This window comes from Anabrus simplex, chromosome 1 (assembly GCF_040414725.1).
Source record: "Anabrus simplex isolate iqAnaSimp1 chromosome 1, ASM4041472v1, whole genome shotgun sequence".
Taxonomy (NCBI): Eukaryota; Metazoa; Arthropoda; class Insecta; order Orthoptera; family Tettigoniidae; genus Anabrus; species Anabrus simplex.
This window is the reverse complement of record NC_090265.1, coordinates 394,713,544-395,001,901: the sequence shown is the minus strand read 5'-3', so window position 1 is coordinate 395,001,901 and position 288,358 is coordinate 394,713,544. Positions and strand designations below refer to the sequence as shown.

Genomic DNA, 288,358 nt, shown 5'->3' with positions numbered 1-288,358 from the left:
TGAACCGTTATTCAAGTCAAATAAGGATTTAATCTCGGAATGAATGGTGGAAAGTTAAACTTTTGCACAGACCTTTGTTTTTATGTTCTAAAGACGGGATGAAAAGTCTGAGTGTGAATCAACATACTGAAGATCAAAGGTCATAAAATCTGTTTTTAATAACTACTAGCTGATGTACCCGTGCTTCGGTACGGAATTCTACATGGTATACAAAATTCCAGGTTAGATAGTGTACACGTTGTAAGATTGTATTAAATTTGCTTAGCTCTTAACGTTACCCCAGAAACGCGACGGGGAAGTCACCATACGTCTTTTCCTATGCCGTCTTGCCTACCATCAGTCACAATCAAGTTGGGGAGTTTTCGTTATAATGGCAGACACTCGCTCTCCACCTGCCTTTTCACATCCTCAGTGGCTTTCCCAACTGAAATCAACATAGGTCATTACAATGACGTCAGTAGGAATGTCGCGATTAAAAGCAATGTTATCATATGAAATACTCGATGAAATGAAAAACCGCATATTTTCTCACTTTTAAAGAAACTTTTAACGAACAGTACTATGCTGTAGTGCTCGAATGACCAGGCCGAAGACAACTGTTAGATGTGCACACTGCCCATTCCAATCAGCGCCTCAGAGTAGGGATCGAGTAACTGGAATACTATGACGGACCAGTTTGTTACGTACCAGCAGTATCAGAAAATGTATGAACTCAGAGAAATGGCATGCTACAGAAGAAAGTTATCGAACTCCCCATCTGTTTCCCGCCGACATTCAGGCAGGCTGTTATACTCGGTACGCAGCAGTAATCCCATCTATCGGGGATGAGTGGCAGTAGAAGCGACAAAGAATATCACAACAAATAGTGGTCAATGTAATGTTATTGTTGATCAATTTTATGAGCTTTCTATATTGTAGGCCTTCACGTGTAGTTTTCTTCCGACTCAGAAATACCACTCTTATCATAGTCGGTACGGTTAAACTGAATAAAACATAATTATCGGAAATTGTATTCTAAATAACTTTTGTTCAGTATGTAAAGATTGTTGGTTACAAGGATAATGTCCAGATAGAGGAGGAGACTAAGGCCAAAGAAGTATTAAAATTGACATATGATAACTATGACATTTACAATAAGATACAAAAGTTGAAAACTAGAAAAGCGGCTGGAATTGATTAGATTTCTGGGGATATACTAAAGACAATGGGTTGGGATATAGTACCATATCTGAAGTCCTTATTTGATTATTTTTTGGTCGGAGGAGCTATACCAGATGAATGGAGAGTTGCTATAGTAAGCCCTGTGTATAAAAGAAAGGGTGATAGACATAAAGCTGAAAATTGCAGGCCAGTAAGTTTGACGTGCATTGTATGTAAGTTTTGGGAAGGCATTCTTTCTGATTATATTAGACATGTTTGTGAAATTAATAACTGGTTCGATAGAAGGCAATTCCGTTTTAGGAAAGGTTATTCCACTGAAGCTCAACTTGTAGGATTTCAGCAAGATATAGCAGATATCTTGGATTCTGGAGGTCAAATGGACTGTATCGCGATTGACCTGTCTAAAGTATTTGATAGGGTGGATCATGGGAGACTACTGGCAAAAATGAGTGCAATTGGACTAGACAAAAGAGTGACTGAATGAGTTGCTATATTTCTAGAAAATAGATCTCAAAAAATTAGAGTGAAGCTTTATCTGACCCTGTAGTAATTAAGAGGGGAATTCCTCAAGGCAGTATTACCGGACCTTTATGTTTTCTTATATATATAAATGATATGAGTAAAGGTGTGGAATCGGAGGTAAGGCTTTTTGCGTATGATGTTATTCTCTATAGAGTGATAAATAAGTTACAAGATTGTAAGCAACTGCAGCGTGACCTCGAAAATGTTGTGAGATGGAAAGCAGGCAGTGGTATGTTGATAAACGGGGTTAAAAGTCAGGTTGTTTCACAAGTAGGAAAAGTCCTCTCAGTTTTAATTAGTGCGTTGATGGGGTGAAGTTCCTTTTGGGGTTCATTGTAAGTATCTAGTGTTAATATAAGGAAAGATCTTCATTGGGGTAATCGCATAAATGGGAATAAAGGGTACAGATCTCTGCACATTGTTATGAGGGTATTTAGGGGTTGTAGTAAGGATGTAAAGGAGAGTGCATATAAGTCCCTGGTAAGATCCCTACTAGAGTATGGTTCCAGTGTATGGGACCCTCACCAGGATTACCTGATTCAAGAACTGGAAATAATCCAAAGAAAAGCAGCTCGATTTGTTCTGGGTGATTTCCGACAAAAGAATAGCGTTACAAAAATGTTGCAAAGTTTGGGCTGGGAAGAATTGAGAGAAAGAAGAATAGACGAATAAGTTTGAGTGGCGTTTATAAAAGTAGAAAATATCACAATATGAAGATACAGTTGGAATTCAAGAGGACAAACTGGGGCAAATATTCATTCATAGGAAGGGGAGTTAGGGATTGGAATAACTTACCAAGGGAGACGTTCAATAAATTTCCAATTTCTTTGAAATAATTTAGGAAAAGCCTAGGAAAACAACAGATAGGGAATCTGCCACCTGGGCGACTGCCCTAAATGCAGATCAGTATTGATTGATTGATACTTTTTCGATAGGACCAATAACATAGGTATCTAAAAATGAAAATATATGTGCCTTTCCCTATATTACCATTTCAACCAGGGCGAAAAAAATTATTTATAACTTAGGCTGTAGTTTCTTATTCCCCGACTATACATACCGATTTTCATTAAATTCTGTTTACCCATTTTCTCGCGGCTCGGCTTAGATTTGGACTTAGCAACAAAAATACTAATTCTTGAATATCTCTGTTATCAAAGCCGATACAGTAAAATGCATTCGACATAAATGATCGGAAAGTTAATTCTATATATCTTTATTTATGTAGTATTTATCGATAGGACCACTAACAACAAAAATATTTGAGAATTACATTTTAAGCCTTCACATAAACAATTTCACTGAGTGTGAATAAAATGTTTTATAGCCTAGATTGCAGTGACTCATTCCCTGACTTTGCATACCGAGTTGCATTAAATTCTCTTCAGCCGTTTTCTTGTTATGCGCGTATATACATACAGACAGACAGAAATTACGGAAAACGAAAAAGTGCATTTCCTTTTTACTGTGGACACGGCCGATACAGAAATGCCATTCTTTAATTCTGAGCAATGTACAGACAAAACTCTTATCGCACATCGTTAGAGGTTATTATAAATCGTACAGCTCATAAAATTCTCTATAAGTTTGGTTATATGAATTTCTTTCATTTTCGAGATATAAGGCGGATAGTGGTAAGCGCGTATCCGTTGATAGGATAACAATGTATAAACTGCAGAGTCAGTTGTACAATGCACTTTTAAAAATTAATTATATAAAAAATAGTATTCTTATTAACAATAATAAAGTTTAAAAATTGTTTATTTTCACAAAAATGTTCATAAATATTACTTATAAATAATAATTTTATAAGGAAAACATGGAGTAAAATTGTATAGATTATAGGATTTGAAGTTAGTTATTATTTATGAATACAAGGTGCAGTATTTTTAGAGATAGTATCCACGGTAGGCGCAGTACATGTGTACTGATGTCATTGCTTTGCATTACATCCATGTGAATATTATCATAATTTACTCGGTCCATCTCTGAATACCATCACCAGTAGGCATGCTTTTCATTATTCCTCTTCTTCATCCTCGTCCTGTTCTTCAAGTCGCCATAGTTCAAGTTCTGAATCACTGTTGATTTCAAAGTATTCTCACGCTCAAATCACACACTGCATCAAAATCACTTAATTTCGATGAAGCGTTAAGGTATGCTTGTCCGCGACACTAGCCACAAACTGTGAAGCATTACAACACTTCTTTCCTACACCCACACTTTGCACTACGACCTTTCTTGCAATTGCAGAAGATTCCGTTGAGTAGTCCGTCCGGTGCTACTGATGTTGTAAGCTCGTATCGTAAATTCCACCCCATTCTTCATGTCCGAAACTGGAAGTAGATATGATAGATACGCTGTCGAGCTGCTGCACTTGTAGGTGGAAGAGGTCATAATATAACAGGTCTGTTGATTCTTGTTGATTTGATGAAGCGTGTGTATCTGAAATAATCAATACTGTTTTCTAATTCTGGAGCATTATACACTGCTAAAAGGAAACGAATTCCATTTTCAAATAATTGGGAAGGCAGATTTTCTGTTGAAATAGTGAACTGATTGATATAAATCAGTGTGTCTCCCGAACATTTTTATAATTTCAAGTTTACCTTTCTTGAACATCGTAGATGTTGTGTTGCATCCACAGAATACCTGCAAAAAGAAATATTTACAACGAGGATATTTGTCAAATATGCAAGAATGCATTCGTGTCTCCACATTTCCCTTGCCAATTTTCTTATGACAGTGTGTTGCTAATGTGATTGAGTTCGTCCTATTAGAAGAACCAGCAGATCAATATCTTCTCCAGCGATGATGGCGATTCTTTGTTGTTCTAATTCGTAAATGGCTGTTTCGATGATGGGGATATCAGCTTGTTTTGTTGCGACGTTAACAGTTTTTAATTGCTCAATAACCATTCCAATAGAGCATTTTATTACATCGGTAAAAATGTTCTTGGTTTGTTGCATCAAAATGGACTTTGTGAGATGTTGAAAGATCTGATCCATTGCTGATATGTTTTTAATGTTGTCTAATTGAATCGTTTGTTGCAGAAACAGCACTTCTGCACTTTTTGACACTATATGAGTTATTAATACTGCCATGATTAATGCGCGAAGGGCTACCATTTTGTGCAGAAAAAACACTTCTACCATATATCTCTGTCTGTCAGTCGCGAATGAAAGTTTCCGATTTGTGCAGAAAGAACACTTATCCTGGAGAGGTGTTGTTTTTACTTCAAACCAGCCCGCTTCACAAAGTAGTTGTGTCAGTTCTTTCACTTGAGTCGCTGGGAAGAGGTGTGAAAACAGATGCAAAAGTCGCGTTTCGTGTAAATCAATTTATGGAGTTTCAGTATGAGGCAAATCATGTCTTAGGAAAATACTGTATTGATGGACTGTGCGTTCATACTTTCATGTTGCTTATTTCTGCAACCAGTCTTCCTGTGTTACCAACTAGACTTGCTTATTCACAAGGCTGCGTTCCATTAAATTAAAAGAAATTAGCAGACATGAAGAAGTTGGAATCTTACATACCAGAAGAACACCATGAGTTTTATAATGAACTGTTTGCGTGGACAACATCAGCGCAATAGAAGTGAGAAGCATTGTTCAAAGATAAGAGACTTACATGTTACTTGTATTATATTGTGTTGTTTTGTTTTATATATATTTTGAACTTTGGAAAGGGGCATAAAAGGAGTATTCTTTTTTTTTTCTATACAATGTGGTCTAATCACAATATGTGCAAATAAGTAAGTCTTACAAATAACTATTAAATAATGGGTTTAAACACTGTATTTCCTCAGTAAAAATAAAGTTCCTTTTGAAATTGAAATGATGTTAAAATCAATGTTACAATTCCTTATATTCTCATTAATGGTGTTTGTTGCAGAAACAGCACGTCTCCACCATTTTCAACAAACTCTGTAAAGGAACGTATTGGACTAATTCATACAAACAACTTATCTGCCATAGTCATTTCAACAGTAGAATGAGCATAATAAATATCGGAAGGTTAGAAATGACATTACACACTAGAGAGTGTTTTTCCTGTTTTCTGAACAATTTGGTACGTTGGAGAAGTGTCGTTTCTGAAACAAATGATTCAATTGTAAGTAACCATCGAATAGCACAACAATATTTTAACCGAAATACGTTTGCAAATAGTTAACATATCCCTTGAGAAAGTATCATCTTCGTTGCATACGACACGATGACCCCCTGTGGATGGCGGCGGCAGAATAACATGGACGGTATTCCCCTTTCCGTCCCCGACGCATTACCTATGGGGGCCTAGGGAGTACTTCATTTTCACGCCCTTCGTTGCCCTTGTCTTTTTTGGCTGATACATCCATGTTTCGAAGTATCAGATCCATTCCATTGTTTCTGTTACCCGTGGCTTTGCTCGCGAGGCTTTCATAATTTGATAAAATTAAGCGTTCCCCGGTAGGTACTGCGCTAAGACATTATCTGAAAATCCCTAAAGTAAAAAACTCACCGAAAAATTGTTTCATTTACCACAGAACCTCCTTGTAAACCACGTTTGTGGTATTGTCTTTTGGAGCTATTTCTGAGACTTACCCCTACCCCGGTTAGCTGGCTTCTTCGAAAACAAATTTCCTTTAAAGCATTTTCCAAATACCAATTTTCACGTCTGTAACATCTTCAGCTTTTCCTTACGTCGCACCGAAACAGATAGGTATTATGGCGACGATGGGATAGGAAAGGGCTAGGACTGGGAAGGAAGCGGCCGCGGCCTTAATTAAGGTACAGCCCCTGGTGCCTGGTGTGAAAATGTAAACCACGGAAAACCATCTTCAGGGCTGTCGACAGTGGGCTTCGAACCCACTATCTCCCGATTACTGGATACTGGCCGCACTTAATTCGTCAGTTGTTAAGATATGAGTATTCTTATGAAAAATTCAACTCCTTCCTCAGTTTTTCACCCCACGCCCTCCCCTTAAGTGGGTTTTCTGAAAACAAAAAATTGTGTTTCTTTACTCTTAAAGGAGATTCCAAATACCAATTTTCACGACTGTAAAATGGTAGTTTTTTGTATATATTGTAGATATACTCCTTTTTAAACTTGACTCATTTTTCAACTGTTTTCACCCGCTTAAGTAGATATTCCGAAAACAAAACGTACGTGTTTCTTTATTTTTAAAAGATATTCCAAATACTAATTTTCACGTCTGTAACATCTTCAGTATTTAGATGTATGTATCATCATAAAAATAACTGAACCACCTTTTCGATCCTTTTCATCCCCCATTAAGTGAATTTTCGAAAACCAAAAAATACGCGTTTCTTTATTTTTAAAAGAAGATTCCAAATACCAAGTTTTACGTTTGTTTATGAGATATACTCATTTTAAACATTCACCCACTTTTTCACTTCTTTTCACGCCCTCAAGTGGATTTTCCGAGAAAAAAATACGTATTTCTTTATTTTTAATTGAGATTCCAATGTAGCAATTGTCATGTCTGTGACATCTCCAGTTTTTGAGATATAAGCATCCTCATAAAAAGGATTCAATCCCCTCTTCACTTATTGTTATCCCCCTTAATTGCATTTTCCAAAAACAAAAAATATGTGTTTTTATTTAGAGGATTCCATATACCTATTTTCACGTCTTTAAACTGTTCTGTTTTTGAGTTATAGGTATATTCACTTTAAAAATGCAACCCCCTTTTTCACCCCCTTAGCGATAGAATATCGAAAAATGCTTCCTTAGTGAGCACCTACTTTTTAATATAAACGTTTCCCTAAAATTTAATTTCATTATGTCCAGTAGTTTTGGCTCGGCGATGGTGAATCAGCCAGTCAGTCAGAACATATAGATAGATAGATAGAGGATGGTTGCTCATTTACACTTCTTAAAACAATAATCACACCACCATCGTCGCCGCCGCCGTCGCTACCATATATGACACGATTCAGAAGAAATCCACCATCCGGGTAAGGTATTTTACGTTTTCAGTATTGTGTCGTGTTATTGTACTTCAAATTGTTTGTGAATACCACTGCACGGGAACGATCAAAAATTGTATTGTACGCTTCCCCCTCTCCGCACTGTATCTTTAAGGCGGTTAATCATGAGAGAGAAATGCATATAACCAAGCCTGTAGAAAATGTTATACCGGGCGAGTTGGCCGTGCGCGTAGAGGCGCGCGGCTGTGAGCTTGCATCCGGGAGATAGTAGGTTCGAATCCCACTATCGCCAGCCCTGAAAATGGTTTTCCGCGGTTTCCCATTTTCACACCAGGCAAATGCTGGGGCTGTACCTTAATTAAGGCCACGGCCGCTTTCTTCCAACTCCTAGCCCTTTCCTATCCCATCGTCGCGATAAGACCTATCTGTATCGGTGCGACGTAAAGCCCCTAGCAAAAAAAAAAAAGAAGAAAATGTTATAATATGCAAGTTTTATAACACCCTCTAACGATGTGCGACGCAAAAGAAGTGAGATATTTACAAAAACAAAGTATTCACATGATCTTTGACCCTTTATATCTAGACTCGTACACGTGATTTCATATTAGACATTTTATCTCGTCTTTAGAACCCCCAAAAACAAAGGTCTGTACAAAAATTTGGCTTTCCATCTCCCATTCCAAGGTTTCGTCGTATTTAAGTGGATTAAGTAAAGGAGTATTAGGAGAAAGCCCTTTCCACTTGAATATCTTTCCCTAGTTGCAGATTATTTATTTTCCCGAAGTCATGATGGAAGTCCTATCCTATTCGAAAAGTTAAAATATTTTCAATTTCTCAAGTTAGGAAGCGTGATAGCTGAGTGACATCGTCACTAGCTCGCACCAAGGTTGCATGGGAGTTCAAACCCCGGCACAACAGATGTAGGATTTTTGAAATGAAGTCACGTCCGTGTGCTTCGAATTCTACGTAATATTTAACACAATGAATATCATATCAACAGTCATATAATTATGCCTGATGCCATTGCTTGATGGATGCAGTACTCTTGCATCCAACTCTTGGTACAAACCAGAGCAAAATGTAGCTTCTACCGAAGTCCCAGTCTCATCCATGACTGTGGCAATATGGAAACTGCTAGGGTATGAGTGGTGCTGAGTAATGACATTCGGAACACGACCAGTGCGTCTGACTGTTATGAAAGTAGTTGTTCATAGGGTCAGGCGTGTTACAATAGCACTTTATGGCCTAGTGAGGAAAGCAATGGCAAACTATATCAGTCCTCATCTTGCCTAGAACGCCTTATTTTGGTGGTTTCCCTAGAACCACATAATCTTTCGTGAGGCTATTTGAGGATACAACCAGCCTCTGGGCTGATGATCTAACAGACAGACAGTCACATACGACCACAACCTTGTTTTCTTATTTCTTCCTTTTTTAATTTAGGACAAATATAAAAGTTCTGCTTCTCCAAAAATTGTGAGATACATGCTGAGAATCAGAAACAAAACTTTCCAGTTTCTTTCTAAGAAGGAAGACTTTTTTATCCCTATATAATGTTTGCTGCTAAACCTTCAGACATATACGTTCTGTGAAGAACACTAGATTTCGGGAGTTCGGTATGACGTACGACCTTCGGGGATCGCTGATTCTTTAGATCATAGTTCCAGGACCTCGATAAATTTGTTACAATAACTATCAGATTTCATTAAATAAATATAAATAGTGTCATAAGTTCATACCTCGGGGTTGTCGTAAGACGTACTATATATAAATGGATGGTCTGAAGAATGTAATCAACTCTACACTGAATATCAGAACTCTCACAAGTTGCTAAGGGCTCTAAATAAATCTAGGAGAGAGAAATGGCAGAGAACTGCTGCAGGGGTGGACCTCAAACATTCTAACCGTAAAGCCTGGAACCTCATAAGAAGACTCGTGACCCTATAATTTCTCTATTTATTGTGATTAAGTCAATACGGACTCAATACTGGCCATTATGGTCAATATTATTAATAGTGATTATGCCAGCCAGGCAAGAAAAATGATGAACAAATTTAAGAATACGAAAGTTAAAATTCTTAGAATTTCAAAAAGACCTGAACTTTCTAAAGACATGTGTGAGAAGTAATATCATACCTAAACATTTGAATTCAGTACAAAAGAGGGGTAGATTGCAGCACCACGAAATGAGGACACAGCGGAAAGTAAATCACTTGTGGATTAAAGATGAAATTAGGTTTTTACACCTCAAAAAACTAGTATGAACAACACACGTTATGAATTACACTTACTTATCACTAGTCAAATTTCGGTCTTGGAGTGGGAGGAGGCGCAATTTAACATTGACCTCTCATTATCTACAATACTAAAGGAAAAAACAAGAAGTTTTGGATAGGGAATACCAGAAGATCATTGAGGACTAACGCATTACAAGAGATGAAATGCGAAACAATATAAAACACAACAACACACACATGTTATCCGCCATTTGAAAACCTGACCAATGTTGATTTCAACAATGATGATGTTGAAATCTTAAGTAAAGGTCCCAAACATAACTGGCCACACACGGGTAAGACGATTCAAATAGGGAATGAGTGCAACTGATAGCGGAATCTGAAGTGCCAATTGCAGAGGTCTCCATAGATGAACAGGAAAATATGAGGTTCTTGGCCAGAAAGAAATTTGTAAAATAATGGAGCATAAGACTGTCACAGATGTCAAAACGATTAATACTCTCCGAATGATTAACAAGAAGATCAAAGATAACAGCATAATTGTTACGAAGGCTGATAAGGGCAATACTATCGTTTTGATGAATAAAGAAGATTACATTAGTAAAACGAATGATTTCTTAAAGGGAGATAAGTTCCGTGCAATAAAGAAGGACCCAACCAACACTATGCAAAAGAAATTTAAGCAAATTTTAACCAATACTAACTTACTTTTTGATGGAGGAGAAGAAGCAAAACGCTTGGTAAACATGAACCCATGGTTACCTAAATTGAGGGCAATGCCTAAGGTATATAAACAAGACATAACCATTAGACCGGTTGTAAACTTTAGAAGTAGTCCTACATATAAAACGACCAAATTTATACACACGTTTATAAAGAAATATTACAGATTTTATGTAGATACTAGTCTCCGAAATACTATAGATTTTTGTAATAGGACAAAAAATGTAAGTTTATCGGAACAGAATACTATCCATAGCTGTGATGTTAAGGATATGTACTCGAACATCCAGATTGCGGAGACCATCAACATTGTTAAGGATAACTTAAACACATACAGCCCGTTGAGTAAAGTAGAAACACAGTAGATGAATTCATCAACGTATTAACTTCCACACTAGAAAACAACTTTTTTTTAAATTTTAATAACAACGTGTACAAACAAGTTAAAGGATTGGCCACGGGATCATCAGCGTCTGGTATCTTTGCGGACATATATATGGACCATATGGTGTCTAATAAAACAGTAGGTAATATAAGAGGATTAGATTTATGATTGAGCTTTGTTGATGATACGTTCGTTATCATTAACGAACACAATCTCAAACCAAACGAGATGTTAGACCGGTTAAATAACTTAGATAAACATATAATGTTTACAATCGAACCGGACGATAATAAAAGTCAGAACTATCTCGACGTAACAGTAACTAGAGATAATAAAAACCTGGTTTACCAAGTATTCAGAAAGCCTACGCATACGGATGTTGTAATCAGGAAAGAATCGAACCACCCAGGAGAACACAAGAAAGCGGCATTTTATAGCATGATCAATAGAGCAGTAAGTACACCACTATATAAAAATGAATTTAATAAAGAGATAAACATCATCCATGATATTGCCAGACGAAATCGTTACCTTAAGAGCTACAAAAGTCAATAGAATGAATAAACCAAACACTTTACTTGTAGATAGGAAAGAAAAGGAGAACTTTGCTACATTCACTTATATTAATAAACAAATTACGGCTTGGCTAAACTCTGTAGGAAACACAATATCCACCTATCCTTTAGAACAGATAATAATAATAATAATAATAATAATAATAATAATAATAATAATAATAATAATAATAATTGTACCGGGAGGTACACCTCGACTCCGCTCATTCAAAATAAGCGCCTTTATAAACTCCCCTATCGATCAAAAGGTGAAACTGATAATACCTGAACTTGGAACTTTAATCGGAAGATGTCACCACTGAAATATTAAGTAATTTTGTTATTGCGAAGTTTCCTAAACTGACTGAATTTCTTCTTGTTTTGTTTTGCTATACATTAAGAAGTTTGGACTTTTTTCCACAGATGACACTACCAAAAACTATGATCATGCACTCTGGTGCAAGGTGAAAGAACTTATAACTTAAAGAAGTTTTGTATTTCTTTTTTTTTTTCTTGCTAGGGGCTTTACGTCGCACCGACACAGATAGGTCTTATGGCGACGATGGGATAGGAAACGCCTAGGAGTTGGAAGGAAGCGGCCGTGGCCTTAATTAAGGTACAGCCCCAGCATTTGCCTGGGAAACCACGGAAAACCATCTTCAAGGCTGCCGATAGTGGGATTCGAACCTACTATCTCCGGATGCAAGCTCACAGCCGCGCGCCTCTGCACGCACGACCAACTCGCCCGGTTTTTGTATTTCTAGGTTGGCCATAACTGACTCTATGTTCATTTATATTTGGGTTGGCAACACTTCTTTTTCTTTCCGCCAGTTTTGAATCTAGCCAATCTGGAATTTCTATAATTAATTTTCAATCTATCACAGGCTTCTTGTTCGATTCTGAGTGTAACTTTTGAGATTAACCAATAAAATTGAGAGAGTGTGGCCGGTTTAGAATTCTCTCGAACATTCCCTTGAGGTATATAAGTTGCGGCTTTTCGTGTTTCCTTGCCAATTGATCGTCGTCTTTCTAAGTGTGTGGCGCCTCTTTCGTCGGCAGCCAGAATATCTATAAGGTAATGGCCACATAAAATTCTATCTTCCTTGCTGTCTCCGCTACTTTATCTGAGGGGAAGGTCCGAATCTTTAATTATGTAACAAACTGTTTCTAAAATGTAAATCTTCTTTTGGTTAATGTAAAATTTCATAAAGTATTTAACTGTAAATCGGGGATAGAGAATGAGTTACCCTCTCGAGCTCCCCTTCATCTTGGTTTGAGGTGACTACGTTTTGAAATCTTTCTGTAATATATTAAAGTTATTTCCATCCGAGCCACCTCAGTAGTTTGGGATTAGCCCCAGTTTCATTAGCCGAGAACCCTGTAGGTTTTTAATTTTTCATTATCTTGGAGCGCTGTGTACGCCTCCATTCAGTTTGTTTTCGGGCCGTTTATTTAACCTGTTCGTTTTCACAAAGGCCCTGTAGGTTGGGAACTAGATACCCCTGTGTAAAAACCAGTTCAATTTATAAATTGTGGCTTGAGAGGTCAGAGATTGTAAATTTTGATGTAATGTTGCCTTGAGTGGACCGTAAGAAACTGAGAGCCTGTTAGTTCTTTTTCAAAGTTTTGTAAGAGTAACGAGCGCCTCTGGAAGGCTAGATATTGTATTTTGGGAGCAAGTGCTCTTGAATTAGGGTATTTCTGCCCTTGACTAAATGATTCCTTATTTTTAATTAAAGTTTTGTAAACTGGATCCGGTATCTCTGGAATTGTAAAACTAGGGTCTTGAAGCCCAGAATTTGTAAAATTCACTGTCTTGGATTTTTCTAGTCTTGTTTCAAGATTGCTTTTGTACCTGACATGTTCACTAAGTGAAAATTTGTTGAGTTGGTTTTTTTGAAGAAATATAAACTTCAGTTCAAGTTTTAAATTAAATTTGATATTGTAGATAGACCCATTCACCCCGGCACCTTCTTTAACTTCTTTCTGCTCCACGGATAACCCGGTAACAAGTGGTAGCAGAGCGTGGTTTAATGGGTCTAAATTAAGCCCCTTTTGACGGCTAAACATAGGATCCGCGCCGAACTCTGAGAATTTTCTCGGTCGCTGTGAGTGTTTCTAAATTTTTAAGTTTTCTATCATCATGTCTGGCCCTCGCGAATCCTCCATCCCGGGTATTTGCGCAAAGAGGAATTTATTTATGAGTTACTCATTAGAAATGTTCAATCTGGAAGCACGGTTGCGGCAGATACTGCCAAACTTAAAGAAACCCTAGAATTGCCTATTTGTATCACAATTTTGGGAGGAAAGGAAATTTATGAGGCTCTATCCACTATCACTGACAATACAACTGAACTAGCATCTGTAGTAAGTTTTTTTGAAGTAAGCGATCCATCTGCTAACCAACTTAAAAGAGTACAGGCTAGATTGTTCCATTTTTATAACAGGGTTGGCGACCTATTGTATCTAAAATTAAAAGAAGATCATGCTAAGGAGGCTAGTAAATTGGATGTCAAATAGAGCCAATCAATTGTTGACTGGGGCAGTTGCTCCCAAAACCGACCAAGCCCCTGTGATAAACATTGTGAGTGAGGAGGAGTCTTCCAAGATGGTAGAAAGTAGAAAATCTCTGGCAACTCAACAAACTTCTGCCCCATTAGAAAATGAGTCTGATCATCGTACACAAATTCCACCTTTCTTTTTAAATAATCCTGTGTTGGAGACTTCTCAACCTTCTAGGCCGTTACCTATTATGTCACCTGGGTTTAGTAGTTTGCCTCATCCATTGGCTATGTTGCTCAGGGGAATTGCTAAATTTTCAGTAAACTCCACTAACAAAGTAATTTCATTTCTCAGGTTCCTTGTTGAATTTCAAGATCACGCTCTAGTATTTCTCTCTCTCATTCCCAAATCCTTCAAATTATTTACCCTTACTCTATAGGTGTCCTCTCGGACAAAATAGTTAAAGCAATAGCTGAGCGATCTTCCATAGAAGACTTCCACACCCATCTGCTGGCTAACTTCATTCCGGCTTGAGCCATGTCATCATTAATCCAAAAGTGCTATTTCAGAGTACAGCGACTGGATGAAAATCTTTCAGACTTCATCCAAGATATTAAGTTTTACACCAGGGTATTCGCTCTTCATTTCCCTGAAGATCAAATTGTGCAGACGATCGCTGAAGGTATTTCCCCGCCCTATGGGTCGTATCTGTGTTTCGCGTCGCGCCCTCAAAACTTTTCAGAATTAGAGGCTATGGCGGTCTTAGCCGAAGCAGTAAGGTATGCCAACACCTTACGAGTCGTTTTGAGAGACCTAGAGCCCTTCCCTTTTTGTCGATACCTTCATTCTTCAAAAGAGTGGGTCACTTCCTTTTCTTTACCTGTGATTATTGTTAACAGAGGATGGTGTCCGCCTCCTTAGCGTAACAGCACAATTAGCTGCCGTTTTCGAAGGTCCGGGTTGGATTCCCAGTACTGCTAGAGATTTAAGAATGGCAGGAGGGCTGGTATGTGGTTACAATGGCACATGGAGCTCGCTTCCATTGGGGATATGACTAAACAAGATCTGCACAACCTGCACAACGAATTTATTCTCTATAAAGGATGGCTGCCCAGTTGTACTTCCTCTTTAACAACTAATCACCACTACTACCATCAGATGTGCCACTTAGTTCATACAAGACAATAAGTGGCTGCTGACACAGATTTTAGAGTCTTTACACCATACTGAAGTATCTCTTACAAATTTATATTACCGATATGGACAACTAAAAATGGAAATAGAAATGGCGTATGGCTTTTAGTGCCGGGAGTGTCCGAGGACATGAAATGAAATGGCGTATGGCTTTTAGTGCCGGGAGTGTCCGAGGACATGAAATGAAATGGCGTATGGCTTTTAGTGCCGGGAGTGTCCGAGGACATGAAATGGCGTATGGCTTTTAGTGCCGGGAGTGTCCGAGGACATGAAATGAAATGGCGTATGGCTTTTAGTGCCAGGAGTGTCCGAGGACATGAAATGAAATGGCGTATGGCTTTTAGTGCCGGGAGTGTCCGAGGACATGAAATGAAATGGCGTATGGCTTTTAGTGCCGAGAGATCCCATGACGGGTTCGGCTCGCCAGGTGCAGATCTTTTGATTTGACTCCCGTAGGCGACCTGCGCGTCGTGATAGGGGATGAAATGATGATGAAGACGACACATACACCCAGCCCCCGTGACAGCGAAATTAACCCTGCCGGGAATCGAACCCGGGGCCCTTGTGACCAAAGGTCAGCACGCAAACCATTTGGCCATGAAGCCAGACTATGGACAATAATATTAGAGCAATAAAAACTGTTTACAGCTGAACTTTCCGTAGTATTCCGTCTTCTTCCTTTTCTGGCCTTTTCCTAATCATTTGAGATCAGTAATACGTATAATTTTACGACCGGATGACTTGTCTTGAGTCATGCCTATGTGAAGGGATGTGCTCCTGGTGGTGGCTAGTTGTGTGGCGTGTCGTGTGTAAGTGAAAGACTGCCACAAACAGTCCCCGAGCCAGACTTGGATAAAATTCTCGGCTCGGCCGGGAATCGAACCCAGATCCCTCTGAAGCGAACACTGCTACGCTGTCTATTCACCCAAAAGAACAGGTTCCATCTTTTTTTTTAGAATTAATTTGTTTTTACGTCGCACCGACACAAATGGTCTTATGGCGACGATAGGATGGGAAAGGTCTACGAGTGGGAAGGAATCAGCAGTGGCCTTAAATAAGGTACAGCCCCAGCATTTTTCTGGTGTAAAAATGGAAAACCACGGAAGATCATCTTCAGGGCCGCCGAAAGTAGGGTTCGAACCCACTATCTCCCGGATGCAAACTCACAGCTGCGCGCTCCTAACTGCACGGCCAACTCGCCTGGTCCCATCTAATTTAGTACTATGCCTATATCAGTCAGTCTCTTCGTGAGTGTTCCTTGTCACTGATTGTCACTGGAAATAATCGAATTAGACCCACAAAACGCACATCCATGCCCTGGGCCACGTAGGATTCTAACCAACAAACGGGTGAAACTTCAGCTACCCCGGCCATCTCAAATCGTGTGGATCATGTTTTAGATATACTTACGAGATTTTTTTCCTGATCATTTTCCCAGTTATCTGGGGCCTGCACTGATGTGGATTAAGCCCTGTTTTACAATAATATACCCTTGGTGACGCCAATCTTGTATGGAGGGATGTATTCACTATTGCGTGTTTATGTGATGGTTAGTAATATATGTTGTGTGGAAATGGAAACTTGTATTATGGCGTTCCCAAGCTGAAGGAATTAACCAAACGTGATTAAAATCCCCTGCTCGGGGCCCTATGAAACTACAGTAAGTCCGCTACACTGACCATTCAGCTGGGCTTAATACATTTTTCGTAACCGATAGTAAAGAATTCAAATAACCTATTCGCTTTTTGAAAACAAAATATTAAGTCTCATATTTTACAGAGTCCTACTAGACCTTACCTGAATAGTTTTCGTGTATTCAGGCTTATAAAATAAAATTAATTTTTTTAAACAGTGTTTATGGTGATCACTACAAAATATTTCATCATGTTGAATTTTCTTAATCTGTTTACCCTTCAGGGTTGGGTTTCCAACGGACTAAGCGAGGGATCCCACGTTTACCGCCTCAAGGGCAGTGTCCTGGAGCTTCAGACTTTAGGTCGAAGGATATAACTGGGGAGGAGTAAAAGTACCTCGCCCAGGCGGCCTCACCTGTTATGCTGAACAGGGGCCTTGTGGGGAAATGAGAAGATTGGAAGGTATAGACAAGGAAGAGGGAAAGAAGTGGCCGTGGCCTTAAGTTTGACACCATCCCGGCATTCGCCTGGAGGAAAAGTGGGAAACCACGGAAACCCACTTCGAGGATGGCTGAGGAGGGAATCGAACCTCCCTCTACTCAGTTGACTGCACGAGGCTGAGTGGATCCCGTTCCAGTCCTCGTACCACTTTTCAAATTTCGTGGCAGAGCCGGGAATCGAACCCGGGCCTCTGGTGGTGGCAGCTAATTACACTAACCACTACACCACAGAGGTGGACCCTTAGAGTAATTGCATTTGTAAAACCCTTACCGAAGACAGCCGATTAACAAAAGACCATGCTGTGACTCAGAAGCACGAAAACAAACGCTCGCAAAGAGAAACTCTAGCCCGAGGAAAGCCCAGCAGATGTAGTATAGATTCAGAGCCACAGAAATTTGAGCAAAAACCAAACAGATGTCGGACATATCTTTCCTAGCATGCTCATTTTATCTCTTTTTGTTTTCCTTGCCCAAATGGTCAGATTTGCAGTTAAAAATGGATAAATGTAGCAAATTTGGCCAGTCTAAAGTCATATTTTGACATCACAAGTCTCACTATCGTATTGTTCTGACTACCGGCTAACTATCAAAGGTAGGAATGGTCCACCTATTTAATACCATTAGAATGTGCAGTATATTGTCTAACTTGTTCATTATTAATAGTGATAGTTTGATTGTGATCTCGCGAGTTATTTATTCTAACATCACAACACATCCGCAAGTTTTATGAAATTTATATTACACTTTAACAGTGCTTAATGAAAGATATTTTGGCTATAAGTAACCGCAAAATTCAAAATATTATCAAAATAAAAATGACTCTCCCGAGAGTTAATAAGTTGGAACCGGCCTACTAACTTACTCAAAACACCTGCAAGAAGCGATGACTGTCACGAAATCTGAAGTTGAAGCACTATACAACAGCCACCCGCCCGAATCCCCTGTATACTATGGAGTATGTCACTAAACAGAAACCGAGCTCGATAGCTGCAGTCGCTTAAGTGCGGCCAGTATCCAGTAATCGGGAGATAATGGGTTCGAGCCACACTGTCGGCAGCCCTGAAGATGGTTTTCTGTGGTTTCCCATTTTCACACCAGGCAAATGCCGGGGCTGTACCTTAATTAAGGTCACGGCCGCTTCCTTCCAATTCCTAGGCCTTCCCTACCCCATCGTCGCCATAAGATATATCTGTGTCGGTGCGACGTAAAGCAAATAGCACAAAAAAAAAAAAACTAAACAGAAAATGCTTGAATGGGAAACAGGAAATTAGAGGAAGAAGAATTCTTACAAAGATCATAGGTCCGGTACTAGAAGATGGTAACACCGGAGACGTCAAAATTTAGAGCTCTACTCCCCGACAGAACAGAGAGGCTGTTTGACCGTGCCAGGCGCCGGGCTGAGTGGCGCAGACGGTTAAGGCGCTGGCCTTCTAACCCCAACTTGGCAGGTTCGATCCTGGCTCAGTCCAGTGGTATTTGAAGGTGCTCAAATACGACAGCCCCGTGTCGGTAGATTTACTGACACGTAAAAGAACTCATGCGGGACTAAATTCCGGCACCTCGGCGTCTCCGAAGACCTTAAAAAGTAGTTAGTGGGACGTAAAGCAAATAACATTATTATGACTGTGTCAGGTAGGTTAGTTTTTATGATCAACTGTCTGTTCACCTGTCAAAACAAGACAGTCTGTACCACCAGGCTGTCGGAGACTGGGTAAAAGAACTAGGTCTGACAGACTTACAAAATAGGCTGTGAGATAGATTCTGAAGAAAGTCCGTGGTTTTCACAAAAAAAAACCTGTAAAGAAGAAGGTTACGCCGTTTCAGAGGAAAGAAAAGAGTTACACCGAACATGCGACTATACTGAGCACTGTTTTTCTTACAATTTCCTTTACGTCGCACTGACACATATAGGTCTTAATGACGACGATTGGATAGGAAAGGCCTAAGAGTGGGAAGGAAGCGGCCGTGGCCTTCATTTATGTACAGCCCTATTATTTGCCTGGTATGAAAACGGGAAACCACAGAAAACCATCTTCGGGGCTGTGGACAGTGAGACTCGAACCCACTCTCTTTCTGATGCAAGCTCACAGCTGCATGCGCCCCTAACCGCACGGCTAACTCGGCCGGTGAGCAAAGATCCAACCCCGGCGGTTGAATAAGCGTGCTACCAAGTATTCAAAAGGAGAATCAAATGAACTTCTATGCAGTATTTAAAAATGTACCTAATGATCTATAAATGTAAGTTGCAAATTCATGAAATTCGCGGATAATATATACACAAAAACAATGAAACTCCGATGGTATATTCTTAAACTTAAATAATAAATTTTATTAAGCATACAGAAAGCTACCAGAAGATGTTTTCTTTAATATATCAAACATGGAAACATTTTAAATAATTATAGTGAAATAAATTGTTACGTCCATTTTTAAACACATGACGGATCTTTGTCCCGCGCTGCATGTACGTGTTAAAGCGTGCCCCGCCCATCAGACCGCTATGAATTTACCTTTCCACTTATTCGTTGAGTTGTGAAACTGTTTCAAACCTTTTACCTGTAAAATATATTTGAAAGTAAAGACACAGTTTTTTTTTTGTTTTTTTTTTTGCGTTCTTTGAATCTGATGTGGAAACTGCGTTTTGTTTCGCGTATTTACACTGAGTGGCCGAAAGTCACGGGAAGGGGTGTCCCATTAGAAAATGTGCCGTGTATGATCCCTGAGCGTTGCGGCTAGCTACGGCGTAGCTGAGAAGTCTGTCACAGACACCAGTGTCGTGAAGATGGCAACACGTCGCGAGTTAACCGACTTTGAACTTGGGATGATTATCGGCGCACGGCGCATGGGCCATAGCACTGCGGAGATTACACGCGAATTCGGGTTTCCGACGTCAATAGAGTTGAGGGTGGATCTTCAATATTGCAGAGAGAATGTTACCCCCCGCGTAAACCACCGCACCAAAGATGTTTAAGAAACGGACATCACGTCGCCTCCGCAGAACCATACTGGGCGTTCGACGGAATACTGTGAGTAGGATCACCTCTCACTTGAATGTTGGGAGTCAGGAACCCATTTCTACCAGGACTGTAAGGAGGCAAATGCACCTCATAGCCTTCACCAGCCGACGACCAACTCGTGTCTCTTGGCTGACACCTCGACACAGAGCTCAACGGTGTGCATAGGCCCGCAAACATGGGCAATGATCCACGGAACAGTGGCGGTGTGTGGTATGGTCCGATGAATCCCAGTTCCAGTTGTATCGAGTTGATGGGCGTGCGAGTGTGGCGTATGCCCCGTGAAGCTTTGGACCTGTGTGTCAACAAGGTTGTGTCCAGGTGGGAGGTGGCTCAGTTCTGGTCTGGGTGACGTTCTCAGGGTCACAATTAGTCGGCTGCAGGGAGAGCTGACAGGTGCACGTTATGTGGACATTCTTTCAGACCATCTGCATCCTTTCTGGCCCTAGAGTACCCTGATGGAGATGCCATGTTTCAACAGGACAATGTGTGGTGGAATGCAGGTTGTTGGATGAGCACTCCAGTGAAGTTACGACCATGGATTGGCCATCCAGATTCCCCGATTTTAATCCAATCGAGCATTTATGGAATGCTGCCGACGCTAGTGTACGCTCCACGAAACCCGCACCAACCACACAAGACCAATTGTGGGTAGCAGTGTAAGGTGCGTGGGTTCAGGTCCCTCCAGAACGATTCCAATACATTGTAGAGTCGATGTCTCGCTGTATTGCTGCCGTTTTGAGGACTCGCGGAGGAGTAACTCGTTATTAACATCACATTCAGTGACTTTCCATGACTTTTCGCCACTCAATGTGTGTATGGCGTTGCAGTTTGGTTCTTGATATTTAAGATTATAAACTCCTGATTTAGAGAATATGTATTTCATGTTTAGGTTGTATTTGCATATTTGTCTTTGTAGCGTTTTGTTCGGTCCGAAATCGACAATGACAAAACATGGTATCAACAGTAACGTAAAAACTACAAGCTTGTTTTATTTTATTGTTTGTCCAGCCCTTGTCCCGTTTCCCTACGGGGTCGGGTATGAGGTAAGATGAATCTGTCATGACGGGATTTTATGACCGGATGCCCTTTCTGACGTCAACCTCATCAGAGGAGTTAATGAGATGAAATGAATGGCATGATATATGATAGTAGGGAGAGGGTGAAAACCGGTGCCGCCACATAGCCTACTGCTGTCGAATAGCACCAAGGGGTCTGTCCAAGGCTTAACGTCCCCATCCGACGGAGGAATCACAATCAACAGCGTCATATGCCTTCATTCCATACGAGCACTGCGGAGAGGTTTGGGATTTAATCCAGGCTTTTGGCACGCAATCTAGTGATTAGAAATTGTATACCACCACCTCCCCTTCCCTGCCGGCCATCATTCTGATGGTGAAAATATTTTCGACCAACGGGACTCGAACCGACTAACCTCGGTGTCAGACCGTTTAGACTTTAGCGCCTTAGCGATCATGGCCACCAGATTATTATCACTGTGTTTCCCCTTAAAACTTCTTCTTCTTCTTAACATGTTTACTGTCCAGGATCAGTTTTTCCCTCGGACTCAGCGAGGGATCCCACCTTTACTGCCTCACAGGCAGTGTCCTGGAGCGTGAAACTTTATGTCGGGGGATACAACTGGGAAGAAGAATCAGTACATCACCCAGGTGGCCTCACCCGCTATACTGAACAGGGGCCTTGTGAGGGGATGGAAAGATCGGAAGGGATAGACAAGGAACAGGGAAAGAAGCGGCCATGGCCTTAAGTTAGGTACCATCTAGGCATTTGCCAGGAGGAGAAGTGGGAAACCACGGAAAACCACTTCGAGGATGGCATAGGAGGGAATCGAACCCCCTTCTACCCAGATAAACTCCCGAGGCTGAGTGGACACCGTTCCAGCCCTCATACCACTTTTCAAATTTCGTGGCAGAGACGGGAATCGTACGCGGGCCTCCGAGGATGGCAGCTAATCACACTAACCACTACATCACAAAGGCAGACTTCCCTTAAAACAATAATCAAAACTTTCACCAATACTTTTTATGAAAAAGGTTCTGCTTTCCTATTTGTAATCGCTATCTCGTCCCATCAGTGAACAATTCTAATGTATATAAAATACTCGGCCATATATTTGTAGAAAGATACAACACAGCCAAAATAAGAGACGACACAATCCACCCCCGCCTCCCGCCAGTGACAAGGGAGTGGACAGAAACCCCCCCCCCCCCCTGCAGCTATTTCTTAATTATTTAATTTACTAATTTTACAGGGCATGAGAGCGGAAGAGCGGCCCGCACTCTACCGAGAAACGTATAAATGTATATATGATAACGGTGTATGTGTGTATGTATGTATGTATGTGTGTATGTATGTATGTATGTGTGTGTGTATAGTTGCAGTGACAAGTGTGTGCCACCAACACCGCAAAGAAGGGACGTTATCAGGCGAAAAGTAAGGCTTGGCTCCCCTTCTCCTTAAAAGGAGACTTGGCACCAGGGACCGCTGGCTGCTGGACCAAAGGACTAACCTGTGGCCCAAAGCCCAGACGCCAGCGGACCCGAGCCGCACCAGGCAGTGACAAGAAGGATTGATTCCCCATAATAATTGACAAAAGCTAGGAAAATGGTTATGATTGCATGACACATAACTTACTCCTAACTAACACAACCTCTGGACTTTTCCAACCCACATCCTTGCATGTGCTATCAAAAGATGTTAGGTTTTACATGTAGGCTATTTCTCTGTTCTGCCTATGTGGTTTTTCCCTGACCCTTCAGTACCATACTTCAACACCACCTTACCTAACACAAACTCTTGCCGTGGTAACGTGTCTGACATGGAAACCGGCAGATACTCCTTGTATCACTTCCCACTCTTCCCTGCTATCTCTTTCTTCTTAGAGATAAGAAAAATGTAGAAAGATTAGTGACTTCGGAAAGAAACCTGAGAAAGCGATAACCCCCAGCCCTATATACACCACTTTAGAACATGTGATCATTCCTAGTGGTCCCCTACAACAGGTACAACATCGATACAGAGCTTCTCAACACGTCCCGATCGTCAGAAATTATGGGATGAATCTTTTTCATGGGCTTCTTTCCAATGTTCCAAATGTCTACGAATATAGGACTAAAAATGTCAAATACATTAAATATATTATAGATAGTGACTACAAGTGGGTCCGCCTCTGTGGTGTAGTGGTTAGTGTGATTAGCTGCCACCTCCAGAGGCCCAGGTTCGATTCCCAGCTCTGCCACGAAATTTGAAAAGTGGTAAGAGGGTTGGAACGGAGTCCACTCAGCCGCGGGAGGTCAACTGAGTAGAGGGGGATGCGATTCCCTACTCAGCCATCCTGGAAGTGGTATTCCGTGGTCTCCCACTTCTCCTCCAGGCAAATGCCGGGATGGTACCTAATATAAGGCCACGGCCGCTTCCTTCCCTCTTCCTTGTCTATCCCTTCCAAACTTCCCATCCCCCGCAAGGCCGCTGTTCAGTATAGCAGGTGAGGCCGCCTGGGCTAGGTACTGGTCATCCTCTCTAGTTGTATCCCCGACCCAGAGTCTGAAGCTCCAGGACACTACCCTTGAGGTGGTAGAGGTGGGATCCCTCGCTGAGTCCGAGGGAAAAACCGACCCTGGAGGGTAAACATATGAAGAAGAAGAAGACTACAAGTTGGATTGCAGAGATTTTACCATTAGGAATACTGGTGATAACTGTGATTGTATTCTGCAGTTTTTTTTATTTTATTTTTTTTATTTAAGGATGTCAAACACTGAGGCAAAGTAGTCGTGTATTGACACAAATTATGCCTAAACTTAGAAAAAGCAAAAGCAAAGTCACCTCCGTACAGGCCATGAAGGCCCTTGCAGGAGTGGAAGGTAAAGGCTTCCACCATTGTTAACCTCGGCACGTGATGGGGTAGAGTGGTTAGCTCTACGCCCGGCCGCCTTTGCCCCCAGTAATTAACCTAGTACTCATTTTTGGTGTAGACTGAGTGAACCTCAGGGCCATATGCACCTCCGGAAGTGGAAATCTCGTTTCTCAAATTTCACGACTTCCTGACGGGGATTCGAACCCACGTCCTTCCGCGCAAACCGAGCACGCCTTTACCGCCTCGGCCAGGCAGCCCCTGTGCCTAAACTTAAATTATCGTAAAATTGCTTCGGTGCTGTTCAGAGCTTAGATCTTGAAACCACATTCACACACGCGCTGTCCATCCCTGCCAGGACACTGCGGACCTGATTAGAGCCCCAGGTTAAAACCAGGTATCATTAAATAGGTGTCTAGCCTGAGTAGCTCAGGCGGTAGGATGTTGGCCTTATGAGTTCAAACTAGCAGATTCGATTACGGCTCAGTCCGATGATTTTTGAAGGTGCTCAAATACGTCAGCATCGTGTCGGTAAATTTACTGGCACGTTAAAGAACACCTGAGGGACGAACCTCCGGCACCTCGGCATCTCTGCAAACCGTATTATTATTATTATTATTATTATTATTATTATTATTATTATTATTATTATTATTATTATTATTATTATTATTATTATTATTATTATTATTAGAGTAAGGAAAGCACTATTTATTTCTCAAGGTGTAACTCTAAGCATATTATGTACCTCAAAAATAATTATAACTGTAAACATTCTAAGTGAAACCTTGTTTTTTTGTAGGATATCAATTTATCTTTGCCATTAACAGTTTTATTTGTTACACAAGTATGTCTACCGCTTAGTCCCGTATCCTGATTCGGGGTCGGAGATGATGTGAAATGAAATTATATGGCATTTATTTTACGCCCGGACGCCTTTCCTGTCGCTAACCTCAGTTGAGGAACTAATGAAGATGAAATGAAATATGGTGAATGAAATTGGGTAAGGAGGTGGAAGGAATAGGCTGTGGCCTATAAATAGAAACTGTCCCTGCAATTTCCTCGAAGTGAAGATAGAAAACCACCAAAAAAGACATTCTCAGGACAGCCGACGGTGAGATTCGAACCCACTCGCCCCCCAAATGTACAGCTTGGCTCCCTAGCCGCCGCGCGGTTTGTTTAGTTCACGAGATATGCCGTAAATAACAAAACTATAGGAAACATTTTCACAAATGCCTAGGTTTGTTTCTTTCCGGACCTAAAATAGCCGACATGACAAAGCATTTGGAACTATCATATTAAAATTGAAAGAAAATATTTGAAAAAGACACCAATTCACCTACAGTAGCCTAAGTAACTAAGTTACAAGGGGTCTTGAATTTAAATTTACAAATTTAATGGCGTGTGGCCTCCGAAGAGGCCTGGTGCAGGTCTTTCGAGTCGACTCCGTACAGGCGACCTTCGCGTCTATGAAGATGGGGCCCTATCTATGATATTCTTTTTAATTTCGAGTGGCTATTTCTAGCCGAGTGTAGCCGTTGTAACGCAGACCCTCCGATGAGGGTGGGCGGCATCTGCCATATGTAGGTAACTGCGTGTTATTGCGGTGGAGGATAGTGTTGTGTGTGGTGTTTGAGTTGCAGGGATGTTGGGGACAGCACAAACACCCAGCCCCCGAGCCACTGAAATAACCAATGAAGGTTAAAATCCCCGACCCAGCCGGGAATCGAACCCGGGACCCTCTGAAACGAAGGCCAGTACGCTGACCATTCAGCCAACGAGTCGCACCCTATCTATGATGAATTCTAATGATGAAGACGGCACACACATCCAGCCCCCGAGTCATCGGAATTAATCAATGAAGGTTAAAAACCACACCCTGGCCGCGAATTGAACTCGGGACACTCTGAACCATAAAGCTAGCACGCTAACCATTTAGCCACGGTGCCGAACAAATGTTACAAATGATGGAGGCCATTATTTGAGAGAAAATGGTTTATCTTTAATGACGGAGGTTCTGATATTGTTATCAAAGGAGGTAGAGGTAATGAAATGGCGTATGGCTTTTAGTGCCGGGATGTGTCCGTGGACTTCGGCTCGCCAGGTGCAGGTCTTTTGATTTGACTCCCGTAGGCGACCTGCGCGTCGTGATGAGGATGAAATGATGATGAAGACGACACAAACACCCAGTCCCCGTGCCAGGGGAATTAACCGATTATGGTTAATATTCCCGACCCTGCCGGGAACCGAACCCGGGACCTCTGTGACCAATGGCCATCAAGCTAACCATTTAGTCATGGAGCAGGAGGTAGAGGTATAGATGATGCTGGAGGATGCTGAGTGAGTCCTTCATTATGTCTATTACGTATGTTTTTCTCCGATATATATATACTGGAGTATTTTGAGGATATCTCACGAATATTTCACCAAACTACCTCTACGTCCTAATAGCAAACCCGTCACAGACCAGTTTTAGTTTTCAGGACAGATATTACTGTATGCTTTTCACTTACTGTAAATATAAGATACAAGGCTCTTCATTTTATCGATTTCCATGGCTTGGATTAAAACGTCTTCAATGCGATGCGTTGTAGCAAGTAGGTATCACTGTTGTAAATGCTTTATTTAAGTAAATTAAGCCGTAAAAATTAAAACAATACAGAAAATATTCATAAGCACCCAGTTTTCTTTTTAGCCTTAAATCGCCGACATGCTAACTCATTTTGAGCTGTTAGGATAAAAAATAGCAGAGTCCAGCTCCTTGGCCGAATGGTCAGAGACTTGTCCTTCGGTTCAGAAAGTCCCGGATTCGATTTTTGGCGGGTCGGGGATTTTAACTACGTCTGGTTAGATTCACTAGTACAGACGTCATCACGTAGTGTTACTTGCTCCGCTCGGGACGGCTGTGTGTCACGTGACAAGAGAGCAGTGGACAGGCGGGTTACATACCGTGGCGGTACTGTATTGCTGCTCAGAAATGTTACCGTCTGAACAACAACAATGAAATACATACCGGAACATAAATAAATCATCTCTGAGGAATTATGAAATATTGTAATATGAATAGAGTTGAGTAGGTTAATATGAAATGTACGTACATCCTCAAATGTGGTATTTTTAAGTTTTTCTAGTAACGCTATACTTTCTCGGCCTTCATATTTATCATACTTGTTGGCATGACATAAGGAACAACGGCGCTGCAGATTAAGTTTGTAATGTGATTCAATATTTTATTACATATTAAACATTTTGTGTGTTATTTTCTTGAAGTATCAAATACTCTTCTTCCCAAGAAGGTTTGAAACTTGTTGGCGGCGATGGCCTACGCTGTGCTGAACTCTCTTCCATAGTAAATGCAACATTTACCGACTAGGCTTCAACATCGTGTGGTGTGAGGATAAAGGCGAGAACACACTACAGTCACCTCACGTGAGTTCACGCGTATTGTGTCGCAATCTAACCTGTCCAGAAAGATGTGCCATACCTTTGCTCCACTGGCCTTCAGTGCGTACTACGTCATGCTCTTCCCTACTTCTTCCCCTACTTGCTCGCTAAGCTGGTCTCGTTCCTCAAGAGCGGGGAGCAAACTGGCTCCGAAGGCATTTCGCTCTCGATTGACGATGCCTGCACTAGTACATTAAAGAACTCTTGCGAGCCAAATTGCAGCACCTCGACGTCTGCGGAAACCTCGGAGACTGAGTCTTTGTGTGTATCCCAACATACTCTTCTTCAAACAAATACAACAATCACTACCAACTACTACAGAAACACGCAATAGTGAACACATCCCTCCGTATGGGGTTATTATATATTTGAACATATAACACAATATTGTGAGAAAAATGCAATATTAACACCTATGTATTATGTATCAATATAACTCTCCATCCATATATATAGCCTACTTGATTCAAGAACTGGAAAAATCCGGCTCGATTTGTTCTGGGTGATTTCCGACAAAAGAGTAGCATTACAAAAATGTTGCAAAGTTTGGGCTGGGAAGACTTGGGAGAAAGGAGACGAGCTGCTCGTCTAAGTGGTATGTACCGAGCTCGATAGCTGCAGTCGCTTAAGTGCGGCCAGTATCCAGTATTCGGGAGATTGTGGGTTCGAGCCCCACTGTCGGCAGCACTGAAGATGGTTTTCCGTGGTTTCCCATTTTCACACCAGGCAAATGCTGGGGCTGTACCTTAATTAAGGCCACGGCCGCTTCCTTCCACTTCCTAGGCCTTTCCTATCCCATCGTCGCCATAAGACCTATCTGAGTCGGTGCGACGTAAAGCAAATAGCAAAAAAAAAAAAAAAAAGTGGTATGTCCCGAGCTATCAGTGGAGAGATGGCGTGGAATGATATCAGTAGACGAATAAGTTTGAGTGGTGTCTTTAAAAGTAGGAAAGATCACAATATGAAGATAAAGCTGGAATCCAAGAGGACAAATTGAGGCAAATTCGTTTATAGGAAGGGGAGTTAGAGATTGGGATAACTTACCAAGGTAGATGTTCAATAAATTTCCAATTTCTTTGCAATCATTTAAGAAAAGGCTAGGAAAACAACAGACAGGGAATCTGCCACCTGGGCGACTGCCCTAAATGCAGATCAGTAGTGATTGATTGAATTATGTGCGTTAACGTTAGGTCTATCAAAAGACTGTATATAACAATCTTTTAAGAATATTTTATTTCTGTTCGTGTATGCCATATACGTATTTGTCGTACGATGGATAATAACGGAGATGCTTACGTAAACTTAAATTTTTAGTCCAAGTTCCGCGGGACACTTGGTGCATATCACTTGAAGGTGGGTTAACGGAAAGAACAATAGAGCCTTTTTACTCTTTATGACAGAATAGATAATAAGGGAGGTATCAACGATGGGTTTCGTGCATCTGCAGTCACAGTGTCACGCCACAAACAATATGTAACTCAGAAGCAGGGAGAATTTCGCACGACTTCGGACCAGGAGCAGTGTCTTACAATAAATTTGGAAGTCATCCTCATTCTGTCTCCATTTTGCTCACGTTACTACCGTGTGCTTTCGGATAAAAGTATCATTTTAACACGTCGTGAATAGAGCCATGTTACTTCACATACATTCATTAAGGAAACATGTAATCCATTGCAAATGACCGTGCAAAGAACGGGTACAGATGCTAGTACAGTACAAATATAAATTCGTTAATATTTCGGTAAAAATGTGACAAAAATGAAATTTTGAACACTAAATTTTCTTTAATTTTCAGGTAGACATAATATTATTTCTGGAGATATTTGGGAGTTTGTGGAAATATAATATCGTAAATATCTCCGTTGTTATTATTACTCGCACTGGTACGCTATGAAATATAAAAGATCGAACATTATAATTATTTCGCACAACTTTTATAATGTAGAGTTTTTCGATACAGCTAACATTAACATAGAAATTTGACTTTTCCTATCTAGTCCATTCTAAATACTGTACATTAAACAAATCATTTATAACCTTGTGCCAACCCAGCTGAACTTATACAGTAGGCTACATTATGTTAAGCCATTTTTCCCGAGATATCGTGGAAATCAAACAGACATTCGGACAGACAAAAATCTGAACTCATCCTCGACTTTTCTTTGTAGCTAATCCGAAGTACGAGGCAACATTTTGAGGTGTATAGTAAAATGATGTTATTTATATAGATGCACATCTAGTAGATCGACACTAACCTGGTTTTAACTAGGGAGCATCTATTGTATTACTAAGGTCGTTTCTTAAGAAATCTTAAAGGTCAGACTCTACAGCTAGAAGTGTAGTTCAGATGACAGGGCTGGAATACACTAGGTCAGGCCCTGTCCAACGCAGCGCCCGCAGTGCCCTTTTATCGCACCCTTCGCAATTAATTCCTAAATTGTTAATTAATATTTGAAAGCAATATTTTTGTATTTGAATAAAGATTCTTACTTTTCTCTTAAAAGCACCGTCCTCAAGCTCAGGCAGGGCCGGAACTAGGAGATTTGTCAAGGGGGGCAAAGATCAGTTTGCCGCCCTCCATCCCCCGAACCCCTCCCACCCCATCCCCCTACCGCTAAAATATAATACCTCCGTAAGCTATACTTTTAGATGCGGCAGTTCAAATTACACACCATATGTATGCTATTAAGAAGTTTTATTTATGAAAAAACACTTATATTATTATACTTATACATATTAATACATACATTACACTTATATTGAAAAACATTTATACATGACTATTATAAATAATTTCTTTGTAGTGTAACTCAGTTGTAACTACGCAAAAATTTGTTATGTATTGTACCTCAAAATTGAATTCTTCGAGACTTCTTAGGTGCAAATGTACTGATGATGTCATCAAAGTTGATAAGGGATGATCGTTTGTGTTCAGTTGATATTATACTTAGATTGGAGAGTCTTTCCTGTCCCATTGTACTTCTCATGTAGTTTTTGATGATTTTGAGTTTGCTAAAACTTCGTTCTCCAGATGGAACTGTAACTGACAACGTGCGGTACATTCTCAGTGCAGTAGTAATGTTAGGGTAGCCTTCCTATAGTTCATTTTTATAGATAAGACTTAACATTTCTCTTGATGTGGTTCCTTTAAATTTTCGTCAACTGATAAAGCGTGGTGCTTGAAACTTTCTATTTCAATTTTAAATTCTCAATGTTGAGATCGCAGTGTAGATGTTTGCCAATTCTTCTGCTTTCATTTTTAGATCTTTTGTTTGCATTTCTTTAATTCGAACTGCATCCAAAAATCCAAACTTGCTGTTTATGTTGTCACTGAGTTCCGTAATCATCTGGTCAATAACCTCTAACATAGCTACTTGGTACACATTCTCCGTACTTGTCGGAGCTTCATCGCCACACAGCTCATCAGATATTTTTTCTTTTTTCTTTGTCTTTTTTTTTCTGAGAACTCAGATGGTAGATCAATCATGCTTGCTAAGAATTTACCCTCAGTAATAGCCTCAGATGGAGCAAACTCTCTGCAAGACTTCAAGAACGTTAAAAGACCTTGAAGGTTCCGGGTAGCCAAATCTACTGTTACATCTTTTCTTTGCAAAAATTCATTGACATGATTGATCTTTTTGAAGAAAGCATGCCAAAAACATGTGAAAACGATGAATTCAAGTTTCCCAGTATTTTTCAAAAGGGAGCTGCCCCCACTCTTAGTTTGAGGTGTTGAAAGATCATGATTTTTAAGATCCTCTAGAGCCTGCACAACTTTACCGCAATGTTTATACACAGCTTCGACCGCATCTAATCTTGCAGACCATCTTGTATTGCTTTCAGGTTTCAGTGTCAGTGGCACATACTTTCGGAGAACTTCCCAGAGTGTTGAAACTGCAAAGAAAGAATACATACTGTTCAAAGTTTCGAAAAAATTCTGAGCCATAAAAGCCGCATTAGCACCAACTAAATTGAGGGAGTGAGCATCACATCGGACAAAATATGCTAGCTCGTTCCCCTGAAGTACGGTAGTCTGGACTGAACTCCTTTATACTTCCCGGCCATATTTGCCCCATTGCCTCTACAGTTCTCTAAGTTTAGTCCATCTTTGCCTAATTTTTTTAGGATTTATTGGCTGAGACCTTCAACTGTTTTGTCACTAACCAGGACATAATCAATAAAACTGTCTTCTACCTCCGATATATTTGCTTTGATGTAACGAACTACTTGAGTCATTTGCTCACGGTGGCTGATATCCGGAGTGCAGTCAAATATTAAGGAATAATATTTCGCATCCAAAATGTCTTGTATTATCTTTTGCCTTATGTTATTGGCAATAATTTCAAGGAACTCATCTTGTATTTTATGTGAGAAATACGAGATTTGCCCTTTCTTACGCCGCTCAATATGTTGTAGAAGAGGGACATTGTAATGCGATATAAGTTCTACTGTATTCAAGAACTTTCCACTGGATGGGTCGCTGAAACCACAGTCTTCTTTAGTTCCTCAGAATGGACTCCCATTGCTTTGCTAGGAATGGAATAGCATCGATAATGCAGCGCAATACCGCCTTCCAGTGAGACTTTTCTTGATGGATCTGGTTTTGGAGTTCTGCATCAATACCTCTCTTTCCTAAACAAGATTCCAAAGCTTTCCACGAACAAAAGCAAAGTTTTTGGATGGATGAATTTTCATGTTCAGGCAGTTTTTCACTGAGTTTTCTCCAATTAGTAAGTCATTTTTCTTTAGCTAAGGAAGGCACTTGATTTGATGCTAAGTGTGAAAACAGCCTGCAGGGAACACAATATAGAGCTTTCTTACTTTCACTGTAGCCTAACCATGATCTCTTTACTTTTTCTCCATTTTTGAGAACTTTATCAAACCAATCTTTGGTTATGTCCTTCTCTGATGCTATTAATTAAATTTGGCTCAATCAGATTTTCAAAGCTCATTTTTTTATGTAACACCTTTCAGAATCTGAAAAACTCTGTGGCCATGAACCAGGATCCCTAAAATCAAAGGAAAACTCGGATGTTTCTTCAAGACCAGTTGTAGGGTCTGGACGAGATGATAATTCATCTTCATTCGCTTCACCAATAGGACTGAGTTTCTTGCAAAGTTCGACATGTTGCGTACCTTCCTCTACAGCTTCAAGGTCATCTAAAATATTAAAAGCCGGGACTCAAATTCAATCAGTAATATGATATATTACAAAATGAAGTATTCAAAAAATTGTCGTAAAGTCCGATAAGGCACAATTAATTCATCTCTTCCCTAATGTGCTATAATGTAATTATTGAAATAAAAATTAATATTTACTTACCTGATTTTTCTTTTCAGCCTTCATCTTCATTAACATTGGTGTTTGTGACAGCACATCGCTTTCTTTCTTCCTTTTCTTTGGCAAGTTTTCTATACTCGGTTCCACTGAGTCGTTTTCTGCCATCCATAATTTGGAAACTGATAAAAACGCAGCTCAAAGTGTACTAAACAATTCCGTTTTTCAAACGATGATACACGGTAACACGAATAACTAACCAACACTCCGAACACTAATAACTAAATATTAAATGCAAATAAAATAAAATAACTGTCGGTTCGTATCAACACACACAGGCTGCATGTGTAGCGGTCGATAACGACAACGATGACCAGGTTTCTGTTTAGCATGAGGAGAAAGGGGGTGAGGCGGATGAGATGCTCGCGCTTCGCGTCAAGGTCAGACTGACCCCGCTGCCGAGTGCACAGGCTGCTAATTATTCATATCAGTAGTAGGCATAACAGTATAAGACTCACTTCAGACCCATGAAGTACGTGTCTTATAATGAAGAAAATAACTTGGTATACAGTGTCAGTGTAATAAAGTTGATGAATTGCGCAACATAATTAAATAAAACTAAACAATATGAATTGTGGTATTATTATTTCGAAAAATTAAATAACTTATTATTTTTTATTAAACTTTACAAATTTTGCCGCCCCTGAAATCTGCCGCCCGGGGCACGTGCTCCCCCTGCCCCGCCCTAGTTCCGGGCCTGAGCTCAGGAAATGTGTTACTGTATATCCTTGCCTCCAAATACTGTATAATGAGCTTTGAGAATGCCGTAAATGTGATCTAGGTCTAACTAACTCGTGCCCGCAATTAGTGAAAAGATGGGACAAAGGGTCAGACTCGTCATGTTGCGACGAGGGGAAATCCCTCACGAACCACCAACTGTTAGAGTTGGAGGGGAGGGGGATGTTACCGCCAGACATAAGGCTCTCTCTACTCAGAAGCCAAACATAGCGGCATTTTTATTCTGCAAAACAGAACGACTTCCTTATGATTCACTTTACTGCAGTGACGTAAACTACCTACCATGACAGAGTTTCACCAGGACGACAATATGACACCCAGTTTGCCCACAAACACTATAGCCTAGTAACTTAAATCCCAACTAAGCTATGCCGCAAACAATGAACAAACAATGTATAATAGTCGTACCTACAATTGGAATGTTCCAAGTTACCGGTAGTGATGGGTACCGGTATATCGAATGTTTTAAACTATAGGTAGGCAAAGACCGACTCGAATCCTCAGACCGTCATTTTAAAAAAATGGCAGCCGAAGTAGCCGGACTGCGGGTATTGGCTAACGTAAAATTATCACGTATCGGTAGATATTATACAAACGGCGGAAATTTAACATGATATATATATATAGGGAAAATCAGTTTTACATGTATGGAAACGCTTCGCCAACAAGTACGCACCATATTATAATCAACTAGAATCACATATATTCTACTATAAAAGAGAAATTTAACAAGCTGAGTATTTAGAAATTTCAGTTCATCAAATGACGTTTTCTCTTAGATTTCACTTCGCTGGATAGATTAAAATACATGATAAAACTGTTAAAATGCTATTTGTAACCACATTTTGAATGTTTAAAACTAAATTAAGGTGCTAAATTCCTCAATTTATTCGGTCTCATGAGAACAATGAAAAAGAATTTGTTGCCTTAGTTTTGAAGTGATGGACAATTTCTTATGTTCAGCACCAAATGAAAGGGAAGTACACCCTTGGCGTTAAGTCCCACTAACTACTTTTTACGGTTTTCGGAGACGTCGGAATGCCGGAATTTAGTCCCGCAGGAGTTATTTTACGTGCTAATAAATCTACCGACACGGGGCTGGCGTATTTGAGCTCCTTCAAATAGCACCGGACTGAGCCAGGATCGAACCTGCCAACTTGGGGTCACAAGGCCAGCGCCTTAACCGTCTGAGCCACTTAGCCCAAGTACACCCGAGATGATTATGTTAACCCAATGAACGACCCTGGTAATGCTAACATAATGTTTTCATTCGATAGTCACGTTTCACAATCGGTAGTCTACCCAAGACCAATACCGACTCCAAAACATGGCGGCCGAAGTAGCCGGATTGCTGGGATTGCCTAACACGAAAATATCACGTACAATGGCAGTAATTTAACATGTTAAATGTAACACCATAGGGAAAAATAACTTTTCACGTATAAAAACGCTTCGCCAACAAGTACGTACCATTTTTGTATTTATTGTATTACCGATTTTATAGCGTGTTTCTTTTGTTGTTATTAGAGATGCCGATTGCATTTTCGGACGTGTTGCAAAATGGCGTCCAGAAAAAGTATAGACCACTCAGACCAAGATAGTATACAAGAAAGTCTTGGCATATGAATACATTAGGGGGCCATGATTAACTTGGATCGTCTACCTTTAAAAGGCGGTGCAGAACAGAGCAATGTCACGGGAATTGTTTCAAGAAAACAAGTAAAATAATATATTATTAAAAAAATATAATTGAAAAACTGAACTCGAGACAAGAGGAAGCAAATTGCTGTTGATGCATCGAAGAAGAGAAATAGTCAAGACTAGCTGATGTACCCGTGCTTCGCTACGGAATACTATTATACAGAATTCTAAGTTAGGTAGTGTAAACGTTGTGAACAAGCGACGTGAATCCTGTTATCAGTTGTCTACAAAGAGTTATTCCTTTAACTTCTTTTACCCAGGTTCTGATTACTTTTCCTACAACAAGATTGAACAAGAGAGGTGACAGTCCATCTCCTTGTCGAACCCCTGTGTTGACATCAAAAGGGTCAGATATTTCTCCTAAGAATTTAACTTTGGAAGTAGTGTCAGCTAATTACTTACACTGACTGACAGAGCAAATGCAACACCAAGGAGGAGTGGTTCGAAAGGGATGAAAGTTGGGGAAAAAACAGAGTCGGCACGGAAGAAGAATTGATGTTTATTTCAAACCGATATGCAGGTTACACAATGCGCACGGCATCGACTCAGTAGGATGTAGGACCACCGCGAGCGGCGATGCACGCAGAAACACGTCGAGGTACAGAGTCAATAAGAGTGCGGATGGTGTCCTGAGGGATGCTTCTCCATTCTCTGTCAACCATTTGCCACAGTTGGTCGTCCGTACGAGGCTGGGGCAGAGTTTGCAAACGGCGTCCAATGAGATCCCACACGTGTTCGATTGGTAAGAGATCCGGAGAGTACGCTGGCCACGGAAGCATCTGTACACCTCGTAGAGCCTGTTGGGAGATGCGAGCAGTGTGTGGGCGGGCATTATCCTGCTGAAACAGAGCATTGGGCAGCCCCTGAAGGTACGGGAGTACCACCGGCCGCAGCACATGCTGCACGTAGCGGTGGGCATTTAACGTGCCTTGAATACGCACTAGAGGTGACGTGGAATCATACGCAATAGCGCCCCAAACCATGATGCCGCGTTGTCTAGCGGTAGGGCGCTCCACAGTTACGGCCGGATTTGACCTTTCTCCACGCCGACGCCACACTCGTCTGCGGTGACTATCACTGACAGAACAGAAGCGTGACTCATCGGAGAACACGACGTTCCGCCATTCCCTCATCCAAGTCGCTCTAGCCCGGCACCATGCCAGGCGTGCACGTCTATGCTGTGGAGTCAATGGTAGTCTTCTGAGCGGACGCCGGGAGTGCAGGCCTCCTTCAACCAATCGACGGGAAATTGTTCTGGTCGATATTGGAACAGCCAGGGTGTCTATGTCTTGCACATGCTGAAGAATGGCGGTTGACGTGGCGTGTGGGGCTGCCACCGCTTGGCGGCGGATGCGCCGATCCTCGCGTGCTGACGTCACTCGGGCTGCGCCTGGACCCCTCGCACGTGCCACATGTCCCTGCGCCAACCATCTTCGCCACAGGCGCTGCACCGTGGACACATCCCTATGGGTATCGGCTGCGATTTGACGAAGCGACCAACCTGCCCTTCTCAGCCCGATCACCATACCCCTCGTAAAGTCGTCTGTCTGCTGGAAATGCCTCCGTTGACGGCGGCCTGGCATTCTTAACTATACACGTGTCCTGTGGCACACGACAACACGTTCTACAATGACTGTCGGCTGAGAAATCACGGTACGAAGTGGGCCATTCGCCAACGCCGTGTCCCATTTATCGTTCGCTACGTGCGCAGCACAGCGGCGCATTTCACATCATGAGCATACCTCAGTGACGTCAGTCTACCCTGCAATTGGCATAAAGTTCTGACCACTCCTTCTTGGTGTTGCATTTGCTCTGTCAGTCAGTGTAATTTAATTTCCGGGTTGAAGCGTGTTGTAGTTGTTCAGTATGACTCTTGACACCACTTTTCACCCATATGAGAGCAATGTTATTCCCCTCCAGTTATTGCAATCTGAGAGGTCACCTCCCCCTGTGGGTGGGGGCAGTAGAATAACACCCACGGTATCCCCTGCCTATCGTAAGAGGCGACTAAAAGGGGCCTCAGGGGCTCTGAACTTTGGAGCGTGGGTTGGCGACCACGACCCCCTAAGCTGAGTCCTGGCATTGCTTCCACATAATTGTGCCTGGCTCCTCACTTTCATCTATCCTATCCGACCTCTCTTGGTCAACTTTTGTTCTTTTCCGACCCCGACGCTATTACGTTTGCGAGGGCTAGGGAGTCTTTCATTTTCACGCCCTTCAAGGCCCTTGTCTTACTTTGGCCGATACCTTCATTTTTCGAAGTGTCGGGCCCCTTCCATTTTTTCTCTCTGATTAGCGTTATATAGAGGATGGTTGCCCAGTTGTACTTCCTCTTAAAACAATAATCACCACCACCACCTGAGAGGTCACCTTCTTTGGTATCTTGTTAAGGACACCCTACTTCCATTCCTCAGGGAGATGTTCTTCATTTTATATTAGTGTTAGAAGTGGCTCCATGATTTCCGCTGTTAAATCTGGATCTACCTTTAGGGCTTCTGGGATAGTATTATCTACACCAGTGCTTTGCCATTCTTCATTTGTTTCACTGCTTGTGCAATCTCTTGCCATGTTTGTGGTTCTACCGAGATGTCTGGATCCTAAAAAATGGTTTGAACTTCTTTTGTTCTTGATTCCTCACAAAGATTATTGAGTAGTGTACTTCCATGAAATGATGTCTCCATCTTTCCAATTGATATGATGCTTCGAAATTTTGACTGTAGCTTCCTCTAGTTGTTCCCAGAAGTCGTCTACTTTCTGTGGATCTTTTTGATTGTAGTTGTTTGTAGGTGCATGTGCATTGATTAATGTATAAGCTTCGTTTCGTGACATAATTGAGAGTAATGAAATTATTTCAGAAGGATACGTGAAGTACGTGGAGTACTGAGTTTGTAAGATTTCTCTTCACTGCAAACGCAGTACCAAACTGATCTGGCTTGTTAGGGATGGAGATTGCTGGTTTACCTCTGTAAATTCTGTAATTGTCTGAATCGAAATGATTTTCATCAGCATACCTGGTTTCTTGATGTGCTAAAATTTGGTCGTTGAATTTGTCTAGTATGTTTGTTAGTTGTTTCAGCTTTCCAGTCTTAGAAGAGTACCGGTATTGATGTTTAAGGTGTCAATAAAATGTTTGCGCTTTGGGCAAAGAGATTTGGGAAGCTCTGATCCATTCCTGCATGATGTTCTCGGTCCCCCAGAATCCGATGAGCGAGAATACTAGGGCCTGAGGTAGTAGTGCCCTGAACTGACGTTTCCATCATGCTAGTAAGTTGAAGAAAATGGGGAGATTGACCTTCATCAATCTCATTGGTACAACTAAGGTGTTGAGCCTTAGAGGTTGCCTCATGATGTTTTCTGGCTGTACCTGTTTTTGGTCCGCGAGAGGTATTTTATTTCCCGCAGACCCTCCGGACCCTGCGCCACCTGGGACGCGCCCGATAGAGGAAGAGGAAAACCCCCACGGGGTTATTATTATTATTATTATTTCTTCATTATGCCCATTCAAAGAACGCGTTTGAACTTGTTCGTTTGGCCTGATGATTTCCCCTTCTTATCCTCCCAAACTCTCTTCATGAATGCACTGTGTTGCATCTTGCGTTCAGTGGACCACTTCCAACCAGTTTTCTTTTTAGATTTCTCCACGAATTTATGCTTGGTTGCTATTGTGCTAAAAGTTCCACGATCTTCTATGATGTCGCCCGTGATGTTCATTTCTTGGAGGTCGGCCTTATTTTCTTCTAGCCAGTGTATTTTTACCTTCTTTGAGTTGATTACTTTAAATAATCTTTTAGTGAGTCTGTTACTGTCCATTCTATAGATATGGCCATAGAATTTCAGGCGTCTCTTGCGCACGGCATCTGTGAATCTGTCAGTTAATGAGTAGAGGTCCGCTGTTCTCCTCTTAATCCACATTCCATTTTCTCTCGTGGGACCATACCTTTTCTCGAAGATTTTCTTTTCTTGTTTTTCAAATTCTATCATTTTAGAGTGACCACCAAGGGATATGGTTTCTGAGGCGTATACAGCTTCCGGCAAAACAATTGTTTTGTAATGTCGTAATTTTGCATTACACGATATGACTCTCTTGTTGTAGTAATTCCACGTTAATCTACACGCCTTATGGAGTTTAGTGGCTCATTCTATGTTTGCCCTACTGTTTAGTCCCGATGGTAGTATGATTTCTCCAAGGTATTTGAAGGAGGACACCTGTGAAATTGTGCCGTTTTCCACCTCTAGCAGAGTTATTTTGCTATGTTGATGTAGATTTTCCATGAACTGGGTTTTCTTGTACAATATCTGGAGGCCAGCCCTTGATGCTATATTGTGTAATCTCTGTACGGCATATCTGGTTTCATTTCTTGTCTCAGTAATAATTGCTAGGTCATTAGCAAAGGCTAAACATTTCACTTTGACTTTGCTTCCCAAGTTTCCGATGCTCACACCTTTGGCGTCCCTTTCCAATTCTATAATAATTTTGTCTAAGACTACGTTAAACAGAATATGGGATATGCAGTCACATTGACGAACGCCCGCACATATTTCAGAAGGCTCAGAAATTTCCCCAAGGAATTTCACTCTAGAAGTCGTACTCGTGAGAGTTTTTCAGATTAGTTCTCTGTTCTTCCTGTCCACTCTGAGTTCTCTAGAGTATCAAAAACGGTCTGCCTGTCCCATAGGATAGTTTGTAGGGGAGGGGGCTAGGCCTGGGGGTATGTAGAATTTTTAATATTTTGGAAGACGAATGGCGACTTGTATTCCACGGTAGAATAGCACATACGATATCCCCTACCACTTCAACGTAATACCGATTTTTAAATCGTTTTCTTGAAAGAAAAACACCTGACTATATTACAATGTTTCCTTTCCCTGAGAGCTAGGGGGGTGCCACGTCCCCACCTTGCCCCCGGGCATGGGCACCCATGGTCTGTCCACAGAATCATACGCCTTCTTAAAGTCCACAAAAGTGACGGTCGTTCTGGTAGTTTGACGGATCCTTAATATAGTCTTGAAGTTCCATAGTTGTTTAGCACATGATCGACCTTTCCTGAAACCCGCTTGGTACTCGCCGATCAGGTGATCTGTCTGTTTTACTACATGGTTTAAGAGAGCTTTAGAAAGATTTTGTATGTGATCGGTAGTAGGGATATGCCTCTGCAGTTGTTTGGATCCGCCTTGTCGCCTTTTTTGTGCAATGCGTGTATTAATGCGCACTTCCAATCCTGCGGGATTATTATTATTATTATTATTATTATTATTATTATTATTATTATTATTATTATTATTATTATTATTATTATTATTATTATTATTATTATTATTATTATTTGTCCGGTACCCTTAGTTATCGTGTGAAGGTGCCCGAGTAAAAACGAACGTTGGACAGCCCTGCCCTAGGTAGACGCCCCCAGTCCAAATGTGAGGACTGTGTTAACACTATACTGTAAGTGTGTATTCTTTGGGAGGAGTCGTAGGAAGTGTTGACCTGTGAAGACAAAAGGAGTCTCACATTCATACACTGCAACTTTCACTCAGATACAGTTTTATCAGGTCTATAATTCTGTAAATCACTCCTAATTATTTTTATACCTTTATAGTTACGAATAGGTACTAGTGAGCGGAGTTGCCGCGCGTGTTAACGCACTACGGCTATGAAGCCAAGCTCTGCATTCGTGAGACGCGTGGGTTCGAACCCTCACCGTCGGCTATCCTGAGAATGGTTTTCTAAGGTTTCCTATTTTCACTTCAAGGCAAATACCGGGACAGTTCCTATTTATACGCCATAGCCGATTCCTTCCACCCCCTTATCCAATTTCATTCACCATCATTCATGTCATCTTCATTAGCTCCTCAACTGAGGTTGACGTCAGGAAAGGCATCCGGCCGTTAAACATGTTTTATAAATTAATCTCACCTTATCCCCGACCCCGAATCAAGAAACGAGACCAAGGGGAAGACATACATAGAGTTACGAATAGCTGCTAATATTTTGGTTAGCATTCCCACGGTCACCGATCACTAACCCGCCTAGAAGTCGTACCCAGTCTGGCTACAGTTTATTCGGATTTCAGCACAAACATAAAATGGAACTATCGAAGGCATGAAAATGGAACGGATCCCTTGGAAACTTAGCGTAGGTGGTTAGAACAACTTTCGATGAAGAGTTGACTGAGGAGATCGGACAGAATAATATCAGTCTTTTGTTCCTATTATGTCTTTGATGAACTACAAGCGTGTTATTGTTGAGTCATTTTACACTCTTATTGGAAGTGTATAAAATATTCAAACATTAACGCTATTTTTGGTGTTATATTACTTAGAGATAAAGGTTAAATAAACCGAAATTTGCATAGAATCACAACGTTCTCACGGTGCAATCGCACAGTTATCCTTTTTCTTCCATGTACCAAATTTTATGATTTATTTTGACAAGAACTAAGCAAGACTTTCTGGATGTTGTAAAACTTGCCGTAAAAGAAAGCTCCTTTCTTCAGTTTCTTAAATAATGTTATTGATTTTACGACCCACTACTTTTTGACAATTTTCGGAGACGCAGAGGTGTCGGAATTTTGTCCCGCAGGAGTTATTTTACGTACCAATAAATCTATCGTCACGAGCCTGACGTATTTGAGCACCTTCAAATACCACCGGACTGAGCAAGAATCGAACATGCCGAGTTGGGGTCAGAAGGCCAGCGCCTCAATCATCTGGAACCACTCAGCCCGGCAATTGTTCATTAAATGATATGAATTAAATGTTTTTCCTGAAAATAATACACGGAGGCCTACTGGGCTAGAAAAACAACCAATTCCACTCAAAACATAGCAAAAAATCAAAGCTGAATCTAAAAATGTCATAATAATTAAAAAATTTCAGGCTCCACTCGAAGCTTAAGCAATATGTTATTTGCCCATCGTCCATTCAATTGCTACAGAACAGAAGGACGACTAACCAACTGCACCGCACAGGTTGGCCCGAAACTTTAGAAAACTACTTCTGATGATAAACTAACCTTGGACATTTCTAATGATTTTGATGGGTGTGTTGTTAAGTAATTTCACATTTAAATTTTGAACATTTATATAATATGCAGGAAGATTGGGTAAATCGGATATCCTACTTTTTTCTTCTGTTTATATTGTATTTTAACATACAAATGAAATACACTGATATTTACATATAATCGTAACGTTTTCACAGTGCAATCGCACAGTTGTCTCTTTTTCTTCCACGTACCAAAGTTTATGATTCACTTTGACAAGAACTAAGCAAGACTTTCTGGATGTTATAAAATTTACCGTAAGAGAAAGCTCTTTTCCTCAGTTTCTCGATTGTAAATTGAAAACTAAACTTTGAAATCATTCAACTGTCCTAGTGAAAAACTGCTTATGCTCTTTAGTACTGATGGGCAGTCTGAGACGAGGTCTCGAGATTTCTCGGGAATTCTCGAGACTAGCGCAGGCACTATTTCTCGCGAGAAATTTCGAGAGATCTCGAGAGCGTTGTCCCCACATTGTGCGGCGAGCAGCGTGTCGTAGGCCTACAGGTAGTCGGAGCTGAATGTTGTTTGTGCCGAGTATGCGAATAGCCAACCACGGGCCTTCTCAGTTTCGTACAAACGTGTCACAAAGCGATTATGGCGTTCATTTCAACCCAGGTCTATTTGGACGCAGTATAACATAATTATAAAGGATACGAATTCTGGCATTGTATGCACTGGTATGTACACGAATGAGTAGTTTAAGTACAAAACCTGACGGCTACTGTAGGTACACGTACCTGGATACTATAGAGGCGTGCATTATTCGACCTTGAGACGAGGCAGAATGCGCCTTGATACATATACAACCACCATTACGCATGAGCGGAATGTGTAATCTAAAATCCATCAGTTTGCTCCAATTCTTTCGACAGGTAGGCGTATATCGTTATCAGACCCCACATTCAGTAACATATGACCACTGCTTGTATTCACCGATATTTTGGTGACGAAGGAAATAATTCCTTACGATGTTATAGAGTATTTGCGTCATAATTCCATACTTCGATATATGACGGTGCAATGTAAAATTGTGTCTAGTTGTACGCGAAAACTTGAAGACGATGTCCGATGGTGGCAGCTAATCACACTAAACACAACACCACAGAAGCGGATAATACATCTCTCATATACAACTCAAATGCCAAAGCAGCACAAGCCTCCCATATACTGGCTTTTCCGATACACAACCACATAGTGGGGAAATCGGAGAGCAAATTGGTACATGTGTATGTGTAATAACTTAATAAGGTAGAGATCCCCACAACATGAACCGTAGAATAAAGTTGACGTAACACACTTCTAAGGTACAACAGAGCTCATTCACACAATACAGACACTCAATGATAGTAAGACACATAGAGAGCATATTTGTCTCTGGTGAGACCTCAACTTGAGTATGGTTCCAGTGTATGGGAGCCTTACCAGGATTACTTGATTCAGGAACTGGAAAAAATCCAAAGAAAAGCAGCTCGATTTGTTCTGGGCGATTTCCGACAAAAGAGTAGCGTTACAAAAATGTTGCAAAGTTTGGGCTAGGAAGACTTGGTAGAAAGGAGACAAGCTGCTCGACTAAGTGGAGAGTGGAGTCAGTGGAGAGATGGCGTGGGAGGACATCAGTAGACGAATATGGATGGTGTCTTTAAAAGTAGGAAAGATCACAATATGAAGATAAAGTTGGAATTCAAGAGGACAAATTGGGGCAAATATTCGTTTATAGGAAGGGGAGTTAGGGATTGGAATAACTTACCAAGGGAGATGTTCAATAAATTTCCAATTTCTTTGCAATCATTTAAGAAAAGGCTAGGAAAACAACAGATAGGGAATCTGCCACCTGGGCGACTGCCCTAAATGCAGATCAGTATTGATTGATTGATTGATTGATTGATTGATTGATTGATTGATTGATTGATTGATTGATTGATTGATTGATTGATTGATTGATTGATTGATCAATGTACCGAGTTGTGACACCAAGAGAAACATAACTAACGTAAATAATGTCAAATGAATAACAACAGAATGAACAAAGATGGGTCAGAAAAAAAATAAACACCTATGGAGAATAAAGAAATAGTAGCCAACCACAATGCCACGTGGCGATATAAAAGAAACATGGTCCACTACGCCAACTTCAAATAACAGGGAGAAAGAAATCGAAAAAAAAAAACAGTACTTAAATGACATTAATCAGGCCATTAATTTAGGCACATGTTGGAAACCTCTGAGACCAATAGTGTTCACATCTTAAAACGTCTGAAATAACGTTTGCAAAAACAAGCGTCGAGAAACATTGTGTTGCTCGCCATTATTCTTCACCAAAATAAACACTTAGAAGAAGAGCCAGGAAAAAGCCAGATAGGCAAGATTGGGAACATAACGTCGTAAAATCACAGGACGACAAAGGCAACATCTGTGATCTCCTTGGGCTAAGTTTGCGTGTACAATTAGAAGTCGAAGTCGGCCATAATAGCCATGTCAATGAGTACACATATGTAACAGAAAGCAAAATGTTCGTCAGAAAAGCGACCCAGATAGAGATGACCAGGTATGGCACAGTACTCTCGTAAACTGGTAATGGCAGGGCTGAGAGGCTCAGGCGTTTGACATGCTGGCTTTCTGACCCCAACTTTGCAGGTTCGATCCTGGCTCAGTTTGGTGATATTTGAAGGTGCTCAAATATGACAGCCTTGTGTCAGCGTCTCCTAAAACCATAAAAGTAGTTAGTGGGATGTAAAACAAATATTATTATTATTATTATTATTATTATTATTATTATTATTATTATTATTATTATTATTATTATTATTATTAAACTGGTAATCCAGACCAGACACTAGTATATTTTGAAATGCCGCTGGGGTCTATGTTACTAATTGAGCTTATGATCCAAGGAATTCTTCTTCTTCTATCACTTTTCCCACACCCTAGTGGAGCCACAAGTGTGAACTGTATCGCATATGTGGGCGACTAGATGCCCTTCCTGACGACAACCCTATGTGGAGGGCTGTAGTAACTATTGCATATTTCTATGGTAGCTGGTTGTGTGGTGTGTTGTGTGTGTGTGAAGAGAGTACTGAGGCAAATACAAGCACCCAGGCCATAAGCCGGAGGAATTAACCATACGCAATTAAAATCGCCGACCCAGTCGGGAATCAATGATGTAGATGTTGATTCCCATAGGGAACCTGAAATATTTATCTGAAACGAAGACCTCTACACAGACCATTCAGCCAACGATATGACGTGACGAACTGCTTCACAATTTATTGAACTATAGTATCCATTCTATGAGACTACACCACTTTCAACACCACGTCTCCCACGTCTCAACAGCTCTCTTCATCTTGCTTACAGCCTGACACACTGTATACAGTTTGCAAATATGAAAAGAAGAGCTAATTTTTACTTACGTCCTTCGTGGACTTAACGTGTATAAGAAACGAAGGACATCAACTCCTAAAAATTACTCTGCACTGCTTTGGGCACTTCCTGTTTTTACATTTTATTTGCATAATCCAGGATTCTGGTGTCTCTCAAGCATGGACGCTTTTCAATTTCACTAATCAATAGTTAGGTATCTACAAGGGCCCCCCAGAAATTAAGTGTCCCTATTTTTTAAAAAAGACAGCACGACATGAAAAACTTTATTGGCACCCGATACAGCAATGTTGGAGCTATTTTTCGACAAAATCACCACTTATATGTATGTCTGGGAATGGAACCAGCATGTGACATTCATCTTCAGCTCTTCTTGATTTGACCTATTTCCTTTAATCCAGGTGGAAATTTCTCGAGCTTGTTCTATCTGCCGCCAATGCTTTAACCTCCCTCCATGTCTTGTTAAGTCCAGCAATCTCCTTGTCTATGGTTCTCTTCCAGGTGATCCTTGGTCTGCCCTGCCTGCGACTGCCTTGTGGATTCCAACTCAATGCCTGCCTTGTGATACTTTCTTGTGGTTTTCTCAGGGTGTGCCCAATCCATCTCCTTCTCATTATCTGTTCCTGTATGGGACTTTGACTTGTGGCCTCCCAAAGGTCTTTGAGATGATATTTGGACACCATATTCTCATAATGTACCCCAAACACCGATTTATAAAAGTCTGTAACCTTGTGGTAATGTCTTTGGTCACTTTCCAGGTCTCACTTGCATACAGTAACACAGATTTAATATTTGAGTTGAATATCCTTAGCTTCGTTTTTATACGAATGTGAGGAGATCTCCATATTGGTCGTAACTGTGCAAAAGCTCCTTTGGCTTGATTTATACGACTCGCCACATCTCTAAAAGCACCTCCATCCTGGCTTACCATGCTTCCTAAGTACCAAAATTCCTCTACCCGTTCTATATCCATTCCATCTAGAGTCAAGCTGCAATTGTTACGATGATTTATGCGCATTTCCTTAGTCTTTTCGTTATTAATCTTTAAGCCTACTTCTTTAGCTTCTATTTTTAAGTTATTCAGTTTGATTCCCATGTCCCAAAAACATTCTGCAAGAAGACAGAGATCATCCACATAATCCAGTTCTTCCAACAGGTTATTTAATCCCCACTGAATGCCATGCTTTCTATTCGTTGCCTCTCTCAACATACAATCCAGAGTCATGACAAACAAGATTGGCGACAGACATCCTTGTCTTACTCCAGATTTTACAGCAAAAGGTTCAGACAGCTTCTCTTTATGTCCTACTTGACAAGTATATCCATCATACATTGCCCGTGTAAGACGGACTATCTTTTGTGGAATTGCAAACTTTTCCATAGCCTTCCACATTTTCCTTCGGTTGACAGAGTCAAAGGCCTTTTCAAAATGAATGAAAAGTATATACAGGGATGTCTGATACTCAGCAAATTGTTCAATGATTAGCTTTAATGTGTTACTCTGATCCACAGTAGACCGACCTTCTCTGAAACCTGCCTGTTTTTGACGTAGTCTCCTGTCAATGGCTATGATTATTCTGTTCAGTATGACTCTTGACATCACTTTTCCCCCATATGAGAACAACGTTATTCCCCTCCAGTTATTGCAATCTGAGAGGTCACCTTCTTTGGTATCTTGATAAGGACACCCTTCTTCCATTCCTCAGGGAGATGTTCTTCATTTCATATTAGTGTTAGAAGTGGCTCCATGATTCCTGCTGTTAAATCTGGATCTACCTTTAGGGCTTCTGGGATAGTGTTATCTACACTGGTGCTTTGCCATTCTTTATTTGTTTCACTGCTTGTGCAATCTCTTCTCATGTTGGTGGTTCTACCGAGATGTCTGGATCCTCCAAAGTGGTTTGAACTTCTTGATTCCTCACAAAGATTATTGAGTAGTGTACTTCCATGAAATGATGTCTCCGTCTTTCCAATTGTTGTGTCTCAGATGTCAAGGCTACTCCATTTGCATCTCTGACTGGTTTCTGCCCTGAAAGGTTCCTCCTAGAAAGCTTTCTCGTAATGGCATATACTTCTTTGCTGTTGCCGACTCTTGTTGCTTCTTCTGCTTGTGTTGCCAATTGGTCTGTAAACACTTGTTTATCTCTCCTCACTTTCTTCTAAACCTCCTTGTTGGCCTCCCTGTATTTTTCCATTGCTACTGCTTTCTGGTTTCTCGTTCTAATGGAGTCGATGAGCGCCTTGCACACTCTTCGCTTCTGGATTGATTCCCAAGTGTCATCCGATATCCATTCTTTCCTCCTTGGTTCTCTGTAGCCTACTATCTCTTCACACGTGTCATGAAAGAGTTCCTTGACTGTGTTCCATTTAGCATTTACCTCTTCATCAAGTTGTTGGGTGAGGGCTTCAAACCTGTTCTTCAAATGTATCTTAAATTCATTTTGCACCCCAAGTTTCCCAAATTTCCTGGAGTTGAAACGTTTCATTCATACTGCTGTCTGTTTTACTGGTGCTGCCACCTTCAATCTAATATCAGTAATCAAGAGGTGATGGTCGTTCCCCACATCTGCTCCACATTTATTCCTCACATCCAGGAGTGAATGTCTCCATCTTTTACTTATTGACAAGTGATCAATTTGGTTTTCTGTCTGGAGGTCAGGTGACGCCCACGAGATCTTGTGGCAGTTCTTATGTAGAAACAATGGTCCACCTATAACCAATCCAAAATTACTGCATAGGTCTATGAATCTCTGTCCATTATTATTTTCTTCTCCTATTCCGTGCATACCCATGATGACTTCTCTTCCTTCATTTTCACTACTGATTTTTGCGTTTATATCTCCCATCAATACCACAATGTCCTTCTTTATCCCTGCCAGTACTGATGTCAGCCTATCATAAAACTCCTTCTCCTCTTCCTCTTCTGCTACCTCTGTTGGTGCATAACACTGTACTATGGTCACAGGTCTAACTTTGGTTCTTATTCGCACAGTAATTATCCTGTGTGATACATGGGTCCAATCCATTATGCTATTTTTTGCTTTGTAAGACACCCACTCCACCTGAATGCTGATCATTTTCTTCTCTTCCAGAGTAAATGAAGACACCACCCTCTTCTGTCTTCACCTATCCGTAGCCTGTCCATCTTGTTTCACTCAATCCAAGTATCTCCAGTTTATACCTTTTCATTTCTGCCATTACAAGTCCAACCCCTTGTCCACGTCGTGGGGGACGGGCAACGATACAAATTAGGGGATAGCCTGTAAGGGTGAAGTACAGCGGGGTCCTTGTGTGCCCCAGCACCGCTACGGTAGCTGTGAAGGCCTTACAAGAATCCTGAAAAGTAACGGCTTACGGGGCTCTGGTGAAGTCCTTAACGGCAACTGGAGGAGACTGGAGGACGGCAAAGTTGGCGGAGGAGGCAACCTATCCTCTTGGGGTAAAATAAAGAGGAAAACCACTGCCTTGTGGTGAAGAGGGATCTTCAAAGGCTAAGGGAGACTACCCCAACAGAAAACAGCAGGCTTGGAGGCGTAGGTGGCAGCCCCACCACCAAGCTCGGGTGCTGTGGGCCAATAACTCGCACAACCTTACATTACCTTATTACAGAAACATCAACAATGAGAAACCGGACTGATCCAAAGATGATGACCTTTGGCTTGAAAAGGCTAACGAAAATTGGGCTATGGAATGTTAGGACTCTGCGGGAAAGTGGAAGGCTACGACATGCAGTGGCATGTATGAGGAGTTATGGCCTGAGGTTTGAGTGAGGTGAGATGGAGTGAGTTTGGGGAATTGGATATTTTTTCTTTTTTTGCTACTTGCTTTACGTCGCACCGACACAGATATGTCTTATGCGACGATGGGATAAGAAAGGCCTAGGAAGTGGAAGGAAGCAGCCGTGGCCTTAATTAAGGTACAGCCCCGGCATTTGCCTGGTGTGAAAATGGGAAACCACGGGAAACCATCTTCAGAGCTGCTGACAGCGGGGCTCGAACCCACTATCTCCCGATTACTGGGTACTGGCCGCACTTAAGCGACTGCAGCTATCAAGCTCGGTTGGAGAATTGGCAACCCATGATGGAGCTACATTTGTATACTCCGGAAGACCCGAGGGCGACTGAGCAAATTATGGAGGTGTGGGTATATTAATGGATAAGGAGGCCAAGAGGAGCCTTATGGAGTGGTACATAGTGACGGAAAGGATAATAGTGGCACGTTTTAAGACCAATATTAGAAACATTGTGCTAATAGTATGCTATGCACCTTCGGAGTCGGTGGAGGAGGAAGACAAACAGGCGTTTTATGGACATCTTAATAGAACGGTTAAGAAACAGAAAAGGAAGGCTATCATCCTAGTTGGAGGAGATTTGAATGCAAAAGTGGGACAGGACAACGAAGGACTTGAACAAATTATGGGAAGGCATGGTTTAGGAGAACAAAATGAGAATAGACAGCTGTTTGTGAACTTCTGTGCACAGCCACGATTTGCTTATTGGTGGTACTATATTTCCACATAAAGACTGCCATAAGGTGACATGGGTATCACCGGATCATAGGACAGAAAACCAGATAGATCATGTGGCTATTGGACGAAGGTGGAGTAGTTCATTGTTGGATGTGAGGAACAAGAGAGGTGCGGACATTGGTAGTGATCACCATCTTGTTGTGGCTACCTTTAGAATGAAGATCCAGGCACAAAAGAGAAAGATAGAGCAGACAAGGAAAGCTTAGGGATGACAGAAATGTGAAAGAAGCCTTCAGGAAAGAACTAAAGAATCGATTCCAAGCACTCACTAAGGTGGAGAATGAAACTATAGAGGAAAAGTGGGTGAAGACTAGATCTGTATTTACTGAAGTAAGTGAAAATATCCGGGTTTTAAGGACAGGAGGAAAAAAGACTGGATGACTGACCGGACGTGGGAAATTATCAGACAAAGGAAAGAGATAAAGGAAGTAATGAAAGCATGTAAGACACGAGCAAGGAAGGCAGAATTGCAATTCAAATATGCTGTGAAGGATAAGGAAGTAAAGAGAAGTGTGACGAGAGATCAAAGGAAATTGATAGATGACCTATCTCAACTAGCAGAGGAGGCAGCCAAAAAGGGAAATCTAAAAGAACTCTATACCATCACCAGAGTTCTGGCAAGGAAGCAGACGCAGAAAAACCGTCCAGTCAGAAACAAAGATGGTGTTAAGTATATAAATTCGTCCGTATTGAACCAAGATTACAATTTATTAAAATTCTTATCAACCTAATTCAATACCAAAAATGTTGTTAGGATGAAATTACAACATGTATATTTATTTTATCAGGACTAGTTTCAACGCTTTATATTGCGTCATCATCAGCTGATATACACTGGAAACATTGGCAAACATATATAAGTTTATCTATGTCACACACATTATAAAAACTATGATAAAGATTTAAAAACCATACTATAATTATACTATTTCCGAGTCCATATTGTCCAAGACTTGCAATTATTAAACTTTGGATTGCTAAAATCTGATGCAATTTGGTTTAAATAATCATTAAAATTAAACAAAACTAATAATAAAATCACGATCTTCTTAAAAACATTCACTTTGTTTGACTTTTTTTTAAATGTTTTTTTAGAACCATATTAAAACCATTCAATAAAATCCTCAGGTTATTGCCATGTAGTGAACATAATGTCGCAGAATAAGGTTAAACAATCTTCTTAAATGACATTGACACTGTTTGACACTTCAAAATCTTTTAAAACCATATTAAAATTATTCTATGAAATCTTCAAAATGTTGAAATGTGGCGATCGTGAAAAGAGGCGGACTCAGAAGCCGGTGCTTTATGAAGTTACCAATTATTTCATTCTCAGTTCAATGCGGACCTGAAATAATATGAATATATTAACCTTCACTTTAACTGAAAAAGTGTGAAACTTTACGTCTTATAACATGTGACTCACCTCGTGAGATCGCTGTCCTTGCAAAGCACCGTGTAGCTAAGTGAACCTTGTTGTGTCAGCAATCCAGTGTCCAAGGTTGGTTTTGGGTCAAAGAGGGGAAATAGGGGAAGGAGGGAGGAGCAACAGCTTCTGAGTCCGCCTCTTTTCACGATCGCCACATTTCTACATTTTGAAGATTTCATGGAATAATTTTAATATGGTTTTGAAAGATTTTGAAGTGTCAAACAGTGTCAATGTCATTTAAGAAGATTGTTTAACCTTATTCTGCGACATTATGTTCACTACATGGCAATAGCCTGAGGACTTTATTGAATGGTTTTAATATGGTTCTACAAAAACATTTTTAAAGAAACGTCAAAGTGAATGTTTTTAAGAAGATCGTGATTTTATTATTAGTTTTGTTTAATTTTAATGATTATTTAAACCAAATTGCATCAGATTTTAGCAATCCAAAGTTTAATAATTGCAAGTCTTGGACAATATGGACTCGGAAATAGTATAATTACAATATGGTTTTTAAATCTTTATCATAGTTTTTATAATGTGTGTGACGTAGATAAACTTATATATGTTTGCCAATGTTTCCAGTGTATATCAGCTGATGATGACGCAATATAAAGCGTCGAAACTAGTCCTGATAAAATAAATATACATGTTGTAATTTCATCCTAACAACATTTTTGGTATTGAATTAGGTGGATACGAATTTTAATAAATTGTAAAGATGGTGTCCTAACAAACTCCGAGGATCAACTGAAGCAATGGCAGGAATATTTCTCTGCGGTGTTAAACCACTTCTTGGAGGAGCAAGTAGATCCGGGAGAAGGCGAAGAAGAAGAAGAAGAAGAAGAAGAAGAAGAAACCCAGCCTGACCCAAGGATTAAAGTCTGCATTCCAACAGTGGAGGAAATCAAGCGGGCACTGAGAGAGTTGCATATTGGTAAGGCAGCAGGTGTTGACAATATTCCAGCAGAAGTCATGAAGGTTGATATGGATACCACCGCCAAAATGTTGCAGCCGCTATTTGAGAAGATATGGGTTAATAGAGAAATGCCGTCAGATTGGAGATGTGGGTTGCTGATGAAGTTGCCAAAGAAGGGCGATACGTCAAGCTGTAACAACTGGAGGGGCATAACGGTTCTTTCAATCCCTAGCAGTCTTCATCAGGGTTCTGCTAAACAGAATTAAGGAGTATATCAACTTGAGGCTCCGATGGGAACAGGCAGGCTTTCGACTGAATCGCTCGTGTAGACCAAATAAACACCTTGAGGATAATTTGGAGCAGTGTGCTGAGTGGTCATCTCGCCTCTATGCAGTGTTCATCGACTTCGAAATCGCTTTTCATTCGATCAACAGAGAAGCTATGTGGAAGGAAGTGAAGCGGTATGGAGTGCCATCACAAATTAACAACCTCATTCAGGAAACATACCGTTATTATCCATGCAGAGTCATTCATGAAGGACGTGTATCTGAGCCTATATCTGTACGTTCAGGAGTACGTCAAGGTTGTATCCTCTCGCCAACCATGTTCCTGGTGGTGATTGATGCAGTAATGCGGAATGTAACGTGAAGTGTGAAAGTGGTATCCAGTGGGGATTGGCTAATAGATTAGAAGACCTAGACTTCACTGACTATGTGTGTCTCCTGTCTGAGGAACATGGTGAAAGGCAATGAAAGATTGAAGACTTGGTAAAAGAAGGTAAAAAGGTGGGACTAACAATCAACTCAAAGAAGACCAAGGCCCTAAGGATGAACACCAACAAACTAGACCCATTTGTCTTCAGTGATGTACCTATAGAGGATGTGGATAGTTTTACCTATTTGGGCAGTGTAGTTACCAAAGATGGAGGAGCAGTACAGGATGTTTCTCAACGTATACAAAAAGCAAATGGTGCCTTTGTTCAGCTCTATCCGGTATGGAAGAACAAAAATATATCTATCAAGACCAAACTTCGCATTTTCCGAAGTAACGTCAAGGCTGTTCTACTATATGGGTCCGAGACATGGAAAGTGATTAAAATGATTAACTCCAAGTTGCAGACCTTTGTCAACTGCTGTTTAAGGAAGATTCTAAACATCTGCTGGCCGGAAGTAATCTCCAATCATGAACTATGGAGAAGGACGGGTGAAACCATACAGATAAAGCAGCGGAAATGGAAATGGATAGGGCATACATTGAGGAAAGGGAATGAAGCCATTGAGAGAGAGGCACTGGATTGGAACCCATAGGGTAAAAGGAGGAGAAGAAGGCCCAAACAAACGTGGCGAAGATCTGTACACATGGAGGTAATGGAAGAAGGCAAGACCTGGAGAGAGGTGAAGAGGTTGGCTGGCAACAGGATCAGATGGAGATGCTCTGTTGATGCCTTATGTTCCACAAGGAACAACAGGAATTAAGTCAAGTCATTACTTTTCTCAGTCAGCCAGTTTCATACATAGTTTTCACATTCCAGAATCCGATTTGTGTCCTGTATTTCATTGCAAAAGTCGTCTCCATAAAATCTGGCTGGCATAAATTTTGTCTGGTTTCTGTAATGAGTTTAATTCAGGTGTGCGAGTTATTAGCCCACAGCACCCTAAGTCCAGTGGAGGGACTGCCTCCTGTCTGCGCTAGACCGCAGGATTTTTCTGTAGGGATTATCTCTCTTAGCCTTTAAAGATCCCTCTTTACCACAAGACAGCGGTTTCTTCTTTGTTTATCCCCAAGAAGAAGGGCTGCCTCCTCCGTCAGCTTTGCCGTACCAAAGGACTCCTCCGCCGTTGCGGTCTTCACCAGAGCCCCATTAGCTGTCACTTTTCAGGGTTCCTGTAGGGCCTTCACAGCTACCGTGGCGGTCATGGGGCACACACAGTCCCCACTGTACATCACCCCTACAGGCAATCCCCTACTTCATACCGTTGTCCACCTCCCACGACGTGGACGAGGGGTTGGCCTTGTGGCAGGCTTCAGCTTTTCATCCATGTGAAAATGCAGACCAGAGGACAGGAATTTCTTGAGATACAAGAAAAGACGAAAATCACCGGCAGCAAGATCAGGACTGTATGGTGGATGATCAAACACTGCCCAGCCAAACTCCTGCAGAACAGTTGCTGAACGCCGAGTCATACGTAGGCGAGCATTGTCATGGATCAGCACAACACCTGCACTGAGCATTCCACATCTCTCGTTTTAAATGCCCATCGCAATTTCTGTAGTGTATATCATCTGATGGCCAAGCAGGCATCAATTTTTAGTGATGAGACAAAGTCTCTTAGTGCATTGGCACTGCCGGTGGCTCCAGTTAGCCTACGCAGTGGCCTCCACGGTATGCACTAGCCAGCGTATTGGTAGGTGTGCTAGGTACCAACTGACGAGCCCACCCTAGCACACGAGGGCGAAACGCTGGCAACCAAGAATGAGCTAGCTGGAAAATTTATAATGTCCAATATCGGACCATTTATATTGATATTATTCACAGTAACTGTCCGCATTCACTGTTTCGCCTCTGGGCAAGAAATCAATGAGCAGACTGCCCTTTCTGTCCCAGAACACCGTGCGCATCATTTTCCGCACCAACACAGTCTGTTTCACTTTTGTCCTGACTGGAGATCCATTGCAACTCCAATGCATTGACTGCTGCTTGGTTTCCAGGGTGAAGTGAGCAATCCACGACTCATCACCCAAGACAACTTGTCGCAGACATCATGATGCCACTGCAGAAATGTTAGCGCTGCATTTGAGGTCGGGTGTCAGGAGTTTTGACACCCACCTGGCACATGCTTACTTGAACAACAGGTGCTTAGTAACAATTTCAGGCAACAAGGATCGCAATATCTGCAGAAAATGACTGCCGAGTTCCATAATCGTGAAGCAATAGTTCTCCATAATGTGCTGCCGCACCAGCTCCACAAGGTCGTCATTGATGAGGGACGGTCACCCACAGCCCTCTTCGTCATGGACATTTTGACAACCTTCGGCAAAGTGCCTACACCAACGACACACCATCTGTTTGCTCATTACGTTCAGCCTGTAGACTTGACACAGCTGATGATGAATTTCAATTGGCACTATGTTTTGTGCATTAAGAAACTTTATCAAAGACCAAACCTTGCAGGCAGCAGGACAAGCCGCCATTTCAAGCCAATGCTGCTGCGCTACTGACACCAGGCGGTACTGGTCTGGCCAGTATATGATTGCCACGTCATAGATATGTCGCGCATGCTCATATTTCCTGCCTAAATACATTTCCTATACAAGAAAAGAAATAGGGAAATTTAATTCCTAGATGGCCTACACATAAACTCAGCCATCCTGAAATGAAAAATTGCTAGAAGTTACACACTATGTGAACACTCACAGCTAACTGCATAAGCCTGCAGTGGAAAGCAAGTGGAAGGGTGCTGAAGCTGGATGTGGAATGTGATGGCACAACATTGTGTTGATTGCATGGACTCAAATTACAAACAATGTACGTGGTGTGGAGTGGACAGTTGTGGCTAGTGTGCAAAAGACTTTTGAGCGAACATTATCTGATGTCCAGTTCCATGCCTAACTAGGCAGTGTCGTGATCTTCACTCCTAGGGCCCCAGGTTCAATTCCTGGCCTAGTCAAGGGATTTTTATCACTAATGGTTAATTTCCTTCACTCAGGGACTGGGTGTTCGTGCTGTCCCCAACATTCCTCAAACTTCCACACCACACCACACACAACACTACCATCCACCACACTAACCATGTAGTTTATGGAACACAGCAGATGCCACCCACCTTCATCAGAAGGTCTGCCTTACAAAAGCTGCACCAGTACAGTAATAGCCACACTGTGAAATTCCTAAGTAATTCATTCCAAACCAAAAATCAAGAAATTCAGTCACTGACTTCATGAACAAGGAATGAGTAAACTTCTGAAAATTGTATTGGTCTTGATGTACAATAATCTATAGAGACAAAATATTTCAAGTTAGGCAAAGCTGTTTCATATCTCTCTAACTCATTTTCATCACCACAATCATCTTCACATTAGTGTTGTCCCAATGGGGCGAGCTCTGCTTTCAGGATCAATGCACACCACTTTGTGCTGCCTATCATGTCTTGTGAATTAAAATTTCAAGTTCTTTGGTCAGCGCTCAAGGTGTCCTGCTGCCTTCATTTAGACCACACTTGTTGCCTCAGACCTTCAACAGCAAGAAAGTATGCTGAGCTGATAATAGTCAGGTGGCACTTGTAAGATGTGTCTACACGAATGATATGTCCATTCCTACATTTTCTCATTGAATGGAGAGACGCCTGTTGGTTGTCTGATAGCTGTGTTGTTGATATGGACATGCAGAGAAATCACCAACGTTCTTCGCAACATTTGCATATCCATAACATGCAGTGAGTGCTCAACATTCCATGAGAAGGCCAGCAATCAATAAAATATTGCGCAACTAGTATCATAAACGTGCAATATATCTTTGATATTCAGCGGGTGGGCAGTTTCCTATCACAAAGAGCACCTGCAAAATCCCGGAATAGCATCAAGGTCGCTTTGATTCTTGCTTGAACATCATCTTCATTCATGCAACCATTAATTCTACAGTTCAGACCCTAGTAGCGCAATGTATTTACCTTGCTAAGAGGGACTCCATCAATTTGTAAGGAGCCAAGAGACAGAATCATTTCTAGGTACTCAGTCTTATGGATGTCGAGACGAACATTTTCAAACAGTCAAACCAATCTTGCTCTTGAATTACAAGATCCTCTCTGGATTCTGCCAAAAGTATTACATCACCAGCCTGCAGCAATGTCCATGGAATGCCCTTCTGCACATTTATTGCTTGCTACCTCACAAAATGTCTCCTCCACATCAAATTTTCATCCAGCAGTTCATTTCCAACATTCAGTGGCATAATCAGTTGTAATTAAATTCTACTGTGAACACAACAAATAGAAACTTCACCTGAAATACTCTTACTATCCGACAGCTGCTGCCTAGTGTAATAAAACAAAAAATAGCTATAAAATAAAGTGAGATATGTCCCGAGTGCATAAGGACAGGGTAGTAGCAACAATGACATAGCATCCAGACAGTTCTCTTTTTTTCCTTCCTGTATGCTTTCTCTTTTTGGTATAAGTCAATGCAAATTCTGATTCAGAGGATTTCCTTTCCTTCTTCTAACCAGTCTTAAGAAAAATGGTGTAGGTAAATTATCTATTAATTAATACATAAACACCAGAAAATAAAATAATATCATTTACTTCTTGAAAACATTTTGTACTATCATTCAATTACACAGCTGTAGCTGAGAAGTCAACATTAGTTCATGTAACTGAACTTTAATGCTGAATAAGTCAAATAATTATTCTTAAGCCTGTTGTACATGACCAAATATTTTTTCAATTTCAAGACTTCAATGTCTTCACCAGAATTTTCAGTACTTCACAAGTTTACTTTTCAAATTGCTTGCAATACTAGAAAAGTCTTGTGAAGTCTTCAAAAGTCTTGAAAGTAAATTAGAACATGTCCTAATTGATCAAAGAATTGACAAGTCTTTGACAGAACTGACCAATGTAATTAGAGTATCAACGGTGCGTGCAAGGTCGCTAGACATTGGGGGATTGATGGGAATCAAAACAACAAAAATGGCTTCTTCGTCTTCATGACCGAGGGTTGTTGTGTGTGAATGAACTGCTAAATATGAGACATATCCCTGCCTACATTCAGTGGACTCCACAGAGTACCACAATAAAATGAATAAAACGGCAGCGTACTAGGAGATTTCAAGAGAAATATCTTGAGGAACTGGGCAGCTTTTATGTTTATTACCGTACGATAACCTACAAGTAAATCTTTCTTTTTTTTGCGTTGCACCGACACAGATATGTCTTATGGTGACAATGGGATAGGAAAGGCCTAGGAATTGAAAGTGGCCGTGGCCTTAATTAAGGTACAGCCCCGGCATTTGCCTGGTGTGAAAATGGGAAACCACAGAAAACCATCTTCAGAGCTGCCGACAGTGGGGCTCGAACCCACTATCTCCCAATTACTGGATACTGGCCGCACTTAAGTGACTGCAGCTATCGAGCTCGGTTATAAGTAAACTACTACTTTTTTTTTTTTTTTTTTTTTTTAGGGAAGGGTTAGGAGTTGGAAGGAAGCATCTGCGGCCTTAATTAAGTTGCCTGGTGTGAAAATGGGAAACCACGGAAACCCACCTTCAGGGCTGTCAACAGTGGGGTTCAAACCCACTATCCCCCGAATGCAAGCTGATAGCTACGTGACCCAATCTGCGCGGCTACTTACTCAGTTAAGTAAACACTATCAGCAATGTTCGATGTATGACAATCTTCATGTAGTAGTAGTAGTAGTAGTAGTAGTAGTAGTAGTAGTAGTAGTAGTAGTAGTAGTAGTAGTAGTAGCAGCAGCAGCAGCAGCAGCAGCAGCAGCAGCAGTATAATTATTATTATGGAATTTCTAATGTGTTTTCATGTAATAAGTTATGAATTTCCATTGCATTGCTATCATTTTTATTCAATTCAAATGATGTTATGGCAGTAAATACATTGAAAACATTTTTTCTGATGATGACCACATCAGTATTTTCTCCATGTAAATTATGGTTTATTCCATGTTTATCTTCTTTTTAAGAATATATCCCCCTGCTAGTCCAAGAACCACAACTGCTGTTTGGCTTTTCTCCATGCTGAAACAAAATGTTATCAAACCTTGCCAAATCTTTTCAAATCTTGTCAAATCTTCAGCAATGCTGAGCAATCTTTGACAGGATTTGACCATTTTTCTTGTGAAGTATTGAAGTGAAAGAAAACTTTGATGATGTACAACAGGCATTACTCATTTTGGGTGCACAGAATTACAGTTTTCTATAACAATAAAACCATGCCAACACAAAGCATTATATACAGTACAGTAGCTATTATGGATGGATTTTTTGAGAGAATAAAGTAACGAATGACAATACTTTATAGAATGAAAGAAGATGTTTCATGAACTTATGTAAAATGATTGCACAGAGAGCACTTATACATGACATTATTATGGAATTACAAATAAAAAAGGATAAACAAACAGTAGCATCTCAAATATAAGTATCAGATTCTAAAAAGTAACAAAAGAGGAAAACACAATAACTAGAAATCACAATGATTAAAAATGCACCACACATCACTTCAGTCTCTTTCTATCATCCACTCTAGGTCTTCCTCCTTTCTTGCCTCCGGATTGTTGTTTATCTTTGGTCCGGTTACTGAGAAGAGGATGCAACTCTGAAATAGAAATTGGAAACCAAATAATGTACAGCACACAAATCATTAGGAAATGTATGTTAAAGGTACAACAAAGACGTTAAGTAATTAGCAAGCATGTTTACAAGTGCATAAATAATTAAGGCATCGAATATGTCAATACATAATTGAAGACCTGAAATAAATAAGACCCTTAAGCGCCAAAGTCACACATTTTGAGATATTGTGTGAAATAGAATCTACACGCCAAGCCTAACAATGTATAAAAGGCTCGAGCTGCCACGAATGATGGTGTAGTAACAATGTCTATCAACACAGATGGCATGCTCTATGCTCCACGTCATTGCCTTCTACACTTTAAACTCATTTTCCTCAAAACTATTATTTTGGTACTTAGAGCCTTCTTTATTTCAAGTCTTCAATTGCATACTGGTGAAGAGAAAGAAACTAGTCATTTTTATGCTATTCATCCTCACTAATGCAAATGCCGCTACTGTCACAATATACGTCTTTGCACAAGTCATCTACATTTTCGTATACTGTATTTGAGATTCCCAGATGATGATGATGATGATGATGATGATGATGATGATGATGATGATGATGATATGACAAGAAGTGATTGGAAGAAATAGATGTAGATTTCAAAAAGGATAAAACTGACTGGTTTGTTACTCGCCAAATACTTCACAGAAATTCTAAATTGTGATGAAGCTATAGAAAGATAACATTTTACCTCGCCACAACCGGAGAACCCTCCTTCAGACCCACCGACTTTACAACAGGTAGAACAATACACTGGCCAATTGAAAAATAATGAGGTTCCTGTTGAAGATGGGATACTAACTGAATTATGGAAAACAGGTGGTTAGTTGGCAGCTGAAGCCATACACAAAGTTATCAAAGATTGTTGGAAAAAAGGAACAATACCAAATTACTGGAAACAGGCCCTAATCCATCCCTTGCATAAGGGGCAAGTGTAGTGTTCACAGTTCACCATGTCTTCTGGTATAGATTAGAATAAACATGTTACATTCACTGAGCCTGTCTCAGTCTCTCCTTGACTTAAAATGAAAGTGACTTAGGTATGAGCATTTCTAGTAATGTCATCCCTCATGCAGCCAGTCCCTGCTTAGAATGGTGTGAAAATGTTGCTTATAGGGTCGGTTGGTACATGCATTTCAGTAGGCTTGGCAGACTGATACTCAATAGTAACTTCTGGCTAAGTGAGAAAAACAACAGGAAACTACCTCACTTCTTATTTCCCAAGTATGCCTCTTCAGTGATGCCTAGGCCATCTATGATAGCTGATGGCTGAGCTGTTGTGGATCCAACCAGCATTTGGGCTGACTACTCAACAAACAATAAACTGTAGATTATAATTTCCTTTGATCATTCATCATCTATCTACACCTACAGTATAACTCGATTTTAAGTTACCTCAATTTAGCATAAACCTGCATTTAAAACAAGAAATTTTTAAGTCCCAAAAATTACTCCATGAGAGCAATGTAACTTTATATTCAATAGTGTAATATGCATTAGTGCTGAACCTGTATTTAGTGTAAGTGTGTGTTGAAATTCTGAAGTATTAATTTCTATACGTTATGGTTATGCAACGTTGAGAACCAACACAAAAGACATCATAAGCTTTCTAATGATAGGGTCAGTTTGCATAAGTTTGCATGAGTAGGTGTTTTGTTGTGTGCTGCATGGATTTATCTAGCTGGATGTCAGTTTACTCATGCATGTTGTTTCAGTCAAGTTCCAGCCAGTTTTGATTAGCTTTCCTATGACGGAAAGAAGAAAAACTCTTTCTCACACTTCATCAACAAAGTGGACGGAAAAGTAAATGTGCCTGTTGGTGAAATGGCCTGACATTAAGAACTGGTAAATTCATCATAAGGAATATTGAAAAATAAAGAAAAAATTCTGGATCAAGAAACAGCGTGGTTCCATAAGAGAAAGTGTTAAAAAATCATCCTGTGAAAAAATGAAATCGATGCTAATTGAGTGGTTCAATAAAGCATGTGGTAAAAATATACAAATCGATGGGGCATTAACCCCAATGCACCCGTAAGCAGATTGGTGCGTGCTCGAGCACCTGGGCCAGGACTTCGCAAGCGGACTGGTACGCCGGGGTGCAAGGTCGCATATTGGAGACGTTTGTGACATCTGTTGGCTTTTTCTGGAAACATTTCTACTGGAAATCTGTTCTTGATGTCTCATAGTGTCCCCAGAGTGCTCTGGTATGCTTCTTTGGCAAGGAGAATTGATTAAAATATCGAACCAGAAATCGGTATTCTGTTGTTGACAAGATGGCTGAGAAGGAAGTTGCTTCGTCACGCGATATGCTCAGTAATAGCGAAATTCAAAGCTTACTTTTCGTTTTAGGCTCTGATTTCAGCAGTGATAGTGAGGAAGAAGTTATTAGCGATCCTGTGCATGTTATATCGAATGATTCAAGAGAGAGTGAAAGTGATTTGAGTGAAAATGATGAGCAACCTGTTCAATGGAATTGGGTGCCTGAACAGAATTCTCCAATTATTCACAACTTTTCTGGAGCAAGTGGAGTGAATCCTGGTAGTGGTATATGTAGAAATGTAAGTAGAGATTTCATTTTCCGGAATTACTTAGATGACAACATTGTACAGTTCATAGCAGACGAAACTAATAGGTATGCCAGTGCTGATCCCAACTTTTCTAAGACGAACTCGAATGAAATACGTGTATATATTGCTCTTTGCATTCTAATGGGACTGGTACAAAAACCAACTATTCAGAGTTACTGGTGCAAAGATGTAAGTGTTGATACACCCTATTTTAGAACTGTCATGCCTCGCGGCAGATTTCTCGAACTGAGTAAATATTTACATCTGGCTAACAATGAGGTAGCTGATACTTCCGATCCTCTTAGAAAGTTGCGCCTGGTTATGGAAATGATTGATACCAAATTTAGAACATTGTACACACCCGGCAAGAACTTTTCATTACATGAATCACTGATGAAATGTAGAGGTCGCCTTAATTTCATTCAGTGCAACAAATTTAAGCAAGCACGGTTTGGTGTAAAGTTTTATAAACTGTCCGACTCAAAGAATGGTTACATACATTCCTTCAAAATTTATGTAGGTCGAGATAAAGTTGATGATATGCCAGCTAGCAGCAAGATAGTGATAGATATGATGTCACAGAGTAATTTACTGGATCAGGGCTATTGTTTATATGTAGATAACTGGTATTCTTCACCAGATCTGTACCTTTATTTACACTCAAAAGGGACAAATGTATGCGGAACAGTCAGGGCTAACAGGAAAAATATGCCCAAAGAAATAGGTAAGGTACAGCTTCAGAAGGGGGAGGCAACTATATATTCTTGCAACAATATGTGTACGATCAAATGGAAAGACAAGAAAGATGTTTTGGTGCTCTCAACAATGCATGGACTGCACTTCGCTTGCACTGGCAAGATTGAACGGAAGACTGGAGTTATCCTATTCAAACCCACAGCTATTATATCCTATAATGCTAACATGGGAGGTAGAGATTTAGGAGATCAACTTAGTCAATTTCATGTTATGCGTAAAACACACAAGGCATACAAAAAGATTTTTTTAAATATTTTGGATATGGTCCTTCTGAATTCTCACATTCTGCACCAAACTGTCAATGGGAAACAGGAAAGAACATTTAATGTTTTCAAACAGAAATTGGCAGAAGAAATTATTGGTTGCACATTTCAAGAGGGGGTTGTAGCTAGACGTTCTGTCACACCTGGAGAGTTACCATCAAGATTGACTGGTCGCCACTTCCCAATCAAAGTGGAGCCCTCTGCTGCAAGGGTTCCAAAACAACAAAACGGTGTGTTGCATACCTGAAACACAAGCACAGGAAGGAGACCACGAGGCAGCGTGATCAGTGTAAAGTTCCACTTTGTATGGACCATTTCCAGCCATACCACACACTAAAGAACTTCTGAGTTAAGATAAGTTAATGAAAAATTTAAGTTTTCAAAGGGATTTTTTTATGTGTTATATTTCTGTATTGTTCTGTTTTTGTGTCATGAGCAATAGTGTGGAATTTCTCAATAATATACAACAGGTCCCGCGATAATACGTGCAGTAGATCACCCACTATACTGTTTTAACCGAGGGCTTGCAATACCAAGGTTGCATACTAAAAAGCTGGCGGATTCCTAGCAATGTCAGTGCACAGGGCGGGTGGGTGCATATGGGTTAATAAAAATGAAAGTGTCTTTGATATCAGGAAAACTTGGACTTAGAGATTTCAAAGCATCAAATGGTTGCCAGGATGAAATATGGAATTACTTGCAGGACAGTTTGTGCAGTGTGATGAAACTGTTAAATATTGGAAAGAAGAGGAGCTGCCACCACTCTTGCAAGACTTCAAACCTCAGAATATCTTAGCTACTATATCTATAATGTGGAACAAACTGGCCTATTTTACCAACTTATGCCCTCTAAAACCATGAGTTAAAGAAGAAGCCTGCGATGAAGGGAGGATAAATAAGCAGAGAGAATTACTGTTCTCTTACACAGCAATAAATTGGGTCCCATCACAACAGAGAAATTCCAGCAGCCACACTGCATTAAAAACAGTGCTATGCTACCGTTTAGGTATTAGAGCAACAAAAATTCTCGGATGACTACAGATTTATTCAAAAAGTTCTTGCAAACTTTCAATGCACTGACTGATGAGTTCAAGAAACGGGAAGGTTCTTCTCTTCTCTTACAGACATGGGTTCTGCTCAACTGTTCAACCAACAAATTTGGCTCTCTTTTTTTTTTTTTTTCTTTCCAGAATGTGAAAGTATATTCCTTTCCTGCAAACTGCAAAAGCAAACTCAAGCCCAGGGGGGATTATACATAGCCTGAAACACGAGTATCGCAAAGCTCTTGTCCTCAAGAGACTTGCCTTTTTTGAGTGGAAGGAAATTCTTAAACTGATGATTTTGCAAGCAATCCATAAGCTCACAGGAGACTGGAAAACAATAGGTAGAGAAATAATCACAAATTGATTTCATAACGCTGAATTTAATGAGGTGAATACCAATGATGAAAACTGCAAAGAAGAGGAAGGAGTGGTCATGCATGATTGGATGCAGGCATCTTGTGATGTACCCATCACTATCAATGAATTTGTGGCTTGTGATGACAATGTCCAGGATGATGAAGAAATCTCCGAAGATGAAATGAAGCAGAATGACGACAACAATGATGATGAGAATGAAGAAATAAAACAAAACTACCAACATTCAATCAACTTCTTGCCAGCATAAACATTGTTCAGAGATTTGTTGCAGCATTTAAAGAGCACAGCTTTTTTTTTTAAAGACAGGGTAAACCAGTAGAGATAGACATTTTCATCACAAAATGCAACAGCACTAAAAACCAAGCTACCATCCTTGATTACAATAATAGTTGAATGTTTTATTTATGGGTCCACCTTTTCAATACAAACTTGTGAAAAGGTGGAGCCATAAATAAAACATTTAACAATTATTGTGATCACAGTTCAATATGGATCAATTATCATGAAATTAATATCTTATGATCCTTGATTATTTTCCAAAATGAGTCACTGTAAAAGTTGTGTAAATATGTATATATCTATATATATAAAGTAGCTTGTCCTGACTGACTGACTGATTCATCATCGCCGAGCCAAAACTACTGGACATAAAGAAATGAAATTTTGGGGATATATTCATATTATAATGTAGGTGCTCGCTAAGAGAGGATTTTTGGATATTCCGTCGCTAAGGGGGTGAAAAGGGGGGTGAAATTTTAAAATGAGTGTGTCTATATCTCAAAACTTTAAAAGTTTACAGATGTGAAAATTGATATTTAGAATCTTCTTTAAAAATAAGGAAACACGTATTTTTTTGTTTTCAGACAATCCCAATAGGAGGGGTGAAAAAGGGTGAAAAATGGGTTGAATGCCTTTAATCAGGATACCGCTACTTATATCTCAGAAACTGAAGATATTACAGACCTCAAAATTGGTACTTTCGATCGCTGTCAAAAATAAAGAAACACATATTTTTTTGTTTTTGGAAAATCCAATTAATGCGAGGGTGAAAGCGGGGTGAATTTTTAAAATGAATGCATCTATATCTCAAAAGTTTTAAAGTTTAGAGATGTAAAAATTGGTATTTAGAATCTTCATTAAAAATAAAGGAACACGTATTTTTTTGTTTTTGGAAAATCCCAATAGGAGGGGTGAAAAGGGGGTGAAAATTGGGTTGAATGCTTTTAAAGAGAATACTTATATCTTAGAAACTTAATATATTACAGACCTGAAAATTGGTATTTGGGATCTACTTTAAAAATAAAGAAACAGGTATTTTTTCGTTTTGGGAAAATCCAAATAATGGGGGTGAAAAAGGGGGTGAATTTTTAAAATGAGTGTACCTACATCTCAAAACGTTCAAAGTTTATAGATGTAAAAATTGATATTTACAATCTCCTGTAAAAATGAAGAAACACGTATTTTTTGTTTTCGGAAAATCCCAATAGGAAGGGCGCAAAAGTGTGAAAAAGGGGTTGAATGCCTCTAATGTGGCTACTCATATTTCAGAACCTGGAGATATTACAGAGCTGAAAATTTGGTTTTGGGATCTCCTTAAAAAATAAAGAAACACGTATTTTTTTGTTTTTGGAAAATCCATTTAATGGGGGTAAAAAGGGGGCGAATTTTTAAAACGAGTGTATCTATATCTCAAAAATTTTAAAGTTTATAGATGTAAAAATTTGTATTTAGAATCTCCTTTAAAATAAAAAACACGTATTTTTGGTTTTCGGAAAATCCCAATAGGAAGGGTGGAAAAGGGTGAAAAAGAGGTTGGATGCCTTTAATGAGGCTACTTATATTTCAGAACCAGAAGATATTACAGACCTGAAAATTGGTATTTGTGATCTACTTTAAAAATAAACAAGTATTTTTCGTTTTTGGAAAATCCAAATAATGGGGGGGGGTAAGAAGGGGGTTAATTTTTAACTTTAAAAATGTATAGATGTAAAAATTGGTATTTGGAATCTCAGTTAAAAATAAACGAAGACGTATTTTTTTGTTTTCTCTAAATCCCAACAGGAGGGGTGTAAAAGGGTGGATAACGGGTTGAATGCCTCTAATGAGGATACATATATCTCAGAAACTGAAGACATTACAGAACATAAAATTTTTATATGGGATCTCCCTTAAGAATAAAGAAACACGTATATTTTTCTTTCGGAAAATCCAATTAATGGCGGTTAAACAGGAGTGACAAATTGGGGTGAATTTTTTGAAAGACAATATCTACAGAATATCTGAGAAACGTAAAATGTTACAGACGTAAAAAGGGGGTATTTGGAATCTCCTGTAAATGTAAAGAAACACAGGTGATTTGTTTTTGGAAACTCCACTTAAGGGGAACTAAAAAGGGGTGAAATTTTAAAATGAGAATTTCTATGTCTACAGTATATCTCAAAAAACTTAACATGTTACAGAAGTGAAAAATGGTATTTTTTATCTGTATTAAAAATCAAGAAACGTGTATTTTTAGTTTTCGGGAATACCACTTGGGTGGAGGGGGGGGGTAAAAGTGACTGAAAATGGTGTTGAATTCTTTTAATTAGCCTACTGATATCTCAAAAATGAAGATGTTACAGATGTGAAATATGATATTTGGAATCTGCTTTAGAAGTAAAGAAACACGTATTCTTGGAAAATCCAATGAAGTGGGGGCGGTGAAAAATTGAAACATTAATTGACTTAATTGTATGAGAATACATACATCTAATAAAAACTAAAGTTGTTACAGACGTGAAAATTGGTATCTTGATCTCATTTAAAAACAAAGAAAAGCGCGTTTTTGGGGGGAAACCATCTTGGGGGCGGGAGTGAAAAGGAGTTGAATTCCTTTCATGAGGACACATAAATAAAAACTGAAGAAGTTAGAGTCGTGATAATTGATATTTAGAAGATCCTTTACTATTAAGGAAACAAGTATTTTTTTTGCCGGAAAATTCACTTGGGGGGGGGGGGGGGGGAATGTGAAGGGAAGTGAAAAAAGTGAATTATTTTTATGGGGTTACATCTCAAAACTGAAGCTAATAGACGTGAACATTGGTGTTAGGAATCTCCTTTAAACATAAAGAAACATGCCCTCTTTTGGTTTTTCTTTGGGGGGGGGTGGGGTTAATAAACTTAACGGCGGTGGGGTGTAAAAGGAGGTGAGACCAATTGATTTTACTGTTCATAATGTACTTATAAGGAGCCTCCGTTGCTCAGGCGACAGCGCGCCAGCCTCTCAGAGCTGGGTTCCGTAGTTCAAATCCCGGTCACTCCATGTGACATTCGCGCTGGACAAAACGGAGGCGGGACAGGTTTTTCTCCGGATACTCTGGTTTTCCCTGTCATCATTCATTCCAGCAACATTGTCCAATATTTCATTTCATTTGTCATTCATCGATCATTGCCCCAGAGGAGTGCTTCGGCAGGCGGCACAATTCCTATTGTCGCCGCTAGATGGGGCTTTATTCATTTCCATTCCTGACCCTATCGAATGACTGGAAACAGGCTGTAGATTTTCGATGTACCTATTCTGATCATAAACCTACCATTTTTAATCTTTCCTGGGTTCGTTTTCAACAGCCATCTTTTCCTTCGGAGAACGTTCTTAGATTACAGTAGGTTCTTTGGCATTTAAATAAAAATGTAAACATATTTGAAATAAACGATAGGAACGAGATTGGCCGTCAGATTGTTCACTTCTATAATAAGGTCAATAATGCACGGAAGTACAGTATGTCATTCGTATCGCCAGAAATCCCGCACACTTGCCTACGCGCGACAATGGTGCTGGTCCCATTATCAACAATGACAATGGAAGCAGATATAATTTACCGCCAAGTAGCGGTCTTGCATCTTGCTGTGGGGTCCAGAACATCTAATAATAATAATAATAATAATAATAATAATAATAATAATAATGTTCTGGACCGTCGTCAAATGTGTGGACGGCGCTGGAAACGGTTCCTGAACGGGTAATGACTAAGAATGCAGTCCGGCCGCGGTTTCAGCACCGCCAAGGCACCCAAGACGACAGCACGCTGGAGCTCCTGAAGGATTTGATCCATATTAGAAATGCTTATAGGAAAAGATGGCAAAGATTTAGGGACCCAACTTACCGGGTAGAGTACCTGGAACTAGCCCGGCAAGTACAAAATCGATTGCAGGAAAGAAAGATTGAAAAATGGGAGGAAACTTGCCGTAATCTATTAGAAAAGGAGTCAGATCGCGAATTTTGGCTGATTCTCTCAGAAAAAAAGTCAGATTGTGAATTTCGGCGGATTATATATCTAAAACAATAAGCATTCAATTATAAATTTCAGTATAATACCGTAGCGAAGCACGGGTAACTTGCTAGTATATACATATATATATATATACACAAAGAAATTTCATGCACAACTGTCATTATGTAAATATTTTGTAGATTTTTACCTTCATAGCATAAGTGCTAGGAAACAACAATGACGTCATTCAAACTGGTCTCCCGGTTCAAATATAAAGGTATTGCAATTTTATAGGCATGTTTTTGTAGGAAAAAAGTCTTAGCTACCACAGTATGTATAAATAAGTTTTCATCTTATAATTATTATATTTATTAGAGCTCTTCAAATGTAGGCGTCTTTGCAGAAGGGGAATTCGCAAGGCGATCATTTTGTGTAACATTTCCTTTGTTTATATCCGTAAAATTTTGGAAAGCCAGTGTGGGAAAGAGGGTTCTACCTCTCCAGGGGTCTTTGGCAATGATAAGAATGAATGCAAATCTACGTAGTGAAAGGTTAGCTTTGAAACAGTGCTTCCATTCTTCTCAAGAAGCGTGCATACTACCTGATCTGCGCTACTCTCTGGGAGTTGTTTTTCTATCTCAGAGTCATTGCATACAAAAAGAGATTTTGAGCTATTGATATACAGATCATCCTAAAATACTTCACTAAGGATTCCCCATTATATTTCATTTTCAGATTGTATCTCTCTGCAGGTCAAGCATGAGGTGCCCATCAGTCTTGAGTCCACAATGAGAACTACAATGTCTTAAGGTCTGCACGAAAGCAATATTCGTGAAGTCTTAGCAGAATCTAGTGATGCTGAACTATCAAAAAGTGATAGTAATGGCAGAAATTATCGTGAAAGAAAAGGATGCTGAGTTTAGGAGGTTTTTAAATTTTATTTTCAAAGAGTCTATTTTCTGCTTCCTTCAAATAAAGGCTACCAATGATAAAGCATACTAAACAAAGGGACCCAATCCAGCAGTCTACTTCAACTATTCAAATTACGTAAATTAAATTTCAATAGCAGTTCCATCCGAATATCAACAATTTTTCATATTGCCAGAGATCCTTCAGAGCAGCAAGGGCTATAGCAGTCATAATGGTGTTATCCAAAGAGAATTTCTTGCAGAAATCTGTGAAAAGGCAGGGTATTTTCCCTGCAGCTTCCACCATCAAAACTATCAGTTGAATGGATGTAAGGTGATAATTTTTCAAACAGTAGGCCAGTGAAATCGAATTTTTAAGAAGTATGATAGGATAGACAAAAAAGGACATAGTAAGAAATAAGGACGTCAGAAAGGAAATCGGAGTGGAAAAGCTTTACAACAGAATGGAGAGGGATAAACTAAGATGCTTTGGATGTATTAAGAGGATGGAAGAGGGAAGGATGCCAAGGTGGACGATGGAGGCCCGGATTGAAGGAGGGAGGGCAAGAGGGAGACCCAGAATATAGTGGCTGAAAATGATCAATTGGAAGAAATATGGATTGGAACACAGGTAAGGAGAAACAATGGTGAGAGGAAGATTGAAAGGTGCCATAAACATTCCAACCCAGAGGGAGCTGGTCAAGGGAAATGGATGCTAATTAGGGGATGGTGAGTTTGTAGATTCTGCACTCTTCTTCATGGACTTCTTCTGGATGACGATCATGGTCTTCAGTCTTTATGGTGGGGCCGATAGCGAAGGTGGATGTTTGACTAGGAGGAATGTCTTCTTCTTCATGGTGTTCAATCCGTAGATTGGTTGGCAGTATCTCTCCATTCTTCTCGCCTCTCTGCTTTCCTCTTCATTTCCTCATAGTTCCTGCACCCTGCATCTCTCAGAATCTGGTTCAAATACCTCTACCGAAGTCTTCCCTTCGTTCTTTTCTCTTCCACATGTCCTTCAATCATTGTTTTTAGGAGCTCTTGATGTCTATTAGGTGTTCAATAAACTGCATTCTTTCACAATATATGTCCACAGCTTCCTTTTTTCTCGCACTTTTTAAAGAACGTCCTCATTTGTTGTTTTATCAATCCATTTCATTTTAGCACCATATCTCAAATGATTTCAACCTCCTTTTTTTCCTCAATCCATGTTTCACAACCATATAAACATGTGCTTTTAGAAGACCTTTCCCGTATATCAATAGCGATACTGTGAGAAGTTAAAATATTTTTCTTTTTGTTAAAGGCACTTTTTGTTTGGTTGATTCTACTCCATACTTCTGCTTTACTCTATCCATCCCCTGGTGATTCTGTTTAACATATAAACAAATGAGTCAACTTCTTCAAAGCACTTTGTTGCCTATCTGGATTCGTATCCTAGCTTGCCCATCTCTATCACAAACCATTAATTTTGTTTTGGAATAGCTGTCAAGTAAATTCTGAGACATGATCTATCAACAGACAAAGTCACGAAACTCCTCATGTATTGTATACTTACCGTGCCTGAGGCCACTAGCAATAATTATATTGCTTACTCCATTACGTTGCAGAACTTTACTTGGAGGACTGCTTCAAGGTCTACCACACTAAGCTGAAATAAGATATTCTGTAAACTGCATAATCTGTCTATGGAATAATAATTAACTGCATCTTATACATAGGCTCTCTTAAAATTTGAGAAAATCTGCTGGATAGGTTGTATGTTATGATACTTTACATTGACAGCTGCATTTAAAGTGATGGATCTTTAAATCTCCTCCGTACTGGGCAGCAGCAACAGCGGTAGCAGCAGCCATTAAAACATCCTATGTCAGCTAAACCTCAATTTGAGGTAAACCCTCATGTAAGGTTAAACAATTTTCAGGTCCCTGTAAAAATACTAAATAAGGGTTTTAATTTATATGAATAAAATTACAATTCTGTCTGCATAATTCAAATTTTCACCTCATACTTCATTTTTATCTCTGATTAAGTATACAGAAGTCCAAAGTAGGGTCAGTTTTTGTTTGTTTGTGTCAAGATCACAGGAAAAAGGCGAACAGAATTTCTCAAAACTCAGTATTTAAATTCAGGGATAGTGGATTGTCCACTAGCCTATATACATAGAAGTCCGTTATAGCGAGAATTCATAACGGCGAAAAATTTACTCACTATAATGAATTATCGTTACATCCGATTTTTCATAGAAATTGGGAAAAAAATAAAAATACAATAAAACTGGTATGAAACGGAAATCAGTTTGTTCAAAACATGCGTTTCCGCGGATGATATCCAAACTACTGCTTGCTTGTTTGTTATTTTTTTGAAATCCGATACTACGTGAAGTGTATGTTTTATTTCATTCTGAAAAAATTATAGTACCACTCCAGAGGCCTCTGTGGTAAACGATCCAGATTTCTTCTTCAAACAGCGTCACCCAACCTAACCACAAATGTATCATGAAAACATATTTCAAGCATACGTAGAGGAATGATAACCTCCTCGCTACAAATTTACATGGGAACAGCCTTTCCAAACTTGAACTACTGTAGATGCAAGAAAATATAAACTATCCTCTGAATAAGTGATGTACTCTGCCATATCTTGATGTGTATCCCATTCTTACTTAATTTTAGTATACAATATTAAAAAATAAGCAATCATTTACTTCAGCATTTATCTCTTAACGATTTAACAACTGCTATCGGCCATGTTATTTACGCATTTATAACGAAAATGTGTTGTTCTCTCTCATTTTGAATTTTCTTTTAGAGAACATAAGTTGACAGGCATTATTAATCGGCTGATATCACCTTCGAATGTCGAGGAGAGAGCTCCCATGAGTACACAGGGAGAAAACGATACAGTACCGAAGATGACTGATAGCATTTTGTAGCAAATGTTTCAGTTTTCTTATTCAAACAGCGTCACCTAATCTAATTTAATCGTACTATAAAAACTTTCTTCAGCTTATCCCAATTATTTCTGAGGTCTCATTTAGGTTTTGGCCGGGAGTTTAAGACTGGATACCCTTCCTGACGTCACGTGATTCTTGACATGAAAATCTCGACCCAGAATTGACCGAGCTTCGAACCTCAGCCTTCCGGATAGGAAGCCAGCGGCTAAGCCACTGAGCTAATCATGCCCCCCTAACTTAATCGTACTATATGTATCATGAAAACATATTCCAAGTGCCAGTAGAGAAATGATAAGATGGGAATAGCCTTACCGAAATTTAATCAGACGCAAGAAAATACAGTCTAACCTCAGAAATCAGTGATGCGCTCTGCCATATCATGAAGTGTATCGCATTCTTACTTAATTTCTGTGTAGAGTATTAAAATCAAGCGATCTTTACTTAGCCTTTATTTCTAACGAGTTACAACTGTTATCGTCCATGTTATTTACGTATTTGTTACGAAAACATGTTCTTCTCTTTCATTCCTAATTTTCTTCACGGAACAGCAGTTGAAGGGCGTTACTATTCGACTCCGACATTGTCTTTGAATGTCGACAAGAGAGCTCACAGGTGCACATAGCGACAAAACTATACCATACCAAAGATGATCAATCGCATTTTCTGGCAAACGTTTCAGTTTTTTTTTATTCAAACAGCATAACTTAACTGTACTATATGTATCATGAAAACATATTTCAAGCGCCAACAGAGAAATGATAAACTTCTCGCTAAAAATTTACATGAAAAAAGCCATTCCGAAATTTAACCAGATGTGACAAAATATAAAACTAACCTCTGAAATCAATGATGCACTCTGGCATATCGTGAGGCGTATCACATTCTTATGTAATTGCAACATTTAGCATTAAAATTAAGCGAACGTTTACTTCAGCTTTTATTTTTAAGAGTTAATAACTGCACAGCGAGGAAACGATACCAAAGCTGATCAATCGCATGCACTATAATCGCTGGGTGCATAAATGTTGGTTACAGAAAATAATCGTGCATGCTTAATCGCTCGTAATAATGGATACATCAGTGATAGGGTTCTCACTGTAACCAAAGGATAATACATAGTTCAATATAGGAATTTTGAAGGGTCAGACAAAAACTGTTGTTATAATGGGGTACTTGTTATAGGGGACTTCTACTGTATTATTTATTAGCATACAACAGCACAGCAATATTAAGGTAGCCAAAACACGAATGTCAAATTTGGACTGAAGACGGCGTACGGATCGGAAGACGCTAAACAACCTGAGATTACTTACGTTTGTGTATTTCTGTGGACTGAGGATTGTCATGAGTCAGCGAGAGAAGCAGCTATCGTGAGTGTAATTGGAACAGCGTTAATGATTGTTTTATGAGTCCTGTCTGCTGTTTAGCACTGCTGACCTATTTCTGTTTAGTTGTTCACTGCATGTGACTGTGTAAATCTCTGAAGTTGAACCAAGGAACAATCATTGTGTGTTGTGTGGTGAGTATCCCCGTGTTCAAACCTGTCTGTATGCAGTTGCTGTGTAGGGTGGCTGGACCGGTGAACACATGTGAAAGGTTGGCAGATAGGATTTGAGCTTCCTTCAGGTAAAGACTGTCTGGCTGGACTCCATCTGTGAGAGACTCTTCTTGGAGCACACTATGGGTTCTACGAAGTAGTCACTGAGTGTCATTCTTGCACTAACAGAGAGAGAGGGATAAAGAGAGAAAGCTGACTAGTAATATCATCAACACTCAGAAGAGTGTGTTGCATTTTTTTTTTTTTTTTTTTAGCAAGTCTTAACAGACTATTGCCTATTGCCATATGAACCACTAAATGGTTGACACCACAGTCCTTCAAGTCTCATCCAAACAAGAGATGCCTTTCTTAGAGTAAGAATGGTAGTAATTTGATCAACATGATTTAAGCCCCTGGTTTAATTTGATACAAAGAAGGGGTTGCAAGCTATTGCATCAGGCAGCTCAATACGAGACCGAATAAATCCATTTCAGGCCCCAATGCCAGTTACGATTCAAACCCATAGTCATCCACATAGTAATCTATCACCTAGATCATAATACAAGTCCTAATGATACCTCTGAAATAACTTCTTAATTTCTGTGAAATGTTATGCAATTACAATTCTATTCTTGCCCTCAACAGCCGTGCTCCAATGAAGATACAATTTCACTGCTGTACACAACAAAAATTCAGGGAAAAAACATGTTAATATTGCCCACCTTCTGATGGTGCTCCTTCTAACTCAATATCAAAAGCACGATATTTTCGTCTCTTAGGTGCAGGAGAGGTATTTTCTTTACTATTGTTACGTTGCTTGTCTTCTTCCATTGCAGGTACTGTTCCTGGAGGTGCACCCCAACCTTCCTCAGGATCCTCCACCTCCGGAGCTATGGGCAGAAACTGCAATGCCTCCATATCCTCCGTCTCTTCATCTGAGCTGCAGAAGGCGGCAACCGGTTCAATTGTAGAAACATCAACCTAAGAGACAAGAAATTAGACTTTGATTTAACTTTTTTTAAATATATACCCAGATTCACATTAGCCCACTGAACACAAAACAAATGGAAATCTTACCTATAACAAATAATATATTTCCAAAATACATTAACACAATTTTGTTCATAGCCACCTTAATGAAGTCAAAAATATTTTTAAAGAACAATTTAGAACATTGAGGAATGGTTTATTTATTAATGAAACTTCACCATCATTTCTCCCCCTTTTACTTTGGATACGATGAATTCAGGTTTGCAGTTTAATAAGGCAAGGTCTGCAGGAGTGTGAGTCACTGCCAAGAAAGACAACCTCGAATATTTCTAACCATACTCATTCTACCATAATTCTTCACTGTTTCACTAATATCAAATATACAGGGTGACCCAAAAGTCACTACCCATTACTATTACAGTATATAGTTTCAACATCAATGGACCCAGTCTGAAACAACTTTACAATTGCTTAATTTTTAGTGAAAATGGTGGCAAGCTTGTATCCTACACATACTGTATCTCTGGTTTGTACTGCTATCTACTATTCATTTGGCTTTCCCAAGATACCTTATATTTGGAAATAGTTACTTACTGTCATTCTGGTATTTACATTTGAAGGCATCTGAGACATTCATTTTACAACTAATGTAAACACTACAGTACATTGCTAAATAATCAATCTACAGTCAGATGTTTATTTAGAGGTTAAGTCATGTTCAATGTTTAACAATGTTGTTGATATGTTGTCAAAAGAAGAAAGGATTTTTGCTATTTAAACATGATACAACAGTAATCAATTATTAATTCAAGAATGGAATGAACATTCTGACACTGTTCCACCAACATGAAAGGCGGTCTTCGATTTAAGGAAACATTTCAAAGCAAACAGAATAGTGAAGGACTGCCCTAGGTCAAGTAGGCTAACATTAAATAAGGAGACAAAATTACTGGTAATTTATAACTGTTAGGTTCTCCAGTCTGCCAAAATTAATTTTTTAATAAAGTAGTTTCTTTTTCTGGTAGTTCATAAATTTATTTATACAAAATTAGTTTTGGCAGGCTGACAAGCCTAACGGTTAAAAATTAACTGAGTTGAAACTGAAAAGAGATGGCTTCAGATATCACAAAAACAAAAACAAGATAAAATTAAATGTGTTACACCCTATTGCGCAAAATCCTAAAATAAGTCTACTTGCTGGCTTGCTCTTGAAAAGAATGTTTCCAAATATCTGTCCAGAGATTTTTAAAGGCGGCTTAATTTAAACACTGCATACCATGTCTCGAGTATGACCATGCTGACGATCCTGGTTGTAGACTTCAAATTTGTGAGTTAAAACTAAAAGCACTTCAGCACAGTGACACTGATTTCTATCATAAAATAATGTGGCATGATGAAGCAACATTTAAGTTATCTGGTCATGTCAACAGACACAATTGAAGCGGTTACTCTAAGAAGGTCCAAGGAGCGATTTCTTCACAATTCGCTTTTTTTCCTTTATCTTTCAATACTTCAGATGGCGCATCTGGTGAGAAGAACAAGGCATACCTGCCAACCCTTCCGATTTACCCGGAAACTTTCAGTTTTTTAACCTGTCTTCCGATTTTGCAACTTATTTTTACTTCTTCCTATTTTTTAGCAATATAACCTCCAGTACGGTCAATACTTTTCTCCTAACATAAAGGATAAATTCTTATATGCTTGTGTAATTTATGCAACCTCATTTTCAAGGGTATTTATTTGATGCTTTATTTTGCGAGTGTATCATATAAATGAGTCACCTCCGTGTATGATGTTGCCCGCTCATCACAGCAGCGTGTGTGCTTCACAGGTATGAATTCGGGATGGCAATCATCCTACAGGCAGGAGAGGCAGCGCGTGCTAGCAACTCAGTTAATCAGGACGAAAGAATTAATTTGTTATTGTGTGGTTCGCGCGCAGTTAATGTCGTTTCTGTGCATAGTTTTGTTGGAGTTGTAGACCACATGCATTTTCTTGTGGTTCTGTGCTTTTCTTCTGTCAAAGTCGTATGTTAATAATGTATGAGACATATTGATCCACGTATTTCAGTGCATTTATGTTCATTCTTACTTCATAATTTTAACGAGTTGCACGTATTTCAGGGAACTGTGTCGGTGACAGTTTCTGGGATTCTCTCTTCATGTTATGGCCACAAAACATAACAAACATTACCAAGTGTTCAGAAATACTTATAAAATTAGAATTTCCATTCATTTTAGAGTCTTTTAAGAGAAACTATTATGCATTTTGTTCCATGTGTCGGTGTGATATAAATATTATAATTTGTGTGTACGTGTCAGAAATGAGAAAGCTTAGGTACATTTTCTTGTAACCATTTTTATATTTTCTTAGTTTAAGATTTTAAATTTAATGGTCAATTCGCATTGTAACTGTAGATGTGTATACCTTTTATCTTGTCCTTTTTTCACCAAAACCGTGGTGCAATATGCGTGATGAAATCCAAAAATTTAAAAATCTTCCTATTTTTGATTTCTAAAAGTTGGCAGGTATGACGAGGACCTGGCCATACGTATACTTGACAGAGAAACCACACCCTAAAGTACAAAGTTGACAGAAGAAGGCCCTTCTGGCACTTGGCACTTTGCTATAACTCGACTATTTTAAATTTGTAGAAGAAGGGTACAAGAGTTTATATTTGGGCCCTTATTCTGCCAGCTGCGATGTTTTATACTAGTAATACTCTAGTATAATAACGCATTCTTTTGAATATTTTGAATTTAATCAATAATTGAATCAATCAGTAACAGAGGGCACTTGAGACCAGGGTTTTTACTAATGATATGCAATCATTTCAGTTTGAAATTTTGAAATCTGAGTTTAATCATGTCCCTCTGCTTTCTAAGCCTCTAAACACAAAACCTGTACCTATAAAGGCAGCAAAGCTAAGAGATGTCATGAAGCTCTCAAAATGAGTCACAAATAAGCAGGCTTTGAACTTATAACAGTATTTAACTTAAAAGCTTTTCAGTCTGCCGAACACAAAGTTCATAATATAATATATAACACTATAGCTTGACCAAATGATTTCAAATATCCCTGATAACCATGTTAAAATTATGCTTGGAGACTTCAACGCGAAAATTGAACAAGAGAGAAAATATCGCACAGTGGTAGGTAAATGGCCAGCACACAAACGGACAAATAGAAATGGTCAAAGATTAATTGAGCTTTGCACAGACCGTGGGCTTATTCTTGAAACCACAAGATTTAAGAGAAAACCACAAAAATTAATGACCTGGAAATGCCCTAATGTTAAACTGGGTGAGTTTCAGATAGACCATGTAGCAATGGATATAAAATACCATAGAGAAATTTATAATGTCAAAGTCCTTCGTGGGGTGGACATCGATTCTGATCATTATATTTCAAAGATTAAAATCAAGTTAACCCCAAGAAAACATCACAAACCATCTAAATTCACTAGAAGGAGGAAATATGACCCCAGCTACTTAATAAATAATGCTGTGTATACAGAGAGATCCTAAACACCTCTAAGCGACAAACTGGAAACAATTATTGATAAACTAAAAAATATTGCCGAAGAAACTGCTCCTATGAAAAGCAGAAAGAAACATGCCTGGTGGAATGAGGAATGTGATATGGCAATACAAAAAAGACACAAAGCATGGCTAAATGACCAACAAAAGAAAACGGCACAATCTCGAGATGAACTAACTATTGCTAGAAGACAAACGGCAAAAGAACTTAGAAGAATCAAAAGAGACCATCAAAAACAAAACCTAGCTGACATAGATGAATCATTCAAACAACATAAGACACGAAACTATTACAGGACATTTAAACAATATCAATCAGGATATACTCCACCTACACTCATGACGAGAAATAAACAAGGACAACTAGCACACAATAATCAGGAGAATGCCAAAATTCTAGCTGATCACTTCAAAGAATTACTAAATGCTGAAGACCCAAAAGAATACCTAGAATTTTCACCTGATCCAAAAAATAAAACATGCTTAGACAAGGTTATTTCACCAGATTTCCATGAGGTATTTCAAGCGATTAATTGGCTCAAGAATTATAAAGCTGCAGGAGAAAATCAAGTGGTTGCAGAGCTGTGGAAGAATGCAAATAACCAAACACTTCAAAACCTGCACAAACACATCATAGACATATGGAACTCTGAAAAACTGTCTGCAGAATGGAATACGGCTATAATTCATCCCATAAACAAAAAGGGGGATAAACTGGATCCAAATAATTACCGAGGGATCTCTCTACTTGATATCACATATAAGATCCTGTCTAGAATTATCCTCACGAGAATTCAAGAACAGCTCGACCAAGAACTTGGAGAGTATCAGGGGAGATTTCAACCTGGAAGAAGTTGTCCTGACCAAATCATTAGTCTTAAGTGGATTATGAACCATCAAAGAATGAGATACAAAAAGCTAGTTATCACTTTTGTTGACTTCAAGAAAGCATACGACAGTATTCATCGTGAGTCATTACTTAAAATCCTTAAAGAATTTGGGTTACACCAGAAACTCATTAATCTCGTTGGTGTTACCCTCAAGAACACTACAGCAAAAGTTAAATTCCGAGGAGAGTTGTCTGAATCATTTGAAAACCGGACTGGACTTCGACAGGGGGATGGTCTCTCACCAATACTGTTTAACTGTGCATTGGAGAAAGTCATGCGAGAATGGTCTAAGAAATGTCAGCCAAACATCAAGATTGGCAAAAATATCAAACTCAATTGTCTAGCATTTGCAGAAGACCTTGAGCTACTTGCAAGTAGTGTGGAAGAGGCTAAACTCCAAATTGAAGAATTAGAACAAATTGCAGCAAAAATTGGATTACAAATCTCCTTTGAAAAGACGGAAATGATGCCATCCTTCAAAGTGGAAACATCATCTATCACACTGACTAATAACAAACAAATTAAGGTTGTTAATAAATTTAAATATTTTGGAGAGATTATAACTTGGAACTTAAAAAAGAAAATATCAGTTGAAAATAGAATTACCAAATTAAAACAAGCACAACACATTACTTGGCCAACCTACAAGAAGAAATCTCTCTTGATAAATGCAAAATTTAAACACTACAACTCCGTTATTAAGCCTGAAGCAACCTATGCTAGTGAAACCTTATTCAATTTGAATACGAAATCAACTACAGATAAATTACAGAAAATAGACGGACGAATCATTAGAATAATTCTGAACAAAAAACACCAAGAAGATGGACAATGGCGATTACTACCCAATGAAATTGTATACCAGGAGACCGAGTCTATAATAGATACAATGCAGAAAAGAAGAGTTGCTTTTTTCTGTCACATACCATGACTACCAGAGACTAAGATACTCAAACATTTATTCAACTACTTTTGGAAAAGTAAAACTAAAAATCACTGGTTCAAAGAAGTCCAAGAAGATTTAAATGAATTAGGCTTGACAATTCAACAAATTGAAAACAGAGAAAAGAAGAGGATCCTGAGAAATAACGACGTGAGACTTAAACTGAAGACCTATACACGCAAACAGTACAACATAACTGACAAAGAACGGGCAGCCAGGTCAGCGAGAATAAAACATTTCTGGGAACAAAAGAAAAATCAACCAAATTTGTAACCAATATTCATAAGACTTGACTGTATATAGATTGATTCAGTGCTCCAATGTGGGCGTAAAATAAATAAAAATAAAAAATATAACACTATAACATACTTGTAAAAAATGCACATTTTTGAATGACATGTTTCATTCTACAAGAACATATTCTATCAAATCACTTTAAATCATATGCATACATGTACAATATTGTTTACGTTGCATACACCAGTCGATGATTTTGAACTGGTTAGGCACAAATATGAACGAATAATGAATGTTTAGACTGATGCTTTCATGGCCCATAACTGTAGATATGATAATAAGCTTTTAGGCTTTGGAGCTAAGATGGTTTCGTCTCCTCCCACTCAAAAGGCTAGCGCACACAACGAGCCATCTAGTGAAGAACGTATCACTTACTACAGACCAACAGTAAAATGTTCTTAAAGTCAAACCTTCATTATTAGCGAAGTCTTGATCATGAACAGATGAGATTTTCTTCTGAAGATGCAGAGCAATGTTCTCTGTGAAATGTAAAGAATTTCACCTCGTTTTCTGATAAGGCAAAAGCCAAAAAGCTTATTGTCATGTCTAGAGCCCGGATTTCCATGCACTATCAAATCTCAAAATATGCATGCATTCATGCACTATCATATAGAAAAACATGCACGATAAACTGGAAATATACACAATCAAAATTCACTTCCTTTTGAAACATTTGTACAACTAATTTCTCCAAATTGCCTTGATTTAAGCTCGTCCGTTTATCTGTCAGCACATCCTTAATCACAGAAGTTCTACGTCACAAGAAGTGACAGTGCATAGTTAATTGAAGACATTTGGGACAAAGTGAGGTCAAATTGTACATCTTTTGCATTTTCACTACAATGCGTCTTATACAAGCTTGACAAATCAAAATCAGGATTTGAACGGATCACTTTTTTCAACTTATATCTAGCTGCCGCAGCTATACTTTTCCGTGCGATGATGGCAGACACATTTGAATCTCCTCATTAACTGGCATTGATTGCCTGCTGCGATAACAAAGTGACGAGTGAGAGTTCCCGGTAGGAAAATCCAGGATAACAACGGAAGAGGGTTCAGTGCAAAACCAGCTGCTAGCTCAGTAACGCGGCGTCACAGAAATGCGATACAAGTTTTATTTTGTTCATCAAACACAGACGAAAGAATGAGCCATCAATGAGTAATGCACAATTTATGGTTCGATTTATAACAATGTATAACTGGGACAATTTAATCCCAAGAATTACACAGATCGACGTGTTTGTCAATGTTTACTCAAGCAGCAGATAAAGTGTTTGGTTAATTGGATTATGTACTAATTTTGGTTGTCATGTACGATGCCAGGAATATATTCTCTCCGTTTCTCAGTAATAGACATTCTGTACAACATGGAAAAAAGGCCCCAAATTCTGCAAACCAACATCATGCAAATTAGCATTATATATGCGCCAAAGTCACAAGAAAAGTCATATTATGCAATATTAAACATCCAAATATTCGCTATTAAATCCAAAATCTTCAAAATATGCATTATGCATGTATTTTGTCTAAAAAGGCCAAAACATGCAAACATGCACGGAAAAAGAACGGTTATTTGGAATCGTTAAGCCATAAAACGAATATTTGCAAAGTTTGAGAATTGTAACCACCTTATTTAAAAACATGCATTTGCATGGAAATCCAGGCTCTAGTAATGTCTATAAAATAATGAATGTTTTAGTCCTCTCCTGTCACTTAAGTAAATTATGGAAATGTTCTAATACTTAATTGCTGTCGTCTGTTATTCAGTAACTGTGTCTGGACTGTTGCTAGTTGGTCTTTGTACTTAATTAGGAGGGTGAGGAGAGGCAATAACACTACTTCGTGGTGAGGGGAAAGGAAGTAGGTGGGGCGATGGGAATGTGTGCATACTGGTTCTATATAATGAAGAGCAGAAGGTGGGGAGCTTATTTGTCTTATAATGTATTCTGTATGTTAGGCAATAAATGTATATTAATGATTTTGATTCAATACAGTATAGAATTGAATTAATGTAACTTGTAAGACCTTACTTAGTGATTAACAATAATCTACCAAAAATGTCTTGATTGACAAAGACGCTGCATAAATTCAGAGAAATTACTACTGATAAAAATATCCTAACCCACATTCCAGACATTTAAGCCAGAGTAGCCTCCAGTGGGAATCATTAGGCGCTTAAAAAAATGTATTCAGAAATTAAATTAATTCTTTTTGATGTGTAAGATTTCTAGATCTGTGCTGATGTCTGTGAAATGGTGTGAGTTGTTGTATGTGTTCTCAAAAGGCTGAATGCCAATTGTATCTCACTGCACTTTTGTATTCTTTGTATCTGGCGTGGAAATTACGTTTTGTTTGGCCTATATTGTGCCTAAAAAGTGAAGCGGACAGAGTTGAAGTGAGTGCGCTAGGAAGTTAATTGAACCAGTTCCAAGTTGCAGGAAAGTCCAACTCAGAGCCTTCAGTAAAGAAGAAGAGTAATTGATTTTTCAGTGAATTTGAAAATTTGCCTGACAATGAATGTGTAATAGATACTAGTGCTACAGTGGATGAAATTTCGAGGTACAATAATGAGAAGATCAAGTACACAGAACTACATGATTTGATTACTTGGTGGTGTGAACATGAAAACCAATATCCTCATCTTTCCAAACTGGCCTATTTCATCCATTTCATTCCAGCATCTAGTGCTCCCTCAGAGAGGAGCTTCTCCAGTGCAGGGCGAATAATGCAAGATCGGCAAATGTCTCTCAAACCAAGATCAGTTGATGACATATTTCTGAACAGTAATCTTCAACACTCAACAGGTAACTGTATAATTCCTTTCTTTCTTTCCTTCCTTCAATAACACATTTTTCTAAATAGAATACTGTGTACAGGTAGCCTAATTGCATTATCTAATATTTTATTTTATAGGGATGGTGATGGATGCAGTACTAAACTGAATCTGCACAAAACAAAAATCCGATCAGAGGACGTTATGTATTATACATAGCTCACGACATTTTATGGAGGGTTGCTCCAGTTAATCCAGTATGCAACTTTTTTTTTCTTTCTGTCTGGTCAGTGTGATTTAGAGAAGTTCCGCGTACAGTCATATAAAGTATACCATTGTTGCTTCATGGCCTGCCGAATTGCAGATATATGGCAAGGCTACATTGTTAGCCTTTCCAAAGCTAATTTCTCATTATTGAGGATTGTACAACAGTGTTAAATGAAAGTTCTCAACAATAGAGTCCTCTGTAGGCAATGTGATAAAATTACATCAGAATGGTTTCCCGCCAGAAAGAACAACTTTGAAAAAACTGCCGCGGAAAAAAGTTTGACCCTCCAGATCTCTGGACATCATTAAAAAGGTAAAGGCTGCTGTCCTGAAGGAAAATCCACCAACTTAAAGACACCTTGCCAGCCACACAAGCACCTCTAAAGGTACAGTCTACAGTATAATTAAAGAAGGTCTGAACCTGGTAAAGCGGCATAAGGCATATGGACATGCTTTGAAAGCAAGACATGTTGAAGAATGGTTCACTAATGCCAGAAAATCATACGAAAACTACCTAGCAGGGGATAAATGGCAGTCCGTTGTCTACCTGGATGAAGCTTTGGTTTATTTGGTTGACACCAACAAACCCCGGACAATTTACTATCGCCCAAAAGGCTAAAAGGGGCACTCAAACTTCATCAAGGGAAACAAAGGAAAGTTTGCTAGGGTGCTCATGGTATTAGCAGAATACTGTGCTCGGGGTAAACTCAGAATAAGAAGTTGTTACAATAATAAAAACCACCTTTCCAATACATAGTAATCCTTTATATTTAGGATAAAACCATTAACAGATATTAAAATTAGGACATGTTTCGCTCATGCTTTGTGAGCATCATCAGCCAGAATAACCTAATTCAAGGTAGGTCAGGGCCCTGATCCCAGTACATATAATGTAAAAGCGTCTGATAATACAACGATAAAACTAATATGTACTAGGATCAGGGCCCTGACCTACCTTGAATTAGGTTATTCTGGCTGATGATGCTCACAAAGCATGAGCGAAACATGTCCTAATTTTAATATCTGTTAATGGTTTTATCCTAAATATAAAGGATTACTATGTAATGGAAAGGTGGTTTTTATTATTGCAACAACTTCTTATTCTGAATTCCAATACGGCTTTATAATGAGATTTACAACTTGCAAAGTAAACTCAGAATCTGCAGTGCCAAAAAAATGTGAAGATCAATACTACCTACTTCCAGAAGAATGTCATGAACCCCTATTTCAACAAAGATATTCCTTGGCTGCATGGTGAGGATGCTTCAAATGTCTGGATCCACATGGATCATACTGCCTGATCATAAATCACCTACTACAAGAGAAAAGAAGCAGAGACGGGTGTCCGTGCCATACAATTTAGTGACATCCCTGTGAAATCCCTGGATGCCTCGTCGATGAATTTCTGTGCCTTTGGTATCCTGAAAAGAGGGCTCTCTTCTAGACGTCCCGCCACTATTGGGGGGTCTTTGGAAAGTGTGCAAGGAGGTATGGGACAATATTCCTCTTCCTGTATTCCGTTGAAGTCTTCTACACTGGAAATTGAGATGTATGGCAATAGTTCGTGCCCGTGGCTATCACATCAAGCACAACTGGGTCAAGAGAAAAGGAATCGCCTAGGACAAAAGGCACGTCAAAATCATCCAAACTAAACAGGCCAGTAAGTTTGACATGCATTGTATGTAAGCTTTGGGAAGACATTCTTTCTGATTATATTAGACATGTTTGTGAAATTAATAACTGGTTCGATAGAAGGCAATTCGGTTTTAGGAAAGGTTATTCCACTGAAGCTCAACTTGTAGGATTCCAGCAAGATATAGCAGATATCTTGGATTCTGGAGGTCAAATGGACTGTATCGCGATTGACATGTCTAAAGCATTTGATAGGGTGGATCATGGGAGACTACTGGCAAAAATGAGTGCAATTGGACTAGACAAAAGAGTGACTGAATGGGTTGCTATATTTCTAGAAAATAGATCTCAGAGAGTTAGAGTAGGTGAAGCTTTGTCTGACCCTGTAATAGTTGAGAGGGGAGTTCCTCAGGGCAGTGTTATCGGACCTTTATGTTTTCTTATATATATAAATGATATGAGTAAAGGAGTGGAATCGGAGGTAAGGCTTTTTGCGGATGATGTTATTCTCTATAGAGTGATAAATAAGTTACAAGATTGTGAGCAACTGCAACGTGACCTCGAAAATGTTGTGAGATGGACAGCAGGCAATGGTATGTTGATAAACGGGGCTAAAAGTCAGGTTGTGAGTTTCACAAATAGGAAAAGTCCTCTCAGTTTTAATTACTGCATTGATGGGGTGAAAGTTCCTTTTGGGGATCATTGTAAGTATCTAGGTGTTAATATAAGGAAAGATCTTCACTGGGGTAATCACATAAATAGGATTGTAAATAAAGGGTACCGATCTCTGCACATGGTTATGAGGGTGTTTAGGGGTTGTAGTAAGGATGTAAAGGAGAGTGCATATGAGTCTCTGGTAAGACCCCAACTAGAGTATGGTTCCAGTGTATGGGACCCTCACCAGGATTACCTGATTCAAGAACTGGAAAAAATCCAAAGAAAAGCAGCTCGTTTTGTTCTGGGTGATTTCCGACAAAAGAGTAGCGTTACAAAAATGTTGCAATGTTTGGGTTGCGAAGAACTGAGAGAAAGAAGAAGAGCTGCTCGACTAAGTGGTATGTATGTCTCAAGTATTATTACAAAGGTACATGCTACTCTATAGAATAAAATGATCCATAACAATATTGTGAATAGCACAATCAAAATCTATACAGAGGGTTGCCTCAGTTTCAATCAATCAATACTGATCAATCAATACTGATCTGCATTTAGGGCAGTCGCCCAGGTGGCAGATTCCCTATCTGTTGCTTTCCTAGCCTTTTCCGAAATGATTTCAAAGAAATAGAGTAGCATGTACCGTTGGTTTTCATTTGGAATTTAGAATCCTCGTGGTCACTCACAGTTTGTGAACTGATGTCATGTTGGAAAATATACAGTAGAAATTCGTCCACCTGTTCAATACGTCAACTTCAATACGGAACCAAAATGAGAATAGTTACTTGTAAGTGGTATGTTCTGAGCTGTCAGCGGAGAGATGGCGTGGAATGACATTAGAGGACGAATAGGTTTGAATGGCGTTTATAAAAGTAGGAAAGATCACAATATGAAGATAAAGTTGGAATTCAAGAGGACAAACTGGGGCAAATTTCATTTATAGGAAGGGGAGTTAGGGATTGGAATAACTTACCAAGGGAGATGTTCAATAAACTTCCAATTTCTTTGAAATCATTTCGGAAAAGGCTAGGAAAGCAACAGATAGGGAATCTGCCACCTGGGCGACTGCCCTAAATGCAGATCAGTATTGATTGATTGAAACTGAGGCAACCCTCTGTATAGATTTTGATTGTGCTATTCACAATATTGTTATGGATCATTTTATTCTATAGAGTAGCATGTACCTTTGGTTTTCATTTGGAATTTAGAATCCTCGTGGTCACTCACAGTTTGTGAACTGATGTCGTGTTGGAAAATATACAGTAGAAATTCGTTATAGCGAGTACGGTATATAACGCGAACCCCGTTATAACGACAGCTTTTGTCTGTAACTTCAAAGTTTCTATATTAAACTGTGTTTTATCCTTCGGTTACAGCGAGAGCCCTATCACTGATGCATCTGTTATTACGAGCAATTAAGCGTGCACGACTTTTTCTGTTACCGTTATTTATGCATGCAACAATTATATTACATGCAATATATCATCTTCGGCATAATTTCCTCAATATGTCCACTAGCGAACCCTCTCGTCGACATTCGAAGGCGATGTTGGAGTCAATTAGTAATATCCGTTAACCGCTGTTCCATAAATAAAAATTAAAGAGAACATGTTTTCATAATAAATGTGAAAATAATGTGTCCGATAGCAGTTGTTAACTCTTTAACAATAAAGGCTGAAGTAAACGATCGCTTGATTTTAATGCTAAATTTTGCAATCTGTGGCATATCATCCTTTCATACAGGCTGAATATTTAATCAACTCTGTGGGCCTAACACAATTCAATAAACTTTGACCCATTCCTAAGGTCACTGGACAAACCAGAAGGAACTTTGTTACAAGATATCAGGAACATGCCAGGGCCAAGAAATACAACAGATACTCGGCCATGAGTGATCACATGACAGACTACAATCACATGTTTACAAAAATAGAAAATCTTGGAAACTATAAATAAATATATACGAGGAAATTTACATTTATCTGGACCAAGGAACAATCCAGCGGGTAATATTAATGATCTTTCTGCGAAGTATAACATCTTACAAGAAGTATTAATTAAAACGAAAGTTAAAAAGAAATGTCAGACTTTAACGTGTCACACACTCGGTGACACTCCGGTCGTTTCCCCTAGCTCATGCCCTCCCACTTCCCCTCCACATTCCCCGCTCAACGTAGCAACTACCAGTACTACCAGTACAGATACACACTTACCCCAGCAGAAGTGAGTCCTTTTCCGCACATCGGGGCCAATAACAAGGAAGTAAGTAACACGATTTAATTAATATTATTTCATCTTCCATCTCTCTTTACTTACACTTAGTTTTTTCTTTTAATTTCAGACAGAACAGTATTCAGTTCTACAAATAATTTTACTGCTTCAGCACCGTGTTGACTTTAAATCCTGAAGCGTTCAATCTTATATAAAAATTAAGGAATGTCCAACAAAGATATTACAGATCTTTCATCAAGAATTTTAAATCAAGAGTTCTTATTCACAACAATTGATTTTATGAATACAACTGTTAGTTTCCCACGAACTTTATCAAGAGTTTAATGAACAATTCAACCAGTTTTATGGATTACTAGCTGCAGTACCCGGCGTTGCCCGGAAAGTTTCTGAATATTTACCTTTAAGATTTGCATTACCAGTTAGTTATGTGTGATGTGAATTTTTATAGAATTCCTTTTTGACTTGCAGATTGATATGTTATGATCTATTATGTAGTTTTAAAATTATTTAGATGTGTTTGATTTCAAGTTTTAGATTATTTAGTTTTCGAGTAAAACTTCGTCCTTATGGAAGCTCGAATCGACTGGGAAGTATTTGATCCTGTCAAAATTTAATAAGTGGTAACTATATGTATTTAGCCGTCGCACTATAGATACGATGTACAGGACTTCAACTGTCAATGAGACTGTCCCCCTCCTGCCCTCCACCACTAAGAGAAAACTGTAGATTCGACACTGTTTTCGATTATTTTTATATCTCACTCCCCCTCACCCACACCCCAAAGGGGGCTGAACATGAATTTTAAAAAATTCGGAGTGTCACTAATTATTTCAGCTACCACGAAAACTATGGATTCGATAATATTCTAGATTTTTATACCACCCCCTCGCCCCCTGCCCATAAGGGTGCTAGGGGTGTCTTACCCTCACGCGGTTTGTCTCCTGATACTAACTGATAAGTGTACCAAGTTTGGTGAAATTGCTCCAATGGTTTAGGAGGAGATTTGTCATTTACACACCCACACCCACGCACACACATACATCAATTTTTATATACAGTAAGAAGAAGAAGATAATATTTTTATATGTAGTTTTTGACGATTAATTTTATATCCCCCCCTTCGCTCCCCACTTGGACTTGCAAAAAATCCGGAGTAATACTATTCATCTCAGAGACCCTGAAATCTATGGATTCGAAATTGTTTTTAATTATTTCTATATCTCCCCCCCCCCTTGCTCCCCACCTAAAAGGGGGCTGGACTTTAAAAAATTCTAGAGTATTACTTTTCAACTCAGCGACCCCGAAAACTATGAATTCGACACTATTCTCGATTATTATTGTAACTACCCCCCCCCCCCCCGACCCTCTGCCTTAAGGGCGCTAGGGATGGCTTACCCCCCACAGTACTCGTCTCCCAATAGTAAGTAATACGTGTACCAAGTTTGGTTGAAATTGCTCCAGTGGTTTAGGAGGAGATGTGTCATTTACACACACACTTCCATTTCTATATATAGTAATATTTGTATACTCGTACTTCACCCCCTTTCCATCCACGCCCAAAGGAGTCCTATGAGTGCCTTACACAACAGTATATTTTTTCCAGATATTAAGTCTTATTTGTACCAATTTTTGTTGGCAGCTATGCCCAAACGTACATACATAATCTCACTGCTCTAGAATCCTGGAGCTGGCGTTGCCATGGTTACGGCAGCTCATTTCTTTATCCGATTCCTAGAGCAGGGGTAGTGTGGTGCCAATATCTCCGTAACGGTTGGTTTTAGGGCCTTAAAACATGGTTTTCGGGCCCGTAGGGCTTACCGAGTTTTGTTCTTTGCGTCAAGAGGATTAAATTGAGCTTTGTCTCGTCTTTATACGACAAATTCGATATTTTGCCTATAATAGTATAAAACGGTTGTGGTTTTCCTATAAAACCCCCGTCTTTTCAAAGATTTTAAAATGATATGCATATCGAAACCTTCCCAAGGGAGAATATACTCTAAATATGAAGTTTGGTTGATATCTATCCAGCCGTTTCGACGTGATGGTGGAACAAACAAACAAACAGACAAACAGACACGAACAACTTTATTTATAAGATATGACTTGCAACTTTAACAAAGTTTGTCAATATTTTATTTTAAATGTCCTATTATACAATAATGTTTTTAATGTGTCTTTCCAATTTAATAATGTAATTTTGATATTCTGATATATTATTGTAGTTTATAGCTGATGATGTCCCTGTTTCCATTATTTGTTGTCTGGTGTTTTTCACACCTTTCAGTGTACTTGTTATTTTATAAGGTTTTCATATTTGTCCTCTCATGTTTTTCACACCTTTTAATACTTTCCTCTCATCTTTAGAAATGGTAAATAGGTCTATAGTTTTCACTGTATCCGCGGATACACGAAGTAAAATGCCCTCATGTCAGAAAGAAACGTATCTAGTGTTTCCATATCCCTGTTGGATAGTTTTTATGCATATGTTCACTAGTACGTGCAACAGGCTTTGGCATCCGGCACAATTCCTGTCCTCACCGCTAGATGGGGCTTCATACATTTCATCCCTGACCCGGTCGAATGACCGGAAACAGGCTGTGGATTTTCATTCATTCATTAGTATGTTTTCTCGCTTAACGCGTTCTTTTTCCTTGTCCCCTGCAGAAACACGTTAACGAGGTTTCGCTGTATGTGACTGCAACTGGATGACCCTAACTGCTGGCTGGCTGCCAGCCTACCTGCTGGTGTTTGAGTGCACACGGGGACAGAGAAGCCAGAGGGACAGTTCTATAATATCAGTTTCACATGAAGAAATATATGTATTTTGAGGGTTGTTTAAGATAACAGAGAATAGTCACATAATGTGTACCTTATAGTTTATCAATCTCATATTCTTATTGTTCTATATTGACTATACAGAGTGTCCTTGAAAAAGATTCCTATATTTACAGAGGCAGCATGCAACAACGGAATAAAGGTCCTATAAACATTGGTCGCAAAACCAACATCCTTGGAGTTATGCTCCTCTACCACTACCATCAATTATCACCATGTCTTTGAACTACTCCTTGCAACATGTGCTTGATGTGACCGCAATCCAATGCAGCCTTCCACCCTAAGTCGCATGGAATCACACATTCGTTGGAACACCCCTGACTGTTGCCAGATTGCATCACAGGCATTGAACATGCATTCACGTAGTGTATTCACATCATTTATAGGGACAGCATACACCATGTCTTTACATATCCCCAAACACAAAAATCTAAAGGGTTATGGTCAAACAAATGGGCAGGATAAAAATGGGCCATTCCCCACGTTGAATAATAGGCCTCCATTACGTGCTGTAAGGCCAGAGAAGAAAGACAAGAAAACAAATCACACACAACAAAACATGTGCCATTTGAGCATTCCCGTACCTGACGAATCTAACCTACCTGACTATAAAAAGCAATACTGTCTGTAGTAAATAGTGGAATACTATACATTGAGTAGTGTGTTTCATTCTTGCTTGATAACAGTAAAAATGCACACACATGATGTATGAGCATCAACTGTCTACATACAATGGTTTTGCATTTGTTTCGTGACAAAGTGCTCGAGTGCAAGATGTGCCCCGCCTACATAATAAGACCATAACACAAAACACTAGCAGGTTTATGACCTATGTCTTTTGTTGCATACGACCCTTTGTAAATCATTGAAACATTGTGATCGCTGATGGTAGTGATAAGTGGACCATAACTCCAAAGATATTGGGTTTGCGACCAATGTTCATAAGACCTTTCTTTCTTCATTTGTTGTGTGCTGCTTCCTCTGTACATAGTGGAACCTTTTTCAAGGACTGTTGTAACCAAGGTTGAAGTTTACAGAACACAACTTTTATTTGCTTCACTTTATAATATTTACACAAATAACTGAAATGTATTTTGAAGCAAAAAGGAATATTAAATCTTGAGAAAAGTCTGTCTTTATACACTATGTACAGGTTAGCAGTCTTTATATACACTTCTATCTTGAAAAGATAGTTTTATGAATTGACACGTTGATAGTCGAGAACTATCTGGCACACTAACATAAATGTTCATGAGAGTCCTTGTTTGTTGAAGTGCCTGAATTCCTAAAAAGCAAGTTCAATTGATTGAAGAAATTCCACCTAGCGAAACTAAGGGAGCTTGCATACATTAGGGAATGAAAATGGCTTGTAAAAGAATTACGGAACATAGGCAGCGGAAACAGGTAAGGGAGCGGTGACCAGAGGTGAAACCTCGTACTGCCAGAAATTCAGTCCACCTGGTCGAAGCACATTTTCAAGAGGAGTAGCCTCCGTGCTCGACGTAGGGTGTATTCTGGAGCTGGACACCGGGGCAAGTGGGCAAGTGAGCAGGCAGGGAGCTCCTATTTATAGTACACTCGATGGTCAGGCACGCGCACTGAGGGCTGCGCGTCGAAGCTAGCAGAATGATACACAGGCGCGCGTGCAACTGGCTGGCGGAGCGAGAAGGGAGCGCCGGACATACAACACCCTCCCCTCCTAAATGCGCCGGTACGGCGTGAAACGGCGGCGGCGCTGGCGGCGACTGCGATGCTGGGGCGGAGCTGCTGATATCTCTGTTGTATTGTCCGGAGCTGGAACTGGGCGGAGTGGCGCTGTCTCGTCCTGAAAGGAACCCATTGTTATTAAATGATCTAAGGCTCGTTCTGCAATAGATTTATCTGGTTTAGCAATAGCATCAATAGCTGGACAGGGGCGGTAGCGCAGACGTATCTGATCTTGATGGCGGCAGATACGTTTCTCCGTAGTCTGTATCTCGTAGAGACGATGACCCAAAGATCTGCAGATGACTCCAGGTATCCAGAGTGGGTTGGATTTGAATGTCCTGGTGTAGACCTTGTCGTTGAGGGAGAACTTCGTTGGTGAGGTCTTATGCTGGGCCGGAAGAGGCTGTAACAGAGAAAGTAAAGTTCTGTGAGGTCGTCCATGGAGCTTCTGTGCAGGAGTGATATTATCAGCGCCGGGTAGAGTTCTGTAGTTGGTTAAGAGTTGGAGCAAGGCTTGGTCTTTAGTTAAGCCTGAAGAGACAGCTTTCTTCATACTTCTTTTAAATGTTTGTACGAAGCGTTCAGCTTCACCATTAGATTGAGGGTGAAAAGGTGGTGCTAGGATATGACGAATGCCATTATGTGTACAAAAGTTCTGAAAAGCAGTAGGTGTAAATTGAGGTCCGTTGTCCGAAATGAGTACTTGCGGTAAACCTTCTGTAGTAAAGATTTTCTGGAGAGCACGAATGGTAGCTTCGGTTGTAGTAGTCGAATGCATATCCACGACATATGGAAAGTTTGACAGTGAATCGATGACTATTAACCACATGGAATTGAGGAAAGGACCTGCGAAATCGATGTGAACTCGTTCCCATGGAGTAGTAGCAGGAGGCCATGAAGCAAGATCAGAAGACGGGGCGTTCTGATTCGTTTGACATTGCTCACAATGACGTATTAGCTTTTCGATGGAGGCATCAATACCGGGCCAGTAGCAGTGTTGACGGGCGAGTTGCTTTGTTCTGGAGATACCCCAATGGCTTTGGTGTAATAACTCGAGAACTTGTTTCTGTAGGCTAAGTGGGATAACCACTCGGAAGATGGTGCCTGCTTCTAGTAGTACAACTCCGGCACGAGTCGTGAGACGATGCTGCATACGATGATAAGGTGCCAGGTGGGCAGGAAGTGTGCTCTGAAGAGGCCAACCGTTGCGGATGTAAGTACGTACAGTAGCAAGGGTACTGTCTTTATCCGTAGCTTTAGCTATGCAGGTAGCATCAATAGGAAAACTGGATACAGTATCTTCAAGTTCTATGTCCAACTGAAGACATTCAGATTCTTGAGAACCGAAGGCAGTATCAGGACCAACGGGTAAGCGGGAGAGGGCATCAGCATTACAATGCTGGGATGTGGCTCGATATACAATCTGATAGGAATAATCAGAAAGGAACATGGACCATCTTTGAAGCTTTCTGAGGGAATTCTCTAGGATCTTATTACCAGGATGGAATAAGTGTACGAGAGGCTTATGATCGGTAATGATCAGGAAATGGTTGCCATAAAGATATTCATTGAAACGGCGAATACCAAAGATGATGGCTAAAGCTTCTTTCTCTATCTGTGAGTATCGACGTTGATGGTCATTAAGTGTTTTCGAAGCGAAGGCGATGGGGCGTTCTTGTCCATGACTATCCTTCTGGGAGAGAACGGCACCGACACCGTAGTCTGAAGCGTCAGTAGCTAGCGTGATGATCTTGTCGGGCTGAAAATGAGTGAGTTGTATAGCTTGAATTAAGGCGTTGTTGATTGTTTTCCATGCCTGTTGGCATTGCGGAGTCCACTGAAATTTAACACCTTTTTTACGTAGAGCGTTTAATGGAGCTGCTACTGTAGCGAAGTGTGGAATGAACTTATTATAATAGTTCGCTTTGCCTATGAAGGACTGAAGCTGCTTGAGGTTCTGAGGTGCTGGCATGTTTACTATCGCGGAGACATTCTGCATACTAGGACGAATTCCATTCTTATCAAGTATATGTCCGAGGTAGTGAACTTGAGGCTGAAAGAAGGTACATTTAGCGAGATTCGCTCGTAGGCCATTGTCTTTCAATTTCTGGAGAAGAAGGCGGAGATTGGTTAGATGTTCCTGATGATCCTTTCCAGTAACAATAATATCATCCAGGTAGTTAGCACAACCGGGAATTGAGGCGGTGAGTTGAGCCAAATAGCGCTGAAAAATAGCCGCTGAGGATGAAACACCGAAGGGGAGCCGCTGGAGCTGGAGCAGTCCTAGAGGAGTGTTGAGTGTGAGAAATTTCTTAGATTCTTCGTCTAAAAGTAGCTGGAGATATGCTTCTTTAAGATCAACTCGAGAGAAGAATTGTCCACCAGAGAGACGACGGAATAAGTCTTCTGGACGTGGAATAGGAAAGATATCGGTTTCGAGTTGTGCGTTGACTGTAGATCGAAAATCGCCACAAAGTCGAACATGACCATCAGGTTTCTTGATTACCACGAGTGGAGTAGCCCATTGACTAGAAGTAACTGGTACTACAATTCCAGTTTGCATCCATCTTTCTAATTCTTTCGTGACCTGGTCTTGAAGTGCTAGGGGTACTGGACGTGCTTTGAGGAAGCGAGGCTTAGCTCCGGATTTCAGCTGTATGTGAGCTGTATAGTCTTTTGCTGTTCCGAGCTGAGAGTCGAAGACTTCAGGAAACTGCGCTAGGAGAGCGGTAACGTCAGAAGTAGGATGCAATGTAGATACGACGTTAATGTTGTCATGTATCTGGAAACCAAATAAGTTAAATAGATCCATGCCCATAATGTTTGATGCAGTGTAGTTGTTAACTACGAGAAGAGGAATGGCCTTCTGAATTCCTTTATAACTAGCCTGAAGCTTAAGTTGACCTTTGATGTCAATTTTCTTCTTGTTAAATGTCACGAGCTGGATGTCAGCTGGAGAGCATGAAGGTGAACCTAAGTCGTGGTAGGTAGTCAGGTTAATAATAGAGACAGAAATAGCTTGGATAGCCTGAAGTAATGCTGCCTGTTGTTGTTGCATAAACTGTTGTTGTTGCTGCTGTAAGGCTTGGAAGATCGTAGCGAGTTGTTCCGCAGTAGCCATTGTGAGATGCGTGCAAGAAAGAGTAAGGTAAGCTGTGTGTCAGAACTGGTTGGAGTGTCGTTGTTGTATAGCACGTCGCCGTAGAGTTGACAACTGGGCCCGTTGAATTGTAGTGTTGGTTTCGTGTGTACCTCGTCGCTATAGAGTTGGCAACAGGGGCTGAAGAATTGTAGTTTGTTGCTTTTTACCTCGTCACTATAGAGTTGGCGACTGGGGCCGATGAATTGTAGTGTCGCCTTTTTTTTTACCTCGTCGCCATAGAGTTGTGTTGTAACCAAGGTTGAAGTTTACAGAACACAACTTTTATTTGCTTCACTTTATAATATTTACACAAATAACTGAAATGTATTTTGAAGCAAAAAGGAATATTAAATCTTGAGAAAAGTCTGTCTTTATACAATATGTACAGGTTAGCAGTCTTTATATACACTTCTATCTTGAAAAGATAGTTATATGAATTGACACGTTGATAGTCGAGAACTATCTGGCACACTAACATAAATGTTCATGAGAGTCCTTGTTTGTTGAAGTGCCTGAATTCCTAAAAAGCAAGTTCAATTGATTGAAGAAATTCCACCTAGCGAAACTAAGGGAGCTTGCATACATTAGGGAATGAAAATGGCTTGTAAAAGAATTACGGAACATAGGCAGCGGAAACAGGTAAGGGAGCGGTGACCAGAGGTGAAACCTCGTACTGCCAGAAATTCAGTCCACCTGGTCGAAGCACATTTTCAAGAGGAGTAGCCTCCGTGCTCGACGTAGGGTGTATTCTGGAGCTGGACACCGGGGCAAGTGGGCAAGTGAGCAGGCAGGGAGCTCCTATTTATAGTACACTCGATGGTCAGGCACGCGCACTGAGGGCTGCGCGTCGAAGCTAGCAGAATGATACACAGGCGCGCGTGCAACTGGCTGGCGGAGCGAGAAGGGAGCGCCGGACATACAACAAGGACACCCTCTATATCATAAAAAATTTGAATTTTTTAAGTTTTCATGTTTAATAGATATGATTTGTTACAGATTACAGTGGATTTTTTTTTTTCCTTTTCAAGGGAATTTTTATATGACATAGTAAAATAACAAAACTAAGTGAAGACATCTCATTTCTAGTTAATAATTTAGTACCCAGACACTTAGAATCTGTTCAGAAGAAAAATAATGACACTCCATGGGCCATGAAAGTTTTGCAAAGAGTCAACAAAATGTGATCAAAAATGATATCAAGTTTTTATATAGAAAAAAAAAAATCTTGAACATGATTTTATATAATGCACATATAGAAACTTCTAGTTCTTTACTACCTCTAGGATGGGACTCCATCCAACATCATGTCAATGTCAAAAACTTCAATACATTTTACACAACAAACAAAATAATTTGAAAAAAATTAGAACATTTGAAGACTACTAAACATAACATTGTTCATAAAAACAATTTTTCAGCTAAACCAGCAGATAATACTTTTGTTTTTCATCCCTCCCTCACAAATCTTTCCAATACCCTTCTAACTGATCATGAAACCAATATCTTAAGCAAAGGGCCTAAAATATATTGGAATATTTCTTCCAAGAAAAGTGACATAACAACCACATCCAAGAGTAAACATGCCCTCAGTCAGCTCTCATAAAACCAGCAGGATGAATATACATATGCCATTAAAATCAAACTTTGTAATATTTATCAATAGAATAATAATAATAATAATAATAATAATAATAATAATAATAATAATAATAATAATAATAATAATAATCATCATCATCATCATCATCATCATCATTTATCTGACATTTTATGGTCTACGTTGGACCACTCTAGGCAATTATACAAAGGATTTCTTGAATTCCTATCATACCAATATTTTTTTTTTTTTCATTCTGAGAGATGCTGCCTTCCTTTATTCTGTAGAAAATATCCTCCCATTAGACCTTTTACTGATCTTGGTCTGTAGCCTGGGGCCTGTTCCACGAACGAACTTTGCAACTTTTCAACTTTGCACTTTTCACTTTTCAATTCTTGCAAAGTGCAAAGTCTTTCTGTTCCACCATGAACTAGGCTGTACTTTTCAATTTCTTCGCAAAGTGAAAAGTCTTTGCGAATGAGTGATCCGATCGAGTTTATTCTATGAGCAAACTGTATAGGCCTAATACTCTATGATTTTAATGCTTTACTTTTCGCGGCGAACTTGGCGGTATAATTGCCGTACTGTTTAAGTTTTTATCGTGGGAAAGAAAGGTTATTATAAGAAGCTGGCTGTGCTGGAAGTTGTCAAGGAGAAACGTGACATCCTTTTTTGACAACTTTAAAGATAACCTCTCAAATGATGACATACATCAATTAACGAGAGTACCGTCAACACATATACACACAGAAAGACATTCACCCTTCATTAGAAATCCGTCGCTATATTAAGTGGATTATCAGGCCAACGTACTGTTAGGAAATATTACATTTACTATAATATCTACGACTTTGGTAACAGTTCTGCAAATAATTGATTTTGATGTCCCATGCATTGCTGTTACACAGAACAGCTGGGCACCATTTACTAAAAAATGTAAACATAAGAATTTGTTCTTTTTTGGAAAGGAATTTACTTCTTTATCTTTCAATAAATGACCGATCATTTCAAGAATATAGTCAGCCTCTTGGGATAATACGAAATCACTCGCGATATTACGTCGAAGTGAGGTTATGAAAATTAATCCTGTCTTTGTACGTTCCATTATTGGATTCTTCATCACTGTCCTCACTTGATGCTAACAAAAGCTCACGTCGTGACGTGTTTATATCACTAAACCAAATTCTACGCCGAGAAACTAATGTACATACTTGTTAATTAACATATGAAAAGGGAATCATCTCTTTGCAAGATTTATGAAAACTTTTCACTTCATTTCTTTGCACTTTGCATTTCTGTACCAATAGAGGAACATAACAGGCCTGAAAAGTGAAAAGATTTCTAACTTTTCACTTTTCACTTTGCAAGCTAAATCTGAAAAGCGATGGTGGAACAAAATCTGAACTGAAAAGTGCAAAGTGCAAAGTGAAAAGTTGCAAAGTTCGTTCGTGGAATAGGCCCTTGGTGTGTGTTGAAGTATGTGAACTGGTTTTGTTGACATGTCTCTAGTGCAGTCTTCTTCTTATCCTTCGTAATAGGCAGCTGTTCATTATGGTGGTTTATTGATGTGTGACAAATGTATAACAGTTTGTAAATAAATTAGTGTATGCAAGTGACAGCATTGTGTGCGTCTCTGTAAATACATCATTGGCGACTGTGATGAAGACGTAAGAATAATTTTCGAGTGAATATGAGTGTAAGCGCGAAATAGAACAAAATGCAAGTGATACTACAAAATATGTCCGTACAACTCAAAGATGAAATCGCCAAGAGAAATCTTCTGACAAACGGCAAGAAGAAATCACTGCAGACACGGTTCCGAGAAAATCTCTTCGAAAAAGGCAAAGATCCTGAAAAATTTTTCATCGAGGTCAACAAAGATCCGGAGTTATCATCAGAAGAAGAAGTCAATATTCCCAAAATGTGTTCTAACTTAATGATCATGATGCACGCACTCAATGACAAAATCTCAGACGTTGATTCATGAGTTAATTCCAACATAACAGATCAAATTTCAAAAGTAAATGACAAACTTTCAGACAAAATTTCAGACATCAATTGCAGCCTAACGGAACAGATTGCAGACCAAATTTTGAAAGTAAATGCCAAAATTTCAGACGAAATTTCTCAAGCTAATACAGTTTTAACCAGACAAATATCACAAGTGTACACGCAGGTTTACAAAGTAGAACAATGCCTAAAATCAAAAATTTCAACCGTAGATGACAAAATTTCATCCCAAATTAGCTACGTCACCAACCGATTAATGCAGCAGATATCGGACATCAGGTCAAAACTGGGACAGGTTGAACAGATCGATAGTAGGGTAAGCCAGCTGGAAGGGGACATCTTGAACCTCAAGGAGGAGGTGGAAATCCAGGTTTCTGGCATAAAGCAACAGATTGAGGGGAAAATTTCTATCGTCAAGGGAAATTTTGAAAGCCGTATCTCAGCCATTGAGGGAAATTTTAGGAGCTGTATTTCTGCTGTTGAAGGAAGGTTAGAAAACCGGTTTTCAACCATCAAGGGACATGTGCACCATATAAAAGAAAGCATCCTTCACGTGATAGAAGATGGACTAACTCAAAGAGGACGTATCGCCACGTCTCTAAACCCCTCAAACATAACCGGCAATACAGGACACCTAGACCTGAAGGTGATTATAGAGAACCTTCCGGAATTCCACGGGCAACTGGAAGAGAACCCGACTAGTTTCATCGAGGGATAAGTCGGTCTACTAGGAAGGACTAATCTACCGGAGACATCTCCGTTCAACTAATCACACCGTGGTTAAAGGGGCAAGACCCTACTCGGTGGAATAACTTGAAGGGCTTAAACTTAAACTGGACGGACTTCAAGAGAGAATTCCTTGCTAGGTTTAATTCTGAAGGGGTGAAGAACTCTGTGAAAAGGAAGCTACTGACTGAGGCACAACCCACTGGCATGAGAGCTAGCACGTTCGTCCTCCAGAAGTACCAGCTCTACAAGCGGCTGCACCCGGAAGGAAGCGAGAACGAGATCTTACCAAATATAAAAGAGCTACTCCACGATAAAATTCGACCCCTGGTGAAGGTATCACAACCAAGATCCTTTGATGATCTACGTAGAATCATTGCCCAGCTGGAAGAGGAACACAAGAGCAGAGCTACGGAAGAGACCAGTTCGGTTAGGAAGTGCTACCAGTGTGGAAGAACGGGACACCTGAAGAACAAGTGCCTAACCTTGACGTCGGAAAACTAGGTCCGGCCCATTCTGGATTGAATGGGATGGGACCGGGGACAGTAATACACATCAAGAAATGACAGACAAGCAACCCTGGTCAAGTAGGAGAGGGATTGGTCAGATTATGAGCAGAACAGGCCAACCTCGCCCAGCTATCATCTTGAGGATTAGGCAACGAGAATTTTTCAGCCATACTCGACAGCCAAGCAAGCCATTAATTTATCAATGGGACTGTTGCCAGTTTACTACCGCCTATGAAGTCTCACCATCTCGGAAGGGTAGTGGGAGCAGCGGATGGGGTAACCTATTCCATTCAAGGACAGACTAACCTAACCACTAAAAGCATGGACATGCCTCTTGTAATTGACGTTGCAGTAATTCAGAACCTAATACCTGACATCATATTAGGTCATGCCTAGAGGCATGATATTTTCGCATTAATTTTTGAACGATTTCGCGAGAAGGATACTAATTTTCGCGTTACTTCGCAAAATAAATATTGCCGTATCGCTTTAATTTTGCTTTAATGAAATATTAAAATTAATCATTGAAGGTTTCTTTACTATCACTGATTGTTGATTGTGGAGGTTTAGTTGATAGACGGTACATACCTGGTACATACTTTTGAAGCCATTTCCGGACTGCAGGGTTGTCTACCTTCTCCAGCGGGATGTTGGCTTTGAGTAGCATTGCTGTTGTTTGGTGAATAAATTATATTTTTTCACTCTTAGCTTTCTTTTGCATATCTAATGAGAGTTCTATTTTTGCCTGCCATTTCACTGTTGGAGTGCAAAATTTACGTTCTGAATGTTCCTTATTTTTAAAACAATGTTTTGAGACAGTATCTTTTTTCTCCCACTCGATACAAACAATACAAAATTTACACATTGAAATATTGCTTTACGAAACATATAAACCCTCACTTGCAAACTGTTCAGCTCTGCTGTGCACCGTAACACTTGTCGAGCGACCAATCTACACTACTGTCTGTGATCACTTTCTTAATTTTACCTGACCACGAAGCCGAAATACACCAGTCAATTGTGCTGCTTGTAGACGTCATTAGGGATTCCAGGATTGCACTGTGCCGTGAGGATACAGGCTGGGGTGCGATTACCAGCCACCACAAGAACAACATTCCAAACATTTCGTTTGGCAAGAAGCCTGGGAGCCAACCCCTATTCTTTGAAGCCATGTCTTAGAGAGATTTTCCAGAACATTAATGATAACATATTTCTTTCCTGTTGATGAATCTTTGTTCGCTCTTCCTTTTCTTTTCATACATAATATTGGAACAAAATGTCAAGTTCGTTATTCACTACAGGTTTCGCTGCAATATCGTGAAATAATTGAATTTCACTTTAAAATGGCCTTATCGCTTTAATTCGTGAACATAATATCCATATTTTCTTAACCAGAAACATATGATTCGTAAAGATATTGCAAAATCGCTTCAAAATACTTTTTGTCGCGTTTATCGTTAATGCGAAAAAATCATGCCTCTAGTCATGCCTTTCTGGTGGAATACAAAATGATCCTATACTATGCAGCTCATGAAGTCTTTTTTGGAAAAGACAGACACCTGAGGGTCGCCTGGCACGATGGAAATCTCCGGACTCGGAATGATGCGGAAGTCGACGTAGATCTGGGAGATGTCCAGTTAATGCATCTTCAGTCAAGTGAAGAAGAGCTGAGATGTGCCTTTAAGGACTTTCCAGAAGTCATCACCAATAAAATAGGATGGACTACCACGGTAACGCACACCACTGAATGCAGCACTTCTTCACCCATCAAGCAACGCCCATATCCAATCAATCCTGATAAGCGCAACTTCATTATTCATATGATTCAAGAGATGGAAGGGCAAGGTCTCATCGAACCCTCTACATCCTTTTGGGCTTCACCTATCGTCCTACCGAACAAGAAGAATGGAGAGTATCGACTGTGTGTGGACTTCCACAAGTTAAATGAGAAGACCATGGGTGTCGCCCACCCCATGCCTGATCTGAAAGACTTGCTGAAACAAGTAAGTGGGTCTAAGATTTTCAGCGCGCTGGATCTCAACTCCGGATACTGGCAAGTGGAAGTCGAGGAAAGTTCTAGACCAATGACTGCCTTCAAGACACCGAGAGGATTGTACCAGTTTACAGTAAATGCCTTTTGGACTGAAGAATGCCCCTGCCACCTTCATGCGTTGATGGATAAGGTATTGTCAGGATATGTTGGAGATTTCTGCCAAGTGTATTTCGACGACATTTTAATTTACAGCAAGAATTTTCAAGAACACCTTGTATATCTGAGGAAAGTGCTGGAATGACTGAAGATTCATGGACTGATTTACCAACTGGAGGAGTGCCACTTCGTCCAGTCCCACGTAGAATACCTTGGCCATGTCCTAACATCTGAAGGTCTAGAAAGGCAACCGGAGAAGAATCGAGCTATCGAGGAAGCTGAACGCCCGCGGACCGAGCGACAAGTACATCAGTACCTTGGCTTGTGTGGATGGTATAGCAGCTTTGTGCCACACTTCGAACAGAAGGAAATACCACTGACCGATCTACTCCATAACAACCACCCGTTCCGATGGACCAGCAAGGAAGAGACAGCATTCCAAGGCATTAAGGCTGTGATATGCAACGCTCCTGGTCTAACACATCGCGACCATCCACGGAAGATGTGCCTGCAGACGGACGCCAGCGACTCTGGCCTAGGAGCAGTGTTATTCCAGGAGAGGAGTGACGGTGTAACGGACATCACTGAGTATGCCAGCAGAAAGCTATCTCCCTCCAAACAATGCTACTGCAATGCCGAGATGGAAGCCTTAGCCGTGGTATGGGCCATGGGCAAATTCAGAGGCTACTTGGAGGGAACGAAGTTCCAGCTCTACACCAATAACGCTGCTCTTAAATGGTTGAACTCTGTCTCTGGCTCAAAATCTAAATTGATGCGATGGGCTCTGTTAAACGCAGAATTTGATTTCAACGTGTGTCACGTCCCAGGATCGACAAACAAAGGAGCAGACAGTTTATCTAGGCACCCAGCGATGGAACCTGAAGCTAGGAGCACCATTGTCGAGAGGGAGTTCCCACAAAAACACCAGAATGAGCCCAAGGAACCTGTCCTTATGACCATCAAGAAGGAACTTGATCTGGAAGTAATTAACCCTTTGGCACTCAGCCTATATGCAGGGGTTTGCTCGAAGACACTCACACTAGTTTCTGTCATTTTCCAAACCAAATTACAAAAAATCAACACGTAAACAGTTTAACACACATTAAAATAAATCACACTAATACAGGAAACTATGAGCATTTCAGAAATGAATATACCTAGCATGTTTAAAAAATAATTTTTAGTTTTCAATGACTGAAAAATCAGACATTATTGCGTCTTCCTTATTTACTCTTAGATGTGAAAGAAAGAACATTTAATTCCGAATAATTTGATATCAATATGATGTATGTGCTGCAATTCATTCATGAAGCATGGTACAAAGTTATTCACTGTACATGTAACGGTCATCGATGTCAGGTCCTCTCGGTCCGATGCACGGTGAGCAGCTCTGACTGTCATTTCCCACATAATGCGAATCACTTTCAGCAAAAGAAGGTCATTATTACTGTCTAAATCATCTGAAAATCTGAAAATTCAAGAATATCAGCCTCATTCGGCCTTGAATATGGCCTAGCCATTGCGATAAAAAGATGACGCAAGCACGTGCAAGAACGGAGTTATGAAAAGGAGTTAAATTATAGTTTGCAAAGTACAGAGAACACACAATATACCAAAGAAACGAAATATACTCTAAACTAAACTCATATCAAGATCAAATTGTTGTATTCATAAGGCAACCAAAACAGATCCACGCAATAACGACTTCAAATAACCACAACATAAACATAACATTCACGGTCAACAGATTTCATTTGTCGAAAATAAAAATATTTTGTAGGGCTGGTGGATATATCTGTAGAGTAAAATGCTTTAAGGTACTGTCACGATCAACTGTTACGATTTAACAGCCACCAAAAGACCAAAATCCATAAATAGGACAGAGCCGATGTATTGGCGCCGTGAGCTTTCTTGCCATAACCTCTCGCGCCGATCTATCGGCGCGCTGAGTGCAAAAGGGTTAAACAATGGCAAGAACAAGACAAGCCCTGTAGGACCATGATGCAGTGGAGTAGGAGACTGAACACTGATAGTCGACTTGTCCCAAGGGAATTCAAGATGTGCCACAAGAACTTCCGGGTACAAGTCGCATCCCTCCGACACACATGCAGTAGTGGTGATCCCTAGACAGCACACGACCGACATCCTTGAGAAGTTCCACGACAGCACTGAAACCGGACATCCAGGAGGTGAAGAGACATATTAGTCTATCCGACGAAGATTCTTCTGGGTCAACATGCGGAAAGACATTCTGGACTATGTGAAGGGGTGCTACATCTGCGCCTGCACCAAGGCAAGCAATAGGAAGGCAGATTCCAGTCAGCGAGGAAGATAACCGCAACGCTCTTGGGAAGTCATAGCCCTGGACTAGATGAGTCCTTACCGACCTCTTCACAAGATACCAGAAGCCAAGACAGGAAGCATCACCAGCCTTCTACAAGATGAGGTATTCAGCCGCTATGGTTATCCACGGTGCATTCTGTCAGACAACGTTCACGTCAAGGAAGTGGCAGCAAATGACAAAATGGGGTGTGGAGCACTGGACCACCCCTATCTACAACCCAAGCGCCAATCAAACAGAACAACGGGACCAGAAGCTAAAAAGGATGCTACAGGTCCACCTAATAGACAAAGAACATAAACTGTAGGACCATCAGACACCACAGTCACTCTTTGCCCTGTGACGACGCATCAAGCGTGTCACTGGCTATTCCCCAGCGGAGCTGTTCCTTGGTCGACAGCTATACGGCACCAGGGATTGGGAATTCGTCCACCACCCACATCTGGTCAAGATGATGCAGCTGTTTCCCTAGCAGAGTGGGAGCAGCAGCAGCAGGACATCAAGGAGAAGCAAGCTTTGGCTGAGATGAGATCCCTTACCCACGCAAAGGTTCAAGATGGAAAATTCTAAATTCCCCTGGAGGGAATTAGATATTTTTCATCAATAGAGCATGTCAAAAACATATCAGATGTAAGACTTTTCAGGCGTTTGCTCTAAGACGAAACGCTGGTTAATAGAGCAAACGCCTGAAAAGCCTTACATCTGAAAGGTTCAAGATGTCGAAGAGACCCAGATCTTCCTACCAGACCAAAAAGTACTGCGACGTAACCACCCAGTCAGTAATAAGATTGGAGGGTTTCACACAGGTCTCGCACCTAAGTGGGTTGGTCCCGTTGAGATAGATAAGCAATTGGGCCATGGGGTCTACTTACTAAAGACCAACCCTCCTGTCAAGGTCCACGCATCGGAGTTGCGGCGAGTCACCCAACCGCTGCGCATACAGAGTAAGCCTGGTACTGCCATGAGCCCACCTGGAGGAGAGACTACTAATGACACAGCACAATCTGGTCATCATGAGGAGAACGCATTGACTTTCATCGAGGAAGAGGCTGGCAGCGAGGCAACTCTGACCCCCAACACGGCACGATCTGGTCAAGAGGAGGAGAGCACATCCAGCGATGTCGAGGAAGAGAGAAGATACAATCTATGACCAAGGCAAAGTCGACGAGTGTGCTAGACTGTGGAAACTGTTTCAAGTTATAGTGGGGATATTGACGCAAGTGTAATAGACTGATATAACTTGAAAACAATGTTCTTTAACCCATGGGTAAATAATGCAAGTATCGAGCTCGAATTATTATTATTATTATCATTATTATTATTATTATTATTATTATTATTATTATTATTATTATTATTATTATTATCATGACTTGTGAGGTATGGCTATGAAGTGTTTACATCCATTTAGTATTAGTATTATTTACGTAGTTAGGTACGGACGATCATATTATTTGTGAGGTTATGTCATGAAACATGTGCTGTATATATATTAATATGAGTTTAGTTAATGTAAGAATCCATAATTAATAGTATATAATTTATTATTGCCTGTGTATACAGGGTGCAGCAGAAATACCTGACGAATTTCAAACATAAGTAATTCGGCAACGCAACAAGCCATTTAAAGATTTATTGCACAGTTGGAAAGAGTGGTGTTTGCTATTTGCGTCAAATACACATACACACTAGGTTTTGAAAATAATGTCATCCAAATGCCGACCGTCCTGTTCGATGCACCTCTGAAGCCTCTCCCTGAAGTTCCGCATGACTCACCTGAGCATGCTGGTATTGTCTCGATTTCTTCACGGATGGAAGCTTTCAGGTCATGTAGTGTTCGCGGCTTACGTCGGAAGATGCGATCCTTCATATATCCCCAGAAAAAGAAATCGCACAGGGCGAGGACAGGGGAACGGGCTGGCCATGGAATGTCACCCCGTAAGAAGATGAGACGTCCCGGAAACATTTCTCTGAGGAGACCCATCGACACCCTGGCTGTGTGTGCACTGGCACCATCTTGTTGGAACCACACAGTAGGATTCCCTAAGTTGGTGAGTATCGACTGCAGGAAGGTGCGTAACAACTGTACTAACGATCCGATGTTACTATTATAGTTCTGTCCTCCTCTTCAAAATATTAAGGACCTACAATTCCAAAATCAGCGACAGTGCACCAAACAGTAACACGCTCGTTGTGATCTTTATATATCTAATGGTTATGCTGTAGGAGTGTGAAATACGTAAATGAATTCAATTCCTTTATATCGGCTCGTATTTATATTGGATAGAATTATATGCATCACTGGTTGGCCGGTACAAGGAAAGACGTGAGACGTTGCCATGACAAATTATGCACTACTACATTTATTTACACATTGGTAGGAATACATTATTTGCGAACGTTTTATACAACGTTTGTCTGCGTGCAGCGGTTTTGGCGATAACCATTGTCTAAAAGCAACTGTTTTGCCAGCACTACTTTTTTCTCATTTCAAACCACCCACATCATCCTGTATAGCCACTGTGTACCCGCTTCTCCTGCAGTTCTTATCATCTCCACACTTAACTCGCCCACTCCTGGTGCTTTTCACAGTTTCATCCTCTTCACAGCTTCCTCCACTTCTGCTCAGGTTAACTTCTCCACTTTCTCCTCACACCTGTCATCAATTTCCTCAATTCAATTTCAATTTCAATTTCAATACGAAAAAAAATGTTTCAAGGTCATTTTAAAATAAATTTTTGAGGTCATAAATGCACTGTTTTAAGGGTACTTTTAGATAATTTAATGGTCAACCTCGATCAAGCTTATTTTCAAGAAAAAGTTATCTCACGAAGGGACGCCTACAACATACCTATGGATTTTGACATTAACCTGTTAACTAGGTTTGATGCCTAAAGGCGTCAACAGCTGTCGCACGAGTATTGGGTTTGACGCCTTTACGCGTTCTTGTAATTTTAAATGTGTTCTTACATAGGGTTAGCAGCCTATAGGTGCCTGCCTATTCTTAATCACTTCTGCCATCTACTATCATAATTTAAAACTAATTCCATTCATATTAGATGTGATTATTGCTGTCCTATTCACTTTTATCCGGTCTCACGCCAGCCGGGTAGTTCGCGCCTAGGCGGCAGTCCGACAGCTGTCTCCTGTTGCCTCATGCGGTCCGCGCCAAATTCTTCGTAAAGTATTTATTTGTCCATATGTACACAGAAATTACTAAATTTGCGAGTTGTTGTCATCGTCGTCATTGTTGTTGTTGTTGTTACGATACAGTTGTTCTGCGAACTCCATTGTCCATGTTCTGATAACTTTTTGTAAATTGGTCTGTGTATCGTAGTAAACTGTTCCGTGTGACATGAACATGGCTTGGTTAGGAAAGATGTTGAATTATCTGAGAACCCGCCAACCGGAAGTAGGAATCACTCAAGAAAACATTGTGTTGTGTGCCTATCAAACCAGAGGCGACAGGAAACTGCTATTGCTGTGAGGAATGTGACGTGGCACATTGTGCTTGCCCATGCTTCCGTAATTACCACACTGTGCGCAATTTCCAAATGACCTACAAACCAGAAAGTATGTAGAACCTACTGATGCATATCTGAAAACTTGAAAAATGTCATCATCATAATGAAAGGAACACTTTTTATATTCACTTTTGTATGAACACACTGCGTATATATGTATGTATTTACGGGTTTACAAGAAAAACGGTAATAACATAATGCTATTGAATTTCTACTATATCACTAATAATTCAAGTAAATCAAGTAAAATATATTTTTCTGCTGAATATTTACATCTGCCGCACGCTACTGTACCCATTCCAAAAGTGCACGTTGCACTGAATAATTACCCACTGGCTGGTTGACGTTATGAAACTATTCCCCAGTTACGAGGTTAACATCCAGCCACTGCTATTATTAGAGCAAGTACTGTACTGGGAAAGTAATCGGCGGTTTACTTGCTTAAGGGACCATCTTAGCATTGTATTCAGCTGGTATTATTTAGGGAATCCTCGGAAATCATAAAGTTTTTTCTTTTTTTTTTCAAGTTGCTTTACGTTGCACCGACACAGATAGGTCCTATGGCGACGATGGGACAGGAAAGGGCTAGGAATGGGAAGGAAGTGGCGGTGTCCTTAATTAGGATACAGCCCCAACCTTTGCCTCATGTGAAAATAACCACAGAAAACCATCTTCAGGGCTGCTGATAGTGGGATTCGAACCCACTATCTCCCGAATACTGGATACTGGCCACACTTAAGCGACTGCAGCTATCGAGCTTGGTAAATCATAACGCAGAGTGGCCACAACAACTGGAAGGAGACAGGCGTATTTCGACTGCTCTACCTGAAGACGGAACGAGTTCGGTCAAATGTTAGTACTTACAAACCATCTACATTATGTCCAGGGTTAGATGTTTATTTTTTACTTTTTTCGATTGTATTGCTGAACAGGTTTTAGGCACTTCGCACAGGGCTCTATATGATATAGTCACTGGGCTTTCAGAAATGAATCAAAATTGGTCCTTCCTAAGACGAATCTCAATAACTGAAATTAACAGGGGTCCTCCTATTCAATACAAAGACATTTATTAATGTGAATTAATCACATGTCGAATTCACATGTCGTTCACATGAGGTACTAGTTTCGGCACTAAACTTGTGCCATCATCAGCCAACGAGTCAAATCAGGCAAACACAATACAACTTTAAAACACACTGTAACACCTGCACAGATGAATACTGAATAAAATATGGTACATGATGATATTGCACTTCAATAAAAAATCCTTTTAAAATGACGATGACTCTGTTGTGGTTTGTCCAGCTTGTATATGTCTTTAGTTCTTTGATCTTGTTGAAATTACGCTGCAGAGTTTAATGTCATGTGAAATTAACACTTTGTTTGATCTGTGGTTGGGTTCCGAAAGTCCAGCTCTGTCCACCGATCAAACAGGCTGCTCAAGGTTCCAAAACCCCATATTGAAGTCAGAATTAATTCTTTGGGTCCAACCAAGTTCATCACATGCACATTTATTTTTAGAACCAAACCACAGATCAAACAAAGTGTTAATTTCACATGACATTAAACTTTGCAGTGTAATTTCAACAAGATCAAAGAACTAAAAACGTATACAAACTGGACAAACCACAACAACGGAGTCATCGTCATTTTAAAAGGATTTTATACTGAAGTGCACTATCATCATGTACCATATTTTATTCAATATTCATCTATACAGGTGTTACAGTGTATTTTAAAGTTGTTTTAAAGTTGTATGCCGGATTTGACTCGTTGGCTGATGATGGCACAGAGTTTAGTGCCGAAACTGGCACCTCATGTGAACGACGTGATTAATTCACATTAATAAATGACTTTGTATTGAATAGGAGGACCCCTATTAATTTCAATTATTGTAATCCCACTTGAATACGGATCATGAAATTTCTAAATATCAATAACTCGAATCTAGTATCGGATATGATTACGTTCTCAAGACCAGAAGAGATGTTGCACTTTACATATATAAAGCCATTACTGCTTTGGTACTAATATAAGATGGAGATTATTAAGTTTAATTTTTATGTTACAAAGTCCTTCAAGCTGAGCTTTTAGGACCCAAATAAACCAACATTTTTGGAGTTTTGATGGGGCTTTTTTTTTCCTCTTTCCAATCTGCTTGTGATTAGTGACAGGAAGAACCGAATATTTAATGCATTGGAGAACTTTTGAGAATCGATACTTACATTTGAAACTATATCCTCGAGTTCAACATAACCGTTAAAAGTCAATGTAGGCCTAATTTACGCGGTACAAGATTTCCAGAAACTTACTACAAACATTATACTGGTGACCAAATTACAATAAAAAGCTTTAAAAAAAGGGATTTTGCCATCATGTTGGGCACTTTTGTATCTGATGTGCTTTATTTGATTAGATTAGAGAATTAAAAACTACTTGCGATCAATTGTTGTTCGTCTTGGCGTTATTTATTAGATATTTCAATGAGGCTGGCTTATAAAAGTTGCTGATATAAAAGTTTTCACGGTTACTGATGAAGTTTCCCCGGTAAAAGCGAATGTAAAATATCAAGATTTGTAACCCATGTAATTAATGTTCGAAGCCAGCCGTGCGATCTAGCTTGCCTGCCTCTCACCCATAGACCCGGGTTCGATTCCCGGTCACGTCGGGCATTTTTATCTGGATATAAGGGTGAGTTCTAGGTCCATCTGCTTACATGATTACCATTAAACGAGAAGCCGTCTAACGGTGAGATGATGATCCCGGTCTAGAGAGCCAGAAATAACGGCCAAGAGGATTTGACACTCTGAACATGCATCACCTCATAATCTGCAGATCTTCGGGGAGCAGCGGTCGCTTGGTAGACCAAGGCCCATTAGGGCTGTAGTTTGCTTTGTTTTAGGGGGTGTTTGTTAGATCATAATTATATGCATTTAATTATTGTGATGTTTAGCCAAATTGTTGATGATTTTAATCCGTTCCAAGATTTTCAGTTTTCCCGTATCTTACGTTTTTTGCCCGTGGTCTCCCCAGAAACTGAGAATCGGGGTTCCACTGTATAATTAAATGCAATAGGAATCCACACGAAATAAAGATACAGATATGTTGAATGTTTAGATTGCACAAGCATATATACTAGCTATCCCTAGCGTCAATACACATTCCATTCCCATCAATGCTACCCCTTCCAGAATATTTGCTACAAAGTGATAAATCCTTAAATTAATTCTCCTATACTGAAATATTTAGTCTATTATAATGACTTTACCGTGTCTGCATTTATTTTCACACCTCACAAGGATGCAAACAATAGGAAGACATAAAATTACAATTACAATATTGATTGTTTACATTACTGATATTTTAGGGGATGAATTCAAAAGCCATAAGCTAGGGAAGTTAAAATTCAAAATAAAAGCAAATAAGTAAATCACCTCAAGATCATCTTCTTGTTTCTCGGGACCCATTTCAACGGATTTATCTTCATCACTAAGATCAAATTCTGATTCACGTTCTTCATATTCCACGTTCTCATCCAGCTCTTTGAAGTCTGGAGCAAAGGCAGACCAGTTTTCAACTTGATTTTGTGCCCATACAGATACTACACCACTTGAGATGGATGCAATGATGGGACGAACAGGATGCCACTGGAATAAAAAAGGTATGTATATTTCATTACATTTTACCTCCCAGAAAAACAAGGTTATTATCACAACCACAAGCATGAATATAAATTCTGGAAGTAAGGATCCCTATTCAAGACCTATTTTTTCAATATTTGTTGGTAAAACTAATTAAATGACTCATTAAATGAATAAAAATTCAACAAATGTAAAAGAATTACAATGTACACTGTCTTCCTTTTTCAAAGTGTATTGCATACACCATACAACCGAGCAGAGTGGACACTCGTGTTAACACGCTACAGCTATGGAGTCAAGCTCTGCATTCAGGAGACATGTGGGTTCGAGCCCCACCGTCGTCTGTCCTGTTCTACGGTTTCCCATTTTCACTTCCAGGCAAATGCCAGGACAGTTCCTGCTCATAGGCCACAGCCAATTCCTTCCACCTCCTCACCCAATTAATTCATTCATCATTCATTTCATCTTCACTACCTCTTCAATTGAGGTTGGCATCAGGAAAGGCATCTGGCCATACAAACATGCCATATAAATTCATCTCACCTCATCCCCAACCCCGTATCAAGAAACGGGACTAAGAGGTAGACAATACACTGTGTGCTCCACACATTCTTGATTGTACATTTGTCATGTACAATAGTTAACATAAGAAGAGAGTTATCCTGCCCAGTATGGTTTATTAAGATTTATGATTTTTAGATCTGCAGCCGTGAAAGCCATTTTTGGAATTGTATCTCAATGGGGAGTACATATTTTTGATAATGGAGAATTCCTATTCGTTAACACAGCGAGACCGATTGTGATTGTGCGTCCGTACCGTAGGCACGTGCATCAAAAGCTATCAGAAGAGGACAAAGCTATTAGGCTAGCCTTTTATGAATGCTTTTTAAAAGCACTTTGTTTACTGATGAGTCAACTTTCTACAGCACAGGCGTGCCGAATCATAAACGTCAACACTATCAGGCCTCTGTCAAACCCCCACTGGCTGTGAAAGCAAGACAATCAAAAGCAGAGCTTTAGGTCCAGCAGCCAATGTTGTTGCTTTCTTAACACCACCTGGGGATCACATGTAGGGTACTTTGAGGTTAAACGGCCCCGCGGTGTAGGGAGCAACACATCCGCCTGTCACCCGGCAGCCCCGGTTTCGAATCCCGGCCGGGTCAGGGGCTTTTAATTGTACATGATTAATATCCCTGGCCTGGGGACTGGGTGTTTGTGTCATCCTTAATGTTCCTTTCCTCACATTCAACACTTTACACTTCCGCAATTTCCAAATATACGTAGGTTCATAACATATGGTGCAAAGTAGGGGCAAAGGATCTTAGGTCGAAGCCCCGAATAAATAGCATTTTTTTTTTAAAAGGTTAAATGTGCGGACGTGAAGCACTGGCATAAGTGGAAGATAACAGAGAACCCTTACTGTGACTGTGCCAACATGTCCCAGACTCTCCAACATATCGCTATGGATTGCCCACTCAGGAAGTTCAACTGAACAATGCAGCACATCCATGAGGCCACTGAAGAAGCTGTAAAATGGTTAAGCATGTTGGACATTCATCTCTAACACTACTACATCATGTGATCTAAGTCTCATTCTGTATGTTTTAAGACTACTCAAATATGTTCAGTATAACTCCGATTTTGCGTGACCTAGATTTAACATAAACCCACATTTAACGAAAGAAATTTCCAGTCCCGAAAATTATTCCATAAGAGCAATGCTATTTTATATTCGATTTAACGTAATTCACAATAGAGCAAACCCCGCATTTAGCGTTAAGGAAATGTTAAAATTCTCAAATATTTTCTTCTATTCGTTTTGGTTATGAGACATTAAGAACCTATGAAAAAGGCGGCATAAGCTTGCTATGGATGATTCACGGCAGAAGAGGAAATTAGAGCTCGGGCACTTGGGGCTAAAGTGAGATGACGGACTCAGATGTACATCCGACTGTGGCCGCTGTAGCAGAAGAGAATCCCCGTTTTAATGACACTGTTGTTATAACCTTCGAAAATTCCTATATTAATCTGTGCAATATCCTTTGGTTACAATGAGGACCCTTTTACAGATTCATCCGTTATTACAGGCAAATTCGGGCACATTAATTTGTGTCCATTATCAATACTCATACACTGTACCAAATACAGTATATGACTACTCCAGCGTTTATATATTGAATGCGATCGATCATCTTCCGTATCGATTCCTCGCTACGTGCAAGCAAGTTGATCTTGAGCGAGCCTGAGGTCTCCGAGCTCCAAATCTCTGATTCGTGTAAATAAACATCGGAATAATATGTCTTTGCAATAAGTGCAATGTTAGCAGTTGTTAAATGTTAGAAATAAAAGCTGAACTAAACGATTACTTAATTGTAATACTATGTACTGAAACAAAATGAGAATGTGATACTTCTACTTTTCAAGATACAGCGGAGTGCATAAGTAATTTCAGAGGTTAGGTTACGTACTTTCATGTCATGTTAAATTCCAGAAAGGCTGTTCTTGTGTAAATTTTTAGTGAAAATATTATTATTTTACAGGGAGCTTGGAATATGTTTTCATAATACGCGCACGGTAAACCTAGGTTAGGTGATGCCATTTGAAATAAGAAAATGGAAATATTTGTCACAATCCTCTGGATTGATGCTATTACAATTCTAAAGAATGAAACGGAATATGAGTGTTCAGACTATTGGAATTAGAAAATGCGTGCTAATGAGTAAGCCGCTGCTTGGAAAACTTATGGGAAAATGTTTAAACAAATCTATTGCTGTTTCATTCCAATTTTAATGTGTTTTTGTGCGACTTTGGTAGTTTTCCCGACTTTTATGGAAAATCGTATATAACATTATAAGAACAACCTTAAAGTAAAGCAGTTTTGCATTCACCGACAAAAATTTGTCAAAATGAAGCACAAACCGTAACTACAATACATTGTGTAGGGTAGATATCTCCTTGTTTTATTGCTGTCACTGTGCAAATAATATATGATGGTACAATTTACGTTAATACAGGCAAAGGCAAAGATCTCTGGAAAAGTGTGCTACCTACTGAAACCTTGATTTAAGGTAAACCCCCATTTTAAAAAGTCAGGTCCCTGTAAAAACGTTAAATAGGGGTTCTACTGTATATAGATTTTTTATCATTGTTTGTAAACTTCTATCCTTCTGCCATACAAAAGAATAACAATACTGAAGAGATGGCATGGAATGACATCAGTAGACGAATAAAGTAAGAAAGATTACAATATGAAGATATGAAGTTGGAATTCAAAGAGGACAAATTGGGGCAAATATTCATTCATAGGAAGAGGAGTTAGGGCTTGGAATAATTTACCAAGGGAGATATTCAATAAATCTCCAAATTCTTTGCAATTATTTAAGAAAAGACTAGGTTAACAATAGATAGGAAATATGCCACCTGGGCAACTGTCCTAATGCAGATCAGTGGTGATTGATTAATTCATTGATTGATTGATTGATTGATTGAAATTCTGCCGCTAAATGACTTCTAAATCACTAGAGTTCGCAACACTGATGATATTTTGTGATAAAGGTTTTCTCCAGCCAATCAATAAGGATTGAAAACTGTGGTGGTCGCGGCAACAACCAATAACTGTGTAACCATCCTCCATTAACACTAATCAGAAAGGAAAAAATGGAAGGTGCCCGACACATCAAAAAGAAAGACAAGAGCCACAAAAGGCCTAAAAATGAAAAACACCCTAGGCCTCCGAAATTTAATACCATTGGGGTCAGAATAGAACAAGATTTGACCAAGGGAGGTCGGACAGGAAAGATGAATGTAAGAAGCCTGGCAAAGTGAATGGAAACAATGCCTGGACTCAGTTAAAGGCCCTTGGTTGCCAACCCATGTTCAATCAATCAATCAATCAATCAATCAATCGATCAATCAATCAATCGATCGATCGATCACCACTGATATGCATTTAGGAGAGTCACCCAGGTGGCAGATTGCCAATTGGTTGTTTACATAATCTTTTCTTAAATAATTTGAGAGCCGCTGGGGCCCCTTTTAGTCAAATCTTATCACAGCTGTGTTGTTGTTGTTATGAGGTTTCCATGGATCACAGGGGGATAAGAAGCGTTAGGGTTGAATGGGTGGACAAGGAATTAACTAGAGCATAACACGACAATTTTGAAATTTTACTTCTTTCCTATTTTTTTTCTACTTTAAAATTGATAAATAGAAAATCTGAATATTAAAGTACAGAAAAGGCCTATGATAGTGTTAAAAGAGATAAGATCTGGGAGTGCCTGAGGAAAAGAAGTGTGCCTGAAGGACTGGTAAGGAAAATTCAGATGTTGTACAAAGACTGTACTAGCTGTGTACAAATTGGGGAAGGTCTATCATCAAGGTTTGAGACCAAGAGTGGAGTTCAGCAAGGAAGTGCACTGTCCCCACTACTATTCACTGTTATGGACAATATAAAGAAGAACGTCAAGGAAAAGTTAGGTGAACTGAATGCAGTGGCCTTTGCTGATGATATCATGATTTGGCGTGAAATAGAAGAGGTAGTACAGACCAGACTCAACGTTTGGAAATCCCAGTTCCAGGAATATAATCTCAATATCAGCGAGACCAAGACAGTGGTCATGGCAGTCAACAGAGAAGGGTGTCCAGCATGTGTAAAACTAGGAGTGTGTGGATAGTTTTCCTTACTTTGGAAGTGTAATCTCCAGTGATAATTTGGTCAAAAAGGAAATTACAAACAGAGTGCAAAAGGGATCAGAATTCTACCAACAAGTATGAACACTTTTATGGGATGACATGATTCCAAAACCGGCCAAACTGATGATGTTTAACAGCTATTTCATACCAATATTGACCTATGGTACTGAAGCGTGCACCCTCACAAAAAGAGATTCATTAAGACTGCAAACATCACAGATGAAATTTCTTGATTCACAATTCAGAAGACCAAGATGGACAGGTTAAGAAATGAGGAGGCGAGGAAAGAAGCCGGAATAAAGACATCCATATTGACCAAATCGGTACATCCAGACTATGGTGGTACGGGCATATGATGAGGTTGGAGCTTAAAAGAACAGTCAGAATAAATTTGGAAAGACAGCTGGAAGGGAGAAGACCTGCAGGAAGACCTAAAACCCAATGGATGGACATGATCAAGGATGACCTGTTTACCAGAGGATGGACAGCGGATGATGTTCTCCATGACAAGTTCTACATGGACAGGAAGAAGTAGAAGAGGCTCATTAACAGTACCCGGGAAACTTGAACTGTACAATGATGATGATGATGATGATTAATGAGGTCGTCAGCTCTAGCAATAACGATTTAAAGTCCAAAAATCAGGTACAAAATTTACAATTGTTAATAGCTTGGTTGATTTACATAGAAAAGAGCATCATTGCTCTTGATAGGAACAGTATTTTACAAAGAGCATGTTTTGCTCTGATCATTTATACGACATAGGAGTCTAAGCAGAGGCATACATTTCTTATTGCACACTAAGTTACACCTGACAATCCATCGATTATCCTCAAAGTATTTACACCAAGAAGCCCCGAGGTGAGCTTATCTATTGCTCAATAATTTATAACTTTCTGTTCCTCAAGGGAACTTCACACCACAAACAATTCTACACACAACAATAAATTTACAGGGGCATAACTGCCTATTCTAAGTGGCCTTAGTGTAAAACAGAAAAGGCTGAATATGACTGGTCATCAACAAAAGGGTAGGAGGCGAAACACTTACCCTCCTTATAGAATTAGAAAAACCCTTAAGTGGGCATATGGTCCAATGATACAGAGACTAAGCCTATTCTACAGCGGGGTGATTAAGATGGGTACATTAAAGCCAAAAGTGATTAAAGGAATTTAGAGGTTTTGATATCTGTAGTAACCCCATGCCAAGTTGAATGGGAATCAACAGAGGGTAATCGCTCTTTGTTCCCTTACATTACATATTTCCCAGTAGGGAAAAGAATAGAATCCTGAGACTTGCCGGAAATTCTACATTTAAAGCACGAAATTTAGAACTTTACATAAATAAAAGAGGTTGAAACCTTCCCCTCAAGCTATCAACAGGAGCTATCACATGTTTATGAAAATTCCGTCATTACCTTGAGTTGCTGGGCCTTCTGAACGCTGCCCGTGCCCTTGCCTCCTTATGGACACACCGCACTCACAAAAACTGGAGCAATTCAGACAATACGGCCCTAAAATGCTCAGCTTTTATAGTATTTTTTTAGGGGAAGCTTCCAAAACTCTTTACTGATAGACTGGATTCCTGTACACTAAGTAATAATAATAATAATAATAATAATAATAACTTAAATGTTTCCACCTTTTCAATACAATATATTCACAAGATTACAAAATTATACGGTACTAGTTTCGACCCATCTAGGGGTCATCATCAGCCGTATTGGAGCAAAGATCATTTGTGGCGAAATCCTAAGACACAAATGATCTTTGCTCCAATACGGCTGATGATGACCCCTAGATGGGTCGAAACTAGTACCGTATAATTTTGTAATCTTGTGAATATATTGTATTGAAAAGGTGGAAACATTTAAGTTATTATTATTATTATTACTTATATATTGTTCAATACGGACCAAAAACATGAAATTCCTGTACACTACCCCAATTTTAATTGGCTAGAGAAAATATTTACAAGTTTACATCTAACAGTTGGAGACCAAGGTACCTTGTAATACAACAGTTCATGTTTGTTTACATAGATGGACTTTTAGAAGGCATGCAGTTTAACTGGCCAGAGAAGGTGAAACCCTGGTATAACAACAAGAATAATAATAGGGTTGGCATCAGGAAGGGCATTTGGACGTAAAACAGTACCAGATCCACATGTGTGACACAGTTCACACCCGCGACCCCACAAGTGTGGGCAAAGCGGTAGAAGAAGAGTACAGGGACTTACTTCCATCAATTATTTATTTTAATTTTTTAGCCAACATAGGACTACTTAGTCAGGTTTATGAAGGTTTTTCTCCTTTTTGTGAGCCAATACTGTTTCATCCTTTCTGAACGTAATTTTCTTTCTGCTTCTGGAATCACTCTTCCTATTCTCTGCTTGTTGATTTTTGTCTGTAGTCTAGTGTGTTTATCGTTCAATATTTTAAGTGTATTGGTTTTGTATTTTAAATCTTTCTATTGTAATATGCAACCCTCTCATTGTTTTCTTTAAGTTCTGTGATCCATCTAACATTATTCTTACTTTTACTCTTCCATAATTTTACTATTGATTCTATTTTCTGGTGACCATATTAGATGGCATAAGAATGATATTCATTTCTTTTTCATTGTCCTAGTCACAGGTTCTATTTCTTTACAAACTGTCTCATTGGAAGCTAGTCACTCCAGACTCTGTTTACTTGATAATTTTTATTTAAACAGGTCCTCACTATTCTCCTTTCTAACTTGAGTACTCTATCTATTGCAACGGTGTTTGTTGTTTTGAATAATGTTTCACTTGCATATGTAATTTGTGGCTGGGTGACTGTTTTATAGTGTTTCAATTTGGTTGCTATTGAGAGACACTTCTTATTATATGTAGCCTATTCTTGGTAACATGCTGTGCTGTAACCAGTTTATCTATTCTATTTTGCCATGATGGTTTCTCGTTCAGGTTATATGTGATTATTTCACCTAAATATTTAAATATTTCTACAATTTTTATTTCTTAGTCTCCCAGCTTAATTTTGTTTGCAAGTGGAAATTTTCAAACCAATATTTTGAGCTATTTTCTGTAAAGATTTGATATGTTGTTCTGTTTCCTGAATATCATTAGCCAGAAGAGCTAGATCATCAGCAAATCCTAGACAGTTCAAATGTATGTTATCCTTTTGGGTACCATCTTTTATATTTTTCAAGTTGCTCTTGTACCATTCCCTTATAAAGTACTCTAGTGCACAGTTAAAATGAAGAGGTGACAATCCGTCACCCTGTCTTAAACCAGTTGTTCAGAAAGTTCTCTCCTAAACTTAATTTTAGAAATTGTATTAGTTAGAGTAAGTTCAATCAATGTGATAAGCTTTGGGTGAACTCTGAAATGTCTTAACATTTTTAATAATGATAGTCTGTGGATGGAGTCGTAAGCTTTCTTGAAATCTATAATAGTTATTGAAAGGGGCTTGTTTTGTTTTCTGTAATATGCCATGGCTAGGTTCAAAGTTATTATTTGTTCAGAGCAGCTTCTCCAAGGTCTGAAGTCTCCCTGGTATTCACCTAACTCTTGATCAAGTTGTTCTTTAATCCGATTATATAGTATCTTAGAGAAAATCTTATACGTGCAATGAAGGATGGAAATACCACTATAGTTGTCTGGATTACTTTTTTCACCTTTCTTATGAATTGAATTAATTATAGCTGTTGTCCATTGTTCTGGGAATTTTTCTGATATCCAAATCTTCTGTAACATCATACGGAGGGATGTCTGAGTTGCACTGATGGCATATTTCCACATCTCTGCATAAACCTGGTCTTCTCCACACGCTTTGCAGTTCTTCATTTCCTTAAGCACTGTTTCAACTTCTTTTGCTGTAAGTGGGTTTATATTTTCTGGTTTTGTTTTTATCACAGTATGTGTATCAATGAATAAGAGTTTTTCAGGTTCATCACTGTTCAAGAGCTTGTTAAATGCTTCTGCCATGATTTTTGCGTTTTCCTTATTGTTATGTGCTGTTTTTCCATCTTTTGTTCAACAATAATGTGGGGGGGGGGGTTGTATTTTTGCAATTGTTTACCAAAGGCTTTGTAATAATCTCCAGAATTGGTTTTGTAATAGTTTTCCTCAATAGAGTTTATTAAATCTTTTTGATATTTTCTCTTAATTCTTCTAATAGTTTGGGTAAATTCTTTTCTGACATTAATTATATAATAATAATAATAATAATAATAATAATAATAATAATAATAATAATAATAATAATAATTGTTACCGAGTTTTTGTGGTAGTTATGCGTGAAAGAAGGTGCGGGGTGGTGAACAGGTCTCAAGCTACTAAGAGTAAAATTAATTTAAAATTTAACAAGGTTATATTTTCTTTTCAAAACAAAGAAATAACAAGCATGGCAGGTACAAAGTAGCAAGTTCACAGGGTAGTTACAATATTTACAGGATTTGGGCTTCGCGCCCTGACTGCAACATGCTAGGGCAATCTGCTCAGTTTTACCCCACAGACACAAGTTTCAACAGAGGGGCAGAAAACCCCATTCATGCCTAGGAGCCCTTGCTCCAAATTACACTGAAAAGCCTCCACGAGGCATACAATACTCAATTTTCAAAAGAGCCACTCGCTCTCAAATTTAAGCCTCTCCCAGGCCACACCAAACTCCACCTTCAAGCTGTCCTCAACGGACGTAGACACAGGGGTAAAATACCCAATCTACTGAGGTCTATTAAATGAAAAGGAGGTTAATTAAATGACCTCTAAAATAACAATTTGAGAGGAGGCGAACTTGCACTCCTAATACACTTTGATTAAGACCTACTTGGCACTAGGCCGTAAATACAAGGGCTAATCCCATACTAAAGAGGTGACTTAAAAAGAGAATAATTTGTTTTACGTTAACGAAGAATAGGTTGAGTAAAATAAGTTCACCTCAAAACAATATGAGTGGGAGCTCGAGAGGGTTAGCACTCTCTATCCCAGTATGTAGCTTTAAAAGAGAATATATGAAAAGAGTAGTTACATTTAGGAAAAGGTTACATGGTGTAACGCTTCGAACCCGCCCCGAGAGTTAAACTGCTGAGCTAGCAAAGAAAGAAGTTATTAATCGGCCATTACCTTGTTGTTGACCGCTGCCGAGGAAAGAGGCGCTTCCCGCCCCCTGCTATGTACTTTACACACTGAAAGATGGAACAGAAGTGGCGCAGAGACCCAAAAATCAGCAGTTTATATCCTCTCGCGGAAGGTTCTAGGCGTTAGGGGAATGAAAACACCCGCCCACAATTACTTTATTGGCTAGGGTACAGAAGCATATCCAAGTTGGGGGAAGATACATCGGATTGGTCGGAAATTACTAAAAGAAATTCGGGATTGGATAAATCTAAAACAAAGGGGAAAAGAGGGGTATACAGCCAACTTAAACAATAACAGAAAGAAATTTAACAAGAAACAAACATTTGAAATAAAAATTTCTCCAACAAAATAGTTCTTTGACTCCGCACTAGGGTGCACTATTGTTGATCTTCAGTAGTGTCCTCTAGAAGAGAAAGTTCACACTTCTTACTTCAAGCAAAACAAAACCACATCAAAAATGACACAGTTCAAAAACTCAAAATTTTCCACGTGGTGACATCTTCTGAGAAGGTAGCGAATTAATAGCGTATATAAAGTTCAGACTTCCTCCAGCAGAGGAGTTTCAACTGGCGCAATTTTTAAATTAGCGGCGTGGAGGTGTACCGCCCGGTACAGACCTCCCCCCCCAAAAGTTCCTCCAGAAGTGACACATGAAATTGTTTGAAAACAAGGTCCAAGTTTGATGTAGATATGGAGATTAATTGCCAAAAAAAAATTTATAAGACTTTCTTAATTTGGTTTGATTCAGTTTCAAAATTTTGTTGTTGCAGGTGAAGTACAGTCTTTATGTTTGTAGAAGTTGAGTTCTGAAGATAAACTTTTAATATTTAAAAGTGATGAAAAATTTTGCAATGTCCACCAAATATTGCTGTTGAATTCCCAAGTGTAGTCAATGCTTATAGTAACTGTTCATGTAGTTGATGTTGATGAAGTTGGATGGCCAGACCGGCCGTTGCAGCTTGCGTCCAAAGGAGGCCGCTCGGACCCCTCAAGTACCCTGAGATACCGCTCACCCGCACTATGAGGGGAGCAGTGGTGTTGAAACACGCCGCGCCCGCGGTGAAGGAATACAGGCTGCGGGCAAGTAGCAGGTCGTGCGCCGCACATCAGCCTTGGCCGGGAGGAGAGCTCCGGCTCGCCGTGCACATGTCGTCCTCGCTGGGGCCGAGGGGGCCGTCCTCGAACCCAGTCGCGGCACAGCGCCGCGCGGCTGCGGGGGCACTGAAACATTAAAGCTAGGCGGCAGAATATTGTTGGACCATCATCATTTTTTGAGGGCACAGTCTTGTTGGAGAGGTAGAGGGGCCAGCGGCGTGCAAATATCCATGGCATTTAATCTAATCAAGCCACAGTGTGTATTGGAGCAGGAGACGGGAGCGTGGTAATGGCCGTGGCAAGGACAGGATGGCAGTTTAACAAATCGGGGGAGGTTTCACACAAATGCTTACATATAAAACAAAATATTATAGAAGGGGCAGAATGCCTAGAAATTGAAAACTCAAAAAAATATAACCTTCATATCCCCTTTCACAATAATATGAAGCAAGTTAACACAGAAATTACACCGGTTTCACCTGTGACAGGTGAACCCTAAATATCCTCTCGGTGGCTGGATTGCTTACTAACAACGTAACTGGCGTAAGAAAATCGAGAATGATACAAGGCCCATGAAATCTGGGGGCAAGCTTGCCCGCGGGAACAAAGTTCTTGACCATCACCTGGTCACCTACATTCAAAGGGGTGGGTCTCCGTCCACGATCATACCTTTCCCTAACCTTTTCATGAGATACCTTAAGATTGGCTTTAGCCTTCTTCCAAAGATCTTTAATATTATCCGGATCTATTGTCTCGGGTAGAATGTCACTCAGAGACCAGAGGTTAGAGAGCGGCGAGTTGGGAACAAATTTGAACATTAAAGAGGCGGGAGTGAATTTATGTGATTCATGAACCGCCGAATTCAAAGCAAAAGCTAACCAATGCAGGGACGTGTCCCACCTGGAATGATCTTCATGATGATAGGCAATAAGTGTGGACCTGAGATTACGATTAACCCGTTCAGCCAGAGATGGTTGAGGGTAATAAGCGGAAGTAGTTACATGAGAGATGGATAAATCAAAACAGAATTTACGAAAAAGATTTGATGTAAACGCCTTAGCGTTATCAGACACAATATATTGGCACGGACCAAAAGAAGCAAAAATAGAATTTAGGCAAGTAATGGTAGACTGAGCGGTAGCCAGCTTAGTCGGAAATAACCAAGAAAATCTGGTAAAACCATCTACGCATACAAAGATGAACTTGTTAGCATTACCCTTTGACTGGGGGAAGGGTCCTACATAATCAATGTACAGGCGTTCCATGGGGCGCGACGCTTGATGGGAAGACAAAAGGCCTACCTTGGTGGACATGGTTGGTTTACTAATCAAACAGGATTTACAAGCCTTTACTAGTTCACGGATTTCGCCGTCCATACCTTTCCAAATGAACCTTTCACGAATCTTTTCACGAGTTTTAAAGATTCCAAGATGCCCCCCTAATGGGGTCTCATGATAGTACTTGAAGATCATAGGCACAAGAACAGCTGGAACGACAACCTTCATCATCTTGTCATGCCTCGAAGGGCAACATAAAACACCATTCCTCAGAACATAAGGGACAACATGTTCCCCAGAAGAAAGGGTTTCCATTATCGGAGCCAGCGTCGGATCTTCATGTTGGTATTTCTCGATATCCCTAAAAAGCATGGGAGCATCTGTTAAGATGGCATTAACACCAGATAGTATGGACTCGGGAGGTGACGAACTGTCGACCGTGTCATGGGTCTCGACGTCGTTAGAAAACATACGACTGAGTCCATCAGCAACAACATTTTCAGTACCTCTGATATGCCTGATATCGAATTGGAAGGCAGAAATACGGATGGCCCGACGGGCTATGCGACCAGTACGACGCGGCCTACCTAAGACCCAGCTTAAGGCTTGATTATCTGTCTCCAGGTCGAATTTAACATGTTCCAGATAGAGACGGAACTTCTCTAAGGCGAATAAGACTGCCAAACCTTCGAGCTCATATATGGAATACTTGGCTTCTTGAGCCGACAATGTCCTAGATGCATAGGCGATGGGTCGCCTCCCTAGTTCAGTCTCTTGAAGAAGGACTGCAGCTACTGCTGACGACGACGCATCAGTTTGGACGATGAATTTCTTCGAGAAATCAGGCATAGCAAGTACAGGGGCATTACAGAGAGCCAATTTAAGATCTTCAAAAGCGGCTTGTTGAGAAGGTCCCCACTCGAATTTGATGCCTTTCCTACGAAGAAGGTTTAAGGGCGCCGCTCTATTAGCAAAGTTAGGAATGAACTTTCTGAAGAAATTCACCATACCAATAAACCTGGCGATGCCTTTAATGTCCTTGGGAGGTTTAAAATCACGGATGGCCTGTGTTCTAGAATGATCGATGGCTACACCATCAGGTGACACAATGTGCCCTAGGAAAGACATAGAGGGCTTAGCAAAGGCAACCTTGGACAACTTAACAGTTAACCCAGCCTTACGAAGGTGATCGAGAACTTCTCGCAGATGATCTAGATGCTCCTCAAAAGTCTCTGAAAATACGACGACATCATCCAAGTAGTGATATAAGTACTCAAATTTGATGTCGGAGAAGACCCTATCTAGTAGCCTAGTGAGTACAGCTGCTCCCGTGGGGAGCCCGAAAGGCACGCGGTTGTATTCATATAAGTTCCAGTCCGTGGCAAACGCTGTAAGATGTTTAGACTCTTCGGCAAGGGGAATTTGATTACAGGCCTGATTCAAGTCCAAGATAGTAAAGAACTTGGCCTTACGAAACCACGAAAAACAAGAATGAAGGTCAGGAAGGGGCACACATTGCAACACCACCTTCCGATTGAGAGCCCTATAATCAATGACAGGCCTGAAGCCTCCTTGGGGTTTCGGAACTAGAAAAATAGGCGAAGAATACGCCGACTTAGAGGGCCTAATAATACCATCCTTCAACATCTGATCGATAATTTCTTTCAGAGCCTTCATTTTAGGTGGAGATAGCCTATACGGTGGAAAACGGACAGGAATCGAATCAGTGACCTCAATTTTGTATTCAATAAGGTCAGTAACACCAAGAGTATCAGAGAACACCTCTGGAAACGACTGACACAGCTTACGAATACTATCAGCCTGCTCCTCAGGTAGATGTCTAAGGTCTAACGACATCTCATCCTGGGTAGGCGAAATAGATGAACATGATACAGAATTACACTTTAATAGAGGGATATTACAATTAGAGGCAAATTTGAAAGTGCAAGACCTACTCTGAAGATCGAGCACAAGACCAGTGTGAGAAATAAAGTCCGCTCCCAATATAATGGGGCAAGACAAGAGCTTGGCCACAAACAATTTAACTTTCCATGTGAATTTAAAAATACGAATTTTGACCAATAAGGAACCTAGAATTTCTAATGGGGATGAATTAGCCGAAACATATTGAACAGGAGATGAGACATAGTCAGGTAGTTTACGAACAGATTTCAATTTAGAATACCATTCAGCCGAAATAATCGAACAAACACTGCCTGAATCTAAGAGAGCTGTTATAGGCTCGTTATTTAGCTCAATCTTAAGAAAAGGAACAGGTGCGGGGAAATCCGCTGCAATCCTAAGACACTCTTTGGGACCTTCAAAAGATAAATTTGAAAATTGCTCGTTCCCTGAATTTACAACCTGTTTACCAGGGGCTGAGTCTCGGGAAGATGGACTAGTCGACTCAGCCGAAGCCACTAGTCACTTATTATTACTGGCATAGGTAGAATCTGCACCAGAAGTTGAGCAGGAGGGGGTGCTATTCGAGTTTGGGCAGTTCTTGGCAATATGTGAGAAAGCCCCACATTTAAAACAGCCTTGTGCTGACCCAGCTCCATTATTTGCCCTACTAGACTTGATCAGTGGACACTTATTGCGCAGATGGTCAGGCGACCCACAAGCATAACATTTACGGGGTGTGACTGGTCGGCGAGGTGGAGGCCGAGTATTACTAAACGAAGGAGGGGGTTCTTTTGCCACACGCAAGGAATCGGCGTACCTAACTCCTTCCGCTGAGACGGCCAACGCTTCAAGTTCAGAGAAAGTTTGCGGGCCGCGAAACACAAGTATGACCTATAAGATGGTGAAATGCCTTCTACAATAGCCTGTACAATCTGATCTTCAGGAAAATGAAGAGCAAACACCCTAGTATAAAACTTAATGTCCTGTATGAAATCAGCCAAGTTTTCATCCAAGCGTTGTACACGGTAATAGTACTTCTGAATCAGAGATGACCTCGCGCGGGCGGGAATAAAATTTGCAAGCAAGTGTGCATGAAAATCCTCAATAGATGATTGCTCGGCAATGGCTCTTACGATTTTATCAGAGAGAATACCAATAGCATACGGATAGATAATTTGCAAAATTTGACATGGAGAAAGAGAAAAAACAAGGGCATGATCCTGAAATTCAACTAGAAATCTTAAAAATGAAATTACGTCACTGGTGGTATTAACGGAAAACTTAGAGATACCTCTGAGCAACATTGCCAAGGGATGAGGCAAGCTACTAAACCCGGGTGACATAGTAGGTAAAGGTTTCAATGGCAAAGTAGTTAATTCAGAACGTACATTATTTAATGAGTTACGGCGTTCAGACTCGTCCAATGGGGCAGAGGTTGTTTGAGCAGCAATGGTTTTCCTATTGACTTCTCCCTTATGAGGCTCTTCCTCGCTACCTACATTCACCGTGACGGGTTGATCAGTTTTGGGAGGAACCTCCCCAGTTAACAATTGAGTGACCTTGCTAGATAATTCAGACATATTTTCAAGCAGCGTACTAGCTTCCTTCTTCTGAACGTCATTCAACTTTAGAGACAACACATCATTAACTCTATTTGAAAAATGAAACAGCCTAGCTTGCACACGCTTAATTTGATTAGGAGAAGGATCATTTTCATCAAAAAAACTAACTACAGAAGCTAGCCCAGTAATATTCTCCGTGATCGTGGAAAGAGAGTCGTCAATTTCTTTCTCTCCCAAGGTGGGGATGGAAATGGGCAAATCAAGGGACTCTCTAAGCTTATTTGTGTCTACTGCAACCGTGCCTCCAGATTGCACATTTCTAATAGTCAATTCGTAAATCAACTCCTCCTTGCGCAAATAGTTAAGATGGAGAACATCGCGAGGGCCGGGCATGATGACAGAACAATTTTGAAAAACTCAAAAATTCCAGCAACTGAAAAAATGGTTAGGGTTCGGAAAAAACAATGTTTAGCCGTCAAAAGGGGCTAAATTGAGACCCATTCAACCACGCTCTGCTACCACTTGTTACCGAGTTTTTGTGGTAGTTATGCGTGAAAGAAGGTGCGGGGTGGTGAACAGGTCTCAAGCTACTAAGAGTAAAATTAATTTAAAATTTAACAAGGTTATATTTTCTTTTCAAAACAAAGAAATAACAAGCATGGCAGGTACAAAGTAGCAAGTTCACAGGGTAGTTACAATATTTACAGGATTTGGGCTTCGCGCCCTGACTGCAACATGCTAGGGCAATCTGCTCAGTTTTACCCCACAGACACAAGTTTCAACAGAGGGGCAGAAAACCCCATTCATGCCTAGGAGCCCTTGCTCCAAATTACACTGAAAAGCCTCCACGAGGCATACAATACTCAATTTTCAAAAGAGCCACTCGCTCTCAAATTTAAGCCTCTCCCAGGCCACACCAAACTCCACCTTCAAGCTGTCCTCAACGGACGTAGACACAGGGGTAAAATACCCAATCTACTGAGGTCTATTAAATGAAAAGGAGGTTAATTAAATGACCTCTAAAATAACAATTTGAGAGGAGGCGAACTTGCACTCCTAATACACTTTGATTAAGACCTACTTGGCACTAGGCCGTAAATACAAGGGCTAATCCCATACTAAAGAGGTGACTTAAAAAGAGAATAATTTGTTTTACGTTAACGAAGAATAGGTTGAGAAAAATAAGTTCACCTCAAAACAATATGAGTGGGAGCTCGAGAGGGTTAGCACTCTCTATCCCAGTATGTAGCTTTAAAAGAGAATATATGAAAAGAGTAGTTACATTTAGGAAAAGGTTACATGGTGTAACGCTTCGAACCCGCCCCGAGAGTTAAACTGCTGAGCTAGCAAGGAAAGAAGTTATTAATCGGCCATTACCTTGTTGTTGACCGCTGCCGAGGAAAGAGGCGCTTCCCGCCCCCTGCTATGTACTTTACACACTGAAAGATGGAACAGAAGTGGCGCAGAGACCCAAAAATCAGCAGTTTATATCCTCTCGCGGAAGGTTCTAGGCGTTAGGGGAATGAAAACACCCGCCCACAATTACTTTATTGGCTAGGGTACAGAAGCATATCCAAGTTGGGGGAAGATACATCGGATTGGTCGGAAATTACTAAAAGAAATTCGGGATTGGATAAATCTAAAACAAAGGGGAAAAGAGGGGTATACAGCCAACTTAAACAATAACAGAAAGAAATTTAACAAGAAACAAACATTTGAAATAAAAATTTCTCCAACAAAATAGTTCTTTGACTCCGCACTAGGGTGCACTATTGTTGATCTTCAGTAGTGTCCTCTAGAAGAGAAAGTTCACACTTCTTACTTCAAGCAAAACAAAACCACATCAAAAATGACACAGTTCAAAAACTCAAAATTTTCCACGTGGTGACATCTTCTGAGAAGGTAGCGAATTAATAGCGTATATAAAGTTCAGACTTCCTCCAGCAGAGGAGTTTCAACTGGCGCAATTTTTAAATTAGCGGCGTGGAGGCGTACCGCCCGGTACAATAATAATAATAATAATAATAATAATAATAATAATAATAATAATATCAAAATAGGTACTTTGCTGTGAACCTGAAGCTAATATAATTTATTTTTTCCATTTGACATAAAATTAAGGTAAGTATATTGCCAGTTCCTAGTTAAAAGTAATTATCAATTGGTTGTACTGGACCTTACTTTTCATATTCAGACAATATACTACACTACCAACCTCCACAGAAACACGCAATAGTGATTACATCTCTCCAAATAGGGTTGGCGTAGGTAGGCATCAGGAAGGGCATTTGGCCGTAAAACAGGGCCAGATCCACATGTGTTACACAGTTCACACAAGCGTGGGAAAAGAAGAAGAAGAAGAAGAAGAGTACTGGGACTTACTTCCATTAAGTGGTCAGAAGACAGCATTTACTTAAATAAGGAACTTATTTTACAGTTTTTTTTTTTTTTTTTTTAATGTTGCACCAACACAGATAGGTCTTATGGCAATGATGGGATAGGGAAGGCCTAGGAGTGGGAAGGAAGCGGCTGTGGCCTTAATTACGGTACAGCCTCAGCATTTGCCTGGTGTGAAAATGGGAAACAATGGAAAACCATCTTCAGACCTGCCGACAGTGGAATTCGAACCCACTATCTCCCGGATACAAGCTCACAGCTGTGCAATTCTAACCGCATGGCCAACTCGTCTGGTGATATTAAAGATATTTCTCTTTTTTTGGAACAGTTCATCTATTCACTTATTTCAACTGATTATCCATCAGACACATTTAAATCAAAAACTTTATTTATGACATTTGATTATTCTATGCAATACAACTGAATGATATTTGAAACTCAGTTGCTTATTTAAATAATATGATGGAGGTTATTTGATTATTAGATTCGATTATCCCATCACTAATGTTGCTCATAGGGTCGGTTGTTGCTTGCATTTCAGTGGGCTTGGCAGACTGATATGTAATAGCAACTTCTTTCTTGGTGAGGAAAGCAACGGGAAACTACCTCACTCCTCACTTCCCTAGTATGCCTCTTCAGTGATGCCTAGGCCATCTATGACAGCAGTTGAGGATCCAACCAGAACTGAACATACATACACAAGTGGCATTGACTTCAGTACAATCCACACCGATGACATAAATCTGTTACAGCGAATGTGCTTAGATAATAAGTACTTCTTAATTGCTTTTTTTCCTTGGTACTTGGAGTGTATAAGTCATTAAACCAGTCATTAAGTCAGTCAGTAAATACCGTAAATGAGTTCAATTATTGTTAAATGAGTTCAATTATCTGTTTTCAGCAATAATTTTTTTTTCACCAATTCCTGTCCCATAATGACTGTCAAAATGTGGTATGATAGATATTACTCTGATAAGGAAGCAGAAATGTCAAGCCATTCTGTGCGAACATCATGACTGGTATTCCGTACAGGGTTGTACCATAATACGGTGGCTACATTTCTCCTTGCAACCAGTGTCGGGTGCAGTCAGAAACAACAAACACACCAAATGATCCATAACAACTACCTTCACCCTCTCCCATACTTCTACATTTTGATACACTCCCCTCTCTGCATCATCCTCGCCTGACTTGCCTGGTCGCACCGTGCAGCCTCCACACTACTGTCATACAGTGGCCTCACTTAGCTGCTACTGGAAATACTATTTCTCTTGTACTGCCACCATCAATAAATATCCTCGGACAGAATATCACACAATACTAAATTGCTTATGGGCAATTTCAAAGTGAGAGCTTGAGATAGAACTGAAGGATATGAGCAGGTGGGGAAGATTACAATGAAGATTACAATTTCCTTGCTTCTTATGCCAAGCCTTACATCTTACGCAAGTAACAGGTTATACGAATGGAAAGCATATACTGGACTTGTGTGCTACTATGGCACAAGGCTATTCACCACTACACATGGGAGGGTAGGGGCACCAGATCCAAAATAGACTACATCATAACAGACTGAGAAGTTCCAACTAATAGATAGTAAGCAGGTTCGGGACATAGAATGAGAATGGCTGGCATAAAGGGATGCTGTAGAAGAAACAGCAAGGGAATGCCTAGGAATAACTGTATGTAAAGATGGGAAAAAGCAAATATCTTAGTGGAATGATGAAGTGAGGGCAGCTTGTAAACATTTTTAAAAAAAGGCATAACAGAAATGGCTCGAAACAAGGACTGATGCAGACACAGAACTGTAAGCAGATGAAAAAAACGGATCGAAACACGTAACTGTTGAATCCGAGAATTAGTCATGGGAAGATTTTGGTAACAACTTGGAAAGGCTTGGTCAAGAGATAGTAATAAGGTATCTTTGAAAGGGAGAAAAAAAGGAAATGAATAGTGTTCTGGGTAAATCAGGTGAACTCATAATAGATCCCAGGGAATTACTGAATAATAATAATAATAATAATAATGCTAATTGCTTTACGTCCCACTAACTACTTTTACGGTTTTCGGAGACGCCGAGGTGCCGGAATTTTGTCCCGCAGGAGTTCTTTTACGTGCCAGTAAATCTACCGACACGAGGCTGACATATTTGAGCACCTTCAAATATCACCGGACTGAGCCAGGATCGAACCTGCCAAGTTAGGGTCAGAAGGCCAGCGCCTCAACCGTCTGAGCCACTCAGCCCGGCCAGGGAATTACTAGAGAGATGGAAGGAATATTCTAAAAATCTTCTCAACATAAAAGAAAATCTTTCTGTTGCCGTCGCGAACAACCAATCTCCTGGGGAGGAGGACAATGATGTTAGTGAAATTATGCTTGAGGAAGTGCAAAGGATTGTAAATAAGCTTCATTGTCACAAAAGCAGCAAGAATAGATTAATTATTATTATTTAGCCTATGACATTAAAAATAAAAACACACAATCACAAATTAAATATACAATACACTATGTAGGTTACAATTTCACCATCAAGCTCTGCAGATAGTCTATACAAGAAGGATTTGGGTCAAGAAAGTCTTTTGGGCTACCCTGATAAGCACTCAGGGGGCACTGTTCCTCTATATGACCGGGCGAGTTAGCCGTGCACCTAGAGGCGTGCGGCTGTGAGCTTGCATCCGGGATATAGTAGGTTCGAATCCCACTATCGGCAGCCCTGAAGATGGTTTTCCGTGGTTTCCCATTTTCACACCAGGCAAATGCTGGGGCTGTACCTTAATTAAGGCCACGGCTGATTCCTTCCAACTCCTAGGCCTTTCCTATCCCATCGTCGCCATAAGACCTATCTGTGTCGGTGCAACGTAAAGCCCCTAGCAAAAAAAAAAAAAAAAAGTTCCTCTATATGACGAACTGTTTGCTTAGGGGCACCGCAGCTACATTAGACCTGAAAAAAAAATGAAATGGCGTATGGCGTTTAGTGCCGGGAGTGTCCGAGGACAAGTTCGGCTCGCCAGATGCAGGTCTTTTGATTTGATTCCCGTAGGCGACCTGCGCATCGTGATGAGGATGAAATGATGATGAAGACGACATATACACCTAGCCCCAGTGGCAGCGAAATTAACCAATTATGGTTAAAATTCCTGACCCTGCCAGAAATCAAACCCGGGACCCATGTGACCAAAGGCCAGCACGCTAACCATTTAGCCATGGAGTCAGACATTAGACCTGAAATGCTGAAACATAGTGGGAAAGCAGGCATGGAATGGATTCAAAGAGTAATAAAATTAGCATGGAATGTTAGCAAGGTACCTTCTGAGTGGATGAAAGCAGTAATTGTAACTATCAATAAGCAAGAAAGCAGGAAGGTTTGAAATAACTATTGAGGTATTTCATTGCTCAGTATACCAAGAACCAGAGAAACAAGGAAATGCCATGACGGTGAAATCCTGACATTCACCTCCCCGTGGTAGAGAGGGGGCAACGACCGCATATAAAAATTATATTTTATATGCAGGCGGCTAACGAATGAAGGGACCGATTATCTCCCGGAGATCCCCTATACCAAGTGCGAACAGTCTCTTTGAGAGTGGATGAGCGGGTATGGGTAAGGGCACTCTATTGTCCTGGGGACAAGAAATTGTTCCCAAAGGCGGCGGAACCAGTTTGGTCAACGGCATTAGGATGCAGAAGGCAACGGGAAACCACTGCATTAAAGATCCTGAGAGATATTCCAATAAATTCACATGGCATGGCTGCAACGTCAAGATCAGAGCTGGCCTTGTGGATCGTCTACCACCAAGGAAAGGTGTTCTTTGGCATTTTGGAAAGGAAGGTGCTATCAATGGTTGAGAGTAAGCTAGATGAAAACTAATGCAGATTCAGACCACAGAGGGACTGCCAGGATCAGATTTTCAGTATGTGCCAAGAAAATTTAAAATACTACGAGAGGAATACAAAGTTCTGTTTATGTTTTGTAGATCCAGAGAAGGCATATGGCAGAGTACTGAGGGAAAAGGTGTTAGTCATACTGATGGATTATGGGATTAAGGGTAGGTTATTAAAAGCAATCAAAGTAATTGGGCTACAGTGATAATTGACAGTAGAACGAGTTCTTGGTTGAAGGTACTTACAGGGATTAGAAAAGGCTGTAATCTTTCATCTTTGTTGTTCACACAGTAGTTTACATAGATCATCTACTGAAAGATATAAACTGGCAGGGAGGGATTCAGTTAGGAGGAAATGTAGTAAGCAGTTTGGCCTATGATGACAACTTGGTCTTAATGGCAGACTGTGCTGAAAGCCTGCAATATAATATCTTGGAACTTGAAAAAAAGGTGGAATGAGTATAGAAAAATGAGCACTTCCAAGACTAAAGTGATGTCATTAGGGAAGAAACATAAGAAAAGTGAATGCCCAGTTGGGAAAACAAAAGTGAAATGGGTAGAGATTATTTTAAGTACCGGTATTTAAGATATGTATTCTCTCACGATGGTAGTATAGTAAGTGAGATTGAATCAAGGTGAAGCAAAGCTAAAGCAGCAAGCTTGCAGTTGTGATAAACAGTATCTGTAAGAATCTGTCTTTATACTGGTCTGTTTTCAGACCAATTCTGCTGTACAGGAGTCAAAGCTGAGTGGACTCAGGATTCTTATTCGTAAGTTAAAAGTAACAGATATCGAAGTAGTGAAAATAATCGCTAGTTCAAACAGATGGAAACAATAGCAAGAGGGTACTTGCAGTGAGGAAATAAAGGCTAAGTTAGAAATAAATATTCAGAATTATGTTATTTCTTTCAGGTTTATCAAAAGGTAAGATATTTCTATCATTAAAAACCATTTTTCATTTTTCAAAATGTGTTTTTTAAAGTTCAGTAATAGATTTCCATGTTAGATACAATACATCCAAGGCTCACAGTTTTATGTATTACCATTTTTTATTTTGTTATTTTTTAACGTCGCACCGACACAGATAGGTCTTATGGCGACGATAGGATAGGAAAGGCCTAGGAGTGGGAAGAAAGCAGCCATTGCCTTAATTAAGGCACAGCCCCAGCATTTGCCTCGTGTAAAAATGGGAAACCACGGAAAACCATCTTCTGGGTTCCCGACAGTGGGGCTCAAACCCACTATTTCCGGATGCAAGCTCACAGCTGCGCGCCCCTAACCACATGGCCAACTCACCCAGTTATGTATTAGTTGAGACTTCTTTCTGTTGAATATGTGTTAAATTGTTCGCTTGTTGATTTTTTTAATACTTTAGTTGCATAACCCAACAAAACAGTCTGAGCTCCTTCGAGCACACCCCTGCAGATAAACTGAGTGCGAATTTAGATATTGCTAGGAAATAATGTTAAATAATGTGAAATAGATGTGTGTCAACTTGCTTATTTGTACCTGAAATCTGTTAACTCATTGTGCGCAGAACAACGTTGTTTACATTCAGCATCTATGCATTCTTACATATTAGTCAACATTACTGGTTGTAACAGAAAGGTCATTGACCTTGTTTTCTGAATAAGATCACCCTTGCACTGTGTGGGCCCTTGTTTACTTCAGCTGTTTTCGCGCGAAAATCTCATCACTTCCTGGTGCGTCAAGTATGTACTTGAGATTCCAATGCAGTGTGTGTCAATTCTCATGAGTGTAACATAATTCGTATCCATGGCTTATAAAATAAAGTTTCTTAAAGAAGAAGAAGAAGAAGAAGAAGAAGAAGAACTGTAATATATTGTTCACAATGATGATTCTGGCAATGAACTTATTCCTGAAATAGACTCAGATCGTGAAAGTGACGAGGAAATTCCGATCCCGAGTCCTATAGGCCTATAGAGGAAAGTGAAGTGCCTTATACATATCATCCTAGTTATTGTCCACCTGTTCCACCATTTACAGGAAATTCAAGTCTAAACATTCAAATAGAAAATAAGCAGGAAATTATATGAGTGACGTGAGTATTTTCATAAATGACAATTTTTTTCAGTATGTGTGTGAACAGACAAATCTATACGCGAGTCAAGTGATAAGTGTGGCACCCTGGCCTTTCACAAAGAATTCGATCATGCAATCCTGGAAACCGACTGATGAGTCTGAATTGAAAATGATTTTAGGTTTGATGTTCATTACAGGAATAGTCCAAAAGCCTAATATAAAAATGCACCATACTGAACACCCTGTTTTTTAAAAGCAAAAATTTTCTAAAACAATGTCCCAAACATGGTTCCTTCATATTCTTTCATTTCTACACTGCAGATATCACACCCTCAATATCTAGCAGAAGTAACACAAATTATCATGTTTCAACATTTACAGTTCAGGAGTAACGGTAATTTTCATTAAGTGCTGCATGTTAAGAGGGCTGGGCATGAAAATGGCTGATCCAGGCATTCAAACGTCCTGCTGAGAAGGAAGTACTGAACATGTTAAGACTGCATATGACAAAAGTAGACCATGGAAGCTCAGATTTTATTTCAAATTCTCTATTAGTATTTTATCTCAGCCTCTGAATGAAAGCTGCAAAACATATTTTTATATGAAGGGCAAGCAAAGCAAAGTCACCTCCGTACAGGCCATGAAGGCCCTTGGAGGAGTGGAAGGTAAAGGCTTCCCCCATTGTTAACCTCGGCACGTGATGGGGTAGAGTGGTTAGCTTTACGCCCGGCCGCCTTTGTCCCCAGGAATTAACCTGGTACTCATTTTTTGTGTAGGCTGAGTGAACCTCAGGGCCATATGCACCTCCGGAAGTGGAATTCTCTTTTCTTAAATGTTACAACTTCCTGACGGGGATTCGAACCCACGTCCTTCTGGGCGAACCGAGCACACCTTTACCGCCTCGGCCAGGCAGCCCCTATATGAAGGGCAGTGAATAGAAAAAAAATCTACCACAGAATGCAAAACTATTTCAAAAGAAAGATGTTCAATAGACAACAAAATCTCACCACAACGTCAAGTAGTAATTCTCCTTTGGTGCCATGAAGAATCTTTACCAAATTTCCAATGCTTTTCTCCCAAACATAGAGCGCATGTTGCCGGGCTGAACCAGCACAGATGTACTCTCCATCCCCAGAGAAGCAGCACTTCTTCCACATTGTCCTGCAAATGAACATTGTATCATTTATGACACAAGATATAAACAGAAGAGACAAAATGGCAACAAATGTTAACAATGTGTTTCTGAATTCTGAAAAACGATTATAATGACTAGTTTTGATAGTTTGACTGGGAGACCTCTTTTCATTCATGCATAAATACAGGTCATTCATTAATCATTCATCATTCAGTCAGCCAGTCAGTCAGCCATGCAGTGTACTAATATAACCCAATCGGACAAATCACCCATTCATTCATTCATTCATTCATTCATTCATTCATTCATTCATTCATTCATTCATTCATTCATTCATTCATTCATTCATAATTTCTATTGTAAGCTAAGGATAACATTGTTCAGATTAGTGACACAATTAAACACATACTTGCACAAACACAAATGAATAGGGGTAAGATATATGTTTTCCTAGACTAAATAACAATGTTAACATCTAGGACAAAAATAAAAAATCTTAGAAACTACAGTTTAGAGATCAGGTGTAATTAGTGAGTAGGCATAATAGTAATATTTAAGGTAGTAATAGATAAATTAATTGCACAATATTATGCATGTATCAAATAATTTGGAATGAAATAAATGATCACTCTCTCCCAAGTTACTGGCAATCTGGAACTATTGGAGGGAAGTATTCTATTCTAGTTTTGATAGTTATGCACTTTTTAAAAAACATATGAATGCAAATTAAAAATTTGGAAAATGTACTAACAATATCATAACTTTATTTTTTACAACCTGTTTTATGTTGCACCGACACAATAGGTCTTACGGCAAACATGGGATAGGAGTGTGGCCTTAATCGAGGTACAGCCGCAGGATTTGCCAAGTGAGAAAATAAGCCGCAGAAAACCATCTTCTGAGATGCCGACAGTTGGGATCAAATCCCTATATTCTAAATCCAGGATTTAACTAATATGTGACCCAAACTGCGTAGCAAACTCGCTCGGTAGATAAATAGGGCCTAATGTGAAAGTGAGAGTAAAAAAAGAAATTTGTATCTTATGTATAGGTCTGTGTACTGAATGTTCCAAATGAAACATCTCCTTGGCATTCTGGGTGATCATAAAGATCCAGAAGGAAAATACAGTTATTACCTTCCTTGTTTACCTGACTCACCACCCTTATATGAAGGCCTAACATGAGTGGAGTCAAGAGCAGCCATTGCTGCTGGATAATTATACTTTCTGCCACTCTGGTTTGGTAACAGCAAGTTTTCTATCATTTTTGAGGAAATGTAATTCACATTGCAGCTTTAGTCACAAAGTACTGTACATAACCTCAACAATAAGTTTACTCAGTTTTTGTTGGGTACCAAGTCCTCTATGCTACACTGAAATCCAGGGTGACCTAACAGTCTTAAAAATGTGTTTAATTCAACTATCATAATCTATAAGTTTCATGTCCGCATTGATTTTTGATATTCACATTTATGTGAAGTTTTGAAGCTTCCACCTAATCAATATTTTATTTGTTGTTATTTTGCAGTACAGGTTTCGACCTTGTGAAGACCATCTTCAGCTGACTAACATAACATGTAATTAAAACATCACTGATACAATAACAATGTCACATAGTATAGGTAAAAACATTATCAATTTGCAATATTCTTCGTCCTAGCTTAAGCAATCGTCTACGTTACATGATATGAGAACTAAAACTTAACGTTATTGGTATGTACATGAATCGTTCTTAGTTTATAATAAACGTTCACGGTTCCACATTAAAAATTATAGCTAGATAAATAAAATATTTTGAAGCAAAAATGAGTTCATACGGCATATTGTACTTGTGTAACTATATTGTATTATGTGTTAAGCCGTGTTTGTCTACTGATGATATAATGGTGTAAGTTTCTTCAAACGATGTTAACACTTATGTTGAAGTCAAGGTTGCTGTCTGGTATTTGATGATGTGGAACTTTGTCAATCTACATTCGAATTAAACTTAATATATTAGGTACACTGTTGTTCAGCTAGAGCTGTTTCATGGCATGCTTGCAGTCCATGATAAAAATTATAATTTTACCAGAAAAAATTTTATAGACGTGCTTAGTGGAATTTATGTAAAATTATGGAAAGATCGTCAGTCTTGTGACGTGCTTCCCTTGGTCTTTATGTTATCTATTTTTGTTCAAATGTCATGACGTGTTGCTTTATTTTGATATATCATACATTATGCAATTAGTGTGAAAGCTCCTTTTTCACTCTGTGTTGTGGACATGTTTAGTATCTGTAAAAATAGAAAATAGAGTGTGAGGAATTTGCGCCTGCCAAGCTCGAATGTCTATTCAACATGGAATAGGTGTACGTGTACTACTACTGTTGTTGACTTGGTGTGTGCTACTTGGGAGCACGTCGTGCACTCTTGTGTGTGTCTGGAGCTGATGCTTGTGGTTGTGGAGGGGAAGGTTGGAGGAGTAGGAGGAGCGGCTGTTGAGGGAGTAGGAGTGGAGCGGAGCCTGTCTTCTGGCGGTTCTTCAATGTGTATTCGGCTTTGTTTTTGTTTTTTTTGTTTTTTGTTTTTTTTTTTCATTTTAGATAAGTGATTTTTAGACAAGGGATAACTGTATTGAAAAGAATATTGATTCTGTCTGTAATTTCATTAGACTGAAGTTTGGATTGGTGTATTGATCTAAACTGATGTAAAAATCTTCCATTATGTTGCATAGGGGGTCCTTGGGGTTTATACTTAGAATTTGCATGTCGTTTTCAATGTTTGTAAATTTATGTTTGTAGTCTTCAATATGTTGACCTATGGCTGAAAAATTATTATGCCTTACTGCATTAATATGTTCCTTGTAACGTATTTGAAAGTTCCTTCCAGTGCGCCCGATATAACTGGCCTCACAGCTGTTACACTTCACACAATACACTCCTGAATGGTTGTATTTATTGTTGTTGTCAATAGATTTGGTGTTGTGTAAAATGTTGGTGTTATTATATGTGGTTCTTTAGGCTATTTTTAGCTTTTTTGTTTCTTTAATATTTGTTATAGGATATACTGTATGTGGGTGTTATTAAAAGTGAGAAGTACGTAATCTTCCTTGGTTTTGTTGGCTCTGGTTAGTTTTGATTTGGGTTGATGTTTTATTTTATGGATAATTTTATTGATCATTTCTTTTTTGTATCCATTTTGTCTGGCTATTTCTTGTATCAGATTCAGTTCTTTGTTTAATTCTTCTTGTGTTAGTGGTATATTAAACGCTCTGTATATCATACTATGGTATGCTGCTTTTATTTCTTTGTGTGTGCGTTAGGGTGGATAGTCTACTTTTATTGTGTTAGACGTATGTGTGGGTTTTCTATATATTTTATATGTTAGATGACTTTCGTGCTTGGTTATAAATATGTCTAGGTAATTTATGGTATGGTTGTTTTCCGTTTCTATGGCAAATTTTATGTGTGGGTCTATTTTATTTAATTGTTCTAGTAATTGATTTCATTGGTGAATCTATTGTCTATTATAACAAAGATGTCATCTACAAATCTACAACAGAAGAAGATATTATCTATTTTGCTGATTTCTTGATGTTCTAAACGATGTACGTAAATTTCAGCTAGTATGCCTGATGTTGGGGATCCCATTGGTAAGCCTTGTTGTTGATAGATGGTGTCATGAAATTTAAAGTAATTGTTGATGATAGCGAAGTTGAGTAATTTTATGAACTCTTCTATTCCAAGGATGCTCAGTTTACTGTAGCTTTTCAATTGGATTCTATTAATTTTATAGTTTTATGTGTATATATATGAGGGTGCATGTTTGTTATATCATATGATGCTAAGCTGTGGTGTTGTTTGATTTTTAATTCTTTTGTAATATAGCAGAAGTCTATTGAATTTCGTACTGTTTTTTGGCTAAAACCTACAGACCGAGTCCAACTTACAAAGTGTCACAATTCATTCAGTATCGAGTATTTGGGAGATAGTGGGTTCGAACCCCACTGTCGGTAGCCCTGAAGATGGTTTTCCGTGGTTTCCCGTTTTCACACCAGGCAAATGCTGGGGCTGTACCTTAATTAAGGCCACGGCCGCTTCCTTCCCACTCCTAGCTATTTCCTGTCCCATCGTCGCCATACGACCTATCCGTGTCGGTGCGACGTAAAGCAACTAGCCAAAAAAAAAAATTGCTCATACTTGAGACACATAGCAGCCCTACTCAAAACAGACTGAGATTATAATCATCAATCTGAGAATGTACTCTCTTTTATTCATACCACAAATGAGAATCTACTCTCAGACTGTTACAATTGTGAGTTTATACCACACCACCCCTATGACATGAGTATATACCCAGTTAGTGAGTACATTCTCATGAACTTTATTCTTATGAAGTGGAGTATGTACTCAGAAATGTTGAGTGTATAATAAATACTCATGTTTATTCATACCACACATGGTGTTTTGGAATTTTTGCGATTCTGGTATTGAGGGTGTTCCAAAATCTCTCTGTGTTCTCAGAATCCTTTTGATTTTGGTCATTAGTCGGGGTGTGGACATTGTTCAATGTACATTTTGTTTGCACAGCACAGGGATAGTACGGATAGCCGATCACTTATAGGTTCAAAATTTGAGATGGACCTAAGGACTGAGGTGTTAACCGCAAATGCCATGCCTAAGATTGGAATGTTCTTCATTACTCGTTACGGTATCCATCTGATTCTTTGTCCATGAAGCGGGTTTCTTGGAATGCTATTACAGCAATATTGTTTTCATGGAGGGCTTTGGTCAGTCTTTTCACTTTGCCGGTTTGACAGGATTATATTACTGAATGTCCAACAACAAAACTACAAAGAATATCTTTTAACGAGATTAGTACCAAGAAAACTAATGACACACCATAATATTCTGATATTCATCATCCAACATTCTTAATCATATAAACTTAAAAGAAAAACAATATACATAGTTGAATATTCTAGAATGCTTGGTACAAACATGCCTGTGAACGTACAAAATTAATATAATTCCAAAGCGTACCGCAATAATATTGTGAACATTTTATCCTATTTTAATGTATTATTTGATAAATTTTATTACATCCATATCATAGAATGTTCCAGAATGTTTAGTATAAACATACCAATGAATGTATACAATGATTCACCAATATGAACTGAACTTCAAAGTGTACCTCAAGAATGCCATAAACATTTTACGTGTTGAAATTGTATTTTACCAAATTATCTCCTACTCACGAACAGTACACTAGAATTTTATGTAACATATACATACCATAGAATATTGATGCTTGTTTTTTAAACCAGAAGAGACATCATATCATTGTATATTTTATATATTGTATATTTTAATATTATCACTCACATCATGTGACATTCTTCATTAGATTTAGTAATGTTTTAAAATTATATTTTAAGTTAACTTTAGATCTTATGACCAGCTGAGGATGACCTCTGTGAAGGTCGAAACCGGTACTGCTTAGTAACAAGATATAATAAAGTATTGATTAGGTGGACGGTACCCATACTTTGTGATTGTAAATACCAAGTATCAATACGGACATGAAACTGATAGATTACAACCGTTTGAGGTTTCCAAGATGCTCCGACTCGTCTTCAGCACGGCGTTGCATCCCCCCCAGAATCCGAATGGGATGTGTGCGTCGCTGATGAGTTACCCCCTAGGGTAATAGTTTGTTTCCGTTGTGCCATCATGCTTGTAAACTTTTTGTTTAGGAGCAACTGTTCACTCCAAATACAACCAGGATTGTTAGTTCTAGAGAGTCTTGGTCGCTAGTGAGGCATCTGTTTTACATCCTTAAGGCAACCCTCCTCCTTTATCTGGGTTTGGGGAATCATCATCATCATCATCATCATCATCATCATCATCATACCATACACAAATGAATTGCCAGCTATTACTTTGATCAATACAGATGTTATATTTATTTTGCCATAGGATATTTTGGAAGAAATACATGAAGTGTGTATTAAGCAAAATATGTTGCTTTAATGACTATTGGGCATCCAACAGACAAGAGTGGTGGTGGTGATTATTGTTTTAAGAGGAAGTACAACAAGGCAAACAACCATAACTGCGACTGCCCATTTCATATCCAAGGTGTCAAATGCACTGATTTTCGCATGTCTGGCAACAGAAATTCTTGAAGGAAATGATACTGCATAGCATATTGCTAACCGACTGCTTATCAGATATAATCAATTCTTGGCAGCTATCTTGTAAAGTGCCAGCAATTACTATATATTGTTAGGGAATAACGTGTTTAAGCCCTTTCCCAAAAACATTTTCGGACTGGCAATCTCACCGATGAAATTCATATCATTTAAACTTCTAAGCTATGAGGTTTCTTCTGTACTTCACATGTGATTTTGGATCACATATCCTATGTTAATTTATTTATGTCTGTGAACTGAACTCGGACTACTTTGAATGCCTCATACTTTATAATATATATGTATCGATTAAACTGGCCTTTTCCTGTGGCCCTGCTAAGTGGTGCGATCTTACGTTAGCTGTCTAATCTGATCGCCCCTCCTACCTCTCGTCGGCCAATCAGCGCACGGCAACTACCTAAAGCGAGTGTAGCAATGTGATACCAATATAAATGATCGTTATTGGACATTATAAATTTTCCAGCTAACTCATTCCTGGTTGCCAGCGTTTCGCCCTCATGTGCTAGGTTGGGCTCATCAGTTGGTACCTAGCACACCTACCAAGACGCTAACTAGTGCATACCATGCAGGCCACTCAAGATTGGATCTGCACACGTAAGTTCTTCAAGCCTTATTTAATATTTACTTCAGTGACTACTAACTATGATTCTTCAGAACATTTACTTCATGGGAAACCGGCGTGTGTTTGATTGGTTTGAAAATGACTTTCTCTATACCAGAGGCTATTAAATGATTCTTATCACGATTTACATCAAGTGCAGATCTTATTTTAAAATCTTTCGGCAAGATATAATGTTAAACTGATGGTAACATGGTTGGGGCTGGAAAAATGTTGGTTTCAAAATTATCGTAATTCATTTGGGAATAAGTTTTGCACGATGATGTAAATTATAAAAGGTTTTTGCCTATGGGTGGCTTACGGCTTATGTGAGGTTCCGCAAGTGCATGAAAATTTGTTTGTCCCTTAATTTATTTTATCTTTTAAACCCACCTTATATATTATTTTATCTTGTAATTTGGTGTTTTGGGTGGGCTTTGATTTTCTTTTGTTCTCCTCATGTTAACGACCTTTGTTGTGTTCTGATTCTGTGATTGGTCGTTTATCTTGTGCTTTAAGCGTGTCTTCGTTGCCATGGCGAACGTGATGGTTTCTGCCTGGGTGATGCCCTGTTGATAGTTCTGTTTGGATGTGTAATTATTTTCCTATCATAAATATTTTGCTCTGGTGAAGCATTTGCTAATTCCTTTTTCCCCTTGCATGTTTTAAACATTTAGTTGCCTTCACTGGGTTTATTTCTTGCCTTTGAAGTTATCCGAGTACCTGATGTTAATTAATTTGTGGGCTAAAATTTGATGCCCTTACGAAAGCTCACTAAACAAAACCTCATCCTAAAATAAGGAATATTTTCTTGAAAAGAAGTCACGTGGGGGATGTTATTGTCCTAACCTCACAGAAATGTTATAATTTCTTACAATTACTATGATTACCATATTGTTTCCTTTTTAAGTTCTTTAAGAAAGACCGCCCGTGTCGTGAAATCATTGAATTCTGATAATCTATTAATTCACTATTTTCCAAGTAAGTCGATAGTTTTGTTTCTTGAAAATGACGATAACCATTTTCGTTATTTATGTTTTATCTAATTGTGATGGGAGACTGGAATGCAGTGGTAGGCCAAGGAAGAGAAGGTAGTACAGCAGGAGAATTTGGATTGGGGCTGGTTGACTTCTGCACTGATCATAATTTAGTCCTTGCCGATACTTGGTTCAAACACCACAAACGACGGCTGTATACGTGGACGAGACCTGGAGACACTGGAAGGTATCAAATAGACTTCATTATGATTAGACAGAGATTCAGAAACCAGGTGTTGGATTGCAAAACTTTCCCAGGAGCAGACGTGGATTCTGACCACAACTTGTTGGTCCTGAAATGCCATCTGAAGTTGAAGAAATTGAAGAAAGGAAAGAATGCAAAAAGATGGGATCTAGACAAGTTGAAAGAAAAGAGTGTGAGGGATTGTTTCAAGGAACATGTTGCACAAGGACTAAATGAAAAGGCTGAAGGAAACACTACAGAGGAAGAGTGGAGAGTCATGAAAAATGAAGTCAGTAGGGCTGCTGAAGAAATGTTAGGAAGGAAGAAAAGATCAACTAAGAATCAGTGGATGACTCAGGAGATACTAGACCTGATTGATGAACGACGAAAATACAAGAATGCTAGAAATGAAGAGGACAGAAAAGAATACAGGCGATTAAAGAATGAAGTGGATAGAAAGTGCAAGGTAGCTAAGGAAGAATGGCTGAAGGATAAGTGCAAGGATGTCGAAGGCTGTATGGTCCTGGGAAAGGTAGATGCTGCATACATGAAAATCAAGGAAACCATTGGAGAAAGGAAATCTAGGTGCATGAATATTAAGAGCTCAGATGGAAAGCCACTTCTAGGGAAAGAAGACAAAGCAGAAAGATGGCAGGAGCATATCCAACAGTTGTATCAAGGTAAAGATATAGATAATTTCGTTCTGGAACATGAAGAGGCTGTTGATGCTGATGAAATGGGAGACCCAATTTTGAGGTCAGAGTTTGACAGAGCTGTGAGTGACCTAAATAGGAACAAGGCACCTGGAATTGATGATATTCCCTCTGAATTACTGACTGCCTTAGGAGAAACCAGCATGGCAAGGTTATTTCATTTAGTGTGCAAGATGTATGAGACAGGAGAAGTCCCATCCGATTTTCAGCAGAATGTTGTTATACCTATTCCCAAGAAAGCCGGTGCTGACAGGTGTGAAAACTACACCATTAGTTTAGTATCTCATGCCTGCAAAATTTTAACACGTATTATTTACAGAAGAATGGAAAAACAAGTTGAAGCTGAGTTGGGAGAAGATCAATTTGGCTTCAGAAGAAATGTAGGAACACGTGAAGCAATCCTGACTTTACGTCTGATCTTAGAGGATCGAATCAAGAAGGACAAGCCCACGTACATGGCATTCGTAGATCTAGAAAAGGCATTCGATAATGTTGATTGGACCAAGCTATTTATGATTCTGAAGATGATAGGGATCAGATACAGAGAACGAAGAATTATCTACAATCTGTATAAAAATCAGTCTGCAGTGATAAGAATCGAGGGCTTTGAAAAAGAAGCAGCAATCCAGAAAGGAGTGAGGCAAGGCTGCAGTTTGTCCCCTCTCCTTTTCAATGTTTACATAGAACAGGCAGTAAAGGAAATCAAAGAGAAATTTGGAAAGGGAATCACAGTCCAAGGAGAGGAAATCAAAACCTTGAGATTTGCCGATGATATTGTTATTTTATCTGAGACTGCAGAAGATCTTGAGAAGTTGCTGAATGGTATGGATGAAGTCTTGGGTAAGGAGTACAAGATGAAAATAAATAAGTCCAAAACAAAAGTAATGAAGTGCAGTCGAACGAAGGCAGGTGATGTAGGAAATATTAGATTAGGAAACGAAGTCTTAAAGGAAGTAGATGAATATTGTTACTTGGGTAGTAAAATAACTAACGATGGCAGAAGTAAGGAGGACATAAAATGCAGACTAGCACAAGCAAGGAAGAGCTTTCTTAAGAAAAGAAATTTGCTCACTTCAAACATTGATATTGGAATTAGAAAGATGTTTTTGAAGACTTTCGTGTGAAGCGTGGCATTGTATGGAAGTGAAACATGGACGATAACTAGCTCAGAAAGAAAGAGAATAGAAGCTTTTGAAATGTGGTGTTGCAGAAGAATGCTGAAGGTGAGATGGATAGATCGAATCACGAATGAAGAGATATTGAATCGAATTGGTGAGAGGAGATTGATTTGGCTAAATTTGACGAGAAGAAGAGATAGAATGATAGGACACATCTTAAGACACCCAGGACTTGTTCAGTTGGTTTTTGAAGGCAGTGTAGGTGGTAAGAACGGTAGGGGTAGACCAAGGTATGAATATGACAGGCAGATTAGAGCAGATGTAGGATGCAATAGTTACATAGAAATGAAAAGATTAGCACAGGATAGGGTGGCTTGGAGAGCTGCATCAAACCAGTCTATGGACTGATGACTCAAACAACAACATGTTATTTTAATTATTTTCCAGAATTAAAACTATTACTTTACTTTAATGTTGAGTTTTCTTTCAATATCTTAAGCAAATCAACACTGAGACAGGTAATACTTCATTCATGGTTCTTTGGGTTGAACGGTGACTATTTGTTGGTAGGTAATGGGTTCATTGCTTGTTTCTAGTGGTATTTATTATGTTGCTTGTGTTTCTGTCTTTGATTTTACTTGACTATGTCCCACCGGTTTAAAGATAGTACCGGCCGGTGCAATTGTGGCTGACAGTATAGTTGATGGCTTTACTATACTACCTGTAATATATTCTGTTACAATTTTCAGATTTATTTCTAGAACTTACGATTGTAATCATGTGGTTAAAAATCAGTTGTATTAGATTGTCACTACATCAGGATGGGACAATGTGTACGTCATTGGGTCATGTGGCCGTTCAAATAAAGCTCTCTCATTGGCTACTCCTATCTTGCCTATCCACAGCCTAAGCTTTCCCCTGACCTTGAGTCAGTCGGCATGTAGCCTGCACCTGATTCATTCCGACTCCTTAGCTGATGTGGTACTTTGAAAATAACTTGTATTATTACTGGTTATCTACCTCAAGATGTTCCATATGTAAAAATTGGCGACGAGGTAAAAGTCATCAAAATGCAGCGAGTGCCAGTGCTTCCTCATGGCAACAAAATGTTTCTCGTGTGTTTTCACAGTGAATGACGCAATATAGAAAAGTCTGTTGTATCGGGCCTCCTTCTGAAGCAACATACTATCGAGTGTGCCTTTCGCTCCATGCCCTTAAACAACAGTTTTTAACTCAATTATATCACGCGGTGTTTTTAATTGGTAATATTGGACCATTTGACAGTTTGGAAGAAACTTGGTCAACCTATGTGGAATGCTTTGAACTTTACATACAGCACGCAATGACATTCCAAATGAAAGGTTAGTACATTCCTCACAGTGATCAGTGTTAAAACCTACAATTTACTGAAAGATTTAATCACCCCTGATAAACCTTCTGAAAAACCCTTTGATACCATTGTTAAAATCATCCAAGACCATCTCATCTCCATCCTAAACCTTCATTTATAGTTGCACGATATAAATTCAGCAGGCGAGATCAACTGGAACATGAGACTGTGTCAGATTATATTGTTCAACTAAAGCAGTTATCCAAGTATTGCAAGTTTGAAGACAAACTTCCTGATTATTTATGGGACAGATTAGTCAGTGGCATCCGTGATGAATCCATCAAGAAACGACTGCTGTCGGAGGAGAACCTCACATTCCAGAAGGCAGAACAGCTGACGATATCGCTGGAAGCAACTGACAAGGATGCAGTGTCCTTGACCTACCACACCACCCCAAGGCTCCAGAAGTTTACAGCACAGCATTCTCCACGCAGCAATGTACCTAACGTGTTATCACGTGTTGTGAAAGTGCCTCAGTGTTTTTGTTGTGGTCATAAAGGTGGGCGTTCTACCGTTATGTGCCGATATTGTGAATATACTTGCAATTTTTGTAGGAAGAAGAGACATTTAGAGAGGGTTTGCAAGTCAAAACATAAGAGTAAGTCTCAGTTTCATGTAAAACCAAACATGCTTACAAACGATCCTTCATTTTCTAAGGGAATTAAGAATCAGCAAGGATACAGACTTAGACCCAACCAGCACTATGTAGTCTTACATGAACCCAATGTTAGTCAAGAAAAATTGTGTGATGAAGTTTATGATATTTCTAACATTTTTCAGTGTGATGAAAATGATCAAATTATTAAGCCTAAGTTAGGTAAAATAACAAAAATTGAGCCCATTAGAGTAAATTTTTTGTTGAAGGAAAGCCAATTAATTTTGAAGTAGACTCTAGTGCTAGCGTGTCTGTTGTTTCTGAAAATTTTTATAAGGCTAACTTAAGTCATGTTTACATTGATTCCCACAGACTTAGTTTTAATTTCCTACAGCAACAAGAAAATCAAGCCTGTGGGGAAGTTAGAAGTAAATGTTAAATATCAATCCCTGGAAAAGAGTTTAGATTTGTATGTTATTAGCAATGGATCTAATCCTCTCATGGGGCGTGATTGGATAAAAGAGCTCCAAGTTGTTATAAGCATTCCCAGCAGTGTAAACAAAGTAAACTTAACAAATGTAAAAATAATGCAGAGTCTAAAATAGTGTAAGACTTATTTAATGAATTTCCAGAGATATTCATTAGTAAATTAGGTTGCTTTAAACGAGACCCAGTAAAACTAAACCTTAAGCCAAATGCAGTACCTAAGTACCATAAACCTAGGTCAATACCATATTCTTTAAGAGAAAAGGCTGAACTAGAGTTGAAAAATTTAGTGGATGAGGAAATTATTTTCCCAGTATCTTCAGGTGAATGGGGCACTCTGATTGTTCCGGTATTAAAAAAGAATCGTAAAATCCGTATTTGCAGAGATTTTAAGGTCACTTTGAACCCCTTCCTAGAAGTCGATAGACTCCCAATACCTAGAATTGAAGACATCTTTGTTGTCTTACAAAAGGGAATTCAGTTTTCTAAAATAGATTTGTCATCAGCTTACATGCAGTTGAGGTTAGAGGAAGAAAGTAAAAAACTATGTACTATAAGTACACATAAAGGGTTATTTGCTTACAACCGTCTTTGTTATGGAATCTCGTCAGCAAAGGGTATTTTTCAAAGAGTTATTGAACAAATACTACAAGGTGTGGCCTCATTCCTTGATGATATTATTGTGACTGGAGCAGACATAGCAGAACATTTGTCAAGATTACGAGAATGTAAACGCCTAAGTAGTAATGAGTTGACTGTTGGTAGAGATAAGTGCAAGTTTTTCTGTGACAGTCTAGAATATTTAGGATATGTCTTAAGTAAAGATGGATTAGCTACAGCCAATGATAAAGTCAAAGCAGTTGTTGAGGCTCCAGTTCCTAGGGATGTTACACAGCTTAAAGGATTTCTTGGTCTTGTGAAATACTATGCTAAATTTATCACCAATGTAGCCACTGTTCTTACACCCTTGTACCAGCTTCTTAGAAAAGATGCAGATTTTCACTGGAATTTAGCTGGTCAAAAATCTTTTGAATTAGTCAAAGAAAAATTAGTTTCGACTAAGGTACTAGCACATTACAACCTTGACTTGCCAATCAAGTTGTCATGTGACGCGTCACCTTACGGCATTGCGAGAAAAAGATGGTACTGAGAGACCAATTTCTTTCGCAAGTAGAGTCTTAAACTCAGCTGAAAAAAGCTACTCTCAAATTGATAAAGAAGCCTTGAGCATTGTATATGGTGTAAAGAAGTTCAATCAGTATCTATGGGGAAGACATTTTACTCTGTGTACAGATCACAAGCCACTTCTAACCATTTTTGGTCCAGAAAAGGGTTTAAAAGCCTTTGCAGCAGGTAGATGGCAATGCTACGCGTTGTTTCTGTCAGGTTATAACTATGACATTCAGTATGTTAAATCTCAATGCCATGGCAATGCAGATGGCTTATCTAGGCTACCAGAATACATAATGGAATCAGACGTTCCCATAAACTTTAATGATATACGTATTGTGCCATTTCACCGTTCTATATTTGCATCAGTAGGAACAAAAATGGCGTTCAAACCATTAAAAGGTCAATGTGAAAGTAATTAGCATCGGTACGAGTCGAAATGATAATCCTTTAAACTGGTAGTCACCGAAAGAACCATTCTTAGAAGGCTGTGTGAAAAGAATGACAGAAGCGGATTATTTAAACTAATTATTAAAAAAAGAGACTTCCATTAGAATACTAGACACAATTCAGCACTACGGCAAATAAGACGGAATCGAGTATAGAAATAGGCCAACTTATCTGTTTCCAAGATCAACTATTGACGGAGAATAAAATCCGCGGCAGCCCGCTCAACGTCAACTGTATAAATTGAAATAACTGCGCGAAATTTAAAGACCAGCAAAAAGGAATCGTCAAGTCTGGTACAACTAATACGTCACGGCTGGACTGGGAAGCTTTATATTTATCTGATACTGCACATTGTAGAGAGCAGAGCCCAACCAGCTGTCAAGTGCAATTCTAATAAGCACGAGAAAATCGCATTCACTCAGCAAGCGAGAGTGTTTACAAATAATAGCACAGTTAGAACTGTTATAGCGAAACTAGACGGCCCAGAGCATATTTATTCTAATATCATTGGCAGTACGAAACGAAGATAAATTGCAGCATGTCAACATTAACTAATACATTGTATTATTCTGTTCCTGACGTATCAGAGATCACTATGATGTTCTAAAAGACCAAGGCAGAGACTACTCCGACTATGGTGGCGCTTTACAAGATTGATGACCCAGGAGGATCGGAAATCAGCTGAGAAGACAAGATGGACCCGATTACCTAAAGCAGAACCATGGAGCGAGGCCTACCATTCCCGATGACCAACAGCGAGATGGCAAACAGGGCCCAATAAGCAAAGTTAAGTCCCCTATGAGTCGTTTTTCGTAAGTAGAAACCTTTATTTTTGGCTATGTGTGATATGATTTGTGACATTGTGCGTGCGTATATAATATTGAAGTGTAATTACATGGAAGTAGGTATTCATCTGAAGTTACTGTTAATCCCATATATAGGCGTAAAATACCAGTGAAAGCCGTTCGCAAATTTATCAATGTGGTGTGAGAGAAAGTAATAGTTATTTTTAATCGATATCAGTGAAGTGTTAGAGTATAATATGAATGTCAATATACATGTGTGATGGCTTTATCGGAATAGCAAGCGTGGAGATCGTATTTAGGGAATGTTTACGACGAAGTATAGTAGTACAGCTTAGTATTGTGATACACTTTTCTTTGATACTATGACGGTAAGGATAATGTTTTTTTATATGTGAAGGTTATGGCACATATGTAGCGTATTTAATGAGATGAGTGCTTGAGATGCACTAATATGAATGGTACGTGATATTTTGAAGTGATAAATGGTGAATGAAGAAATAATATAAGCGTATGTTAAGTTGTGATGGTGATATTTATTTTTATTTGGAAGGTTGGTCATAGTAGTCTTCTGAGAGATGATAGTATGTGTAAATTACGGATGCTGAGGTATATATTGAAACGTACTGTTTTCAATTGCTGTTTGTATTCCCAGATACACAAAATAGGTTAGGATACGATCTCAATGCCATCAATACAGAGTTGTTTGAGTATGTAGGATCATCAGATGAGCCAAGAGGCGAATAACGTTAATATTTAGGCCTTCACCGAGTTATTTATGATCATTTTCAAGTACTCTCACACATGGTAACCTAATTCATGATTTTATGGGAGCAGTTTGACACATCACTGGTGACTTAGTCATTCATATATGGATTTTTGGATGAAGGTAGAGTCTTCTAACATGTGAATTTTTCCACTTATGATATAATTTGTTGGAAAGTTAATTAAATACCCTTAGCAATGCTACATTCAGCCAGATACACACTTAAATTGAATTTCAACCATGGATTAAGATAATAATTAAGTGAATTAACCACATAAGCCTTATGATAGAATTAATTTGAAATCAATTACGACTTACAGTGGACCTGAATTTGCTTATATGGAGATCAGACCCTATGAAATATGAAATATACAAGCAAATTTTCAAACATATGAGTTAACTGAAGTCCTCAGAAAACAGACATTGCTTTCCCATACGATTTTCTACTGTGTATGGACACAGATGTTAAGTTTAGCAAAGTGACATTCGTTTCACTAGTCATATGTGAGATAAAGATTAAATAATAGAATTTTAAGTAATTTTGAGGAGCAATCCAGCTCATTGAGAAGAGATTCCAGATCTTAATTAATTATTTATTTGGTTATTTTCACTGCATTTTACATTCTATTTTGAAACTATAATCTGAAATGATGTATATAGTAGGGAGTATAATTTTCTTTTCATTTTTAACCAATTGGATGCATCTAATTCTTTCAACTATATTTAATATGTTTCATTTGATTTATATATTTTAATTTTTCTTTTTCATTTGATTTCTACGAACATTACCTAACTAAGACTTAGTATTTCGACAGGCCAGAGTTAATGAATCGATGATTAAGGCCTAGTTTTCAACTACTTGTTACGGGTTTTTCCAAACCTATTTTTCTTTATTTCAACGTAATCGCAACGCATGGAGATGTTTAGAGCATTATGAAGCTGTCTACGTTATACGAGGCAACTTTTAATGATATTTTACATGACATTTACTTGATACTTAGACTGAATTGTCAATAAAAGCCGAGTAGTGAAACTATATAATTCTTTTAATGCCTACTTAGTATAAGAACTAGATATAAGGCTGTAATGACTCATTTTCTGATTGCGATTTCATTAGCAACACGTACGAATCACTTGAAATATCGTAGTAACCTGGAATTTACGATTAATTACGGCGACGTGCGAGTATGGTATCCGACTAATAGCGTGTTGGAGACGTCCTTCTGCGTAGGTTGGGATTTGCCATAGACCATCGGCGTACTTTCTCAAGCGGAACCCACAACCCAGCAACATTAATCAGATAGAATTGTTTATTAAGAGCTAGTCTGGAACTCATGTATCCTCACCTGGACGCAGGAACGGTGCAGTATTGAGACCCAAAAAGACCAGGAGTTGTGTGCTGTATGGATGGCCTACTACGCCAGATCCAACTTTAAGCAACTTTGTTAAAAGGCAAGCTGAGCTAACTGTAGAACAAGGAATTTTGATGTGGGGCTACAGTCGTAATTCCAAGGTCCTTGAGAAAGTCCTTGTTAAATGAATTACACAGTGGACACCTTGGGGTAGTTAGAATGAAATCATTAGCTAGATCGTACTTATAGTGGCCTTCAATTGATAAGGACATCGAGGCCATAGCCAGCAGTTGTTCAGAGTGTCTTGCCCAGCGAGAAAGTCCTAATAGAAGTACACTTCATGTATGGGAATTTCCACCGAGTGTATGACAAAGAATTCACATAGATTTTTTTAGGACCTTTTAAAGGAAAACTGTATTTACTGTAATTGTAATGGACGCTCATAGCAAATGGTTGGAAATTGAAACAGTTCACTCAACTTCAGCTAAGCAAGTCATTGAGAAATTGCGTCCTGTATTTTGTAGATTTGGTCTTCCCGAACTCACTGTTAGTGATAATGGCCCTCCCTTTTCCTCCGAAGAATGTTCTCGATTTTTGAAACAAAACGGGATAAGGCAAACGTTGATAGCACAATACCATCCTGCTTCTAACGGGCAGGCTGAGAATGCAGTTAAAACTGTTAAAAAAGTTTCAAATGTGCAATTTTTGAAAATGAAGATATAAATTTAGCTGCGAGTAGATTTTTAATAGCTTATCGTAACACTGTACATAGCACTACTGATGAAACTCCTGTTAAGCTGATGTTCAATCGTCCTTTGATAACTAAGTTGGATTTGATTAGACCTAATTTGCAGAAAGCTGTAGCAAATAAACAGGACAAACAAATAACTAATGCAGGAGGTAGTTACACTAGACAATTAACTATAGGACAACTGGTATTAGCTAAAGACTACAGAGGAAGATATAAGTGGGTAGAAGGTAGGGTTATACATAGACTAGGCCCAGTTACGTATTTAATTCAACTTGAGTCTGGGTTGACTTGGAAAAGACATATAGACCAGCTAATAGGGTTACAGTCAGGGCCCGTTGTTTTTAGCACTGACCGCTGTAGGGCTAATCCTTTACAGCGAGGGACGTCACAGTTAGTTGACTCTCCCTCACTGACCACTCCTCAGATGACACCAGCCTCTGAGTGCAAACAAAGTTCTCCTACTTCTCGCTCCCTGCCTCCTCCATCACAACCTGCATCACCACCACGTCATAGTCCAGTTGCAGCTAGCAGACAATCTCTGCAACCCTGACAGCTAACGGGCACGTCACTTGTCTCAACTAGACGCTATCCAATTCGAGACAGGAAATCTATTGTAAGGTTCAATTCAGAGTAGGTCACTGTTTTGTATTGTATAGTATTGTATAGCAAGAGAATATGTTCATTTGATTTTTTCAAATTGTATGGTTGTTTATGAATCATACACAGACATTTAGTTACATAATCACTTTTTATATTTAGTATACATTGGTGTGTTTTCTGTGTTTTCTAATGAATGCATATGATACTACATTGGCCTGATCTGTTGTAGTCAAGATCTTAAGGAGGAAGGAATGTAATATATTCTGTTACAATTTTCAGATTTATTTCTAGAACTTACGATTGTAATCATGTGGTTGAAAATCAGGTGTATTAGATTGTCACTACGTCAGGATTGGACAATGTGTATGTCATTGGGTCACGTGGCCGTTCAAATAAAGCTCTCTCTCATTGACTACGCCAATCTCACCTATCCACAGCCTAAGCTTTCCCCTGACCTTGAGTCAGTCGTAATTTAACCTGCACCTGATTCATTCCGACTCCTTAGCTGATGTGGTACTTTGAAAATAACTTGTATTATTACTGGTTATCTACCTCAAGATGTTCCATACTTAAACAAGATAATGCTGCAAATAGGGTAGTTGCAGTACAGAAGTCAAATATCCGCCAAGTTCCAGTGTAGCACTCTCACGTAATCTGGCCATAAGTGACATGGTAAAGAACAATTTCCCTTTATATAACCTTTTGGCTACCTGCTCAAATATTGTCAAGTATTTCTCAAGTAAGTATGTCACATCAGAAGTAAAATTAAGTTTAGGGCTGTAAGTTATGAAATTGTTAAACACAATTTATTGCCGAAATATTGCCTTTTTTGCAATACTGCTAGTATTTGCTTTCTGATATTTCTTCTAATCAAAATACTGTTGCAAGTCATAAATTAAAACACCAACAGTTAGAGTCCAGTAAGAAGCCACTCCGGCATATTCAGTACTGTTCAACCCGATGGAACAGTCAAGTTGCTATGTTGTGCTGTCTCCTTGAGGTAAAGGACCAACTAATAGTGGCTCAGTAGGAACTTGTGAATGCGCTGCAAGCACTGCAGATGAGAATTACGAATACACTCTAATGTACTGAAAATCCCGTCTTTTTGTAACATCTGAACATAATTTATGACCTCAAATATTTCCAGGTAATAAATGGTTGATCTTAAGGAGTGCATAGCTATTCTAGACCCATTTGAAACATGTTATTTGGAGAACTAGACATCACGTGTTCTCATGTGATCCCTTTGGTGCAAGGGTTATCTATCACTCTTTCTACAGAAATAGAAAAGCCAGCTACTACTGTGGTCCAAAAAAATGGTCTTCAAAGCAAGTCTGGAGACTGTAACAAGGTGATTTTTTGCATATGGAACTCATTTTGTGACAAGGATGGCAACTTTTCTTGATCCAGTGATGGACTGATGGATTTTGAATACATTATCATGCAATAGAAGCATGTCAACAGGTTAATGCGACTGTCTTTAATGGATCAACAGCACAATGTGTTCACTGTCTATATATTCCTTTAGTTAAACAAAACATGTAACCAACTATATTTCAGGTTGAAGTGGAGCTAAGAACTATAATACAAACGCATGATGGGTAGCAAGCAGCAGCAGTAAGTTCTACATTATTGGAAGAAAGACCTGTTGCAAGCAGAAATGAATGCAGATGTGATCTCTTAAAGTTTTTGTATAAAAAGTTGGCCCTGAAGCAACATGTTGCAATGCCTATGTTGAATACCCCAATACCCCTAATACAGTACGTGGAATTAGAGCCAGAGCATAGTATGATTGACCCGCCAAGTACTGGGATCAGATGGAGAACCAATCTAATCTAACTTGCTCCATAAAGGAGCAGTACCTTTGTAGAAGTACCTCTGTATTCCAGCTACCTCTGTCCCAGTAGAAAGAATGTTTTCTGTTGCCATACAAATAATCACAGCAAGAAGGAATTCTCTATCGCCCGAACGAACAAACACTTTGCTTTTCTTACATGGAAACTCTAAATATATGTTCAAGTAAATTATGTAGCAATGAACTTAGTTTCTTACTGACTGAAATGTTTATTTTTTATTTATAGCTGTGGCTGTAAATGTATTTACATTCAGACTGCCTTTTTTGTAATAAACTTCCCTTTAATATACCAAAAATAGAATTAATTATTGTTACATTAACTGATGTATCGTATTATACAAAATACCTTCTTCATTCAAAATAGCACTATTGCATCTGTTTCTTAAAAATGGTATTATATGTTACAGTCTAATGGCTTGGCTGCTTGACATATGACTTACAGTATTTCATACTAAAACAAACTACAGTAAAACCTCGTTAATTCGAAGTCGTTGGGACTCAAAAATCGGACTTTGAATTACGTGATTTCGAATTAACCGCCAATTCACAATTCAGAAGTACCAACCCTTGCCGCGTTCTAAGGCCCGTTACTGCATGCAGTTAACCTTGAATCACAGTTTATACCTTTCAAATGCCATGAAAAAAGAAATATTTCCAAACTTTATCCAAAAATGTGCATTTACAGTATTCAAATAATGCACTTGCATATCTCACTGGCAAATATAACCTCACGCAACGAAAGAAAGAAAGGAAAAAAAAAAAAGCACGATTCAAAGACGAGGAGAAATCTATGCTGGCTCCCATGTGCAAGTGCTTTATTCATTGGAGTACTATACTGTGTGCATTTTAGATGCCTTGTATTTACACAGAAAGTACCCGATGCCCTTAAAATCAAACTTTCCTATGACTCTATCCTTGTACAATTTCCCGCCATGGCACTTCTCTCGTACTTCAGAAATGTAAACACTTGCCGCGTCACAAAGTATTCTAAGACCCGTTAATACATGCAATCACCTCGATTCACAGTTTAAACCTTCCCAATGCCATGGAAAAACTATTTCCGAAATGTATCCAACAAGGTGCATTTACAATGTTCAAATAATGCACTTGGATAAATCACTGACGAACATAACCTCACGCAACGAAAGAAAAAAATCACACAATTCAAAGACGAGGATAAATTATGCTGGTTCCCCTGTGCAAATGCATTATTTTTTGGATATCTGTACTGTTTGCATTTTTAGATGCTTTGTACTGGGATGGAAAGTGCCCGACGCCCTTAAAACATTGTAGCTTATCGAACTTTCTATGATGAGGGGATAAAGTTTCTCGCTTCCATGTGCACTGCAACTGCAACACACTACAATGACCATCATCCCCGACCCTTGTACGATTCTCCGGCTGGCACTTTATCCTTTAAAACCATAGGACCGTTTGGGCTCGCATTAAAATAAAGCAATGCAGTTTCATCGGCAATGACAGTATTGTTCGGTGCCTACGAATTTATTATATGAGCCAAGCTTTTTCGTCAACTGTCGGCATCGCCAGTGTTCGCGCATTCTGTTTTCCCGCACACTGCCTGTTGCGTGATATTACGGTGTTCCTTAAAAGGTTGAATACAGGCCAGAATAAAGTGTAGCTTCCACCGAAGTCCCAGTCAACATCCATGGCTGTGACAATATAGAAGTTGCTGGGGTATGGGTAGTGCTGAGTAATGACATTCAGAGCATGACTAGTGCATCTGAGTGTTATGAAAGGTGCTGCTCATAGGGTCAGTCATGCTGCAATAGTACTTTCTGACCCAGTGAGGAAAGCAATGGCAAACTACCTCACTCCCCATCTTGCCTAGTACGCCTCATTTTGGTGCTGCCATTGGTTTGGGGGGTTTGCGTGTAACTGCATAACCTTTGGTGGTGCTATTTGAGGATCCAACCAGCCTCTGGGCTGATGACCTAACAGACAGACAAAAGAATTCCAATTTCATTCAACTTGGCAATCACGAAGCGCACTGTAGACCCACCAAAATGAGTGTAAGTGCGGAAAGCTACCCCTCCACGTTCCGGAACACGCGTTCTATTATGACGCGGATAAATTTCGAGTTGAAATTACTCTGTAACATACTATTGTTTTAAAATGTAAATTAAACAATTTAAATAACATGCAAAATTGTATGTCATGTTTCCGGGAACGAGAGCTTCTTCGAATTACGTGGGATTTTGAATTAACCGATTTCGAATTATCGAGGTTCTACTGTACTCCACTCCTACCGCTCCTTTATTTGCACAACGGTATAGCAAAGGAAGCAGAGGCAACAGAGGTAATCGGAGATACCGATTCATGAAGCGCTGTGTAACATCACTGGAATTGCTCCTTCAGACATCTGCCACAATGATACATGTTGGTCAAAGCAGCCTTGAGCCGAAAAGAATTCTTGTGGTCCACTTTATGGTCACATGACTGCATATTAGTAATTTAAATTATAAAACAGATTTCCTGCATCACTAAAAGCACCACAATCAACCCTAAACTAGGAACATCCAGCTGTATAAGCAAAGATGTGTAGTGATCATAAATTGATTTAACTACAATATTTGCTCACATCATTTTCACACTCTCAATTATGAAATGGAAACTTGTGGGGAGAGAAATAAAAATTTCCTTTTTTCTTCCATGCTTATGCAGACGTTTCCCATCATCAATATGTTTTCTATTTATTATTTACCAAAACGCACTGTCGTAAAAGTAACTATTGTATCAGTGGCCAGTTATCAGTTTGTAGGCAGTAACTGAGAAGCGTAAGTGGCAACACTGCAGTAACGGGACTGTTCAACAAGCTACACATAGTTTTGGTCTATGCATGCATCACTAGTACGCTTGTAATAACCATGTGGGAGATATGCGCTTGGTCTATAACATGTACCAGTCTCTAAACTAATTATTTTTCACATATAAGTGAGCAATAGTTAACTCTTATTCCTAAACAGAATACAAATGTTACTGGTCCACCAATTCTATATTTCATTAGACTATTTACATTTTACTCACTGGAGCCATCTTCAGGTAGTAAATACAGTGGAACCTTGATTATCCCTTCCTAGAAACTACGCCTTCCCACATTATTCGTTCAAATTACGTGGTCCCGCGAGCATCCCAATTAAATCATGTTTTAAAAATCCTGCATTATCCGTTCCTCCAGAAACTATTTCCCACATCAACTATAGAGAAATTTTGGTCCCATCAATGCTAAATCCTTGATCAAGCATTTTACAAGAAACAGTACATATCTCGCAAAAGGATGGCTACAACATACCTGTGGATCTTGGGGTTAAAATCCTGTTATTGCAGTAATTAGAACAAGTACTGTACTGGGAAAGCAATCGGCGGTGAACTTGCATAAGGGACCATCTTAGCATTGCATTCAGGTGGTATTATTTAGGAAAAACTCAAAAATCATAAAGCAGAGAGTGGCCGCAACAATAAGAACGAGACAGAGTGAATTCTGACTGCTATACTTAAAGAAGGAATGAGTTTGATCAAATGTTTGTGCTTATAAATTACCTACATTATGTCCAGGGTTAGATGTTTATTTTTGACTATTTTTTTATTGTATTACCGAACAGGTTATTGGTACCTCTCTCGGGGCATTATAAAGTCACTGGGCTTTCAGGCACGAATTGAAAATGCTCCTCCCTAACACAAATCTAGTATTTTAATTTTATTGGATACGATTATGTTAATAATAATAATAAGGTTATTTGCCTTTACGTCTCACTAACTAGTTTTACAGATTTTGGAGACGCCAAGGTGCTGGAATGTAGTCCCACACGAGTTCCTTTATGTGCCAATAAATCTACCGACACGAGGCTGATGTATTTGAGCCCCTTCAAATACCATCGGACTGAACCAGGATCAAACCTGCCACGTTGGGGGTCAGAAGGCCAGCGGTTCAACAATCTGAGCTACTCAGCCTGGCTACGAATATGTTCTCAAGACCAGAACAGATATCGCAACTTACATATATAAAACCATGGGATTGCCCATTACCGTTTTGGTCCTAATAAAAGACAGGGATTTTTACGTTTATGTTGCTGAGACAAAAAGTTAACCCTCTTGGTTTTAAGGCCACGATATATCCTCATCCATGTCTGGTGCGAAGACTGCCAGGGTAGCAATACATCAGCATCCACTGAAAGCTCGAATAAGTTCTACAATTCCTTGTTAGACGGCACAATGTGCTGAACTAAGCTAGCTAGATCTCAACCTTCATTTACTCATAGAGTTCACGCCGTGTTTCTTGTTTACATGAAAATAAAGTTTAGTTATGTTGTTGAACACAAATTACCTGAGGATGCCCATTGGGATCCCAGGTTACAATGTCAATCGAATTTTAAAACATCAAAAAGTGGAAATGTTGAGAACAATAATTTGCACGCACATTAACACATTACTGTAACACATTCTGAACACATTAAGATCTTTCGAAGTAATCTCCAAGGCAATCAACTGTTCGCTACCAATGATGAGGAAGACAACCAATACCATCTGCTGCTCTATTGTCCAATCTGGCAACCTCACGTCACACTATGTTGACTAGGTCTTCTCGTGTACGGATGCATCCCCCACGCAATGGAGCTTTCAATTTCGGTATCAAGTCGAAACTGCATGGTTTCAGATTGGGAGAGTAGGGAGGATGCTCTAGTACAGGGATGGCAAACCTATGACACGCGAACACGACTTCTGTGGCACGTCACACAACATACTAACATATTTGAATGTTTTTAACACGTAATAAATACGTCGTAAACCTAAGAACACAGCATCTTAAACATTATGCGTTAATAAAGGATTATTTCACCATTAAGTCTATGGCCATATTTTTTACCAATTTTAGTAGGTTAAATCAAAAGTACACCCTATTCTTAAAAAAATCCTGTTTTTAAAATGTAATTTTCAGTGATGTTTGCAAAATAAAATAATGAAACATACAGTCGAATGGGTTTATATGTAATTAAATCTAATACCGAAATAAAGTCAAATAAGAGGTTTCAGGATGATATTGAAGGAAAATAACCAATGGCACACTAGACAGTAAAAAGTAATAAACAAGACATTAATTGACATGCTAGTAGGAAAAGGTTTGCTATCCCTGCTTAGTACGTCCCATCTCCAGCACTGTAAATGGGTCTGAATGATGTTTGCCATATCGGGTGTTGCATTAACGTGAAAGATGATTACAATATCCAAGAACTTGGGACATTTATTCCCGACGGTGTGACGTAGGTTATTCTACAAATAAGAGTCGTACTAAGCTGCATTAACAGTCTGGCCATGGGGGACAAAATGACACAAAATAAATCCTCGAATATCATTCGCTTAATGACCATTAACTTTACCAGAGATGGATTTTGACGGACTTTGTGTTTTCACGGCGATCTGGATTACGCCATTCTGCAGACTGGCAACTGGCAATGCTCTTGTTCTTCAGCATAATGTCTCCTTCACTTTCATATCGCTCCAGGTTCACACGTAACGTCACCACTTCAGTTGTTCTGTTAGTGCATGTGGCACCCATTTCGCAGCAATTTTATGCATATGCAGATCGTGCCATAAAATTTTATGTACAGCTGCCTGGTTAATACCTGTTTCTATTGCCAACTCCTGTAGAGACAATCACCTGTCGTTCTCTAAGCAATATTCTATCACGGCATGCGAAACATCGGTACGAACAGTCCTAGGACGTCCCGTACTAGGTTTGTCGGCACTTCATACTCATTCACTTCGGAAAGCTGCTACCCATCTTGGAACAGTTCTGTAAGGCAGAACACGACCTCCAACAGCATCTACGGGTTGTGCGTAGCATTCTCTTACTTTTTGCATGTGAAGCACTGCTACTTTTACGTATGCACATTGTTCTGGTCGATTCACATCCATACTTGACAAACTACAAACATCAACAATGCGCCGACTGACTTGTGCGCGCATCCCTCTTCTTTTGTTTTGAATATCTACACCATCTAGTGGCATCTATTACTATGTATCCTAATGTAAATGTTGCATATCAAAAAATCTGGATTGCGGTCCGGGATTTCATGGAAAATTAGTTGCCATGACTTAGTAAGTGACCCATGTACACAGAATGTAGTCAGCAGGTTGTTAGTATACTGTAGAAGTATTTTTTGAAGCTTTTTGTGTGTGAGGTTTAGTTTAAAGTAGCTGTATCATAGTGTATCATATGTAAATAAAATCTTCGTGAACATTTTTTCATTATGGTCATGTCAACATCTCGGCTAAATGAGGGTGATATTATTTAGACGATTATATAACAGCACAAATTATTCAGTACCATAGTAAAAGTTAACATTATTACCAACAATATTATTAATGCAATGTTAATAATGTGTTTTCTGTTATATCCTATCATATGATGGCTGACATAACCTCAATTTTTACTACATCTAATGATTATTTCTTATATATTTTCTCTCAATAAATATGAAACTATTGCATACACAAGGCTCAGATCATGCAGAGATGTGAACAATTATACTGTCTTTAAAATGAAATTGTGCATGTGATCCAAAGTAGGACAAGCTTAAGTATTACTTAATTTAAAATTACATTTTTCTAAAAAAATATTAAAATTATTCAATAATTTTCAAACAACTTCATACAAATATATGGCCATGAACATTCCCCCCCCATATGTTTGTTGTTTCTGCTATGTCTGTGAGTTTTCTTGTAATATTTGTAATGTAAATATTTTTAGAAAATACTGTGAAATTTCATAAGAACAAAGCTGACAGTCTTCAAGCATATCACCCAAAATGACCTGAGAGCAAGATGGTTAAAACTCATTACTTTTTGAGCTATAAGTTAGTTTCATATTGAGTATGGAAATGTATTAATTTTCTTTGCTAAATATAAAAAGTATCACACATTCACCTACTTGTTGACAAGATCTTGCAATTTTTGTATAGGCTCAGGTTCACCATCCTTGCCGCATGCTAGTACTTCCTGACTGTCATATACTCTGATGACTCTATCAGCAGTATTCACTAAAAAACAGCTGAAAAACAATTTCCTTTAGATGAATAAATATAGCTTAAAATACACAATACATTACATAAATCAGTCAAAAATTAATAATTAACAACTATGAGTATACTGTCAAACACTGAAAACATATTTCAGTCTGAGAGCAGTTTTATAATGTTACATCCTTTACAATGTCATCAACTCTTCAGTCAGTACATCAATTCTTAATTCACAGAAAAGGTTTGAGGAGTCCATAGTTATCAGCCACATACAGTGGCTTGCATTATTGTGAAGTCTACGGTTTGGGACTAGGATTAAGATTAGGGTCCCAGAACATAAAATAAGGTGTGTGAAAATATTGGAAGGAAAACAACTCACCTACAATAGCTAGTTTTAGAAACACGATTCAACCCTTGTATCTTGATAAGGTAGTGCCCCCCAATCCTACCATTAGACACGAGTAAACATGCTCTACTATAAAAGCATGTGCAGTAAATAATGATTCAAGCAAAACAAACGCCATGGAGCTACAGCCCTGATGGGCCTTGGCCTACAAAAGTGACCATTGCACAGACCATCGGCATGGCAGATTACAATGTGATGTAATCTGTGCGAAAAATAATTGCATGAGTTACTGCTGAAAAGAATGGATAGTGATGAAAGGCAACAATCATGAAATGTTCAAATTAAAAGCATATAAGGAAGCTATTTAGGTTCGAAATTAATCAAGAAAATCAAGCTGAAAAAATAAAGGAAGGTTTCGTCATCCCATGGGATTCAATTCATATGAAAGCTATGAAATTGGAGACCAAAATGGAGCTACCAATGAAAAATAGAAACTCAAAGTCAGTGAAAGGAGATATACCCGAATGATAAGAGTGACCTTGTTCTGCAGCAAAGAACCAAATTTATGCACTCCTGTTTCATTCACTCACGCAGAAACCTTTCGGGGTACCAGTGCTGTGTTATTTAGTAATGAAAAAAAAAAAAAAAAGAATTTCATCACACTTGGACACGTCGGTAATGCTGATTAAACCCTAAAAAATTTGGAAATACAGTATAGTCAATTACAGTGTGTGGCAAAACTCTCTCTGTAGCAAGATGGTAGCACATTCAGTTACACTCAGTTGCTTTGGCAACAGGCCCCACTAAACTTAACAACATATATACATTTATTGGGAAAGAAATGTACAAAAATTAAATTAAACTGAGCAGAATTACTTACTAGTACTAAAGGAGATGCTAGAAATGTCGTCCTTGCTGCTGAAGGCACGGTTCGACTCCTTTGCACCTGCTTTCAAACGCTTTGAGTAGGGTTTCCTATGTAAATGAGTTTATCTGATTGGTGATTTCTCCCTTAAGTTCATCAACTGTATTCAGGTTATCTATATATAACAGGCAATGTCCACACTGATTGTCAATCAATGCCCAGGTGAAATTACTGCACATAAAGAAATTAAATTTTGGAGATACATTTCTACTACACCATAGGCATCCACTAAGAAAGGATTTCAAAACATTCCACCTCTAAGGGGATGAAACGAAGAGAAAACCCTAAAAACCCAAATATTCGTTACTCCAAAACTGTTCACTGGGCAAGTTGAATTTTCACTCTATGATAACTCAGTTATGTACTAGATGTTAAATACACAAGTTTAGAAAGAAAATTCAGCCCTTAAGGGTTGAATGGGGATTAATACCCGAATACAAAAATAATCATTTCTCTGAAGGTGTTTGACATATGAGGCTGAAATTTCCCATGATGGTTCCTCCTGTATGTCTTAGATTTTAAATAGAAAGCGTTTTTGAAACAATACACCCCTAAAGGGGCTTTGATTAGGGGTGAGGCCTGATGACAAATATTAATTTCTCTCAAACCAGTTGATATACGAGCTTGAAATTTCACTTAACGATTGCTCCTATATATATTTTAAATAAAAGTGGTCTTAAAACAATACACACTTAAGAGGTTTTAACCACGAGGGTGAGATCTGAAGACAAATATTCATACCTCTGAAACTGTTTGACATAGGAGGTTGAAATTTCACGTGATGGTTTCTCCTATATGTCTTATTTTAAATTTTAAAAATGGCCTTTAAACAATACAACCCTAATGGGGTTTGACTAGGGGTGAGGACCGATGACATAAACATTAATTTCTCTCAAACCGTTTGACATACAATTAGATTTTAAATAAAAATTGGTCTTAAAACAATACACCCTTAAGGGGTTTTAACTGGGAGGGTGATATCTGAAAACATAAATATTCATATCACTGAAACCTATAGACATATGAGTTTAAATTTCCACATGATAGTTGCTTCTGTATGTCTTAGATTTTAAAGTAAAAGTGGTCTTAAAATAATATATCTTTATGGAGTTTGTGATTGAGGTCTGAAGCCTGATGACAAAATTATTAATTTCTCTGAAACTGCTTGGCATCCTCCTCCTCCGCCTTTCCCCTTATCCAGCTCTGACTGCTTGACATATGAGTTTAAATTTCACATTATGGTTACTCCTCACTATCTTAGATTTTAAATAAAAATTTGTTTCGACTGTTGCTACTAATCACAAACCTATTTGGTACCTAACATAGTGGTACTACACACAAGTAAAAGCAACCCATGGTGATCCCCGCGTGGTGGTATTAATCACAAGTAGTTTCATGGTTCTAATACAATCATCCACTGATCGCCACTTTTAGTCACCTCTTACAACAAGCAGGGGATGTCGTGGGTGTATTCTTCGTCTGTGTTCCCAACCCACAGGGGGTTCCAAAAATACGAATATGATTTCCTTGTTCCTTTCCAGATGTTTTTCCATTATCGTTCACACTGTAAATATCAAGGCTGCTGTTGATCTATTCAGTCTAAAGCTATATTGTTCTTCCTCTAACTGTGTTTCTGTTATATCCCTCAGTCTTTTGTCTATGACTTTCTCCATTATTTTTAGCCCATGTGATAATAGGGTTATACCTCTATAATTTTCACATTTCTTCCTATTTCCTTTCTTGAACAGTGGTAAAATGCTTCCTTGGCGCCAATCTTCAGGTATCCTTTCATCCTTCCATATGGCATTGAGGGCTCGGTATAGCCACTGTAGTCCAATGCTTCCTGCTGCCCTTAATCATATCAGCATTGAATTCGTCTTTTCCACTTGCTTTACCTTTGATCATTGCTTTCACTGCCCTTTCAAATTCCAACCATGTTATCGGGTTCTCTTCTTTTCCTCCATCTATTATTACCATTTTCTTATCTCCTTCTTCCTCTGGGCAGTCATTCTCATTATAAAGTTTTTCAAAATACTTTGCCATCACCTTCTGAAGACCCTTTTCATCATGTACTATGGATCCATCTTCCCTCTCTAACGCCTTGGTTTTTTTCTTGATTTATTCTTTTCAATTTTATTACTCTGTATAATAGTTTCTGATTTCCTTGACTATCTTGCTCAATTTTGTTGGTAAACTCTCCCCAACATTTCTCCTTTTCTTCCTTGATACTCCTCTTTACTTGTAGTTTCAATCTTTTGTATTCCACATGTAACCTTTCTATCTTATTCTCATCCCTCTGATACGTTTTTTGCTTTTCCTTATCCATTTCTTTCTTCACCTTGTTCCTTTCTTTTATTTCTTTTTCATTTTGTCTGTCCACCACCGTGTCTCCTTTCCCTTAAACCTTGCTTTTGTTTTCCTGCATACCTCAATTGCTGCTCCCACAAATGTCTGTCTTAAATTGTCCCAATCTTCTTCTCCACTTCGTATTTCTGTGTTAGGCAACTTCCTTTTTATACAATCTTGGAATGCCATTATGCCTTTATCCTCCTCCTCCAATTTCCAAATCTTGATCTTTGGTTTCTTCTTCAATACGATTTTAGGGATTTTTACTTGTTTTAATTCCACAATCAAACTATGATCATCTTCCATACTTTCTTCGTACTCATGACGTATCTTCCCCATTCTCGGTCTGTTATGATAAAATCGATGAGTGTTCCATATTGTCCATCCCAACTATGGTGTCGCTCCTACAGTGGTACTAATCACAGGTACTGTAGAAGCCAGCAACGCACTCTGTTGCTACTAATCACAAACCTATTTGGTACCTAACATGTGGTACTATGCGGAAGTAAAAGCGACCAATGGTGTTTCCCGCGTGGTGGTACTAATCACAAGTAGTTTCATGTTTCTAATACAATCATCCATTGATCGCCCCTTCTAGTCACCTCTTATGACAGGCAGGAGATACCGTGGGTGTATTCTTCGTCTGTGTCCCCCACCCCCAGGGGGTTTCAAAAATACGAATATGATTTCCTCGTTCCTTTCCAGATGTTTTTCATTATCGTTCGCACTGTAAATATCAAGTCTATTGTTGATCTATTCGGTCTAAAGCCATATTGTTCATCCTCTAACTGTGTTTCTATTATATCCCTCAGTCTTTTGTCTATGACTTTCTCCATTATTTTTAGCCCATGTGATAATAGGGTTATACCTCTATAATTATCACATTTCTTCCTATTTGCTTTTTTGAACAATGGTAAAATGCTTCCTTGTTGCCAATCTTCAGGTATCCTTTTTCATCCTTCCATATAGCATTGAGGGCTCAGTATAGCCACTGTAGTCCAATGCTTCCTGCTTCCCTTAATCATATCCGCATTGAATTTGCCTTTTCCACTTGCTTTACATTTGGTCATTGCTTTCACTGCCCTTTCAAGTTCCAACCATGTTATCAGGTTCTCTTCTTTTTGTCCATCTATTATTTTCATTTTCTTACCTCCTTCTTCCTCCAAGCAGTCATCCTCATTATAAAGTTTTTCAAAATACTTTGCCATCACCTTCTGAAGACCCTTTTCATCATGTACTCTAGATCCATCTTCTCTCTCTAACGCCTTGATTTTTTCTCGATTTATTCTTTTCGATTTTATTTTATTTTTTATTTTTAAATGCTATTTATTTGGGGCATCAACCTAGAAAGATCTTTTGCCCCTGCTTTGCACTATATGTTATGAACCTGCGTGTATTTGGAAATTGCGGAAGTGTAAAGTGTTGAATGTGAGGAAAGGAACATTAAGGACAACACAAACACCCAGTCCCCAGGCCAGGGATATTAATCATTTACAATTAACCCTTGACCCGGCCGGGAATCGAACCCAGGGCCGACGGGTGACAGGCGGACGCGTTGCCCCCTACACTGCAGGGCCGGACTTTCAATTTTATTATTCTGTATAATAGTTTCTGATTTCCTCGACTATCTTGCTCAATTTTGTTGGTAAACTCTCCCCAACATTTCTCCTTTACTTCTTTGATACTCCTCTTTACTTGCAGTTTCAATCTTTTGTATTCCACATGTAACCTGTCTATCTTATTCTCATCCCTCTGATACGTTTTTTGCTTTTCCTTATCCATTTCTTTCTTCACCTTGTTCCTTTCTTTTATTTCTTTTTTTATTTTGTCTGTGCACCACCGTGTCTCCTTTCCCTTAAACTTCGCTTTTTTTTTTTTTTTTTTTTTTTTTTTTTTTTTTTCCTCAATTGCTGCTTCCACGAATGTCTGTCTTAAACTGTCCCACTCTTCTTCTCCACTTCCTATTTCCGTGTTAGGCAACTTCCTTTTCATACAATCTTGGAATGCCATTCTGATCTTTGGTTTGTTCTTCAATACAATTTTAGGGATTTTTACTTGTTTTAATTCTACAATTGATAATCTATGATCACCCTCTATACTTTCACTGGGGATTATCTTCGTATTCATGACGTATCTTCCTCATTCTCGGTCTGTTATTATAAAATCGACGAGTGTTCCATACTGTCCATCCCAACTATATCGGCTGATGTTACTATTACTATTAATTAATATGTGCTGTTCTAATGTCAAGATATTTGTTTATTTATAAAGTGTTCTTCATTGTGCATAGATTATTGTTAATTTTAAGAAATTATTTGACTATTCCTATACTGTTGGCTATTTCATAATAAGTAACTGTGCAGTCTATGGAAGCTAAATAAAGGAATGAAAACTGTATTATCATGTTTTAGTTAGAAGGTACAACTTTTTATATGGCAGTTAAAATATTTTACCAGAAAAATTCATTCTATACATGTTATTCTTAGATTTAGCCATGAAGCTAACTCCTCAGTTCTAAAATGTTCTGAAAGGATGAAGAGTGAAAATCAAAAACTTGGGGTCAATTTGTATTCTGGGTGATCTTGTTATATGAGAATTTGTAGTTCATGACACATTATAGAATAAAAGTTGTAGTGAAAAAAAGACAAACAAATCTGTGTGAATACTTACTCTCCTCTACGAGCAAACTCAATACTCTTAACTGCTGTTGCACTAGTGGTGCCCTGAGTAACCTTGAAGGATGCTTTAAGTTCTAAATCAGTTGTCTGAAGTACCAGAACCTTGCCCTTAGCATTTCCAGTATATACAAACTGTCCACGCCGATCAAACGAAGCAACAATGTTCAGATCTGACTGTAGAAAGAAATTGAACAAAAGAATGGTTAAGTAAAGAAATAACAGTTAAAACTACTGGCATTATCTGTACTTGGTAAGTGCATATGCTCTGGAGAAGGAATTTGATAGCTAACTATTAAAAAAATGGATTAAGAGGAAAGTCATATTCATACAAAGTCAAGAAAAAAGAATATTAAGAAAAATGTGGCATGACTAGCAGCTATAATTTTATTTTATTTTGGACATTGCTACTAAATCTTTCAGAATGTATATAGGAATCTTATTCCTAGCCCCAAGTGATATTAAGATGTACTTATTTTAAAGCAATTTACTTCTAGACATCATCTTGCACCTTGTGCTTTCATTTGATTAATTTCAAACACACACAGTTAATTGTATTAACTATTGGAGTGTTGGCCTGACTGCTAATCTATTACTTTGCCTGCACTAGAAGAAGCACTTTCTCTCGCAGTACGCTTTTTTTTTTTACGTCGCACCAACAGAGATAGGTTTTACAGCATCAATGGGATAGGAAAGGGCTAAGAGTGGAAAGGAAGCAGCTGTGGCCTTAATTAAGGTACAGTCCCCAGCATTTGCCTGGTTGAAAATGAGAAAACACAGAAAACCATCTTCAGTGCTGCCAACAGTGTGGTTTGAACCCACCATCTCCCTAATGCAAGCTCAGAGCTGCACGACCCTAACCGCATGGACAACCTGCTAGATGGTGAGAAAGCATCATGCCAGCAGACATGATGGATTGTGCTGACCGCTCTCCGGCAATGTTCAGAAATTACGGTGCAAACACCGTCTGTTGTTTCTTGGACAATGGATAATTATTACAAACTACAAAATATGAAACTGTAAAGTGTTCGGGTGGGTGTTTTTTTTTGTTTGTTTGTTTTTTCCCCTGACCAATTTCGGGGTAATTTCATTATCCTTTATGTGATGTAGTCAACCGCTTACTTCATGTGTTTTCTTGTAGTTCAAGTTTTATTCTCAGAGTGTGTGCCTGTAATTAAAAGCATCATCTTACATGCAAGTCTCTCGTGTTCTTAATTAAGTGCCTTATATATGTAAAAACCTGTAGAAAGTGTATTTAGGCTGTGTGCTTCTAAAAATTATTTATTGGATACGAACTACACTAGAACCTTGTTGACTGAATTACGCTGTATTTATATAAGCATTGCATTTCTTCCTATGGGAGCATTCAATGTTATTGATGCAATGTTATTGATTATAGCTACCCTGTATAAAATATTTATTGGAATTTAAATTATACTAGTCTGTTAACCGTCACTAAATTTCCTCACTGTAATGAATATGCAACTTGAACTGCATTTAATATATAAGGTATAAACTGTAAATTATCCTGGTAATATCCCTTTAAAATTTACTAACGGCGTTTTATTCAAAACCTGTTTGTTTGGAAAAGGATACTAGTATTACTTAAAGCACATTCATCCCTTTATTATTTTTTACCTGTCATTTAAAATATTGTTTTGGGGGTTTTAACTCATTGTTTAATCAGACATGATTATATTTCTGTAGAACCAACCTGATTGGTTAAGATCTTCCTTTGGTTTAACTGTTAACTATTATTGTCTCCTCACACCAGATTACATCTTTGCCCTTCTTCCTATTGTTAGATGCTATTGCTATATGGGCAAACTTGTTAATAAGGGAATAAGGTATTTATTCAAATTATTCTAGTATTGCCAAGTTATTACCGGTATTTTGTTCACTTTCAACCCACACCAGGACTACTTGATACGAGAACTGGAAGAGATCTGAAGGAAAGCAGCACAATTTCTTGCGGGTGGTTTCCGACGAAGGAGTAGTGTTACGAAAATGTTGGAAACTTTGGAGTGAGAAGACTTGGGAGTAAGATGAGATGCATGACTATGTGGTATGTTTCGAGCTGTCAGTGGAGGGATGGCGTGGAATGACATTGGTAGACAAATAAGCTTGAGCAAAGCTTTTAAAAGTAGGAAAGATCATAACATGAATATAAAGTTGGAATTCAAGAGCACAAATTGGAGCAAATATTCATTTATAGGTTGAGGAGTAAGGGATTGGAATAAATTATCAAGGGAAATGACCGATAAATTTCCAAGTTCTTTGAAAACGTTTAAGAAAAAGCTAGGTACGCAACTGTTAGGGAATATGCCACCAGACAGGTCATTTCTTGCTGTATTATTAGACTAGCTGATGTACCCGTGGTTCCCTACGGTATTCTCAGAAAGACTGACTTTGTAGGATTAAAAGCAATGTTATCATATAAAATACTCGATCAAATTAAAAACCGCACATTTTCTCACTTTTAACGAACAGAACTACGGTGCCGATCTAACAGTCCAAAGTTCCAGACCTGGAATGATCAGGCCGTAGGCAACCGTAAACACTCCTCTGCCATTATTCTGTTAAATATGCACTCTGCTCATTCTAATCAGTGCCTCAGAGTAGGGATTGAATAGCTTGAATGCTTTGATAAACCAGTGTGTTACATACCAGTAGTAACAGAAAATTTATGAACCAGAGGAATGGCATGCTAAAGAATAAAGTTATCTAACTCCCAGCTACTTCCCGCCAATATTCAGGCAGGCTGTTATACTCGGTACGACTGGGCGAGTTAGCCGTGCGGTTAGGGGTGTGCAGCTGTGAGCTTGTATCCCGGAGATAGGGGATTCGAGCCCCACTGTCTACAGTCCTGAAGATGGTATTCCGCGGCTTCCCATTTTCACACCAGGCAAATGCTTTGGCTGTACCTACCTTAATTAAGGCCAACGCCGCTTCCTTCACACTCCTAGCCCATTCCTATCCCATTGTCGCCATAAGACATATCTGTGTTGGTGCAACATAAGGTAAATTTTAAAACAATACTCGGTATGCAGCAGTAATCCTATCTATCGGAATTGAGTGGCAACAGATGACACAAAGCACATCACAACAAACAATGGTCAATGTAATGTTATTGTTGACCAATTTTATGAGCTTTCTATATTGTAGGCCTTCACATTTATAGCATAGATTGTAGTTCCTTATTCTCCAACTTAACATACCGATTTTTATTCAATTCTGTTTACCAATTTTCTTGTGACTCCGCGCTGATATGGACTTGGTAAGAAAAATCGAAATTCATGAATATCTCGGTGATAATAGCTGGTATGGTAACAGGTAACAATGAATAAGACACAAATGATCGGAAATTTAATACTCTATAACTTTAGTTATGCAGTATTTATATCGATACGACCACTAATAACATGAGTATTTGAGAATTAAATTTTAGGCCTTCCCCTAAAATACCATTTCACTCAGCGTGAATAAAATTATTTATGACCTAGATTATAGCGACTTATTCCCCGAATGTGTATTCCAATTTTCATTAAGATGGGACCACCAATAACAACAATATTCCAGAACTAAATTTTAGGCCTTCCCCTAACTAACATTTTTCTCAGCCTGAATACAATTATTTATGGCCTAAATTGTAGCGAGTTATTCCCCGACTTCGCTTACCGACTTTCGTTAAAATACGACCACGAATAACAAATATTTGAGAATTAAGTTTTAGACTTTCCCCTAAACTACCATTTCATTCAGCCTGATTAAAATTATTTATAACCTAGATTGTAGCGACTTATTCCCCCAACTTTGCATACTGATTTTCATTAAATTCTCTTCAGCCGTTTTCTCGTGATGCGTGTACATACATACATACAGACAGAAATTACGGAAAATTAAAAAGTGCATTTCCTTGTTACTGTGGACACGACTGATACAGAAATACCATCCTTTTTAAATTCTGAGCAATGTACAGATACAAGTCTTATTTTATATAGAAGATTATATCAATATTTTGGGATAACATTTATGAATGTTACTGACAATGTAACAAAAATATGAGTCAGAAAATAATTCTCCTGAATTGCAGTCATTTAGAAACTTGATTATATAAAAGGTTCACTTTATAACACTTTGTGCAAAAACATGCTACTTTATCTGCCTTCAAGTGAATTTCCTATAACATGAATGGCTTATAAACATATGTTTCTTGAACAACCCTTTTTTTTATAAGCATACACAGTTATTTAAAAAAATCTGTTTTAAAAATAAAAAGTAATTATTAACAAGTATTGATTTTAAACTCTCTACGGACGGTACGAATGTAGCACTTAGCATGCAATGTATGAAACAGTCCAGGTTTTAATGGGCCACACCTGAACTGGTGGCAAACCTGGGCTTGGTAGTCCAGTCATGACAGCAGACTGCTATCACTGCTGCAGGCCAGCCCAAGCCTGCTCTGAGACCGACATGAGCCTCACGTAACATCACTTTGCTTGTCTCTGATATATATGTATGTGATTTACTACAGGAACTGATGACATCAGAATGCACTAATAGAAGACTACAAGCTGGTGGAGGTACTGTCGATGCCTCTTTGGGCAACATTCTGCCTGGAAGTACAGCACTTCTACTTTATCAATCATACTGGTTCACCTTCTTTTGGACCGGATGAATCCAATGAATGAGGAAGTCTTTCCCTTTTTGCATTATGCCACACACAAATATGCATGTGTCTTATGTCAATATCTAGTTAAGTCATTCTTATTAACCAAGTGAGTGGCTGCGCGGTTTGCACCAAATAGCTGTCAGCTTGTATTCAGGAGATAGTAGGTTCGAGCCCCACTTTCAGCAGCCCTGAAGATTGTTTTCTGTTGTTTCCCCATTTTCACACCAGGCAAATGCTGAGGCTGTACCTTAATCATTGTCACAGATGCTTTTAAAAATCATTCTTATTATCAACTTTTTCTTCCTAATCTATATGTGATACTGTGATTTACGGGCACAGTATATAATATGTTATATCTATAAGCTTACTGTAATGTCCTACAATCAAGGGGATAAACACCATTACTGCAAGAACCAAGAAAGCCTAGATAAGTTACTTCCAGTGGAAAGTTAAAACGTTTATCATTTTTACTTACATCATCATCTAAAGGTACTATCTGGTGGTTTCCATCTGTATGAACGAGAACAGCTGCATGACGCATTGGGCACACTAAAAATACTTTATCATTTCGAGGATGAAATTGGACCTAAAATTTAAAATAACAAAGATATGACCCGTTTGACATAATCTTTTTAAACTCACAGCAATATTGAATTAAACAACAATATAATCACTGTAGCACTTACCTTCAATATTGGAGAAGGAAAACGATATTTCTGTTCACATTCTCCAGACAACACATCCCAAATGCATACGTTATTGTCTGTAGAAGCACTCACCAACTTATGACCATTTCTAGACCAACTGAAAAATAAAATAGCCATTTACACATTCAGAATAAGAACTTGGAACAATAGCAAGGAATTTTATAAGATCACATTCTATTTACGGATAGTAATCAAATGGTACTTTCTCCATTGTTATTAGTACTTTAGATGGTTACAGCACAAATCTACCTAACTATCAATGCCATACAATCACCTTCTAAACAGCTTACTCAACTTTTGGAGGAAACGTAAAAGCAGCTTTTATTTCTTTATTGATTATCTTCCCTAAATATTACTCAGATAAATAATATCTTTTACAACAGCAAATTTCTAAACTTTCTATGTTATGGATTTTTTATCTGATCAGATAGATCAACTAACACAAATTCTTTCAGTTTCAGAAAGATAACCATTTTTTATTTTTACTACAAAAAATCTACAATGATTTTGTGCCAATTTATTTCTCTACTTTTAACTGGGTTACTTTGTTAGTTCAATACTAGTTTCTGTTTTTGAAGTTAGAACACCATATTTGTCCCAGAAAAATGTTACATTTTTAAAATATTTTCATTGAAATGGTGTATGGCTTTTAGTGCCGGGAGTGTCCAAGGACATGTTCAGCTCGCCAGGTGCAGGTCTTTTGATTTGACTCCCATAGGCGACCTGCGCGTCATGATGACTATTAAACGATGATGAAGAAGAGACATACACCCAGTCCCCATGGCAGCGAAATTTACCAATGATAGTTAAAATTCCCGACCCTGCCGGGAATAGAACCCGGGGCCCCTGTGACCAAAGGCCAACACACTAACCAGGACTACTGTATATGGAGCTGGACTATATTTTCTTTGGCTTGCTCCTTCAGAGGTTTGCTTTTATTCTTAAGTTTAAAAAGACATGCACTGATGACCCTGTTATCTATTTCGGTTTGTACTATCATCTCCTTTACAACAGAGAAATTAATTATCAACAAGTTTTTATTTTGAACTCTCTACTAATGGTACGAATGTAGCACTTAGCATGTAATGTATGAAACAGTCCAGGTTTTAATGGGTCACACCTGGACTGGGTTTGGCAGTCCAGTCATGTGCAGGAAGCATGCATTGTAAGACTGAGCTTGAGCAAAGCCCTGTGTGAGAAAATTCCAGTATTTTAATAATAATAATAATAATAATAATAATAATAATAATAATAATAATAATAATAATAATAATAATAATAATAATAATAATAATACTTTTTTTACGAGGGACTGTGGAAAATCTTCAAAAGACACTTGTGAAGAGTCAGCACTCCACAAGTGTGTGGGATTCTTACCCACTAAAAACCACACACCGTTTTCCCCATGATGTGTAACATCACCCTGGAACCACTCTCACATTACTGCAGGGTGATGTCATGCTTGCTTAGTCTTTCAGACTTCTTCTTTCTTCATTTCTCCTTTACGGGCGTTCGTACGCTTCCAAATTCCTTTTCTTCTGAGAAAGGACATCATCCACATACACTGCCACCCGATCCCAGGATTCCTGGTTTCGTAGCATCACAGAAATAATATTATCTGGTGTCAGTTCTCCTAAATCAGTTTCCACACATCTTCTCTTTATCATCCAATGGCTGCACACACAGAAGGTGTGAAGTACATCATCGATGTCATCACAGTATGCTGCATCACACACTCCGCCCAATCCATGCAGGAATTTCCGAAAATATCCATGTCCTGTTAGAAGCTGTGTGAGGTAATAGTTGACTTCACCATGAACCCTTTCAACCCAGATATCCAAGTGTGGTATCAGTCGCTTGGTCCATTTATTCTGAGGATCACTTTTCCATCTGAGTTGCCATCACCTCATCCGTTGACTGAGGGCACACTTCTTTGCACATTTCTTTCCCAGCTCTCCTTGGGTACGCCAGATTTCTTGTTGCTCCAATGCAAGTAGATCTATTGGGGTTATTGCCACCACCGTGAGGATTCCAGGTTCAGAAACCGTGCGGTATGCACATGCAATACGTAAAGCTGCTCTCCCTTGTACGGCAGCTATCCTTCTCCGATACCAAGGAAATCTCAAGGATAGAGCCCAAATTTCAGAGCCATACAGGAGCAGTGACTGAACTGTCAACATGAGAAGGTGTCATTTACTGGATTTTGGTCCTTTAATATTTCCCATCAGTCTACTAAGTGCACTCATGTATTTTACTGCCTTATCTGTCACTCTCTGGATATGATTCCAGAATATGAGCTTGGAGTCAAGTGTCACTCCTAGATATTTTGTGCTCTAGACGTTTCAATCACCCTCCAACAGTCATTGGCACAAGAGTCAGAAGAACTATCTCCATTTTGTGTTCTGCTATTGTTAGCCTGTGAATCATCATCCATTCTTTTATATGCCGCATCACCTGGTTCAGTTTGGTTTGAGCCATCTCAACATTACAAGCCACTATCAAGGCGGCCACATCATCAACGTAGCTCACAAGCTTCGTATCCTCTGGCATCTCCAAATGTAACAAGCCATCATACATGATGTTCCAAAGATCTGGGCCAAGGATCAATCCCTGCACTGCACCAACCGCCAGTCGTTTTATCCTTTGTCAGCCTTCCGTATCATACAGCAGAGTGCGATTCTTGAAGTAGTCTCTCATTATGTACATAAGATACTGTGGTATCTTGAAAGTTTCTTAAAGAGCTTCCAACATGTCGCTCCACCTTGCTGAATTGAAAGCATTCTTCACATCCAGGGTCACAAGAAGTGTCAATTTACGGGAATGATGATTGCGCGTTTGTGCTCTTTCTGCTGTATTCACCACCTCCTCCCACCTCCATTGTCGAGTGCCCTCTCCGAAATCCATACTGGCGAACAGATAAACATCCTACTAGCTGAACTGCTAAGAGAATTCTGGGCTGCAGAAATATCTCCAGGCCTCTTCCAGCTGTGTCCAACATACATAAAGGTCTATAACCACCAGGTTTTCCTTTGCTGATCAAAACCAATAATTGGGCCATTTTCCATTGGGGACTAAAAACACCCGCTTGCAGGCAGTGATTGTACATATTCAGCAAACAGTTCTGGACAGAGTTCTGATATTATCTTTGATATTATCTACAGCACTTCTGCAGGTATACCATCTGGTCCTGGAGTCTTCTTGTTTCTAAGAAAGCTAATAGCTCTATTCAGCTCTTCTACAGTGAAGAGGGGTATAACATCCAATTATTTTTCTAATAATAATAATAATAATAATAATAATAATAATAATAATTACAACAACAAGATACCTGCCAACTTTTAGAAATCAAAAATAGGAAGATCTTTAAATTCTTGGATTTTACCATGTATAATGCGCCATGGTCTCAATTTTAAAAAGCCTACAGTTACAAGGCGAACTTACCATTAAATTTAAAATCTCAAACTAAGAAAACATAAAAAATGACTACAAGAAAATGTAACAAACACAGAACAAAATTCATAATAGTTTCCTTCATTAGACTGTAATATGAACGGAAATTTGATTTCACAGGTATCTCTCAACACTTGGAAATAACGTTTGTTATGTTTTGTGGCCATATCGTGAAGAGAAAATACCGGAAACTGTCACCAACACAGCTCTGAGATATACATTCAACTCATTCAAATTATGAACTAAGAATGAATACAAATGCACTGAAATATGCAAAACTACCACATACAAAACAGATCAATATGTTTCATACATTATTGACATACAACTTCGACAGGGGGAAAAGCACAGAACCGCAAGAAAAATCACGTGGCCTACAACTCCAACGAAACTACGCACACAAACGAAGTTAACAGCGCACGTACAAGAAACTCAATCTTTTGTCCCGATTAACAGAGTCACTAGCACACGCTAGCTTCTCTCGCTTGCAGGACGATTGCCATCCCAAATTCCCAGCTTTAAAACACACGATGCTGTAGTGAGAGGAAAACACGATACACAAAAACGACGGACGATACACTGCCAAACAAATACACTTGAAAACAAGATTGCATAAATTACACAAGAACACAACTTATCCCAGGGGAAGAGTATTGACCGTACTGAGATTATCTGGTCAAAAATAGGAAGAACTAAAAATAAATCGAAAACTCGGAAGAAGAGTTATAAAATGGAAAGTTTCCGGGTAAATCGGAAGGGTTGGCAGTTATGTAATAATAATAATAATAATAATAATAATAATAATAATAATACCACCAGGCTGAGTGGCTCAGACGGTTGAGGCGCTGGCCTTTTGAACCCAACTTGACAGGTTCGATTCTGGCTCAGTCCGGTGGTATTTGAAGGGGGTCAAATACATCAGCCTACAAGCAAGAGAGGCTAGCATGCGCTAGTGACTCCGTTAATCGGCTGTGTCAGTAGATTTACTGGCACATAAAAGAAATCCTGCGGGACTAAATTCCGGCACCTTGGTGTCTCCGAAAACCTAAAAGTAGTTAGTGGGGTGTAAAACAAATAACATTATTAATAATAATCCCACGGGGCTACAGCCTGATGGGCCTTGGCATGCTGAATAACTGCTGCTCAGCCCAAGGGCCGCAGATTAAAAAGTGATGCAATGTCGGCACAACAAGTTCTATAAAATGTTATTGTTGGCTTTCTAGACTGGAGCCAATATCTCAACGTCAAAGAGCAGCTAAGCTGTTCTCACATAGGCTGAGAGGATCTCAAACCAGCCCTCATGTCCAGGAAAAATCCCTGACTTCACCGTGAATGAAACCTGTGGCCTCATGGTAAGAGGCAGGCTCTATATTATTATTATTATTATTATTATTATTATTATTATTATTATTATTATTATTATACCTCAAAACTAAATATTAAGCTATTCTTTTTATTCTATGGACTTTCCTGTCTGAAAACCACCAACCTTGTCCAAACATCGAAAAAGGCACACAAACTAATTTGTAAACACTTTACTCACTCTCTGCTTGCTTATAAAACTGTGACAAAAAAGTCCAGTCTCTATCCAACCTAGATCACCACAAATATGTTTTTATGAACTTTGTGCCGTTCCTGCGTCCAGGTCGAGTCGCATAAGATCCAGGCTAGCTCAATTATAATCCCATTTTTCGCTATTCAAAGTTTGCGGACTATGGGTTCCGCATTAGAGAAAGGATCACCGATTTATGCTAGTGGAAAATACCTAACTAACGCAGTGGACATCTCCTACCCGTATTCCTAGTTAGTTTCCACCTCCGGCTTACGCAATTACCAAGTGGTTAACACTTACAACTAAGCATCTATTCTAGAAGTCATTAAAAGAATGGCTAAGTTTTACCATGCATCATTTATTATAATCAAGAAAGGTCAGACGCAAAAGGTTGTCAAGGATTCCTCTTTGAAATGGTAAGTAATAATCATTGATATATATATATATCTTGAAATTCATCTTGAAAAGTTAAGTTGGAAGCACTGAATTGAAATAAGATCTCGAATTGGGATAATTAAAAATGAAAACATTACATTAAAAGACATTAATTGAGAAATACTAGATTGAAAATATCTGATTGAAAAGAAAATAAATTTAAAAAAGGACATTAGATGCATCTAATTAAATGAATGAAAATTACATTGAATTACATTGAATCACAATATATACACTGTCGTAGATTGAGAATCTTTAAATGTTGGACGCAGCTTCCATACTTGGTAATGAGTAAATTAAAATGATTCCAAAATTCCTACTCACTTTTATTTAATATTCGCTAATTTCTTGCAATAAGGTAACTTTGCTTGACTCAAACTATGTGTGTCCAAATACACAACCAGACTGACATGAGAAAATATCTTCAGAAATATTTAAAACAATTCATATGTATCACACTTTTCAAACATGTTCTCAGATTTCTTGGCAATTCTTCTTGCAGAGACAAAGATAACCCCCTTTAAGTCAGTATATTCTTTAAAATATTATGATCAAACATCATATCTAGACATTACACAAATTGTTCTCTTATTTGAGAGCATTAATTCAAGTGCAACATTAATTCAAGTGCACATCTATGTCATAACTTTGTACTATCAAGTGTATCTGACCATCACTGAATCAAATCATACTGTAATTGGGTGGTCTACCTTGTGAGAAGACTCTACTTACTACCAACAACTCTTAGTTGTGAAGATAAGTCACCAGTGATATCGGATAATGCATTGGAATAAACCTCAAACCCATCACTGAATCAAATCATACTGTAATTCGGTTGTCTACCTTGTGAGAAGACTCTACTTACTACCAACAACTCTTAGTTGTGAAGATAAGTCACCAGTGATATCGGATAATGCATTGGAATAAACCTCAAAGCTTCCCTAATATGTGAAAAAAAAATTCTTACAATCAGAAGAAATACATGGATGTAGGCTAATTTCATATCATCTTCCTCATCAAGAATCATTTGATGATCTAAAATTAAAATACCAACATACGGACGTCACTGAGATCGTATCCTACACTTCCCCTGGCTTATTCAACGATAAACGGCCGACTGAAGACAAATTATATCCATTAACATCTCAAAAATACGTAACTTGGAATACTATCTTCATTAAAATAAACCATGACCTTACTCACGAAGAACAATAACCATCACCAACATTAGTCATCATAACCTCATCATTATTCACATTTAAAACCATCACTTCACATTAATATTATCATACATACCACTTCTCACCCTAGTAAGCGTGTTGTTTGATTCCAACTCGACGCATGTCTGATTGTCATCATTGACCGTGTACCTGACTACTCTGTCATAGTCTCAATCTTTTAATAATTCCGTAAAATATTATCATATCCTTCTATTTGGTAAACATATCCTATGCACGATCTCATTTCCTCCATTATTTGATGTCATAAGTTCTCACATAAGCCTAGTATTTATCGCAACGTCGTATAAAATTCACCAAGAGATAAAAATTTAACCTCCTTTCATATTACACTGACAGCATTACGAACGCATGCCTTATTATCACTGGTTGACTATGTCCTATACATGGATTTGACATTTAGGTTTGATGAATACCTATCAACCTTTAACCTAACTATGGTATTCGTCTCTCCGTATAATCATTTCACTGACATTAACTAGAATGGCACTTTGAAAAATAAATAAATTTTCACTTATAGCATTGACTTAAAGAAACTTATCTTTGCTCTGATTCCCCCGCTGTCATCTCATGTGCGGGTGGATGGACATGCGGGCACAGCTCACGGCTTTTCCCTAATCTGTTTGGGAACATCTGGGACTGTCTCGGCTGGTTATCGGTCCTTATGGGCTGGAAACGTCATCCCGTGCCGCCATCATCCAGGTAGCCTCGCCTTCATTTTCTTAGTGCATGCTGCTGGTCTCTCGAGCAATCAGAACACAACAAGACGTCAGTTTGGTTAATGTCGTCATCTTATGGATATGCTTTTCTACAATCTGAATATGATAAATGGATATTGCTCTTAGAAAATTGATATTGGAGGTATTCTATAATTTGCAATGTGTAAAAATGAATATTCCAATTGAATTACGGAAATATATGTGTATATATATTCTTCTTCTCTCTCTCCTTGTCGGTATTACAGGTCTATAGCCCTTCAGAATTGATGGTATCGGCTAATACGTTGTCTTGGGTGGATATCGTGACGTAGCAATGTGGACGTCTTTATACAGTTGAACCTGACTTGTACGTATATCAAGGGGAAAATTTCTTGTAACTCAGAATTACTTAGAAGTCAGACTTACACAATACATCACAAATTTACTGAAAAACCAATGGAATAGACCTACATGTGTAAATCCTTGCAAATAATAAATACGTTAAAAAGGAAAATATTATTTTGAACTTGGCCCAACCTTAAAGAAATCAGATGGTTCGGCTTGTTTCACTTTTCTTGCATTAAGAGTATAAACCTCCTTTAGCAAACTTTGCAATGAATTCAAAGCATTTTCACTACAACTTTTCGCACTGATGTGACGCCTACGCACTTCGATTGCACTTAACACTTCACTCAGTTCAGGTGTCAAGATTCAAGTCATTATCTCCATCTCCATTGTCACTATCGCTTGTAGCTGGACCTTCCGCATTGTTGGCATACAACAGCATTAATCTCTTCATCCGGTAGTTCTCCACATACAGCCAGATTGTCATCGAAATGCACAAAAATATCGAATCCTACACCCTCCGGTAGCGTTAGCTCATTGCCAGGCAAAACTTCGTCCCCATAATCATCACTGGAGGCAGCCTCTTCTAGTAAGACACCAGCTTTGCGGAAACAGTTGCTGATTGTGGAGGATGACACCTGCTTCCAGGCAGCCGAAATAAAGTCCATGGCTTGTAGCAAATTAATGGAGAGAGGTTCATTTCCTGCATCACTCAGTGTTATTAAATGTTGAACCAGCATTTTTCTATAATGCACTTTGAAATTTGCAATGATGCCCAAATCAAGCGGTTGTAGAACACTGGTACAGTTAGGAGGGAAAAATTCCATTCGGACATTCTCCAGAACGATTTGAGGTGGATGTGCTGCACAACGATCCATAAGAAGAAGGATCTTTTCTGTTTCTTTTTCATTTTAATGTCCAGTTTTTTGAACCACTGTCCCATTGTATTCATATTCCTTAGGTTTTGTTTTCGCCCCTTAAAACACCTCGGATTCTTCGATTTTCCTATCACAGGTGAAGGAAGTTTGTCAGATCCATTTGCATTGGTGGCGAAAAGTACTCTTACACGAATTTTACTTTTCTTCCCTCCATGGCATGAGTCACCTTTTTCAGCTAATGTTTTATTAGGAAGGAGATTGTAGAATAGGCCGGTCTCATCACAGTTGTAGATGTTTGGAGGCTGATAATCGCTTACGATATCCGGCAGAACCTCTTCTTTCCATCTCTTCTTTAAATCCTTGTAACCATCCTGATGAAGCCTTCAAAGCAGCAGTGATACTCATCATTTTAGCTAAATCTATCGGCTTTGCCTTCAGCATATCTCCACTAATTGGTAGAGCTGCGGCCCGCTTTTGCTGGAACAATGTGAAAAGTACTTTCTCCAAATCTACGTACCATCCTTCTTGCTGACGGCTGCGCTTTGCAGATTTTGAACCCAGTTTTAAGAACTCATCCAAAATAGCAGGTTTTTTTACTGATGACTGTACATAGCGTGGTATAAGCAATCCCTAAATCTGAAGCGATTTCAGTTTTTGTTTTGTGTGGATTATCGTTCACTTCTCGTATAATGTTTCCTTTTTCAGTTCTCCATGGCTAATCAAAAGCAAATGAATGACAAAACGACTGTTCAACAGTAAACACCAGATACCGGCACCGTGGACATTTTAATTCTCCGTTGTTCCCACAAAAGACATTCTCATATTCAAACAAATTTACTGCATTGTCATTTGTTTCCGCACCAAAACCGCTCGCTTTGCTTGTAATGTATCTGAATCTTTGGCGGCGTGTCAAAAACGACGAAGGTAGAGGAGGAGCGAAGGGGACTCGCCTTTGTTAAGCCGCTAGTAAATAAGGGTCAACAATGTCACTCGGCGAAACTCTGTGTTCTGTTTCAGCATCGAAACCCGATCGCTCTACTTCCGCCTTCGCCGACAAAGAGGAAACTTCGTAAATAAAGTCGTTTCTTTTTAAAAAGCACATTCTCATTACAATTACGCAAAACTCAATTTTATTTCACTGACACTTAATACGTATAACAGCGAATTACGTATAAACGGATTACATATAAATAAGGTTTAATTAACACGCTTTTAAATTATATTTTGCCGGGACCTAAAGGAAATTACGTACAAATACGAATTACGTAGAACAGAGTTACGTATAAAGCAGGTTCACCTGTATTTTAAAATACAATTTAATTTCGCGGCGTGAAATATTCTTGAGCACTAATACTTCATAAAACAGTTGTGAACAAAGGTTTCACTCTATTTTATGGCTAGTATTCTCATAAAATGATGTTTTTCTTCCTCTTAAGTATGACTGTGACGTTCACCTTCTATGCGAATCGAATGTTAAGTTTTTAATAATAACTTAATCTTCAAACGTCTTTCTTTACCACCGCCTTCTATGCTCCTTTCTCGCTACGCGCTTGACGAAAACATTACTCCTTCGGCTCATAGTAGTATTCTGACGCTTTATTATCGACGTTCTGATGACTTAAACTCCATTTTTGTTCCAATTGGATCTTGTTGGGAACAGTGAAATGGCACAACTTCAACTTGAAAAATTATACTTTCTGTTACCAAATCCCATGACGCAACAGTCCTGAAAGGCCATAGCCTTCCAAACGACCAATGTTCAGCCTGGAGGCCAGAAGATTATGAGGCGTCGCGTCGTTGGCACAACGAATCCTCTCGGCTGTTATTCTTGGCTTTCTAGACTGGGGCCGCTATCTCACCATCAGATAGCTCCTCAATTGTAATCAGATATGCTGAATGGACCTCGAACCAGCCCTCAGATCCGGGTAAAATTTCCTGACCTGGTTAGGAACTGAACCCAGGGCCTCCAGGTAAGAGGCAAGCACGCTACCCCTATACCTTGGGGCCAGCATACTTTCTATTCGTAAAAATAATTGCCTTCACAAAGATAATTCATTATTCTGTTTCCAAAACTGAACCCAAATAAAGTCACAGAAACCCTTAAAAGAGGCCACTTCGGTAATGCCAGTTTTCTGTTTGATGCCTTTGGTAATTGCTGAGCACAGCAGAAGCAAGAGAAAAAAATTGTTAATCACCTGATAGAGCACACAGGATGAACATGAGCACTGATGATTTTAGCAATGCCCCGTGTGAGAAAATCCCAGATAACAATTCGTCCATCATTACAACCAACAGCTAGCAATGTGCCACGTTTGTTAAAAGCACATGTGACAGCTAAGGAAATGCAATCAAGGGCTCCATCAAATTCCTGTAAAAAAAAAAAAAATCAAGATTAGATTTGACAAGTAGTGAATATTTTCAAGAATAAAAATTAAGAAAAAAATTGTTATTATTATTATTATTAGGCCCTACTATTATTATTTTAACACAGATGCTTTCATGGCCTGCACTTGTAGACATAATACAGGCTTTTGGGCTTATATCAAAAAAACAAAAGATGCTCTTTACGTTTCACAGAGAACTTTGCTCTACGTCATCAGAAGAAAATGTCGACTGTTCAAGAGGAAGACTTCTACAATAATGAGGGTTTGAATTTAAGAATGCTTTACCATTGGTCGCTGTAAGTGGTGTGCTCATTCACCACCAGATGTCTCACTGTATGTTGGCACAGCACTAACATTCTAAGCAGGAGCTGATGGCACCATTAAGCTTCCATTAAGATGTTCATTCCTATCGCACCGTGTGTGCATGAGAAGAATCAGAGAGGTTATCAGACGAATCAGGGACAAATGTGGTAGAAGAAATAAATAGAAAATAACAAAATAAAATAAAGTGCAATGAAAGACACCCAGGATAGAATAGAATAGAGCTGAAGAATGGAAAGTGTGTGAGAAAAAAAACCATCGGATGATAATAATGTGAGACGGTATGGGAGGAGGGAGGGGGGGGGGGGGGAGTACATAACCAGTGTACACACATTATGAAAGTATGGCACTAAAACAAGGCCTGGAATGAACCATCTAGTGATGGGAAACATACGAACTTGGAAAACCTAAATAAATCCTTAAAGGCTGGCAACCACGTATTACTTAATAGATAGACAGTATCCCTGTTGAAATTGTTAGGATTTTTAAGCATTTCCACAGCTTTCCATGTAATCCTAGACCTGTAGTGTTCAGTGTGGGTAAGAGTTCAAAAATCCTGAAACATTACATCATGAGCCGACGACAGGACGTGCGCAACTATTGCTGATTTCTCTGGTTGGTTGAGACTGATATTTCGTTGGTGTTTCTTGATACGAGTACCAATGGACTGGTATGTTTGGCCAATGTACACCTTTCCGCAAGTACAGGGAATTTTGTACACCCCAGAGGGTAATAGAGGGGACAATTTATCCTTTTTACCTAAACTGTGAGCAATTTCAGTGAAGGTGCCAAACACAGTTTTTATATTGTACTTGTGGTGGACCTTGGCCTTATTACTATATAAGTCTTCCTCGTGAACAGTCGAGATTTTCTTCTGAAGACGCAGAGCAAAGTTCTCTGTGAAACGTAAAGAGTTTCACCTTTTCTTGACATGGCATAAGCCCAAAAACCTACATCAGGTCTATTATTAATACTATTATTACTATTTTGTATGGTATAGGGATACAAATTAAATTAAATTACATACATACATACGTACATACAGTCACTCAAAAAAAAATTAGTTCATGGTATTGTATGTTCCCCAAATTTAATCAGACTTAATTTTAATCGTTATCAAAACATAATTCACCTTCCCTGTAGATACAAACATTATGTCTATAGGTTCAATTGTTTCCGAGGAGAGTGTGCCTGCGATCAGTCGTTTAAAAAGATAGCAAAATGTGAAAAATATGTCTGCTTAAAAAGTTATTTTAGGAAGCCATTTTTTAAGTATCAACATAGTTAACAGAACTTACGAGCATTATATAATTCAAGAAAAAACCACAACATTTTTTAAATATTAAGAACTGTATACAAGTGTGAAACAGAATGCTATACAGTATTTCTTTTTTAGTTCCCAGTCTGCTTACAGTTCTCCATGCAGGAACTTGTGCTATCACATATTTCTCATGATTTTCAGAAGTGAAACACTGTACTATATTCAAGCAGAATATTTTCATACTAAGAGAAGAGAAACTCCTCAATCCACCTAACAGAACAAAGGGAAAAGCTTCATTTCCACAATACTATGCAGTTTAAGAATTATTTGTGCCCCAGTTTTTGAATTACACACATACATTATCATTATAGACTGTTAGACCTTTCAGCGTTCAGTCTGCAAGCCTCTGTGAATTTACTAAACGTCGCCACAATCCTGTATTTGCAACTAGTGCTGTGACCTCATTTAGTTCTATACCTCTTATCTTTAAATCGTTAGAAACTAAGTCTAACCATTGTCGTCTTGATCTACCTCTACTTCTCTTGCCCTCCATAACAGAGTCCATTATTCACCTAGGTAACCTATCCTCCTCCATTCGCCTCACATGACCCACCACCGAAGCCGGTTTATGCATACAGCTTCATCCATCGAGTTCATTCTTAATTAGCCTTTATCTCCTCATTCCGAGTACCCTTCTGCCATTGTTCCCACCTGTTTATACCAGCAACCATTCTTGTTACTTTCATGTCTGTTACTTCTAACTTATGAATAAGATAACCTGAGACCACCCAGCTTTCGCTCCCGTAAAGCAAACTTGGTCTAAAAACAGACTGATGTAAAGATAGTTTCATCTGGGAACTGACTCCCTTCTTACAGAATACTGCTGATCACAACTGCGACCTCACTGCATTAGCTTTACTACACCTTGATTCAATCTCACTCACTATATTACAATCCTAGGAGAACACACAACATAAATGCTTGAAATTATGGACCTGTTCTAGCTTTGTATCACCAATCTGACATTCAATTCTGTTGAATTTCTTACCTACTGACATCAATTTAGTCTTTGAAAGGCTAATTTTCATACGATACTCAATGCACCTATTTCCAAGTTCTAAGATATTAGACTGCAGGCTTTCGGCACAATCTGCCATTAAGACCAAGTCGTCAGCATAGGCCAGACTGCTTAGTACATTTCCACCTAACTGAATCCCTCCCTGCCATTTTATACCTTTCAGCAGATGATCCATGTAAACTACAAACAGCAAAGGTGAAAGATTACAGCCTTGTCTAACCCCTGTAAGTACCCTGAACCAAGAACTCATTCTACCATCAATTCTCACTGAAGCCCAAATGTCACCATAAATGCCTTTGATTGATTTTAATAATCTACTTTTAATTCCATAGTCCCCCAATATGGCGAACATCTTTTCCCTCGGTACCCTGTCATACGCTTCCTCTAGATCTACAAAACAAACACAAATGCCTATTCCTCTCGTAGCATTTTTCAATTACCTGTCGCATACTGAAAATCTGATCCTGGCAGTCTTTCTGTGGTTTGAAACCACACTGGTTTTCATCCAACTTCCTCTCAACGACTGATCGCACCCTTCCTTCCAAGAGGCCAGTAAATACTTTGCCTGGTATACTAAGCAATGAGATACCTCGATAGTTGTTGCAATCCTTCCTGTTCCCCTGTTTATAGATAGGTGCAATTACTGCTTTTGTCCAATCTGAAGGTACGTTACCAACACTCCATGCTAATACTATATGAAGCCATTTTATCCCTGCCTTCCCAATATACTTCACCATTTCAGGTCTAATTTCATCTATTCCAGCTGCTTTATGACAATGGAGTTTTCTTTACCATCCTTTCCACTTCCTCAAGCATAATTTCACGAACATCATTTTTCCTCCTCCCCATGAGGTTGGCTGTTCGCAACACGACCAGGAAGATTTCCTTTTACGTTGAGAAGATGTTCAAAATATTCCCTCCGCCTCTCCAGTGATTCCCTGGGATCTATTATGAGTTCACCTGATTTACTCAAAACACTGTTCATTTCCTTTTTCCCTCCCTTCCTAAGATTCTTTATTACTGTCCAGAAAGGTTTCCCTGCTGCTTGACCTAGACTATCCAAGTTATTACCAAAATCTTCCCATGAATTCTTTTTGGATTCAACAACTATTTGTTTCGCTCTTGTTTCTTTCATCTACGTACAAATCCCTGTCTGCCTCAGCCCTTGTTGGAAGCCATTTCTGATAAGCCTTCTTTTTACGTTTACAAGCTGCTCTTACTTCATCATTCCACCAATCCACCTTTCCACCAATGTTCGCCTTTTCCCATCTTTACACTCAGTTGTTCCTAGGCATTCCCTTGCTGCTTCTACTACAGCATCCCTGTATGCCACCCATTCTCTTTCTATATCCTGAACCTGCTTACTGTCTATTGTTCGAAACTTCTCACTAATGATATCCATGTACTTCTGTCTAATTTCCTCGTCCTGAAGATTTTCTATCCTTATTCGTTTGCAGACAGGTTTCACTTTCTCTACCCTAGGCCTAGAGATACTTAGTGCAATACAGATCAGATTGCAGTCTGTATCATTGAAAAATCCCTGGAAAACTTGTACATTCCAAACAGATTTCCTGAATTCAAAGTCGGTTAAGATATAGTCTATTATAGATCTGGTACTCCTAGCCTCCCATGTGTAGCGGTGAATAGCCTTACACGTGAAGAATGTATTCGTAACTGCTAAACCCATACTAGCACAGAAGTCCAGCAAACGCTTCCCATTCCCATTAGCTTCCATATCTTCCCCAATCACCCTTTCGTATCCTTCAGTTCTATTTCCAACGCTCGCATTGAAATCACCCATTAGCACTATTCTATCCTTGCTGTTGACCCTGACCATGATGTCACTCAATGCTACATAAACCTTGTCAACTTCACCCTCATCTGCACCCACACATGGTGAATACACTGACACAATTCTCGTCCTAATTCCTCCAACTGACAAATCTACCCACATCATTCGCTCATTTATGTGCCTAACAGAAACTATGTTGCATGCAGTGGTATTCCTGATAAACAGCCCTACCCCATACTCTGCCCTTCCCTTTCTAACACCCGTCAAGTACACTTTATAATCTCCTATCTCTTTCTCGTTATCTCCCCTTACCCGAATATCACTTACTCCTAGCATATCCAGATGCATCCTCTTTGCTGACTCAGCCAGTTCTACTTTCTTTCTTCCATAAGCTCCATTAATATTGATAGCTCCCCATCGAATTCCATTTCGTTCCCCAAGTTGTTTCCTAGGAGTCCCTCGCCTGTCAAATGGGAGTGGGACTCCATTACTCCCATAGGTCCGAGGCTTGCTTAAAATGTTCTGAGCTTGGTAAATTCATGAATTAGGATGCTACCCTACTTACACACTAGTCCAAGCGAGGATCTCTCCTCTAACGGGTAATGGACCACCAGTGAATTGTATAGTCTTAGCCGCCTGAGCACAAGGAGAACCATGACCATGTCCGAGATGCCCACTCCCATTCCATAGCAACTGGTATCCCAACTCTCAGGACCCCTTACTGGGCCACTCAGCCGTTGCCCATGGTTCACGAACTAGGACGTGACTATAGTAACCCACACCATGAATTAAGCTCTAAAATACTAATCACTACAATTGTTTTCCATCATGGATTATGCTGAAGCACAGCGCTTGGTCTACACTACCTGGTGATTCCACAAAGATTTTGTAAATCTCCCAACCAATATCAGGAGTTTCTGGCCTCAATCTTTGTGATTGCTCTCGGATTCCATAGTAAGGGCACATGATGTATGTCAGCTTTTCTTCACTTACTACTTTCTTGCACCTTCTTTTCATTTCCTGATACTTTCTTCTACTTTCTTCCATTATATCTGTATTCTACAACTGCCATACTTTATACTTATACTTTTTATACTTTAAGGCTGCCGACAGTTGGCACTTATCTCCCAAACGCAAGCTCACAGCTGCGTGTCGCTAACCGCACTGCCAACTTGCTCTGTACCTCATTCCACCATGGGGGGTCTATCTTTCAGTCTATCAGCTATTCTGTAACAAGCACTCTCTGCACAGTTTACAAATGCCATTTCACTTCCACATTCTCCACCTTAGTTCTGGGTATGTGTTATTTCAATTCAATTCAATTCATTTTGAATTTTACTTCCGTATCTTTTAATTTCTATACTTTTATTTTATTTTCTCATTTCTTTCATTTTCACTATTTTTCCTACTTTCATTTTTTGCCTATTTTGCTCTATGGCCTCCATCAAAGGCTACTTCTAACAAGGCTGCTACAGCTAACAACTGAAGATCTAATATTCTAAAGAGACTAAGCACCAAGAGATGATAAAAAACACTACCCAAATGATGTGATTAAAAAAACTATCAAATGCTCCAATCAAATAAGTCTGTCTACTTTGTGTGATAAATCTATTTTTTACAAAATTGTACAAAACTATTTTAATGCTCCTAGTCAATCTACACATATAAAATTAGGGTTTTGTCTGTACATTGGTCAGAATTTAAAAAGGATTGTATTTCTGTGTCAGTCGTGTCCACAGTAACAAGGAAATGCACTTTTTAATTTTCTGTAATTTCTGTCTGCCTATATGTATGTATGTATGTATGTATGTATGTATGTATGTATGTATGTACATGCATCACGAGAAAAAGGCTGAAGAGAATTTAATGAAAATCGGTAAACAAAGTCGGGGAATAAGTCGCTACAATCTAGGCCATAAAAAATTTGATTCAAGCTGAATGAAATAGTAGTTTAGGGAATAGGCCTAAAATTTAATTCTCAAATATTTATGTTATTAGTGGTCATATCTTAATGAAAATCGATATGCAAAGTCAGGGTAATAAGTCAATATAATCTAGCCCATAAATAATTGTATTCAAGTTGAGTGAAATGATAGTTTAAGGGAAGGATTAAAATTTAATTCTCAAATATTTATGTTATTAGTGGTCGTATCTTAATGAAAATCGGTACACAAAGTCAGGGAAGAAGTCGCTACAATCTAGGCTATAAATAATGTATTCGCGCTGAGAAAAATTGTAGCCTAGTTTAGGGGAAGGCCTAAAATTTAATTCTCAAATATTTATGTTATTAGTGGTCCTATCTTAATGAAAATCGGTATTCAAAGTCAGAGAATATGTTGCTATAATCTAGGCCATAAATAATTTTATTCACACTGAGTGAAATGGTAGTTATGGGGAAGGCTAAAATTGAATTCTCAAATATTTATGTTCTTAGTGGTCGTATCGATAAATACTATGTAACTTAAGTTATATAGCCTATAGTATTAAATTTCCGATCATTTATGCCTTATACACTGTTACTGTACTGGCTATAATCACAGAGAGATTCATTAATTTGGATTTTTGTTTATTAAGTCCATACCAGCGTCGAGTCACGAGAAAATGGGTAAGCAGAATTTAATGAAAATAGGTATGTAAAGTCTGAGAATAAGGAACTACAGTCTACGCTATAAATAATTTTATAAGACACGTTAATATCACAGAGTAGAAAGGAAACTAAATGTGAAGGCCTACAATATAGAAAGCTCATAAAATTGATCAAGAATAACATTACATTGACCATTGTTTGTTGTGATGTGCTTTGTGTCTTCTGTTGCCACTCATCCGCTATAGACAGGAATAGTGCTGCGTACCAAGTATTTTTTTAAAATTTGCTTTACATCACACTGATACAGATAAGTTTTATGGCAACGATGGGATACGAAAGGGCTAGGAGTGTGAAGGAAGCGGACTTGGCCTTAAATAAGGTACAGCCCCAGCATTTGCCTGGTGTGAAAATGGGAAACCAAGGAATACCATCTTCAGGGCTGCCGACAGTGGGGTTTGAATCCACTATCTTCCGGATGCAAGCTCATAGCTGCGCGCCCCTAACCACACGGCCAACTCGCCCAGTCGTACTGAGTGTAACAGCCTGCCTGAATATTGGCGGGAAGTAGCTGGAGAGTTAGATAACTTTCTTCTTTAGCATGCCAATCCTCTGGTTCATAAATTTTCTGTTACTACTGGTACGTAACACACTGGTTCATAATAGCATTTGAGCTACCGTATTTCACGGCATAATCGTCGCCACCGCGTAATCGTCGCATCCTTTATTTTCAATACAAAAATCGGACTTTAAACCTTTAATTACATAATCGTCGCACGTCCAAATTTTGTTCACTAATCTGGTTAAAAGGTAAACGGAACTGCAACGTAAGTTGCACATGAATGCGCAATTTAAATACGTGTATGGTTTATGGGCAATTTGGCAACACAGTCACGTTTGCGACATGTTGCACAACGTATAAATAAATAATACCGGTATATGTACGACGCATGGCTTATCGGTAGACTATCGGCAGTTTGACAACGTGGTCGCGAGACAGTGTACTATTTATTCACCACCTACATATTATGCTTACCGGTAGGCTATCGGCAGTTTGACAACGTGGTCGCGAGACAGTGTACTATTTATTCACCACCTACATATTATGAGTTCCCATTTGAAATACGTAAGGCTGTAAGTTATCGCTTATCGGCAACGTCGCCAGGAAATACCGGCTAGGTAGGTTGAATGGACCTCGAACCAGCCCTCAGATACAGGTAAAATTCCATGACCCGGCCGTGAATTGAACCCGAGGCCTCCGTGTAAGGCTCCATGGGGCCAGCTCCTGTGTTATTGCGCACGAAATGAAATCCAAGACGATAACGTAGATTTCCACGGAATTATTCAGCCGAATTATTTACGATGTCTCAGTTGTCATCGCTAAACTCTTATCTTACTACTACGTCATAAGTGTCCGGGCATGGGATGAAAACTTTTATCCAAGCAGTCAAGATAATTATTATCCAATGCTATTAAAGTTTTATTTTATAAACTCGTCAGTAATGTAATGTAAAAACATCAATAACTGGGAAGAAATATTAACCTAATTACCGTATGTTTAAAAGAAATTGAAAAAAATGAATGTTTGTTACTGACGTCTCGGAATACAGTCAACTATACAGTAGATCTACACCGCGCTAGCTAGAGCTCCGGTTTGCGAGCTTTGCGCATGCGCAGTAGTGTGTCGCAACCAACGAGCTAAACTGATAAATTGTTGCATGCTTCCTTGCTGCCTAACAGTATTGGCTGCTCTGGAATGGACAGATCACAGATGCATTTATTTGTTTCAGATTTACGTGATTACTGTAGACATGTGTGCGTGAGAATTTAAGTTTTTAATTTGTGTTTTGGGTGTTTGCAGAAATAATTTGTTTTAATAGTGAACAATTACGGAAAGTCATTTATATCGCAAAACATTAACATTTATAAGCGATTATGGGTAAATATAGAAACTATTCTGCGGGCTTCAAGCTAAGCGTAATTGCCTTCGCTGAACAGCACGGGAACAGAGCTGCAGAAAGAAAATTTTCTGTGAGTGAAAAGTTGGTGCGTGACTGGCGGAAAGTAAAAAAACAAGCTAAAAAGCACAAACCCTTCTAGACGCGCGTTTAGAGGTCCTAAAACAGAGAAGTTTCCTATAATTGACGAAGAAGTGTTTAGGTACGTCAGTGAAATACGTAACAATGGCTGCAGTGTATCATATGAAATGTTACAAATTAAGGGACAGGAGGTAGCGCGCAAACACAACATACCGGTAACTCAGTTTAAGGCGACTCGTGGGTGGATTAAGGGGTTCGTGCGACGACACAATCTGTCAGTGCGAAGGAGAACAACACTAAGCCAAAAGTTGCCTGCTGATTACACGGACAAGATTGTAAATTTTCACCGATTTGTCATACGTTTGCGCAAGGAAACTTCGTACTTGCTTTCTCAAATCGGTAATGCCGATCAGACTCCAATCTTTTTTGATATGCCTCGCAACAGCACTATTGCGCTAAAAGGATCACGGAGTGTATTAATGAAAACTAGCGGTAGTGAGAAGATGCGATGCACGGCAATGCTAGCCATTACAGCTGACGGGAGAAAGTTGCCGCCTTACATCATTTTCAAGGGGAAAACGATGCCTAAGAATATGCACTAGACGGTTCCGAAGATGACGCAGTGTGGCAGGGAGACGAAGAATCTGATACTGGTATTAACAGAGGTGAGGACGGCGCATCAGATAGCGAAACCTGCGATAGCGACACCGAAGATTTGGAATAAATTGCGTACCGGTAAGTCCGCATTTCACAACAAAGCGATAATTTTTTGCAAGTGTAATATTTTAACTTTAATACTCAAATTAATGACAAATTAACTTAATACGTTCATTTTTATTTTCAGGTTAGAAAAACGTTCGCCGAATTGTTGCGAAAAATTATGAATTTTGTTTTAGACTATTTTAATTATTTTGATGTATAAACGCGAGTATTACGTGCATCTTAAATTTGTATCAAATACAATTTAGTTATAAATACATTTTTTGAGTAATACAAATACTGGTATTAAATATTCATCGTATAATGGTCGCACCCTACAATTTTTTTCGAAAATTTTGGTATAAAAAGTGCGACGATTATGCCGTGAAATACGGTATTCAATCCCAACCTTGAGGCACTGATTGGAATGAGCAGTGTGAATATTTAACAGAATAATAGCACAGGAATGTTCACGGCAGTCTGCGACCTGGTCATTCCAGCCCTGGAACTTTGGACTGTTAGATCAGCACCATAGTACTGTTCGTTAAAAGTGACAAAATGTGCGGTTTTTCATTTGATTGAGTATTTTATATGATAACACTGCTTTTAATCGCTACATTCCTATTGACGTTTTTGTGGTGACCTATGTTGACTTTAGTTAGGAAATCCACAAAGTCAGTCTTTCTGAGAATCCTGTAGCGAAGCACGGGTACTTCAGCTAGTACTATATATTTTTTACGTCCAATTAAGACGAACTTTCAATATATAGTATTGACTACCAGGATTAAAAGAGTTTTGTTTTAAAATAGTCAATACGGATTCAACAAAGATTCACAGTTTGTAATGATAAATCTATTATTAAATCACTTTTACAACCAACCATGTACATATAAGGTGTTATATCTCTTAGAATTTACAATCTAAAAATGAAAATTGCTGAAGGGGTTATGACTAATTCATTATTCATTCAATATGGACTCCATCCTCTTACATATGTTTCAGCATCTAACAAAAATGTAAATAATATTAACTTCAGTTCAATCTTTCTGAAATAAGAATAACAACATTTCAGTATCTTACTTCTCAACAGGAACACATCTTTCTTTTCTTTCACTACTGTGCTTATCAACATAAAAATGGTGATGCTCTTGCGGGAGTTATTGAATAATTTCTTATCGATTCTTTATTTTATCATGGTATATCTTGTGATCGTCACATGCTGTTAAATGTATGCTCATGATTTACTTAATGGTTTTGTTTCTTTTAATTATATTTCCTACTCCTTTCAATCTTCTATGTTTGAACGCAATCTTTCTCTCTGTCTATCCATCCGTCTGTCTGTTCATTATACAAATCCACACCGTTCCACGTACCTGAACCAAATTTTGTATACTTACCTTTTACGACCCTTCGGGTAGCCCTGTCTACAAGAAATTTTAACACCGAGCTCGATAGCTGCAGTCGCTTAAATGCAGCCAGTATCCAGTAATCGGGAGATAGTGGATTCGAGCCCCACTGTCGGCAGCCCTGAAGATGGTTTTTCATGGTACCCCATTTCCGCACCTGGCAAATGCTGGGGCTGTACCTTAATTAAGGCCACAGCCGCTTCCTTCCACTTCCTAGGACTTTCCTATCCCATCGTCGCCATAAGACATATCTGTGTCGGTGCGACGTAAAGCAAATAGCAAAAAAAAAATTTTAACAGCCCTCTCCATTTCCTAGATTTAGACTCTTTGGCACTTTAACATAGACTAATATAGGCAAAAAAATTCATACAAGGACACGAGAAAGCTCATTTTAAGTCTCAAGATGTGAAGAACAAAAATCAGAAAGTCCCTCCAGGACGTAAAACCATGTTTTAAGGCCCTAAAACCAACCGTTATGGAGATGCTGGCACCACACTACCCTGCTTTAGGAATCAGATAAAGAAATGACTGGCCATAACCACACCAACATCAGCACAAGAACTCTACTGGAGAATACAGGCCTGGTGTCTGAAGTATGCAGATGCGTGAATGTAGGCAAGGCCAAGTAGAAATTCTGCTTACCGGTAAACATTTTAAACTCATCGCTAGCGTTAATCTGCTACGATACTTGATGTTTCTGGGACCACATTTCCATATCCTTAGCAGCAAAATTAGTGTATTGGATCTACACTTCCATACATTTATCAGGATAAATGGGACAAACATGTGCCAACGGAAGCAAAGGATACTATGTACAAGATGTATTACATACCCATAACAACTTACGGAGCAGAAACTTGGACAATGACAAAGAAGCATGAGAGTCAGTTACAGGCAGCCGAAATGGAGTATGATACAGAAGTGTAGATGAGACAAAATAAGGAATGAGAAAATCCAGGAAGAAATTGGAGTGGAAAAAAGGAATGATAGAATAGAGAAGAGCCGATTAAGATGGTTTGGGCACATAAAGCAAATGAGTGATGAAAGAATGCCAAAAAAGGTGATAGAAATGCAAGTGCAAGGAAGGAGAGGTCGTGGAAGACCACGACTGAGATGGAAGGATAACAATCCAATGCAGTATTAAAGAAAGAAACCTGGACTGGGACACAGTGTTGGAGAAGGAGTGGTGGAAAGACCGAAGAAAGTGGAGAGGAACCATATTCGCCCCTACCCGGCTACAGCTGGATAATGGGAAATGATGATGATGAATGGCACCTAAGTGTTAATTTCAAAGTATTTTAAACTCATAAATTGGTGCACATATGACTTACTGTCTGGAGAAAAGCACTGTGGGGCTAAGCCACCCTTAGGGGTGTGGCAGTGGGGAGAGGGTGGCATATAAAAATAATCAAAAATAGTGTTGAATCCACTGTTTTCGGGATCGCTGAGATGAACAACAGGAAAACAACAGATAGGGAATCTGCCACCTGGGCGACTGCCCTAAATGTAGATCAGTAGTGATTGATTGATTGATTGATTGAACTGCGACACTTGGGATGTCAATTACAACCAAGTTGAGCCTGCATCAGCATGCGGGGTGAGAAGGAGTGAAAAAAAGTAAAAATGGCCGATGTTATGGATGTATGTGTGTATGTTCGAGCATACCTGTCAGCCAAACTTGGTACACATACGACATACTATGTGTAAAAAAAATACTGTGGAGCTAAGACACATGTAGCAACCCTTTGGCCGGCAATGGAAAGGGAATGAAGTATAAAAATAATAGAAAACAACCAATATTAATGTAGAATCTATAGTTTTAGGGGTCGCTGACATGAACAGTGACACTCCAGACGGTGTTTAAGTCCAAGTACAGCCCCAACGGCAAAGGGGCATGAAGGGGTGAAAAAGAAAGTTTATTTTCTCTTTTCTTTCAACTTATCTAGATCCCGTCTTCTGGCATCCTTCCTTTCTTCCATTTCTTCACCTTCAGATGGCATTTCATGTCCAAACAAGTTGTGATCAGAGTCCACATCTGCTCCTGGGAAAGTTTTGCAATCCTACACCTGGTTTCTGAACTTCTGCCTAACCATAATTAAGTCTATTTGATACCTTCCAGTGTCTCCAGATCTCGTCCACATACACAGCCGTCATTTGTGGTGTATGAAACAAGTATTAGCATCTACTAAAGTACGACTGGTGCAGAATTCAACCACCTGACTTTCTCTGTCATTCCTTTGTCCCAACCTGAATTCTTCTACTGTATTACCTTCTGTTTCTTGGCCTACCACTGCATTCCAGTCTCCCATCACAATTAGATTCTCGTCACCTTTTACATATTGCATTAAATCTTCTCTCTCTTCATACATTCTTTAATTTGCTCATCATCCAATGAACTAGTAAGCACACAGACCTGCACTATTGTGGCGGGCATTGGTGTGGTGTCTACCTTAACAACAATAATCCTTTCACTATTTTGGTCCTAGTAGCTTAACCGCTGCCCTATTTACGTATTCATTATTAAACCAAACGCTGCACTTCCGCCGTTTGTTTTTGGATTGATAATTTTGTAAATCGTCTGACCAAAAATCCTGCTCGTCCTGCCAACGTACTTCACTTGAACCAACTACATCTATCTTTAGTCTATCCCTCTTCCTTCTCAGATTCTCTAACCACAACGATTCAAACTTCTAACATTCCACGCTCCGACTCAGAATGTCAGTATCCATCTGCCTGATGATTGCCCCCCTCTCATATAGTTCCCACCTGGAGATCCGAATGGGGGACTATTTTACCTATGGAATATTTTCCCGGAAGGAAGCCATCATCAGTACATTATACAGAGACAGCAGCATGTCCTCGGGAGTTAATTACGGCTGTAGTTTCCCATTGCTTTCATCCGTGTAGCAGCATCAACACAGCTAAGCCATGTTGAGTATTATTATAAAGCCATACCAGTCATCACCGCCTGTTGCCATTTCTTGATGGATGCAGTATTTTTTCATCCATCTCTTGGCACAGGCCAGAGCAAAGTGTAGCTTCCACCGAAGTCCCAGCCTCATCCATGGCTGTGACAATATGGAAGCTGCTGGGGTCTGGGTGGTGCTGAGTAATGACATTTGGAGCACAACTAGTGTCTGAGTGTTATGAAAGGTGTTGCTCACAGGATCAGTCATGCTGCAGTAGCACCTTCTGGTCCAGTGAGGAAAGCAATGGCAAACTACCTCACTCCTCATCTTGCCTAGTATGCCTCATTTGGGCTCTGCCATTGGTTTTTGCAGTTTCCCTATATCTGCATAGCCTTTGGTGGTGCTATTTGAGAATCCAACCAGCCTCTGGGCTGATGACCTATCAGACAGACACCAGTCAATCATCTAGACTGCCACCCTTGCAACTTCTGAAAGGCTGCTACCCCACTTTTGATGAACCATTCGATAGTCAGGTCTCTCGACAGATATCCATCTGATATGGTTGCACCTGCAGCTCGTCTATCTGCTTCATTGGGACACACAAGCCTCCCCACCGTGACAAGGTCACATCGTTCGCAGGAGAGGCTAATGAAGTATGAATTAAAATTACATAAATATATAAAGATTTTTAGCCAAAATTAATTTCTTAAAGTTTTGGGGATGGTATCAGGGTGAAACCACTGGAAAAATAGCTGTCTATTCACTTAGCATGGTACCCAGCAAAACAATTTTTGTTATTCGTTATTACAAAGCCCAACACCACAGATGGAGAGGAAAAGACGGGAAGGTATCGACCATGGCCTTAATTAAGGTAGAGCTCCAGTATTTGACTGGTGTGATGATGCAAAACCACAGAAAACCATCTTCAGGGCTACTGACAGTGAGGTTTGAACTCACTATCTCCCGAATGCAAGCTGACAGCTACATGACTCAAACTGTGCAACCATTTGCTTGGTGAAGTGCTGTCTCTAAGTTACCAAAAACGTATAAGAGAATAAACTTGGAGAAATATTTACTACCTGCTCTGTATGTCAGTAACTTCTTTGTGTGCACTGACTGTGAAATGCATTCGGTCGCACATAGTGAAATGATCTGCAAGTGTTCTGTTCCAGTTATTTTGAGACATATCACTTCAGTAACAACACACAAGTGTTTGAGAAACCAATATATTTAAGTATTAAACACATAATAAACCACACATTCTTGCATGTCTGAAGTTGGTGCTCTGAGCCGAGACACACCCCTCCCCCACCATGCTATCTGTACTAGACTGACAAATATGCAACTTCTACCTACAACAAGAGAACAGGCACATTGCTGAGGCTTAGAACATGGAAGGAGGCTACGCTTGGACAACCAGTGATTTGCTCATAAAATTCTTTTTGAGTAAAAATACATAAATTTCACCTGCCATGCATCTTTTCATGTTGTTCACTGAGCGGTGAACCAGCCAAAAGCTAACAACAATGACAAGGAACACTAATGTCTCTGCCCCGCACCACTAGCTGTGTTGCAGTGAAGTTGAGGAAGAGTTGAGTTCACAGATCAACTACACATCTTTCAACAATATTTGCCAAATTTAAGAAAGATCACGAAAAAAGAATTGGAATTTCTCCACCTACAGACAGCCCTACTACTTATTCCTCCTCAGTTGAAGCTATAGGTGACGGACACACCTGTATCCCCCGCTCCTCCACCTCCTCAGGTGCAAGAGCAAGGAAGAACGCATCATCAATATTACACCAGACACAAGACTGTGAAAGAATGACAGGAGTTACCATTCCAAAGGAAAGCAGGCTTAATAAGAATTGACAACTAGGAATTAGTAATATTTTCATCTGCATTAGTAATAAGAACCACATTGTGATTTCTGGATTTCTTCATTTCGACAATATATATATATAAAATTGCTTGTCCTGACTGACTGACTGATTCATCATCGCTGAGCCAAAACTACTGCACATAATGAAATGAAATTTTGGGGATACAGTCATATTAACATGTAGGTGCTCGCTAAGAGAGGATTTTTGGATATTCCGTCACTAAGGGGGTGAAAAGTGGGGGGGTGAAATTTTAAAATGAATGTATCTATATCTCAAAACTTTAAAAGTTTACAAACATAAAAATTGGTATTTAGAATCATCTTTAAAAATAAGGAAACACGTATTTCTTTGTTTGCAGAAAATACTAATAGGACGGGTGAAAAAGGGTGAAAAAGGGGTTGAATGCCTTTAATCAGGATACCAGTAGGTACTTATATCTCAGGAACTGAAGGTATTACAGACCTGAAAATTGGAACATTTGATCTCTTTTAAAAATAAAGAAACGCATATTTTTTTGGTTTTGGAAAATCTAATTAATGGGAGGGTGAAAAGGGGGGTGAATTTTTAAAATGAGTGTATCCATATCTCAAAACTTGGAACGTTTACAGATGTAAAAATTGGTATTTAGAATCTTCATAAAAAATAAAGAAACAGTATTTTTTTGTTTTTGGAAAATCCAATTAATGGGAGGGTGAAAAGGGGGGGTGAATTTTTAAAATGAGTGTATCTATATCTCAAAACTTTGAACGCTTACAGGTGTAAAAATTGGTATTTAGAATCTTCATAAAAAATAAAGAAACATGTATTTTTTTGTTTTCGAAAAATCCCAATAAGAGGGGTGGAAAGGGGTGAAAAAGGGGTTGAATGCATTTAATGAGGATACTTATATCTCAGAAAGTGAAGATATTACAGACCTGAAAATTGGTGTTTTGGATCTCCTTTAAAAATAAAGAAACACATATTTTTTGTTTTTGGAAAATCCAATTAATGGGGAGGTGAAAAGGGGGTGAATTTTTAAAATGAATGTATCTATATCACAAAACTTTTAAAGTTTATAGATGTAAAAATTAGTATTTAGAATCTCCTTTAAAAATAAAGAAACACGTATATTTTTGTTTTTGGAAAATCCCAATAGGAAGGGTGGAAAAGGATGAAAATATGTTGAATGCCTTTAATGAGGCTAATTATATTTCAGAACCTGAACATATTACAGACCTGAAAATTGGTATTTGGGATCTACTTTAAAAATAATAAAGAAACAGGTATTTTTCTTTTTTTGGAAAATCCAAATAATGCGGGAAAAAAAGGGGGGGGGGTGATTTTTTAAAATGAGTGTATCTACATCTTAAAATTTTAAAAGTTACAGATGTGAAAATTGGTATTTTGAATCTCCTATTTTGTGTTTTCGGAAAATCCCAATAGGAGGGGTGAAAAAGGGATTGAATGCCTTTAATGGTGATACTTACGTCTCAGAAACTGAAGATATTACAGACCTGAAAATCGGTATTTGCGATCTCCTTTAAAAATAAACTTTTTTTTTGCTTTTGGAAAATCCAAATACTCGGGGGGGGGGGGGGTGAAAAGGGGGGTTTTTAAAATGAGTGTATCTGTAACTCAAAACTTTAAGAGTTTGCACATGTAAAAATTGATATTTAGAATCTTCTTTAAAAATAAAGAAACACGTTTTTTTGTTTTCTGTAAATCCGAATAGGAGGGGTGTAAAAGGGTGAATAATAGGTTGAATGCCTTTAATGAGGATACATATATCTCAGAAACGGAAGAGATTACAAAACTGAAAATTTGTATATGGGATCTCCTTTAAAAATAAAGAAACACGTATTTTTTTGTTTTTGGAAAATCCAATTAATGGCGGTTAAACAGGAGTGACATATTGGGGTGAATTTTTTGAAAGACTATATCTACAGAATATCTGACAAACGTAGAATGTTACAGACGTAAAAAGTGATATTTGGAATCTCCTGTAAATGTAAAGAAACACAAAAAATGAACATGTTACAGAAGTGAAAAATGGTATTTTTATCTCTATTAACAATAAAGAAATGTGTATTTTTAGTTTTCGGAAATACTACTTGGGTGGAGGGGGGGTAAAAGTGACTGAAAGTGGTGTTGAATTGTTTAATTAGGCTACTGTTATCTCAAAAATGAAGATGTTACCGACGTGAAATTTGGAATCTGCTTTAAATGTAAAGAAACACGTATTCTCAGAAAATCCAATGAATGGGGGGGGGGGTGATGAAAGAATTTAAAAATTGACTTAATTGCATGAGAATACTTACATCTAATAAGAACTAAAGTTGTTAGGGCCTACAGGCGTGAAAATTGGTATTTGGATCTCCTTTAAAAACAAAGAAAAGCCTGTTTTGGTATTTAGAAGATCCTTTACTATTAAGGAAACAAGTATTTTTTGCCGGAAAATTCACTTGGGGGGGGGGGGGGGGGAGGAGTGTGAAAGTGAAAAAAATTCATTATTTTGATCTCAAAACAGAAGGTAATAGACGTAAACATTGGTGTTTGGATTCTCCTTTAAACATAAAGAAACACGCCTTCTTTAATTATTTTTTTTTGGGAGGGGAATAAACTTAACGGCGGTGGGGTGTAAAAGGAGGTGAGACCAATTGATTTTACTGTTCATAATATGTATAAGAAGCCTCCATTGCTCAGGCGGCAGCGCGCCGGCCTCTCACAACTGGGTTCCGTGGTTCAAATCCCGGTCTCTCCATGTGACATTCGTGCTAGACAAAACGGAGGCGGGACAGGTTTTTCTCCGGATACTCCGGTTTTCCCTGTCATCATTCATTCAAGCAACACTGTCCAATATAATTTCATTTCATTTGTCATCCATTAATCATTGCCCCAGAAGAGTGCGACAGGTTTCGGCTGCCGGCACAATTCCTATTGTCGCCGCTAGATGGGGCTTTATTCATTCCATTCCTGACCCTGTCGAATGACTGGAAACAGGCTGTAGATTTTCGGTGTACTTATTCTGATCATTAACCGATCATTTCCAATCTTTCCTGGGTTCGTTTTCAAGAGCCATCTTTTCCTTCGGAGAACGTTCTTAGATTACAGTAGATTCTCCTGGCATATAAATAAAAATTTAAACACATTTGAAATAAACGATAGGAATGAGATTGACCGTCCAATTTTTCACCTCTATAATAAGGTCAATAATGTACCATAGTACGGTATGTCATTCGTATGGCCAGAAATCCAGCACACTTGCCTAACCGTGACAATGGTGCTGGTCACATTCTCAACAATGACAATAATAATAATAATAATAATAATAATAATAATAATAATAATAATAATAATAATAATAATAATAATAATAATAATGTTCTGGACCGTCATCAAATGTGCGGACCGTGCTGGAAGCGGGTCCTGGACGGGTAATGACTAAGAATGCAGTTCAGCCGTGGGTTCAGTACCGCCAAGGCACCCAAGACGACACCACGCAGGATCTCCTGAAGGATTTGTTCCATATTAAAAATGCTTAGGCCTATAGGAAAAGATGGCAAAGATTTAGGGACCCAAGTGACCGGGTGGAATACCTGGACCTAGCATGGGAAGTACGAAATCGATTGCTGGAAAGAAAGATTGAAAAATGGGAGGAAACTTGCCGTAATCTATTAGAAAACCAGTCAGATCGCGAATTTTGGCGGATTCTCTCAGAAAACCAGTTATATCGCAAATTTCGGCGGATTATATATAAAACGTTAAGCATTCAATTATAAATTTAATTGTAATATCGTAGCAAAGCACAGGTATCTTGCTAGTTACTTATAAATTGTATAATTTTTAATTTATAAATTGACTTTCTTCATGAATTATTAAGAAAAGAATATTCATTAGGACATATTCTCTATGGAATATTGTACAAGTGTTTTCTTGACAACTGCTTTCAATTGTAGAAATAATTTATATTTTCTCTTGAGTTTTTTGTTTGTTTTAATGTTGTCAATCTTATGTTAAATTTAAGGACACGTCCTCTAAAGCATTACTTTGTCAATTTATGCATTTTTCATCTAAGCAGTGTTATGTGGCTGAAGATGTTGATAATATACGAAACATGTACCACTTTTAACCATTAAGTTGCCTTAAGCAATCACAGTATCAAGTAGGTGGAAAATAAATAATAAATACTTAGTTGTGAAATTTAAACAAGTCGAATGCTATTGTAGTTCTTAGGTACTGGTGGTCTAAATGTTCTTTCCTTCTGTATAGTGCATTTGCCATTTTACGGAGGTACTATAAACATTACATGTAAAAACTATAAACCACGAAAATGAACACAGTTTTCTTTTAAACTGCTGAATTGGTATTTTATCTGGTGTATGCTGAGGTCCAAGGGGGAGGGCTAAACCCCCAAAGCCTGCTCTATTCCCCTGCGGCTAAACCCCTACACTCCAGTATGTGCTCCACATGCTATTAGCTAAATGGTCCTCTGCAGCATGCTACTGCTGGTCACAGCATGATAGTCTTTTGTTGCTAGTGCCTTAGTTATCCCCTACGAACTGTTGTCAGCCTAATGAAGAACTTTATTGGTTTGTGCACATTCTGGCTAGTGACAAAACCTACTGGTCTAACATATCAAGGGTGCATAGCACAGAGCCTCTCGAAGGGGCTGCGTACCCCTGTGTCAGACCACGGGTCTAACTGCAAATACATTTTTCAGTACCGGTAGTTGATAATAAAATCTGTCTTGAATTCTGAGAGTATAAAAACTGAGTCACAAGCTTTATGATATTAGGTCATAAATATATTTAAAGGTGGGTTACTAGCTTTCATAATGAACACATCGCTCTCCTGCAAGTAATACAGGGTATGATTTACATTAGCTAAAGGTCAACATGCAGCTAAGTCATATGGAAACCATTTGCCTGTACAATTTACTGCCTTACTTACTTCAGGATAGTTCTGTCCGAAGGATTCTGAAAGAGAAAAAAAACATGCGTTAATAGTCCAGTACTTGCTGTTTATTATTTATACGGTGTTAGCCAATATGTCCTTTAGTCTTACCTAAAAGCTCCAAGTTCATTATGCACAAGAGGTGAAACTACGAGTCAATTCTGATGAACTGCCCTGTACAGCTTTAAATAAATAAACATAATTTACAATGACACACAGAACACAACGGGTGACTTTCATTAAATGTCACAGCTGCAAGTTACTCAAAAAATCCCCGGTCAACACCACATCAGGTTTCAGGTTATAAACACTTCGCATCTTGTTTCCAAAGAATATAGTCTTCCAATATGCCCCATTTGTCTTCTTCATTTCATGACATGGTATTTCTTCACACTTAATCTTTGACAATAGCAAAGAATTTCAAAGGAAGATAATTCAATCCCTTTTTCTTTTAATATACACCACGATCAAACTTTTAGGAAAGTCTTTGGCTTTTGGTGTTCAGTCCATAGAGGCTTGAGTTTGAGGCGTTTGAACTTTAAGTAGTGGTTTGAGCGTTGCCTACGAGATGGCAACGGTTTGCGTGGCTCTATCTGCGTCAGTCAGCTGTCACTACTCATTCTCTTTGAGCTGTCAGGGCGAGTATGGAAATATGCGAAACGAATTACTCCTATTTTTAATTACCCTGTCAAAGTCAGATGTATTACGCATTAGACTCATTGTATTCTCCGCGGGGACATTCTTCCATGCGTAAAGAGAATAATGAAATTCTCTAAATTGGCCTTTAATAAACTCAGGCATCATGTTTCACGTGCAAAAGATGGTAGTAGCGAAGGAAGCCTCTGGCTTGCAAGACTAAAAAAAATTAAATTGTCTGGTACGCATTCTACCATAGGTAAATAGTTCGTCGCAACAAGATGTTTTAAATTAGGAACACAAATATTTGCAATGAAAGAAAAGGGATTTATCTTACGCTGCATTTTTTCCAATGGTGTTTCTAGCGTTCGGTGCTGTCGGGCTGGAAGGGAGGCGTGTACATTTTCAAATGAACGTTTTGTGCTCTTTAGAAAAATAAACAAACAGCGGGAATGCAAGATTCGCGTTTCCGCTGAATAGGGCCCTACCCAGATATCTTACCTGGAGTCGCTCATAAATCCTCCGTTAAAATTCGCCCACCTTGAAGTTTCATATTGTGAGTGTTCGACATCGATTACCGGTGCATTTGCTGTAGGTAAAATTGCCATCGTTAATCCGGATGGCGTACGAGTATTACCGATACTGTATTTACTTGTATCTTAACGTTTTCAGATCATCGAAACCATGGTTTCTGGTGTACTTTCGCCGAAAGCATCTGGTGAATTTATTGCGAAGCATGCTGGGGATGTATCCATCGATGAGAATGGAGTGAAGAAATTGGCGGAAGAGGTAATTTAAGAATGTAATTCCTTTCGTTTAAGAGTACTGTACTTCGATGATTCGAAATGAACAGTTCCTGGAATTGTTACTATTAGTTTCAACACCAGAACTGCTTCCTTCTTGCTTGGGACAGGAAGTGAAAGGAAACATGACTTTCACTTCCTACAGTGACCGTTATAATTATTCGGACAGGCAGAGTTCCTTTATATTTAACATAAAAAAGATTAATAACAAACATATATAGTTTAATTTTGCTTACTCCAGAATGAATAGTTACACATATAGATGTATTTTCAGTCTTCAGCCCTAAGGCTGGTTGGATCCTCAACAGCTCTGCCATCAGCTGTCATAGATGGCCTAGGCATCACTGAAGAAGCGTATTAGGGAAATGAGGAGTGAGGTAGTTTCCCGTTGCTAGATACCAAAAATAAATATGCACTATTTCATGAAACACAAACATTTTTGAAACTTGTGAATGTAATTATAACAATACAAAACTGCCAGTTCATAAATAATATTCAGACAAAATACAAGTACAACAAAAATATGAAGGATGGAGTCCATGTAGGAATATTAATACTTCGTGATTCTTCCCTTCCTGCAAAACACTTCAGTCAGGCATCTCGGCATGCTCTCCATGAGTTTTCTTGACGTGGAATGGGACGATTTTTCCCACTCTTCTTGCAGTTGTCTCTTCACATCAGCTTTGGAATTTATGGGACATTTCTGGAGGTTTTTCAGTACATCCCATAAATTCTCTATGGGGTTAATGTTAGGACTTTGTGGGGGAGGATTCACAACTTTAGGGCAGTTGTACAACCACCATAGCCGTACATTATAGGCCGTATATTTTGGGTCGTTGTCCTGATAAAATTTAAAACAGTCCCCAACTCCCATATTTTCTGCACTTTTCTTCAGGTTGTTTTTTAAAATCTGAAGATACTGGCGATGGTCCATGTTTCCGTCTGTAAAAACCAGCTCACTTACTCTTTGAGCTGACGTACAGCCCCAAACCATAACATGTTCTCCTCCATCTTTTATGGAAGCCTTTATATTTCTTTCTTCAAACTCTTTATTGGGCTGTCTCCAAACTATGATGCACCTATCTGAGCCAGAAATAATGAATTTCGATTCATCACAAAAAATTATAGTCTCCCACCAGTTCATGTCTTCGCTAAGATGCTCCTTAGCAAATCGTTGTTGCTTGTTCCTATTTATTGATTATATAGGGCTTCCTTCTTGCAATTCACCCGTGATAATCACCTCTATATAACACCCTCCGGATTGTACTTGCACTGATCTTTCCAAACTCTTTCTCAGCTGCAGCAGCAATAGTAGTTGTAGTAAGACGTGGATTTCTTTTCACTTGTTTTACTATTGCCCTCTCTTCTCTCCTATAAGGACACTTGAGCGACCTGTCTGTGGCAAATTTTCAATTCTGTCTTGAAATTTGTATCGGCAGATAATATCATTAACAGTACCTTTCTTCATGTTCTGCAATTCTGGTATTTATAATACCAGTATAGTTGGTCCATTATTGGATATTATAAATTTTTCAGCTAACTCATTCCTGGTTGCAGCGTTTTGCCCCAGTGTGCTAAGTTGGGCTCATCAGTTGGTAAATAGCACACCGTGGAGGCTCTCTATCTACTAAAGTTTTCATTCCCCACCCTGAAGGGGTTGGACGGGCCACCCTAAAGTTTCACTCTGGCTAGGAGTTTCAGCAGGTTGGAGGAGGAGTACTGGTGTGGGGAGGAGGGTAATTTGATGTATGGAATTGGGAGGTGTGTGCAGATAGTATTTAATTATTGGGGATGTGTGCAAGGATTAAATATTCAGAGGAGAGTGCAAGGGTGGACAGGGAAAAGGCGAAGTGCAAACTGGGAAAGATGAAGGTTAGAAGAGAGGTCTTGGGTGAAGATGCAAGGTGAGGAGATGGAGGGTGGCTGTCATATCAGGAAGAGAAGTGATAAGAAAGCAAAGAAGGTCGAATATTGGAAGGGTTGGGGGAATGAAACTAGGCTGGGGAGGGGGTTGACAAACTTTTGGAAAAGTTGGAATAGGAGAAGCGGCTGGCCGGGGGCGATGTTGTGAAGTAGCTGAAGGGAAGCGAACAGGTTAGGGTGGAGAACGGGAGGGCTCCACTTTGTGGCGATGGCCGTTGATACGAGTGCCGGTACGGATGAGATGTTGAACGTCATCGGCACTGGGAAGCTGGAGCCACACCATATAAGTAGGGCCATCCTACAGGATGGCCCATTCAGAGATGTCGGGTGGAATCCTCCATAGGACACAACTAAACGTGACATGGATGGATGGATGGATGGATGGATGGATGGTGGTTGCCGCTGTGGCGATGGTAGTGGGGCGTCGACTGCTGCGGAGGTGTCTTGTAGAGGCAGCGATGATGAAACTGCAGTGGTCAGAGTCAACAGGGTGGAAAAGTGTGGCGGGGTTGTGGTAGTCGTGAGTAGTGGGAGGGATGAAGACATTACTGGTGAAGGGTTACAAGTTGTGACAGTGGTAGAGACGCGTTGAAGACTGGAACAATAGATGGATCCGCAGAGAGTTGGTCTTGGATGGACGACGGAGGTGGCACCACTGCATAGATCATATGGCAAATGGTCGCTCGGGTGGCTGTACGAAGGTCTTGGTAGATGGCATCTTCAGAGATGGTTGGATCTACTCCAAGGATTAGGCAGTAAGACATGGTGGGTTGGGAAGGCCGATTGCCAACGAGGCGTCAGCCTATATGCTATTTGTAGTCGGCTGGGTAGCAATTAAAGTTGAGGGCCACTCGGCCAAGCAGAGGTACTGTGGCGAAGCTAAGAAATATGTGTTAGCGAGGTTCCCCTTGCACCAGGCGAGAAGCGATCAGTGTGTGTAGGCCACTGCGTAGGCTAATTGGAGCCACCGGCAGTGCCATTGCACTATGAGAGACTTTGTCTCATTTACAAAAATTGATGCCTGCCTGGCCATCAGATGATAAAGATGCCAGTCCTATTATTAAAGACCTGTTTACCACATCACTAGCACACAGATGTTTCTGACATCTCTTATAAGACTTTTGGATGTAAATGATTGGGTTGGTGCCCATGACCTACAATCTGATTTGATCCTATCAGAGTCTGCAAAAGTAGTAGAGCTGCTGAAAAGAGTGTTGTATTCACATTTCCAGGGAAACTTCGTATGATGGAAGCTGATGTACCTTACGTATTCAGTCGTTGTCGGCGGCCACTACTCGTATTCGAGTGTGTGTTTTTCACTTGCAATTCATGTACAGTCCGTTTTGTGTAAATGATGTTGATGACTCATCAGGCCAATTCTTGTATAGAACATGCGATCACATTTGGCACACCTGAAAGAAGGGGTGGGCGTGGTTGAGTTTGTCTGAATTTTCTTCTAAGACGAGCCTCTCAGCAGTGGATGTAATTGCGCACCAGTGAGGGCAATCTTTAGCAAGTGTGTAGTAATTACTGGGATCGATGTTTGTGCTCTTCAAGGGTTTTTTTTTTTTTTTTTTTAGCTGATCCTTGTAGCGTTTCAGAGGTGCACCACGTGGCCTCCTGCCAGAACTGAGTTCAGTGTCGGGGTAGCCTGTTGTCATCCATGCTTTGGACATGATCAATCCATCTAAGCTGGTGACCTATGATGGAAGTTTCTATACTGTTCATGTGTGCCCTTTCAAGTACTACAAAATTGAAGACATAATCCTCCCATTTGATATTCATAATGATCCTAAGCTTCTGCTGGTGAAAACGTTTCAATTTCTTGATGTCACAGCAGTATAGAGTCCATGTTTCACATCCATACAATAAAGTGGAGACAACGACAGCTTGGTACACCATCAGTTTAGTGGATATATTTAGGTCTTTATTAGGAAAGATTTTGCGGGATAGACATCCTAAACCACAATGAGCAGCTCGTATTCTATTTTCTACATCCATCTCTGAGGTACAACGAGACGAGAGAATACTCCGAAGGTAGGGAAAGAAGTTTACTTGTTCCAGAGATGTATCTGAGATGGTAATGTTGAAGTCTGGCATACTAGTTCCTGGAGCAGGTTGTGCTAAAACCTTAGTTTTCTGAATGTTCATAGACAGGCCAAAATGCTCTAAGCAATCCTAAAGCAATTGACTGACAATTGCAAGTCCTCTGGAGAATGAGCTGGAATAGCATTGTCACCTGCATATTGCAGTTCAGTAAGCCGGGTGAGATGGGTAAGACTTTCAGGGCGGAGTCTTGACATTAAAAATCCCTCCATCAAGTCTGTAACTAATTTCTACACATGCATTGTTGCCAGAGATCTCATAAAGTATAGCTGTCAGGTACAAGGCAAACAGTGTAGGTGCGAGCACACAACCTTATTCGATAAGCAGTCAGATATGAGGAAGTGTGTAGGATGACCACTCGTAAACTGCAGAAGTATAGTTAGTAAAATAAACCTGCACGCTTTAGTAGAGATAGATGATCCAGACATTGTTATTGGGGTTGAGCCCTGGATGAATGAAGATGTCGCTGAGGGGGAGGTTTTTCCAAACACATATAATATTTATAGGAAAGTCACCAAATATTAAAATGCAGTGAAAAAGAAATTTTGTGTATTAGAATTCATATCAACAGCACAAGAAAGGTAGACATTTTTGGGGCATACAGAACAGGGAAAGGGGGAGATGAAAAAGTGAATGCTTTAGGCCTAATACAATTTGGCATTGAGGCAGAGAAATGTTTTGGTGGTGACCTAAATATGACGAAAGTGGTATGGGAGAGAAGTATACCCTCTGAAAAATATGACCAAATTTTGCAGATAAGTTGATCTGGAAAGGTGGATATACCCAACCGATGAAGAAAAATATAAGGGGAAATAACTTGATGGATGTATTCTTGGTCAAACCTGAGGACATTCATTGTATGTTTATCACAATTTATTCCTGTGGGTGGGGGATGCAGACAAAGAATACACCCTTGGTATCCCCTGCCCGTCATAAGAGGCCATTAAAAGGGGTGTTCTAGGTGCGGAAATGAATTGTGGCTTTGGTACTATGTGTTGTCCTCCTGTGGATAGGAGAGGCTGGACACATCCAGAGGTAATCCCTGACTGTCGTAGAAGGCAACTAAAGGATCATATGGCCATCGATCCTCTCTTTATTTTTTTTAATTTTCTTGAGGGTTAGTTATAGGCCGAATCAAAATTTGACATGCGTGGTGCTTGGGGAGGGGCCTCTTACGTGTGTGATTATGCTCAAAAGCCCAGATGGAATCCACAGTCCAGTTAGGTGGGAGCACCATGTACTCAGCAGTAGTATACACCTAACAATGCAGGTCCTCACACAGCCGAATGCCAGAAGGACAGAATAATTATTTTTATAAATCTGTATATCACTCTGTACACGCTATGGGGTACATGCTATTGCGGATGATTTGAGGAAAAGAGTCCTAGTGCCCATTGCCTCAGTCAGCCCATACTAGGCATCGTCCAACAGTGGACCCTGGGCAATACCTGCTACGACCAGGTGGGTATTGCCTTGGCTGTTTGGTTTGGCTACAGAGGCCCCTGATCAGAGTGGGTGGCACTCGGGGATGGGTTCAAAACATCAAATCAATCCATAAGTACTGATCTGCATTTAAGGCAGTCGTCCAAGTGGCAGATTCCCTATCTGTTGTTTTCCTAGCCTTGTCTTAAATGATTTCAAAGAAATTAGAGACTTATTGAACATCTCCCTTAGTAAGTTATTCCAATACCTAATTCCCTTTCCTATAAATGAATATTTGCCCCAAACTGTCCTCTTGAATTCCAACTTTATCTTCATATTGTGATCTTTCCAACTTTTAAAGACGCCACTCAAACTTATTTGTCTACTAATGTCATTCCATGCCATCTCTCTGCTGACAGCTTAGAACACACCACTTAGTCGAGCAGCTCGTCTTCTTTCTCCCAATTCTTCCCAGCCCAAACTGTGCAACATTTTTGTAACACTACTCTTTTGTCGGAAATCACCCAGAACAAATCCTGGTGCTTTTCTTTGGATTTTTTTTCCATTTCTTGAATCAAGTAATCCTGGTGAGGGTCCCATATACTACAATCATACTCTAGTTGGGGTCTTACCAGAGATATGCCCTCTCCTTTACATCCTTACTACAACCCCTAAACACCCTCATAACCATGTGCAGAGATCTGTACCCTTTATTTACAATCCCATTTATGTGATTGCCCCAATGAAGATCTTTCCTTATATTAACACCGAGATATGTACAATGATCCCCAAAAGGAACTTTCACCCCATCAACGCAGTAATTAAAACTCAGAGGACTTTTCCTATTTGTGAAACTCACCACCTGACTTTTAACCCCATTTATCATCATACCATTGCCTGCTGTCCATCTCACAACATTATTGAGGTCATGTTGCAGTTGCTCACAATCTTGTAACGTATTTATTACTCTATACAAAATAACATCATCCACAAAAAGCTTTACCTCTGATTCCACTTGTTTACTCATATCATTTATATATATAAGAAAACATAAAGGTTAAATAATACTGCCTTCAGGAATTCCCCTCTTAATTATTACAGGGTCAGATAAAGATTCACCTACTCTAATTCTCTGAGATCTATTTTCTAGAAATATAGCAACCCATTCAGTCACTCTTTTGTCCAGTCCAGTTGCACTCATTTTTGCAGTAGTCTTCCATGATCCACCCTATCAAATGCTATTAGACAGGTCAATCGTGATATAGTCCATTTGACCTCCTGAATCGAATATATCTGCTATATCTTGCTGGAATCCTACAAGTTGAACTTCAGTGGAATAACTTTTCCTAAAACCGAACTGCCTTCTATTGAAACAGTTATTAATTTCACAAACATGTCGTATATAATCAGAAAGAATGCCTTCCCAAAGCTTATCAATTCCAGCCGTGTTTCTAGTTTTCAACTTTTGTATCTTATTGTAAATGTCATTGTTATCATATGTAAATTTTAATACTTCTTTAGCATTAGTCTCCTCCTCTATCTGGATATTATCCTTGTAACCAACAATCTTTACATGCTGCTGACTGAATACTTCTGCCTTTTGAAGATCCTCATATACACGCTCCCCTTGTTCATTAATTATTCCTGGACTGTCCTTCTTGGAACCCATTTCTGCCTTAAAGTACCTATACATACCCTTCCATTTTTCACTAAAATTTGTATGACTGCCAATTATGCTTGCCATCATGTTATCCTTAGCTGCCTTCTTTGCTAGATTCAATTTCCTAGTAAGTTCCTTCAATTTCCCCTTACTTCCAGAGCCATTTCTAAGTCTATTTCTTTCCAATCTGCACCTCCTTCTTAGTCTCTTTATTTCTCTATTATAATAAGGTGGGTCTTTACCATTCCTTACCACCTTTAAAGGTACAAACTTGTTTTCACATTTCACAACAATTGCTTTAAACCCATTCCAGAGTCTGTTTACGTTTTTATTTACCGTTTTCTACTGATCATAGTTACTTTTTAAAAAAACTTCTACCCAGGGTGATCTGTCAACCAAGTCTTTAACCTTTGATTCCCTCAGGGGGACAATCCCTCCGGAAGAGGCTCAGTGTGTAAATGTAGGATCCAGTTTCCCTAGGTTACTGGTTGCTACCAGAACCGATGGGAATGACTTCAAGCTGGTGGAGTCTATTTTGTTTAATGGACACATACAGCGAACTGGAAAACCTTTAAAAAATACACAACGGTAGGTTGTTGTTAAAGACACACACTGCTGTGCAAACTGATCTGTTGCTCACGTGCGACCACTTTGGCAAAATCCCTGTCAGAGTGGAATAGCATAAAACTTGAATCTGGTTCATGGAGTTATCTTCCACCGTGATCTCATCTCGAGCAGTGATTATGAGTTAATGGAAGACATGAAGCCCCATGGTGTGATACACGCCCGGTGCATTACGCACAAAATCAACTACGTTGCCAAAGGTGCATTCATTATCTCCTTCAGATTGTCACTGTTACCAGAAAAGGTCAAGATAACAAACTATCGTTGTGATGTGAGGTCGTACATCCCGCCTCCCATGCAGTGCTGTCAGTGCCAAAGGTTCGGGCAAATGGTACCTCGTTGTTTGAATCAGTCTGTATGTGGTACATGTGGAAGAGGAGCTTGTGGTGCGGAAGAGTGCACACCTCCTTACAGGTGCACTAACTGCCCTGGTCTTCATTTTCCTCGAGATATAAACTGTCTGGTCTATCTCAGTGGGAAGAAGATCCAGGAGATCAAGACACTGGATGCTCTTTCCTACCAGGAAGCGCGCTGTAAGTTTAATTCCATGAATGCACCTATGGAAATCTAGACTTCAGCGTGATAGCACAGAGTCTACAAGGTTTGTTGTTTACTTCAGTAACACCTGAGAAGATCGCTGTGCCCAAGGCGCCTGTTACTCCTGTGAGCAAAGTCGCAAAGTGTAAAAGCTCGAAGGTGGGGGACTTCCCAGCCTCTGACCATAAAAAAGTCTGTGCTGGCTGGGAATGCTTAGCCAGCACAGCAGAGGAAGAAGACTAAGCCTCCTTCCCCCAAGAGGTCAGCGATAGCCGCACCCAAGCCAATGGAGGCTGCATTGTTAACCCGAGCTGAGAATTCAGCTCCCAGCCCGTCTAAACAAGAAAAGAAGGCGGGGAAGAGGTACGCTCCTACCAGGTGCTCTCCCTACCTTCTTACAAATGGGGAAATATGTACTCCATCTGGAGGGTACGTATCAGCGTCGGCAGGTATGCCTGCTTTAAAACCTAGGCGCTCCCCTTATAGGAAGAGAGCCTACCGTCGAAAAGCGTTGAAGAAGCACTCTGCATTAATCATCTCGTCCGCTGATGGAGGAGATGGACGTCAAGCATTTATCTACATCCACTGATGTTGGTGTTTAGGTTTGAAAGTGTCTTACCGCTTATAACTTAAAACTCCCAAAAACTCCACAGTATGGCACCGTTACAGCGGAATTGTAACAGTTTTGACAGGCATCATACTCAGCTGCGCCAGCTAATCAGTTAATTTGCGGCGAATATAGTCTGTATTCAAGAAACTAATCTCAGGCCAGGTCATCATATGGTCTTGAGAAATTTTAGACCATACTCGACAGAACGGAATTGTGCTAACCTGGCCTCCAGGGGCTTTGGTATTTTTATTTGTTCTGATACCTACAGCGAAACTTTTTCACTAAGAATCCAGCTGGAGGCAGTAGCGGTATGTGTTTTCTTGCCTGTCATAACTACAGTTTGTAATGTTTATTTTTCACCCGGCCAGCCCACTAATATCAATGATGTAATTGATCTTATCGATCAGCCCCCACATCCTTTCCTCTTATTGGGTGATTTTAATGCCCATCATCCGCTATGGGGTTCTGAAGTGCTTTGCCCCTGAGGAAGGGAGTTGAAGCAGTTAATAAGAGAGCTGGATTTATGCATTTTGAGTACAGGTGAAGGAACACTCAGCGTAGCACACGTTACCTTCTCCTGCATTGATGTTCATTTGTGCAGCAGGGCGCTCATTCCCCTGTTTTGGTGGGGTGTACACAATGACCTCTGTGACAGTGACCGTTTCCACTTATTCTTACTTTTTTGAAGCAGAAATCCATCGAGGCTCTTGCCCAGCATGTTGATTGGCCAAAGTTCACATCACTAGCTGTCTTTAATGATGTGAATAGCCAGATCGTAGACTTGTATCATACAAGTTATTCTTGCTGCTGCTAAGGATTCCATTCCATCCTTTTCTGGGATTCCACAGCAAAACCTCATTCCATGGTGGAACAAAGAAATTGCAGCAGCTATAAGAGAATGACGTTGTGCTCATAAATGCTATCATAGGCAGTCAACTTGGTAACATTTAAAAACTTTGTGCTAAGGCTCGAGTTCTTACTTGACAGAGTAAGAAAACTTCATGGGAAAGATGTGTGTCATCCATGATGTCACATATACCGTCATCCCAAGTGTGAACTAAACTTTGACGCATTTCAGGAATACAAGGACCATCCTTACTACCAAGAATTTCCATTGCAGACTGTATCATCACTGATCCACCCTTTGTTGCTAATCATCTAGCAAGTCATTTTGCAGATGTGTCTGGTTCTGGGAATTGCCATCCTGCTTTCCTGGCTCTGAAATGGGAGGCAGAATGCCATCATCTCAATTTTGCCACTCAATCTTCAGAGGATTATAACGTGCCCTTTATGAAGTGGGAACTTCGCAGCACGTTGTCACTTTGTAAGGACATGGCTCTTGGACCAGACAATGTCCACCGACTTGTGTGGTGTTTGTAGAAAGGAGAATTTTTGTCCGAGTACCAATGTGGTTTTCAAGCTATCCGCTCCACCACTGACTACTTAGTATGCCTGGAGAGATCTATCCAGGACACGTTTCTCCAAACACAGAATTTAGTGGCTGTTTTCTTTGATTTAGAAAAGGCCTATGACACCCCATGGTGATATGGCTTCCTTACACTTGTGCATCAGTAAGAGTTCCGAAGTAACTTGCCGGTTTTCATTGCAAAAGTTTTGTATCTCACTCTATTCCATGTCCAAGTAGGGAGGGTATATTCGCAATACCATGTTCAGGAAAATGGAGTGCCACAGAGATTGGTTCTCGGTGTCACTCTGTTTGCGACTGCCATAAACTGTATTGTCACTGCTGCTGGTTCAGCAGTAATACCGTCGCTATATTTGGACAATTGTGCTGTACATTATAGGTCACAAAGTATGGCAGCAACATTTACAGCAAGCTATTAGGGGAGTGGAACAGTGGACCGTAGAACATGGCTTTCATTTTTCAAGTGCAAAGACCTCTGTTGTTCACTTCTGCCAGAAGTGCACTCTTCATCCCCACCCTGAGCTTTATTTAGGGGGCATCACTCTTCCTGTAGTTAACACGTACTGATTCCTCGGGCTCCTTTTCGATAGTAAATTATCATGGAAGCTACACGTGCGTCAGTTGTTAAAAGTCAAATGGTCTAAGAAACTTCAAAGAAACTGAATATCTTGAAGTTTCCTAGCAGCATTACATGCGGGGGCAGACCGCATGGTGCTCATACGATTTTATCCAGGCTAGACTATGGCAGTGCTGCATATGGATCAGAAAGGCAAGGAGTCCTTGTGAAGCTGCGTAGCTTCCACCACAGCAGAGTTAATTTGGCAGCAGGAGCATTCCGTACAAGCCCTATTGCTATCCTGCTTGCTGAATCTGGTGTGCCACCTTTACACTTGAGGCGTCAACAAATACTATTGTCCTACGCTGCAAATTTGCGACAGATGCCACTTCACGCAAGCTATCCCTGCTTATTCGGCAATGCAGACCGTCGGCTGTACGCTGCTTATCCATGAGCAACGCAGCTGGTTGGTATACGCTTGAAATAGCTTTAACAGATCTTTATTTGATGTATTGAAATGAAATGCTGTGTGGCCTCCAGAGAGGCCTGGTGCAGGTCTTTTGATTTGACTCCCATAGGCGACCTGCACGTTGTGATAAGGATGAAATGGTGATGAAGATGACACATATACCCAGTCCCCGTGCCAGGGGAATTAACCAAGTATGGTTAAAATTCCCAACCCTGCCGGTATTCGAACCCGGGACCCCTGTGACCAAAGGCCAGCACACTAACCATTTAGCCGTGGAGCCAGACATGGTATTGACCTGACGACTATAGCTTGTTTGTGGTACTCAACGCTAAGGGTACAATATTCCTTTATATTTTCCTTAATTTGTCATTTTATCCCTTTTTTCCTCAGTGTATTGAGCTGCTAATTTAAATAATGAATTCTGTTCTAAAACATTTTTGTTGAGAAACTGCTAATTTAAATAATGATTTCTATTCTTAACGATTACATTTAAGAAGTGAATCCATTATTTAAACCAGCAGTTTGATACATCAGGGAAAAAATGGGACAAAATTAAAGATAAAGGAATAATGAACCCTTAGCATTGAGTACCACACACAGGTTATAATCATCAGGTCATTGCAACCCCTCCCCTCTCTTCCCCACAAAGCTGTTTCATGTTTAAGCTACACCAGTTTGGACAGGCACTACAGTACATCATTCAGTGCCTCTATAACACACAAAACAAACGGTAGTCACACAACCGAACAGTTTCATTACTATAAGCTTGTACCTACCAATTACATTTGCTTACTAACAGTTCACTAACAGTTATGGGTTTTCATTACCGGTATACATTAAGAAGATTGATTTCGGGCTGGCATAAAAAAACTTTTATGCTGTACCATTTTGGTACTATAGCAAAAAGAAGAAAGGCTCAACATTATCATATACAAATCGTAGGCACTTTTACCTTAAGGACTAGAAAAAACAATTTTTTATTATAATTCAACATATCAGAAACCCAGCTCTTATTATAGTCATATATATTATTTTAGCAGCATAGATCCCTTTTGCGGCGCTCACAAGTAACCGATCGTGACAAATGAGCATACAAAAGAAAGACAATAGACATTAGCAGTGACGAATTGCACTCTCATTTCATATATGTCGATAATTTCTTTAAAAAATGAGTTTTAAAAATTGTACGAAGTGTGCGATTTGCAAATACTGTTGCTGTAGGAAAATACGTGCCATCATTGCCGTTCACTTCACATTTTGGCCACTGGGGATGCCTGTTTTATGTCATTATAATATGCTGTAATTATCAGTTAAGAAAAGAATAATAGTAAAACCAAAAATTACTTCCGGAACATTCGTCAGTATAATAAAGCACTTGCATTTCCTTCCATTCAAGTGGATACCATAAATGTTAAAAAATCAAAGATTACATTAAGTGGTAAGTAAGACTGTCTAATATTGTACTGATTTGTGTATTGCTTTGTTCACCATTAATTCACCAGAAGGCTACTCCACCACAGACTTTATGAACATTGCAAGATTTCTCACATGGGTCCCCTAGTTTTATACAAAATGGTACTATACCATGGATAGTGTGCTAAGTGTTTAGAACAATAATGAGCGAATTTTTATGGAATTTAACATGAACAGTTTTTTTCTCTCCAGAAGAAGATTAAGAAAATTGTTGTCGACTGCAACAAAAATAGAACTGTTGACAATTTTAGTATAAACTTTTTTAATGTGAACATTTAATTTTTATGTAAATTCTATGTTTCAGATTTGTCTTTCTTAGGGATTTTGACATGTTAATGATTGCTGAAGAAGAAAATACACCAGTTCTTGAAACATGTGCAATACCAGTATATATTAAATAAGTAAACATACACATTTTTATGTAATTGTATTGACAAGCCCTGTATCACATGCTTTTTAAAATTAATTTTGAACCTTTTTCAAAAAGCACAAGTCATTGTAAGATGCTCCAATTGCTGATGAGCTCAGAAACCACCTCCTTGCATATACTTTTACCACAAATAAATGTTCTTTAGGCCATCCAATTCACTGACACTGAGGGAGAGCTGAGAATGAAAGAGGAACATTTAGTAGTTCTTAGAAAAAGGTAAACCGGGCGAGTTGGCTGTGCGGTTAGGGGCGCGCAGCTTTGAGCTTGCATCCGGGAGATAGTGGGTTCGAACCCCACTGTCGGCAGCCCTGAAGATGGTTTTCGTGGTTTCCCATTTTCACACCAGGCAAATGCTGGGGCTGTACCTTAATTAAGACCACGGCCGCTTCCTTCCCATTTCTAGGCCTTTCCTCTCCCATCATCGCCATAAGATCTATCTGTGTCGGTGCAACGTTAAGCAAATAGCAAAAAGAAAAAGGTAAGTGCTTTTTCAATATCGACACCGCTAAAGTCTCGTGTAAATGTTCACACCCATCTTTATAATTTGCTCTTTTTTTTTTTCATGGCATTCCACATTTTTCCTAAGTTAAAAAAAATGTTACATCAGGACTAGCTGTTGCATTTTTTTAAATATATATATATATCCTCCTCTCTTTCTTTGATATGTATTTGCTACTTTCATGTTTTGATATACATTTTTGTACCAAAATTATGTGATAACCTATGTAGGCCTATACAGTAATAGAACTTGACTTAGGTTTGAAAGAAGATTGGAAGGAGGAATCTCCTTTCAAACCTAAGTTGGGTCAATGCCAATACGGTATTCTACAATGATATTTATAAATTACAGTAATAGAAGCAATAATTGTGAATAAAATGGGATTCAGCTTTAAATTTGGTAATTTATATAAAGGGTTTTTCTTTCTTTTCTTTTTGTTTCTTTCAGATTGTCAAAGCGTTGAAAAGCAAGACCCTATCTATTGATGGCTTTTCACAACATGAGTTACATCCTCAGACTGTTGATGAAGCTGCAGTACAGTGGATTTTTGTTGTTGATACACTTAACTTCTGTTTCTGGACAGAATCCCAAAGGGAAAAGTGGGAAGTGACATTTCATGGAAAATCTTACACAGGGTACTTTGCTTGGTGTGCTGCAGTGAATAGAGCACTGGAGGTAATGTGTAATTGATAAAATTTGATGCTATTTCTTGTCTGTAAACTGCAGTTATCCTAGTTGTTCCAGATGCATACTTAGAGATATTTTTAAGTTTCTGTAGCCTATATCTATACATATTAAAATAAAGTCTGAAAGGCCATTGTTTGAGTGTTGATACTGGCTACTCTTATGACAGTGTTAGCAGCACCTCCTATTACAAAGCTTATGATTGCGAGCAATGAGATTTGCCTTCCTAACATATCGTAATATAACACCAATAATTTCTTTAAGGTTATCTCACAAGAAGGCATGACATTGAAAAAAGAGTACAAGATTGCATTGTGATGATGCGAGTTATTACTAAAACAAAACCTGTCCGCTTTCCATTGCCAGACTGTTAATTAAATTTGAGCTGATTATTCATATCCCTTTCAATGTGAGTTAAGTTTGACCGGGTGAATTGGCTGTGCGGTTAGGGGTGCGCAGCTGTGAGCTTGCATCTGGCAGATAGTGGGTTTGAACCCCACTGTCAGCAGCCCTGAAAATGGTTTTCCGTGGTTTCCCATTTTCACACCAGGCAAATGCTGAGGCCCTACCTTAATTAAGGCCACGGCCGCTTCCTTCCGCCTCCTAGGCCTTTCTTATTGCATCATCGCTGTAAGGCCTATCTGTGTCAGTGCGACGTAAAGCCATTTGTGAAAAAAAAGTTAAGTTTTTAAGTATGTGTTTTCTTTTCAATTGTTGTGATTTTTATATTTTTTAAAAAATATAAAAATAAACGGTATCAGGTTAAAAACCACCCCCTAAAATCCACTGCCCAAGGCAGTTGTATTGCAGCATAATAATAGTAAACCACACTCAGCTAATTGCACATGTGATACTATATATTATGATATCTAGGTGGTAATATTCTTCCATTTTTATACTGTGAGAGTAATTCAGTAAATAAATATAACCTCATCCTGCATTCATCTGGCTTACACCACAATTTAGCAAATTTCATCTGGAAACACGATGTAAACATAATTTTGTCTTCTCACAGAATACCGCTGATTGCACCTGCAAGCTCACTGCATTCACTTTGTCACTCCTTGTTTTGATTTCACATTATACTACCATCCTATCTCCAGAAACTGTGACCCCTTAAAGGTCTTCTGGTATCGATCCAAGGACTTCAATACCAGTCGGGTATCGAACCACGCCATCTTGACTTTGAGGTGCTATCTGAAATTCCCTACTACGACTTTATTTAAATACCCTAATTGGAGAGAGTAGATCAACTACCAGCTCAATGAACACACGGCCTTGTGATGGTAAAACAAATTACAGTAGAAGTCCATTATAGCGAGAATTCATAACGGCGAAAAATTTACTCGCTATAGCGGATTGTCGTTATATCCGATTTTTTTTAAATCGGGAAAACCCCTAATCACATTAAAATCAGTATGAAATGGCAATCAGTTTGTTAAAAACTTGCGTTTTCGCGGATAATATCCACAATACGGCTTATTTGTTTGTTGTTTTTTGAAATCCGATACTACGTGAAAGCGTGTGTTTAACTTCATTCCGAAAAAATATATTACCGTATTTCTCCGAATCCAAAACACTCCACTTAAAATTGGCATCATAACATCGACGATAACCCGTATCTTTACAATACGACGATCCATCACGAAAATATTCCTGTTGTCTATAAAACTTAATTTTACTAAGCACCAGGTACAGCAGACGCGATATAACTCTGGTACTGAGTAGCCGTGGCCTTTCTAAGAATTCGAAGGCTCTCATGTTTTGGTGCCTTTATGCAAATTTAAGAAACGTTTTTGTAGAGGATAATAGAATGTCATTCTCTCTTCACTATTTCCCCAGATCCAGTGACGTTACACACAGGCACTGAATAACCTGTCGCCGCGGCTAGCGATGTATGATAAAGAGGCGGTCGTTTATTGTCGTTGAGTTTTATCTGCGCGCGCGGCGAGTGAAAAGAAACAGCGTGGTTACTGCGGTAATTGCCAGTGGTGTTCATTACTATCAGGCCGCGAATGCAAAACGATCCTTAATTTTTCACATGAGATTCTGAGAAAAAAACGTCGTCTTGGATTCGGACAAATACGGTATCACTCCAGAGGCTTCTGTGGCAAACCTAACCGTATATGTACCTATCATGAAAACCTATTTGAAAAGCATGTAAAGAAATGATAACCTCCTCATTAAAAATTGACATACCGGGCGAGTTGGCCGTGCGGTTAGAGCGCGCAGCTGTGAGCTTGCATCTGGGAGATGGTGGGTTCGAATCCCACTGTCGGCAGCCCTGAAGATGGTTTTCCGTGGTTTCCTATTTTCACGCCAGGCAAATGCTGGAGCTGTACCTTAATTAAGGCCACAGCCGCTTCCTTCCCATTCCTAGGCCTTTCCTATCCCATCTTCGCCATAAGACCTATCTCTGCCGGTGCGACGTATTAAAATAGCAAAAAAAATAATATGACATGGGAATAGCTTTCCGAAATTGAACTGCGAGAAAATATAAACTATCCTCTGAAATCAGTGATGCACCTTGCCATATCTTGAGGTGTATCACATTCTTACTTAATTTCAGTATACGGTATTCCATAAAAATTAAGAGATCGTTTACTTCAGCCTTTATTTTTAACCAGTTAACAGCTGCTATATCGGCCACGTTATTTTAGACATTTATTACGAAAACATATTCTCCTTCATTTTCCTTGCGGAAGAGCAGTCGACGGGTATTACTAATCGACTCCGACATTGCCTTCGAATGTCCACGAGAGAGCTCGCAGGTGGGCATAGCGAGAAACGATACGGTGCCGAAGATGATCGATCGAATGCAGTATAATGACTGGGTGCATAAATATCAGCAACGGAAAAATCGAGCGCGCAAAATCGCTCGTAAGAACGGATGCGTCAGTGAAAGGGCTCTCGCTGTAACCTAAGGTTAATACACAGTTTAATATAGGAATTTTGAAGGGACGCACAAAAGTTATTGTTATAACGGAGTTCTCGTTATATGCCGTACTCGCTATACCGAACTTCTACTGTACTAGGCACTTGAATATTTTAAATAGGGTGTTTCAAATGAGTGATATTATCTCTGCCAGTTACAGGCGCACATGCTGCGGACACAGCTCCTGATGGGACAGAACAACTGAGGATCTAGAATTTCACTTTCTCTTACCCTCCACTATGAGGCCATAAATCACTTGTCTCGAAGATGCCCTAGCTACAGTACAAACAGCTGAGCGGATACACACAATTCCATCCGGAATAAACAATTAATTCTTAATTCATCTATCGCATGTTTTCCAAGCATATTACCCTCCATGGGCACTATTCACATATCATTCACTTTATTCAGTGCCTCAGCCAATTTCTTTACTGGCCTATCTGTTGTTGTTATTATTATTATTATTATTATTATTATTATTATTATCATCATCATCATGGTGGTAGGTAGAGGTGAAAGAAGGTGCGGGTGTGAATAGGTCTCCAACTACGGAATTAAAGTTAAATGTAAAATTTAACAAGGTTATATTTTCTTTCCAAAATTCAGAAATAACAAGAATGGCAGGTACGGAGTAGCAAGACAACAAAGTACAATTACAGTATTTACAGGATTTGGGCTTCGAGCCCTGAAAACACAATTCTTGAGCAACTAGTCCAACTTTACGATATACAAATTTCAACAACGGGGCAGAAGACCCCAATCAAACCCTGGAGCACTTGCTCCAAATTACACCGTAAAGCCTCCTCGAGGCATACAAGACTCAGTTTCCGGAAAAGAGCCACTCGCTCCCAAATTTAAGCCTCTCCCAGGCCACACCAAACTCCACCTTCAAGCTGTCCTCAACGGACATAAACACAGGGGTAAAATACCCAATCTACTGAGGCCTATTAAGTGAGAAAAGGTTAATTATATGGCCTCTAAAATACCAACTTGAAAGGAGGCTCTCCGCACTCCTAATACACTTTATTTAAAACCTACTTGGCACTAGGCCGTTAATGCAAGGGCTAATCCCATACTACAGAGGTGACTTCAGAAAAGAACAATTTACATTATATTAACGAAGAATAGGTTGAGAAAAATAAGTTCACCTCAAAACAATATGATTGGGAGCTCGAGAGGGTTAAGCACTCTCTATCCCGATATGCAGTTTAAAAGATGAAATAGATACAAGTTTCTTTACATTTTAAGGAAGGTTACATAATGGAAAAAGATTCGGACCCGCCCCGAGAGTTAAACTGCTGAGCTAGCAAAGAAAGAAGTTATTAATTGGCCATTACCTTGTTGTTGACCGCTGCCGAAGAAAGAGGCGCTTCCCGCCCCCTGCTATGTACTTTACACACTGAAAGATGGAACAGAAGTGGCGCAGAGACCCAAAAATCAGCAGTTTATATACTCTCGCGGAAGGTTCTAGGCGTTAGGGGAATGAGAACACCCGCCCTCAATCACTTTATTGGAGAAAAAAGAGAAACCCCTACACAAGATGAAGAGGAAACACATTATTGGTGGAAAATTAAGTTAAGAAATTCGGGATTGGCTAGATTTAAAACAAGGGGAAAGAAAGGGGTAATATTGCCAACTTAACCAATGACTGAAAGAAATTTAACAAAGAACAAACTTTTGAAATAAAATTTTCTCCAAAGAACAGTTCTTTTTCTTCGCACTAGGGTGCACTATTGTAATTCTTCAGTAGTGTCCTCTAGAAGAGAAAGTTCACACTTCTTACTTCAAGCAAAACAAAAACACATCAAAAATGACACAGTTCTAAAACTCCAAAATTTACAGGTAGTGACATCTTCTGAGAAAGTAGAAAATTAATACCGTCAATAAAGTTCAGACTTCCTCCAGCAGAGGAGTTTCAACTGGCGCACCTTTTGAATTAGCGGCGTGGAGGTGTACCGCCCGGTACAATTATTATTATTATTATTATTATTATTATCATCATCATCATCATCATCATCATCATTTCTCCCATCCTGCACATCTTCACATATTATTTCGATTGCCCTCAATTTCAAATACATGTTGAATATTCACACTATTCAAATGCCTTCTAGAATATATAGATGACCTTTAACAATAGGGGACTGAAGTATAACATTTCACCCACTCGCGTATCTTTCTAGGTCATTTGTTCGCACCTCGAGCCATCGTTTGCCTTCTTCACTTGTCAGCACTCTTAAACTAAGGGAGGATGTCTATAGTTATGCAGAATTTTAAATTGTGAAGCACCTGAACAAATTAATGATCAGAACTTAAGAAATTCCTAAAATCTGAATGAAATTGGAAATATTATGGAAGTTAGCCAAATTATTTAAATCCACCCCATCTGCGAATGCTTCACTAAATATACATAACGCCTCATAGGGCATTGTACACTAGTTCGTGCAGATTCCCAGAGATGAATGTTGTAATTAATCCATAATCACACCCTTCATAAGCTCAAAATGGACTACCACAAGTAGCAATTAATGTCTCTGAAGATCGCCACATGCGCCCCGTTCGTTACAGATAGAGATATTCGCTAATTTATCTGTTCCCAACTGAGCATCACTCTTCACTTACGGTAAACATTTCTGGCTGATTTGACAACATTTATTTTATTATGTTTATTGACTCTAATAACTGCTCATGAGCTAATTATGGCACAATAATCATTAGTTCTCTCTGCTCACTATCTCACTACGCACTGATGATTGCAGACATTGTAACCCAGTCTTTAAATTGAATTCATTTATTTAGCTTGAAGATCATATCACTTGTATTCACACCCTCACTGAGTACTGATATCGGTATCACACACATCCATTACACAATACCTGTAGCTCTTCACAAAGAAACACTTAGGCTGCACTATGAAATTAATAAGCTTTGGACTGACACAGAGTAAGCCTCTGACTGGTAAAAGACTGAGTAGTGATGGGCAGGGTGGAGCGCCTTTTATAGGCGACCTGTGGAATTTGCTCTGGAAAGGAAATGCTCCTCCCACTTTGACATATCTGCTCCACTAGCAATTATCTTCCAAAGTCGAATGGATATTCAATTTATAGATCCTTATACCCTCTATCTACTGAAGTATTTTCATTCAAATCGCATCGCAGGTTTAATAGTAATTGCTAAAGGCTTCTTTGACTTTTTGGCGTGTGGTAGAGGGGGTAGTGGGGACTCCCCACTCTGTGTTAGAAAAACTACCATGAACATCTGGCATTCATCACTGTGATAGTATCTTAAGTGTGTCATTAAAAATCCGTTTGAGAATTAACTCCTATTTCCACATTATTAAATAATGTAAATTATGCAAAGTTTATTTATTCCTTTCATGAATATTTCTTGGGCTTGTGACGAATATTCTGTATTATTATTATTATTATTATTATTATTATTATTATTATTATTATTATTATTATTATTATTATTATTATTATTATTATTATTACTGTTACCAAATTTTTGTGGTAGGTAGAGGTGAAAGAAGGTGCGGGGGTGAACAGGTCTCAAGCTACGAAATTAAAGTTAATTTAAAATTTAACAAGGTTATATTTTCTTTCCAAAATTCAGAAATAACATGAATGGCAGGTACAGAGTAGCAAGATAACAAGTTACAATTACAGTATTCAGAAGATTTGGGCTTCGAGCCCCTAACTCACAATTCTTGGGCAATTAGCCCAACTTTACCCCAAAACAAGTTTCAACAGAGGGGCAGAAAACCCCATTCATGCCCAGGAGCACTTGCTCCAAATTACACAGTAAGGCCTCCTTGAGGCGCACAGAAAACAAAATTTTCAAGAAAGAGCAACTTGCTCTCAAAATTTAAGCCTGTCAAAGGCCACACCAAATTCCACCTTCAAGCTGTCCTCTAAGGACATATACACAGGGGTAAAATACCCAACCTACTGAGGTCTATTAAGTGAGAAAAAGGTTAATTACATGACCTCTAAAATAACCATTTGAGAGGAGGCGATCTGCACTCCTAATACACTTTGTTTTAAAACCTAATCTGGCTCTAGGCCACAAATGCAAGGGCTAATCCTATACTAAAGAGGTGACTTTAGAAAAAAAACAATTTACATTACGTTAAAGAAGAATAGGTTGTGAAAAAGTAAGTTCACCTCAAAACAATATGAGTGGGAGCTCGAGAGGGTTAAGCACTCTCTATCCCAATATGTAGCTTAAAAGAGAATAGATACTAAAAGTCTTTACATTTTAGGGAAAAGTTACATGGTGGAAAAGCTTCGGACCCGCCCCGAGAGTTAAACTGCTGAGCTAGCAAGAAAAGAAGTTATTATACGGCCATTACCTGGTTGTTGAACTGCTGTCCGAAGAAAGAGGTGCTTCCCGCCCCCTGCTATGTACTTTACACACTGAAAGATGGTAGAGAAGTGGCGCAGAGACCCTAAAATCAGCAGTTTATATACTCTCGCGGAAAGTTCGAGGCGTTTCAGGAAAGAAAACACCCGCCCACAATCATTTATTGGTTAGGGTTAAGCAGCATATCCAATTTGAAGAAGAAACACCTTATTGGTCGTAAATTAATTAAAGAAATTCGGGATTGGCTAAATTCAAAACAAGGGGAAAGAAAGGGGAATACAGCCAACTTAAACAATACCAGAAAGGAATTTAACAAGAAACAAACTTTTGAAATAAAAATTTCTCCAAAAAACAGTTCTTTCACCTTGCACAAGGGTGCACTATTGTAGTTCTTCAGTAGTGTCCTCTAGAAGAGAAAGTTCACACTTCTTACTACAAGCAAAACAAAAATACGTCGAAAACGACCCAGTTCAGAAACTTCAAAATTTCCAAGTAGTGACATCTTCTGGGTAACTTGAAAATTAATACATTAGATAAAGTTCGGACTTCCTCCAGCAGAGGATCTTCAACTGGTGCAAAGTTTGAATTAGCGGCGTGGATGTGTACCGCCCGGTACAGACCTCCCCCCCCAAAAGTTCCTCCAAGGGGTAACACAGAGGAACATAAACTTTGTTTCAAAATAAGTTCCAAGTTATGATCTTGATATAGACATTAATTGCAGAAGCATTTATAAAATTTACTAAATTTGGTTTGATCCAGTTTCAAAATTCTTGTAGTAACTGTTGAAGTAATGTCTTTATGTTTGTAGAAGTTGAATTCAGAAGGAAAATTTTAGTTTTTTAAGGTTGATGAAAAATTTACTAAGTCCACCAGATATTGCAGGAAATCCAAAAAAAGGTAGTAACGTTGAACTGGAATGTCCATGTAGCTGATTAAATATTTTCAAGGTTGATTAAGTTGGATGGCCAGACCGGCCGCTGCAGCTTGTGTCCAGAGGAGGCCGCTCGGACCCCTCAAGTACCCTGAGATACCGCTCGCCCGCACTATGGGAGGAGAAGTGGTGTTGAAGCACGCCGCGCCCGCGGTGAACATATACAGGCTGCGGGCAAGTAGCAGGTTGTGCGCCGCACATCAGCCTTGGCCGGGAGGAGGGCTCCGGCTCGCCGTGCACATTCTAGAACACAGGCCATCCATGATTTTAAACCTCCCAAGGACATTAAAGGTATCGCCAGGTTCATTGGTATGGTGAATTTCTTCAGGAAGTTTATTCCTAACTTCGCTAATAGAGCGGCGCCCTTGAACCTTCTTCGTAGGAAAGGCATCAAATTCGAGTGGGGACCTTCTCAACAGGCCGCTTTTGAAGATCTTAAATTAGCTCTCTGTAATGCCCCTGTCCTTGCTATGCCTGATTTCTCAAAGAAATTCATCGTCCAAACTGACGCGTCGTCGTCAGCAGTAGCTGCAGTCCTTCTTCAAGAGACTGAATTAGGGAGGCGACCCATCGCCTATGCATCTAGGACTCTATCGGCTCAAGAAGCCAAGTATTCCATCTATGAGCTCGAAGGTTTGGCAGTCTTATTTGCCTTAGAAAAGTTCCGTCTCTATCTGGAACATGTCAAATTCGACCTGGAGACAGATAATCAAGCCTTAAGCTGGGTCTTAGGTAGGCCGCGTCGTACTGGTCGTATAGCCCGTTGGGCCATCCGAATTTCTGCCTTCCAATTCGATGTCAGGCATATCAGAGGTACCGAAAATGTTGTTGCTGATGGACTCAGCCGTATGTTTTCCAACGACGTCGAGACCCATGAACCAGTCGATAGTTCATCTCCTCCCGAGTCCATACTATCTGAGGTTAATGCCATCTTAACAGATGCTCCCATGCTCTTTAGGGATATCGAGAGATACCAACGTGAAGATCCGACGCTGGCTCCGATAATGGAAACCCTTTCTTCTGGGGAACATGTTGTCCCTTATGTACTGAGGAATGGTGTTCTATGTTGCCCTTCGAGGCATGATAAGATGATGAAGGTTGTCGTTCCAGCGGTTCTTGCGCCTATGATCTTCAAGTACTATCATGAGACCCCATTAGGGGGGCATCTTGGAATCTTTAAAACTCGTGAAAAGATTCGTGAAAGGTTCATCTGGAAGGGTATGGACGGTGAAATCCGTGAACTAGTAAAAGCTTGTAAATCTTGTTTGCTTAGTAAACCCACCATGTCCACCAAGGTAGGCCTTTTGTCTTCGCATCAGGCTTCGCGCCCCATGGAATGCCTGTATATTGATTATGTAGGACCCTTCCCTCAGTCAAAGGGAAATGCCAACAAGTTCATCTTTGTATGCGTAGATGGTTTTACAAGATTTTCCTGGTTATTTCCGACTAAGCTGGCTAACGCTCAGTCCACCATTACTTGCCTAAATTCTATTTTTGCTTCTTTTGGTCCGTGCCAATATATTGTGTCTGATAATGCTAAGGCGTTCACATCAAATCTTTTTCGTAAATTCTGTTTTGACTTGTCCATCTCTCATGTGACGACTTCTGCTTATTACCCTCAACCATCTCTGGCTGAACGGGTTAATCGTAATCTCAGGTCCGCGCTTATTGCCTATCATCATGAAGATCATTCCAGGTGGGACACGTCCCTGCATTGGTTAGCTTTTGCCTTGAATTCGGCGGTTCATGAATCACATAAATTTACTCCAGCGTCTTTGATGTTCAAGTTTGTTCCCAACACGCCGCTCTCTAACCTCTGGTCTCTGAGTGACATTCTACCGGAGACAATAGACCCGGACAACATTAAAGATCTTTGGAAGAAGGCTAAAGCCAATCTTAAAGTGTCTCATGAAAAGGTTAGGGAAAGATATGATCGTGGACGGAGACCCACCAATTTGAAGGTAGGCGACCAAGTGATGGTCAAGAATTTTGTTCCCGCGGGCAAGCTTGCCCCCAGATTTCATGGGCCGTGTATCATTCTCGATTTCCTTACGCCGGTTACGTTGTTATTAAGTAATCCAGCCACCGAGAGGATATTTATAATTTCTGTATAATTTCTGTGCTAACTTGCTTCATATAATCTTGAAAGGAATATGAAGGTTATATTTTTTTTTGAGGTTTTCACTTTTAAGGCCTTCTGCCCCTTCTATAATATTTTGTTTTATATGTAAGCATTTTTGTAAAACCTTCCCCGAACCATTAAACTGCCATCCTGTCATTGCCACGGCCATTACCACGCTCCCGTCTCCTGCTCCACTACACACAGTGGCTTGTACATGAAATGAATCTCTCCACGCCGCTGGCCCCTCAACCTCACCACAATGAATGTACCCTACTATCATTCTGGTCCAACAAAAATTCTGCCGTCGAGCTTTAATGTTTCAGTGCCCCCGCAGCCGTGCCGCGACTGGGATAGAGGAAGAGCCCCCTCTACTCCAGCGAGGTCGACATGTGCAAGGCGAGCCGGAGCCCTCCTCCCGGCCAAGGCTGATGTGCGGCGCACAACCTGCTACTTGCCCGCAGCCTGTATATGTTCACAGCGGGCGCGGCGTGCTTCAACACCACTTCTCCTCCCATAGTGCGGGCGAGCGGTATCTCAGGGTACTTGAGGGGTCCGAGCGGCCTCCTTTGGACACAAGCTGCAGCGGCCGGTCTGGCCATCCAACTTAATCAACCTTGAAAATATTTAATCAGCTACATGGACATTCCATCAGGTGACACAATATGCCCTAGGAATGACATAGAGGGCTTAGCAAAGGCAACCTTGGACAACTTGACAGTTAACCCAGCCTTACGAAGGCGATTGAGAACTTCTCGCAGATGATCTAGATGTTCTTCAAAGGTCTCCGAAAATATGATGACATCATCCAAGTAGTGATACAAGTACTCAAATTTGATGTCGGAGAAGACCCTGTCTAGCAATCTAGTGAGTACAGCTGCTCCCGTGGGGAGCCCGAAAGGCACGCGGTTGTATTCATACAAATTCCAGTCCGTGGCAAACGCTGTAAGATGTTTAGACTCTTCCACTAGGGGAATTTGATTGTAGGCCTGATTCAGGTCCAAGATAGTAAAGAACTTGGCCCTACGAAACCATGAAAAGCAAGAATGAAGGTCCGGAGGGGGCACAGATTGTAACACCACCTTCCGATTGAGAGCCCTATAATCAATGACAGGCCTGAAGCCCCCTTGGGGTTTCGGGACTAGAAAACTAGGTGAAGAATACGCCGACTTAGAGGGCCTATTATACCATCCTTCAACATCTGATCGATGATTTCTTTCAGAGCCTTCATTTTAGGTGGAGATAGCCTTTATGGCGGAAAACGGACAGGAATCGAATCCGTGACCTCAATTTTGTATTCAATAAGGTCAGTAACACCAAGAGTATCAGAGAACACCTCTGGAAACGACTGACACAACTTACGAATACTATCAGCCTGCTCCTCAGGTAGATGTCTAAGGTCTAACAACATCTCATCCTGGGTAGGCGAAATAGATCAACATGATGCAGAATTACATTTTAACAAGGGGATTTTACAATTGGAAGCAAATTTGAATGTGCACGACTTACTCTGAAGATCGAGCACAAGACCAGTGTGAGAAATGAAGTCCGCTCCCAATATGATGGGGCAAGACAAGTGCTTAGCCACAAACAGTTTGATTTTCCATGTAAATTTATAAATACGAATTTTGACCTGTAAAGAACCTAGAATTTCTAATGGAGATGAATTAGCCGAAACATATTGGATCGAAGAGGAACAATAGTCAGGAAGTTTACAAACAGATTTCAATTTTGCATACCATTCAGCCGAAATAATAGAACAAACACTGCCTGAATCTAATAGAGCGGTTACAGGTTCATTATTTAGCTCAATTTTAAGAAAAGGAACAGGTGCGGGGGTATCCGCCGCAATCCTAAGACACTCTTTGGGGCATTCAAAAGATGAATTTGAAGACTGATTGTTCCCTGAATTTACAACCTGTTTACCAGGGGCTGAACCTCGGAAAGATGGATTAGTCGACTCAGCCGAAGCCACTAGTCACTTTTTATTATTGGCATTGGTGGAATTTGCACCAGAGGTTGAGCAGGAGGGGGTGCTATTTGAATTTGGGCAATTCTTGGCGATATGTGAGAAAGCCCCACATTTAAAACAGCCTTGTGATGAACCAGCTCCATTATTTGCCCTACTAGTTTTGACCAATGGACATTTATTTCGAAGATGGTCGGGCGACCCGCAAGCATAACATTTACGGGGTGTGACTGGTCGGCGAGGTGGAGGCCGAGTATTACTAAACGAAGGAGGGGGTTCTTTCGCGACACGCAAGGAATCGGCGTATCTAACTCCTTCCGCTGAGACGGCCAATGCTTCAAGTTCAGAGAAGGTTTGCGGGCACGCCGCGAAACACAAATATGACCTATAAGATGGTGAAATGCCTTCCACAATAGCTTGTACAATCTGATCCTCAGGGAAGTGAAGCGCAAACACCCTAGTATAGAACTTAATGTCTTGTATGAAATCAGCCAGATTTTCATCCAATTTCTGTACTCGATAATAGTACTTCTGAATCAGAGATGACCTCGCGCGAGCAGGAATAAAATTTGCAAGTAGATGTGCATGAAAATCTTCAATAGATGACTGTTCGGCAATGGCTCTTACTATTTTATCTGAGAGAATACCAATTGCATAAGGATAAATTATCTGTAAAATTTGACACGGAGAAAGAGAAAAAACAAGGGCATGATCTTGAAATTCAACTAAAAACCTTAAGAATGAAATAACTTCACTGGTGGTATTAACAGAAAACTTAGAGATACCTCTGAGCAACATTGCTAATGGATGAGGCAAGCTGCTGAACCCAGGTGACATAGTAGGTAAAGGTTTCAGTGGCAAAGAAGTTAATTCAGAACGTACATTATTCAACGACGTACGGCGTTCAGACTCGTTGTCCAATGGGGCAGAGATAGTTTGAGCTCCAGCGGTTTTCCTATTGACTTCTCCCTTAGGAGGCTCTTCCTCGCTACCTACATTCACCGTAGCGGGTTGATCAGTTTTGGGAGGAACTTCCCCAGTTAACAATTGAGTGACCTTACTAGATAATTCAGAAATATTTTCAAGCACCGTACTAGCTTCCTTCCTCTGAACGTCATTCAACTTTAGAGACAACAGATCGTTAACTCTATTTGAAAAATGAAATAGCCTGGCTTGCACACGCTTAATTTGATTAGGAGAAGGATCATTTTCGTCAAAAAAACTAACTACAGATGCTAGCCCAGTAATATTCTCGATGATCGTGGAAAGAGAGTCGTCAATTTCTTTCTCTCCCAAAGTGGGGATGGAAATGGGCAAATCAAGGGACTCTCTAAGCTTGTTTGTGTCTACTGCAACCGTGCCTCCAGATTGCACATTTCTGATAGTTAACTCATAGATCAACTCCTCCTTGCGCAAATAGTTAAGATGGAGAACATCGCGAGGGCCGGGCATGATGACAGAACAATTTTGAAACAAAACAAATCAAAAATTCCAGCAACTGAGAAAATTGTTAGAGTTCGGATCAAAGCAATGTTTAGCCGTTAAAAGGGGCTAAATTGAGACCCATTCAATCACGCTCTGCTACCACTTGTTACCAAATTTTTGTGGTAGGTAGAGGTGAAAGAAGGTGCGGGGGTGAACAGGTCTCAAGCTACGAAATTAAAGTTAATTTAAAATTTAACAAGGTTATATTTTCTTTCCAAAATTCAGAAATAACACGAATGGCAGGTACAGAGTAGCAAGGTAACAAGTTACAATTACAGTATTCACAAGATTTGGGCTTCGAGCCCCTAACTCACAATTCTTGGGCAATTAGCCCAACTTTACCCCAAAACAAGTTTCAACAGAGGGGCAGAAAACCCCATTCATGCCCAGGAGCACTTGCTCCAAATTACACAGTAAGGCCTCCTTGAGGCGCGCAGAAAACAAAATTTTCAAGAAAGAGCAACTTGCTCTCAAAATTTAAGCCTGTCAAAGGCCACACCAAATTCCACCTTCAAGCTGTCCTCTAAGGACATATACACAGAGGTAAAATACCCAACCTACTGAGGTCTATTAAGTGAGAAAAAGGTTAATTACATGACCTCTAAAATAACCATTTGAGAGGAGGCGATCTGCACTCCTAATACACTTTGTTTTAAAACCTAATCTGGCTCTAGGCCACAAATGCAAGGGCTAATCCCATACTAAAGAGGTGACTTTAGAAAAAAAACAATTTACATTACGTTAAAGAAGAATAGGTTGTGAAAAAGTAAGTTCACCTCAAAACAATATGAGTGGGAGCTCGAGAGGGTTAAGCACTCTCTATCCCAATATGTAGCTTAAAAGAGAATAGATACTAAAAGTCTTTACATTTTAGGGAAAAGTTACATGGTGGAAAAGCTTCGGACCCGCCCCGAGAGTTAAACTGCTGAGCTAGCAAGAAAAGAAGTTATTATACGGCCATTACCTGGTTGTTGAACTGCTGTCCGAAGAAAGAGGCACTTCCCGCCCCCTGCTATGTACTTTACACACTGAAAGATGGTAGAGAAGTGGCGCAGAGACCCTAAAATCAGCAGTTTATATACTCTCGCGGAAAGTTCGAGGCGTTTCAGGAAAGAAAACACCCGCCCACAATCATTTATTGGTTAGGGTTAAGCAGCATATCCAATTTGAAGAAGAAACACCTTATTGGTCGTAAATTAATTAAAGAAATTCGGGATTGGCTAAATTCAAAACAAAGGGGAAAGAAAGGGGAATACAGCAACTTAAACAATACCAGAAAGAAATTTAACAAGAAACAAACTTTTGAAATAAAAATTTCTCCAAAAAACAGTTCTTTCACCTTGCACAAGGGTGCACTATTGTAGTTCTTCAGTAGTGTCCTCTAGAAGAGAAAGTTCACACTTCTTACTACAAGCAAAACAAAAATACGTCGAAAACGACCCAGTTCAGAAACTTCAAAATTTCCAAGTAGTGACATCTTCTGGGTAACTTGAAAATTAATACATTAGATAAAGTTCGGACTTCCTCCAGCAGAGGATCTTCAACTGGCGCAAAGTTTGAATTAGCGGCGTGGAGGTGTACCGCCCGGTACAATTATTATTATTATTATTATTATTATTATTATTATTATTATTATTATTATTATTATTATTATTATTGGCTCATGTTTGTGGGTTACTGTAGTCACATCCTAGTTCGTGAACCATGGGCAACGGCTGAGTGGCCTAGTAAGTGGTCCTGAGAGTCGGGATACCAGTTGCTATGGAATGGGAGTGGGCATCTCGGACATATTCTGAGTCATGGCCCTCCTTGTGCTCTGGCGGCTAGCACTATAAAATTCACCGGTGGTCCATAACCCAGAGGAGAGATTCTCACTTGGACTATGTGCAAGTAAGGTAGAAACCTGCTTCATGAATTTACCGAGCTCAGAACATTTTAAGCAAGCCTCGGACCTATGGGAGTAACGGAGTCCCACTCCCATTTGACAGGCGAGTGACTCCTTGGAAACAACTTGGCGAACGAAATGGAATTCGATGGGGAGCTATCAATATTTATGGGGCTTATGCAAGAAAGAAAGTAGAACTGGCTGAGTCAGCAAAGAGGATGCATCTGGATGTTCTAGGAGTAAGTGATATTCAGGTAAGGGGAGATAACGAGGAAGAGATAGGAGATTATAAATTGTACTTGACGGGTGTTAGAATGGGAAGAGCAGGGACTGGGGTAGGGCTCTTTATCAGGAATACCATTGCACGCAACATAGTTTCTGTTAGGCACATAAATGAGCGAAATTTGTGGGTAGATTTGTCAGTTGGAGGAATCAGGACTAGAACTGTGTCCGTGTATTCACCATGTGAGGGTGCAGAAGAGGATGAAGTTGACATGTTTTATGAAGCATTGAGTGACATCGTGGTCAGGGTTAACAGCAAGAATAGAATAGTGCTAATGGGCGATTTCAATGCGAGAGTTGGAAATAGAACTGAAGGATACGAAAGGATAATTGGTAAATGTGGAGAAGATATGGAAGCTAATGGGAATTGGAAGCGTTTGCTGGACTTCTGTGCTAGTGTGGGTTTAGCTGTTACAAATACATTCTTCAAGCATAAGGCTATTCACTGCTACACATGGGAGGCTAGGGGTACCAGATCCATAATAGACTATATCTTAACAGACTTCGAATTCAGGAAATCTGATAGGAACGTACGAGTTTTCCACAGATTTATTAATGATACAGACCACTATCTGATCTGTAGTGAACTAAGTATCTCTAGGCCTAGGGTAGAGAAAGTGAAAGCTGTCTGCAAACGAATAAGGGTAGAAAATCTCCAGGACGAGGAAATTAGACAGAAGTACATGGATATGATTAGTGAGAAGTTCCGAACAGTAGACAGTAAGCGTTTCAGGATATAGAAAGAGAATGGGTGGTATACAGGGATGCTGTAGTAGAAACAACAAGGGACTGCCTAGGAACAACTGTGTGTAAAGATGGGAAAAGGCGAACATCTTGGTGGAATGATGAAGTGAGAGCAGCTTGTAAACGTAAAAAGAAGGCTTATCAGATATGGCTCCAAACAAGGTCCGAAGCAGACAGGGATTTGTACGTAGATGAAAGAAACAGAGCGAAACAAATAGTTGTTGAATTCAAAAAGAAGTCATGGGAAGATTTTGGTAACAACCTGGAAAGGCTAGGTCAAGCAACAGGGAAACCTTTCTGGACAGTAATAAACATTCTTAGGAAGGGAGGGAAAAAGGAAATGAACAGTGTTTTGAGTAATTCAGGTGAACTCATAATAGATCCCAGGGAATCACTGGAGAGGTGGCGGGAATATTTTGAACATCTCCTCAATGTAAAAGGAAATCATCCTGGTGGTGATGCGAAGAGCCAAGCTCATTGGGAGGAGAAAAATGATGTTGGTGAAATTACGCTTGAGGAAGTGGAAAGGATGGTAAATAAACTCCATTGTCATAAGGCAGCAGGAATAGATGAAATTAGACCTGAAATGAAGTATAGTGGGAAGGCAAGGATGAAATGGCTTCATAGAGTAGTAAAATTAGCATGGAGTGTTGGTAAGGTACCTTCAGATTGGACAAAAGCAGTAATTGCACCTATCTATAAGCAAGGGAACAGGAAGGATTGCAGCAAATATCGAGGTATCTCACTGATTAGTATAGCAGGCCAAGTATTCACTGGCATCTTGGAAGGGAGGGTGCGATCAGTCGTTGAGAGTAAGTTGGATGAAAACCAGTGTGGTTTCAGACCACAGAGACGCTGTCAGTATCAAATTTTCAGTATGCGCCAGGTAATTGAAAAATGCTACGAGAGGAATAGGTAGTTGTGTTTATGTTTCGTAGATCTGGAGAAAGCATATGACAGGGTAGCGAGGGAAAAGATGTTCACCATATTGGGGGACTATGGAATTAAATGTAGATTATTAAAATCAATCAAAGGCATTTATGTTGACATTTGGGCTTCAGTGAGAAATTATGGTAGAATGAGTTCTTGGTTCAGGGTATTTACAGGGGTTAGACAAGGCTGCAATCTTTCACCTTTGCTGTTTGTAGTTTACATGGATCATCTGCTGAAAGGTATAAAATGGCAGGGAGGGATTCAGTTAGGTGGAAATGTTGTAAGCAGTATGGCCTATGCTCACAACTTGGTCCTAATGGCATATTGTGCCAAAAGCCTGCAGTCTAATATCTTGGAACTTGAAAATAGGTGCAATGAGTAGGGTATGAAAATTAGCCTCTCGAAGACTAAATTGATGTCAGTAGGTAAGAAATTCAACAGAATTGAATGTCAGATTGGTGATGCAAAGCTAGAACAGCTTGATAATTTCAAATATTTAGGCTGTGTGTTCTCCCAGGATGGTAATATAGTAAGTGAGATTGAATCAAGGTGTCATAAAGCTAATGCAGTGAGCTCGCAGTTGCGATCAACAGTGTTCTGTAAGAAGGAAGTCAGCTCCCAGACGAAACTTTCTTTACATCGATCTGTTTTCAGACCAACTTTGCTTTATGGGAGCGAAAGGTGGGTGGACTCAGGATATCTTATTCATAAGTTAGAAGTAACAGACATGAAAGTAGCAAGAATGATCGCTGGTACAAACAGGTGGGAACAATGGCAGGAGGGTACTCGGAATGAGGAGATAAAGGCTAATTTAGGAATGAACTCGATGGATGAAGCTGTACACATAAACCGGCTTCGGTGGTGAGGTCATGTGAGGCAAATGGTGGAGGATAGGTTACCTAGGAGAATAATGGACTCTTCTGTGGAGGGTAAGAGAAGTAGAGGTAGACCAAGACGACGATGGTTAGACTCGGTTTTTAACGATTTAAAGATAAGAGGTATAGAAGTAAATGAAGCCACAACACTAGTTGCAAATCGAGGATTGTGGCGATGTTTAGTAAATTCACAGAGGCTTGCAGAGTGAATGCTGAAAGGCATAACAGTCTATAATGATAATATATGTATGTATTTATTATTATTATTAAGCCGGCCCCGTGGTGTAGGGGTAGCGTGCCTGCCTCTTACCTAGAGGCCCCGGGTTCGATTCCCGGCCAGGTCAGGGATTTTTACCTGGACCTGAGGGCTGGTTTGAGGTCCACTCAGCCTACGTGATAAGAATTGAGGAGCTGTCTGATGGTGAGATAGCGGCCCCGGTCTAGAAAGCCAAGAATAACGGCCGAGAGGATTCGTCATGCTGACCACACGACATCTCCTAATCTTCAGGCCTTCAGGCTGAGCGGCGGTCGCTTGGTAGGCCAAGGCCCTTCAAGGGCTGTAGTGCCATGGGGTTTGGTTTGGTTTTTATTATTATTATTATTATTATTATTATTATTATTATTATTATTATTATTATTTAGCCCGTGAAATTTGTGGGTTTGTATCCAAGAAATAGGTAGAGAAATGGTGGTAATATCCAGTTCTTAAGTTGAAACACTGTAAATTAACCACGCCTTCTGACACAAGCAGCAGTTTGAGCATAGCGTCATCTATCTCCCTTGCACGATAAAGACAGCAATACCAAGGTCGTGCTGTACTCAGAGCTTGTCTTTGTCTGTATGCGTAATTAGGGCTTCTGCCTCCGAGCTTGCGCAGTGTTGTTCGTATCTCAGACAGGGCATAATGCTGTTGCAACCAAATACTTCATAAACTGATGCGGGGAAACGGCACTTATATCTTACTGGGCTTCGGGACATGTCTATTAACATGGTATTGAACGGTTTCAGTAAAGATAATTTTCTTTTCTCACAGGATACCGCTGATTGCAGCTGCAAGCTCACTGCATTAGCTTTGTTACTCCTTGATTTGATTTCACATTACAGTAGAATCTTGTTAATCCGAACTAATTGGGACCGGAAACTGTTCGGATTATGAAATTTTCGGATTAACCGGAAAATATTTTCTAATGATAATGTTAATGGTTTTATGTCCCGCTAACTACTTTTACGGTTACCGGAGACGCCTAGGTGCTGGGATTTTGTCCCACAAGAGTTCTTTTACATGCCAGTAAATCTACTTACACGATTCTTACGTATTTGAGCACCTTCAAATACCACTGGACTGAGCCAGGATCAAACCTGCGAAGTTGGGGTCAGAAGGCCAGCGCCTCAACCGTCTGAGGAAAATAGTTTCTACAATACAGTACAGAATTTGAAATGTCCATTCTTTAGCAGTTACATTAATAAAATACTGTATAAAATTACAGTAGGGTAGTTAAGAACCCGTAGAGGAGAAAACGACAATGAAAATGACATTAGGGAGTGGATGGAAGCTGACTGTCATCAATTACAAACAAACCAAGTAATTGTAGCTATGGTGGAGGAAGAATCGGGAGTTGATGAGGAACAGAGTGACAACAAAGAAGACCACAATGAACAACTAGTGTCACATTCAGATGCCGCGGCTGTCTTAGAACTTGCCGTACGCTACGTCGAGCAACACTCCGCTGCTACGCCCACTGATGTGATGTTTACGAGATGCTGGTTTAACACCGCATCTTTGAGTAGGTTCCAGTCACTACGGCAAAAGAAACTAACAGACTTTGTAAAGATAAACGACCAGTGATTGATGGTTTATGATGTGTAATTATTTTTACATTGTCATTCTAGTAAAATATGACTAATAAAATGCAAGTAAATATTCATTTTATAATATGTTCTTTCATTTCAATACGGAGAATTTAAAAATAAAATTAATGTTTCAGTTCGGATTTTTTTTTTTTTTTTTTTTTTTTTTTTTTTTTTTTTTTTTTTTTTTTTTTTGCTAGGGGCTTTACGTCGCACCGACACAGATAGGTCTTATGGCGACGATGGGACAGGAAAGGCCTAGGAGTTGGAAGGAAGCGGCCGTGGCCTTAATTAAGGTACAGCCCCAGCATTTGCCTGGTGTGAAAATGGGAAACCACGGAAAACCATTTTCAGGGCTGCCGATAGTGGGATTCGAACCTACTATCTCCCGGATGCAAGCTCACAGCCGCGTGCCTCTACGCGCACGGCCAACTCGCCCGGTTCAGTTCGGATTAACGGGACTCTAGTGTATATTACCATCCTAAGAGAATACACATCCTAAATACTTTAAGTAATGGAAAGGAACAAATACGTGACAAGTGTGTTATAAAAAATGAGCCAAATAAATATAATAAAAGGGAAGAAACAAAAAAGATAACTGATGGTAAAAGACTAGGACCCCAGGACAAACACAAAAGGAGAAAAGGAATCCAATAAAAGTAATAGTGAGGAACAAACAAGTGACAAATCGAGTGTAGAAGTGCAGATAAGGACAGTCATGTGATGCGATCCTTCCTTTTTGCCGATACCCTCATCCATCGAGAGTCGGAATTCTTTCATTTTTCCTCTGCCAAGCTGTACATCCTCTTTAACCCTTTCAGTACTAATGGGACACACACATTCTAACAGGTTAGATTTCCTAGTAGAGCTGGCCAAAGGCCTTCTTGAAAGAGGTCAATCCATGACAGAAGTAAACGTATGAATATCAACAAGCTATCTCTCGAAAGGAGATTGAATGATGAATAGTTTCATGAACTAATTACCTCTGGAAGGGCACATAAGAAGATGCCATTTTTGGTCTGCTAAAAATATAGAAAAAAGAACAAATCTGTGGTGTGGTACATGAACCTGATACCCCACATTTTAAAAAATATTGAGTTAATACAACTGAGAGACAGCTTATGCCATCTGTTATCTTTTGCTTACGGTTTTGCAGTGAGACCCTCCGAGTCCCTTACTGTTCAACATTGCAACATCGGATGTGACAAACATCATTGAAAATACAGAAGGGTCAGTGGTATTGTGTATGTATGCTGGTGACATTATTATAGGAAGATCAGACAGGGGAAAAGTGCAGAACAGCCTCAACAAATTATTGAATTGGCAGTGGAAAACAAGTTTAAAATAAATACGAAAAAACAGCCCAAATGACCTTCCAGAATGGAGGACAAAACTCCTCGGTAAAAGACAAGCTGCGCGTTGGAGAGAACAAACTAACAACAGTCAGCCACTTACGATATCTAGGCATTCATCATCAAACCAGCAGGACAAATTTCAGCATACATTTGAGAAAGAAAACAGCAGCAGCCATCAAAGCAATAAATGACATAGAACGACCTGAAGCAATGTACAGTATATGGACACTGCTATGAAACTCTTTCATGCCAAGATAGTTCCTATACTAACCTACAGAGTAGAACTTCTATGGGACGAGATGTAAGCAAACAATTCAGAAAACTGGGAAAAGGTGAAGGCTACTATTCTCAAAAGAATGCTTGGTATATCCAGGTACGCCCTTTCCAGATTTGTATGCATTCTGTCCAAGGAGGGATATTTAATAGAGGAAATAAGGAATAAGCTATTCCTGCAATCCACCACTGCCTTCCGGATTGTAGTGGGTAGAAGAGAACAAAAGATGAAGAAGATCTGGCCAGAGTTTTACTGTACCAGTGCAGTGTTAAATCGAGAATAGACCAAGGCCAACTACAAATTGAGGCAAGTGAGAATGTTTTTGAGGTTGGGAGGGTGCCTGAATGTGACTGGGGGGATTTTTGAAAGAGGATCCTGGGTGTAGTGTGAGGATGAGAGAAGATTGAATGCTTGTCTTAAAATGTGATTGATTTTATGTAAACCAGGAATATGTAGTTATGAAGGGTATGGGTTAGGTTGCCTAGGGAGTCTGGGGACAGAGTTCATGGCCCAGGAGATCTGGCAGCCAGCCAGTTGGGTGGGGTAAATCTTGGCAGTAAAGGCCTTCCTTAAGTCGTCATCGTAGGAGTTAGAGGCTTTAGAGGTTCAACAAAACCGGTTGCCCCAGATGGCAAGGCTCATCCATGCTCACCTACTTCCTCATCCAGCAGAGGTCACAAGCTGGGAATCCGACAGTATTTAGCACATATGATGAATGTCAACTTGCGTGACCACCATAGCCCCAGCGAACATGAGTTTCCTGACAGGTCGCAGCAGACACCAGTGTCCACTTTACTTGTTTTTCACTTTTCAGTTAAAATGCATGGTGGAATATTGCTACTGAAATGCCAAAGAGTAAAAATGTAGTTTTGGTCCTCAGAGGGAAATTTAAAATGTTTGCTTGGTGCTCAATGTGCTAAGAATGACTTTATGAAATGTTGCATATCTAGTACATATGCCCTAATGTTTAAACAATAATTTGGTCTCACTTAGGTGGAACATGATCAATTTTACTGTAATAAAATCTTATAGATTTAAGATGATTTTTTTTAATTTGCTTTTTGTCACACAGACACAGATAGGTCTTACGGCGACGATGGGATAGGAAAGGACTAAGAGTGGGAAGGAAGCATCCGTGGCCTCAATTAAGGTACAGCATTTGCCTGGTATGAAAATAGTAAACCATCTTCAGGGCTACCGACAATGGGGTTTGAACCCATCATCTCCCGAATGCAAGTTCACAGCTATACGACCCTAACCGCATGGCCAACTTGCTCGGTCATTTAAACTGATTGTTTCATTATATTAATTATGCTAGTTTGAGTTACAATAGCTTTTTATTTTATTCTTTTCATGTGTCCTTAGATTTTTCATATTTGTAATGGACCTTATCCAAGGTATGTTTTTTACAGGAAGGAATTGCAATTACTGATCCAAACTATTTTTCTAAAATAAGGTCCAAAGAATTGAAACACATTCTACGCTCTGACAATGATGGAGGAAGTGTGTCACTTGTGGATGAACGAGTACAGTGCTTGCAACAGGTCGGCAAAGTCCTACTTGAAAAGTATGAAGGTAATTTTCTTACTTTTTTTTATTTATCTTGCTCATTTTATTTATGTCTGTACAGATTGTACAGATGACATACAAACAATTTCCATGGAAAGAGATGTTGACTGTCTGTACAGATTTTGCTATTGTCAAAAGATGAAAGATGGTTATCAGCAGTTTGATTTGAGCATTTTAAGCAGTTGAGTTTTAAGAAATTCAAGCAGCAGTGGGAGTGTTATAAATTCGTACTTATTTGGGAAGCGATAAAGGGCTTTGAATTATTTTAAGACTCCTTAGTTTTACTTAAAGGGTACAATGATTGAATTTTATGATAAAAATTACAAGAGCTTGTATCTGCATAATATTTATGCAGGTTAACAATAGAAAAAAACTGTGAATTAGGATCATTAATATAAAAAACTATTCTGTGGAACCTCTTCGACTTCAGAATGACATCACTTCCAAGTCAGATTCCTCGATTTCAAATGTAGAGGAATGATTCACAGAACATAAAGATACAATTTAGAAATCAGACTACAAAACTACTCGCTACAGGACCATCCAATGAACTCAATACCAACACTCCTCCTCGAGTTGTTAACCACGTAAATGTAAAAATGGACCTTTGCTTAGCGGCTTGGTAAAAGATATTCGCCAGCTGTTCTTTAGATTTTACATAAACAAGATTTACAGTTTTTCTACATGCTGGCTTATAAATTTTCATTTGATTTCAGTATGCTTCTTACCCTTTTCAACATTTCCAAGCATGTTTATTGAAGCTTTTATCAATAAACAAGTAAGTCGGTTTGGATAATCCTTTAAGTTTCAGTTCTTTTAATGATTTGATAAATCCAACTCACTTCCTAAATCTTTTGAAGAGCTGCATGATATTTAATCCCAGAAGATAAAATATCTGTAATTTTATGTTTCTATGCAACCCAGACAATTGGACCCCTGTTGTCAACCAAGATTCCACTTGAAAACATATCCAAATCAACTCCTTTGAATCACTGTAGTTTACAGTCAATTTCCATCAAAAAATGTTCCAAAATTTTCAGTTCCTCATAGATTACGGAATACTAATTCAACCATTTTCCAGTGACTGGCTTTGGGTTGAGAAACATGACGCTTCACATAATTTACAGCAAAGTTTATGTTTGGACGGGACTAGCTTGAGAGATACATCATACTCCCAATAGCTTCTCTATATGAGCTTGCATCCAGGAGATAGTGGGTTCGAACCCCACTGTCGGCAGCCCTGAAGATGGTTTTCCGTGGTTTCCCATTTTCACTCCAGGCAAATGCTGGGGCTGTACCTTAATGGAGGCCACAGCCACTTCCTTCCCACTCATAGGCTTTTCCTATCCAATTGTCGCCATAAGACCTATCTGTGTTGGTGCAACGTAAAGCAAATAGCCAAAAAAAAAAAAGCAACTAGCTTGTTTGTAATCGTACCTTGTTCCATTGATGTGGAGACTTCATAGATATCGGCAAATCCAAATCGTTTTAAAAATGTTAAAAATTTGCTTAATTTATTTTAATAGATTTAAGAAATTTATTTCCATGCCCAAGTAATACAGCTTTCCTTTACAAGACATTAGAATAATTCTGTATTGACGGTTTTCACTTTACAAAGGTAAAATTAAGTGTATCCTCCTAATTCAATACATCATATAATTCCATCATTAGATGGAGTAATTAAATTCAAACATGTTTTGACTCATTTGAGCCATCTTCAGTGAAAATGGGGAGGGGGGGTTTGAAGTCATTTACAAAATACAAGATAAAAATGTGCCAAAAAACGTAATAAAGGAACAAATGAAAAACAAAAGAGAGACATGACGGAAATAAAAACAGCACAATATACAATGTTTACATCATCATATGGAGCGATATTCAACTCGCTGTGATAAAATTCAGTGAAAACAGGGGTTAATACAAAACATAATTGCATCTAAAAACTGTGTTATCTAAGAAGAAAAGAAATGAAAACAAATGATACAGATGGAAACGAACAATAAGTTCATATAGCAAGCTTGTGGACCTCTTAGTCTACAAAATTTTGGTTTTATAACAATTCAAAATAAGATGAAATCACTGTGTCGAAAATTCAAGCCGAATTTGTTAAGCATTCTAATCTAATCTAATCTAATCTAATTCTATTCTAATCTTTGAACCTCAACTTGAGTATATTGATTCAACTATGTATTGCTGGAGTAGTTTCCTGGCCTGGTGTAAATGTGAGAAATCTTCTCTGATTGCAAGCCTGAATCAGATGAATTCAAGCATCACAGTGTGGGCTGTAAGTAGAAAGTAGCTTCGGGCCTCCTTGTCTACCATGTGCTACAATGTACCAGTAACCTGGTGGTTCACCATTTTACAAGTTATAAACCTCGTTATTGATCCGTACTGAAAATTGTTATAGTTCAAAAACAATGAACGTATTTATTAAACCACCTGTTCAATACTTTACATCCACTTATAAGTGGTTACATAAATATATTAACACTTAATATTTTTGGGACATGTTTTGCCCCTAATTTAAGGCATCTTCAGCCTAAAATACAGTCTTAAAAAGTTATACATAATATTAAAAGAGAAGCTAAAAGATTAGCCTTGTAGAATAATTACTAAAAATTGGTACACTTAATGTGAATAATACATTGATACATTACTAAAACATGTTATTGGAGCATTGTCTATGGTAATTCTAAAATTAATGAGTCCGAGACTAAAACTCCTCTCATAAAATTATGTGGTTCAGATAAAATTGGTTCAAATAAAAATTGGCTGTTGTTTCACCTACATTGATATTGCGTATATTGCCAACAAAATAAAGGCGTTAACACAAGCACACAAAAGTATATCTTGCAAACAACGTGTTCAGGGCTGCTGTTAATGTCAAAACATGAAGATATTGAGGAAACAGAAGCATCAGCTGATTTTTGTAGAAAATATGGTCCTTTATACAGGTAATATTGTAGGGAACCTTTGCTAAGAGATACCAGTAGTATTCTGGAATAATGTTCTGTGTTTTTTGTAAGCTGTTACACATTATCTTCCGTTGTGTTAGTAACCGCCATTCTGTTGGCTCTACAATATCTTCAAATCGTTAGAAACTGAGTCTAACCATCGTTGTCTTTGTCTCTTTCTACTTTTCTTACCCTCCATAACAGAGTCCATTATTCTCCTAGGTAACCTATCTTCCTCCATTCGCCTCACACAACCTCACCACCGAAGCCGGTTTATGCGTACAGCTTCATCCATCGAGTTCATTCCTAACTTAGCTTTTATCTCCTCATTCCGAGTACCCTCCCGCCAGTGATCCCATCTGTTTGTACCATCAATCATTCTCACAACTTTCATGTATGTTACTTCTAACATATGAATAAGATAACCTGAGTCCACCCAGCTTTCACTCCCTTAAAGAAAAGTTGGTCTGAAAACAGACTGATTTAAAGATAGTTTCGTCCAGGAGCTGACTTCCTTCTCACAGAATAATGTTGATCGCAACTGCGAGCTCACTGCATTAGCTTTACTGCACCTTGATTCCCTACCTGTTCCAGTTTTGTATCACCAATCTGACATACAATTCTGTTGAATTTCTTACCTACTGACATCAATTTAGTCTTCGAAAGGCTAATTTTCATACCTTACTCACTGCACCTATTTTCAAGTTCCAAGATATTAGACTGCAGGCTTTCGGCACAATCTGCCATTAAGACCAAGTCGTCAGCATAGGCCAGACTGCTTATCATATTTCCACCTAACTGAATCCCTCCTTGCCACTTTATACCTTTCAGCAGATGATCCGTATAAACTATGAATAACAAAGGTGAAAGATTACAGCCTTGTCTAACCCTTGTAAGTACCCTGAACCAAGAACTCATTCTACCATCAATTCTCACAGCAGCCCAATTGTCAACATAACTGCCTTTGATTGATTTTAATAATCTACCCTTAATCCCATAGTCTCACAGTATGGCAAACATCTTTTCCTTCGATGCCCTGTCATATGTTTTCTCTAGATCTACGAAACATAAACACAACTGTCTATTCGTCTCATAGCATTTTTCAATTACCTGGCGCATACTGAAAATCTAATCTTGACAGTCCCTCTGTAGTCTGAAACCATACTTGTTTTCATCCAACTTCCTCTCAACCAATGATCGCAACCTCCCTTCCAAGATGCCAGTGAATACTTTGCCTGGTATACTAATTAATGAGATACCTCAGTAGTTGTTGCAATCCTTCCTGTTCCTTTGCTTATAGATAGGTGCAATTACTGCTTTTGTCCAATCTGACACTCCACGCTAATTTTAGTACTCTATGAAGCCATTTCATCCCTGCCTTACTACTATACTTCACCATTTCAGGTCTAATTTCATCTATTCCTGCTGCTTTATGACAATGGAGTTTATTTACCATCCTTTCCACTTCCTCAAGCATAATTTCACCAACATCATTTTCCTCTTCCCCATGAGCTCGGCTGTTCGGGACACCACCAAGATTTTCTTTTACGTTGAGAAATTTTCAAAATACTCCCTCCACTTGTCCAGTGATTTCCTGGGATCTATTATGAGTTCACCTGAATTACCCAAAACACTCTTCATGTCCTTTTTTCCTTCTCTTTCTAAGATTCTTTATTATTGTCCAGAAAGGTTTCCCTGCTGCATGACCTAGCCTTTCCAAGTTATTACCAAAATATTCCCACGACTTCTTTTTGGATTAAACAACTATATGTTTCGCTCTCTTTCTTTCACTTACGTACAATTCCCTGTCTGCATCAGCCCTTGTTTGGAGCCATTTCTGATAAGCCTTCTTTTTACGTTTACAAACTGCTCTCACTTCTTCATTCCACTAAGATGTTAGCTTTATCCCATCTTTACACACAGCTGTTTCTAGGCATTCCCTTGCTGTTTCCACTACAGCATTCCTGTATACCACACATTCTCTTTATATATCCTGAACCTGCTTACTGTCCTCTTTTCAGAACTTCTCACAATCATATCCATGTATTTCTGTCTAATTTCCTTGTCCTGGAGATTTTCTACCCTTATTCGTTTGCAGACAGATTTCACTTTTTATATCCTAGGCCTAGAGATTCTTAATTCACTACTGATCAGATAGTAGTCTGTATCATCGAAAAATCCCCGAAAAACCTGTACATTCCTAACAGATTTCCTGAATTTGAAGTCGATTAAGATATAGTCTTCTATGGATTTGGTACCCTACCCTCCCATGTGTAGTGGTGAATAGCCTTATGCTTGAAGAATGTATTCATAATTGCTAAACCCATACTCGAGTTTCATCCAGAATGTACATTTCTTCACTTGGCCTTTAATCCTCACACGATATTTCTTGTTTCTGATCTGTTCATACTGAGCAATCACTTGCACTACTTTCACACATTGCCACAAGTTATACTCCGTACTGCTTTACTGCACTGCCACAGCACTAGTTGCAAATAGAGGATTTTGGCAACGTTTAGTAAATTCACAGAGGCTTGCAGACTGAATGCTGAAAGGTGTAATGGTCTATAATGATGAAGTGTGTGTAATGTATGTATGTATGTATGTATGTATGTATGTATGTATGTATTATCTGCGCACCTTTTCTGGATAGATTTACACCCTAGTGCTGAATTGGTCGACCTTGGCAATCTTCGAGATTTGTACTGGCAACCTTTGAAACACAAACTATGAATCGCGTATGCATCGCTGTGCGACATCTGGCGTACACTTTACGTACTAGTACTGTTGTTATTTACACAGCAAAGCCAACCTATAGAATTCACTTTAGGAATAAGATTCGCATCGAGAAATGTTATATAATGTGTATGTGACACAGTTGTTGGCTTAAGATAACAAAGGTTTAGCAAAATTCATATCGATTGATCATATTATTCATTCAATTCAGATTTCATTTTCATTCAGTTGGCAGTACTACTGGTACCGCGCGAGCTCCCTCCTTACTCCTCACCCTGGACAGAAATCTACCGATAAAAAGTGCGCAGATATAGAGAGAGAGAGAGAGAGAGAGAGAGAGAGAGAGAGAGAGAGAGAGAGAGAGAGAGTGTGTGTGTGCGTGCGTGCGTGCGTGCGTGTGTGTGAGAGAGGGAAAAAAAAAACTGAACATATCTTTGTTTAGATCCTATACACCTGGCTGGTATTGGACAACTATTCTCTCCTTTTTTTATTGAGAACTTTGTATGAGATAATTTTATTAGCTATTTAAATTCTCTGTCTTGAGACTAATAAAATAACTTTTGAGCCAGCCATTTTTATATTATAGTATGAAGCTTCTAATGAATATTTCCCAAATTGGGAAATACGTATAGATTTTCTTAATAAATAAAATCTCCAGTCATCACCTAAAAGGTCTGAACATATCTCATTTCACCATGTAATCAGAAGATGCTTTTAAAAGCTTTGCAATTCAAGGAGTATATTTTAAGACTACATAGTGGAGTACTGAGGTATAGGAACACAGAGGAGCAGTAATAGTGAGCGCAGTGCTGGCAATGGCAAGCGGATGTAGTCTTCTCAAAGAAGCGGCATGATTACGCCTGTAGAAACTAATCTAAACTGAACTCACCAGCTATATACTGCACCCGTTAGAATATCAGCCGTAGAACAGTGAGACACCTCAGGGGTGCTCATTAAGGATTTGGCATATAAAACTAAGTGGATAATAGCGTCAAATATATCAAGGAAAAATGACGTACGATTTGGCATAAGAGAAATAAATAGGAACTGAATAAAGCCTAAACAATGGCATGATTTATTAAATACAATATTATTTGTCATTCTTACTATCCGTGATTGTGTAAAATGATCACTAATGTAAAAATTAACTCTTGCTCTCGAAGTACAAAAGAAAATATAAATCAAGATGGGATGACGCACTTAAATTTTGCTCTATTTACCCTAACAAATCAATCAGTAGAATATATTTGCTTCTTGTGATTTAAGTTTACAATTTGATTAAATTTAATTGTGAAAGATCTGGGTTTCTTCAACCAAATCTGGAAAATACCAAGAAAATCATACCGTTCCAAAATTCACTTTGCTGAGATATTGACTAATTGTTAAATTAACGAACATAATTGGAGTGATAATTCGTTCTAGAACTGAGTGAACGCAAAAGAAATAATTAATATCTGTTCATGACTATCATCACTTCTAGTCCAATTAAATCGAAAAATATAAACTCAAGGTGTGAAATATTAATTCAAATGGTCTCTCATAAATTGGGACGATGACTTATCGCTCTCAATATTGTGGTCACAGTCGGTATCCCCTTATCTTGATGTGGTTGGCGACGCTGAAGGTGAAGTTACACATGGTAATAGGTAATGTCCTCATGTTGAATCAGCCAGCAAAGTCCTCTTGAATAATGTGGCTGAAATTTGTACAGAAAATATTAATAAAGTTGTCCAGTTGTGGGTCCTTTCCTATATCGCAGGCAAATACGTACTTTAACAGCCTCGATAACGTTGACATCTGTTAGCGACAATGCAATGCATGACTCTGAGAATGGCTAGTATAACAGGTCACAATATCACGCGATGTTGCTCCATGGTAGAAACGCTGTGTTCTGAGGTCGACTTAGAGACTGAACCCTCAGGCAAGTGAGTGAGTCACAGCTGGCAGGTGAATGAACTTGTCAAACCACAGTGCACACCACATACACACACCGGAAGTAGTAGTACAATGCACGTCCTCATTTAAATTCACTTCATATGACGAGTGTCTTTCTATCAACGATATCAAAATGCACATAATTTATTATCTGTAGAATGAACTGCTTCTTGCCTCATATTTGCAGTATTTATTTATCACACAACTCGCTTGCTGGACGAGGCATACGCGGTGTTGACATACGGCTTTCAACACTCTCGTAATTTTGATCGCAACTTTTCCTTTTCTTTTTCAATACAACCTAGTGTAGTCAGTCTGCCTACTGGATTTTACTTATTGATGCCGCTGACACAAGTCTAGAATCTTACAGCAGAGACCAAATAACCAAGAGGAAATAAAAACAAAATATGACAACTTGCCAAACAAGGGTAACACCTGCGCAAAGCCACCTAACATAAAGATATGACACTCTGCCTGTCCAAAGCACTCCATCAGACATAACGAAATTGTCACAGTATATGCTCAGGACAAATAAATAAATAAATAAACTAGTAAATTCTTCTACAGTTCAAGAAATTTTCCTCTAAACTTTTCCTTTGAGATTTCTCCATAGATAAAAGTCACATGTGCTTAACCACTCAACGTGGAGTTTCGTACACTGCACGCAGACTCTCCAATGCTCTCTGTCGCGAAGTGACTTGCATTACACGCGTGTAGCAGCTTGTGATTTGTGCTTATATCTAGCGAACATTTCTTGAACTATTATTAATGTAGTAAGATATATCTACAGACGAAGCATTGATCTTTCATATGTATATCTATCAAGTTTTTATCGATTACATATAATATGTTGCGTCTGAAAAACCAACAAGTTCTGTTGTTCACATAGCAGCTAAATGTTTTCTTGTGATTGCCAATTCAAAAATTAACCATGTTTTACCGAATGATGATACAGAAAGCTTAGTTTCGTTAAGCAAAGACTGGGATATAGAATTTGAGAGTGAAAGTAGTGATCGTGACATTGATGTTGCTTTTGATACACGGGAAAAAATCAGCCTAATGTTACTGATGGCGGGTTTGTGTGAGAAGACATGGATAAATATAGAGGGCAAAGAGAAATATTTACGGCCAATTATGGGTCTCAGAATGCTGCAAAGAACTGCTTATATCCTGTCTGAACACTTTCAGTTGTTTTCTACTGTCGAGTTCGTAAAGATGATAGTAGAATAGGCAGATATTTATGCTCAACGTCGCATGTGATCACATGGTATGTTCTTTCTGTTTCAATCGAGGGTAAATGAATTTGTACCGGTTACTGTGGAGGAAATGTATGTAATTTTTGCATTGTGTGTGTTATTGAGCATAGTACAGAAACCTGTATTGAGATCTTATTTCTCAAACAATCCGGGTACTAGCTACTTCTATATTTGGTTCAGCCATATCTCTTGTTCGATTTGAAAGTTCAGAAGATTCCTCCACTTCATTGTTCTTGGATAATTCCAGTCAATTATGTTGTTTGTGTGTTTATGCACTGAACATTTTGGTAAAATCCATTGAATCGCTTTTCATTTTACGCCCGATTAACTAAAACCCTGCACTCGTAGCATGCTTGGTCCTATACTCCTCCCGCAGCACAGGGTAGCCAGGTAGTGAAAGTCATCCCACGCTGAGAGGTTAAATCAGGCAAATGAGGAGGACATAGGCCTTTACTGATGATCATCATCGAACACTTCCTGCAACCTTCTCATAGAGTTACGCACCGTATGGGCCATCGCACCATCCTGCTGGAAATAGCCCTACTTTGTTTTCTTCTTCAGTCATTTCAGCAAAAGAATTGGTTCAAGAATGTTGTGAATATAACTGTCAGAAGTAATCATGTCCTGAAAAAATATCAGACCGATAATTTGTCAGGCACTAATAGCACACATACACCCACTTTTACATTGTGCAGAGGTGTTTGCTGTAAAATGTGCAGTTCTCTGTATCCCAGATCCCATTGTTCTGTGGAGTGACATATCCACTCAAATGAAACCATGCTTCGTCACTCATAAAAAGGAAATTTGAATCCACAATACCATCGTAGACACTATTCATTAAACAAAAACCCCATGGCACTACAGCCCTGGCGGGCCTTGGTCTTGTAATCACGTATGAGTGGACCTTGAACCAACCTTCAGGACCAAGTAAAAGTCTTTGACCTCACTGGGAATTGAGCCCAGGACTTCCGGGTTAGAGGCAGGCACACTACCCCTAGACCGCAGGGCCGGATGCTATTCATTAGCCAATTGCGTAATCTTATTTTTGCAATGAAATCTGTAGGCTGTATGTTATGGACTGAATGAGTCCGATAAGATCGTAAATGTAATAAGTTTGTTGCATTACATGGTGACGAACGTGAAATACCAGTTTCCTGAGCTACTCTCCAAAGCAACTTACATGGACTACCTCCTGTGGATGGGGGACGCAGACGAAGAATACACCCACAGTATCCCCTGCCTGTCGTAAGAGGCAACTAAAAGGGGCAACCATGGGATGATAAAATTAGAGCCATGAGACTACTTGTAATTAGTACCATCACACAGGGAACACCATGGGTTGCTTTTACTTGTACGTAGTACCACTATGTTAGCTACAAAATAGGTTTGTGATTAGTAGCAACAGTGTGTGACTCAAGATTCATTTTACAGTACCGGTACCTGTGATTCGTACCCCTATATGAGCAACACCATGGGATTAGCGACATCATGGTTCTGCCTTGCCTGTGCTTAGTACCCACTATGTGAGGAACACCACGGGATAGTGTGGCTCCCTGTGGTTAGTCCACGTATGTGAGGAACGCCATAGGTTTGCGTTGCCTGTAAATAGTGCTGCAGTGTGTGAAACACCATAGGTCTGTGTTACCTGTGCAAATTTCATTATCTGTGAGTAGTACCATAATGTGTGGAATGCCGCGAGTCTACGCTACTTTTGATTAGTACCGCAAACATGACAAATAGCATGGTTCTATTTTCCTAGCGATAAGTACCATTATGAGGGGCCAATGACCTGGATTTTGGACCCGTTTCGACTACAAACATCATCGATTCGGTATTGTGCTTTAGAAGCAGTCCCTTGGTTAATAATACTATAGTTTAACGCTAAGTTTCTAGGAATGTGGGGCACTGTGGGTCAGATCCACTGATTGTTTTAACTTCATATCCATCCATTCATTCTTCGTCCTCACGTTTTCGAATTCTGGTCAGTGGAAGTTTATGGATTTTTAAATTGTCATAACAATTCATCTCATTTTGTACCATTAGGGGCGATGACCTAGATGTTAGGCCCCTTTAAACAACAATCATCCCACGAACCTACTACGCTGGTGTAGCAGAGGGAGAGGTGATACTCCCAGGTGGCGGATAGGGGGGTCCTAACCAGCTTGCCGGCGGACTTGAGGGAAATAAAATACCTCTCGCGGACCAAACTCACTACCCCCTGCGGGTGGGGGACGCACATGTAGAATACACCCGCAGTATCCCCTGCCTGTCTTGAGAGGCGACTAAAAGGGGCGACCAAGGGATGATTGAATTAGAACCATGAAACTACTTTTGATTCGTACCATCATGCGGGGAACACCATAGGTTGCCTTTACTTGCGAGTAGCCTCACTAAATTGGTACGAAATAGGTTTGTGATTAGTAGCAGTAAAGAAGCTGGCCTGGGGGTTTCCAGTACCCGTGCGTCGTACCCATGTGAGCAACACCGCGGGTGTGGGCGTAGCCTGTGAGTTGTACCGCTATATGAGTGGCACCGTGAGTCTGCGTTCCCTGTGATTAGTACCCACTATGTAAGGAACACCACGGGGCCCGTGGGACTGGCACCCGTGACTAGTACACCTAGGTGAGGAAACTCATCGGTTTGCGTTGGCTATGAGTGGCGCCATTGTGTGAGAAACACCATAGGTCTGCGTTACCTGTACGAAGTACAATACTTATGAGTAGTACCATCTAGTGTGGAACGCCGTGAGTCTTCGCTACTTTTGATTAGTACCCCAACATGACAAATACCATGGTTCTACTTTACTTGCGACATGTACCATTCTGTGGGGCCTTAGACATGGATTTTGCACCCCTTTAGGCATCAAGCATCATTGTGCTTTATGAGTGGTCCCTTGGTCAGTAATACCCTTATTTACAATCTTTTTTTGAGTCTGATCCACTGTTTTGTTTGTTTGGGTTTTTTTTTTGTTTTCGTTGGGTTCATATCCATCCATTCATTCTTCATGACATTTTTTATTTTATTTTGGTCAGTGGATTAATTTGAACTTTTTGTTATTTCATTTTGTACCATTAGGGGCCGATGACCTTGATGTTAGGCCCCTTTAAACAACAAGCATCATCATCAACAATCATCATCATCATCACTTACATGGACTGACTTGCAGTCTTGTCTGTATATCTTTTAACCAGTCCTATGTGGGAGCTGTTCTCCTTCGCTGTTTTATCTTATTAGTTACGGAACCAGTACTATGCCACTTGTGGATAAGTTGATGCACGTAACATTTTGATGGTACTGTAGAACCGGGAAACTGTCTACAGAATTTTCAAAGGCACCGCTTACCTGGTTTCTTCTTCTTGTGCAAATAATGCTCAATCAAAAATATTCTCTGCACTGTAGTGTACTTCACCATTACGATAATAACCTTACAACACACCTTAAAATTCCAGTTGTTACTAGCGAACTGAGCAACAGAGCTAAGCATTTGCTGCCTCAGCTGTCAATACTTATCACGCCAGGCTTGACACAAGCCATATGGCACTCTCTTGGGTATACCCATGCCCTGTAAGCAAAAGTGTAAAGTCTTAAAGTATACTCCCTGTAAAATACTGTTTATATTTCTTACTTAGTGCCAATCAATATATCTACATATTTCTTTGTCAGCATGATAGCCAGCATGAAGCAATAATTTAAAAATTCTACCTCCCAATGTGCAAAAACTGGGCACCATTATCTCCAAAAGAACTTCTGTTATATGTAGAGGTATTATTTTGACAGGTAACAGGCAAAGACCTTATACTAGAACAAGACAGGATAGTGCTATGTTAAAGCACAGTAATAAAAGTGGAAGACTGATGGTGCTGCCATCCAGCAGATGTGGAGTGATGTCAATTCCTGGAGGCTCTATAATGGTAATTTATTGATGTTATTACAGATAAATTTTTCATCTGATTCCGCGGTCTAAGGGTAGCATACCCGTCTCTCAGTATAAGAAGCTGTTTCAATAATAAAAACCGCCTTTCCAATACATAGTATTCCTTTATATTTAGGATAAAATCATTCTGTTTGCACTCCTTGCCTTATATGAGTGAGTCTCACGCAGCAGAAAGAAAAATATACCAACAAGCCCAATTTGGAACATATGAGAACAATTCAAATTCTACCTCACATTAGAAAGTGTTTATTCACCAACAAGTTTGTTCATGAACAATATTCTCGTATTGACAACATAAAATTAATGCCAATACATTTTGTACAAATGTTACTCCAGCAACATCGAGAACAAGTTAAATGTTCATAACATAGGCAATTATCAACTGTAGAAAATTATAGTTAACGAAGTTTCAGTGACAGTCATACAAGTCAAGCAACATTGAATCAATACAATTAGCCAGATCTAAAAAGGTTTTTTAAAAATAATTTTAAAGGATGTTCATCAGATGAGTTTCATCAATAAAATGTTAAGATAGATTTTAGACAAATATGTTGTAACTTCAAGACATAATTTTTATTGTTATATAACTTGTAAAATATTATAAGATTTGTCAATCAGGTTTACAAGCATAATTTAATCCAATAGAATAGATTCATGATCTTATATAACCGTAAGTAAATGATAATTGGCTGATGATGCTCACGAAAAAGGAGCGAAACATGTACCATATCAACAACTTAATAAATATGTAAGGTTTTATCACGTTTTTATTGTATTGAATAGGTGGTATTTAACAAAATTAAAAGAATTTGTATCACGCTAGCTGCTAGTCACGCATAAAATTTATCTCGCTAAAATTGTAAATAGCAGGTGATATAGTGCTTGAGGTGATAAATATATTATTAGATTTCTGCTGAAGTTAAACTTATGCTATTAACTAAAATAAACTACCAGTGTTCTTAATAAGTACTAGTAAGTTTTCATAATGGCTCCTAAGAAGCATCCCCAAGCAAGCCAGCCAGCCATAAGGTGCCAGCATACAAGACACCATTAAGCAAGCCACAGCTGAACAGTTACAGCCCCTAATGTCACAGCTCCAGGAACTAATAGTGGAATACAAGGAAACTGACAAACAATTACAAGATCAGCTTCAGGCTCAGGACAGGAAACTTGAGAAAATCAAACGACTTTGAAAACAATCAAGATGAACTGGAGCAATACCAGCGGCGGCAATGCATCCGTATTTTCGACATTCTGGAAAAGGAAGGGTAAGATCCCGATGTCATTGCAATACACATTGCCAGAGTTCTTGGTGTTGACCTTGACCTTTGGGACATTGACAGGAACCATCACATTGGAAGACGACTGGGCGCGAAACCACGACCCATAATAGTGAAATTTGTTTCCTACCAGAAGCAGAGTGAAGTTTTCCATGAGAAAAGAGGACTTAAGGGAACAGCAGTCACCATAAGAGAGGATCTCACTGCAACAAGGCTCACAGTCCTTAAGGAGACAATTTGGAGGTTTGGTGTATGTCAGGTATGGAGCATTGATGGAGTAATTAATATACAAATATACAAGAACCTCGTTTATCCAGCCCTCATTAATCTGGATCTCCGGTTTATCCGGATCGAAAATAATTTTTTTTTTTACGTGTACAATATTTCTTTTACGGGGTCGACTCTTCTTGAATGCCTTTTCCACCAAGGATAGTTAAGGACAGGAATTAGAAGTAATTTGGCCACGGTCTATCAAAGGTAGCGTCCCGGCATTCGCCTGGAATTGAGAATGGGAAACCATGGAAAACCATTCCTATGACGGCCGAGGTGGAATTTGAACCCACGCTCTTTTGAATGCAATGCACTACTAACGTGCCTCAGCACGCAGAGCAACGCTGCTCGGTAAACATTGTTTAGTCACTTCATCAGTCACTTTTTTAATGACGGTCCTGCTGACATGGAGTCTATGATACTCATCCGCTACTGCAGACGTTATCTCAGGTTCACATCGTTGCTCAATAATGACCCGCTGTGAGATTACTTAAGACGATGAAAGAGGAAGGGAATGAGTTATCATATCCAGTAGTCTGTGAGAGACCACATCAGTAGCTGAAGGTTAACACCACGTTGTACAGTTACACTATTTTCCTGTGCAGTATTGTAATGTTTGAGTGAGCGTGAAATGGCTTCAAAACAGAAGAAAGTGGTTGTTTCCATGGACAAAAAGTTAGAAGCATTAAATGGGATATACAAAGGTGAACTTTTGAAAAATATTGCTGTAGACTGTGGCACATGGACTTCAACTGTGTCTGATTGGGGGAAGAAAAAGAAAAAAAAATGAAAAGAAATTGAAGACTTTGCTTTGAAATGATGGTGAAAGTTTGTTTAGAGAATTGTGCCACAGTAAAGAAAGCTAGAAATGAATCTCTATATGATGCATTATTCATGTGGTTTAGTGAAAAAAGAGAGCATGGTGTTCCGATTTCAGGGTTGATTTTACAAGAAAAGGCGCTTAGTTTAAACAGCAAGCTAGCAAATGGAGATCCTAACTTCGCAGCTAGTCAGGGTTGGTTGGAAAGGTGGAAAGCTCGTCATGGCATACGCCAGCTTTCAGTGACTGGTGAAAGTTTTTCAGGGGATAAAGTCGCTGCTGACAGTTTCATAAAGGAATTTCAGGACATTATTTGCTCCGATAACTTAAAGCCAGATCAGATATATAACGCCGATGAAACTGGGCTGTTTTATCGCATGCTACCAAATAAGACACTAGCATCTAAATTGGATGAATCGGCAAGGGGTTATAAAAGAAGTAAAGATCGCATTACAATTATGGCATGCACCAATGCATCTGGAGGACATAAATGTCCTCTCCTGTTAATAGGGAAATAAAAAAATCCACCTGCTCTTAAAAATGTGAATCAATCTGCCTTGCCGGTTTCTTACACATCCCAAACAAATGCATGGATGGACAGTGGAACTATCAAAAACTGGTTCCAAGAAGACTTCATGCCGAACATAAAAAGGTTTTAACGAAATAAGGTTTACCCCTGAAGGCCATTTTGTTCACTGATAATGTGCCGTCACATCCGGCAGTAGAAGGGTTGGTCAGTGGTGATATCAGAGTGAAATTTCTGCCACTTAATTTAACAGCTCTGTTGCAGCCAATGGACCAGGGGTATTGGACAACATCAAGCGGTTATACAGGAGGAAGCTGCTCAGCAAACTGATTGAAGAAGAGGGGAGATATGGTGTAATTTCATTACTGAAATCGATAAATTTGAAAGACATTATTTATATGATCGCATCTGCATGGGATTGAGTTAGTGAAATGACAGTTAAAAAGTCTTGGAAGCGTCTATGGCCTTCTGTCTGTGCATCTACCACCGAGGTTTGTGAAGTTGTGGACTCTTCTGAGTTCCTTGACACATTTGCACGCATTCCTGGATGCTTGGACATAGATGAGAACAACGTAAATAATTGGTTGATAACTGATTGTAATTCAGGCTGCGGCATAATTACAGATGAAGAAATTATTGCCTCTTGTTCCTCGGCAAGTAATGACGAGAGTGATGGTGAATTTGAAAATGAAGCCGGCACTCCATCAGAAAAAACAATGACTCATGAAGAGGCAACAATGCAGCTGGACAAACTGATGACCTATTTAGAATCCCAGACTGAAACCACATGAGCAGAACTGATGTTAGTAAAACGTCTTCGTGATCGTGCTGCGCGTAAACGCTATACAAATGAAAAAACATTAAAAACTCACACATTATTATTATATATTATTTCCCGCAGCGCCTAACACAGAGCAAGTGGCTTTCATTGCAGTTGTAGTAAGTCCAGGGGGATCATGTGGCAACGCAGCGCTCCCTCTCCTTTGCTCAGCGCCACATGCTGTGAGCTGTCAGAACATGCACGTTGTTTTAATAGGACTATAGAACAACCTACATAGAAGATATATGGTAGTAGAACCCCCTTTTACCGAATCTCAGGGGGATTTGATATTTCTTCCTTAAAAGGGGGTTCAGAGTAAATAGGCTATATATCACAAGAAATAATCCTCAATACATTCATGTCTTTAACTAATGTAATGTCAAGAAATAATAAACAAACATGTTAAAAATATTAAAAGTCAAATTATCACAAGAATAACAGAAAACATTTACAAAACAGCAGATGTAACAAATACCATAGTGGACCATTGGGAGCACAACCTGCAGTAAGGAAAAGAGAATTAGGTACCTATTACTGACTTGCAATTTTAACTTGAAGAAATAGAAGCCTAACATAATTTTAAAGAGATTTGTGAAAAAAGACCATGAAAATGGTGAGAATAAGCATATTAACCTTCACTTTCTGAAATAGTTCAGTAGAATAGTTTGCTTCCTCTTACCCAGGTGTCTCACGGAAAGAAGTTTACTCTCAATTTGATTGAGACTGTTGATGTGGTCTTCATCAACGTTGAAGATGGATAAGTACCAGCAGACAGTATCCAGTCCCTCCACTGCTGCCCAAAAAATTGGTTCTGCTAGATCCTCTTCTTCCTCTACTTTGTCACCGAGCTCGATAGCTGCAGTCGCTTAAGTGCGGCCAGTATCCAGTAACATATGAGTAACAACACAGTAAAGGTTTCCTAAATTTAATCAAAGGTACTTTTCCGAGACAGTTACCCTTTCTCCCGCACCCTTCAGCCCCTCCTTAAGCCCTCTTCCCCTCCTAAACCACCTCCACTCTTCCTAAGCCATATATAATTTTATACGTGTCATTTCACATTGCATTCTTCATTATAAGGACTTACTGTTTTCCATGATTATATAATTTTTACAACACTAAGCCCCCTTTTATACTTTGTTCCAAACCTCTTATGTATATTCCTTGTATATTTATTAGCTATTACTCACCTGTCCCATACTAACATCTCTTTTCATTTACCTCATTCACTTGATATGAGTAAAGGAGTGGAATCGGAGGTAAGGCCTTTTGCGGATGATGTTATTCTCTATAGAGTGATAAATAAGTTACAAGATTGTGAGCAACTGCAACGTGACCTTGAAAATGTTGTGAGATGGACAGCAGGCAATGGTACATTGATAAACGGGGTTAAAAGTCAGGTTGTGAGTTTCACAAATAGGAAAAGTCCTCTCAGTTTTAATTACTGCGTTGATGGGGTGAAAGTTCCTTTTGGGGATCATTGTAAGTATCTAGGTGTTAATATAAGGAAAGATCTTCATTGGGGTAATCACAGAAATGGGATTGTAAATAAAAGGTACAGATCTCTGCACATGGTTACGAGGGTGTTTAGGGGTTGTAATAAGGATGTAAAGGAGAGTGCATATAAGTCTCTGGTAAGACCCCAACTAGAGTATGCTTCCAGTGTATGGGACCCTCACCAGGATTACCTGATTCAAGAACTGGAAAAAATCCAAAGAAAAGCAGCTCGATTTGTTCTGGGTGATTTCCGACAAAAGAGTAGCGTTACAAAAATGTTGCGAAGTTTGGGTTGGGAAGAATTGAGAGAAAGAAGAAGAGCTGCTTGACTAAGTGGTATGTTGTAGATGTTGATTCCCATAGGGAAGCAGGCCAAGCAGGCATCAATTTTTGATAATGAGACAATGTCTCTCATAGTGCATTGGCACTGCTGGTGGCTACAATTAGCCTACGCAATGGCCTCCACGGTATGCACTATCCAGCGTCTTTGGTAGGTGTGCTAGGTACCAACTGATGAGCCCAGCCTAGCACACGGGGGCCGAAACACTGGCAACCAGGAATGAGTTAGCTGGAAAATTTATAATGTCCAATAACGGACCATTTATATTGGCATTAAGTGGTATGTTCCGAGCTGTCAGCGGAGAGATGGCGTGGAATTACATTAGTAGACGAATAAGTTTGAATGGCGTTTATAAAAGTAGGAAAGATGACAATATGACGATAAAGTTGGAATTCAAGAGGACAAACTGGGGCAAATATTCATTTATAGGAAGGGGAGTTAGGGATTGGAATAACTTACCAAGGGAGATGTTCAATAAATTTCCAATTTCTTTGAAATCATTTAGGAAAAGCCTAGGAAAGCAACAGATAGGGAATCTGCTACCTGGGCGACTGCCCTAAATGCAGATCAGGATTGATTGATTGATTGATTGATTGATTGATTGATTGATTGATTGATTGATTGATTGATTGATTGATTGATTGATTGATTGATTGATTGATTGATTGATTGATTGATTGATTGATATTCCATAATAATCTTACTGTTAAAATTAACATGTTCTTAGGATTTCGTCAAGAGTGATCTTTGCTTTGATGTGGCTGATGATGACCCCTAGATGGGTCGGAACTAGTTCCATGTAATTTTAAAATATTGTGAATATATTTTGTATTGAATATGTGGAAACCTTTACTGTGTTGTTACTCATATGTTATTCTCAGTTCAATACGGACCAACAACATGAAATTTATAACCCCTAATGCAGTATCCAGTAATCGGGAGATAGTGGATTCGAGCCCCACTGTCGGCAGCCCTGAAGATGGTTTTCCGTGGTTTCCCATTTTCACACAAGGCAACTGCCGGGGCTGTACCTTAATTAAGGCCATGGCCGCTTCCTTCCAATTCCTAGGCCTTTCCTATCACATCATCACCATAAGACATTTCTGTGTTGGTGCGACGGAAAGCAACTAGCAAAAGAAAAAAAAGTACTTTGTCTTTTTTGCATTGTCACAAAGGTCTCCAACATCCATCTGTGGTGCTGATGTTAAGAAATCATCATCACAAGTAACAAATTCTTTGAATGTTGTGGCACTCGAGTCCTTTGATACAACCCCCAAATCTTCCACAATGTAATCAGTAGCGTCATCTTCATTAAAATCTTCTGAAATGGCACCAAAACCTGCATGGTCAAAGCAGTTTTGAATAGTATCTGTTGTGACTAGTTGCCATGCTGCTACAAACATATGCATGACTTGGAGTATTTTCAATTTCATTTCCTCATTTCTTTCAAGGCAAGAAATAGCTCTTTGAACCAGGGTCTTCCTGTACCTCATTTTCATAGAATAAATAATGCCAAGGTCCAAAGGCTGTAGGTGACTGGTGCAGTTAGGAGGAAAGAAAACCACTTTGATATTCCACACAAAAGATTTATCTGAAGAATGAGCTGAACATTATCACCAGCATTATCTTCCTTCCTGCTGATCCCATCTTAGCATCCAAGCTTCGTAAAAATTTTAGAAATATCTCCGATGTCATCCACGCATTTTTGTTAAAATTGTATTTGCACAGGAGTGTAGGGTGTTCTTGTAACGTGTTGATTCTTAAATTTTCCAATTATTAGTGGGGGTATTGTTTCACTCCCGTTGCTGTTAACACATAACAACGCCGTCAGTCTTTCTTTAATTTTTTTGTCTCCGTGGAATTTTTCTCCGCGAACAGCATGTCTTGGACGGGAGCAAATTGGAAAACACTCCTGCTTCATTGGCGTGAAAAATATCCTTAGCATCATATCCTCAAGACGTCAAGGCAGCATATACTTTTTTCAGTACACAACTGTATCGTCATTAACTTCCGCACTCTCACTGCACATGTTTTGGAACGAAAGATTGTTTCATTTTTTTAAACAATCAAACCAGCCATTAAAAGCATGGAAATAGACGAAACCCAGCTTAAGTGCGACTTCTCAAGCTTTTTGTTTAAGTATGTTCCCGTCATTTCGGGCATTTTCACTCCTTTTTTTTCCCTCAAATCATTTCATTAAAATGTTTTTGAGTTCCTCATACGGTGAAGAATGAATATTCTTCCGTATTTTTTCCACAGAACCGCACTCCACTTCCGCGGTCAGAATAGCTTCCTTCTGTTTCATGATGCCAAACAGCGTAAAGAGTGTCAAGTCTCTTTTTTTTTTTTGCCATCTGTGACAAAGATTTTTGGCTATCCTTTCAACATCACTAATGATGTCAATCTTTTGTTGAAGTGTCAGCTTCTTACATTTAGCAGCCATAATGAACGTAGACCGCTGTAACTCGCAGTACAGCTCTTATCACAGACACAAATGTAACTCGTAGCATAACTTGCAACACAGGGGAAAAAAAACAGTGAATGAAGCTGGAGATATTCTTCAGTTTGCACCCTCCGCACGATTCCTAAGCAGTGATTGATGCCGCGAGGCGGAAATGCCTAGTTGGTGTAACAGCGCTGCAGCTATACGTTAAGGCAGCTGACCATACTAGAGTCGTAACCATTGAACTACGTTAGTGAAGATTCTCCTTTTTCAGATAATGATTGTACATAGGATAATATTTAATTTCATTATGGGATTGTTTATACATTTTTTAAATTTATTATTATTATTGATTGCCATTGTTATGGATGCTGTAAAATATGACAGTAGAAATCTCACAGGCTACATGTACGGTATGAAATTAATCATTTTAATGGATATTTAAGGTCAACTACCGACCCATCCTGACTAAAATTGTCTTAACTCCCGAACCGTTCATGCAAATGATGTACTTTCAAGATTATTTTAATCCTTAATGAGTCCTAAATGAGGTTAAACACTTTATTTGGATGTAAAATTTGGGGAAAATTTATTTATTTATTTATTTGTTTGTTTGTTTGTTTGTTTGTTTGTTTGTTTGTTTGTTTATTTATTTATTTATTTATTTATTTATTTATTTATTTATTTATTTATTTATTTATTTATTTATTTATTTATTTATTTATTTATTTATTTATTTCCCTGAGGTTCACTCAGCCTACACCAAAACTGAATACCAGGTTAATTCCTGGGGGCAAAGGCGGCCGGGCGTAGAGTTAACCACTCTACCCCATTACGTGCCGAGGTTAACAATGGTGGAAGCCTTTACCTTCCACTCCTCCAAGGGCCTTCATGGCCTGTACGGAGGTGAATTTGCTTTGCTATTTATTTATTTATTTATTTATTTATTTTATTTTATTTTATTTGAAAAGTTTTCTTTTTTTTTTTTAACCGCTGACTATGAACCAAAATCGCCGTAAAGGGCAAATGCTTTGAGATAGTATATGCCCTCGCAGACTGTTTTGTAGAGCTTGAACAGCTCGACATTTCATACACTTACACTTGAGGCCTATCGATGATGGTTCAGGCAACGTAAGCCATGGAAGGCACAACTTTCTACTTATTCCATAATTTTTTCTAGAATACATAATAATTTTGTTCAGTATCCATAGCCATTGCTTTTAATCTCCTGAAATATATCTGTTACCGGGTTTTGGTGGTAGGTAGAGGTGTAAGAAGGTGCGGGCGTGAATGGGTCTCAAACTACGGAATCAAAGTTAATGTAAAAGTTAACAAGGTTATATTTCCTTTTCAATATTAAGTAATAACAGAGAACAGGTACTTAGTAGCCGAAACACAATTTGAAATGTACAATTACAGGGATTACAGAGTTTGGGCTTCGAGCCCTGAGTTCACAATTTTTGAGCAACTAGCCCAACTTTCCGATATACAAATTTTAACAAAGGGGCAGAAGACCCCAATCAAACCCTGGAGCACTTGCTCCAAATTACACAGTAAAGCCTCCTCGAGGCATACAACACTCCGTTTCCAAAAGAGCCACACGCTCTTTAATTTAAGCCTCTTCTAGGCCACACCAAACTCCACCTTCAAGTTGTCCTCAACGGACATAAACACAGGGGTAAAATACCCAATCTACTGAGGTCTATTAAATGAAAAGCAGGTTAATTGAATGACCTCTAAAACAATTTGAGAGGAGGCGAACTTGCACTCCTAATACACTTTGATTTTAAAACCTACTTTGGCACTAGGCCGTTATTACAAGGGCTAATCCCATACTACAGAGGTGACTTAATAGCAATTTACATTACATTACGGAAGAATTGGTTGAGAGAATAAGTTCACCTCAAGACGATGTGAGTGGGAGCTCGAGAGGGTTAAGCACTCTCTATCCCGATATGTCGTTTTAAAATAGAATAGATACCAGTTGTTTTTACATTTTAGGAAAAGGTTACATGGTTGAACGCTTAGAACCCGCCCCGAAAGTTAAACTGCTGAGCAAGAAAAGAAAGAATTTATTAATCGGCCATTACCTTATTGTTGACCGCCGCCGAGGAAAGAGGCGCTTCCCGCCTCCTGGTATGTACTTAATACACTGAAAGATGGAACAGAAGTGGCCCGGAGACCCTAAAATCAGCAGTTTATATACTCTCGCGGAAGTTTCTAGGCGTTAGGGGAATGAAAACACCCGCCCACAATGTTTTTATTGGATAGGACCCCGCAACAGATACAAGTTGGGGGAAGATACACCAGATTGGTCAGAAATTACTAAAAGAAATTCGGGATTGGATAAATCTAAAACAAGGGGAAAAAGAGGGGTATTCAGCCAACTTAAACAATAACAGAAAGAAATTTAACAAGAAACAAACTTTTGAAATAAAAATTTCTCCAACAAAATAGTTCTTTGACTCCGCACTAGGGTGCGCTATTGTTGATCTTCAGTAGTGTCCTCTAGAAGAGAAAGTTCACACTTCTTACTTCAAGCGAAACAAAAACACATCAAAAGTGACACAGTTCAAAAACTCAAAATTTTCCACGTGGTGACATCTTCTGAGAAAGTAGAGAATTAATAGAGTAGATAAAGTTCAACCTTCCTCCAGAAGAGGAGTTTCAACTGGCGCAACTTTTAAATAAACGGTGTAGAGGTGTACCGCCCGGTACAGACCTCCCCCCCCAAAAGTTCCTCCAGGGGTGACACATGAAATCAGTTTGAAACAAAGTCCAAGTAATGATGTTGATACGAAGATAGATAGCAGGAGCATTTACAAGATTTCTTAATTCAGTTTCAAAATGTTGTTGTTGTTGCAGGTGAATGAAAGTCTTTAAGTTTGTAGAATTTGAATTTCTGAAGATAAACTTTTAATACTTAGAAGTGAAGAAAAATTTTTTGCACGGTCCACCAAATATTGTTGTTGAATTCCCAAATGTAGTTATCTCTTATAGTAACTGTCCATGTAGTTGATGTTGATGAAGTTGGATGGCCGGACCGGCCGTTGCAGCATGCGTCCAAAAGGAGGCCGCTCGGACCCCTCAAGTACCCTGAGATACCGCTCGCCCGCACTATGAGGGGAGCAGAGGTGTTGAAGCACGCCGCGCCCGCGGTGAACATATACAGGCTGCGGGCCAGTAGCAGGTCGTGCGCCGCACATCAGCCTTGGCCGGGAGGAGAGCTCCGGCTCGCCGTGCACATGTCGTCCTCGCTGGAGAGGAGGGGGCCCATCCCCCTCCCCAGTCGCTGCACGGCGCTGCGCGGCTGCGGGGCGCTGAAACATTAAAGCTAGGCGGCAGAATTGTGTTGGACTATCATCTTCTTTGAGGGTACAGGCTTGTAAAGAGATAGAGGGGCCAGCGGCGTGCAGATATCCATGGCATTTACTATTATGAAGCCACAGTGTAAGGTGGAGCAGGAGACGGGAGCGTGGTAATGGCCGTGGCAAGAACAGGATGGCAGTTTAACGGGTCGGGGCAGATTTTACACAAGGCTTACATCTAAAACCAAAATATTACAGAAGGGGCAGAATGCCTTAAAAGTGAAACTCAAAAAAATATAACCTTCATATCCTTTCAAATTATATGAAGCAAGTTGAAACTAAATTTACACCGGTTTCACCTGTGACAGGTGAACCCTAAATATCCTCTCGGTGGCTGGATTGCTTAGTAACAATGTAACCGGTGTGAGAAAATCGAGAATGATGCATGGCCCATGGAATCTGGGGGCAAGCTTGCCCGCGGGAACAAAATTCTTGACCATAACCTGGTCACCTACCTTCAAAGGGGTGGGTCTCCGTCCACGATCATACCTTTCCCTAACCTTTTCATGAGACACTTTAAGATTGGCTTTAGCCTTCTTCCAAAGATCTTTAATATTGTCCGGATCTATTGTCTCGGGTAGAATGTCACTCAGAGACCAGAGGTTAGAGAGCGGCGTGTTGGGAACAAACTTGAACATCAATGAAGCTGGAGTGAACTTATGAGATTCATGAATCGCCGAATTCAAAGCAAAAGCTAACCAATGCAGGGACGTGTCCCACCTGGAAGGATCTTCATGATGATAGGCGATAAGTGCGGACCTGAGATTACGATTAACCCGTTCAGCCAGAGATGGTTGAGGGTAATAAGCAGAAGTGGTTACATGAGAGATGGACAAGTCAAAACAGAATTTACGAAAAAGATTTGATGTGAACGCCTTAGCATTGTCAGATACGATATATTGGCACGGACCAAAAGAAGCAAAAATAGAATTTAGACAGGTAATGGTGGACTGAGCGGTAGCCAGCTTAGTCGGAAATAACCAAGAAAATCTGGTAAAACCATCTACACATACAAAGATGAATTTGTTGGCATTTCCCTTCGACTGGGGGAAGGGTCCTACATAATCAATATACAGGCGTTCCATGGGGCGCGACGCTTGATGAGAAGACAAAAGGCCTACTTTAGTGGACATGGTGGGTTTACTGATCAAACAAGATTTACAAGCTTTTACAAGTTCCCGAATTTCACCGTCCATACCTTTCCATATGAACATTTCACGAATCTTTTCACGAGTTTTAAAGATTCCAAGATGCCCCCCCAATGGGGTCTCATGATAGTATTTGAAGATCATAGGTACAAGAACCGCTGGAACAACAACTTTCATCAACTTATCATGCCTCGAAGGGCAACATAGAACACCATTCCTCAGAACATAAGGGACAGCATGTTCCCCAGAAGAAAGGGTTTCCATTATCGGAGCCAGCGTCGGATCTTCACGTTGGTATTTCTCAATATCCCTAAAAAGCATGGGAGCATCTGTTAAGATGGCGTTAACACCAGATAGTATGGACTCGGAAGGTGATGAACTGTCGACCGGTTTGTGGGTCTCTACGTCGTTATGAAACATACGGCTGAGTCCATCAGCAACAACATTTTCGGTACCTCTGATATGTCTAACATCAAACTGGAAGGCGGAAATACGAATAGCCCAGCGGGCTATACGACCAGTACGACGCGGCCTACCTAAGACCCAGCTTAAGGCTTGATTATCTGTCTCCAGGTCGAATTTAACGTGTTCCAGATAGAGACGGAACTTTTCTAAGGCAAATAAGACTGCCAAACCTTCGAGCTCATAGATGGAATACTTGGCTTCTTGAGCCGACAATGTCCTAGACGCATAGGCGATGGGTCGCCTCCCTAGTTCAGTCTCTTGAAGAAGGACTGCAGCTACTGCTGCCGACGACGCGTCGGTTTGGACGATGAATTTCTTCGAGAAATCAGGCATAGCAAGTACAGGGGCATTACAAAGAGCTAATTTAAGGTCTTCAAAAGCGGCTTGTTGAGAAGGTCCCCACTCGAATTTGATGCCTTTCCTACGAAGAAGGTTTAAGGGCGCCGCTCTATTAGCAAAGTTAGGAATGAACTTTCTGAAGAAATTCACCATACCAATGAACCTGGCGATACCTTTAATGTCCTTAGGAGGTTTAAAATCACGGATGGCCTGTGTTCTAGAATGATCAACTGCTACACCATCGGGTGACACAATATGCCCTAGGAAAGACATAGAGGGCTTAGCGAAGGCAACCTTGGACAACTTAACAGTTAACCCAGCCTTACGAAGGTGATCGAGAACTTCTCGCAGATGATCTAGGTGTTCTTCAAAAGTCTCTGAAAATACTACGACATCATCTAAGTAGTGATATAAGTACTCGAATTTGATGTCGGAGAAGACCCTATCTAGTAGCCTAGTGAGCACAGCTGCCCCCGTGGGGAGCCCGAAAGGCACGCGGTTGTATTCGTATAAATTCCAGTCCGTGGCAAACGCTGTAAGGTGTTTAGACTCTTCGGCAAGGGGAATTTGATTATAGGCCTGATTTAAGTCCAAGATGGTGAAGAACTTGGCCTTACGAAACCATGAAAAACAAGAATGAAGGTCGGGAAGGGGCACAGATTGTAACACCACCTTCCGATTGAGAGCCCTGTAATCAATGACAGGCCTGAAACCTCCTTGGGGTTTCGGTACTAAAAAAATAGGCGAAGAATACGCTGACTTAGAGGGCCTAATAATACCGTCCTTCAACATCTGATCGATGATTTCCTTCAGAGCCTTCATTTTAGGTGGAGATAGCCTATACGGTGGAAAACGGACAGGAATCGAATCCGTAACCTCAATTTTGTATTCAATAAGGTCAGTGACACCAAGAGTATCAGAGAACACCTCGGGAAACGACTGACACAGTTTGCGAATACTATCAGCCTGCTTCTCAGGTAGATGTCTAAGGTCTAACAACATCTCATCCTGGATAGGCGAAATAGAAGAACATGACACAGAATTACACTTTAATAGTGGGATTTTACAACTAGAAGCAAATTTGAATGTGCACGACCTAGACTGCAGATCGAGCACAAGACCATTGTGAGAAATAAAGTCCGCTCCCAGTATGATGGGGCAAGACAAGTGCTTAGCCACAAACAGTTTAATTTTCCATGTAAATTTAAAAACACGAATTTTGACCAGTAGGGAACCTAGAATTTCTAATGGAGATGAATTAGCCGAAACGTATTGAACAGGAGAAGAGACATAGTCAGGAAGTTTACAAACCGTTTTCAATTTAGAATACCATTCAGCCGCAATAATCGAACAAACACTACCTGAATCTAAGAGAGCTGTTATAGGCTCATTATTTACCTCAATCTTAAGAAAAGGAACAGGTGCGGGGATATCCGCCGCAATCCTAAGACATTCTTTAGGGCATTCAAAAGATGAACTTGAAGGCTGATCGTTTTCTGCATTTACAATCTGTTTACTAGGGGCTGAGTCTCGGGAAGATGGATTAGTCGACTCAGCCGAAGCCACTAGTCACTTTTTATTATTGGCATAGGTGGAATTTGCACCAGAAGTTGAGCAGGAGGGGGTGCTATTTGAGTTTGGGCAATTCTTGGCGATATGTGAGAAGGCCCCACATTTAAAACAGCCTTGTGCTGAACCAGCTCCATTATTTGCCCTACTACTTTTGACTAATGGACATTTATTGCGAAGATGGTCAGGCGACCCGCAAGCATAACATTTACGGGGCGTGACTGGTCGGCGAGGTGGAGGCCGAGTGTTACTAAAGGAAGGCGGGGGTTCTTTCGCTACACGCAAAGAATCGGCGTATCTAACTCCTTCCGCTGAGACGGCCAACGCTTCAAGTTCAGAGAAAGTTTGCGGGCACGCCGCAAAACACAAGTATGACCTATAAGATGGTGAAATGCCTTCCACAATAGCTTGTACAATTTGATCCTCAGGGAAGTGAAGAGCAAACACCCTGGTATAAAACTTAATGTCTTGTATGAAATCAGCCAAGTTTTCATCCAACCTCTGTACTCGATAATAGTACTTTTGAATCAGAGATGACCTCGCGCGGGCGGGAATAAAGTTTGCAAGCAAGTGTGCATGAAAATCTTCAATAGATGACTGTTCAGCTATGGCTCTTACTATTTTGTCGGAGAGAATACCAATAGCATACGGATAGATAATTTGCAAGATTTGACATGGAGACAGAGAAAAAACAAGGGCATGATCCTGAAATTCCACTAGAAATCTTAAAAATGAAATTACGTCACTGGTGGTATTAACAGAAAACTTGGATATACCTCTGAGCAACATTGCCAATGGATGAGGCAAGCTACTAAATCCGGGTGACATATTAGGTAAAGGTTTCAATGGCAAGGAAGTCAATTCAGAACGGATGTTACTCAATGATGCACGACGTTCAGATTCGTTGTCCAATGGGGCAGGGATAGTTTGAGCAGCAACGGTTATCCTATTAACTTCTCCCTTGGGAGGCGCTTCCTCACTACCTGTATTTACTATGGTGGGTTGATCAGATTTGGGAGGAACTTCCCCAGTTAACAATTGAGTGACCTTATTAGATAATTCGGAAATATTTTCCAGGAGCGTACTAGCTTCCTTCCTCTGAACGTCATTCAGTTTTAGAGACAACAGATCGTTAACCCTATTCGAAAAATGATATAGCCTGCCTTGCACACGCTTAATTTGATTTGGAGACGGATCATTTTCATCAAAAAAACTAACTACAGAAGCTAGCCCAGTAATATTCTCCGTGATCGTGGAAAGAGAGTCGTCAATTTCTTTCTCTCCCAAATTGGGGATGGAAATGGGCAAATCAAGGGACTCTCTAAGCTTGTTAGTGTCTACTGCAACCGTGCCTCCAGATTGTACATTTCTAATAGTCAATTCATAGATCAACTCCTCCTTGCGCAAATAGTTAAGAAGGAGAACATCGCGAGGGCCGGGCATGATGACAGAACAACTTGGAAAAAATCAAAAAATTCCAGCAACTGAGAAAATGGTTAGAGTTCGGAACAAACAATGTTTAGCCGTCAAAAGGGGCTAAATTGAGACCCATTCAACCGCGCTCTGCTACCACTTGTTACCGAGTTTTGGTGGTAGGTAGAGGTGTAAGAAGGTGCGGGCGTGAATGGGTCTCAAACTACGGAATCAAAGTTAATGTAAAAGTTAACAAGGTTATATTTCCTTTTCAATATTAAGTAATAACAGAGAACAGGTACTTAGTAGCCGAAACACAATTTGAAATGTACAATTACAGGGATTACAGAGTTTGGGCTTCGAGCCCTGAGTTCACAATTTTTGAGCAACTAGCCCAACTTTCCGATATACAAATTTTAACAAAGGGGCAGAAGACCCCAATCAAACCCTGGAGCACTTGCTCCAAATTACACAGTAAAGCCTCCTCGAGGCATACAACACTCCGTTTCCAAAAGAGCCACATGCTCTTTAATTTAAGCCTCTTCTAGGCCACACCAAACTCCACCTTCAAGTTGTCCTCAACGGACATAAACACAGGGGTAAAATACCCAATCTACTGAGGTCTATTAAATGAAAAGCAGGTTAATTGAATGACCTCTAAAACAATTTGAGAGGAGGCGAACTTGCACTCCTAATACACTTTGATTTTAAAACCTACTTTGGCACTAGGCCGTTATTACAAGGGCTAATCCCATACTACAGAGGTGACTTAATAGCAATTTACATTACATTACGGAAGAATTGGTTGAGAGAATAAGTTCACCTCAAGACGATGTGAGTGGGAGCTCGAGAGGGTTAAGCACTCTCTATCCCGATATGTCGTTTTAAAATAGAATAGATACCAGTTGTTTTTACATTTTAGGAAAAGGTTACATGGTTGAACGCTTAGAACCCGCCCCGAAAGTTAAACTGCTGAGCAAGAAAAGAAAGAATTTATTAATCGGCCATTACCTTATTGTTGACCGCCGCCGAGGAAAGAGGCGCTTCCCGCCTCCTGGTATGTACTTAATACACTGAAAGATGGAACAGAAGTGGCCCGGAGACCCTAAAATCAGCAGTTTATATACTCTCGCGGAAGTTTCTAGGCGTTAGGGGAATGAAAACACCCGCCCACAATGTTTTTATTGGATAGGACCCCGCAACAGATACAAGTTGGGGGAAGATACACCAGATTGGTCAGAAATTACTAAAAGAAATTCGGGATTGGATAAATCTAAAACAAGGGGAAAAAGAGGGGTATTCAGCCAACTTAAACAATAACAGAAAGAAATTTAACAAGAAACAAACTTTTGAAATAAAAATTTCTCCAACAAAATAGTTCTTTGACTCTGCACTAGGGTGCGCTATTGTTGATCTTCAGTAGTGTCCTCTAGAAGAGAAAGTTCACACTTCTTACTTCAAGCGAAACAAAAACACATCAAAAGTGACACAGTTCAAAAACTCAAAATTTTCCACGTGGTGACATCTTCTGAGAAAGTAGAGAATTAATAGAGTAGATAAAGTTCAACCTTCCTCCAGAAGAGGAGTTTCAACTGGCGCAACTTTTAAATAAACGGTGTAGAGGTGTACCGCCCGGTACAATATCTTTCACTGTAAATCACGTGAATTTTGCAAGAAACCTTCCACCTAAATGTATATTTCTTGAAGTTACTTGTGTCTGGCAGCATGTATGCATATGTCAGTCATGCCTCTAGACCCATACAGCTAGTCTCACCGGAAACCGTACTTCACTCCCATACAGCCATCATTCCAGTACGACCTACAGTTCAATTGACATAACTAACTAACAGCATCTAGCATGATGATGACTGCTGCTCGCCAGTAACAGTGATTTCCGGAGGCCGCGCCAATTTATCACAGTTCCACACATTGCTAAAGGAGCGCTTTCATTTACCGCGTTAACTTCGGACTGAGATCATGTGAAAACAGAAGTTAATTAACATTTAAAACAAGTTTAGAAAAAGTATCTTATTGCAAATTTTCGTTACAACGGAATGTGTGATTGTAATTTGTGTGAAATATTATATTCCTTAAAAGCAGACCTTTCCTTATGTCAGGGTTCATTAGAAGGGGTTTTAAGTAATGAATAAATCCCTTCCAGCTACATAAATGTAGCCTGAATGAGCAAATAGAAGAAAGAAACAAATGAACCCCAAATCCCATGGCGCAACAACCCTAATAGGCCCGCCAAATGACTGCTGTTCGACCCAAAGGCCTGCAGTTTATGAGGTGATGCATCATCAGTTTGACAAATTCTCTTGGCCGATATTCTTCGTTCTCTAGACTGAGGTTGCCATCTCACCATCAGAAGCTCCTCAATTGTAATCATGTAGGCTAAATTGAACTCGAACCAACCCTCAGATCCAAGTAAAAATCCATGACCTGGTAGGGAATCAAACCTGGAGCCTCTGGATGAGAAGCAGGCGCAGTACCCTTGGACTGCGGGAGTGGCAGAAGAAACAAATATGTGCATAAAATATAAGTAAATACAGGCCAATATCAATCAGTCAGTCAAGAATAAGGAAAAAAAGTGCATTTGTAAAGTATGCAGACCCATTTAAATAACTTGGAAAACTAAAATAAGATTTGGATTGATTTTTCACAAGATTGAATGTCCATACATTGCACACATATGGCCAGCCATGCGGAGATAATTTCATTAATTTCATATTATACAGAAGCTTCAAAACAATTCTGAGAAGAGTGACTTTAATTTATATCATAACCCATAGTATAGTAGATTGCAGTCAGTCTAATACTGTTACTCCACTGCAACTAGGGGTGCTGATTACAATTTCCATGTGTTTTTGTCAAAGCTGTCAGTGTCTTCTTTTATAGTAAGGCCTTTGTTTCAGGGATGGCTTGATAGCCTCTATAATTTGTAAGTTGGTATTTGGAATTAGTCATTATCTTATTTTAAGTATGTTATTGGCAATAATCATAGGTTAAACATCTGTTCTATTCAGCTGGCCATTGAAATGCTTAGTTAGGTAATTGAAAATTAATTGAATTAAATTGTCTAATGTAAACTTCTTTGTTTTAAGGCACTTTTGTTAACTGTATCAAGGAAAGCAAACAGTCTGCCCAAGCTCTACTGAAATTAATTGTTGATAACTTCTCATGCTTTAAAGATGAAGCAGAGTATAAAGGGAAAAAAGGTGAGATTTTACTATAAATAAGCATAATTTTATTTTAGTTAATTGTGTGCTAATTTTGAGTATCTTTTGTTAGCCAGGTATTATAGTTTGAATCTTACAGGACATTATTTTTATTTATGCAGTGTCACTCTACAAAAGAGCACAGATATTGATCGGAGATATATGGGCTTGCTTCCGAGGCAAAGGCTTGGGAGAATTTAAAGACATAGATACAATTGTAATGTTTGCCGACTACAGGTTAGTTGTTATATTTTATAAGCTTTTATTTAATACCTCTGAAATCATTCATGATTACTGGTAAAGTTTATATGGATAGTAGAGCAGTATGTGCATTGCTTGCAGAATTCCTCAAGTGTTAGTCCATTACGGTGCCATGAAATACAGTGATGACCTGATGAACAAGCTGAAATCAGGTGAGTGTTTAACCCTGATAAACCCTACTCCTTGTACAGCATAGTTAATCTTGTCTCTTTGATTAAATGAGAAAAAGACTAATTAATTTCTTGCAATGGAACAGTCAGCCTCATAGAAGTTCAAAATTACTGTAACTTCTGTCTGGTGACTTGATGTAGCTGTTTAATTTAAATCCTCACCTTAGCATATCTTTCTAAATAATACAAGCTAGGTTTATCATATCATTAAACAGAAAATGGATTTGTTAGATTAGCTAATCTACCATTTAGTCCTATTCTAGTTCTGATCTTAGCATATCCATTGTTGGCTCTTTTGTCAGAGGAGGAGGGAAGCTTGTAATTGTATCTGAAAAATCACAGCTGTGTAGTCACTTGGATAGTTTTATTTATCTTCAATTTGATCTGCAAAACCCCTTGACTATTCTTGCATATTCTCATGCAAATGCACATCATTTCCTTGTGAATGTTTACTGGTCCTTACTTTTTACTTCCTAAAGCAATAATTGGAAAGGAGTGAGGAATTATGAACGTTAAAATAAGAATAAGAATTTACACCACCTTTCCAATACTTATCTTTCCTTATATTTAGGATATAAACATTACAACAGGTGTTGCAAACTGGGACATGTTTCGCTTAACTGTCGTAAGCATCATCAGCCAAAATAAATCTTAGCCTAAAGTTAGGTCAGGGCCCCGAACCTAGTGTTCTTAAAATATATGGTACCCTAAGATTCAACATTTACATTATAGAAAATTAAATAGGCTTAAAACTAATGTGAAAACATATAAGAATATTCATCATGGCTAAGAGAAAAACACACAATCGTGTTGACAGAGGTTAAAAACATAAAGTACAACATAGAGCTGGTAGTGAAGTAATTAAAATCATTGCTGCCAGTCAGTTTATAAGAATGTTCATACCGGGCGAGTTGGCCGTGCGCGTAGAGGCGCGCGGCTGTGAGCTTGCATCCGGGAGATAGTAGGTTCGAATCCCACTATCGGCAGCCCTGAAGATGGTTTTCCGTGGTTTCCCATTTTCACACCAGGCAAATGCTGGGGCTGTACCTTAATTAAGGCCACGGCCGCTTCCTTCCAACTCCTAGGCCTTTCCTATCCCATCGTCGCCATAAGACCTATCTGTGTCGGTGCGACGTAAAGCCCCTAGCAAAAAAAAAAAAAAGAATGTTCATACATAAAAATTAATATTATATTCTTTGAAATGAAAAAGGTAATTAGAATTGTTAACTAATTAAATCTCATTCTTGCATAGGCACATGAGTCGGGTACGAGAGATCACATATTGTAGTTGACCTGGAGTAGTAACACTTCAAACAGGATTGATCACGCCTGAGATTTAATTAGTTAACAATTCTAATTACCTTCTTCATTCCAAAAAATATAATAATCTTTTTTTTGTTATGTATGAACATTCTTATATGTTTTCACACTAGTTTTAAGCCTATTTGATTTTCTATGATGTAAATGTCGAATCTTAGGGTACCATATATTTTAAGGACACTGGTAGGTTCAGGGCTCTGACTTAACTTTAGGCTAAGATTTTTTTCGGCTGATGAAGCTTACGACAGTTAAGCGAAGCATGTCCCAACTTGCAATACCTGTTGTAATGTTTATATCCTAAAAATAAGGAAAGATAAGTATTGGAAAGGTGGTGTAAATTATTATTATTATTTTAATGTTCATAATCTGATGTCCAATACGGTCTACAATGAGATTTATTACTTGGAGTGAGGGATGTCGGTTTTTAAATGAACTTTTTCAGTGATCACCATGTTTGTGTTAAATTTGTTTTTAATTCTTTAATAATGTCATCTTTTATTTCCTGAACAGATGTTTTGCTTGAAAATGGAAGCAATGAAGAAGTTGAAATTAGAGGATGTTCTATTGAGGCTGTGGAACAAGTTAAAGATACTGTCCTAGCAATGCTCAAGAAAGAAAATATTACAGACTTGCTTGTGAATTCAGTTCTTATTGATCATTATTTGTGGGATTACAGACGCAAGCATGCTGATTCATTGGAAGTTATACCCTTCCATAAAACAAAAAGTATTTATTACTGATATGTTTAAAAATTGATTGTTTTGTACCAAAATATGACAAATTTAGGTTTTTACTGATTTGTTATTGCATTTGACCACATGTAATGGTGAGTGTTTTTAACAAGACTATTGTGTAAACATTGAAATAAGATCTGTGTAGTTTTGTGTTAGTATAAAATAAAGATATTTATAAGACTTGTAGCTTATTTCCTTCATAATCACTTCTACACACTTCTGGAATGAATAATGAAATAACTGCTTTATCTATATAGTATGAGGTGAACTACAGGTTGCAGTGTAATCACACTGTCACATAATGTTCGATGATCAGGCAATGGCAGTTCTCTTATGGAGATCTGCTAACTTGGGGAATGGATGTAAGTCTAGGAAACAGGTGGAGAACAGAGACTTACTGTGTAAGAATGCTTAGATAGAGTATGCATAAAAGAAAGACATGGATCTATTTCCTAGACTTACATATATTTTGCTCCTGCTAAGTTTCTTACCTGAGCATTTATAACTTGAGGAATGAGCGGAGCTAGGATGATCAGTTCCTTTCTTCCTCACAAGTATATGTGTCACCTCAAACCCCTTCATGTTACATAAATAAATTATTTATATACAATAACAGTAAGAGCAGGATGAAGGCACAAAATGAGAATAGAGACTTGTTTGTAGTGAAGACATGCTGGAGACAAGGAAGTGTGTAATCACTGCTTTAATTTTCTTAGTGGACAAGCTAAGACAAAAATGCTGCAAAAGAAATTTGAGCCTGAAGATTAGACAATGAGCTCCAGCAAGTAATAGATGGAGGTGTAGTATCATAGGAACTGTAGTGCAAGAAATCAGCAAAAGGGTACAGCTGGCAGGACAGTTCTACCAGAGAGGCCTAGTGTGGAATGAAGAGGTACCAATAGGATGCTGGGAAGTTATATATTTAAGGCCTATTTTCACACCAGGCAAACGCTGGGGTTGCACCTTAATAAAAGCCACGCCCGCTTACTTCCCATTCTTAGGCCTTTCCTATCTCATCTTCGCCATAAGACCTACCTGTGTCGGTGCGACGTAAAGCAAATAGTTTTTTGTTTTAATTACGCCTATTTTGTAGCTACTCTGATGTGAAGCAGAAACATAAGACTAAAACATCCAGAGACAAAAGCAGGATCCAAAGAGTGGAACTAAAGGTTTTTGAGAAGTATGCTAAGAAAAACAAAAAGGATCATGTAAAGAACACAGAGACAAAGGAAAAGTTTGGAATACTAAAACTAAAGGACATCATAGAGATCAATAACCGAGCTTGATAGCTGCAGTCACTTAAGTGCGGCCAGTATCCAGTAATCGGGAGACAGTGGGTTCGAACCCCATTCGAACTCCATGTCGGCAGCCCTGAAAATGGTTTTCCGTGTTTCCCATTTTCACACCAGGCAAATGCTGGGGCTGTACCTTAATTAAGGCCACGGCCGTTTACTTCCCATTCCTAGGCCTTTCCCGTCCCATCGTCACCATAAGACATATTTGTGTCATGCAACGTAAATCAAATAGCATAGAGATCAATAAACTGAAGTGATCCCGCTACATCAACAGAATATGAACAATAAGAAGTTTAAGAGAATTACTGGAATGAAAGATGATGGTAGAAAGACCAAGGAGTAAACCAAATAAAAGGTTGATATGTATAGTAGAAAGAGTAGTGGAGATAATGTTGATTGTTGCTTGAAGTGGCCTAACATGTAGGTCATCATCCCTAGTAGTGAAGAGAAAAGGATTGGTTTGATCCAGGGTGTTTAAAGAGGAATAATGGAAGAATGAGTAGAAATGGGATTGATTTATGACCTTACACAGATAAAGCATGCAGAATAAGATCTGGTTAAGGAGTATAAAAAGGAAATTAATTTGTAGTTTTACGTGACTTGATATTGTGATTATCGCCCCAGTTCCTTGAGTTTTACATAGTATTCAAACCTCAGAGAAGTAACTGGGATTCGGCCACCTGAGCGACTGACCTATATGCACATCAGGGTTGGTCGGTCGGTCGGTCGGTCTTTTCATTTCAACAATCCCACATGCATTGACCAGGATTTTAACCATGGCTGTCTGGTGAGAAGTCAGCAACACCACCACTCAACAATCTTGCCCCCGAAGAAGTGTATATGGCAATGTGACCTGGACTGGAATGTGGTAATGGATGAAAAGTGGTAGAAAGATGAAATAAAATTGAAGGGAACCATATTTGCTCCAATCCAGTGAAAGGTGATGTTCTGTCTTACAGTTTTACATAGTATGTTGTGCCACAAGGTATGTATTTTCTCATAATGATATTCATGAATAGGTCTCACTAACTTGGCTGTTATATCAACAGGTTTATGCAATCTCCATGCAAAGCTGTTCTTAATGTAGGTAGTCAATACTTTGGCTTTGTCAATAAAGGAGCAGTAAAAAATAAACACTCCCCAAGTAAAATCCAGCCCAGGATACTTATATCAGTGAGGAAAACCATACCTTTGCAACAGAACTTCCCTTTAGTAAAGAATGTACTTATGTTTCAAAATTGTTTTGTAAAAGTAACTATTTCACATATTTTCTTTCCACTTCTCATAATTTCCAGTTGCTGTTCACTACAGTAGGAATGATTTTTACAGTGAACATTTTATTTAGTAAATAACTTTTAATTAAAATGAACTATTCCAATGCCACCAAATTGTTCACCATACCCATACTTAATGTAAGGAAGAAAGGAACTGACATTTATACTTCTATTAACTCCTCAAGTCTGCAGATCTCCATAGTGAGGTTGCTATTGTTGCTTATGGATAACATTATCATTATGGTGTAAACTGCAGTTTATCTTGGAAGTATATGCAGCTTCTGTTTTAACCTAGTTTTGAACAAGCACTATAAATTAGATTTTAAGGTAAAATATGCACTTGGTAATAAGAGAGCAATCAGACTTCTTTTATGCATTATTTTCAAGTTAATTTATGTTCATTTTGCTTGCAGTTAGTTGCTCTCATATTACTGGGTTTTTTCATGATTCATCTAGACACTAGCTTTTCACCACTACATCCTGAATTAAATAACAACTATAGGAGAAATTTTCATTGAACAAGCAGAGATGGGCCAATTCTCTTTTAGGATGTCCAGTTTTCCTGTTACATTCATTCTAGAGTGATAGTGATAATTATTTTAAGGGGAAGTACTACTAGACAGCCATCCCCTAATTTTATTCTAGTAAAGCACTATGATCATTGATGCAGCACAGTGTGACAGCCTGTACATTCTTGTATCTTTGCACTTGCTAGAGTAACATATTATTGTGATTTTTCATCCCAGGTTACTTAACTCTCAGGAATTATTTTGTCATATACAGTTTTCGTACCAAATTAATGTTCATCCCACATGACTGGGACCAACATAAGACACTTTTATTCCACATTTCACTTTTGTTCCTATCATAAGGTATGAATATAACAAATGTTATGGTTAGGCTATCCTCAGAACTCAAACAACACTACCGGCTAAATACTGGGTGAAACAATAAAATACCGCCAAACTATCAGGACACATTCCTCATACATAGAAGAAGAAAATATGTTGTATGAACATGGGTCTGGAAACTTTTATTTCCATGTTCTACAACTCTACATAGTACATTAATCATGGGAAACGCACAGGAACAGAACATACCAGCATACCACATGAAACTCTTTTTTACATAAAATCTTCAAAATGCCCTCAGTCAGCACTGATACAGGTATCAACCCACCACCACACAGAATCCCGGATGCACTGATTTTAAAAATATGCAATAATATTTTCAGATGATCAATATTCATTTTTTTGCAGTTACTGTCATATTACTGGGCTTGTTCATGATTCATATAGGCATATTTTACCACTGCATCCTGAATAAAATATCAACAACTCCAAGAGAAATTTTCACTGGACAAGCAGAGATTGGCCATGGCACTGCAGCGCTAATAGGCCTTGGCCTACCAAGCGACCATTGTTCAGCCCAAAGGCCTGCAGATTACGTGGTGACGTGTCGTCAACCCAACGAATCCTCTTGGCTTTCCAAACCGGAGTCACTATCTTGCCATCAGATAGCTCCTCAATCATAATTACGAAGGTTGAGTAGACCTCAAAGCAGCCCTCAGATTCAGGTAAAAATTCCTGATGTGGCCAGGATTTGAACCCAGGACCTCTGGGTGAGAGGCAAGCACGCTACCCCTATAGTGCACGTCTACCTTAAAAGAGAATATGGAGTTAGGTGAAGTATTTGCTTCTCATTCGCACTTATATGTTCTGCAATTACTGTAGTTTTCGTCCTTTTCTAACATTACTGTGTTGCCATTTCCTGATAATCCAAAGTGATAAATCAAATAAAAGGATTGTGTGATCTCATATAAAAAAATCTGCTCTTTTTGATGATGTCAAATGTAAAGTCATTAATAATAACAAAAGACCCAGTTTTTTCAATTATATTATTCTTATTATATACTAGCAAGATACCCGTGCTTCGCTACGGTATTATACTGAAATTTATAATTGAATGCTTATTTAGATATATAATCCGCCGAAATTCGCGATCTGACTCGTTCTCTGCGAGAATCCACCAAAATTCCCGATCTATTATTTTACGGCACGTTTTCTCCCATTTTAAAATCTTTCTTTCCAGCAATCGATTTCGTACTTCCCGGGTTAGGCTCAGGTATTCCTCCATGTCAGTTGGGTCCGTAAATCTTTGCCATCTTTTCCTATAATATTTTTAATACGGATATAATCCTTCAGGAGATCCGGCGTGCTGTCATACTGGGTGCCTTGGCGGCACTGAACCCGCGACCGGACTGCATTCTTAGTCATTACCCGTCCAGGAGCCGTTTCCATCGCGGTCCGCAATTTGACGACGGTCCGGAATATTATTATTATTATTATTATTATTATTATTATTACTATTATGTGTTGCTGGATGGCTGATGACAGGGAAAACCGGAGTATCCGGAGAAAAACCTGTCCCGCCTCCGTTTTGTCCAGCACGAATGCCACATGGAGTGACCGGGATTTGAACCACGGAACCCAGCTGTGAGAGGCCGGCGCGCTGCCGCCTGAGCAACGGAGGATCCTTATAAGTACATTAATAACAGTAAAATCAATTGGTCTCACCTCCTTCTACACCCAACCGCCGTTAAGTTTATTTACAGCCCCCCCCCCCCCCTGAAAAAGAATTAAAAG

The 288,358-nt window shown here is 39.4% G+C and overlaps 2 protein-coding genes across 3 annotated transcripts; one reads left to right on the top strand and one right to left on the bottom strand.

Moving 5' to 3' along the window:
• Positions 1–58,023: 58,023 nt before the first annotated feature.
• Rbbp5 (retinoblastoma binding protein 5) lies at positions 58,024–209,306 on the bottom strand. Its single transcript, XM_067143655.2, has 11 exons — positions 209,016–209,306; positions 208,902–208,927; positions 187,812–187,984; positions 177,000–177,117; positions 176,789–176,899; positions 171,637–171,818; positions 165,262–165,381; positions 138,127–138,280; positions 112,940–113,152; positions 75,471–75,729; positions 58,024–60,066 (listed from the first exon to the last, which is right to left on the bottom strand). Exons 1-11 carry the CDS (start codon positions 209,032–209,034, stop codon positions 59,966–59,968), a joined length of 1,476 nt encoding a protein of 491 aa, XP_066999756.1. The 5' UTR covers positions 209,035–209,306; the 3' UTR covers positions 58,024–59,965.
• Positions 209,307–209,563: 257 nt separating this feature from the next.
• LOC136866550 (queuosine 5'-phosphate N-glycosylase/hydrolase) lies at positions 209,564–283,324 on the top strand. Of its 2 annotated transcripts, XM_067143634.2 has the most exons (9): positions 209,565–209,799; positions 209,906–210,096; positions 210,213–210,329; positions 224,526–224,753; positions 248,175–248,337; positions 280,546–280,659; positions 280,782–280,896; positions 281,002–281,072; positions 282,921–283,324. In XM_067143634.2, the coding sequence occupies exons 3-9, from the start codon at positions 210,225–210,227 to the stop codon at positions 283,148–283,150; spliced, it is 1,026 nt and encodes a 341-aa protein (XP_066999735.2). In that variant the 5' UTR covers positions 209,565–209,799; positions 209,906–210,096; positions 210,213–210,224; the 3' UTR covers positions 283,151–283,324. The 2 variants fall into 2 exon arrangements, with proteins under 2 accessions (XP_066999743.2, XP_066999735.2); XM_067143642.2 differs by having other exon boundaries at positions 209,564–210,131.
• Positions 283,325–288,358: the final 5,034 nt, after the last annotated feature.

What these genes read in the sequence shown, in the direction of transcription:
- Rbbp5 (XM_067143655.2), bottom strand. An exon ending in TTCCTTCTCCAATATTGAAG is followed by an intron (nt 176,900 to 176,999) that starts GTAAGTGCTACA and finishes TTTAAATTTTAG; the next exon opens with GTCCAATTTCATCCTCGAAA. An exon ending in AGAAGGAGCACCATCAGAAG is followed by an intron (nt 60,067 to 75,470) that starts GTGGGCAATATT and finishes TTTCTATTTCAG; the next exon opens with AGTTGCATCCTCTTCTCAGT.
- LOC136866550 (XM_067143642.2), top strand. Translation starts at nt 210,225, where the DNA reads ATGGTTTCTGGTGTACTTTCGCCGAAAGCATCTGGTGAATTTATTGCG. An exon ending in TGAAGAAATTGGCGGAAGAG is followed by an intron (nt 210,330 to 224,525) that starts GTAATTTAAGAA and finishes TGTTTCTTTCAG; the next exon opens with ATTGTCAAAGCGTTGAAAAG. An exon ending in AGAGTATAAAGGGAAAAAAG is followed by an intron (nt 280,660 to 280,781) that starts GTGAGATTTTAC and finishes TTATTTATGCAG; the next exon opens with TGTCACTCTACAAAAGAGCA.